The sequence below is a fragment of the Hemiscyllium ocellatum genome, chromosome 7 (genome assembly GCF_020745735.1).
Source record: "Hemiscyllium ocellatum isolate sHemOce1 chromosome 7, sHemOce1.pat.X.cur, whole genome shotgun sequence".
NCBI lineage: Eukaryota > Metazoa > Chordata > Chondrichthyes > Orectolobiformes > Hemiscylliidae > Hemiscyllium > Hemiscyllium ocellatum.
The window spans coordinates 11,639,601-11,887,441 of record NC_083407.1 but is presented as its reverse complement, the minus strand read 5'-3'; the positions used below and the strand labels follow the sequence as shown (position 1 = coordinate 11,887,441).

Genomic DNA, 247,841 nt, shown 5'->3' with positions numbered 1-247,841 from the left:
TCAGCTATGACCTTGATGATCTCTACCTGATCAACACTGTGGGAAGGAGTGTGTGCACTTACAAGTGTGTAAGCCAGCCCGCAGGAATCAAGGGGGCAATTCATTTGTATCGCTGGTGGTCGCTGCTTTCTGGAAGATGATCCCATTTTTATTGCTGAAGCATGATGTTGAAGCTTTTCATCCTGCATTCTTTAGGATAACTGCAAGAATGCCAAATTTCAAATGAACTCAAATGTTGAATGAGCATGCAGTGCCAACCACTGCAGGTATATGACCGTATAGATTGATACCACCATCCCCCTTTTTTGACTGGGTCTATAAAACCTACTTGGTTGAAGTGACAGTAGAAAACCATGAGGCAGTCAAGCAAGAAGATGCACTTTCCTGCCAGAAGATGCAGTTTATCACATGGGTATATGAATAGGAAAGGTTTAGAGGGATATGGATCAAAAACTGGCAAACAGGACTAAGTAAGACTGGGATATCTGGTCGGCGTGGACAAGTTGGACCAGAGTCTGACTGTAAGACTCTGTGATTGTCTGGATGAAGAAATTTCTCCTCATCTCAGCAGTTTGGAATGCTTTCTGGCAGCTTTTGTCTTTTATCCATGGAAATTGGTTTCGGGTGCAAGTCCATGCAGCCTTACCCAGTGGGAGGATGTCCCTAAATCCCATGCTAATCTATCACAGGGATCCTTTTCTGAATTCCCACCGGTCTCCTGAAACACTCACAAAGCGCTCAGGGTTTAGTTTACTTGATCCAAAAGCGCCCACTCTCTCAATCAACACCAGTCCCTAAGGACTAAACATATCGGTCACAATAATTTCTAACACTTGTAATCTGAGAGGTTTATCAGGAGAAAAAGCTTTCATTTACAAAACATCTTGTCATGTGGGCGGCACGGTGGCTCAGTGGTTAGCACTGCTGCCTTACAACTCCAGGAACCCAGGTTTGATTCCAGCCTCAGACAACACTGTGTTGAGTTTGCACGTTCTCCCCGTGTCTGCGTGGGTTTCCTCCGGGCGCCCTGGTTCCTCCCACAGTCCAAAGATGCGCAGGTTAGGTGCATTCGCTAAATTGCCCATAGTGTCCAGGGTTGTGCAGGCTAGGTGGACTAGCCATAGGAAAGTGCAGGATTACAGGGATAACATAGGTGACTGGGGTTTGGGTGGGATGCTGTTTGGAGGTTCATTGTGGACTCAGTGATCCGAATGGCCTGTTTCTACACTGTATGGATTCAATGTCTCACAGAAGTAATATAAAAGATTTCATAAGGAAATAGACCAATTCTGAAGGGCAAACTGCAAAGCAACATCACAGAATGACACATCAAGAAACAGGCAATGGTTTGAAACTCTTAATCCCTAAAGTATGGAAACAGGCCCAACAAGTCCACACCCATCCTCCAAAGAGGGAACCACCCAGACCCATTTCCACTAGCACTCCACATTTACCCCCACTAATGCACTTAACCTATACATCCCTGAACACCATGGACAATTTAGCATGGCTAATTCACCTAACCTGCACATCTTTGGACTGTGGGACAAAACTGGAGCACCCGGAGGAAACCCATGCAGACATGGGGAGAATGTGCAAACTCCACACAGACAGTCGCCTGAGTGTGGCATCAAATCTGTGTCCCTGGTGCTGTGACGCAGCAGCACTAACCACTGAGCCATCGTGCCACCCTTGAAGGGCATTTGAATTAATTACAATTTTCTTCCATTCTATCATAGGATCTGAGTGTCACTGACAATTTCAACGTTTGCTGACCATCCCTAATGACCCTTGAACTGACTGTAACCTGCTAGATCAGGTTAGAGGACGATGAAGAGCCAATCGCATTTCTATGGGTCTGGAGTCAAATGTAGGCCAGACCGGGTAAAGGCAAAAGTTTTCCATCCCTGAAGGACATTAGTGAACAAGATGGGTTCTTAAAACAATCAATGATGGTTCCATGGTCATCATGAATGAGATCAGCTTTCACCCCAAATTATTTCCCTCAACTGAATTAATCAAACCCCATTCATGAAGTAGGTTTGAAGTGTACTCAGTTGTAATGTAGGAAACATGGCAGAGGAGGCAGTGGTATGGTGGTAATGTCACTGGATTCATAATTCAGAAACTCGGGTTAATGGTCTGGGGGAGAATGTGAGGACTGCAGATGCTGGAGATCAGAGCTGAAAATGTGTTGCTGGAAAAGCGCAGCAGGTCAGGCAGCATCCAAGGAACAGGAAATTCGACCTTTCAGGCATGAGCCCTTCAAAGAGGACTTATGCCTGAAACGTCGAATTTCCTGTTCCTTTAATGGTCTAGGGGCATGGATTCAAACCACATCATAGTAGCTTGTGAAATTTGTATCCTAAAAGCTGGCTGTGTAACCATTGTCCATTGATGATTGAGGTAAGAATTCATCTGATTCACTAATACTCTTTAAGGAAGACAGTCTGGTCTACATGTAATTCCAGACCAACAGTGTGGTTAGCTCTTCACCTAATTCTAGTTAATTAGGGTTGAGTGATAAATACTGAACTTGTTAATGATGCCCACATTCAGTGAATGGATGAAACAATATTTAATTTAAATTCCACCAGCTGCTACAATGAGATTTGAATCCATGTTTGAGTGTGCTTGCCTGAATTATTAATCGAGTAACAGTGCCATTACCTTCTCTGCCGTGACATTCCCTGCCAACCTGCATTTTACTCCCGTTTTCAAGTGACATGAATGGCACTTGCCACTTATCAGCCTAAACCTGAAAATTGTCCAAAAATAGATAAAAAGAATTTATTTTTATTCATTGTGTTGTTGTGTTTTGGAGTAAATCATCTGACAGGGCAGTGGAAGCAGATTCAATAATTACTTTTTACAGTGATTTGCATAAATAGTTTTAGATTAGATTCCCTACAGTATGGAAACAGACCATTTGGCTCAACAAGTCCACGTTGATCCTCCAAAGAGTAACCCACCCAGACCCATTTCCCTATCCTATATTACCTCTGACTAATGCACCTAACACTATGGGCAATGGAGCATGGCCAATCCACCCTAATCTGCACATTTTTGGATTGTAGGAGAAAACCGAGCACCCAGAGGAAACCCATGCAGACACAAGGATTTCCTCTCAAAATCCGAAGATGTATAAGTCAGGGGAATTGGCCATACTAACTTGCCCACAGTGTTAAGTGCATTAGTCAGGGGTAATACAGGGTAGGGGCATGGGTCTGGGTGGGTTACTCTTTGGAGGATCAGTGTGGACTTGTTGGGCCAAATGGCCTGTTTCCATACTGGAAGGAATCTAATCTAATCTAAAAGTATTTATGCAAATCACTTCAAAACATAATTATTGAATCTGCTTCCATCGCCTGTCAGATGATTTATTCCAGAACACAACACAATTAGAAAAAAGATTCTTCTTATCTATTTTTGGACAATATTCAGGTTTAGGCTGATAATTGGCAAGTGCCATTCATGTCACACAAGTACTAGGCAATGATCATTTCCAATAAGAGACAATCTACCCATTGCTGCTTGATATTCAAAGGCATTACTGTCACCGAATCCTCCCTATTAACATCCTAGGAGTTACTGTGGTGACAAATGCAGGTCAGAGGCTGAGAGTAATTTACCTCCTAACTCCCCCAAACCTGTCCACCATCTACAAGGCACACATCAGAAAGCTGCACCTTGGTACAACCCAGATGATTCATTGGAGTCAGAGATGGACAGTGCAGCCCTTGTATTAAGGTGTAATGTATGGTTTATTACAAAAGGATGTTACAATCTTGGGGTTTGAATAACGAAGTGTGAATGAGTTTGTTCAGCAAGAATTGGAGAAGGTGCAATATTACATTATTGACAAATCTCATAGTCACAACAAGTTCTTCCCAATTACTTATTTATCACAAAGTCTTTACAAAAATGATTTCCATTCTTCAAGATGAAAGCTCCCATAGCAAATTGGGTGCAACAAAGCATTCAAACACAAAATTCTGGAGAAGATCAGCCAGTCTGTCAGCATCTGAAGCAGAACTAATGTTTCGATTCCAGAATGATCCATCCTCAGAAATGGTCTAGATTCAAATCTGTATGAGTTAATGTAAAAGATCTGCATTGTATAGTGTCATTTATTTTTAAATGTTTTTAAGCCAAATACTGTCACTGTCACAATGTATAGAATGCAGCAGCTAATTAATGCACAGAAAGCTCATATAAACAGAAACGATAATGGCCAGATCGTTTGCATTTTGTGATACCAATTAAGGCACAAATATTGGCCAGGAAATTGAACAGAACTCCCATGTTATTCTTCAAAATAATTAGATTAGATTAGATTTACAGTGTGGAAACAGGCCCTTCGGCCCAACAAGTCCACACCGACCCGCCGAAGCGCAACCCACCCATACCCCTAACCTAACACTATGGGCAATTTAGCTTGGCCAATTCACCTGACCCGCACATCTTTGGACTGTGGGAGGAAACCGGAGCACCCGGAGGAAACCCACGCAGACACGGGGAGAACGTGCAAACTCCACACAGTCAGTCGCCTGAGTCGGGAATTGAACCCGGGTCTACAGGCGCTGTGAGGCAGCAGTGCTAACCACTGTGCCACCGTGCCGCCCACAATGTATGGGAACTTATACATAAACCTGAGTGAGAAGATGGAGGCCACTGTACAGCATCTCACCTAAAAGATGGCACCTCCAACACTGCAGAGCTCCCTCAGAACTGCATTGAATGTTATCCTAGATTTTTCTCCTCGAGTCCGGAAGTGGGACTTGAACCCAAAATCCTGCGACTCAATGTTAGCTGATTTCACGGTGCTGAGGTGGTGGCAAAGGCACTCAGGATTGGGCAGATACATGGCAATTAACATTTGTGCCAGGCAATTACCATCTTTAACCTTTGACATTCAACAGCATTACACTCTTTAAGTCCTCTGCTATCAACATCTTAAAATTGACAAGCGAAACCAGAGCAGCCTTATCAATACTATGGTTACATGAGCTGGTAAGAGGGATTTCTGAAGTGATTTCTTTCTCCCCACAGCCTATCCACCATTTGCAGACCTCTAAGGCCTGTGCAGGGCAGCGATTTCCGCAACTAGAAGTCAATTCATTGGCACGGCACTGGCACGTTGATCCAGATGCATGGAATCCTGCAGCAGCAGCAAGCTGAGAGAGGACTGTGGTCAGGAGTGTGATTTACTCACAATCAACACTGGTTTGCTATGGGATTTTTAAATGTTACCATTCCTTTGCAAATGTTTTGTGAGCAGTAAGTATTTTGGGAAAAAAGCTCCTTGTGGCTGTGAAATCTCTTAATAATGACATTATATCTCTCGTCTGCATCTTGTGTGAGTATAACACTTTAGAAGCTTGAAACCACACAGAAGCAGCCTGTTTGATCAGAATTCCATCCACCACTTTCAACGTGCACTTCCTCCACTCCTGGCACACAGTGGCCACAGGGTGTGCCAACTACAAGGTGGAGCTGCAACAGCTTTGACCATAACTTCCAAACCCATGACCTCCATCCCCTAGAAAGACAAAAGCAGCAGACTGAAGCACATAGGTCATGGGCCCCTGTCATCGGGTCCTGGTACACCTCACATTTCATGAATTTCAGCAGCCAAGGTGTCAACTCACCACCACCTTCCCAAGGCAATTTGGGACAGGCAACAGACTACTGTGTCCCGTGAATTAATAAAAAAGAGTGATGGACTGTGTTTAGTAATAAAATAACACTTCAATCACCTTCCCTCAGGTATTTGTCCTGACACCAAGAAAGTGGTTCACTGCCAAATAATGCTGTGAACAAAAGCAAACTTTGAGAAATCACCTTCCCTGCCTCCAGTGGATTCAGGGCCTTTTGGCTTCCTGTCCTTAAGCTAGAGCCTCGTGTGAAACACATTTCCACATGTTCACACACTGTCACTCCTTCCTCTCTATATGATTATTAGAAACTTCTGTTGCTTCAGGGACAAAGGCCCTGGTTGAACACGTCTATGAGGAAGGGTAGAAAGGTTGCCACGGAGACATTGACAAGCTGCCAGTCACATTAATGTCTCTGTGAGAAATGGACAGAAATGACAGACATCAAGAAGTAAATGAACCGTGAAAGCCAGAAGCAGTCTCTCACAGCCAACTGCACTGAACAAGTGGATATGGTTGCAGAGATGGCCTTAGGACTGATGGCAAGACTTTGCTGTTTTAATTGAGTGAAGAAATCTTCAACATTGCTGAAGTGGGAGATTAATATGAGCTGCAAATTATATACGTGCATGACGAGGAGCTCTTTCTATTGAGATGAGCTTTATCACATAAAAGAGGCTAATACACTGGGCAGGAACACTAGCCGAAGGATATGTGACAGTCAAGAGTTGATCACTTTAGAGAGTGCCATTAATAGGGCAGTGGAAACTTTGTGAATCTGGAGCTGTATTGCCCTGGGAAATCACAAACTGCTGTCCAACCCACTGTTAGATGTGCTGGGTGAGTACTGGAATTGTTGAGACAAAGGCTGACATTCATGTAGCGCCACTTTTCACAATTTCTAATGTGCTTTACAGTCAATGAAGTGTAGTCACTGTTATATTGTATAGGAAACACGGTAGCCAATGTGTAAACTCCAACAACCAGAAGCAAACAGGGAAAGGTAATGGCATTGTGGTGATGTCACTGGACTCATGACGCAGTGGTCCTGCCTAATCCTCGAGGAACTTGAGTTCAAATCCCATCCCTATTGCATCTGTTGGAGCTTCAGCTAAATGAATGAAACTGACAGTTGGTCTCAGTAATGTCATTTGTTGTTTAAAAACCTATTTGTTCACTTCCTTTAGGAAAGAAAATTTGCTGACTTTACCTAGTCTGGCCTACATGTGACTTCTGACCTACAGCAATATTGACTCTTAACTGCCCTCTGAAATGTCCAAACAAGCCACTCAGTTTAAGTGAAATTACAGATGTGCCATGATACTCACAGCCAATGCAGGAGTTTTTAAAAATCAGATGATCTATGATGGAGGAACTAATCTCAGCCCAAAGGCACTGGGCAAGATTCCTGTATTCTTTCATGGACCTAAAACTGTGGGATGTCAGAAATTTCCTTTTCAAAATTACCAAAGAGGAAAAGGGCGGCTGGGTGGGAGACTCCAGTGCAGGGTAGATGCCAGTAAGGAGGGAAATGTGTCACTCTGTACAGATTACAAGCTAGGATGATGTGAAGCTATAGACTGAGGGGCAGGTGCGCTTATACATTGAATGTATAAAACAATAGATTGTGCATCATGAGACAAAGAAGCATCGGTGTAGTGATACACAATAGACAATAAACAATAGGTGCAGGAGTAGGCCCTTTGAGCCCACACCACCATTCATTATGATCATGGCTGATCATCCACAATCACTATCCTGTTCCTGCCTTATCCCCATAACCCTTGATTCCACTAAGAGCTCTATCCATCTCTTTCTTGAAAGTATCCAGAGACTTGGCCTCCACTGCCTTCTGGGGCAGAGCATTCCATATATCCACCACTCTCTGGGTGAAAAAGTTTCTCCTCAACTCTGTTCTAAATGGCTTACCCCTTATTTTTAAACTGTGTCCCTGATATTGTCACTGGACTAATAATCCAGTACTCCAGGCTAATACTCCTGGGACAAAGGTTCAAATCCAACCATAATCTAATTCAATTTTTTAAAAGATCTGGAATTCAAAGATAACCTATTGGTGACCATGAAAGCATTACTGCCTTGTAAAAAACCATGAGCCTTAGGGGAGCAATAAATGCTGGGCTAGCCCCCACCGCACAAATGAGTCACAAAGCAAAACAGTGGTGGTAAATGAATCTCTAGATTGGGGTTTAACGGCTGGAAGCTGGGGATTGAAGTTTATAAGATGGTGGGGCAGCACTTGGTCAGAGGTGACACAAAATGGTCGCCTGTTGGCATAAATATGGCTTCATTAGCAGAATTAGCATTCCTGATTCAGTATTAAAGTGAGGCCATAGGTTAGCGCAATGGTAACTTTGACAAGGAATTATCTAAGTTAACAAAGTCTACTTTGAATTTTACAAATTAATACACAGGGAGTTCTGTACAAGCAGCAGCTGCAGAAGTCTGTAGGAGTCAGTTTGATTAGAAACATCTCAGAACAGACAGCCTGAAGTTCTCCTTTGAATTCTTCCACTTCCTCCAGACCAAAGGGGTAGCCATGGGCACACGTATGGGCCCCAGCTATGCCTGTCTCTTTGTTGGCTATGTAGAACAGTTGATCTTCCGTAATTACACCGGCACCACTCCCCACCTCTTCCTCCGCTACATTGATGACTGCATTGGTGCCACCTCGTGCTCCCGCGAGGAGGTTGAGCAATTCATCAACTTCACCAACACATTCCACCCTGACCTTAAATTTACGTGGACCATCTCTGACACCTCCCTCCCCTTCCTGGACCTCTCCATCTCCATTAATGATGACCGACTTGACAATGACATTTTTTACAAACCCACCGACTCCCACAGCTACCTGGATTACACCTCTTCCCATCCTATCTCTTGCAAAAATGCCATCCCGTATTCCCAATTCCTCCGCCTCCACCGTATCTGCTCCCAGGAGGACCAGTTCCACCACAGAACACACCAGATGGCCTCCTTCTTTAGAGACCGCAATTTCCCCTCCCATCTGGTTAAAGATGCCCTCCAACGCATTGCGTCCACATCCCGCACCTCCGCCCTCAGACCACACCCCTCCAACCGTAACAAGGACAGAACGCCCCTGGTGCTCACCTTCCACCCTACCAACCTTCGCATAAACCAAATCATCCGCCGACATTTCCGCCACCTCCAAAAAGACCCCACCACCAGGGATATATTTCCCTCCCCACCTCTTTCCGCCTTCTGCAAAAACCGTTCCCTCCGTGACTACCTGGTCAGGTCCACGCCCCCCTACGACCCACCCTCCCATCCTGGCACTTTCCCCTACCACCGCAGGAACTGTAAAACCTGCGCCCACACCTCCTCCCTTACCTCTATCCAAGGCCCTAAAGGAGCCTTCCACATCCATCAAAGTTTTACCTGCACATCCACTAATATCATTTATTGTATCCGTTGCTCCAGATGCGGTCTCCTCTACATTGGGGAGACTGGGCACCTCCTAGCAGAGCGCTTTAGGGAACATCTCCGAGATACCCGCACCAATCAACCACACCGCCCCGTGGCCCAACATTTCAACTCCCCCTCCCACTCTGCCGAGGACATGGAGGTCCTGGGCCTCCTTCACCGCCACTCCCTCACCACCAGACGCCTGGAGGAAGAACGCCTCATCTTCCGCCTCGGAACACTTCAACCCCAGGGCATCAATGTGGACTTCAACAGCTTCCTCATTTCCCCTTCCCCCACCTCATCCAAGTTTCAAACTTCCAGCTCAGCACTGTCCCCATGACTTGTCTGGACTTGTCTGACCTGCCTAGCTCCTTTTCCACCTATCCACTCCACCCTCTCCTCCCTGACCTATCACCTTCCTCTCCTTCCCCACTCACCCATTGTACTCTATGCTACTCTCTCCCCACCCCACCCTCCCTAGCTTATCTCTCCATGCTTCCAGCTCACTGCCTTTATTCCTGATGAAGGGCTTTTGTCCGAAACGTCGATTTCGCTGCTCGATGGATGCTGCCTGAACTGCTGTGCTCTTCCAGCACCACTGATCCAGAATCTGGTTTCCAGCATCTGCAGTCATTGTTTTTACCAGCATGGACTTGAGTAGAGCCAGCAACACAGACTTGAGTGGACCCAGCAGCACGGACTCAAGTAGGCCCAGCAGCACGACTCGAGTAGGTCTAACAGCATGGACTCAAATAGGGTCTAGTCTCAAGTAGGCCCAACTGCACAGACTCAAGTAAGCCCAGCAGCAGAGACTCCAGTAAGCACAGCAACATGGCCTCGAGTAGGTCCAGCAGCACGGACTTAAGTAGGCCAGCAGCATGGTCTCGAATTCGCACAGCAGCACAGACTCAAATAGGCCCAGCAGAATGGATTTGAGTAGGCCGAGCAGCACAGACTCGAGTAGGCCGAGCAGCACAGACTCGAGTAGGCCCAGCAGCACAGACTCGAGTAGACCCAGCAGTACGGACTCGAGTAAGCCCAGCAGCACAGACTTGAGTAAGCCCAGCAGTGCAGATTTGAGCGGCCCAGCAGTGCAACTCAAGTAGGCCCAGCAGCGGAGACTTGAGTAGGCCCAGTAGTGCAGACTCAAGTGGGCCCAGCAGCATGGACTTGGGGTGGCAGTGTTGGAGGTAAGTTTGGGTTTCCGTTGGCATCTGCACCCTGTGCAAATTCATGGAGATGGCAGAGGAGGCACGTTTGGGCCCAGTACAAGACAAGCAGCTGCTGCATCAGTGAGGTGGGCCCGAAGTGGACTCATGGTAGTGGCAGAGTCAGGTTTGCACAACCTGTCGGGATTGATGGCTTGGACGGTATAGTTCAGAGGACCAGATTCTGGTTCAAAACAAGGCTGGCAAACAAGGTCTTTAATAATTTACAAAGGGGCTGGTAATAAACGGAGCTTTGAGGGAAATATCTATCCTCAAGGTTCCCTTTCCAAATCCCTCAGGATTGTGACGACAACAGGAGCTTAGCTCCTTTAGCAGGCCATTCAGCCTAACGAACCTGCTCTACCATTTAATACAATCATGGCCTGATCAAAACATACTTTTACCCATCTAATCCCTTTATAATTAAAAAAATTAACCTATGCTTTAAAAATACTCAATCACTGAGCATCCACAGCACTCTGGGGGTTGGAGAATTCCAAAGATCCACCAGTCTCCAAATCAAATAAATTCTCATCTTGATCCTAAATGACATTTTTAAATTGTAACTGCTGGTTCTTGGCTCCTCGGCCAGGGGAAATGTCGTAATTGCATCTACCCTGTCTATCGCTAAGTTTAAGACATTCCAGAGGGCATGATGTTTTTCTGGATAGTAATGGTATGCAGGGATATGGAGAAAAGGCAGCAGATTGGCACTCGATAATGGAGCTGGACGCAGACACAATGGACTGAATGGACTCCTTCTGCACCGCAATAATTCTGTGATCCTGTGTGGTTTAATGCAGCAAAATTGGCTTCAAATAATGCAAACAATTGGAAACAAAAACAGAAGCAGAGACATTGGCAACTGAAGGCTTGTTCAAAGTGGATATTTGGGAGGTTGAGAGGGAGAGTACTAGAGAGTGAGGCCTCTCGGCCTAATTGTATAAGATGCTATAACTGCAGCATCTCACTTCTGGATAACTCAGACAGCAACACAATGGCACTTCTTGAATATCCTCCATTCACATTTATTTTCAACCAGAATTCCATGAAGTCCGAGTCAGTGCCTTTCAGATGATGCAGCATTTTATCCCACAATTACACTATTGCCACACAGTGGCTCCCATTGATTCAGTGCCCTGGTCAGTCTAATTGAAAATGAGCAGTGCTTAAAGACTGTGTCACCTTTACTGATTCCCTATCGTTGACAAATGGAGTAATTTGATCTACATTCTCCTCCAGAGGAAAAGGTTCACACAGCGACAAGGCTTTGTTAAGTGGTGGCTGGGTGTGATGGGACGGCAAGGTTACAGTGGTAGAGTTGGGAGAAAAGAACTTGCATCAATGTAACACCCTTTACGATCAACGGTCATCGCAAAGCACTTCACAGCCAATCAGGAGTTCTGAAGCACTGCTGCAAAGTAGGAAGAACGCAGCAGCCAATTAGCACACAGTAATGTCCCACATACAGCGCTGGGATAATGTTTGTCTTTTGATGCTGAGGGGATGAATATTGATCAGGACACTAGCAATAGAGTGTCAGGTTGGTAAGTCAGGTTGGGGAGAGGACAGGGCGATGAGAATAGCTCTGAACTTTAAGATAGCACTATATAATTTGACATCTGAGTCCTGGAAACCTCTTAACCATCAGGCATGTTAATCTCTCCATTTGCAAAACTTTGTTTTAGTTCTCTACGTTATTTATTCTTAACAAATTTTCAGCAATAGCTTATAATAAACCTTTAACCTGTTCAAAGAAAAGCTTACCTACTGGTCTATATCAAGTTGAATCAAGTGGGCTGCTTTGTTTTGGATGGTGTCTCGCTTCCCGAGTGTTGTTGGAGCTGCGTCAGCCAGGCAAGTGGGAGTATTCTCTCACACTCCTGACTCGTGCCTTGCAGATAGAAACATAGAAACATAGGAGCAGGAGTTGGTTTTTCAGCTCTTCCAGCCTGCTTCATTATTCAAAATGATCACCAAACTCAGTACCCTGTTCCTGCTTTCTTCCCAAATGGTTTGGGCTTTTTAGCCCTAAGAAATATGTCTAACCCCCTCATGAAAACATTCACTGTTTTGGACTAAACCGCTTCCTCAGGCAGGGAGTTCCACTCTCTGGATGAATAAGTTGTTCCTTTTTGAGAGTTAGTGAAAGACCTTAGGGAATCAGGAGTCCGGTTATTCGTTGCAGGATTCCCACCCTCGGACCTCTCTTCAAGCCACAATATTTGATGGCAATACCCCAGGAAGCTGATAGTGGGGGATTCAGCTACGGAGTGTGAAGAAGATAGCTAAATTCTTTCTTCACAGAGAAGGTCTTTGCCTGGCACTTGTGTGATACAAATATTACTTAAATGGTGGACAACTGTAGAATTCTGAGGTGCAGAGGGATCTGTTGTAGTGCATAGGTCACAAATGGTTACCATTTAGGTACAGCATGTCATCCAGAAGGCCAATGAGATGTTGGCCTTTATTATGAGCAGAACACAAAAGGTAAGATGTTAAGCTTAAGTTACACAGGATATTCATGAGACAACTTGCAAATACTACATGCAGTTTTTGACATTTTAATTCATTCGTGGGACACAGATGTCACTTGCTGGACCACATTGACTGCCTGTCCCTAGTTGTTTTGGAGAAGGTGGTGATGAGTTGCTTCTTGAACTGCTGTAGCATGTGTGCTGTCAGACCCCCAAATGCTGTTTGGGTAGGACTTCCAGGATTTTGACGGAACGGCAACGATTTATTTATTTCCAAGTCAGGATGGTGAGTGACTTGAAGGGGATGATTTGTTTTATTCATTTATAGGCTGTAGGCATCATTGTCCAGGTTAGATTTGATTTGATTTATTACTGTCATGTGTACTGAGATACAGTGAAAAGTGACATCTTACATGTTTCACAGATAGATCGTACTATACAAGTACATCAGGGTAACAGAACAGAGGGCAGGACACAGTGTCATAGCTGCTGAAAAGGTGCAGGGAGAGATCAACATTAACATTAAAGAGGTCCATTTAAAAATCTGATAACAGCAGGGAAGTAGATGTTCTTGAATCTCTTTGTGCATGTTTCCAAACTTTTATATCTTCTGCCCTAAGGAACAGGTGGGAGAGAATATAATTGGGGTGAGTCTGTGATTACGTCGGCTGCTTTGCCAATCCAGTGGGAAGTATAAATGAAGTCAGTGATGGAAGGCAGGTTTGCATGATGGACTCGGCTGTGTTTATGATTCTCTGTAGTTTCTTTCGGTCTTGGGAAGAGCAGTTACAGAGTCATAGAGTCATAGAGATGTACAGCACAGAAACAGACCTTTCTGGTCCATGCTGACCAGATGTCCCAAATTAATCTAGTCCCATTTGCCAGCACTTGACCCATATCCCTCCAAACCCTTCCTATTCATGTACCCATCCAGATGCCTTTTAAACATTGCAATTGTACCAGCCTCCACCACTTCCTCTGGCAGCTCATTCCATAGACGTACCACCCTCTGTGTGAAAAAGTTGCCCCTTAGGTCTCTTTTCTATCTTTCTCCTCTCACCCTAAACCTATGCCCTCTAGTTCTGGACTCCCCACCCCAGGGAAAAGACCTTGTCTATTTACCCTATTCATGCCTCTTATGATTTTATAAACCTCTATAAGGTCACCCCTCAGCTTCTGACACTCCAGGGTGTGTTCCCTCCTTTGCCTGCCTCTGCTCTCTCCCCACCCATTGCACTGAAGTGCATTGTCGACAGTGCTGCCCAGTCTATCTCCTCAAAGACCCCCTTCCCTCTCCGGACCATTTCCTGGAGTCTCCCCCATCGGCATTTTGACTAGATCATTTCATGTTTGAAAAAAGCACCCCTGGAATCGTTTGGGGGTGGGGAGGATCCCCCAAGTACTGAGAGTCGGAGGCAGGATTGCTTCCGGGAACGGAAATCTCCCTGCCCTGAGTGTTCCGGGATCCGATTCCGCCCTTGGTCCCAGGCCAGGCCTCTCACCCGCCTCCTTTATGACCCTGACCCGTCAGCCCAGGCATGCGGTCTGCCCACTGCCCACCCCTCGCCCCTGCCTCCCACCACCCTTTCAGGGCTTCGGCTGATAATCCAGCCGAGATATCCGTGCCCCTCAATGTTGGTGTGGAAGGTTGGATTGACACATGATTGAGACATATAAGATTATGAAAGGATTGGACACTCTGGCAGCAAGAAACATGTTTCCGCTGATGGGTGAGTGCCGAATCAGAGGACACAGCTTAAAAATACGGGGTAGACCATTTAGGACAGAGATGAGGAGAATCTTCTTCACTCAGAGAGTGGTGGCTGTGTGGAATGTTTTGCCCCAGAGGGCAGTGGAGGTCAAGTCTCTGGATTCATTTAAGAAAGAGTTGGATAGAGCTCTCGAGGATAGTGGAATCAAGGGTTATGGAGATAAGGCAGGAACAGGATACTGATTAAGGATGATCAGCCATGATCATATTGAATGGCGGTGCAGGCTCGAAGGGCTGAAGGGTATACTCCTGCACCTATTGTCTATTGTCTATTGCCCTTTCCTCTATCATTCTCCACCCACCTCTTATCAGAGTAGCCAGGGAAGGTGGAGCTGCCATAGAATCACTACAGTGTGGAAACAGGCCCTACGGCCCAACAAGACCTTCGGAAGCGTATCCCACCCAGACCCATTCCCTACCCTATTACCTGACATTTCCCCTGACTAATGCACCTAACCTACACTACGGGCATTTTAGCATGGCCAATTCATCCTAACCTGCACATCTTTGGATTGTGGAAGGAAACTGGAACGTCCCAAGGAAACTCACGCAGACACGGGGAGAATGTGCAAACTCCACACAGATGGTCACCCGAGGCGGGAATTGAGCCCAGGTCTCTGGTGCTGTGAGGCAGCAGCGTTAACCACTGTGCCACCATGCCACCCCTCAGCTGAGATTTTGGCTGTGCAAGACCCAGGAAAAAACCAGGAACTGTTCCCAAGGGACTGAGAAGCAGCAGAACACATTGAAAGCGAGACAGAGACATGACGGGGGGAGTGGGGGAGGAGGCATGTTGTCCCACAGCCAGTGGGGTTAGGATTAGGAATTCAAAACACACACACAGCACACACGCACACACAAGACCAGGAGCTGGGAAAGAAAGAGAGAGAAAGAGAAAGAACGCCTGGGCGAGTGTAGGGTCACAGGGAGAAGGCAGTGGGCACTAAACTGCTCATCACAGAGAGGGCTAGCATTGCCACAAGATAAACAAGGGGTTGGAAGGCCGCAGTGCAGAGAGCAGGCATTCAGTGACTGCTGAAGATAATGCCCTTGCTCCAGGCCAGAGCAGTGCCTGGGATGGGAAAGGCCAGGACCCTATTTGCCATACCACCCTGTAATGCACCCAGACAGGATGCTTTCAATGGTGCATCAATACAAATTTTTAAGAGTCTTTACGGATATGTTGAATTTCCTTAGCCGCCTGGGGAAGTAGAGGTGTTGCTGTGCTTTCTTGACCATAGTATCAACCTAGATGGCCCAGGACAGATTGTTGGTGATTGTTACTCCCAGGAACTAGATGGTGGAGACCACCTTCACCTCAGCACCATTGATGGAGACAGCAGCATGCCCTCCACTCCACTTATGGAAGTCAGTAACCAGCTCCTTTGTTTTTGCGAATGTTGATGGAGAGATTTTTGTCTTTACACAATGTTATTAAGCACTCTATCTCCTTTCAGTACCCCATCTCATCATGGTTTGAGATTTGACCTGCAATGGTGGTGTTGTTGGCAAACTTGTTAGTGTGGAATTTGACCACACATTTGGGTGTGTATAAGGAGCACAGTAAGGGGCTGAGTACGCAACCTCGCGGGGCACTGGTGTTGAGGATTATTGTGAAGGTGGTGCTATCACCTATCCTTACTGACTGCAGTCTGTCAGTCAGGGAGGAGTAAGTGAGGACTGCAGATGCTAGAGATCAGAGCTGAAAATGTGTTGCTGGAAAAGCGCAGCAGGTCAGGCAGCATCCAAGGAGCAGGAGAATCGACGTTTCGGGCATGAGCCCTGAAAAAGGCTTTACAGTGGCAGTCAGGAAGTCAGGAATCCATTACAGAGGAGAAAGAAGAGTCAGATTCTGAAATTTGGAGATAGGTTTGTTTGGAATTACAGTGTTGAAGGCAGAGCTGTAGGAAGAAGTCGGAACCTGATGAAGGGCTTGTGCCCGAAACGTCGATTCCCCTGCTCCTCAGATGCTGCCTGACCTGCTGTGCTTTTCCAGCAGCACACTCTCAACTCTGATCTCTAGCGTCTGCAGTCCTCACTTTCTCCCCGTAGGTATCCTTGTTGTCCAGATGCTCCAGGGATGAACGCAGGGCCAGGGAGATGGGATCTGCCATAGACCTGTTGCATCAGTAGGTGAATTGCAAGGGATCAAGGCAATCTGAGAGGCTGGAGTTGGTGTGAGCTATGACCAATCTCTCGTAGTACTTCATAATGATGACATGCGGTTCAGAGGAGGTCTATTAGATTGATACATGGACTGAGCAGGTTGTCTGATAAGAAAACATTGGACAGACTTGGCTTGTTTTCAGTGGAGTTCAGAAGAGTAAGCAGTGATTTGACTTAATGGTCTTGACAAGATGGATGTGGAAATGATGTTTCTTCTTGTGGGTGAGTCCAGAGCTAGGTGACATTGTTCAAAATTCGGGGTCATGCTTTAAGGCAAAAATGAAGGAATTTTTTTTTTGCTCATAGGATAGTATTACTTTGGAACTCTGCCTCAGAAGGTGGGCGGCACGGTGGCACAGTGGTTAGCACTGCTGCCTCACAGCGCCAGAGATCCGGGTTCAATTCCCGCCTCAGGCGACTGACTGTGTGGAGTTTGCACATTCTCCCCGTGTCTGCGTGGGTTTCCTCCGGGTGCTCCGGTTTCCTCCCACAGTCCAAAGATGTGTGGGTCAGGTGAATTGGTCATACTAAATTTCCCGTAGTGTTAGGTGAAGGGGTAAATGTAGGGGTATGGGTGGGTTGAGCTTCGGCGGGTCGGTGTGGACTTGTTGGGCCGAAGGGCCTGTTTCCACACTGTCAGTAATCTAATCTAAAAAGGCCAATGAGGTGGAGATTATTAAATCTTTTTAAGGTGGAACTAGATGGATTCTTGTTAGAGAAGGAAATCAAGCATTATTGTAGATGTAGAGTCATAGAGATATACAGCACAGAAACAGACCCTTCGGTCCATCTCATCCATGCCAACCATATATCCCAACCCAATCTAGTCCCATCTACCAGCATCTGGCCCATATCCCTCCAAATCCTTCCTATTCATATACCCATCCAGATGCTTTTAAATTTTGCAATTGTACCAGCCTCCACCACTTCCTCTGGCAGCTCATTCCATACACATACCACCCTCTGCGTGAAAAGGTTGCCTCTTAGGTCTCTTTTATACCTTTCCCCTCTCACCCTAAGCCTATGCCCTCTAGTTCTGGACTAACCCACCCCAGAGAAAAGACTTTGTCTATTTACCCTATTCATGCTCCTCATAATTTTGTAAACCTCTATAAGGTCACCCACAGCCTCTGATACTCCAGGAAAACAGCCCCAGCCTGTTCAGCCTCTCCCTGTAGCTCAAATCCTCCAACCCTGGCAACATCCTTGTAAATCTTTTCTGAATCCTTTCAAGTTTCACAACATCTTTCCGATAGGAAGGATACCACAATTGCACGCAATATTCCAAAAGTGGCCTAACCAATGTCCAGTACAGCCGCAACATGACCTCCCAACTCCTGTACTCAATACTCTGACCAATAAAGGAAAGCATACCAAACACCTTCTTCACTATCCTATCTACCTGCGACTCCACTTTCAAGGAGCTATGAACCTGCACTCCAAGGTCTCTTTGTTTAGCAACACTCCCCAGGACCTTACCATTAAGTAGATAAGTCCTGCTAAGATTTGCTTTCCCAAAATGCAGCACCTCGCATTTATCTGAATTAAACTCCATCTGCCACTTCTCAGCTCACTGGCCCATCTGATCAAGAGCTGAAAATGTGTTGCTGGTTAAAGCACAGCAGGTTAGGCAGCATCCAAGGAACAGGAAATTCGACGTTTCAGGCCAGAGCCCTTCATCAGGACCTACCATCTGATCAAGATCCCATTGTAATCTGAGGTAACCTTCTTCGCTGTCCACTACACCTCCAATTTTGGTGTAATCTGGAAACTTATTAACTATACCTCTTATGCTCACATCTAAATCATTTATATAAATGAAAAGTGTGGCACTCCACTGGTCACAGGCCTCTAGTCTGAAAAACAACCCCCACACAATCACTCTTTGTCTTCTACCTTTGAGCCAGGTCTGTATCCAAATGGCTAGTTCTTCCTGTACTCTGTAAGATCTAACCTTGCTAAACAGTCTCCCATGGGGAACCTTGTCAAATGCCTTACTGATGTCCAGATAGATCACATCTACTGCTCTGCCCTCATCAATTCCCTTTGTTACTTCTTCAAAACACTCAATCAAGTTTGTGAGACACGATTTCCCATGCACAAAGCCATGTTGACTATCCCTAATCAGTCTTTGTCTTTCCAAATACATGTACATCCTGTCCCTCAGGATTCCCTCCAACAACTTGCCCACCACCGACGTCAGGCTCACCGGTCTATAGTTCCCTGGCTTGTCCTTACCACCCTTCTTAAACAGTGGCACCACGTTTGCCAACCTCCAGTCTTCCGGCATCTCACCTGTGACTATTGATGATACAAATATCTCAGTACGAGGCCCAGCAATCACTTCCCTAGCTTCCCAAGGGGTTCTAGGGTACACTTGATCAGGTCCTGGGGATTTATCCGCTTTGATGCTGTCAAGACATCCAGCACTTCCTCCTCTGTAATATGGACATTTTCCAAGATGGAGAAAGTGAGGACTGCAGATGCTGGAGATCAGAGCTGAAAATTGTGTTGCTGGAAAAGCGCAGCAGGTCGGGCAGCATCCAAGGAGCAGGAGAATCGATGTTTCGGGCATAAGCCCTTCTTCAGGAATTTTCCAAGATGTCACCATCTATTTCCCCACATTGTATATCTGCCATGTCCTTTTCCACAGTAAATACTGATGCAAAATACTCGTTTAGTATCTGCCCCATCTCCTGTGGCTCCACACAAAGGCCGCCTTGCTGATCTTTGAGGGGCCCTATTATATCCTGAGTTAACCTTTTGTCCTTAATGTATTTGTAAAAAAACCCTTTGGATTCTCCTTGACTCTATTTGCCAAAGCTATCTCATGTCCCCTTTTGGCCCTCAGATAAGAATGTGATTGTGGCAAGGATTGATGCACTTTTTAAGTGCCTGACACTTATTGAAATTGCTGATTGCACAGATGTTTGATGAAGCAATGGGGAGGTTATGCAGATAGGTTGCAGCCAGGGTGTCTGTACAAAAGGAATTTGGCCTGCACTAACTAGCTGGTTGGCCTGGGAACTGGTGACCCATTATCAATGACAAAGGCCTTCTGCCTGTCAACAGCTTGGGTTTGGCTCCCAGGGTGCTGAACAACTTGTGCCTACAGAGGATTTGTCAAAAGCCATCAGACTGTTGAAAAGGAAGAAGTTGTCCTTGCTGTGCATGAAGAAACATCTGCAGCCTGAAGAAAGCCAATTTAATTCTCCTAATCAGGTGTTATAAGCTGTGGCTTTTAACCAATCAGTCAAAGACTTTATGCGTGTGTACCAGTTACTCTTTGCCTCCTGCAAACAAGTGAAAGTACAAGCGAGAAAGATAACCTTCTAGGATACTTCAGCCAGTGCAGGAATTGAACCCACGCTGTTGGTGTCACTGTGCATAGCAAACCAGCCATCCGAGCTAACCATCCCCCTCCATAGACCTTTACAGACTGACTCAAAAAAGGGTGGTACAGGTGCAGGGAAAGCCTGGAAAAGCAATTCAACAGTCGTATCCAAAGGGTTCACACAAACTACTCAACCTTTCCCCCATAAAACATCCTTCCATCCCTGGGATCAACCCAGTGAATCTGCTCTGGATCACCTTCAATGCTATACATCTATCCTTAGATTAGGAGTCCACATACTATCTGGCATTACCTACTGAACGTGGATGCTAGCTTGTTGTGACTTATGCACGAAGACTCCCAAAATGCCCTGCTGCTGTAGGTTTCTGTAGTCTTTCCCCATTTAATTAATATTCAGCCCTTCTATTCTTCCCGGCACAGTGCAAATGCTCACATCTTCCAACGTTACGTTCTATTTGCCAAATCTTTCCCCAATTAACCTGTCTATCTTTGTGTCACCTGCAAATGTGGCTGTTGAACACACACTTTCCCCATCCAAGTTATTAATATACATTGAAAATAATTGTTGCCCCAGCACTGATCCCTGTGGCACTCCGCAGCACGATGCCTCAGTGGTCAGCACTGCTGCCCCACAGCACCAGGGACCCGGGTTCCATTCCAGCCTTAGGCGACTGTCTGTGTGGAGTTTGCACATTCTCCCCGTGTCTGCATGGGTTTCCTCCAGGTGCTCCGGTTTCCTCTGACAATCCAAAGATGTGCAGGTTCGGTGAACCGGCCATGTTAAATTGCCCAGGTGTTCAGGGATGTGTTGGGTAGGTGCAGTAGTCAGGGGTAAATATAGGGTAGGGGAATGGCTCTGGGTGGATTACTTTTCAGAGGGTCGGTGTAGGCTTGTTGGGCTGAAAGGCCTGTTTCCACACTGTAGAGAGTCTATGATTCTAAGTTAGAAGTTGCCATCCTGAAAATGCACTGAAAATGTGTTGCTGGTTAAAGCACAGCAGGTCAGGCAGTATCCAAGGAACAGGAAATTCGACGTTTCGGGCCAGAGCCCTTCATCAGGAATGAGGAGAGTGTACCAGGCAGGCTAAGATAAAAGGTAGGGAGGAGGGACTTGGGGGAGGGGCGATGGAGATGTGATAGGTGGAAGGAGGTCAAGGTGAGGGTGATAGGCTGGAGTGGGGTGGGGGTGGAGAGGTCAGGAAGAAGATTGCAGGTTAGGAGGGCGGTGCTGAGTTGAGGGAACTGACTGAGACAAGGTGGGGGGAGGGGAAATGAGGAAACTGGAGAAATCTGAGTTCATTCCTTGTGGTTGGAGGGTTCCCAGGCGGAAGATGAGGTGCTCTTCCTCCAACCGTCGTGTTGTTATGTTCTGGCGATGGAGGAGTCCAAGGACCTGCATGTCCTTGGTGGAGTGGGAGGGAGAGGGGGACATGCAGGTCCTTGGACTCCTCCATCGCCAGAACATAACAACACGACGGTTGGAGGAAGAGCACCTCATCTTCCGCCTGGGAACCCTCCAACCACAAGGAATGAACTCAGATTTCTCCAGTTTCCTCATTTCCCCTCCCCCCACCTTGTCTCAGTCGGTTCCCTCAACTCAGCACCGCCCTCCTAACCTGCAATCTTCTTCCTGACCTCTCCGCCCCCACCCCGCTCCAGCCTATCACCCTCACCTTGACCTCCTTCCACCTATCACATCTCCATCGCCCCTCCCCCAAGTCCCTCCTCCCTACCTTTTATCTTAGCCTGCCTGGTACACTCTCCTCATTCCTGATGAAGGGCTCTGGCCCGAAACGTCGAATTTCCTGTTCCTTGGATGCTGCCTAACCTGCTGTGCTTTAACCAGCAACACATTTTCAGCTCTGATCTCCAGCATCTGCCGACCTCACTTTTTACTATCCTGAAAATGCCCCCTTTATCCCAACTCTCTGCCTTCTATCAGCCCATCCCATATCCATGCTAATATACAACCCCCAGGACAAAGGAGGGAAGCGGTATCTTATTATGTTGCCTTCTTTTTAACACACTTTCTGAAAATGCAAATATAGTGTATCCACAGCTGCTCCTTTAACAATCCTCTAGTTATCTTCTCAAAGAATTCTAATATTTTTGTCAGGCATGACCTTCCCTTCATGAATCCATGCTGACTCTTCTGATCATATTAAATGATTCCAAATGCTCACTGTCTTCATAGACTATAACTAACAGGACATTAAGTTAATTGGCCTACTGTTATCTTTTTCTGTCTGCTTCCATTTTTAACTCTGGGTGTTACATTGGCTGTCTTCCAAACCTCTGGGTCTTTTCCAGGGCCTAATGATTTTTGAAAGGATTCCGTCATCATGTTTGATTTTATCTTTGTACCACGGCTTCTACTTTTTAATGATCGGTATACAGGCACTGGCAAAGGATTAAAACTGAATTGCTAACCTGTCAGAGATTGACTAAACTGCAGGTCCATGTAAATCCTGCATTCTACACAGTGATTACTGCCCCCACCTTTCATTCAGAATAGATAGGAAGACTTGCTTGCTTGTGAGAGCTAAGAATAGCTGGTCTTAGTCTAATTTATGGATTGCATTTAAGTTTACACAAATGCAAAATGACAACATGCCCAGTGCAAGGGACCGAAATGTTATTGCCTGCTATCAGCACAGCACAATGGTAAGTGCTTAGAAAAGCAGAAAGACATTGTTTTTTGAACTGGAAAAGGAATGTGATTGCACTGGATCATTCTCATCTTGGAAAATCTTTCGGAATTGATCCAGATGCTGCAGAGGGAATAGACGATATTTAATAATTTCAAGATTTCTGCACTCATCCAATTCTGGTCTTTTGAGCATCATTAGCTTTAACTGCATGACCATTGATGATTATGCCTTCAGCTTTCACCCTGAATTCCTGCCCATGATCCAAACTGTTTCGCTTTCTTTAAGATTCTCTATAGAACCTTATGCTGTGACCAAGATTTTGTGATTCGCCATAACCTGTGGCTTATTGTCCTTTCCTGCATTGTAATGCTCCACTCACCATGAGACCGCAGAGGTAGGAGCATAAGTCGACCATTCATTTGATTGAGTCTGCTGTGCCATTCAATTAGACCATGGTTGATCTGGTACTCCCAACTCCATTTTGCTTTCTTTTTTCCATAACCCTTAATTTCTTTACTGATTAGAAACATATTTATTATAGCCTTGAATACACTTAACAATCCAGCCTCGACAGCCCTCTGTGGCAAAAGATTCCACAGATGCACTCCCCTCTGGGAAAATAATTTCTTCCTTGTCTCTGTCTTAGAAGAGCAAACACATATTCTGAGATTATGGCCTCTGGCCCCAAATTCTCCCACAATGGGAAATCTGCATCCACTTTGTCAAGCATGCTATGAGTCTTGTATATATCAATAAAGTTATCTCTCATTCTTCCAAACCCCAATAAGTACATGCCTAGCCTACTCAAATTCTTCTCACAAGACAGTTCCTCCAACCGCAGGATCAACCTCGTGGATCTTCTCTAGATTGCCTCCAATGCCAGACATCCTTCCCTAGTTAAGGGGACCAAAACTGTTTTACAATATTCCTTATACTCCATTCCCTTTGAACTAATGGCCATCAATCCATTTGCTTTCTGTGTCAGCTGCTGAACTGGATGCTAGTTTTTTGTGATACATATTTCCAAAGCCTTCTGTTCCATAACTTTCTACAGTCTTTCTCCATTTAAATAATATTTTGTTCCTCTATTCTTCCTGCCAAAGGGCATAACCGCACATTTCCCACATTATATTTCATCTGCAAAGTTTTTGCCCAATTCTGGTATCCCTTTGCAGTCTTTTTGTGTCATGCTCATTGCTTGCTTTCCCATCTATTTTTGTGTTATCAGCAAACCTAGCTATAGTACATTCACTTTCCTCATCCAGGTCATTAATAGATATTATAAATAATATCTATTGGATGAGGGCGACACGGTGGCACAGTGGTTAGTACTGCTGTCTCACAGTGCCAGAGACCCGGGTTCAATTCCTGCCTCAGGTGACTGACTGTGTGGAGTTTGCACATTCTCCCCGTGTCTGCGTGGATTTCCTCCGGGAGCTCCGGTTTCCTCCCACAGTCCAAAAATGTGCAGGTTAGATGAATTGGCCATGCTAGATTTCCTGTAGTGTTAGGTGAAGGGGTAAATGTAGGGGAATGGGTGGGTTGCGCTTCGGCGGGTCGGTGTGGATTTGTTGGGCCTGTTTCCACACTGTAAGTAATCTAATCTAAGTAATTGTGGCCCCAGTACTGAAACCTGTGGCACTCCATTCGTTACAGGCTGCCATCCTGAAAAACTCCTTGCTTATTCCGAATTCTCTGTGTTTTATTAATTAGCCAATTCTCTACCAATGCTAAAGTTGCCATAGGGCTGCTCTCTCATGAGACAGAAGTGAATTTTAGTGGGTTTAACGCCAGGGTCACTGGTCCTTAGCCATGGTGGAGAATTATACAACTATATAAAAGGTTGGTGCGGCCACACTTGGAATATTGTGTACAGTTCTGGTCGCCCCATTACAGGAAGGATGTTGGAAGCAGTGGAAAAGGTCCAGAGGAGATTTACCAGGATGTTGCCTGGTCTGGAGAGAAGGTCTTATGAGGACAGGCTGAGAGACCTGGGTCTGTTCTCATTGGATAAAAGAAGGTTAAGGGGGGATTTGATAGAGACATACAAGAGATCAGAGGATTAGGTAGGGTAGACAGTGAAAGGGTAATGATGTCAGCGTGTACGAGAGGGCATAGCTACAAATTGAGGGGTGATAGATTTAAGACAGATGTCAGAGGCAGGTTCTTTACGCAGAGAGTGGTAAGGGCATGGAATGCACTACCTGCTAATGCAGTCAACTCAGCCACTTTAGGGAGATTTAAACAATCCTCAGATAAGCACATGGATGATTTTTGGATAGTGTAGGGGGACGAGCTGAGAATAGTTCACAGGTTGGCATAACATCGAGAGCCGAAGGGCCTGTTCTGCACTGCATTGTTCTATGTTCTATGTTCTATGTTCTATTTGAGACCTTTGTGGTGACCTTAGCCGGTAGAGAGGATTGAACCCATGTTAGAATCACTCTACATCAGGTAGCCCCTAGCCAGCGAACTGAGCAAAACAGCCCCTATGCCAATATACTACTCCCAGTACTCTGAGCTTATGAAGATACTTCGGATATTTTAATATGTTAAAGGCACTATGTAAATGTAAGTTGTTCCAGTTTTGGATGACAACTGGACTAGTAATCCAGATGTTTGAACAAAAAATGATTCAGAACGTAACAGTTAAAATCCTTGCAGGACAGCTTAGGAATCCAAATTCAATGAATTAAATCTAGATTAGAATCACAGAAACCCTACAGTGCAGATGGAAGTCCGTTGAGTCTGCACTGACCCTCTGAAAACCATCCCATCTCTCCCCAGCAGATCCTCACATATACCATCGCTAACCCACCTAACCTGCACACTACGGGGAATTTAGCATGGCTTATCCACCCCAGCACAAACCCACACAGAAATGGAGAGAATGTGCAAGTCTCCCTGGCTGGAGTTGAACCTAGGTCCCTGGCACTGTCAGGCAGCAGTATTAGCATTGTGCCACTCTGCTGCCCAAAAATGTTTGTATCAGTCTTTGTGAATTACTGAATTGTTTTAAAAATATTTTGGCTCACTATTGGAGTGGAAATCTCCTGTCCTTGTCTGGTCCTCCTGGGTACCATGTTTCATAGAATGCCTACAGTGTGGAAGCAGGCCATTCAGTCCAAACTGACCATCCGACCCCTTTCCCCATAACCCTGCATTTCCCCTGGCTAGCCTACACATCACTAGACACCATAGGCCAATTCACCTAAACTGCACATCTTTGTGATTGTTGGAGGAAACCAAAGCAGACCCTACGGGGAGAATGTGCAAACTTCTCACAAAAAGATGCCTGAGGTTGGAATCGAACCCAGGTCCCTGGTACCATGAAGCAGCAGTGCTAACCACTGAGCCACCACACCAACCCATTTGACTCTCGGATCTTCTCTGAAATGATATGGCAAGTCACTGAGTCATATTCAAGAAAACAGCTCACTATCACCTTCAAGGGAAAATAGGGATGATGACCTTAAATTTTTCTTCATTTATTCATGGGATGTAGGTGTCACTGGCCAATCCAGCATTTATTGCCTTTTCCTATTTGATCAGAAGGCAGTTAAGAAATTGCTGTGGATCTGGAATTGTATGTAGGCCAGACCAGATAAGGATGGCTTTCCCTAAAGGACATTACTGAAGCAGATGGATTTTTCTGACAATCAACAATGATTATAATTGGGCTAGCTTTTAATTCCAGGCTTTATTGAATTCAAATTTCCCAATCTTCCATAGATTGAACCCATGTCATTAGAACATTAGCTTGGGCTCCTGGATTACTAATACACCAGCACTGCCATCAACATCTTAAACAATGATGAGACAGAATACAGGAAAGAGATAGATAGCTTCATGGCATGGTGCAGAAACAACTCTGCCTATACTTCCACTGACTTTATGCTGCAGTTGTACAAAGCTCTGGTACGGCCACACTTGGAGTATTGTGTACAGTTCTGGTCACCATATTATAAGAAGGATGTGAAAGCTTTGGAAGGGGTGCAGAGGAAATTTACTAGGATGTTGTCTGGTATGGAAGGAATGTCTTTAGAGGAAAGGCTGAGGGCCTTGAGGCTGTTTTTGTTAGCGAGAAGAAGGTTGAGAGGTGACTTAATAGAGACATGCAAGATAATCAGAGGGTTAGATAGAGTGGACAGGGAGAGCCTTTTTCCAAATATGGTGATGGCGAGCACGAGGGGGCATAGCTTTAAATTGAGGGGTGATAGATATAGGACAGATGTCAGAGGTAGTTTCTTTACTCAGAGAGTAGTAAGGGTATGGAATGCTTTGCCTGCAATAGTAGTAGATTCGCCAACTTTAAGTATATTTAAGTCGTCATTGGACAAGCATATGGACATACATGGAATAGTGTAGGTTAGATGGGCTTCAGATTGGTTGAAGATAATTGATACAAGTTAAGACTAGCATGCAATTTAAAGACACTTCCTTAGTAACTGGTATCTAACAATGCATCCACTTGGCAACCTTGCAGACACTGACAAAACCAGGTGTCACATGGTATCATTTTAAAGCAAAGGTTTGGCTTCTGCATAATTATTGTTCAAGACTCAAAAGAATTTTGAAATTCATACTGAATTAAATTTCTGCCTGTAACAAGCCAGCAAGGGCTGGTAAATGAAGTCGAGATACAGATCACACACAATCTAATTGAATGGCTTCCTCCGTTACTTCAAGCCATGTTAACAATTATGTTTGGTGTCTGACACTAAGTTGAGAGCCTCAAAATATGACAAACTATTGTTTGTAGTTTGCAGACAATATTTTTCAACATTTCACCAAGGTTACCTTTCCTTTCTATTTGATTTTTCATAGTGGCTTTGATGTTATTGTTTTAGTTTACCCTCTCTGTGCTTCTCTGCTTTCATTTTCGCTGACCAAGGCAACATTTTCTGTTTAGCTGAAGGGCTTTCTCTGCAGTACATTTATCACCGTCAGCTGTAACATTAGTGCTCCCTATGACTACTGTTTTCCTGTAGTGCTGAGTTTCCCAGGACTGATCAATCAGCACTATACCCATGATATATGGGCATTTCTATTTGTCACCCAGACAGGGAATTGCACCAAGCCCCAACCCAAAAGGTAATGGCCTGAGTAGTAAAATATACCACAAGAGCCACAACCATGAAATGTTCAGAACCTAGGGAGGTGACAGTATCCAGAAAAGATGAATAGGGACCTAAATCATCATACCATGCAATGCTGCACTGTTAAGCTAATTAGCCCCTGAATCTCTCTCTGTTTGAAAGATAACTGGTTATATTTTTTATTTGTTCATGGAATGCGGGTGTTAATACATAGAATGGATGTCAATACATAGAACATTACAGCGCAGTACAGGCCATTCGGCCCTTGATGTTGCACCAACCTGTCAAACCAATCTGAAGCCCATCTAACCTACACTATTCCATGTACGTCCATATGCTTGTCCAATGACAACTTAAATGCCCTTAAAGTGGCTGAGTCTACTGCTGTTGCAGGCAATGCGTTCATCGCCCCTACTACTCTCTGAGTAAAGAACCCACCTCTGACATCTGTCCTATATCTATCACCTCTCAACTTAAAGCTATGCCCCCTCGTGCTCACTGTCACCATACTTGGAAAAAGGCTCTCCCTGTCCACCCTATCTAACCCTCTGATTATCTTGTATGTCTCTATTAAGTCACCTCTCAACTTTCTTCTCTCCAACAAAAACAGGCTCAAGTCCCTCAGCCTTTCCTCGTAAGCAGAATACAGCAGCATTTATTGTCGTTCTGTAAAATCCCAGAGGGCAATTATGAGTCAGCTACATTGCTGTTGGTCTGGAGTCATATGTGGGGAAGATTTCCTTTCCTAAGACACATTAGTGAATCAGCTTCACTGAATCACAGAATTATTACAGTGTAGGGGGAGACCATTCGGCCCACTGTGCCTGCACCTGCTCATTAAATGGTCATCATTATGGAGTGCCAATCTCCTACTTTTTCCCCATGTATGTTGTTTCTACTTAAGTAATTATCAAATTCCCTCCTGAAAGACTCAATTATACCTACCTCCACCACACTTGCAGGCTGTGCATTCCAGACACTACTCGCTAAATGAAAAAGTTTGTCTTCAGTTCACACTTGCTACTTTTGCACAACTCTTTAACTCTAAGCTCTCTATTTCCTGTTCTTTTTAAGAGCAGGAACAGTTTCTCCCTGTCAATTCTATTTAATCTTCTTTCAGATCTCCTCCTTTTCGCCTTCTTCCTCCCCACCCTCCAAAAAAGGGGAACGTTCCCAACGCCATCAATATACTGTCATGTTTGAAAATTTTCTTCCCTGGAACCATTCTTGTAAATAGTTTCTGAATTCTCTCCAATGTGTTCACATCCTCAGAACTGTACACATTATTGCAGCTAAGGTCAATTGATTGTCTTATACAAGTTCAGCAGCACCTCCTTGCTTGTGTATTCTGTGCCCCTATTAATAAAGCCAAAGACACTATGCTTTACCCTGACTGCACATATTTCAATGTTTGCAACAATCAATCAACTGGCATTAGGCTAGTGTTCTTTTACTCCAGATCTTTACTTCCTGTTCATTTCACCACTTATAATGGTGTGATTCAAATCCATGTCCGCAGAACAGTAGCTGGGAGTTCCACATTATTAGCCCAAAGATATCACCACCATGCTACTTGCCTTCCTCCAGCTCTATTCCACGTCAAGCATAGAGCAAGGTAAGTAGGCAACCATCCATAACTACCAACAAAGCAATTACGTAATTGAACCTGCATCACTCTAGCCAATTGAGCCCACCTCCTACCCTATACCCCTACTGCACCAGACATTGTGCTGTTACCTGGCTACTCCAAGTCACTAGGCCAGCCTTCCACATACTACCCTCTAAAATCTTCAGGTCTTCCAAATCTCCATTGTCGAAGTCCGAACTCACAACCAGTCCAATTTGTTCAGCATCCCTTTCCTCATTGATTTACATTGTCTCCTGGCTAAACAATGCCTCAATTTTAAAATTATCCAATCCCTATCTGTAGTCTCCTCCCACCCTATGAAACTCTGAGATATCCACTCTCCACCAACACTAGCCTCATGAAACAGAATGGTTCCACCATTTGGCAGTCATGCCCTTAGCTGCCTCGACTCTAACCTGTGGAGCTTCCCCCTTAAATCTCTCCAACTGTCTTCCCACCTTGAAAGCAATCCTTAAAACCTAATATTTGACTAAACGTCTAGCCATTTGTCCCAGTTTTGCCATCTGTTGTTGGTCCATATCAACCTATATACTACATGCTGTATAATATTATATCTTACTGTTCAGTAGCATGTTATGTCATTATATAATGGACAATGTACTGCATCATGCAGTTAAGAACTGTGCCATTACATTCTGTATTATGTTGTACTATAACATGATACACTATCTTGAATTATACTGTACTTTACTGTTCCATGTGCCAGGAGAAAGTGAGGACTGCAGATGCTGGAGATCAGAGCCGAAAATGTGTTACTGGAAAAGCGCAGCAGGTCAGGCAGCAACTATAGAGCAGGAGAATAGACATTTTGGGCATGAGCTCTTCTTCCTGAAGAAGGGCTTATGCCCGAAATGTCGATTCTCCTGCTCCTTGGATGCTGCCTGACCTGCTGCGCTTTTCCAGCAACACATTTTCAGCTCTGTTCCATGTGCCATTCAGTTCCATACCATACAGTATATTGAAGAACTTTCCTGCTGACCTTTATGTTTGCTAAGACAAGGATTTGGTTTAATTCTCCATATGAAATGTGGCATTTGCAACATTGCAGCATTCCCTCATTACAGTGATGAAACGTGAGTCTAAATCATCAATTTTAGCACACGACTCCAACAGACTGTAACAAAAGCTGAGTAGACATCCTAACATATCCAGGATCAACAAGCTCATGTAGCTGAAATAAAACAAAGAACTGTGGTTGCTGGGAATGTAAACCAGAAACAGAAATTGCTGGAGAAACTCAGCAGGTCTGACAGCGTCAGTGGAGAGAAAGCTGAGTTAATATTTCGAATTGAGTAATCCTTCGTCAGAAATTCAGCTCACATATCTGATCTTTTTACACATTCTTTCCATTATGAGAGGTTGTAATATATGGTTAATAGCCTTCCTTGCTGACAGCTGACTCTGACCTTCCCCGAGTGTACCGAAGCCACAGACAGACATTAATCACAATGAAATGAATTCTGTCGGTTTCAACTTGGGCATCAATCTTTCATAGACATGATTAAGGCTGACTGTCTAGGCTCTACAATACTGCATTGACTCTACACTTTATAAGTATTTAATTGACTGTAAAACACTTTGGGACATCCTGAGGTCATGAGAGGTGCTATACAAATGCAAGTCTCTCTTCCTTCCTTTGAACAAGAGGGAAGGCATGTTGTGACGAGATGAAAACAAAGGATTCAGTTGATAAATGAATTCCCTCATGTGGAACTGAGAAATCCAATGCATTGCAGCCTAACACCAAACACCCCCCAGTTCAGTTCCCATGGTCACAGTTTGTACTGTACTTGCTGAACTTGGCCAGAACAACAAGCCACAGGTCCCCCAGGCTCGATGTAGGTAAATCACAGTCACTGAGTCCTTCATTCCTGTTGCTCGAAACAGATAGAACTTTATTTTTGCATTCTCAGAAACTTATAGTGGACCTTCCTCCTCGACCTCCCTCCTTGTGGCACTAAAATGAAGATACATCAAGTTTTAACCCAGTGCAGTTCACAACTTTGACAGGATCTTCAAACCTCTCAGTCTCCCCTTTCTCAAAATGCTGAATGGTTTCCAAGCTCCTTTGGCCTCTGTCCAGCTCTACATGCTTTTACAGTATTACAGAACAACAGACCCACTAGCCAATAGACAATAGACTATAGACAATAGACAATAGGTGCAGGAGTAGGCCATTCTGCCCTTCGAGCCTGCACCACCATTCAATATGATCATGGCTGATCATCCTTAATCAGTATCCTGTTCCTGCCTTATCTCCATAACCCTTGATTCCATTATCCTTGAGAGCTCTATCCAACTCTTTCTTAAATGAATCCAGAGACTGGGCCTCCACTGCCCCCTGGGGAAGAGCATTCCACACAGCCACCACTCTCTGGGTGAAGACATTTCTCCTCATCTCTGTCCTAAATGGCCAACCCCTTATTTTTAAGCTGTGTCCTCTGGTTCGGCACTCACCCATCAGTGGAAACATGTTTCCTGCCTCCAGAGTGTCCAATCCTTTAATAATCTTATGTGTCTCCATCAGATCCCCTCTCAGTCTTCTAAACCCAAGGGTATACAAGCCCAGTCGCTCCAGTCTTTCAGCGTAAGGTAGTCCCGCCATTCCAGGAATTGACCTCGTGAACCTACACTGCACTCCCTCAATAGCCAGAATGTCTTTCCTCAAATTTGGAGACCAGAACTGCACACAGTACTCCAGGTGTGGTCTCACCAGGGCGCTGTACAACTGCAGAAGAACCTCTTTGCTTCTATACTCAATCCCTCTTGTAATGAAGGCCAGCATGCTATTAGCCTTCTTCACTACCTGCTGTACCTGCATGCTTACCTTCATTGACTGGTGTACAAGAACACCCAGATCTCTTTGTACTGCCCCTTTACCTAAATTGATTCCATTTAGGTAGTAATCTGCCTTCCTGTTCTTGCCACCAAAGTGGATAACCATACATTAAACTGCATCTGACCACTCACCTAACCTGTCGAGGTCACCCTGTAATCTCCTAACATCCTCCTCACATTTCACCCTGCCACCCAGCTTAGCATCATCAGCAAATTTGCTAATGTTCTTAGTAATACCATCTTCTATATCATTAACATATATTGTAAAAAGCTGCAGTCCCAGCACTGATCCCTGCGGTACCTCACTGGTCACTGCCTGCCATTCTGAAATGGACCCGTTTATCACTACTCTTTGTTTCCTGTCAGCCAACCAACTTTCAATCCAAGTTAATACTTTGCCCCCAATACCATGCGCCCTAATTTTGCTCACTAACCTCCTATGTGGGACTTTATCAAAAGCTTTCTGAAAGTCCAGGTACGCTACATCTACTGGATCTCCCTCATCCATCTTCAGAGTTACATCCTCAAAAAATTCCAGAAGATTAGTCAAGCATGATTTCCCCTTCATAAATCCATGCTGACTCTGACCTATCCTGTTACTACTATCCAGATGTGCCATAGTTTCATCCTTCATCCTTTCATCTTTCCCACCACTGAGGTCAGACTAACTGATCTATAATTTCCTGCTTTCTCTCTCCCACCTTTCTTAAAAAGTGGTACAACATTAACCATCCTCCAATCCGCAGGAACTGCTCCTGAATCTATTGAACTCTGGAAAATAATCACCAACGCATCCATGATTTCTCGAGCCACCTCCTTCAGTACCCTGGAATGTAGACCATCAGGCCCCGGGGACTTATCAACCTTCAGACCTAGCAGTCTCTCCAACACCAATTCCTGGCAAATATAAATTCCCTTAAGTTAAGGTCCTTCAGCCACTGTTACCTCAGGGAGATTGCTTGCACAACACAGCACAGAAGGAAGCCATTTGGTTCATCGTGTTTTCAAGACTCTCCAAATGAGTATCATAATTTCATACCAATCTCCAGCTTTATCCCCAGGCCATGCATATAGCTTCTACTTAAATAATTCTCCAAAGCTCTCTCGAATGTCTCAATTGAACCAGCCTCCACCACATTTCCAGGCAGTGCTTTCCAAACCTTATCTACTTGTCGTGTGTAAAAGTGTTTTATCACATTGTGTTTGCTCCTTTCACACAAAGATGGGTTGGAAAGTAAGGTATGGAGAGAGGGTATGTGGAGGCTATCAAAAGAAGTGAAGATAGGTTGAGTGAGTGGGCAAAGCTGTGGCAAATGGAGTATTTTATGGGAAAACATAAAATTGTCCATTTTGGTAGGAAGAATAAAACAGAAACATATTCTCTAGACACTGAGAGATTGCAAAGCCCTAAGATGAAGAGAGATTCTGGGTGTCCTACGCATGAAACATAAAAGGTATGGAAAGCAAATAGAATACTATCATTTATTGCAAGGGGTATTGAATACAAAATTTGGGAGATTATGCTTCAGTTAAAGCAGACATTGGTGAGACCACATCCAGATGTGTTTGGTCTCCTTATTTAAGAAAGGATGTAAAAGCATTGCTAGATGTTCAGAGATTTTCTACCAGACTAATACCTTTGAGTATTATGGAACTATCAGTGGCTTGTCATATGAGGAAAGGTTGGACAGAAAGGCTTGTACCTGCTAGAGTTTAGAACAGTAGGAAGTGACTTGCTTAAGCATAAAATTCAGAAGCTTCCAGATAGGGAGATGATGTTTCCTCTTGTGGGCGAATCTAGAACTAGGGGTTTAAAAATTAGTGGTCGTCCATTTAAAATAAGATTAGGTGTATCTTTTTTTCACTCTGAGGGTTGAGAGTCTTTGGAACTCTGCCTATTGTAAGCAAAGTCCTTGAATACTTTAAGGCAGAGATGGCTGGATTCTGAGTTGAGAGTGTGGTGCTGGAAAAACACAGCAGATCAGGCAGCATCCAAGCAGCAGGGGAGTCGACGTTTCAGGCAAAAGCCAGATTCTGGTTAAGCAAGGGATGAAAGGTTATTGGGGGGGAGGCAGCAGCGGGGATTTCAAACTACATTCAGAGAAGCCACGGTTTTATTGAATGGTGGAGCAGGCTCGAGGGACTGAAGTGCCTCATCTTATGTTGTCCTATGTTACAGGCTCAAGCGGTCTGTGTTCATTTTTGTGATATCCCGTGATTCCCTTGTTAGTCAACAATCTATTTACTTCTGCATTAAAAATATTCTACCTCCACTAGAAGAGTTACATGATACATGACGTTCTGAGAGAGAAAAAAAATCCTCCTCATCTAATTTTATATGTAAGATCCCTTAGATTTTAAACTGTGTCCACTTAACTCTTGTCTCTCTCACAGGGAAAAGACCCTTTCAGCATCCATACTGTCAAGCTCCTCAGGGTTTTATATCTTTCATTAAACCCATCTCTCATTAGTCGAAACCCCAATGTTTTTAGGCCCAGTCTGTCCAATCTTTCCTCATAAGACAACCCCTCCGACCTAAGTTCTCAGAGGCTTCAGGTGAGGATTTAATATCGGGATCTTGCCAAATATGTACAGTGCCACTTCTGTACAACAGGATTGAGGAGGCTTGGATGTAGCTCACGCTCATGTATTGGTGCCTTGCAGAACTTTAGTTTCACTGAGTTTGATGCGTTTCAGATTAAAGGAGAAAAGCACTGCTTGTTAACATAAGTGGCCAGAGGATAGTAAAATGCGGACTGACATAAACCATAAATTATTCACTCCTTGCAATTAAACCCAACGCTTAAGCAGCTGTGTTTTTCTCCCCATAGTTTTTTGTGGTCCTTAATAATCTCAGAGAGAGCAGAAGCAGGTGTGACACAGGAAGTCTGGAGGGGGCCACTCACCAGACCCTGCTAGAATAAGTCATACAGCACTGAAACAGGCCCTTCGATCCACCATGACTGTGCTGATCAACAAACACCAAATTACAGAGGATTGATAAGGGCAGACCGCGGTTAACATGATCTATATGTACTTCAGTAAGGTGTTTGACAAAGCTCCCCATGGGAGACTGGTTAACAAGGTTAGATCTCAGGGAGAACTAGCCATTTGGATACAGAACTGGCTCAAAGGTAGAAGACAGAGGGTGGTGGCGGAGGGTTGTTTTTCAGACTGGAGGCCTGTGACCATTGGAGTGCCACAAGGATTGGTGCTGGGTCCACCGCTTTTCATCATTTATATAAATGATTCGGATGCGAGCATAAGAGGTACAGTTAGTAAGTTTGCAGATGGCACCAAAATTGGAAGTGTAGTGGATAGTGAAGAAGGTTACCTCAGATTACAACAGGATCTGGACCAGATGAGCCAATGGGCTGAGAAGTGGCAGATGCAATTTAATTCAGATAAATGCGAGGTGCTGCATTTTGGGAAAGCAAATCTTAGCAGGACTTATACACTTAATGGTAAGGTCCTAGGGAGTGTTGCTGAACAAAGAGAACTTGGAGTGCAGATTCATTGCTCCTTGAAAGTGGAGTCGCAGGTAGATAGGATAGTGAAGAAGGCAGTTGGTATGCTTTCCTTTATTGGTCAGAGTATTGAGTACAGGGGTTGGGAGGTCATGTTGCTGCTGTACAGGACATTGGTTAGACCACTTTTGAAATATTGTGTGCAATTCTGACCTCCTTCCTATTGAAGGATGTTGTGAAACTTGAAGGAGTTCAGAAAAGATTTACAAGGATGTTGCCAGGGTTGGAGGATTTGAGCTATACGGAGAGGCTGAATAGGCTAGGACTGATTTCCTTGGAGTGTCGGAGGCTGAGAGGTGACCGTATAGAGATTAATACAATCAAGAGGTGCATGGAAAAGGTAAATAGGCAAGGTCTTTTCCCTAGGGTAGGGTAGTCCAGAACTAGAGGGCATAGCTTTAGGGGGAGAGGGGAAAATTATAAAAGAGACCTAAGGGACAACGTTTTCACGTAGAGGGTGGTGCATGTCTGGAATGGGCTGCCAGAGGAAGTGGTGGGGGCTGGTACAATGCCAACATGTAAAAGGCATCTGGATGGGTATATGAATAGGAGGGTTTGGAGGGATACGGGCCGGGTTCTGGCTAGTGGGACTAGATTGGGTTGGGATATCTGGTTGGTACGGATGCGTTGGATCGAAGAGTCTGTTTCTGTGCTACACATATTTATTTCCCTATGACTCTATACTAATCATATTTATCTGTGCTTGGTCCATAGTCTACTATGCCCTGTATTCATCCCGATGCTTCTTAAATGTTGAAAGAGTATATGCCTCCACCATCCTCTCAATCTATCTCTGCTACTTTATCTGCCCCCCACCAATACTCATTTTCTACCCCTCCCATTGTAGTATTGAGTATTCTCCTTCATCCACTCTCACCCACTTGATTCTCTGACTAGCACAGCATGCTGTCTGCATTTCCCATTCATACAATTGGTACACCTCCCCACCTACACCAGCACTAACAGCTGTGCCATCCACGTTCCACTCACTCTGTCTCCCTCTCATTTCAGGAGGCAACAATCCATAACAGGGTTAAAAGGGTCAGGATAGAAGGTGGGGTAGCTGACATTTGGCTCCTTGCTCTCTCTGAGGGGACAAACTTGACGCTTTGGCGAGGACTGGGACCAGTCCTGTGAGGATGCAGAAACCTCAATTTCCCAGCGACCAAATGAGATGCATTGTTCATTATCATGCGACTCTCCCACTGGGGTCAGTTAGCTCATTGGTTCAGTGGCTGGTTCAGGGTAATGCCAACAGATTCCACAAAGACACCATCGCCTCAACCTCTCCCTTCAGCTGAGACATGGTGACCAACAAGTTAAACCACCACCAATAATCTCTCTTTAACAAGGGAGCAGCCTATGGTCCGGGAGGATTACGGTGACTACCGTTTTACTCTCTCGTTATGCTCAAAGTACACTTAACATTAACATGCCACAATATTTATCTCTTGGTAGCAACATTTGCCCTTTTGTTTCCTGCAGGTACCAGCAGGGTGCCCATGACGTCACAGTCAAGAGGGCGCCCCTGCAAGACATGCCCTCATTTATCTCGGAGGAGGACAGCATGGATGTTTCGGAGAAAACACTGTTAAGGCTGCCTCCTCCTCTCCCCCAACTCAGACAATGACAACTTGGTGGGTATTTTAAATTAGATTAGATTCCCTACAGTGTGGAAACAGGCCCTTTGACCCAACAAGTCCTTACCAACCCTCTGAAGAGCAACCCACCCAGACCCATTCCCCGCCATTCGGCCCTGACTAATGCACCTAATACTACGGGCAATTTAACATGGCCAATTCACCTAACCTGCACATCTTTGGACTGTGGGAGGAAATTGGAGTACCCAGAGGAAACCCACGCAGACACTGGGAGAATGTGCAAACTCCACACAGACAATCGAGATTAGTGTCAGGAGTGTCTACTGGTGAGCACTCCAATGCCCCAGCACTGCAGATGGTTGAAAAAAATTGCCCCAATTCTCTGGCTCTGCCAAATGCGCAGCTACAGACAGGAGAGGACCCCATCATGTTGGGAAATGAACAACTTCAATAAACACACACAGACACAACAGCAGCAGGCAGGTTTATCAGGGGCACTGGGCAACCAAACACAAAGGCTGCAAGACTCCAGTAATGCAGTCAAAACCTTGCTGCTTCAGATTGCAAGCATCTGGCTGCTTCCACGGACAGGTTGGCAGCTGCCACGGAGAGCCAGCTCCAGCAGTCTCAGGGTGCGCTGGATAGATGCACATTCTGGATCAGTGGTGCTGGAAGAGCACAGCAGTTCAGGCAGCATCCATCAGGAATGAAGGGCTTTTGCCCGAAACGTCGATTTCGCTGCACTTTGGATGCTGCCTGAACTGCTGTGCTCTTCCAGCACCACTGATCCAGAATCTGGTTTCCAGCATCTGCAGTCATTGTTTTTACCTGGATAGATGCACAGGCCTGCACTCCTTCCCTCCTGCCAAAAGGGCTCAACACCAACGACAAAGCAAAAGGGGGATGAGGGACCTTGAGATCCCTCCACTGCCCCTTCCTCATGAGGAGACAGGCTGGTGCTAGTAGACACCCAACTGGAGGAGGAACCACCCCCAGGTCCTTCCCGCAACAGAAATCTCTCCTCAGGACACTCCAGCTGTAATCCTCCCCCCAAGCCCTGTGGGAGGTCAAGCCAAGGAGGATGCATTTGCCTCTGGGCAGGACATATTCAACTTGTCTGTGTCCTTGAAACACAAATGGCACTGGGCTCAACCCAATATCCAAGACCAACAGGTTCCAGTCCAAGGCAGGAACAAAGAAAATTTACAGCCCAGTAACAGGCCCTTCGGCCCTCCAAGCCTGAGCTGATCCAAATCCACTGTCTAAACTATTGCCCGATTCCTAAGCACGTATATCCCTCTGCTCCCCACCTACTCATGCATCTGTCCAGACGCATCTTAAATGAATCTACCGGGCCTACCTCTACCACCTCTGCTGGCAACGCGTTCCAGGCACCTACCACCCTCAGTGTGAAGTACTTGCAGCGTGTATCCCCCTTAAACTTTCCACCTCTCACTTTGAACGCAAAGACTGCACTGAGATGTAGTGGGAAGGAAAGATAGAAAGTCATGTAGATGGACTGTTCCAATGCAATTACATCCTTACATCATTAATATATTTGACAATAAATTCTGATTCCAGGACACATCTCTCTTTCTATCTTTGTTATTGGTGCCAATGCTCCATCTGTAGCAGCAGCGGAAGCAATGAAAGCGAAGACCGGGGGTGCTGCTGCTGGGAAGGTAACTGTTTCTCTTAAAGGCTTACTTTGTGAATAGGTGGAGTGAAGGTTCAACAGGAGTGGATGCAGACATGGGGATGGCTGGGCACATGAACTGATATGTTCGGGCTGTGGGTAAACCTGAGAGACGACACGTGTAATGTCTCCCACCCCTCCTCCTCCTCCTCCTCTAACCAAAAATAACAGACCATGTGTGGAGGCTTGGTAAGGTAAGGCTTTTTTGGGTCATTTTTCTATTTATTCAATCTCTCTTGGCAATTTAGAGCAGAGGGGATGGAGGCTATGGCAGTTGCATGCTCCTCTTGCAGGATGTGGGAGGTAAGGGTTACCACAGGTATCTCTGCTGACTTCACCTGCGAGAAGTGCACCCAACTCCAGCTCCTCACAGACCATGTTAGGGAACTGGAGCTGGGTCTGGATGAACTTTGGATCATTGGGGAGGCTGAGGCGATGGTAGAAAGGAATTATAGGGAGGTAGTCACATCTAAGTTACAGGACAAAGGTAGCTGGGTTACTGTCAGGAGAGGGAAAGGAAACAGGTAGACAGTGCAGGGATCCCCTGTGGCCATTCCATTCAATAATAAGTATACAGCTTTGCTTACTGTTGGGGGGGGATGACCTACCAGGGCAAAGCCACAATGGCCAGGTCTCTGAGTCTGGCTCTGTGTCTCGGGGGTGGGGGGGGGGGGGTGGGGGGGTGGGGGCTGGGGGGAGGTGGCGTGGAATGGAGAATGGTAGGAGACGTAATAATTTGAGGAACAAACAGGAGATTCTGGTTGTGAGTGAGACTCCCAGATTGTATGTTGCCTCCTGGGTGTCAGGGTCAGGGGTTAGAGAGCAGCCAGAAGTCATGGTACCATGACATAGCTAGGGAAAGGGAGGTGGACCTGAAAAGAGAATATAGGGAGTTAGGTTGGAAGCTAGAAGGCAGGATGAGCAGAGTAGTAGTCTCAGGATTGCTACTGGTCCCACCTGCCAATGTCCAGCAATACATAGATAGAGGGGAGGCCATATTGGATTTGGTGCTTGGCAACGAACCGTGCCAGGTGTCAGATCTCTTCGTGAGATAGCAGTTCAGTGATACTGATCACAACTCCCTGACCGTTACTCATCCATGGAGAGAGATAGGAGCAGACGGTAGGGGAAAGTATTTAATTGGGGAGGGGGAATGACAATACTATTAGGCAGGAACTGGGACGCCTAAATTGGGAACAGATGTCACGGGAGTGCACAAGAGAAATGCGGAGGTTGCTTAGGAAGCACCTGTGGATAGTGCTGGGCAGGTTTGTCCCTCTGAGGCAAGGAAGTGATGGGGGGTTGAAAGAACCTTGGGTGACAAGGGACTTGGAACGTCTAGTCAAGAGGAAGAAGAAGCTTACATAAGGTTGAGGAGGCAAGGACCAGACAGGGCTCTAGAGGGTTACAAGGTACCCAGGAAGGAACCAGAAGAATGGACTTAGGAGAGCTTGAAGGGGACATGAGAAAGCTTTGGTGGGTAGGATTAAGGAAAATTCCAAGGCATTCTACACTTATGTGAGGAACAAGAGAATGGCCAGAGTGAGGGTAGGGTCGATCAGGGATAGTGGAGAGAACTTGTGTCTGGAGTCCGAGGAAATAAGACAAGTCCTTAATTGATACTTTGCTTCAATATTCACTACACAAACTCAGCGTTTCTGAGGACAGCGTGAAACAGACTGATATGCTTGAACATGTTGATGTTAGGAAGGAAGATGTGCTGAAAATTGTGAAAAATATAAGGATAGATAAATCCCCAGGGCCAGATGGGATATAGCCTAAGTTACTACAGGAAGCGAGGGAAGAGATTGCTGTGCCTTTGGCAATGATCTTTACATCCCCACTATCCACTTGAATAGTATTAAATGATTGGAGGGTGGCAAATGTTATTCTCTTGTTCAAGAAAGGGAATAGGGATAATCCTGGGAATTACAGTCAGTATTGGGCAAAGTATTGGAGCGGATTCAGAGAAACAGGACTTACGATTATTTGGAAAACCATAATTTGATTAGAGATAGTCAGCATGGCTTTGTGAGAAACAGGTCATGCCTCACAAACCCTATTGAATTCTTTGAGGATGTGACAAAACATGTCGATGAAGGTAGAATGGTGGATGTGGTGTACATGGATTTTAGGAGAAAGTGAGGACTGCAGATGCTGGAGATCAGAGTCGATAATCCAATGCTGGAAAAGCACAGCAGGTCAGGCAGCACCCGCGGAGCTGGAGAATCGATATTTTGGGCATAAGCCTTTCATCAGGAATTCCTGATGAAAGGCTTATGCCCGAAACGTTGAGTCTCCTGCTCCTCAGATGCTGCCTGACCTGCCGTGCTTTTCAAGACCGCACTCTCGTACATGGATTTTCGCAAGGTGTTTGATAAGGTTCCCCATGATAGACTCATTCAGACGTTAAGGAATCTTGGGATGCAGGGAAACCTGTCTGTCTCGATACAGAATTAACTGGCCCATAGAAGACAGAGGGTGGTGGTTGATGGAAAGTATTTCAGTCTCGAGCTCAGTGATCAGTGGTGTCCCGCACAGATCTGTTCTGGGACCTCTGTTCTTTGTGATTTTTATAAATGATTTGGATGAGGAATTGGAAGGGTGGGTTAGTAAATTTGCTGATGACACGAAGGTTGGTGGAGTTGTGGATAGTGTGGAGGGCTGTTGTAGGCTGCAAGAGGACATTGGCAGGATGCAGAACTGGGCTGATAAGTGGCAGATTGAGTTCAACCTGGAAAAGTGGGCAGTCATTATTTTGGAAGGTCGAATTTGAATGCAGAATACAGGGTTAAAGGCAAGATCCTTGACAGTATGGAGGAACAGTGGGATCTTGGGGTCCATGTCCATAGATCCCTCAAAGTTGCTACCCAAGCTGATAGACCTGATAAGAAGGCGTATGGTGTGTTGGCTTTCATTAACAGGGGGATTGAGTTTAAGAGCCGCGAGGTTACGCTGCAGCTCTATAAAGCCCTGGTTAGACCACACTTAGAGTATTGTGTTCAGTTCTGGTTGCCTTATTACAGGAAGCTTTGAAATGTGGAAGCTTTATAAAGGGTGCTGTGGAGATTTACCAGGATGCTGCCTGAACTGGAGGGCATGTTTGGTGAAGAAATATTGAGGCAGCTAGGGCTTTTCTCATTGGAGTGAAGAAGGATGAGAGGTGACTTGTTAGAGATGTACAAGATGATGAGAGGCATAGATGGAGTGGATAACCAGAGACATCTTCCCAGGGTGGAAATGTCTATCTCCAGGGGCATAACTTTAAAATAATTGGAGGAACGTTTAGGGAGATGTCAGAGGTAGGTTCTTTACACAGAGAATGGTGAATGTGTGGAATGTACTGCCAGCAGTGGTAGTAGAGTCAGAGACATTAGGGACATATAAGCGACTTTTGGATAGGCACATGGAAGTTAGTACAATGAAGGTTAGTCTGACCTTAGAGTAGGATAAAAGCACAACATCGAGGGTCAAAGGGCCTGCACTGTGCTGTCCTGTTCTATGTTCTACGAATCACAACTTCGGGTAGTCTATCCTCCCCCAGAAGAAAGCCCTGTTCTGTGACATCCTTCACTTTGAGAAACAACATCATATTCTAGAGTCACATCTACAGCCACAGAAATGTCTGTCTGTTCCCCTAAATAATGAACCTCCAAACACTACTGCTGTCCCACTCACCTTCCTTCTCTTCTGTACAGCTGAGTCACATGTGGTTTCAAAGGCTTGGATCTTGCTGCACCCCACCCACCACCCGAGGGACCCTCAGCAATATCCAGAACACAAAACCATGTGGTGAATGGGGACTCCTGCACAAGCTGTCTGTCTCTCTCTTTGGCTGCCTGGTAGTCACCCACAGCCTGTCTGTCTATATGCCCTTACCTTGCAGAGTATATTCTATACTGCTTCAATATTCCTTCAGTCTGGATTACGCCTGAAGACTATCTTGATCTTACAGCCATCAGATACAGAGGCATCCATTTGAATGCCTGGTTGGTCACAATTTCAAAGGACAGGTTTGAAAAAAATGCTAATGCAGGTGTCATTTGAATAAAGAGCAGTGAGGGAGTGGGGGCAAGGCAAGGGAGGTGCTCATTGAGGGAAGTGCTGGGTCATAGCAGTGTTAACCACTGAGCCACTGTGCCACTCTCAGGTGGGTTCAGGTGGGACTTGAACCCAAGCCCCTTGGTCTATGGGTAGGTGGGATAACTCCGTGCCACAAGAGGGCCTAAACAGTATCTTCCAAACCCATTTTTCCCCATTTTCTGTCCTTTAATATCTTTTGAAATGTCAATCACATCTCTGGTCCAAATTCCAAAGGACAATTTAGAATGGATAGCCAGAGACATTTTCCCATGATTCCACTTTATCAGTCCCATGGCGAATAGGTCTACTACAAGGGGGCATAATTTTAAGGTAGTTGGAGGAAGGTTTAGGGGAGACGTCAGGGGTAGGTTCTTTAAGAGAGTGGTGGGTACAGGGAATTCATGGAAACACAACCACCCCTCCATGATACACAATATTCTGAATTGGAATTATATCGTCGTTCCTTCACTGTGACTGGGTCAAAATCCTGGAACTCCCTTACTAACTGCAGTGTGGGCATAATCTATCTGACACAAAGAGCAATGGCTCAGGAAGAGGCTCCCCATCCCTTCTCAAGAGCAATATGGGAGAAGCAATAAATGCTGGCAGTGTCAGCAATGTTCACATCCTATGAACAAATAATTATCTTTAGTTGTATAGTACAGCATTCTACTCCCTATATTGATTGCTGCTCAGAGATTGGATAAGCTGATAGCCATTCACCATTTGTTGCTTCTTGACTCTTGGCTTTTCCTCAAAATGCTAGCAATCAGATTAGATTAGATTCCCTATGGTGTGGAAACAGACCCTTTGGCCCAACAAGTTGACCTACTCTTGGGAAATAAGGCAGGGCAGGTGACTGAAGTGTCAGTGGGGGAGCACTTTGGGGCCAGCGATCATAATTCTATTAGATTTAAAATAGCGATGGAAAGGGATAGACCAGATCTAAAAGTTGAAGTTCTAAATTGGAGAAAGGCCAATTTTGACGGTATTAGGCAAGAACTTTGGAAAGCTGAATTGGGGGCAGATGAAGGGACAGCTGGAAAATGGGAAGCCTTCAGAAATGAGGTAACGACAATCCAGAGAAAATATATTCCTGTCAGGGTGAAAGGGAAGGCTGGTATTGGGAATGCTGGATGACAAAAGAAATTGAGGGTTTGGTTAAGAAAAAGAGGAAGGATATGTAAGGTATAGACAGGATAGATCGAGTGAACCCTTAGAAGAGTATAAAGGAAGTAGGATGTTTACTTAAGAGCGAAATCAGGAGGGCAAAAAGAGGACATGAGATAGCTTGGGCAAATAGAATTAAGGAGAATCCAAAGAGTTTTTACAAATACATTAAGGCCAAAAGGGTAACTAGGGAGAGAATAGGGCCCCTCAAAGATCAGCAACGCCGCCTTTGTGTGGAGCCGCAGAAAATGGGGGAGATACTAAATGAGTATTTTGCATCAGAATTTACTGTGTAAAAGGATGTGGAAGATATAGACTGTAGGGAAATAGATGGTGACATCTTGCAAAATGTCCATATTACAAAGGAGGAATTGCTAGATGTCTTGAAACGGGTAAAGGTGGCTAAGTCCCCAGGACCTGATCAGGTGTACTCTTGAACTCTGTGGGAAGCTAGAGAAGTGATTGCTAGCCCTCTTGCTGAGATATTTGTATCATCGATAGTCACTGGTGAGGTGTCGGAAGACTGGGGGTTGGCTAACATGGTGCCACTGTTTAAGAAGGGTGGTAAGGACAAGCCAGGGAACTATAGATCGGTGAGCCTGACATCGGTGGTGGGAAAGTTGTTGGAGGGAATTCTGAGGGACAGGATGTACATGTATTTGGAAAGGCAAGGGCTGATTAGGGATAGTCAACATGGCTTTGTGCATGGGAAATCATGTCTGACAAACTTGATTGAGTTTTTTGAGGAAATAACAAAGAGGATTGATGAGGGCAGAGTGGTGGATGTGATCTATATGGACTTCAGTAAGGCATTTGACAAGGTTTCCCATGGGAGACTGATTAGCAAGGTTATATCTCATGGAAAACAGGGAGAACTAGCCACTTGGATACAGAACTGGCTCAAAGGTAGAAGACAGAAAGTGATGGTGGAGGGTTGTTTTTCAGACTTGGAGGCCTGTGACCAATGGATCAGCCACAAGTATCGGTGCAGGGTCCTGCACTTTTTGTCATTTACATAAATGATTTGGATGCGAGCATAAGAGGTACAGTTAGTAAGTTTGCAGATAACACCAAAATTGGAGGTGTAGTGGACAGCAAAGTGGGTTACCTCAGATTACAACAGGATCTTGACCAGATGGACCAATGGGCTGAGAAGTGGCAGATGGAGTTCAATTCAGATAAATGCGAGGTGCTGCATTTTGGGAAAGCAAATCTTAGCAGGACTTATACACTTAATGATAAGGTCCTAGGGAGTATTGCTGAAAAAAGAGACCTTGGAGTGCAGGTTCATAGCTCCTTGAAAGTGGAGTCAAGTAGATAGGATAGTGAAGAAGGTGTTTGGTACGCTTTCCTTTATTGGTCAGATTATTGCGTACAGGAGATGGGAGGTCATTTTGCAGCTGTACAGGACATTGGTTAGCCCACTGTTGGAATATTGCATGCAGTTCTGATCTCCTTCCTATCGGAATGATGTTGTGAAAATTGAAAGGATTCAGAAGAGATTTTCAAGGATGTTGCCAGGGTTGGAGGATTTGAGCTATAGGGAGAGGCTGAACAGACTGGGGCTGTTTTCCCTGGAGCATTAAAGGCTGAGGGGTTACCTGATAGAGATTTACAAAATTATGAGGGACATGGATAGGATAAATAGACAAAGTCTTTTCCCTGGGATGGGGGAGTCCAGAACTAAAGGGCATAGGTTTAGGGTGAGAGGGGAAAGATATAAAAGAGATCTAAGCGGCAACTTTTTCACACAGAGGGTGGTCCATGGATGGAATGAGCTGCCAGAGGAAGTGGTGGAAGGTGGAATAATTGCAATATTTAAGAGGCATTTGGATGGGTATATGAATAAGAAGGGTTTGGAGGGATATGGGCCGGATGCTGGCAGGTGTGACTAGATTGGGTTGGGATATCTAGTCGGCATGGACGGGTTGGAACCGAAGGGTCTGTTTCCATGCTGTACATTTCTTTGACTCTTTGACCCGAAGTCCACACTGACCCTCCTAAGAGTAACCCACCCAGACCCATTTACCTCTGACTAATGCAGCTAACACTATGGGCAATTTAGCATGGCCATTTCAACTGACCTGCACATCTTTGGACTGTGGGAGGAAAAGGAGCACCTGGAGGAAACCCACGCAGACACGGGGAGAATGTGCAACCTCCACACAGTCACCCGAGGCTGGAATTGAACCCAGGACCCTGGCGCGGTGAGGCAGCAGTTATTATTTCAATGGCCTCGCTAACCTCATCTCATGTTTTGTGATTGAACCTAGGTCAGTGCTGTACAATTTTGCAAAGACCGGCATCGCAGCCGAGTGCTCACTTGATTTAAACAAAAACAACTTAAAGAACGACAGATTTTGGAAATCAGAAACAGGAACAGAAATTGCTGGAAAAACTCAGCAAGTCTTGCAGCATCTATGGAGAGAAAGCAGAGTTAACATTTCACGTCCAGTGACCCTTCTTCAGAACCTTCCAAATACCTGCATTTGACCCCTATCCCCTAATAACTTTGATTATTAAAAACCTCAAATTTGGAACAAGTGATTTTTAGATGTTGTTCCTAGCCTTAGACTCTGTGACCAACAACAATCCACTTTCCACGAATATCCTAAACACATCGATTATATCACCACTGAATCATCTCAGTTCCAGAGAACACAACCTAGCTGTACAAACCCGGCTTGCTATTTAACCCTTGCAAACCAGCTAAGGTCACAGAGATGTTTTTGGATTGCTCAGTGTAACATTAAAACAGAATAATGGACAGAAATAATCTAACCTTTTAATGAGGAACTGCCTCAGGAATTGGTGAATGTTTTCCTGCTGGGGCTGCGCAATTAAGTAGCAAACAGGGCAACCCCAGGAACATCCTTGCTACCACAGCTTTTAGTCCTATGGCATTTGCTGAGCGGCTCAGCAAGATATTAATTATTAATGCATTAATTAGTCTCTCAGTCAGCCGGCTATTCCCGTTCCATCAGTCATTCACATCCCTCATTATTTTACTGTGGCCAACATTTGGGATTTGAAGGGAAAATGCTCAAAACTCTCCCCTTGAGAATTGGCCCTAGGAATGGACAAAGCTGTTATTGTCTCAAATCTCAAATGATGTGCCATATGCAGTATATTCCATATCCCCCAATCTAACCTCACAGTCATAAAGAAAACAATTTCCTCCCACCACCAAGCATTTAAAGTTTTATGAAATACAATTTGTTAAATTATTTCCAGCTAATTCTGGACACTTTTGAATCGTTTTGAATTGTGATAAATTTTGAAATGTGCACACTGATCACAAGATTGAACTGTATAAAATTTAAAAAGATCCTATTGCCTTTAATTTAAGGATCCATAAATAGGGAGCATAGATTTAGGAGAAAGTGAGGACTGCAGATGCTGGAGATCAGAGTTGAAAATGTGTTGCTGGAAAAGCGCAGCAGGTCAGGCAGCATCCAAGGAACATGAGAATCGACATTTCGGGCCTAAGCCCTCTCATGCCCGAAAAGTCGAATCTCCTACTCCTTGGATGCTGCCTGACCTGCTGCGCTTTTCCAGCAACACATTTTCAGCATAGATTTAGGGTATGCATATGAACACTGAATATGGGGCTGGAGATACCAGTATTAAATTTGCAATAATGTAATTTATAATTCAGTTCATTTGACTTAAATTGCTTAAATGCGTCTCAAGGTTGTGAACAGCACCAAAAAATACGTTGTCCTTTTTATTGCCGGAAAGCCAGCTTGAGGGGCTACTGATTCGCGGTTTGGCAGGTTAGCACCCGACAAACTCACCACTCCTTCCACACTTAAAAGGACAAGGACTGCAGATAGATGGGAATACCACCCTCTGGAGCTGGAAGAGCTGCCTGGTGGCTCAGCGGTTAGCACTCCTGCCTCACACCACCACGGATTAGATTAGACTTACAGTGTGGAAACAGGCCCTTTGGCCCAACAAGCCCACACCGACCCGCCGAAGCGCAACCCACCCATACCCCTACATTTACCCCTTACCTAACACTACGGGCAATTTAGCTTGACCAATTCACCTGACCCGCACATCTTTGTGACTGTGGGAGGAAACCGGAGCACCCGGAGGAAACCCACGCAGACACGGGGAGAACGTGCAAGCTCCACACAGTCAGTCGCCTGAGTCGGGAATTGAACCCGGGTCTACAGGCGCTGTGAGGCAGCAGTGCTAACCACTGTGCCACCGTGCCACCCTGGGTTTGATGCCACCCTCGGGTGACTGTGTGGAGTTTGCACATTCAGATACTATTCAGAAGGTTAGTGTGGATTTGATGGGCTGAATAGCCTGTTACCACATTGTAGAGATTTTATGATTCTATAAAGGAGTCTTTTGAGCCTGTTCTGCCATTCAATATGATGATGGTTGATCATCCAACCCAGTTCCTGTTCCTGATTCTTCCCATACACCTTGTTCCCTTTAAATCTAAGAACTATATCTAACTGCAGAACAGTCAATCTTTGGTTTCAATCAATTTCTGTGACAAAGAATTCCATAGACTCACTATTCTCTGGATGATGGAATATTGTGTCTTCTCAGTCCTAACTGGCCTTCCTGTAACCTTAGATTCTGACCCTGGGTCTGGACTCCCCCGTCATCAGACATACTTCTTGCATTGACCCTGTCTAGTCCTCTAAGAATTTTATAGATTTCTATGAAATTCCTCCCAGTAGCTCAGTGGTTAGCACTCCTGCCTCACAGCACCAGGGACCTTGGTTTAATTCCCGCCTCAACCGACTGTGTGGAGTTTGCATATTCTTCCTGTGTCTGTGTGGGTTTCCTCCGGGTGCTCCAGTTTCCTCCCACAGTCCAAAGATGTGCAGGCCAGGTGAATTGGCTGTGCTAAATTTCCCATAGTGTTAGGTGCATTAGTCAGGGGTAAATATAGAGTAAGGGAATGGGTCTGGGTGGGCTATTCTTCAGAGGGTCAGTGTGGACTTGTTGGGCTGAAGGGGCTGTTTCCATACTACAGGGAATCTAATCTAAATGTTTGGAGAGGAGGGGAATTCTGGAACTCTCCACCTTAAGCTGCAATTCTAGGAATTGGCAATAAATGCTAGCCCAGCCAGTCATACCCCCATCTCATGAATGAGGACTTGTGGTGTTTAGCCACACTTAAAAGCTCATCAAATGAGTGAGCTACCTTCTCGATATCAGTATTAAATATTTAGTTAAAACTCACACAACACCAGGTTATAGTCCAACAGGTTTAATTGGAAGCACACTAGCTTTCGGAGCAACGCTCCTTCATTAGGAAAGCTAGTGTGCTTCCAATTAAACCTGTTGGACTATAACCTGGTGTTGTGTGATTTTTAACTTTGTACACCCCAGTCCAACACCGGCATCTCCAAATCACGAGTATTAAATATGCAATTCTGGTCCTAACGCAGGTTATAATTCAGTTCATTTGGATTAAATTGCTTAAACACGTCTCAAGGTTGTGAACAGCATCAAAAAATACATGTTGTCCTTTTTATTGCCGGAAAGCCAGCTTGAGGGGCTACTGGTTAGCAGTTTGGCAGATTAGCACCCCACAAACTCACCACTCCTTCCACACCTAAAAGGACAAGGGCTGCAGATATATGGGAACACCACCCTCTGGAATATGTCCTCCAAGCCACTCACTGTCCAAACTTGGAAAGATATTGCCATTCCTACAGTGTCACTGAGTTAAAATTCTGGAATTCCCACTTTAAAAGCATTGTGGGTCTGCCTACAACACACGGGCTGCAGCGATTCAAGAAGGCAGCTCACCATCACCTTCTCAAGGACAGCTAGGGACAGGCAATAAATACTGGGCCAGCCAGTGACGCCCACATCCATTAATCATGTTATTAAGAAAAATTCAAGCAATTGAACAATCATGTACACAAGTAGATACTGTACTTCAGTTCACAAAATAAACTCTAAACAGCAGATTAAGGTATCAGTTAGTGGCTGATTGCAGGATTTTAGTCTATTGTGACAATATATAGAAAAGTACAGCACAGAACAGACCCTTAGGCCCATGATGTTGTGCCGAGGTTTAATCCTAATGTAAAATACAGTAACTTAACCTGTGCACCCCTCAACTCACTGCTATCCATGTATATGTCCTGCAGTCGCTTAAATGTCCCCAATGACTCTGCTTCCACCACCACAGCTGGCAACGTTTTCCATGCATTCACAACTTTCTGCGTAAAGAGCCTACCTCTGATGCCTCCTTTATACCTTCCTCCTAATGTCTTCAAACTATGACTTCTCGTACCAGTCAACCCTGCCCTGGGGAAAAGTCTCTGGTTATTGACTCAATATATTCCATTCATTATTTTGTACCCCTCGATCAGGTCTCCTCTCTTCCTCCTCTCCAGAGAGAAAAGTCTGAGCTTATTCAACCTTTCTTCATAAGGCAAGCCCTCCAGTCCAGACAGCATCCTAGTAAACCTTCTTTGCACCCTCTCCAAAGCCTCTGCATCTTTCCTATAGTAGGGCAATCAGAACTGGACACAATATTCCAAGTGTGGTCTCACCAGGGACTTGTAGAGCTGTGGCAAAACCTCACAGCTCTTAAACTCAATCCCCGTGTTAATGAAAGCCAAAACACCATCATTGTTTTTACCCTATCACTTGGGTGGCAACTTTGAGGGTTTTCCAAACTTTCTAGCACATCAACTTCATCAATCTTGATCTGGTCAAGACTGTACCTCAGCTCCTCTAAGTTTTCATTTGCAATAAATTCCCTTTCCTTGGTGAAAACCGAAGCAAAAAAACTCATTTAGTGCTTCCCCATCTGCTCAGACTCCATGCATAAGTTCCCTTGGCTATCCCTGATCGGCCCTACCTTCTTCCTCATCATTCTCTTATTCCTCACGTATGAGTAAAATGCCTTTGGGTTCTCCCTAATCCTACCTGCCAAGCCTTTTTCTTGCCCCCTCCTGGCTCTCTTCAGTCATTTTCTGTGCTCCTTTCTAGCAAGCCTGTAATCCTCTAAAGCTGTGCGAGATCCTTGCTTCCTCCACCTTCTGTAAGCTGCTTTCTTCCTTTTGACGAGAAGTTCCTCTGTTCTCAACATCCAAGATTCTTTAATCTTACCTCTTCTGACCTGTCTCAGAGAAACAAATTTGTGCATCACTCACAACAACTGCTCCTTAAACAGTCTCCACATGTCTGCTGTGCCCTTTCTGTGGAACAATTGCTCCCAGTCTGCAATTCCCAACTCCTGTCTGATAGCATCATAATTTCCTTTTCCTCAATTAAATATCTTCCCTCGATAACTGCTCCTTTCTCTCTCCAAGGCCATGCTAAATGTGAGGCAGTTGTGATCACTTTCACCAAAGTGTTCTCCCACCGCGAGATCTGACACCTGTCCTGGCTCATTGCCGAGCACCAAATCCAAAATGGCCTCTCCCCTCGTCAGTCTGGCATTTCTTTTCAGAGAGGTCATAAAAGACACACACACAGTTTGGGGGTTTAAGGGTTTTAGGGCAAATTTGAATATAGCTAACAGATACTGCCTGAGACAGAAAGGCTTTCGAGTTTAAAAAAAACTTGTACAATGAAAGGGAAGTGGCCAGTTCTGCCAGCTCAGCTTTTCTCTGGTTTGGTTTGGTCTGGCTATATAAAGCAGTCAGACAGTTGTGAAGCTGCTGGAGCCAAAGAAGCAGATCCATGCTGATCCTCCCTCTCTCTCCCATCATTGCAAATTCACCTGCACCTCCACACACATCATTTACTGTATCCGTTGCACCCAATGTGGCCTCCTCTACATTGGGGAGACAGGTCACCTACTTGCGGAACATTTCAGGGAACACCTCTGGGACACCTGCACCAACCAACCCAACCGCCCCGTGGCTGATCACTTTAACTCCCCCTCCACTCCGCCAAGGACATGCAGGTCTTTGGCCTCCTCCATCGCCAGACCATGGCAACATGACACCTGGAGGAAGAGCGCCTCATCTTCCGCCTAGGAACCCTCCAACCACACGGGATGAATGTAGATTTCTCCAGCTTCCTCATTTCCCCTCCCCCACCTTATCTCAATCCTAATCCATGAAAATTAGGCCCTTGAAGACAGAAATAGGGGAGTACATTACAGGGAACAAAAAAATGGCAGAAGAATTGAATTGGTACTTCAGATCTGTGTTCACTGGGGAAGACACAAGCAATCTCCCTGAGGTAACAGTGGCTGAAGGATCTGAACTTAAGCGAATTTATATTTGCCAGGAATTGGTGTTGGAGAGACTGTTAGGTCTGAAGGTTGATAAGTCCCCGAGGCCTGAAGGAGGTGGCTCGAGAAATCGTGGATGCTTTGGTGATTATTTTCCAGAGTTCGATAGATTCGGGATCAGTTCCTGTGGATTGGAGGGTGGCTAATGTTGTACCACTTTTTAAGAAAGGTGGGAGATTATACACCAGTTAGTCTGACCTCAGTGGTGGGAACGATGCTGAGGTCTATTATAAAGGATGAAATTACGACACATCTGGATAGTAGTAACAGGATAGGTCAGAGTCAGCATGGATTTATGAAGGGGAAATCATGCTTGACTAATCTTCTGGAATTTTTTGAGGATGTAACTCTGAAGATGGATGAGGGAGATCCAGTAGATGTAGCGTACCTGGACTTTCAGAAAGCTTTTGATAATGTCCCACATAGGAGGTTAGTGAGCAAAATTAGGGCACATGGTATTGGGAGCAAAGTACTAACTTGGATTGAAAGTTGGTTGGCTGACAGGAAACAAAGAGTAGTGATAAATGGCTCCATTTCGGAATGGCAGGCAGTGACCAGTGGGGTACCGCAGGGATCAGTGCTGGGACTGCAGCTTTTTACAATATATGTTAATGATATAGAAGATGGTAATAGTAATAGCATTGGCAAATTTGCTGATGATACTAAGTTGGGTGGCAGGGTGAAATGTGAGGTGGATGTTAGGAGATTACAGGGTGACCTGGACAGGTTAGCATAGCAGGACAGATGCATGGCGGGACTACCTTACGCTGAAAGACTGGAGCGACTGGGCTTGTATACCCTTGAGTTTAGAAGACTGAGAGGGGATCTGATGGAGACACATAAGATTATTAAAGGATTGGACACTCTGGAGGCAGGAAATATGTTTCCGCTGATGGGTGAGTGCCGAACCAGAGGACACAGCTTAAAAATAAGGGGTAGGCCATTTAGGACAGAGATGAGGAGAAACTTCTTCATCCAGAGAGTGGTGGCTGTGTGGAATGCTCTGCCCCAGAGGGCAGTGGAGGCCCAGTCTCTGGATTCATTTAAGAAAGAGTTGGATAGAGCTTTTGAGGATAGTGGAATCAAGGGTTATGGAGAAAAGGCAGGAACAGGATACTGATTAAGGATGATCAGCCATGATCATATTGAATGGTGGTGCAGGCTCGAAGGGCAGAATGGGCCACTCCTGCACCTATTGTTTATTGTCTATTGATTCAGCATCACCCTCTTGACCTGCAATCTTCTTCCTGACCTCTCTGCCCCCATGCCCTCTCTTGCCTATCATCCTCACCCTCACCTCTTTCCACCTATTGTATTCCCAGTGCCCCTCCCCCAAATTCCCTCCCCCCTACCCTTTATCTCCGCCCACTTGGCACACCAGCTTCGTTCTTGAAGAAGGGCTTATGCCCGAAACGTCCGATTCTCCTGCTCCTCGGATGCTGCCTGGCCTGCTGTGTTTTTCCAGCACCACATTTTATAACTCTGGTGTCCAGCATCTGCAGTCCTCACTTCCTCCCTCTCTCTGTCCTCTCTCCTGGAAGACCCTGTCTTTGATTATACCTTTTGTGCCAAGGGGTGTTTATGGGGATTGTTGCAAGTATTGGGAATAGCATCATTAAGCTGGTATAGTCTGTTGGGTTTTCAGATAGGTAAGTTATTCGGTATTCTGTTTTCTTTTGTTTGTGCTTCATTAGGTAACCTTGTAAATAAATTCTGTTTTGTTTAAAACTAAATGGTTTGACCAGCTGCATCCCTCCTGGAATATGCAGTCTACACCTACTTAAACAACGAGCAAACTAGCTACTTCCTTGGAATGTTTTGGGAGGTCTGGCCTGGTCCATAACACTATTGTTTAATTTCTCAATGATAATTAAGCCGAAGATTTGCCAATAAATCAAGGCAATCACAAGGTTTCCAACTCCTCAAAGATAATAATTATTGTAATAAACAAAAAGTTAGCAGAAGCAGGACCTGCCAGACTGGAAGGAATTTCAAACTGACCTATGTGACAGTGAGATTAATGATCGGATGGAGAGAGAGAGAGAGGACTTGACAGGTTAGATGTGGAAAGGCTGTTTCCCTCTGTGGGAGAGTCGAGGACATAACCTCAGAATAAAGGATCGCAAATTCCAAACAGAGGAGAGAAGGATGTTCATATTTTAAAGGGTAGTGAATCTGTGCCATTCTTTACCAGAGAGGGCTGGCGATTCTCTGTCATTTGGTACATTCAAGGCTGAATGGAAAGATTATAATCAGTCAGGGGGTCAAGAGTCATGGGAAAAGGCAGAACAGTGGGGCTAAGGATCACCAGATCTCATTGAATGGCAGAGCAGGCGCGATTGGCTGAGGGCAAAAGGGAGGACTGCAGATGCTGGAAACCAGGGTTTAGATCAGCGTGGTGCTGGAATGATGAAGGGCGTTTGCCCGAAACATCGATTTTCCTGCTCCTCAGATGCTGACCGACCTGCTGAGCTTTTCCAGCACCACTCTGATCTAAACAATTGGCTGAATGGCCTGCTGCCACTCCTAAGTCTTATGGAACGATCATGAGTTTTCTTGGATTATAAGTAAGAAGATCCCCTCTCGTGAATGTTGACTTTCATAAGCAAATCAGTGACACACCTAAGGGTCAACCTGACTGTGGGGGGAGGGCACTGATTGCTGATTCAGAGGCTTTCTGGTGTACCTTTAAGAGCGGTGTAACCCACCCTTCATGGCTTAAGCACACAGTCTGACACTGAGGGTAGAATTCAGTGCACTTTAAAGAGTAATTGAGGATCATTCCAGGGTTACAACCCTGCCCTGGTTGCTGGCATGCCTACTTGGACATCTAATTGGAGGTGGTCAACCAGGAGGCTCCTGTGCAATTTCAGATCAAAGGGTCCATGTCACCAGGTCCTCCAGAGCTGTGATAAAGCAATATTTTAGGGATATTCCTGTCATGGTCAAAGACCCTCTGTGATTGGAGGCAGATCCCACCCATGTGAACATCCAAAATGGAGTGGGGTCAATCAGCAAGACTCCGAATTCGTCAAGAGAATTGATCAGGAACGCACGGGGGTGAAGTCAAGGTTTCAGGAGAGGGCACAGATCTCCTATCAACCAATCCAACTGACCGTCCAAACACTACTTAACCCGTGGTGGTAGATTTGGCAGACTACACAATGTATATATCAGCCCATTGGGCTGGACTGGGATCAAGTCATCTTTGTTCCCAAGGGATCTCCTGAGCAGGAGGAGCCCCTGAGAGCTAAGTGCCACCACTACCGCACTGGAGGAGTTTCAAGGCACCTCTGAAAAGGCATGGGTATCTTGAGCAGAAATCCTGGTCACTGCTGCAAGGCTGTCTCTGGGTGGGGAAAGGGATCAAGGACAATGAGGGTGTGGTGATAATGAGGGTAACAAGCATCAATGATCAGCCAGAATCGTATTGAATGGCAGAACAGGCTCAAGGGGTCAAAAAGATTCACTCCTTCTCTTCTCTTCAATGTTTCCATGATATTCTGTCACCTATAGACCTTACGCTGGTAGCTCTTTTAACTGTCACAAATCCAAGACAGGACATTGTCCAGGTCATTTGTTGTCATCACATAAGGAACTGTGAATGGAGCCAAACAGAAATCATTGGGAGAAAGTGAGGACTGCAGATGCTGGAGATCAGAGCTGAAAAATATGTTGCTGGAAAAGCATGCTTTTTCAAAAATCATTGGGAGACTTATGAAGGACGACCATGGACGAAACAAGCCATTGTTGAACTCCCTTCCGAACAACACTACAAATGTATCTGCACCACCTGACTGCAACAGTTCAAGAAGGCAGCTCACCATAATTTTCTCCAGGACAGTCAGGGATGTGTAACAAATGCTCATCTTTCCAGCATTACCTATATCTTGCACAGGAATAGTAATAAAAAATTGCTTTCAACAGATTTTCATTTATTAGCCTACACGTTTCCAAGCGTCAATTACTTTTCTTTACAATCATTTGTCCTTCAAAGGTTACCTATTGCCAAGGTTGGGCTGAATGGCCCATATTACCACATTTACTCCTCTCTCCTATTACAAGCCTTCGTATTGAGAATAGCCTCCAGCATGTTTGGGTGGCACTATCACCGTGCTAAATGGGATACACTTCAAATAGATTGAGCAACTCAAGACTGAACATCCAGGAGGCGCTGTGGGCCATCAACAACAGCAGAATTGTACTCCAGCACAATCCGCAACCTCATGTCCTGGCGGAGTAACTTTTTCATGCAGAGGGTGGTACGTGAGTATGGAATGGGCTACCAATGAAAGTGGTAGAGGCTAGTACAATTGCAACATTTAAAAGACATCTGAATAGATATCTGAATAGGAAGGGTTTGGAGGATATGGGCTGGGTGCTGGCAGGTGGGAATAGAGTGTGTTGGGATATCTGGTCGGCATGGATGAGTTGGATCGAAGGGTCTGTTTCTGTGCTGTACAGCTCTATGACTATATACGGCAGTCAACCATCACCATCAAGCCAGTGGATTAACCCTGATTCAATGGAGACTGTAGGAGGGTATACTGGGAGCAGGAAGAGGCATATCTGAAGATGGGGTGTCAACCTGATGAAACCACCAAATAGGGCTACTTGCGTATGAAATAGCATAAGCAGCAACTGATAGACGGAACTAAGCGATCCCACATCCAACAGATCAGGTCTAAGCTGTGCAGTTCTGCCACATCCAGTTGGAATGATGATGCATGATTGACAACTCATTAGAGGAGAAGGCTCCACAAATAACCCCATCCTCAATGATGGAAGAGCCCAGCACATCAGGGCAGGGCAAAAGCTAAGGCTGAAGCTTTTGTAGCAACCTTCAGCCAGAAGTGTTGAGTGGATGATCCAACTCAGCCTCCTCCACTGGTCCCCAGCATCACAGATACCAGTCTTCAGCAAATTTGATTCACTCCATGTCATATCAAGAAACTGTTGGGGACACGGGATACTGCAAAGGCTAAGTGCGCTGACAACATTCTGAGAATAATATTGAAGACTTGTGAATCTACCCGACAAAGTAGAAAATTGCCCAGGTATATCCTGTGCACAAAAAGTAGGAAATTCCAATGGAGCTGAAAATGTGTTGCTGGAAAAGCGCAGCAGGTTAGGCAACATCCAAGGAACAGGAAATTCGACGTTTCGGGCATAAGCCCTTCATCAGGAAAGAGAAGGGCTTATGAAGGGCTCCTGATGAAGGGCTTATGCCCGAAACGTCGAATTTCCTGTTCCTTGGATGCTGCCTGACCTGCTGCGCTTTACCAGCAACACATTTTCAGCTCTGATCTCCAGCATCTGCAGACCTAACTTTCTCCTCGAAATTCCAATGAAGCCAATTACCGCCCCATCAGTATATTCTCAATCATCAGAAAAGCGATGGAAGGTCACAGCAACAGTGCCATCAAGCAGCACCTCCTCAGTGATGCCCAGTTTTGGTTCTGCCAGGTCCACTCAGCTCCTGATCTCACTACAGCCTCGGTCCAAACATGGACAAAAGAGTTGAATTCCAGAGGTGAGGTAAGAGTGACCATCATTGACATCACGGCTTCATTTGACCAAGTGTGGCATCAAGGAGCCCTGGCAAAACTGAAAACAATGGAAATCCAGGACCAAACACTCCGGTGGTTAGAGTCGTACCCAACACATAGGTAGATGGTCATGGTTGCAGGCCAGTCTTCTCAACTCCAGGAAAGTCTCTGCAGGAGTTTCTCAGGTAGTGTCCTAGGCCTAACCATCTTCAGCTGCTTCATCAGTGACCTTCCTTCGGAAGTAGGGGTGTTTGTCGATGATTGCACAATTTTCAGCATCATTCGCAATTCCTCAAGGTACTGAACCAGTCCATGTCTAAATGCAACAAGATCTGGACAGTATCCAGGTTTAGACGAACAAGTCACAATTAACATTTATGCCACACAAATGCCAGGTTATGACCATCTCCAATTAGAGACAATCTAACCACCACCCCTTGAGATTCAGTGATGTTACCATAATTGAATCCACTACTGTCAATGTCCTGGTGGTTATCATTGACCAGAAACTCAACTGGACTGACCACATAAACACATTGGCTACAAGAGTAGGTCAGAGGCTAGGCATACTGCAATGAGTAACACATGCCCTGACTGCCCAAAGCCTGTTCAGTGTGATGGAATACTCCCCACTTGCCTAGATGGGTGCATCCCCAACAACAGCTTGACACTATCCAGGACAAAGCAGCCTACTTGATTGGCACCACATCCACAAGCATCCACTCCCTCCACCACTGACGCTCAGTAGTAGTAGTCTGTTCTATCTCCAAAATGTACTGCAGAAATTCAACAAGGATCCTCAGACAGCACCGTCCAAACCCACAGCCACTTCCATCTAGAAGGACAAGGGCAGCATACATATGGGAACACCACCACCTTCAAGTTCCCCTCCAAGCCACTCGCTATCCTGACTTGGAAATATATCACCATTCCTTCATTGTCACTGGGTCAAAATCCTGGCATTTCTTCACTACTGGGATTGTGGGTCAACCCACAGCAAGGACTGCAGTGGTTCAAGGAGGCAGCTCACATTGGAAGATTATCACCAGAAGTTTCACAACTCCATCACAGGAGTGTGATGGAATGCTCCCTATTTGCCTGGATGAGTGCAACTCCAACAACACTCAAGAGGTTTGACACCATCCAGGACAAAGCAGTCCACTGGATTGGCACCACATCCACAAGGAGCCATTCAATCCATCCCAATGCTCAGTTGCAGGAACATGTACTATCTACAAGATGCAGTGCTGAAATTCACCAAGGCTCCTTCAACAGTGTCTTCCACTACTTCCTACATAAGGGCAGCAAACACAGGGGAACAGCCCCACTACAATTTACCCTCCAAGTCCCTCTCCACCCTCCTGAACCATAAATATATCACGGCATTGTGGACCTACCTACACTGAATGGGGGACTTCAGTGGTTCAAGAAGGCAGCTTAGCACAACCTTGATTAGATTCCCTACAGAGTGGAAACAGGCCCTTTGGCACAACCAGTCCACACCAACCCTCCGAAGAGTAACCCACCCAGACCCATTTCCCCTCTGATCTAATGCACCTAACGCTATGGGCAATTTAGCATGGCCAATTCACCTGACTGGACTGTGGGAGGAAACCGGAGCACCCGGAGCAAACCCACACAGACACAGGGAGAATGTGCAAACTCCACACAGACTGACACCTGAGGCGGGAACTGAACTTGGGACCCTGGTACTGTGAGTCAGCAGTGCTAACCACTGTGCCACCATGCCGCCCCATCTCAAGGGCATCTCGGGACAGGTGATGAATGCTGGCCCAGACAGCGATGCCAATATGTGAGTGAATATTTCTTTTAAAATTTCCTTCATTCCATTTATGATCTTGGGCGTATCCAACTTAAACTGAGTGAATTTTCTATCTTGAGAGCTATTGACCTTCTAATAATCTCCTCTTTATCATTTTTTAATCCTCTCCTGTGTTATCAGTACTTTCTTCTCTTGTGAAAACAAAGCACCTGCTTAGTCCCTGAATTGTGTGTCTGCCTCCACAATCACACACTCAAATCCTGTCATTTGCATGTCCATCTATTGCATATTTTATCTGTGCAAAGCTCACTGAACATCCTTGCATCTTGTTGTTGTGTCGCCATAGTCTTACCAGACCATAGGGGCTGCTCTCTCATTAGAGAGAGTAGCAACTGGTGGTGATTTAACCTGAGGGTCTCCAGACCTCAGCTGAGCGAAGGGGTTGAGAAGGAGAGTCCTTCATGGTAACCTTAAACTGCTGATGGGAACTGAACCCATGCTGTTGGCATCACACTGTTCAACAAACCAACAATCCAGTCAACTGAGCTATAATCTTCGAGGCAAAAGTGAGGACTGCAGATGCTGGAGATTATAGCTCAAGATCAGAGTGGTGCTGGAAAAGCACAGCAGGTCAGACAGCATCCGAGGAGCAGGAAAATCTACGTTTCAGGCAGGAGCCCTTCATCAGGAATCTTTGATTTTCCTGCTCCTCGGATGCAGCCTGACCTGCTGTGCATTTCCAGCAACTCTCTAATCTTGAGCTATAATCTTCGCCTATCTGTGGTTTTAGGAAAACACATTTCAAATTAATTTCCTGGAGTATGAAGTACTTGACCCACAGGCACGTGTGGCATGCCTCACAAGGTTTGTGAGGAACATAATCCCTGCTAACAGATTACATCATCTCCTTTCTATTTCTCACTTCCTTTGACTATTCTTTGTCTTATTTATGTCTTCACAAAATATCTTACAAAGGTTTTGTTTAAATTTAGCTGCTGATCTATTCTCATGGTCACTCTTTGATCCCTTTATCAGAGATTCTCTGTCCTCCCTAATTTATTTTGTACATTAATCTGTCACCTGCAGGTTGCTAAACAACAGGAATATAAATTCAATGAAGTACCGCTGATCCATCCTCGATGATTGTCTTCTTCCAATTGTGTTTCACAGGATGACTAATAGTCTCTGAAACACCTGGTTTCCAAGACCGGGCATTTATTAACATTTCAATCAATTACTCCTTTTGAGGATGTTGACAGGAAGTAAGATCTTTGCTGTCATCAATTGGGATCTGTAATGAGGACCTGAATTTTACTCTGTGAGTTCTCTCACCACATCTTAGCAAACTCACCTCATTAATAACCCAGCCTGCCCCTGTGGTACTCTTCCCATCTGATCCTAGTGCCACCTTACCAAACACTGTTCCCAGAACAATCACCACTGCCGGGATATCAACAATTGACCACCATCCTCTGCGCCTCTCATTTAAGCTGGAGATGATGTGAACTTATTTCTCTCAGAGCATCATGAGTTTGCCCCGAGAGTACAGGAGGTGCAGTAATTGAATATTTTTAAGACTGAAGTTGATATTTCCAACTACAGATTCTTGATTGACAAGACAGTCAAAGGGTATAGGAGACAGACAGTAAAATAGGGGCCATTATCAAATCATGCCAAGGCGAAGGGTCATTGAATTAAAACATTCACTCTCTTTCTCTGTTCAAAGTGCTGCTAATGTAGCTAAGCCCTTCCAGCCTTCCCTGTTTCTGTTTTAACTGTCCGGGATCCAACTGCATGCTATAACTGCAGCATGGAATTATTATAACACTGTGGTACAATGCTGCAGCACTGTTCGTACACGCAGATCAGTGTCGATGGGTGCAGTTTGATACTACATGAACGAATGATGATTCATTATCACTTCTACATTACTATGAACAACACATAAATTATAGTGAAAAGCTTCAATTGTTGTCATAATCCAGCACCATTTTGAACAGCTTAAGAACAAAACGAATAAAAAGATATAGCGGCACGGTGGTTCAGTGGTTAGGACTGCTGCTTCACAGCAGCAGGGAACTGCTTCACAGCCTCGGGCAACTGTCTGTGTGGAGTTTGCACGTTCCCCCGTGTCTGCGTGGGTTTCCTCCGGGTGCTCCGGTTTCCTCCCACAGTCCAAAGGTGTGCAGGTCAGGTGAATTGACCATGCTAAATTGCCTGTAGTGTTAGGTGTAGGGGAATAGTTCTGGGTGGAGTGCTCTTTGGAGGGTCGGTGGGGACTTGTTGGGCCGAAGGGCCTGTTTCCACATTGTAGGTAATCTAATATTGCTGAAAATCTATCTTCTCTCTGTCATGAGCCCTGAGCCGGCTCATGGTATGTTGTATGCAACCAGGCAGGGAAATGGAACTGCAAAAATGTTCAGCTGCACTGGGAACATGCATATTCCTCACCACCTCCAGAAATGCAAAACACTGAACATTGCATGTTTTTAACACTAATCCAATATCTGGTACACTCACTACGGGCAATTAACAGGAATACTAAGTGCCAGCCCCATAAAACTTGTTTGCTTATCTCAGAATGTGCTCTCTGTTACTGGGATCCCCCACTGGGAGCACCATGGGGCACATATCCCCAAGAAAAAGGCAAAGGAGAAAAAAGAAGTGGGGATTCCACTGCTTTGCAAGCTGTATAGGACAACCCCACAACTGGATGTAAATGACCATGTGGATTAAGAACAGGAATAGATTTTACAGCCACTTTGAATCTACTCTCCCATCCAGGCAGGCCGTGGCTGATCTGACAGTAGCATTTACTTTCCTGTCTATCCCTTATACCCTTTGACTCCCTTGTCAGTTTAGAACCTATAGTTGGATATATGCAGCTCAGCCTCAAAAATATTCAATTTCTCCACTTCCTCTGCTCTCTTGGCAAGTGAGTTCCACAAACTCACCACCCTCTGACAGAAACAAATCTACACCATCCCCAGCTCAGTGGGAGACCCATTCCCAGAGCTCTAGTCTGTCCCACAAGGGAAAACGTCCTTTCAGGATATCTACTCTGTCAAGTTTGTTCAGTAATCTATATGTTTCAATAAGATCAGCTTTTTCTAAACTCTACCAGGTACAGATCCAACCTTTCCTCATAAGATAATCCTCTCATCCCAGCAAGCAATCACTGCCTGCAATGCAATTATACCTATCTTTAAATGAAGGGACCAAAATTATATCAGTACTCCAGATGTGGTCTCACCAATGCCCTGCACAGCTGTCACAAAATATCCTCACTTTTATATTCTGTTTGTTTCACAACATACATCCAATTTGCCTTCTTAAATACTTGCTGCAACTGCATACTGACCTTTACCAGGATATCCAGGTGCCTCTGTACCTCAGAGATTTGTAATCCCCGTCTGCTTAAGTAATACGCTGCTTCCCAATTCTTCCTTTCAAAGTAGATGAGTTCATACTTTCCCATATTATTCTCCCTCTGTCACAGTTTTGCTCCCTCACGTAATCTGTCTTGCATCCCTTTGTAGACTCCTAATGCCTCTTTGCAAGTTGCTTTCTTCATTATCTTTATGTCATCAGACATTAACAATGAGAGGGGATCTTATTAAAACAAATATTGAAACAAATGGCTGGACAAACCTGATGCAGGGAGGATCTTTTCTATGGTTGGGAAGTCTAGAACCAGGGCCCACAGTCTAAACATACAGAGTAGGCCATTTAACACTGAGATGAGGAAGCATTCCTTCACTCAGAGGGTGGTCACCTTGTGGAAGTCACTGCCATAGAAGGCTGTGGAAGCAAGGTCACTGAGTACATTCAAGAAATATGTTATGAATTACAGTATTAGATTTTTAAAGTCATCAAGGAGCATGGGAAGTAAGCGGGGATATGTACTGAGATAGAGGATCAGCCATGATATCACTGAATAATAGGGCAGGCTTGAAAGGCCAAATATAGTTTTGATCAGAGTGGTGCTGGAAAAGCACAGCAGGATAGGCAGCATCCGAGGAGCAGGAAAATCAACGTTTCGGGCAAAAGCCCATCATCAGGAATGGAGGTAGGAAGCCTCCAGGTACTGGCAGGTGGGACTAGATTGGGTTGGGACATCTGGTTGGCATGGACGAGTTGGACTGAAGGGTCTGTTTCCATGCTGTACATCTCTGTAACTCTATAGCTATAACTGTCTCCTTTTTGAAAACATTCAATGTTTGGTCTGCCAGCACTTGGCCCATATCCCTCCAAACCCTTCCAATTCATATACCCATCCAGATACCTTTTATATGTTGCAACTGTACCAGCCTCCACCACTTCCTCTGGCAGCTCATTCCATACCCGTACCACCCTCTGAGTGAAAAAATTGCCCCTTACGTCTCTTTTATCTTTCCCCTCTCACCCTAAACCTATGCCCTCTAGTTCTAGACTTCCCCACCCCAGGGAAAAGACTTTGTCTATTTATCCTATCCATGCCCCTCATGATTTTATAAACCTCTATATGGTCACCCCTCAGCCTCCGACACTCCAGGGAAAACAGCCCTAGCCTATTCAACCTCTCCCAATAGCTCAAATCCTCCAACCTTGGCAACATCCTTGTAATCTTCCCTGAACCCTTTCAAAAGGGTAGGGGAAAAACAGGGCATTGAGTTGGATGATCAGTTATGAATGGCGAGGAAGGCTCAAAGGGCCAAAAGCCCTATTTCTGCTCCTGTTTTACTTGTATTACTCTGTTTCCTGTTGGCTAACCAATCTACTATCCATGCTAATATGTTATCCCCTGCAGCATTAGCTTTTGTACGATGTAATAACCTTTGATGTGGCACCTTGTAACTCTGCAGTGAGTCACGCCATGTAATATTTACACTTGATGATGGCTGTCAGATCTAGACTTCAACATCAACTGCTGCCTGGACGTGTGTGTGTGTGTGTGTGTGTGTGTGTGTGTGTGTGTCAGACAGACACAGCTGTGTAGGGAAACCTGCCATGTCTCCCTCTCTCCTTCCCTGTCAAATCAGCTTGTGTGTGGCAAGTCAATTTCTGCAGAGTCCCAAGATGAGTATAATGAAGGGAACAATTCTCTCCTCTAGACATGTTTTAATGCACATTAGTAGGCTGTCTAGTGGTATCTGTAGCAACTGCTCCTGATTAAAATAAAAGAAAGGGTCATAAGTATGGAGCATCTTCCAAATTCTCTGAATATACCAAAACACTTTCAAACAAAGAGGTGTAGCCACTGTTGCAAGGTGGATAGATAAATAATTGATTAATTGATAAATGATCACGAGGGAAGTCTGTACTGTGATGAAGATACAAAGAAAACATAGTCATAATTCAGACCATCAATAAAATAGAAATGAAGTGTAAATGAATAAGGTATTTGCAATTATGAATATTTCAGTGTATACATGATAAAATACATTGCGAAATGTAGGTCTTCTAAATTTACAGAATAAAAATGTAAAGTCTACTCTGCTGCAAAAGGCAGTTAGTGCTTGAAAGGTTAGTTGGCATTAAAAGATAAGCTCCATCCTTCAGGATATAAAGGATTGTCCTGGGAAGAGCTGAGCATTCCTTGTTGTTTCCTGAGTTTTGCTCAGGTTCACATGAGGTGTCGAGCTCCAGTGATTGTTCTTAATGCTAACACATCTAGCTCATGTGTATTTAACCTCAAATTGAGCCTGATGATCTCATAAGAGGCAATCAAGTATCTCAGATACAACATAACTCGTTACGAAGTAATATGTTATAAACTTATTTCTTGTTCAGAAGTAACTTAGAATAATATCATTGAGAAAAATGGATGACAACAATACCAGCCAAGGCCAAAATTATCGCAGGAAAAATCAACATACAAAAAAAGATGCTGCACTATTTATGTTATACTGAAGACCATTGTGGATACATGGTCAGACTGAGTTTATCAAATTCTTAGTCATTTACATACTGTTCAGTTGTAGGTGTTCACGCTGTCTCACAGACTATTGAATCTATATCTTATTTGTGGAATGGTGTCTTTACCCCTGAACTCTATTGCTTGTTCAAGAGATAGGAAATGCAGCAGCCAATTGATCTACAAACAGCAGAATAATAACAACCAGATAATTTCACCTTTATCTTTTGGCCCAGGCCACTAGGGAGAACCTGTCAAAGAGTATCGGGGATCTTTACACTTCAAGTTGATTCAAATTTAAATGCCTACATTCTGATTCACATCAGGTCTTGTCATCCATTGCCCTCTGTCTTCGCTGATCTATGTACGTTCCCGAGCTAATAATACTCAAATTTAAAAATTCTCTGCCGCATTTTAAAATCCTTCAGTAGTTTCACCTCTTCCTATCTCTGCACCTCCCCCAGAGCTCAGCAATTTCCAAGACATCTGTGCTCCTTCAATTCCAGCTTATTCCTCATTTCCGATTATCATCGCTACATCATTGACAGCTGTGCCCTCAGCTCCCATGGTTCCAAGGTCTAGAATTACCTTCCCAAACCTCTTGGCCTTTCTCACCCCCTTTAAGATGTTCTACAAAACCTGCTTTCTTTAAATAAAATTCATCGACCTGAAATATTTTGTTTCTCTCCACAAATCTTGCCCGACCTGATCAATTTCTTCAACTTATTTTTGTGCTTATTTAGGAAAATATATTTAGATGCACCACAAACTGAGGGAGTTGGTGATAAATTTTACAGAGTCCTCTAGATGTCTCTTTAGCGGTTGAGCTTTGAAGCCTTGAAATTTCCCACCAAAGACAGGGGTCAACTTATATGCCATGTACAAAGGTCATTGTGGGATGGTTACCATTTTGTAAAGAGTTGGTATATCTTAACCTCTTGTGCATCTTCTCAACACAGCTCGTATTGCCTGCTTGATCCCTCAGACCTAGGTATAAGGAACTGATGAGCATATTTTGCATTTGTAAGCTGCAAAACTGAGGTTGAATCTTGTATCAGGGCCTGGGGAGAATCTTGTGATGACATCACAAGGCTGCATATCACTGAGCACAAAAAAAAGCACATGTGAGTGGCCTTAGAACCCTCTGGAAGACTCAAGATGGGCACATGGCCGTGGACATATGAATGAGATAGTTTAATCCTTAATTATTTTTCTGTTATTCTTGCATTGGATATATATGTTGCTGGTTAGGCTGCCATTTCTGGTCCACGCCTAGGTGCTGTTGAGCGGTTGGCACTTGTGGTGTAGGGCTTATAAATGATAGCTTCAAACCAGACCATTGAGGGATAATCATTCAAGTTTAATTGGACATGACAACGACAACTGAAGCACAGTGGAAAAGTACATGAAAAACAGGTCTGATGTTAAAAATAGCCCATTTTGACTTGGGAGGTAACCATGTGACAGTGAATTGTCTGTGAGAACTGTCCTGATGTGTAGTTACACAGGGCCTCCTGGATTTGTTTCTCAGCTTGTTTCAAAGGTCATTATGAAATGGAGATTCAGCACATAATCTTAGGATCAGAATAGTCTCAGTACCAGGGAGCTTTGCCCATTTGTGGGACTTTTCATCTTCGGTTGCAGTTCACAAGACTAGTGCCCTGAATCTGAGATAGAGCTCACCACTGTCACCAAAGTCCCCAACAAGTAGAACGTAGCGTGAGACTCACTTGTTTGTGTATCTGAGTATCTTGTGTAGTTTCAGCTAATAGTTTTTTAGTTTTCATTTGTCCTCTAATATATATTATGTAGATTAAGTTAATAAATTTGCTTTATATTGAAGTGCACGTGTCTTCTTGTAATCATTTTGATAAAACCTTATGGGTGGCATGGTGACACAGTGGTTAGCACTGCTGCCTCACAGCACCAGAGACCTGGGTTCAATTCCCGCCTTGGAGAACTGTCTGTGTGAATTTTGCACATTCTCCCAGTGTCTGCTTGGGTTTCCTCCCACAGTCCAAAGGTGTGCAGGTTAGGTGAAGTGCCCGGAGTGTTAGGTGAAGGGGTAAATGTAGGGGAATGGGTCTGGGTGGGTTGCTCTTCGGAGGGTCAGTGTGGACTTGTTGGGCTGAAGGGCCTGTTTCCACACTGCAAGTAATCTAATCTAATCTAATCTTAAAGAACCTGGTAGGTACTTTAAGTCTAACAATTCAGTTGGTGCTGCAACAAGGTTCTGAGCAAAATGTTCAAGAAGTAGGATACTGTGGCTGGGAAGCAGCCCATGTCTTAGATTGGTCCTCTAATGATGGGTTGGTCTGCTATCAAACCCCCCAAGGGGCTTCTCCATGCTAAGGTGGACTGTAGGTTTCCCAAAGCAAACCAAGGGAAGATTCTGCCAACCAGCTACTCTATGTTGTCTGAGGTGTTGTGAGAATTAAAGGAGGTGAATAGTACATTGATGACTGTGCTCACCACAGGAGAACAGCAGAAGTTGCGCTGGCACAGAGAGGTCAAACGGGCCATCGTCCAGCATAACGAGCAGGCGAAACTTGGAAGATGAATCTGATAAAAGTACGTTCTTTATTAGCTTCAGCTGATTGACAGAAAGCGAGAGAGAGATCTACAATGAACCCTTTGATTCTGCAAGTAGAGTCCAGGTGCTGAGTAAATTCATTTAGTTCTTCCTCTGGTCCATGCTATATCAAAGGATGGTAGATAGCAAATTAGGTGTGTGAAGCTAAGGGGCATAACCATTACCTTTTGGACAGTTGAATGTTAGCCAGGCACGCAGCTACAAGTCCTGAGAGACGACCTCTGAGAGTGCCCACCCAAAGGCAGGACTTTACAGAAAAAGCCAAGCTGTGACCAACAGTTGAGTAAAAGGTAGTCATACAGCAAACCAAAGAACCAATGTAACATCATGATTTGGAGATGCCGGTGTTGGATTGGGGTGTACAAAGTTAAAAATCACACAATACCAGGTTATAGTTCAACAGGTTTAATTGGAAGAACACTAGCTTTCAGAGCGACGCTCCTTCATCAGGTTTGTGGGGTGAATTTGTACTTGCAGGGTTACATTGTACTTTGTTCAAAAACTGCATACATTCATGTAGAACTCCGTTATCTCACTTTTTAGATTAGAATCAATCTAAACATCATGGCATAGACAGAGAACACAGGGGGCCAACACCTTCAACATATTGTCTAGCTATCACCATTGTTAACAGCTAACCCGAGAATGCAACTTTTAAAAAAAGGTTTTGTGATTTACACATGAAAGAAGTGAAACAATTACTGTATTCTAACAAATGAAAGGCTTAACAGACAATCTGTTTTTCAATGTATAATCTCAGTTACATCACACTGTAAATTTTTGCTATAAATTCTGTGTGTTATGACTGAGCCCTCCACTATCACCTGATGAAGGAGCGTCGCTCCGAAAGCTAGTGTGCTTCCAATTAAACCTGTTGGACTATAACCTGGTGTGGTGTGATTTTTAACAATGTAATACCATGATGTGTACGATATCTGCTGCTTCTGGAATGGTAAATAATTTTTGTAAAACTATTTAGACATCTCACTCACACTGCAAGGAAAGGAAGAACATGGTCACAAATTGTAGCAGGGGAGACAGATGGAGAAAGACAGAGAGAAACCAGCTTTTGTGTTTGATCGAGGTAACAAATTGTTTGCGCCTGGATGTGAATTCTGTGAGTGTCCACAGTCTCGGAATTAACTGTTAACCCTTTGTGATCTGGTTCATTTGTGTTTTCATTCTTTGCCTGGCAAAATGCTGTCTTGTGTCACTTCTGTGTTTTAGAGTCATGGAGTTGTGGAGATGTACAGCAAGGAAACAGACCCGTCAGTCCAACTCGTCCATGCTGACCAGACATCTTAACCTCATCTACTCCCATTTGCCAGCAGTTGGCCCATATCCCTCTAAACCTTTCCTATTCATACACCCATCCAGATGCCTTTTAAATGTTGTAATTATACCAGCCTCCACCACTTCCTCTGGCAGCTCATTCCATACACGCACCACCCTCTACATGAAAACATTGCCCCTTAAGGTCGCTTTTATATCTTTTCCATTTTCCTCCCTGGAGCTTGAGATCTGGGGAGGCTTTAAACTGATGTCACTTTAAGGAAGTATCAGTGGCTATGTAAAAAAAAATCCTGTCAGGGAGTGTTTATGTGGAATTAGTTTCTTAATGACTTATTAGAAATTTATCTCTTGGAATTGATTGCAGTCATGTGAAACAAACTGAAGAAAGAAAATTAAGTTAAATGACATAGCCTATTTCCTCTTTCCTTAAGATGCTGTAATATGTGTTGCACTGCAACATAGCAAGGTACTAGCATATGGAGAAAGGTACCACAATGAAAGAATCATCCACAAAATTGGCCCCGACCACATGTGTGTGGCTAGCACTCATACTCTCTATCTTAATTATAAGAGAGAGGAACCAGCCGTCAACTTATGTAGAGATAAAATGTACGCTATCTATGCAAATAGACATAAACTTTACATCATCAAAGAATGGGAGGTGACAACTGCATATCACACCACCAATCAACTGAATAGGGTTCCTCCCCATATGACTTTTAAGATATTGTGGACCTTCCTTGCATAGCATCTCATTTGGTGTCAATACACCATGACATCTTACGGCAAGAATCTGCCATGTCATTCTGCCTAAATCAACTGATTCATGTAGCAGATAATTTAGGAACTCTTACTGTGCATCATTGGTAAGAAATATTTAAGGGGTGTCACCTAAAGCCTCAGCAGTACTATGGCTCTTATGGCATCCAGTTATATTATTATTAATTATTTGTGTCTTGTTCTCACATACCTGTATTAAGGCCTGTAAATTTAATTGCATGTATAACCAATTTGCAGCTATTCAATTAATATGCATGTGCTTGTATTAAGTTTTGATTATCTGCTTTGAAGACATTGGAAAAGTGTGAAGTGATACACTTTGGAAGGTCAAATTTGAATGCAGAATACAGCGATAAAGGCAGGATTCTTGGCAGCATGGAGGAACAGAGGGATCTTGAAATCCATGTCCATTGATCCCTCAAAGTTGCCACCCAAATTGATGGGGTTGTCAAAAAGGTGTATGATGCATTGGCTTTCATTAGCAGGGGCACTGAGTTTAAGAGCCGTGAGGTTATGCTGCACACTTGGAATATTGTGTTCAGTTCTGGTCACTTCATTACCGGAAAGATGTGGAAGCTTTAGAGAGGGTGCAGAGGAGATTTACCAAGATGCTGCCTGGACTGGAGGGCATGTCTTATGAACAAAAGTTGAAGGAGCTAGGGCTTTTCTCATTGGAGTGAAGAAGGATGAGAGGGGACTTGGTAGAGGTGTACAAGACGTTGAGAGGCATATATAGAATGGATAGCCAGAGGCATGTTCCCAGGGCAGAAATGTCGATCAAGAAGGGGCATACTTTTAAGTGATTGGAGGAAGGTTTTGGGGAGATGTCAGAGGAAGCTTCTTTACACAGAGAGTAGTGGGTGTGTGGAATGCACTGCCAGCCCTGATATTAGAGTCAGATACATTATGGACATTTAAGCATTTATTGGATAGGCACATGGAAGATTGTACAATGAAGGGTATGTAGGTCAGTTTGTAACAACATCAAGGCTGAAGGGCCTGTTCTGTGCTGTATTGTTCAATGTTCTATAGTCTATCTATGTTCTATATCAGAGGATGTGTACTGTTGAACTTTAAAATTATATCTTCAAACCAGACCATTAAGAGTTAATTGGACATGACAATGAGCAATTGAAGTGAAATGGAAAGTACATGAAAAACGAACCTGATGCAAAAATTTGACTGGGAGGTAACCACGTGACATTGAATTCTCAGTGAGTACTGTCCTAATGACCTGTTACATTGGCCCAAATTTTATCCTGCTTCGAAGAATGGAAGAGTACTGCAGTCATTACAAAATGGAGATTCACCACATAATCTTATAGATTCAGAAAGGTAATAATATCAGGGACTTGGCTGCACTCATGGGATTTTGCACCATCAGGGTGGGTTGGTAAGACTGATGCCATAGAATCAAGATAGAGCTCCTAGTGTCACCGTCACCAAAGTCCCAAACGGATGGAAGGGAGTGTGAGACTCACTTGTTTGTGTATATTTATATAGATGTAATTTATGTTATGTAATTTAAGCTAATATATTCACTCATTAGTTTGCATTTGTCTCTGATAAATAGATTAAGCAGATTAAGCTTATAAATTTGCTTTATATTGAAGTGCACGTGTTTTTGCAATCATTATGATCAGACCTTAAAAAACTTATTAGGTACTTTCAACCTAACATTGCAGGTCTTTAGGCCATTTCAGAGAGCAGTTGGGAGTCAAAGAGTCTGGAGTCAGTCATATGTGGTCCAAATCAGGTAAGGACAGCAGATTTCCTTCATAAAAGGACATTAATGTACCAGGTGGGTTTTTATGACAATTGACAGTTCTGGGTGTAGGTTTGCTTGCTGAGATAGAAGACTCATTTCCAGACGTTATGTCACCCTTCTTGGTAACATGTTCAGTGGGCCGCTGGGCGAAGCACTGCTGGTAATTCCTGCTTTCTATTTATATGTTTGGGTTTCTTTGGGTTGGTGAGATAATTTCCTGTGGTGATGTCATTTCCTGTTCTTTTTCCCAGGGGTTGGTAGATGGGGTCTATGTTGATGTGTTTGTTGATAGTGTTCCGGTTGGAATGCCATGCGTCTAGGAATTCTCATGCATGTCGCTGTTTGGCTTGTCCTAGGATGGATGTGTTGTCCCAATCGAAGTGGTGTCCTTCCTTATCTGTATGTAAGGATACTAGTGAGAGAGGGTCATGCCATTTTGTGGCTAGTTGATGTTCATGCTTTGCCCAGGGGCCTACTGAAGATGTTACCGAGTAGGGTGGCAAAAAGTCTGGAAACGAACCTTCCAGCTCAACGAGCAAACCTACATCCAGAACCTCAACCTGAGCTTCAAATCTTCTCAAAACTTGCTAACACAATTGACAATGGTTACATGGTCATCATTAGGTTAACTTCTAATTCTAGATTTTTAATTGAATTCAAATTTTACTGTCTGACATGGTGGTATTTGAACTCCATGCTCTCAGAACACATTAGCTTGGACCTCAGGATTACTAAACCAGTCTATGGCATTACCATTATGCCACTGCTCCCCACAAAGTAAATGATAAGTCAGAGCATGGTACATCTATGATTGCCAGACACAGCTGTATTTAGTATTAATGTTGAATCAATTGTGTTCGTGCAAAGTCCAAACCTGAAGGCAGTTCTTGTATTTGTCTTTCCCATGGCCAGTCTGTCTGGAACCCAATCCATAGTGTGGCATCAAACCATCTGATTAAGAAACTTGTGGTGTGAATATAGTACGTCATGGCTGAATGGAAGTGGAGGTCAACCAATGAACTACACTGTACAATTATTGGCCCTCCGTTCCTATTTCTTTTCCTTTTCCTGTCCTGGGAGATTAGATGTGGGTGACAGGACAGCAGTGGGTATGAGGTGGAGGAAGGAGGAGAGGGAAGATTGTTTATAAAGTCATAGAGATCTACAGAACAGAAAAAGGCCCTTCAGCCCATCATATCTGCATTAGCCAAAACAACCACTTAATTACTCTAATCCCATCTTCCAGCATATGGCGTATAACCTTGTTTTGGAATTGCAAGTGCACGTTTAGTACTCCTTCAATGTTATGAGGGTTTCTGTCTCTACCACCCTTACAGGCAGAGGTTCCAGTTCCCACCACCCTCTGGGTGAAAAAGTTCTTCATCAAATCTCCTCTAAATCTTCAACCCGATACCTTAAATCCATGTCTGTTGGTCATTGATTCCTTCAACAAGGGCAAAGATTCCTTCCTGTCTGCTCTATCTATGCCCTTCATAATGTTATACATTGCAATCATGTCCCCTTTCAATCTCCTCTACTCCTGGGGAAACACCTCAGTCTGTCCAATCTTTCCTCAAAATTGAAACTCTCCAGCTCAGACACCATCTTGATGGTTGTCTTCTGCACCCTCTCCAGCACAGTCACACCCCTCTTTATAATGTTGATTCCAGAACTGCACACTACACTCTAGCTGTAGCCTAACCAACATTTTATACAGTTCCTCCCTGCTCTTAAACTCCATGGTGAAAACAATGACTGCAGATGCTGGAAACCAGAGTCTAGATTAGAGTGGTGCTGGAAAAGCACAGCAGTTCAGGCAGCATCCGAGGATGCTGTGCTTTTCCAGCACCACTCTAATCTAGGCTCTTAAACTCCATGTCTGGGCTAATAAAGGCAAGTATCCCATATCCTTTCGCAACTATTTTATCCATTGATCCTGATACCTTAAGGGACAGATATACCTGAACACCAAGATCCCTCTTATCCTTCATGCTTCCCAGGGTCCTACAATTCATCATGTATAGTAATCCGTTGCCTTGTTTGTCCTGCCCAAGTGCATCGCCTCACACTTATCTGGATTGAACTTCCAGATTGAGTTTCTTCATGATTTATGGAATAGGCTTCACTGACTAGCTCGTCTTTCCTGTCTACCAGTTTTATCCATTCCCGCTATGAAGCAGGCTCCATTTATTTTACAAACAATACACCATCCTCTGCTGCATAGATGTAGAGTATACTTATCTAGGTCCAGGCATTTAAGAGCTACATGGATGATTTCACTGCTCGTTGGATGCTGCCTGAACTGCTGTGCTCTTCCAGCACCACTAATCCAGAATCTGGTTTCCAGCATCTGCAGTCATTGTTTTTACCTCATTTAAGAGCTACAATTTGGGCACTGCTAATGAGTACATGACTGGACAGACTAAGCAATCAACAAAAGCTCCCTGGAGTGGTGCTGATCTGCCTGGCTCAGGTATTGGATTATCGAATCTGTAGGAGATGTAAGGTTCTCATCTCCTTGGCACGCTATCTTGGAACCAACTCAACACCAACAAGACCCAACTCACAGCTCCCTTTTATTTGCACAACTGATTTTAATTTACCAATGTCTGTGGGTGATTTCATAAATCATTTTAAGTCATGCTCCTTCTCTGATGTGCACAATTACAGGCCAGATAGTCAGATTTTGATGCAGTTATCTCCTCGAGGTCCAGTCCATAATGAACCACCATCTGGATAGTCTTAAAGAGAACGATATTTAAAAATGGCCCTTGCAGCTGTGCATTCCACATCCTTAAACCTTTTTTACATTGATGTGGGATTAACATCAATGCCTATATTCATTTACACTGCAGCTTCAACACAGTAACACGTCCTCAGGAGCTTTGCAGGAGCAACAATTATCATATGAATCTTGACTCAAATCAAAGGAGAAGCCATTATAGGTCACAGTGATCAAAAGCTTGGCCAAGGAGACAGGATTTCCATCTCAAAGTGGATATAATGAAATGAAAGAAATCCAGAACTTTGGCAACTCCGGGCAAACCAATCACTGATGGGACAACGGGTTGATAACAGAATTACAGGAGCAGAGAGATCTGGGAGGGCTGCAGGAGATTTTGGAGGGAGTCCTTGGGGAGGCTATATGGAAGAACTTGCTGACAGGGTTACGACCATAAAAGATCAGCACTTATTCTTGGGCATGACTCTGGACTTAATTTCTAGCATATTTGAAAAAAGGTACAAACATTGTCTTTTGTGGATCTTTGACTCTCCATGGTCGGGTACCCTGCAGAGCTGGTGTGAACTGGCCTCTTCTAAATATCGAGATAAGATATTCATCCTTGTTTCAGATTTCTAGCATCTGCAGTACTTTCACCCCCAAATCCTTCTATTCCATCACTTTCTGAAGTCTTTCTCCATGATTTTAATCACTGTCTAGCCCTAACTTCTGGAGTTGTTTACCTAAACCCTTTCCTCTCCTCCTTCCATTGAGGCATTCCTTAAAACCTAGCATCTCTTTGATCGAAGCTTTACTAACCAATTCTTAGCAGGCTCAGTGTCTAAGGTTGTTTGCTGTGAACACCCTTGAGATTTACAGATATTTTAAAAAGTAAACTGTTCAGACACATGTCTGGGGTAGCTAGGTCTTCTGCCCTAAAGGTAGGGACATTACCACTGTGCCACAAAACCAAACACTTTAAACGTGACAGGTACTACATAAATATAAGACATTGTTGTTCTGATGTCCTTGTTAACAAGATGCATGAGTGACCTCTGTGTGGGACTGTGGATTAAGTTTTTTTTAAATAAAGCAACGCTGGAGAGGCATCTAGTGCAATAGACAGCTGGCTGATCTCCACTCCCTTGTTACTGTAAAGACTGCGAGGTGAACAGCTTCATTGATTTATTATTGGCAAGGGGGCAATTGCGGCATTATTAACCTACTTTTTAATTCAGATCTCAGAGATAATGAGCTTCTCGGTGAAGAACATCTTTCACTTGCTCTCAGTGTGGGGGCTGCACTACTTCTCTGTTGTGTGTTAGTCCTTGCAGCCACCCACTAAGGATGTCCACAGCTGCAGGGTTGGGTTGGAGACTCCTGATTTAAAAGTTAACCTCGATAATGGTAATACAAGGCTCAGTGGTTAGCACTGCTAGGTAAAAGCAATGACTGCAGATGCTGGAAACCAGGTTCTGTTTTCCTCCTCTCTCTACAAGAATCTCAGGGAGTCCCTCTCCCACTGCAACTCTCAGGTCATTTCCTCTGCCCTAAAGCTCTTCAAAGATGTCCTGAAACAAACTCGCTACTACAGCCACGTTTGCTTCCTCAGTGCCTGCCTTCGTAACCATCTTCCGCTTCGGAATACTTCAACCCCAGGGCATCAATGTGGACTTCAACAGTTTCCTCATTTCCCCTTCCCCCACCTCACCCCAGTTCCAAACTTCCAGCTCAGCACTGTCCCCATGACTTGTCCGGACTTGTCCTACCTGCCTATCTTCTTTTCCACCTATCCACTCCACCCTCCTCCCTGACCTATCACCTTCATCCTCTCCCCCACTCACCTATTGTACTCTATGCTACTTTCTCCCCACCCCCACCCTCCTCTCACTTATCTCTCCACCCTTCAGGCTCTCTGCCTATATTCCTGATGAAGGGCTTTTGCTCGAAACATTTATTTTAGTGCTCCTCGGTTAGCACTGCTGCCTCGTGGGACCCAGGTTTGATCCCAGCCTCGGGAAACTATCTGTGTGGAGTTTGCACATTCTCCCTGCATCTGCGTGGGTTTCCTCCCACAATCCAAAGATGTGCAGGTTAGGTAAATTGGCCATACTAAGTTGCCCATAGTGTTATGTGCATTAGTCAGGGGTAAATATGGGTCTGGGTGGATTACTCTTTGGAGGGTCAGTGTGAACATGTTGAGCTGAAGGGCCTGTTTCCACACTGTCGGAATCTAATCAACAAAACAGTGTAATGCCTAGGGATGGATCAAAAAATGGTGCGTTTCCTTTTCATAATCTGTTAGTCATAAGGATATTTCAGTAGGGGTAATAAAAGGTGACAGGACAATCAGAGTTTGAGATTATTATAAAGCCTGAAAATAAAATTCCTGGTTTTAGTAAAAATGATTTTTATTAAAATCCCAACTGGATACAATAAACCTTTTGAAAAAAAAACTGCTTTTGCCTCAATTGGGAGTATTGCGTTATACTCTGGTCATTAAACTTTAGGAAGAATGTAAAGGCTTTGGGAAGGGTGCAGAAGAAATATCATGAAAATTGTTCTAAGGATAAGGGTTTGTTGGAAAAGCTGAACCGTATTTATGGTAAAGGTCGAGGGGTATTTGACAGAGGTGTTCAGAATCATGACAGATTCAGACAGAGTAGATACTGAAAGAAACTGTTCCCATTGGCAGGAAAATCAAGAAACAGAGCGCACAGATAATTGTGAAAAGAATCAGAGGGGATGGAAGATAAATAAACGTTTATGCAGTGAGTGCTTATGATCCGGAATGTGCTCAGAGGGCAGTGAATCTGTGGAATACTTTATCGCAGAGGGTTGTTGAGGTTGGATCATTAAGAATATTCTAGGCTGTGATAGATTTTTAATGAGGTGACAGTGAGGACTGCAGATGCTGGCGATCAGAGTCAAAATGAGAGTGGTCCTGGAAAAGCACAGCAGGCCGGGTAGCATCCGAGGAGCAGGAAAATCGACGTTTCGGGCAAAAGCCTTTCATCAAGAATGCTAATAATGAGAATTCCTGATGAAGGGCTTTTGCTCGAAACATCGATTTTCCTACTCCTTGGATTGCTGCCTGACTTGCTATGCTTTTCCAGCACCACTCTAATCTTGACACTAGATTTTTAATCAGAAAGGGAATCAAAGGAAAAGACAGGGAATTAGATTTGAGGATTATCAGAGCAGCCATGATCTCGTTGAGTGGTGGAACAGACTTGATGGACTGGATGTTCTACTTCTGCTCCTCCATCTTATCGTCTGATAGTATGGTGGAGACAGGTTCAGTTATAGCTTCCCGAAGTGGAATTTAATGATTATTGTGGACAAGTTGGATAATTGCCACATCTGTTGAATGATTTTTTAAAAAGTGTCTGAAGAGAAAAAAAAATGTAGGATAATGGGGAAAGGCAAAGAATGGAGAGTGGGGTGAGGAATTACTCTTGCAGAGACATGAAAAGTTTTAGGGTTAGGCATTCTTCTGTCTCTAGCAAGAGAGAACACAACCACCATCCTTTGATATTCAATGGCATCACCAACACGGAGTCCCTTACTATAAAACATCCTGAGGGTAACCACTGACCAAAGCCTGAAGTCATGTAAATACAGTGGCTACAAGAGCAAGTTAAAGGCTATGAATCTGATAGGGAGTGAATCATCATTTGTCTCCCTCAAGCATGTCCACTATCTGAAAGGCATAAGTCAGGAGTGTGATGGAATATGCCCCATTCACCTGGATATGTGCAGCTCCAACAACACTCAAGAAGCTTGACACCATCTAAAACAAAGCTTGATTGGTACCACATCCACAAGCAACCACTCTTCCATCACTGAAACACAGTAGCAGCGGTATGTACTATCGAGAAGACGCACTGTAGAAATTAACAAGGGGTCCTTAGATAGCATCTTCTAAACCCACGCCAATACCACCACCTCCACTCCAAGCCATTCACCACCCTGACTTGGAAACATATCATCATGCCTTTAGTGTTGCTGGGTAAAGATCCTGGAGCTCCCTCCATTCTTAACAGCATTGCGGGTCTATCGATATCAAACGGACTTTGGTGTAGGTTCAGGAAGGCAGCTCACCATCACCTTCTCAAAGGTAATTAGGGGTGGGAAATAAATGCGGCGCACCCAGTGGTACTCACATCCCATGAATGAATTAAAAATTCAATGATTCCATACTCAAGATTTATCTCAAGATTAGTATATCTCAAGAGGATTGGAATGTAAAAGCAGCGATGTGCTACTGAGACTTTATAAAGCTCTAGTTTGGCCCCATTTAGAACACTGTGTCCAGTTTTGGTCCCCACACCTCAGGAAGGACACACTGGCACTGGAGCGTGTCCAGCGGAGATTTACACGGATGATCCCTGAAATGGTAGGTCTAACGTATGACGAATGGCTAAGGATCCTGGGATTGTATTCATTAGAGTTTAGAAGGTTGAGGGGAGATCTAATAGAAACTTACAAGATAATGCACGGCTTAGAAAGGGTGGACGCTGGGAATTTGTTTCCGTCAGGCAGGGATACTAGGACTCGAGGGCACAGCCTTAGAAGTAGACAGGGTCAATTTAGAACAGACATGAGGAGACATTTCTCTGCCAGTGAGTGGTGGGCCTGTGGAATTCATTGCTACGGAGTGCAGTGGAGGCCGGGACGTTAAATGTCTTCAAGGCAGAGACTGATAAATTCTTAATCTTGCGAAGAATCAACTGATATGAGGAGAGTGCGGGTAAGTGGCGTTGAAATGCCCATCAGCCGTGACTGAATAGCGGAATGGACTCGATGGGCCGAATGGCCTTAGTTACACTCCTATGTATTATGGTCTTATAGTCTTATGGAGATGAGGTTTCTCCATTGCTCTGTATAGTTCTAGCAAGGCCTCCCTACTTTCAGGGAGGTAGATAACTGTGTGAGGCCATGGAAGACCTTGCACAGAGGGACGACACATTTGAATGTAATTGTCAGCGGACAGGAATCTTTGTAATGATGCCGGGGGGATATTACTAAATTGGAGCTTTGTTTTCTTTCATGAAATCTAATCTTGGCACCTAGAAATAGAAGGAATGCCTGCCCATACCTTGCAGAGAGAATTAAACCACTTTCTGACTGCTAGAAGATTAGATTACTTACAGTGTGGAAACAGGCACTTCGGCCCAACAAGTCCACACTGACCCGCCGAAGTGCAACCCATCCATACCCCTCCATTTACCCCTTACCTAACACTATGGGCAATTTAGCACGGCCAATTCACCTGACCCACACATCTTTGGACTGTGGGAGGAAACCAGAGCACCCGGAGGAAACCCACGCAGACACGGGGAGAACGTGCAAACTCCACACAAACAGTTGCCCAAGATGGGAATTGAACCCGGGTCTCTGGCGCTGTGAGGCAGCAGTGCTAACCACTGTGCCACCGTGCCGCCCACTAGATTATAAAGTTAATTATAAATTATAAAGTTAAACATCACAAGCGTTCAAATAAATCTGTTGGACTTGAACCTGGTGTTTTGTGAGATTTGACCACCCCAGTCCAACACCAGCACCTCCACGTCATAAATTATAAAGTGGCCTTACTGTAGCTGAGCAACATGCTGGAAATGGATATGGTCGCTGAGTGGTCATGTTACTACCCTAATAAACCAGAGACAGGAGCTCAATCACCACCACAAATTCAAATGAAGCAAGATTGATGCGAGAATCAATTTTCAGCTGTACGTCAGGAAGTAGTTTGGGTCTGGAATGCACTGCCTTGAATTGTGATGGAGATAAGTTCAATCGAGGTCTTTAAAAGGGCATTGCTTGTGTGTGTGCAGGGATAAGGGGGAAAAGGGTAGGAGATTGGTAGTAGGTAATAGAACCAAATGGCCTCCCTCAGTGCCCTAGCAATTCTGTGATTCTGTGAAATCTACATTTAAAAGTGCTCAAGAAACAATTGGAGTTGTTGTAAACCCCCATCTGGTTCACTAGCGTCTTCTGGGGAGGGAAACCTACTATCCTGGCCAAGCTTATCTGTAACTCCAGAGCCACAGCAATGAGGTTGACCTTTGATTTTACGATACTTAATTGTGTGGAAAGTTATAATCCACACAGACTGCAGTGATTCAAAATGGTGGCTTACCATCGCCTTCTTAGGCCTGAGGCCTAGGGAATCAATGCTGACCTTGCCATTGGTAAGACCATAAGATGTGAGGGCAGATATAGGCCATTCAGCCCACTCACTCTGCTCTGCAATTCAATGAGGTTATGGCTGATCTGACAATCCTCAATTCCACTTTCCTGCCTTTTCCCTATAACCCTTGATTCCCACTTATTAGAAATCTATGTCAGACTTGAATATATTTAATGACTCAGTCTCAACAGCCCTCTCTGCAGTTAAAAAAAATCGCAGATTCGCTACCCTCTGATAGAAGAAATTACTTCCCATCCCTGTCTGAAATGTTACCCCTTCATACAGACGTTCCACCTGCTGGTCCCAGATTGTCCCACAAGGGAAACAACATCTCCACCTCAATGCTTTACCCTCTACCCAGAAAGACAGTGTCATTGAAACATAAAAGATTCTTAGGAGGGGGGTTCAATTTTTTTTTAAGTGTGTGGAGTTTTGTTTATTGACTTATTGAGAACCCAGGGTTATCCTCTCGATAGGTATCTTCACTAAAATAAAATTGGTCATCTGTAGCTTACACCAGTGTATAAGAAGCTGCTGGGAAATGAGTGAATTGGGGGAAGGGCATGACATTATCTTTTAATCTGCTGTTAAACTGCAGCAGAAGTGTGCAGACATCTGCAGGTTCGAGAAAAAAATCTGCAAGGATTATTCTGCTGTCTGTCGACGCTAATTGGAGAAGTGTAAAAGCCTTCCTCTTCATGCACCCGGGGCCATGTACACTGTATGAATCAGTGGTAATCCACTGCAATCCTTTCACATTGAATGTCGAAAACTAGATATATAGATGGGTGCATCACATGCCATTGCTCATATATTGATGCACTGCCTTTAATGATCTGTGTGATAAGGCCACTTTTCAAATTTGCAACCTCTGACAAAAGCTCCCGAACCATCTTGACTGTCTCTTTCATCATGTCCATCTCAGATCCCTCCAATTTAGAACTTAAATTGGATGTGCTCACTCCTGACTCATGCTATCTGTCATTATTTTGCGGTCGGCTAGAAATTATTTTTTCCAGTTTCTCTTTGTTCCTGCCCTCTCCCTTTCAGGAACATTTGGGTAGAAATTGAGCAGCGGTACAGCTTTCAGGTAAAGACCATGGGAAGGCATCACTGTTTCACAAGGTGCTGAAGGTCCAAAATTGGACCTGATTTTAATTACGTGCCATACTTGCCGATCAAACCCACCACCTTCACCAGCAACTGTAGTGTGTAAAGAGTTAATGATAAATATAATCAATCAGTCCTCGTTCGTGATGGAAGATCATATGGCAGCAGAGGTTATTAAGATGGTTCCACTTGCAGTCTCACGTTAGACTTTGTCCTGTATACATTTTTAACAAGCCATCCATGGGATGCATGTTAGTGCCACTGGCTAGACTGGCATTTATTAGCCATGAATTGCACAGAGGTTAGTTGCTGTTGGTCTGATGTCTTAGACTGCATAAGGACAGTAGATTTCTTTCCTAAAGGACATTAGAGAAGTAGATGGGTTTGTACAACAATCAATGATGGCTACATGGTCACCATCAGACTACCTTTTATTCCAGATTTTTACTGAATTCAAATTTCACCATCTTTCAAGGTGGGATTTGAACCCATGACCCCCAGAACAAGACTTTTGGAGCTCTGGATTAAGAGCCCAGTGATATTACCAATATGCCAAAGCCTCTATTTAAAAGGTAAAAATAAACAATGTTAAGTAAAAGGTATAATTTGTCAGCTGCTTTGCTTTCTACACTCTCTATCTAATCTTACCAAGGCCACAACCCAAACTAAGACTCGCAACAACATCGTCGAGGTGTCAGCATTGAACTAGGGTGGACAATGTCAGAATTCAGGATTAGCGTGGTGCAGGAAAAGCACCGCAGGTCAGGCAGCATCCAAGGAGCAGGAAAATTGACGTTTCAGGCAAAAGTCCTTCATCAGGAATGAGGCCTCATTTTGCCCGAAACGTCGATTTTCCTGCTCCTCGGATGCTGCCTGACCTGCTGTGCTTTTCCTGCACCACTATGATCTAGACTCTGATCTCCAGCATCTGCAGCCCTCACTTCCGCCATGTCAGAAGTCACACAACACCTGATGAAGGAGCAGCGCTCTGAAAATAAACTGGTTGGACTATAACCTTGTGTCAGGTGATTTCTGATTTGGTCCACAACGAAAATAACAGAGCAACAAACCTCAGGTGAATCTTGTGAAACTGCGGTAGTTAGTGTAGGGATGACGGTGAGGCAGTAGAAAGGGATTGGGGGATGAGTTAGCACCAACTCCGGGGGGTGTCTACAGTGAAACTTTAAACAAGATAGCCTTTTGATGGAGACCTCCATAGAGTTCTACAAGCACCAACCACAGCTTAGGTTGCTTGCAAAATTAAAGTAGCAGGGACTGGTGTTCACAGGTTTCTGCAAAATAAGCTTAAATGGGAATTAATCTCTTTTATCTTGTTTTTGCTTCCCAATGGCAGCTGTTCACCATTTTGCCCTTCAATCTGTGATAGCATGAAGAGATGTTAGCATAGAGGTACTGTCACTAGATTAATCAATTGAGACTCCGGTATTGTTCTGAGATTTGAATCCTACTATGGCAAATGGTAGAATTTGAATTCAATTAAAAACTGATATTAAAAGTCTAATGACAACTAATGTTGCTGTTAAAATCCCATCTGCTTCACCAATGCCCTTTAGGAACGGAACTGCCACCTTTACCTGGTCTGGCCTATATGTGGCTCCAGGCCCACAGCAATGTGGTTGACTCTTAACTGCCCTCTGGGTAATTAGGAATGAGCAATAAATGCTGACCCAGCCGGCAATGCCCATATCCCGTGAACAAACAAAACCATTTGGCTAATACCTATGAAAGAGTTAATGTTGAAATTGCATTAGCTCCACTCAATCTGATAATCTCACATAATCTTTGAGAAGAGACTGGCAATTCTACATTTGGGAGCAGATGGGTCTGCAAAGCTCCAGGGAGTCCTCAGTAATTATGCCTGACTGGCAAGGTCAGCTGTAGTTCCTGCTATCATGCCATACACCAGATCGTACACAAGAAGTGTCTTTCCTGTTTTGATTCATCAGTGGACATTCTCTACCACAGATAGACAGGATCTAGACACAATATAGACAAAGGAGAACTATTGGCAGCAAACTACCTCAAACAACCCTTACTATTTGTCACATACCATCAAGCGCCCACAATGACTTGACCATAATGAGGGGGAAGGTACCGTCAATGACAATCAGAACAAAAGCTCCCCCAAACCCTTCTGTTGTAATTTTGTTTGCCCCAATGTCACTCCCTTTTTGGCAATGTGCCATGAACATCAAGGCCTCTCTGCACCAGGACACCTTATTGCTTCACAGAGTCATACAGTCCTACAGCACGGAGACAGGCCCTTCAGCCCAAACTGGTCCATGCCGACCAAAATGTCCGTCCACGCTAACCCTATTTCCCTACACTAGGCCCATATCCTTCCAATCCTTTCTTATCCATGTATTTGTCCAAATGCCTTTAAAATATTGTTAATGTACCCCCCTCAACCACTTCCACTGGCAGCTCATTTCATGTGTGTATCACTCTCTGCATAAGAAAGTTTCCCACCATTTCCCTTTTATTTGTTCCCCTTTGGTCCATGATTCCCCAAACCTGGGAAAAAAACTGACTGCATTTACCCTATCCATGCCTCTCATGATCTTATATGCTGCTGTAAGATCCCCCCTCAGACTCCTACGCGCTAAAGAAAAAAGTCCTATCTTGTCCAACCTCTCCTTATAACTCAGACCATTGAGTCCTGGCAACATCCTTGTAAATTTCTTCTGCACTCTTTCCAGTTTAATAACATTCTTCCTATAACAAGGTGACCAAAACTGAACACAATGCTCCAAATGCGGCCTCACCAATACCCTGTACAACTGCAACAAAACCTCCCAACTTCTATACTCAATGCCCTGACTGATGAAGACCAGTGTGCTAAAAGCCTTCTCCACCACCCTGTCTACCTGGGACTTACTTTCAGAGAACCGTGCATCTGAACTCCAAGGCCCCTCTGTTCCACCACACTTCTTAAGGCCTTACCATTCACTTTGAAACTCCTGCCTTGATTTGACTTTACAAAATGCAAGACCTCACACTTATCGATATTAAACTCCATTTGCCATTTCTTGGCCCACTTCCCCAGCTGCAAAACTTGCGCCCACACTTCCCCCCTTACTTTCCTCCAAGGCCCCAAGGGATCCTTCCATATCCGCCACAAATTCACCTGCACCTCCACACACATCATTTACTGCATCCGCTGCACCCGGTGGCCTCCTCTATATTAGGGAGACAGGCCGCCTACTTGCGGAACGTTTCAGAGAACACCTCTGGGACGCCCGGACCAACCAACCCAACCACCCTGTGGCTCAACACTTCAACTCCCCCTCCCACTCCGCCAAGGACATGCAGGTCCTTGGACTCCTCCATTGCCAGACCACAGCAACACGACGGCTGGAGGAAGAGCGCCTCATCTTCCGCCTAGGAACCCTCCAACCACAAGGGATGAACCTAGATTTCTCCAGTTTCCTCATTTCCCATCCCCCACCTTGTCTCAGTCAAATCCCTCGAACTCAGCACTGCCTTCCCAACCTGCAATCTTCTTCCTGACCTCTCTGCCCCACCCCCACTCTGGCCTATCACCCTCACCTTGACCTCCTTCCACCTATCGCATTTCCAGCGCCCCTCCCCCAAGTCCCTCCTCCCTACCTTTTATCTTAGCCTGCTGGACACACTTTCCTCAATCCTAAAGAAGGGCTCATGCCCAAAACGTCGATTCTCCTGCTCTTTAGATGCTGCCTGATCTGCTGCACTTTTCCAGCAACACATTTTCAGCTCCACTTCCCCAGCTGATCAAGGTCCTGCTGCAATTTCTGATACCTTCCTCACTGATCACGATACTGCCTACTTTAGTGTCATGTGCAAACTTACCAACCATGCCTCGGACATTCTCATACAAATCATTGATATAGATACCAAACAGTAATGAGTCCAGCACCAACCCCTGAGGCACACCACTAGGACCAGGAGATTTATCCACCTTCATACATTCTACTACATCCAACACTTCCTCTACTGTGATGTGGACTGTCCCCAAGATGTGACCACTAACTTCCCCAAGTTCCCAAGTCTTCATGTTTTCTTTCATAGTAAACACAGAGGAGAAATATTCATTGAGGATTTTGCCTATCTCTTGCGGTTCTACACTTACATGCCCACTTTGGTCCTTCAGGGTTCCCAATCTCTCTCTAGTTATTCTTTTTCCTTTAATATACTTAATGAAACTGTTTGGATTCATCCTAATCTTCTCAGCCAAGGCTATCTTGTGCCCCCTTTTCACCCTCCTGATTTCCTTCCTTCGTGAACTCCTGTATCCCGCATATACTTCCAGGGATTCCCTTGATCCCAGCTGCCTCTACCTGAGTCATACCTCCTTTTTCCCTGATCAATATCTCTGGTCATCCAGACTTTCCTATTTCTGTCAACCTTGACTTTCACCCTCACAAGAACGTACAGAAGCTGCCTGGTCCCCTGAGTACTATCAATATTTCCTATTCAAGCCGTTCCAAGACCTAATTAAATTGGTCACCCAGGAAGCCAATAAAGCAGCTGTTTGAGTGAGGTTCCAACAAAATGCAACATCGGATACGGAATATTTGTACCTTAAAATTCCCTTGCTTCTTCAGCTCATGGAAACTGGGAGCAATGAGTACGTATTTCCACATCATTGACTCCTTCTGGGATGCAGTTTTGTAAGAGCCAGTCACCCCTTGCACTCCGAGTACCTTTGACCATAAGTGCCTACTTTCCACCCATGTGTGCAGGACAAAAGGGCCACATCACAGGCAAGCAGTGAATGGGTGACTTTATGCACACCCAGCTGATGTTGGGAGAAGGCTCAATGCTGAAAATGTGTTGCTGGAAAAGCGCAGCAGGTCAGGCAGCATCCAAGGATCAGGAAATTCGACGTTTCGGGCATAAGCCCTTCATCAGGAATTCCTGATGAAGGGTTTATGCCCAAAACGTCGAATCTCCTGTTCCTTGGATGCTGCCTGACCTGCTGCGCTTTTCCAGCAACACATTTTCAGCTCTGATCTCCAGCATCTGCAGTCCTCACTTTCTCCTAGAAGGCACAATGCATCAAGTACGAAATATGACTGGATTCTAGCGCTGCCAAAATATGAGCCTTTCCTGACAACTGACATTGGTTTCATGGTCATTGCTAGACACTCAATTCCAGATTTTTATTGAACTTACTTTCCGCCACCTGCCATGATAGGATTCAAACAGAACATTACTGGGGTCTCTGCTGGTGATAAGACCACTAACCCATGAGTTGTTCAGCTATTTCAGAGGGTATTTTGGAGTTGACACACATTTCTATGGGGGTCTAGATTAAAGTGGTGCTGGAAAAGCACAGCAGGTCAGGCAGCATCCAAGGAGCAGGAAAATCGACGTTTCAGGCAAACGGCCTTCATCAATTCCGGCTCCTCGGATGCTGCCTGACCTGCTGAGCTTTTCCAGCACCACTCTAATCTAGACTCTGGTTTCCAGCATCAGCAGTCATTGTTTTTATCTACACATTTCTGTGGATCTGGAGTCGCTTGTAGACCAGATTGGATAAGGATAGCAGATTTTTCCAGCTGAAGGGCATTAGTTGTTCGCCTTTGTTATTGGCTGGGGGATGGAACTGTGGAGGATTTTGGGGAGCCTGTGAGTTCAGGTGGGCTGGAATAGGGATAGTAGGCTATGGGGTCTTTCTTTTCCCTCTGTATCAGTCTATCATTCTGACGCGAGCTCTCAGTCTGTGTCAGAGATATCAGATGAGCTGTAACTGTCAGTTCATGTTTTATTCAATCTCTGCAGTACAGTTGCTGGGGAGCTCAAACAATATCCGCCATGGTTGAATAGTTAAGATTCGTCTGACAGGACTGTTTACTTAACATCAAATTCATTCTGGTCCCTACCCTTCTGCCACTTCTCCCATCGATGTCCCTTATTTCCCACACAAGATTCCGGTAACTGTAAATCCACTCACTTTGTTTCTTTCCCTGGATTGATAGCTTTAAAACACATGAGACCCCATAAACATAATGCAGCCATAACCTTGGAAACCTAACAACTACAACCTCAAAGACATTGTTTATGCACAGAATGTAGCAGCTTGCAGCTGAACGTTATTCCAACAATAATTTGTATTCATATGTCACCTCTCACACAATATGCTCTTGCACAATTTAACACCAGGCCTTGTAACAGGGAGATGGCAGTACAGATGACCAACGTCTTGCTCAGAACACCTTAAAGGAAATGAGAGGTCGAGGGACAGAGGGTATTCAGGGATAGACTTCCAGAAGTGGCTCGTTGGTCTAGTGGTATAATTCTCGCGTAGGGCCTTCAAATTCCGCAGACTTGAGAGAGGTCCCTGGTTCAAGTCGTGGATGTGCCCAAATTTCTGGGCGGTATGGTGGCTCCGTAGTTAGCTCTGCTGCCTTACAGCACCAGGGTCCTGGGTTCAATTCCAGCCTCGAGCGACAGTCTGTGTGCAGTTTGCACATTCTCCCCGCGTCTGTGTGGGTTTCCTCCGGGTGCTCCGATTTCCTCCCACAGTCCAAAGATGTGCAGCTCAGGTGAATTGGCCATGCTAAATTGCCCATAGTGTTAGGTACATTAGTCAGAGGGAAATGGGTCTGGGTGGGTTACTCTTCGGAGGGTCGGTGTGGACTTGTTGGGCCAAAGGGCCTGTTTCCACACTGTAGGGAATCTAATCTAAAAGTGTTGCCGCGACTCCAGGAGCATTCAATAATTCTGGGAAAGGTCTTGAGTTGTTGCTATGCATGCCAGCAATAGATGATCAAGAATTCCTTCAAGGGTGGCACTGGCCATCACACAGCGCCAGGGACCCAGGTTCAATTCCAGCCTCGGGTGACTGTTTGCACATTCTCCCCATGTGTGTGTAGGCTTCCTCCGGGTGCTCCGGTTTACTCCCACAGCCCAACAGATGTGCAGGCTCAATGGGTTAGCCATGGAAAATGTGGGGTTACAGGGTAGGAGGGTGGGTCTGGGTGGTGTGCTCTTCAATGTGGACCCGATGGGACGAATGGCCTACTTCCACACTATAGGGATTCTGGGAATAGTGGCAAGAATGGAAAATTCCCAACAAATCTAACAATCTGGACACTGTATGGTGGCCAACAAGTTTCTCCCTTGGCAAGTCCTGCTTTCTCAACTCTCAAACGGTCAACACTCTCAGGAGGGGACAACGAAAGTGCTACAAAGACACTGTGAAGGTCCCCTCCAAGTGTGGCAGCATTGGCGTTAATGATTGGGAGGAGCTCATTACCAATCATTCAAAAAGCAGAGGAAATTTCTATTGATCCAGTGCTAGCAGAGCAGTCTGACAAATCAGAGATGTCTCAGAATTATTCAATGAAGGGACTGTTAGAAAACTGTAAAGATTGTTAACTGACAGCTATAGACTGTCCTACCATCAAATTATTCAAAAGTTTTGTGATACAAACCAAAACATTAAATTTCCATTTGATACTATTTGCATGGTGTCTTGTCCAAAGAAGTTATGAATGATATAGATGCTGACTGGAATGAATGGGTTGAGGTTGTGTGTTGAAGTGCCACTCCAGGGGCTTGAGCACAAAAATCGAGCTGGCACCTGAGGTGAAGAGCTGAGGGTGTGCTGCACTGTCCTCTTTCAAATTAAACTTAAAATAAAACATAACAGCTCCAATGGCACTATTACAAAGAAAAGCAGGAGATTTCTCTGGTCAATAACTATCCATAAAAGGCAACTCATCTGACTATTGTCACACCATATTGGTGGGATTTTGGTGCGCAAACATTTTGCTTCCCACTTTATAATTGTGACCACACGTCAAAGCTGCCTCATTGGCTGGAAAGGATCTCCTCAGGTTGAAAGGTGCTACAGAATTGCAATAGACCCAGATCTTCATCCATGCCAAACAAAACATCAGAACACAAACTTAAAGTACAGCCCCCTCCCTAAGCCCCTTGTCGACTTCCATATTTTACAAAACATGTTTTCCACTCCAGCATCGTTCCATGTTCCAAGGTAGACTGAAAATTCCAGCCCCCAAAAAAACCTCAGGAGCCCTTGGTCGAGAATCTCACACGGGAGATGGTACCTCCACCAATGCAGCACCCCCTCACTCCTGCACTGGGAGTTCCAGGAGGTAGTCTGTGCTCAGGTCACCTGATAGAGCCAGTCTACATAGATCCAGATAAGTGACACCTATTGAGTCTCAGCTTCTACTGTTCCTCAGGGTGGTGCACACACCACATGTTGGTTAGGCCACAGTGAGAGTCCTGTGTGCAGGTCTGGAATCCACATTCTAGGAGGGATGAGATAGCACTGGTGAGGGTGCAGAGGAGATTTACCAGGTTGTTTTCGGAGCTGGAGAGTTTCAGTTATGAACAGAGGTTGGATAGACCAGGGTTATTTTCACTGAAGCAGAAGACGGCATATGATTGAAGGTATCAAATTATGAGGGTTTTAGACGGGAAATAACTGCTCCCCTCTGTGGAAGAATCAATAACAGCGGGGGCACAGATTTAAGGTAAGGGGCAGGAGGTTTAAATTAGATTCCCTACAGTGTGGAAACAGGCCCTTCGGCCCAACCAGTCCACAATGACCCTCCAAAAAGTAACCCATCCAGACCCATTTCTCTCCGACTAATGCAGCTAGCACTATGGGCAATTTAGCATGGCCAATTCACCTGACCTACGCATCTTTAGATTGTGGGAGGAAACCAGAGCACCCAGAGGAAACCCACGCAGACACAGGGAAAACGTGCATCCACCACACAGACAGTCACCTGAGGCTGGAAACAAACCTGGCACCCTGGTGCTGTGAGGCAGCAGTGCTAACCACTGAGCCACCGTGCTACCCCATTTAGAGGGCATATGAGGAAAGGTTATGGGAATGTGGAACTCATTGCCTGCAAGGATGGCAAAGGCAATAACATCGAAGAAGTACTTTTTGTTCTTTATTCATTCACGGGATGAGGTATCACTGGCTTTGCCGGCATTTATTGCCCATCCCTAATTGTCCAGAGGAGGGTTAAGAGTCAACCATATTGCTGTAGGTCTGGAGTCGCCTGGACACTAGACCAGGTATGGTTGGCAGTTTCCTTCCCTAAAGAATATTAGTGAACCAGATGGGTTATTCCGACAATGGATTCATGGTCATCGTTAGACTCTTTAATTATGGGTATTTATTGAACACAAATTCCACCATCTGCCATGGTGGGATTCGAACCCAGGTCACCAGAACATTAACTGGATCCATGGTTAGCAGTCCTGCAAAAATGGCACAAGGCCATCACCCCTCTTTACATTTATTCAGATGTGCACTTGCAATTGCAAGGCATGCAAGGCTGTGGCCAAATGCAAGAAAATGGGATTAGGATGTTTAGAGTCAAAAAGATGTACAGCATGGAAACACACCCTTTGGTCCAATTCGTCCATGCCGACCAGATATCTAGTCCTATTTGCCAGCATTTGGTCCATATCTCTCTTTTTCATGTATCCATCCAAATGCCTGTTAAATGTTGCAATTGTACCAGCCTCCACCACTTCCTCTGGCAGCTCATTCCATACACGTACCACCCTCTGCTTGAAAACTTCGCCCCTCAGGTCCCTTTTAAATTTTTCCCTTCTCACCCTAAACCTATGCCCTCTAGTTCTGGACTCACTCAAACCAGGGAAAAGACCTTGTCTATTTACAAATTCCATGCCCATCATGGTTTTATAAACTTCTATAAAGTCACCCCTCAGCCTCTGATGCTCCAGGGAAAACAGCTCCAGCCTATTCAGCCTCTCCCTGTAGCTCAAATCCTCCAACCCTGGCAATACTATTGCAAATATTTTAAATATAAATAGAGGTTTATAAAATCATGAGGGGCATGGGTAGGATAAACAGACAAGGTCTTTTCCCTGGGGTGGGGGAGTCCAGAACTAGAGGGCATAGGCTGGTACAATTACAACATTTAAAAGGCATCTGGATGGGTTTATGAATAGGAAGGGTTTGGAAGGCTATGGACCAAGTGCTGGCAAATGGGACTAGATGAGGTTAGGAAATCTGGTCAGCATGGATAGGTTGGGCTGAAGGGTCTGTTTCCATGCTGTACATCTCTGAGTCTATAAACCATGGTTACACATGTACAGTACCTGAGGACATGTCAGTCACTATTGGGAGAGGAGAGGAAAACCATCCGCCTGGGGGTGGGATGGGGGAATGGCTGAGGTATCTGGTTTGTGACAGCGTGGCTTCCTGAGTGAGTTTGAAGTGTTAGGCGGGCAGTTCAAATGGTCATTGGTGCGTGCGAGCCAGATCCACGATTGACGGGATTTTTAACCGGTCTGTGCCTGGGAATTATCAAGCATTTTGGCTTTGTATAATAGGAAAATAATTTGAAATAATCAACAAACCAGGTTCCAACAAGAATGTGAACCAGCAATAACAGATAAAGAAGCTGACTTATTGATTCTTCCCATGCATCCAGCACATCTAATCAGATTGGCAAAGAAATTGATGTGATTAACTTTGTTAAATACTGCAAAAGACACATGCATTACACACAGGCTTTAGCATATTGCATTTGCTTTCTGAGCACCTGCTTTACTCTTTGCCCATCGCCCTCCAAGTATCATTCCCTCCAACCCAAGAATTTATCCAACTGGGTTTTCAAAGATACTTCTGAATTTTTTTTTCTTCAGTGGGTTGTAAGTCTTTGAAATCCCTTCCTGAACAGGCAGTAGATGCAGAATCGTTAAATATTTTTAAGGTGAGGGTAGATAGATTCTTGATTGTCAAGGGAGGGTGAAAGATCATTGCGGGGTGGGGTGCAGAGTATGCAGAAGTATAGAGTTGTGGTTAAAATCAGAACAGCCATAATCTTATTGAATGGCGGATCAGGCTGGAAGGGTAACGTTGCCTCTGCTTATTCGAATATGCCCTTTTAGAAGCACTTCCAGATCATAACAACACATTACACTAAAGAAGGCAAATTCCCCTTATCTCCCCTCCAATTCTTATCCCAATTATTTTAAAATAGCTCAGATAACAACTGGACGAACATCCACGGTGAAAAGGAAACTTTGACACCACTTGACGATCATCAAAACTGGACAGCGGGCCAAGAGACCACAAAAGAATAAGGAAGAGTTGCATTTCTCTAGCACCTGCCACAGCTTTGGGATATTCCACAGCGGCTCACAGCCCAAGGAAGTACTTCTAAGGCAAGGACAATTGTCAGTCAAGCACATTCTCCTTGCTGCCCTGCAAGTTTATTTCTGCCAGGTGCCCAAGCAATATCCTTTCGAAATGATTGAACATTTCCGCTTCCATCACACTCACAGGCAGGCAGTCCCAGTCATGACCTCTCACTACATTAAAAAGTTCTTTCTCATGTCCCACTGCATCTCTCCCCCCAATCCCCTACTAACAAATATTAGGAACTGCCCTTCTTGTCTACATTATCTTGAACATAAGATGCAGGAACAGAAGTAGGCCATTCATTCCATTGAGGAGAAAGTGAGGTCTGCAGATGCTGGAGATCAGAGCTGAAAATGTGTTGCTGGAAAAGCGCAGCAAGTCAGGCAGCATCCAAAGAGCAGGAGAATCGACGTTTTGGGCATGAGCCCTTCTTCCTGAAGAAGGGCTCATGCCCGAAACGTCGATTCTCCTGCTCTTTGGATGCTGCCTGACCTGCTGCGCTTTTCCAGCAACACATATTCAGTTTATTCATTCCATTGAGTCTGTTCTGCAGTTCAATGACATCATGGCTGATCTGATAATCCTCAACTCCACTTTCCTGCCTTTTCCCTATAACCCTTGATTTCTTTCCTGTCTATCTCAGTCTATCTCAGCCTCGAATGACCCAGCCTCTACATTCTCCTGCAGTTAAAAAAAATTCTAAAGATTTAGAACCAAGTGAGAAGAAAAATGCCTCCTAATCTCTGTCTTAAGTGTGTGACCCTTTATTCAGAGATTACGTCCTCTGGTCCTAGACTCTCACAGGAGGGGAAGCAACTTTTCTGCATTTAAACCTGTCATAATTTGGTACACGCTGATCAAATCCCCCACCGGCCTCTCAGCCACGTTTCTCCAAGGAGAACAACATCAGCTTTTGCAAACTTGTCACTAAAATGCCTCACCCCTGAAAATGTTCTTGTCAATCTCCTCTGTGCCTTTTCAAGGACCATCACATTCTCCCTCAAATATGTGGCCAGCCCTGAAAAACAATGCTGTACGCCTGGTGTGGCTTTACCAAGAGCTTTATAAAGGTGCAAAACCACTGGTTGCACTTGGAACCTCCATTCTGAAGCCCAAGACCCCATATGGCTGGTGAATTATTCTCTCAGTATCCTCTGCCACTTACAAAGGCCCTCTCTAAAATGGTGCAACAGAACCTGTGGGGTGCTGCTGTATTGTGTTGGTTCACAGGAGGCTCCATGGCACTGAGGATGTCACCTAGAAAGGGGACAAAACTTCGGCAAACCAGATTCCCAGCTTGGCGAACATACCCACAACAACTGCAACCAGCACCCGAGCTACAAATCTTCACAGAAACCTTGATCCACTATTGAGTTTTTGCATGTGATTCAAAGCATGGCAGCTCCAATAGTGCCACACTCCTTCAGTATCCCACTGAGTCGTTCAGTCAAGAACTGTGGGCTAAAGATTCAGAGGAGGCCTTTGGCTCACTAACTGCTGATTCAGAAGTAAATGCACTTCCACCTGAGCCACATGAACCGTACAATGGTTACAGCACTGTAGGAGGCCATTATGTTATGTTAGTGTAAAAAATGAGGTCTGCAGATGCTGGAGATCACAGCTGCAAATGTGTTGCTGGTCAAAGCACAGCAGGCCAGGCAGCATCTCAGGAATAGAGAATTCGACGTTTCGAGCATAAGCCCTTCATCAGGAATAAGAATTATGTTATGTTAATTGTGTTTGTGCTCCCTCACCTCCATACAGAGGTTCACCTGCCTCTCCTACAACCTAGGTTCGAGTGGTGCTGGAAAAGCACAGAAGTTCAGGCAGCATCCGAGGAGCAGGAAAATCAACGTTTCGGGCAAAAGCCCTTCGGCTTTTGCCCAAAACGTTGATTTTCCCGCTCCTCGGATGCTGCCTGAACTGCTGTGCTTTTCCGGCACTATCTAATCCAGAATCTGGTTTCCAGCATCTGCAGTCATTGTTTTTCCCTCTCCTACAACCTAGTTTGCTACGTCCTGTACTCCCAATATGGTCTTCTCCACATCGGTGAGATCAAACACAAACTAAGGGCACGTTTCGCCGAGCACCTCAGCCAGACCCTCAGGAGCCAACTGGATCTCCCAGTCTCCCGCCCATCTCAAATGCCCCTTCCCCACTCCCTCTCTGACATGTTCATCCTCGGCATCCTCCATTGCCACAGTGAATCAGACCGCAAAATTTTGGAACAACACCTCATCTTCTGCCTGGCCAGGTTACAGTCCCGGAGGACTCAATATTGATTAGATTAGATTACTAATAGTGTGGAAACAGGCCCTTCGGTCCAACAAGTCCACAGCGACCCGCCGAAGCGCAACCCACCCATACCCCTACATTTACCCCTTACCTAACACTAATGGCAATTTAGCATGGCCAATTCACCTGACCCACACATCTTCGGACTGTGGGAGGAAACCGGAGGACCCGGAGGAATCCCACGCAGACACAGGGAGAACGTGCAAGCTCCACACAGTCAGTCGCCTGAGGCGGGAATTGAACCCGGGTCTCTGGCGCTGTGAGGCAGCAGTGCTAACCACTGTGCCACCGTGCCGCCAGTTCTCCAGTTTCAAATAACCTTCTCACCCATCCCCTGACTACCCCTCCAATTGACCCTTCCTTCCAGCTACCAAACGGATTCATTCCTCCGATCGACAAACCAGGTCGTACCCACCACCTGCATTCACCTGCCTCACCATTCTGACCCTTTTTCTACCCATAACCTTCCCCCCTCCCGACTCTTTATCTGCAGCTCCCCCTACCCTCTCCCCCCAACATTCCTGAAGGAGGGTTATACCTGAAACATTGACGTTTCCCCCTCCTGATGCTGCCTGGCTTGCTGTGTTCTCCCAGCCCCTGCCTGTCTACTTTGAATTCCAGCATCTGCAGTTTCTTGGTCACGAATTTGCCACTGTGAAGGAGAAATTCACTTGGTCACTGATAACACACGTAATCTTCACACAACATTGAAGTCAGTGAACCTTCCTCAGTTTCATCGGAATAGATGGACATGCACAAAGCCAACAAGTTCACAAAGCAAAAATAATGGAAAAAACTATTTTCTCTATTCATTAAGACAAACTAAGCAGATGTGTGGCTGAGGAGCTGGTGCAGGGGTGAAGGGTTCAGATTTTTGGATCATTGGAATCTCTTCTGGGGAAGAAGTAACCTGTGTAAGAAGGACAATTGCACTTGAATTGGGAGGGGACTAATATACTGGCGGGGAGATTTGCTAGAGCTGCTCGGGAGGATTTAAACTAGTAAGGTTGGGGAGACATTGAGGAAAGAGATCAGTCTGAGACTGATACAGTTGAGAAAAGGAGCAAGTCAAACAGTCAGGGCAGGCAGGAACTAAGCATAGAATGAGGTAGGACTGATAAATTAAATTGTATCTATTTCAAAGCAAGGGGCCTAACAGGGAAGGTAGATGAACTCAGGGCATGGTTAGGAACATGGGATATCATAGCAATTATAAAGATGGGGCTCAGGGATGGACAGGTTTGGCAGCTTAATGTTTCAGGATACAAATGCTATAGGAAGCATGGGGGGGGGGGCAAGAGAGGAAGGGGAGTGGCATTTTTGATAAGGGATAGCATTTTGGCATAGGGAAGATATCCCTAGGAATATGGCCAGGCAAATTGTTTTGGTGGAATGGAGAAATAAGGAAGGGATGATTAACTTATTGGGACTGTACTATAGACAACCCCAATAACCAGCAGGAAATTGAGAAATAAATTTGTAGGGAGATCTCAGATATCTGTAAAAATAATAGGGTGCATATGGTAGGGCATTTTAACTTTCCAAATATAGACTGGGACTGCCATGTGTTGGGGAAGTCCTGAACTAGGGGTCACAATCTAAGAATAAAGGGTAAGCCATTCAGGACAGAGATGAGGAAGAATTTCTTCACTCAGAGAGTGGTGAACCTGTGGAATTCTCTTCCCACAGGAAGATGTTGGGGCCATTTTGTTAGAGGGGGCTGGACATGGCTCTTGCAGCTAAAGGGATCAGGGTATGGAGACAAAGCAGGAATGGGGTACTGAGATTGCATGATCAGATCATATTGAGTGGTGGTACAGGTTCGAAGGGCCGAATAGCCTACTCCTACATATTTTCTACACTTCTATATTTCAGCTCATTTTAGAACTGGTTCCAATCCCAATCTCACCCATTTATACTTCCCAGAAGGTGTACAGCAGGAACTGGAACCTTCCCAAGCTTTCACGGCCTAAGGTTAGCTATAACAGTCCAGGTGTAACACTGACTTAGATCAGAACAGGAGACAGCAATACCTGACAGATTGAGCTACTTGTGATAGGTGTAGCGCACTCGGTAGGAAAATGAAGGAACACTTGCATTTCTGCCATGTCTTTCATGAATTTAGGAAGTCCCAGCTATATCTTACAGTCAATAAAGCACTTTTAAAATGTTGGAAATTAGCAGCCAATTTCCACAAACAGCAATTAGCAGATGCTCTGCTTTTTCAGAGATGTTGATTCAGGGATAATTATCAGCCAGGATACTAAGAAACAACTCCAAGGCCATTCTTTGAAATAGTGCTTTGGGATAATCAATTCTCCATGTGAGAGAGTAGTCGGGACTGAGATTTTCTCTTTCACCTGGCAATGCAGCTTTCCCTCACTACTGCACTGGGAGAAGAAAGTTACAGGTTTGAACTCTGGCTTCTGGAGTTAGACTCCATTCTGCAACCTTCTGACTCACAAGGACATAAGGAATAAAGGGTTGGAGTAGGCCATTCAGCCCGTCGAGCCTACCTTGGCAAGATCTGCCCCATAGGTGAAAGTGAGGAGTGCAGATGCTGGAGATTAGAGTCTAGATCAGAGTGGTGCTGGAAAAGCACAGCAGATCAGGCAGAATCCGAGGAGCAGGAAAATCGACGTTTCGGGCAGGAGCCCTTCATCAAGAAGATCTGCCCCATGCCTCAAATCCTCTTTCTTAACTTATCAATATTTCAAAATTTACCTCCTCTTTAAATACTTTGTGATCTAGCCTCTACAACTCCCTGGGATGGAGAATTCCAGACATTCACTAGACTCTGGGAGAAGAAATTCCTTTCTGCCACAGTTTTTAAATGTGTTCCCTTATTCTGTAACTATGTCCTCTAATTAGAGATTCCACCATTAGTGGAAGCATCTTCTCACTATACCCCCAGACAAGCCCTCTCAGAATCATAGACTCCATACAGTGTGGAAACAGGCCCTTCGGCCTAACAAGTCCACACCAACCCTCTGACGAGCAACCCAACCAGACCCATTCCCTTAGCCGATTACTCTACATTTTACTGCTGACTAATGCACCTAACCTACCCATTCCTGATCACTATGGGGCAATTTAGCGTGGCCAATTCACTTAACCTGCGCATCTTTGGATTGTGGGAGGAAACTGAAGCATCCAGAGGAAGCCCACGCAGACACGGGGAGAATGTGCAAACTCCACACAGACAGTTGCTCGAAGCTAGAATTGAACCCACAGTGAGGCAGCAGTGCTAACCACTGAGACACCAAGCTGCCCTTTGTATCTTTCAATAAGAGACTCAGATGAAATGTGCCACCCTTCCAGCTACAGCTGTCTTTGGGAAAGTTAGAAAGGGGACGGTGACTTCACATCTCTGATTCCCAAATCTCTTCATCACTAGGGTTTTGCATTACCTCATGTCTGGTTCTGTTGTGAACCAAACGGTGAGGATTAATCACTGTGATTAGTCAACATGCAAAGGGTGGTGTGTGTATGGAATGAGCTGCCAGAGGCAGTGGTGGATGCTGATACAATTACAACATTTAAAAGGCAGCTGGATGGGTACAAGAATAGGAAGAGTTTAGAGGTATTTTTTGTTTACTATTCACTCATGGGATGAGGTCAGCACTGGCCAGGCCAGCATTTATTGCCCATCTGGGCAGTTAAGAGTCAACCACATTGCTGTGGGTCTGGAGTCACATATAGGCCAGACAATGATGGCAGCTTCCTTCCCTAAAGGGCATTCGTGAACCAGATGGGGTTTTCCAGCAGTTGACACACGGTCTTCATTAGACTCTTAATTCCAGATTTTACTGAGTTCAAACTACGCCACCTGCTGTGGTGGGATTTGAACCTAGGTCCCCAGAACATTATCTGGGTCTACAGTCGATACCACAATAATACCACTAAGCCATTGCCTTCCCCCATTGGGAACTGGCCAAATGCTGACAAATGGGACCAGATGAATTTGGGATAATCTAGACAGAATGGACAAGTTGGACTGGAAGGGTCTGTTTCAATGCTTTACAACTGTATGACTCTATAAAAGAGTCCCCCATAATTGTTGTAACATGCAACAGAGGTAGTGTGTGTGCAAGGTGGACATTTGGTCCTGACTCTGGCCTGGAAATACATACATCCCTCTCATAGTTGAAATTGAGCTGGGAGTAGAATAAACCAATTCATCAAACAACTTTCTGTTCCCACCCTGTGCCCCCATCCCTCCCCCGCCCCACACACAACTGTGTCCTATTTGCCGGATTCAAGTATTGTGGAACTGGGCCTAGATATCATAAGGATTTTCCTGCTGATACAATAATTTCCAGGGCAGCCCCAAGGCAGACTCTCAGATTTGAGACTAGTGGAGGGGGAGGGGGAGGTAAAATTCTGTTCGCCCTTTGAGAAACTAATTCTGGCCTTTTTATTTGCCTCGTTACTTCTTCATTTGCTTGCCTCTGCATTAAAAGCTGCATAGATGAGCAAGCGATCACAATAGACGCATTATTGCAACAGGGCAGAGAAGTGATGGAAGATGTTTTAACATGATAATAAAATACACAGGTATATTTTTCAAAAATTGCAGACGGAGGTTACTGTCTCAGGTATATCACATCCACATCTGCCAACGCTGCTGAAAATCTCTGAGATTTCTACACTGCAGGATACACAGTCATACACAGCTATATATTCAGGTACACTTATAAATAAGCAATGGACCATTACCTTTAACAGGCTAAAAATAAAAGCTGGAATCGTAGCAGTGAAGAGAACTGCGTTGCATTTCTAACACTTTGTGGCCTCATCTTTGTCTTCCCGCTGTTAGAAAATATGTTAATATTCTGCCTGTTTTTGAAGGAGCACCCTTTGGGAGACGCTGCAGGAGGCTTTGTGCTGTATCAGATGTTGCCCATGGAGCTGTATCTCTCCCGGACAAGGACGCACAAGTCAGCCCTCCTGCCTTCTCCGGGGCTGCAGCATTGAAGAGCTGTCTCTTTAGTCAATCCTACCGTCAAGCGACGGGCTCCCAGCATCAGATCCACCTTGTCTCTCCCCTCCTGTAGGCTCAGGGGCGCGTTCTGTCCAGTCAAATAAAATCCAGAGGATTCTTCAGCAAAGCAAAACGACGAGGGGCCTTGAGCACAGTTATGAATGAAGGGACTCGACACAGCTAAGCCTGTGATACCTCTGTCCTTTGTTGTGCTAGTCCCCACCGAGCAGTAACACCTCTGCATCGACAATGAGTCCCCCTAAAATAAAACACTCCCTTCTCCTTCCTCAGTCAGTCAGACAGTCTGCTGTCACCAGGCAACAGCATGGAACAGAACAGGATCTCCGATTGGCCAAGCAGAGTTTAATAGCACATCTTTTAAAACCTTAGGATCATTTACTATCAACAATCTGGCTCGCTGGAGATAAATTGACAATGCTTTTATAATGGGAAGGTCAGGTCATGTGAGGTGTCGGATGAGGTCTTTTTTATTTTGCATAGAAAGCAATTATTTTTCTCATGCTGAGGGGAAGTGCAGACCCTGCGCCTTAAGACAGATAGCAGTTTAACCATCCCTCCTGAATGTATTTAATGCATAGGTGCACCTGCTTGCCTATACATTACTGCAGCCTATACAATTACAGATTCCTCATGTACTGTTTTCACAGTTAATGCACTTATTTTAACAAGTATACACATACGCTGGGCTGACTATACATCTCTCAAAGGGTTCAAGGACTTGATAACATTATTGGCCTCTTTCTATGCTGTACATTTCCTGAAGTGTTAAAGTGATCTGTGTCATGAATGCAGTTTAGTTAAAGGGGATGTCTATAGGGAATTATCTTCAATAATATTTAAAAAGGATGATAACTCTAGGTGGGGTCTGCATTTTAAAAAAATATTCATTATTGCAATATGTCATTTACTGCCCATCACCATGAACCCTTAAAAGTAAGGGATCTTCCGTTTAAGACAGAGATGAAAAGAACTACACTATTTATGCTCAGGGGATCCTGAGTTTTTGGAACTGCTTTCCACAGAGAGCTGCTGAGATGGGGGTCGTTGAATATTTTTCAGGTGGATGTAGATCATATGGAGTTGAATCTTACTGAATGGAGGAGCAAGCTCAACAGGCTGAATGGCCTCCCCTGCTCCTAATTCATACCTTTGTATACTGGTTACACTCTGGAGATGTTGGGAGAGGTAACTGTCTTTTGAGCCAATACCGTCTGTGTGGCAGAAATGCTACCCTCCATAGTGCTGGGAGGTACAAAGTTCCAAGATTTTGATGCAATGATGATGAAGGGACAGTAGATCAACCAACTAGGCAGAAGTGGGTGCTGCATATGCTGAAGATTAGAGTCAAGATTAGAGTGGTGCTGGAAAAGCACAGCAGGTCAGGCAGCAAACGAGGAGCAGGAAAATCAACGCTTCAGGCAAAATCTCTTCGTCAGGAATGAGGATGAAGGGCTTTTGCCTGAAATGTCGATTTTCCTGCTCCTCAGTTGCTGCCTGACCCTCTGTGCTTTTCCAGCAACATACTAATCTTGACTCTTCAGCTGACAAATGTCCACATTGGGATGGCATGCTACTGGGGATGAACCTGGAGGTTAGACTGTCCCAGGTTTATCATATCCACTTTACCTTTTACCTTCTCAACGGCAACAAGGGATTAGCAATAAGTGCTAGTCCAGCTACCAACACCCACATCCCACCAATGAAGAAAAGTAAATAGATCTGCAAGAGCTGGTTGAAAACATCTAAGCTTGGCATACAGGTGTACATATAAACACCCAAACACATACCTTTGGATATGTTTAAATACATTTGTAAACAAATCTTCAAAAGTGTATATATAAAATTGGAAAAATTGAAACACACAATAGAATCTCATCTTTTTAAAAATCTTGAAGTGCTTGCTGTATGTTTGCAGCAATTTCTGTTCTCATCTTTATTTCCTGGGTTGCTGCTTTTTGCTTGTTAAATCACAGCTTTCAACAATCCTTCCAGACATTAGAAAGGGCAGGCTTAGGAGGCATTTTTGAACTATGAACAATATCATATGATTTTTGCGATGTGCAGAAGACCCATGAAGGTAAAGTCTTTTTTTAAAAAATCATTCAAGGGATCACTGCCTGGCCAGCATTTATTGTCCAGCCTTAGTGGCCCTGGCAGAGGAAGTGTTGAACTGCCTCTTGAACCACTGCAAATCCATTCGGTACAGGTATACCCGAGCTGGAAGTTTTTGTTGCAAACGTTTCATCCCCTGGCTAGGCGACATCATCAGTGCTCTGGAGCCTCCTGTGAAGCGCTTCTTTGATGTTTCTTCCGGTATTTATAGTGGTCTGTCCTTGCCACTTCCGGTTGTCAGTTTGAGCTGTCCGCTGTAGTGCTTGGTATATTGGGTCCAGGTCGATGTGTTTGTTGATGGAGTTTGTGGATGAATGCCATGCCTCTAGGAATTCCCTGGCTGTTCTCTGTCTGGCTTCCCCTATGATAGTAGTGTTTTCCCAGTTGAATTCATGTTGCTTGTTGTCTGAGTGTGTGGCTACTAGGGATAGCTGGTCATGTCGTTTCGTGGCTAGTTGATGTTCATGGATGCGGATCGTTAGCTGTCTTCCTGTTTGTCCTATATAGTGTTTTGTGCAGTCCTTGCATGGTAAAACTTCCAGCTCGGCGAACAGAACCACAACAACGAGCACCCAAGCTACAAATCTTCACACAATCCTTGAACAGGTATACCCATAATGCCATTAAGAAAGGGAGGTCGAGAAATTTGACCCAGTGATACTGAGGGAATGGCAATATATTTCAATGTTGGGATTGTGAGTGGTTTGGAGGGGAACTTGGAGATGGTGGTGTTCCCATGTGTCTGCTGCTCTTGTCCATGGTAAACCATGGATTCCTGAAGAAGGGCTTATGCCCGAAACGTCGAATCTCCTGCTCCTTGGATGCTGCCTGACCTGCTGCGCTTTTCCAGCAACACATTTTCAGTAAGTGAAGATAAAGTTAACATTACTGAAATATAACTCTCAGAATGTTGTACGCAGTCTGCAATGCACAACGTACCTGAAATAGTTAAAGGGCCAGGTTGAGATAAAAGTAAAGCAAGGCGATTGCTGGAAATCTGAAACCAAAAAAACAGCAAGTGCTGGAGAATCTCAGCAAGTCTGGCAGCATCACTGGGGAGGGAAAAACAGAGTAAATGTTTTGAATCCAAGATGACACCTCTTTGTAACTTCTTCAAATCTTCAAAATCAGGAATACTTTGCTTTCATGTGTTGTTGATAGCTGTTTACCATATGGAATGGTAAAGTCACTTGAGCAATCCAGAACCTCAGGCTAACGTTCTGGAGATGTGGTTTCGAATCCCACTACAGCAGATGGTGAAATTTGAATTCAGTAAAAATCTGGAATGAAAGAAAGTTAGCTTAATACAACCATGTAACCCATCAATTGTTGTAAAGACCCATCTTGTTCACCAATGTCCTTCATTCCCTTCAGGGGAGTAAATCTTCCATCCTTACCTGATCTGAGCTAGATATGACTCCAGAACCACAATAAAGTGTTAACTCTTAACTGCTCTCTGGGTCTTTAGGAATGGGCAATAAATGCTGGTCTGGCCAATGATATCTACATCTGATATTAAAAAAAGACTTTTAGACTGACTCCTTTATCCTCCCACTGTGATACTTGGTAGCTCTCCAACCTCTGAATCAAACATTGCAGGTTCAAGTTCCAGTGCAGGCTTTGAGTCCGAATTCCAAATGGGCTGGTCCAGTGCCCTACAGATGGTGTGCTGCACTGTTGGAAGCACTGTCTTTCTGAAACAATGTTAGGCTGAGCTCTCGTCTGCTCCCTTAGATAGATTTAAAAGTTGCCACTGACATCATGTCACAGGAGAGTACGATGGTTACCCTAAACGGCTTGACCAACATTCGTTCCCCTGTAGAGGACAACAAAACAGTTTAAGGGCAAAATACTAGATGCTGGAAATCTGAAACAAATAGGGAGAATTCTGGGGAAACTCAACAGGTCTGGCAATATTTGTGGAGAAAGAAACTGAGTGAATGTTTAGAGCCCGAGAAGACTCTTCAGAAGATACTGCCAGGCCTGGGGAATTTCAGCAACAATGCAGTTTGAGGGAGCTTCCTCTGCAAAAATTGATTCTAGTGTTTCCAATGTTACAATAGTGATGACACTCCAAAAGTACTTAATTGGCTGCATAGTGCTTTGTGATGTCTTGATAGCTTGACAAATGTTGTAACTCAACACTTACAGACATTTACTTGTCTCCTGATGGCACAAGAGACATGATCAAGCTCTCACGGTCAGAACTCTGCTCTGTCCTCAGATGTAGGTCAATAGTTCCACAGCTGCCAGCTGCACTCAGTAAGCCACCTGTGATAAAATGAGTGTTGGCAGAGATCTGTGGGGACAGAGTCCTTGTGTATATTCAAGGTTGAGATAAACAGATTCTTTATCAGTAGCGGAATCAAGGATTATGATGGCAGACGGAGTTTAATTCAGATAAACATGAGGTGCTGCATTTTGGGAAAGCAAATCTTAACAGGACTTATACACTTAATGGTAAGGTCCTAGGGAGTGTTGCTGAACAAAGAGACCTTGGAGTGCAGGTTCATAGCTCCTTGAAAGTGGAGTCGCAGGTAGATAGGATAGTGAAGAAGGCGTTTGGTATGCTTTCCTTTATTGGTTAGAGTATTGAGTACAGGAGTTAGGATGTCATGTTGCAGCTGTACTGGACATTGGTTAGGCCACTGTTGGAACATGGCGTGCAATTCTGGTCTCCTTCCTATCGGAAAGATGTTGTGAAACTTGAAAGGGTTCAGAATAGATTTACAAGGATGTTGCCAGGGTTGGAGGATCTGAGCTACAGGGAGAGGCTGAAGAAATTGAGGGTTTGGTTAAGAAAAAGAAGGAAGCACAGATAAGGTATAGACAGGATAGATCGAATGAATCCGCAGAAGAATATAAAGGAAGTAGGAGTATACTTATGAGGGAAATCAGGAGGGCAAAAAGGGGACATGAGATAGTTTTGGCAAATAGAATTAAGGAGAATCCAAAGAATTTTTACAAATACATTAAGGACAAAAGGGTAACTAGGGAGAGAATAGGGCCCCTCAAAGATCAGCAAAGTGGCCTTTGTGTGGAGCCACAGAAAATGGGGGAGATACTAAATGAATATTTTGCACCAGTATTTAGTGTGGAAAAGGAAATATAAAATATAGACTGTAGGGAAATAGATGGTGACATCTTGCAAAATATTACAGAGGAGGAAGTGCTGGATGTAAAGATGGATAAATCCCCAGGACCTGATCAGGTGTACCCAATACTCTGTGGGAATCTAGAGAAGTGACTGCTGGGCCTCTTGCTGAGATATTTGTATCATCGATAGTCACAGGTGAGGTGCCGGAAGACTGCAGGTTGGCAAACGTGGTGCCACTGTTTAAGAAGGGTGGTAAAGACAAGCCAGGGAACTATAGACCAGTGACCCTGATGTTGGTGGTGGACAAGTAGTTGGAGGGAATCCTGAGGGACAGGATGTACATGTATTCGAAAAGGCGAGGACTGATTAGGGATAGTCAACATGGCTGTGTGTGTGGGAAATCATGTCTGACAAACTTGATTGAGTTTCTTGAGGAAGTAACAAAGAGGATTGATGAGGGCAGAGCGGTAAATGTGATCTATATGGACTTCAGTGAGGCGTTCTACAAAGTTCCCATGGGAGACTAATTAGCAAGGTTATATCTCACGGAATACAGGGAGAACCATTAACCATTTGGACACAGAACTGGCTCAAAGTAGAAGACAGAGGGTGATGGTGGAGGGTTGTTTTTCAGACTGGAGGCCTGTAACCAGTGCAGTGCCACAAGAATTGGTGCTGGGGCCTCTACGTTTTGTCATTTACATAAATGATTTCGATGCAAGCATAAGAGGTACAGTCAGTAAGTTTGCAGATGACACCAAAATTGGAGGTGTAGTGGACAGTGAAGAGGGTTACCTCAGATTACAACAGGATCTTCACCAGTTGGGCCAATAGGCTGAAAAGTGGCAGATGGAGTTTAATTCAGATAAACATGAGGTGCTGCATTTTGGGAAAGCAAATCTTAGCAGGACTTATACACTTAATGGTAAGGTCCTAGGGAGTGTTGCTGAACAAAGAGACCTTGGAGTGCAGGTTCATAGCTCCTTGAAAGTGGAGTCGCAAGTAGATAGGATAGTGAAGAAGGCGTTTGGTATGCTTTCCTTTATTGGTCAGAGTATTGTGTACAGGAATTGGGAGGTCATGTTGCGGCTGTACAGGATATTGTTAGGCCACTGTTGAAACATTGCGTGCAATTCTGGTCTCCTTCCTATTGGAAAGATGTTGTGAAACTTGAAAGGGTTCATAAAAGATTTACAAGGATGTTGCCAGGGTTGGAGGATCTGAGCTATCGGGAGAGGCTGGGGCTGTTTTCTCTTTACAAATGCTACCAGACCTGCTGAGTGTTTCCAGTAATTTCTGTTTTTGTTTCTGATTTCCAGCATTTGCAGTTCTTTTTTTTGGCTCATTGAATAATCCCCTCCCTCAATTTACAGCCAGTCAAATAATAATGTCTAGGAGAAAGTGAGGACTGCAAATGCTGGAGATCAGAGCTGAAAAATGTGTTGCTGGAAAAGCGCAGCAGGTCAGGCAGCATCCAAGGAGCAGGAGAATCAATGTTTTGGGCATAAGCCCTTCATCAGGACCCTTCAGGTTCCTGAAGAAGGGCTTATGCCCAAAACGTCGATTCTCCTGCTCCTTGGATGCTGCCTGACCTGCTGTGCTTTTCCAGCAACACATTTTTCAAATAATAATGTCTTCCCATTTTTGCTACCAAAGTGGATAACCCCACATTTATCCACATTATACTGCACCTCAATGCTCATGCATTCATACCTTGTCGTTACAGAGCAATCAGGTGAGAACCCTGGCTGGATTACTTCCAGGCTTAGCCTGGTGCCAAATGTGGCTGTGGACACTTTGGTGAGGCATATTTCTGGACGTGTCTTTACATTACCTGCAGTTTGCCATTGGTGATCCCTCCTCACCATACACACAAGGTCCTGCCTTGCCACAGCCTATTAGAAAACAAACACATTTTGTGTGACTAATTGTTGACTGTACACGCAAAAAAAGTTTATTATCTCTCTTCGTTTTAATAGTGAACCAACAAAAATATTCCAAGATTACTTCTCTGTTTTTGTTTGTCCAAGAATTTTACAAAAATCCAGTTTCTTTGTGCAGAACGACGTCCTGGCAATTAATCTTCAATTTCAGAGACCCCAGTGGCATTCATCATGATAAACTTTTATGATGCTGTCTCCAGGGCTTGGCAATATGGTGTGAGTACTGCCCCCTGGTGTTTCACCAGCATCACCTTCCCTGGCTTGTCGACTTGCCAAGGCAGTGAGATACAGTCTGTCGTCTGTCTCGCTCTGTCTCTTCCGTCTGTGGGAAATCAAGACAAAGTGCTGTGTGCAGCCTGGATGAAATGCAACGGAATAACATCTCAACAAACCTTCATTCATTCATTCATCACTCTTGCAAACAAGCGTACAAATAAAAATGGTCACTAGGTTACACAGTATCTCAGGATGGAAACATCCTGTCATTTTATCAAGGAAAACCTGTCGGGTTCACAGCCAAACCAAACCAGATTACAGTATTTGTAGGCAGAGAAAAGAAAACCATTAACCCTCGCTGGAATGCCTCTTTGTATTTCTTTTCTTTCTCGTCATGTATTTAATCATTCCTGTTTTCTGCAGGAATTATATGGTTTACCCCAATCATTTTCCATGGATGTGGGCAACATCATTTGTTTTGCCTTTCTCTAAGTGCCCTTGAACAGGGTGGTTTGCTGAGGGCATTTCAGAATCAGTCACATTTCTGAGCCTGGAGTCACATGTAGGCCAGATAGTTTCCTTCCCTAAGGAATAGCCAAGTCTTTACAACAATTAATGTTAATTTCATGCTCAGCTTGCCGTCACTAAGACTAACTGCCAATGCCAGATTTCACGAACTGAATTTAAATTCTGTCAGCTGCTATGGTGTGATTTGAATCCATATTCCTCAGAGTGTTAGCTTGTCCTTTGGACTGATAGTCCAGTGACTTCACCACTTCATCATCATCTTCTCTGTTTCAGAGTGTGGGGCAGCTTGTCAAAAGTGTCAGTGTTCGCTTTATCTGTCTAAGGAAGAATAGCTACATGTTTTTGAAATAGCTCTATTGAGTGTTGTATCCCATCACCAAGTCACACTTTATTTACATATGCAGAGTCTTTGACACTGATCCAGCTCCCTCAGAGCCAGCTCTCAGAGTGAACAGAACCTCTGACACTTCTGTTTATAACTGTCAGCCAGGGCTCTCTGATTGAACCAAGTTGATAGCCCAAATGAGGGAACTCATATTCTATGAAGGAGCAGGAAAATCAACATTTTGGGCAAAAGCCCTTAATCAGAAACGTCGATTCTCCTGCTCCTCGGATGCTGCCTGACCTGCTGTGCTTTTCTAGCACCACTCTAATCTAGATTCTGATCTCGAGCATCTGCAGTACTCACCTTTGCCTCATAGTCTATGAAGTCCACCTGGCTGATCTCATTGCAATCATTACACTCCTTCCCCTCTGAGTCCAGGGTCAGAGTCCGGTTCATTTTTTTTTGTAGCTCCTCCTGGGGTCAGGTTCCCCTAATCCTGCCTCAGATACAGTTAGTATGTAACGCACAGTAGCTCGCCTCTTGTGCCCAGAGCACCCTGGAAGAAATTCATTCTCCTCTTCAGGCATCAAAGGCATCTGGTGGCGACATCCAACATGTCCATCTCTGATTATGAGGTATCTTCAACATTCGATGGAGAGGAAGAAACCACGGTTTCCGGAACAGTGGGAAAGGCTGTTGTGGAGCCGGGCACATTTTGCTCCTGCAGTATTTGCAAGTTTGCAGCTTTCATATGGTCCACGTGCTTGTTCAGGACCATCACACGTACCTGAACTTCATGACACTGGACCTGACCTTGCATAGACCATGCCTCTTACCCACTCAGGGCCATTCCTGTGGTTCCTGCACCAAACTTCCTCCACCTGAAGTAAACTTTCTCTCTCATTTAGTGAAGTATTATATCTATAGCATTGGTGTTCCTGATGCCGTTTCACCCTCCCCCACCCCGATACGGGTAGATCAGATTTAACCTGATGCACAGTCTTCTCCCTGTTAGCAATTTTGCTGGAGCTATCCCTGTAGTCCATAAGACCATGAGAAATAGGAGTGGAAGTAAGGCCATTAGTGGGCGGCACGGTGGTACAGTGGTTAGCACTGCTGCCTCACAGCACCAGAGACCCGAGTTCAATTCCCGTCTTAGGCAACTGTCTGTGTGGAGTTTGCACATTCTCCTCCTCTGCGTGCATTTGCTCCGGTGCTCCAGTTTCCTCCCACAGTCTAAAGACGTGCAGGTTAGGAGAACTGGCCACCCTAAGTTGCCCATAGTGTCAGGTGAAGGGGTAAATGTAGGGGTATGGGTGGGTTGCTCTTCGGAGGGCCGGTGTGGACGTGTTGGGCCGAAGGGCCTGTTGCCACACTGTAAGTAATCTAATTATTAGATTAGATTACTTACAGTGTGGAAACAGGCCCTTCGGCCCAACAAGTCCACACCGACCCACCGAAGTGCAACCCGCCGAAGTGCAACCCACCCATACCCCTACATTTACCCCTTACCTAACACTACGGGCAATTTAGCATGGCCAACTCACCTGACCCGCACATCTTTGGACTGTGGGAGGAAACCGGAGCACCTGGAGGAAACCCACGCAGACACGGGGAGAATGCGCAAACACCACACAGTCAGTCACCTGAGTCGGGAATTGAACCCGGGTCTCAGGTGCTGTGAGACAGCAGTGCTAACCACTGTGCCACCGTGCCATTTGCATTCAGCCCATCAAGTCCACTCCGCCATTTAATCATGACTGATGGGCATTTCAACACCGAGGGTCGCATGAGGGATGGTCCTACATTCAAAACGAAGCTTGGGTAGTTCAGTATTTAATGAAGCTGTAGATTGTTTCTTTAAGCTTGCCTTCAAAGTTTGGACTGCTCTTTCTGCCAGATCATTGGATGATGGGTGGTATGGAACTGTCCTTTTATGTTGAATACCCATTCAACCTTGAGGAATACTCAAATTCCCCACTGGTAAACATTGGCCTGTTATCTGTGACAATACTTTCGGGGGTCTGTGTCTTGCAAAAGATGTGGGCAGTTTTCTATTGTCATTCCCATGTTTGATGAATGAACTCTATCCACATCTAGCCACTGTTTTGTGGCCATCCACATCGACTAGGAACTTTGAGCCCGTGAAAGGATCTGCATAGTCAGCCGTCCTCTATGTGATCGAGTCTTTCCGCATCCAAAAAAAGGTTTCAATTCTGGTAATGACAGCCCTTTGGTGTCCCCCATTACCACCAGCTGTTTCAGTTTTGCCAGGACCGGAACTTTCTGTATCCAAAGACTGATAATGTCAGTGGTGACTGCAAGTGTATCCAGAAAAATTAGAACTATTATGGACTCTTCCAGTGATGGAACCACCAGGGGTGCATGTGCCAGTGGGAGGTGGCTCAATTCATTCACATTTGCTGCTTGGTCTCCCAGATGGTGTTTCAACTTGTAATTATATGCACTTAGTATTAGTGCTCACCACTGAATTTGGCCTGATGTTATGGGCAACACTGCCTTCTCCTCTTTAAGTAGATCAAGCAGGGGTTTGTGATCCATCATTATTACAGTATTGGTGCAACTTTCTGACTTCAAATTGGGATAGTATTATAGACTCCCTAATAGTCAGCAGGAAGTTGAGAAAAACATTTGTAAGGAAATCTCAGTTCTCTGAAAGAGTAATAGGGTCATTACGGTAGGGGATTTTAACTTTCCAAACATAGACTAGGACTGCCTATGGATGGAGAGGAATTTGTTAAGTGTTTACAAGAAAATTTCTGATTCAGTATGTGGATGAACCTACTAGGGAAACTTGACCTACTCTTGGGAAATAAGGCAGGGCAAGTGATTGAGGTGTCAATGGTGAAGCACTGTGGGGCCAGCGACCATAATTCTATCCGTTTTAAAAAGTGATGGAAAAGGATAGACCAGATCTAAAAGTTGAAGTTCTAAATCGGAGGAAGGCCAATTTCGATGTTATTAGTCAAGAACTTTCGAAAGCTGACTGGGTACGGATGTTCTCAGGTAAAGGGACAGCTAGAAAATGGGAAGCCTTCAGAAATGAGATAACGAGAGACCAGAGACAGCATATTTCTGTTCGGGTGGAAGGAAAGGCTGGTAGGTATAGGGAATGCTGGATGACTAAAGAAATTGAGGGTTTGGTTCAGAAAAAGAAGAAAGCATATGCCAGGTATAGACAGGACAGATCAAGTGAATCCTTAGAAGGGTATAAAAGCAGTAGGAGTACACTTAAGAAGGAGATCAGGAAGGCAAAAACGGGGACATGAGATAGCTTTGGCAAATAGGGCTAAGGAGAATCCAAAGGGTTTTTACAAATACATTAAGGACAAAAGGATAACTAGGGAGAGAATAGGGCCCCTCAAAGATCAGCAAGGCAGCCTTTGTATGGAACCGCAGGAGATACTAAACAGGTATTTTGCATCAGTGTTTACTGTGAAGAAGGACATGGAAGATATAGAACGTAGGGAAATAGATGGTGACATCTTGAAAAATGCCCATATTACAGAGGAGGTGCTGCTGGATGTCTTGAAATGCATAAAAGTGGATAAACCCCAAAGACCTGAATTAGTGCACCCGAGAACTCTGTGGGAAGCTCGGGAAGTTGTTGCTGGGCCCCTTGCTGAGATATTTGTATCATCGATAGTTGCAGGTGAGGTGCCGGAAGACTGGAGGTTGGCAAACGTGGTGCCACTGTTTAAGAAGGGTGGTAAGAACTATTGACAGGTGAGCCTGACATTGGTTATGGGCAAGTTGTTGGAGGGAATCCTGAGAGCCTTTGGAAAGGCAAGGGCTGATTAGGGATAGTCAACATGGTTTTAAGCGTGGGAAATCATGTCTCAAGAACCTGATCATGCTTTTTGAAAAAGTAACAAAGAGGGTTGATGAGGACAGAGCGGTGGATATGATCTATATGGAGTTCAGTGAGGCATTCAACAAGGTTTCCAATGGGAGACTGGTTAGCAAGGTTAGATCTCATGGAATACAGGGTGAACCAGCCATTTGGATACAGAACTGGCTCAAAGGTTGAAGATAGAGGGTGGTGGTGGCTCCACTACTTTTCATCATATATATAAATGATTTGGATGTGAACACAGGTGGTATAGTTAGTAAGGGCAGATGATGCCAAAATTGGAGGTGTAGTGGACAGCGAAGAAAGTTACCTCAGATTACAACAGATGGGCCAATGGGCTGAGGAGTGGCAGATGGAGTTTAATTTAGATAAATGTGAGGTGCTGCGTTTTGGGAAAGCAAATCTTAGCAGGACTTATACACTTAATAGTAAAGTCCTCGGGAGTGTTATTGAATAAAGAGACCTTGGAGTGCAGGTTCATTGCTCCTTGAAAGTGGAGTCGCAGGTAGATAGGATAGTGAAGAAGGCGTTTGGTATGCTTTCCTTTATTGGTCAGAGCATTGAGTACAGGAGTTGAGAGGTCATGTTGCTGCTATACAGGACATTCGTTTGGCCACTTTTGGGATTTTGTGTGTAATTCTGGTCTCCTTCCTATCAGAAGGATGTTGTGAAACTTAAAAGAATTCAGAAAAGATTTATAAGGATATTGCCAGGGTTGAAGGATTTCAGCTATCGAGAGAGGCTGAATAGGCCGTGGCTGTTTTCCCTGAAGCATCGGAGGCTGAGGGGGTGACCTTGCAGAGGTTTATAAAATCTTCTTTCTCTATTTGGCCGTATTAACACTCTGTATTAGCTAACGTCCTGGATGCATTTGCTATTTGGCATTCTTTACCAATTGGGCACCTATAAGCCTGTGGGAGGCTCAGTGGTTAGCACTGCAGCCTCACAGCGTCAGGGACCTGGGTTCAACTCCAACCTCGTTTGGCTGGCTGTTTGGAGTTTGCACATTCTCCCCATGTCTGCGCGGTGTTTCTCTCGGTGCTCCAGTTTCCTCCCAGAGTCCAAAGTTGTGTAAGTTATTTGGATTTGTCTTGTTAAATTGCACATAGTGTTCACAGACGTGTAGGTTAGGTGGATTAGCCATAGGGAATGCAGGGTGACAGGGATAGAGTGGGGAGGTGGTGCGTCTGGGTGGGATGCTCTTTGGAGAGTCGGTGTGGACTTGAGGGACCAAATAGCCTGTTCCCTCTGGAGAAATACTGTCAGGATTCTATGATAATCCTACTCCAATGCAGTATGAGGAGACATTGCATGTCAATACCAGATCTTGCCTGGGATCACAGTTTGCCAACATCTTACAGGATGATAGCAGTTTCTTCACTTCCCTGAAGGCTAGGCTTGGCTACGCAATCATGTCCAAGGCCGACCCTTTAAGAGTTGATGTAAAGGCGCCACAATGGAGGCCAGATTATGCATGAAGTTTCCCATAATAATTCACCAGCCCAAGAAAAGACCTAAGCTCCGATACACATGTGGGAGCTGGGGCAACTTTGCTTGTCCTCACATTTTCTTCCAAAGGGTTTAGCCTAGTCTTGTTGACTCTGTACCCCAAGTAGGCATTTTTGCAAAGGTGCATCATTAATCCCACATACCAAATAGTCTCTCAGCGTCTCATTAAGGATTAAACCAAATTCACAGGCTTCTGCCATTCACCTTAACCTAATTAAAAATCCCGATATGGATTCTCCTGGTTCTCATATTGTCTAGTAAAACCGATAGCATCTCAGAATTAGAGGAGGCTTCGGTTCATAATATTCTTTAACCAAATCCATCAATTTTTGAAAGATTTTAGCTAGGCTACTAGTAACTGAAAAAGCTGCGTATCCACAAGCTGTCAGGAGAATTATTCATTTTTTCTCATCTCTCCCAATGTAATTTGCCCAGAAAATATAACAAAATTTTTCCACACATTACGCCCAGTCTTTGATGGCAGGATTGAATGAGTCAAGCTTCTCAAATAATGGCATGATGTCAGAAATGTTTACCCTACTCAAAGATAACTGTTGTGAGTGCATTTCTTCAGGAGCGTGCTTTTTCTCTCATCGCTGGTGAAATGACACCACAGTGGCTGGTATCCCATCACCAAGTCACCCTTTATTTACATGTGGTAAGTCCTTGAACTGATCTAGCTCCCTCAAAGCCAGGTTTCAGAATGTACAGGCTGTTTTTATTTGTCAGCCAGGGCTCCCTGATGGGACCAGATTAACAGCCCCAATCAGGGAATTCATATTCTATGAAGTCCACCTGGCTGGTCTTGTTACAATCACTACATTTTAAAAGCAACAACATTTTTCATTTATATAGTGCCTTTGTAACATGTGCTGACACTTTGCACAGGACCACAAATAAATAGAACTTGACAACAGGCTCCTGCTAGCAGACAGCCGGACAAGTAACCAAAGATGAAGAAGTAGGTTTTAATGAGGCGCTCCTTTGAGTTGCAAGAGATAGAAAAGTTCAGGAAGGGAATTTCAGAGCTTAGCATTTGGAACGATTGGAAGTGGCTATGGCAAAGACATTAGAAATGGAAGAGCGCAAAGATTTCAGAGGGTTGCAGGATTGGTGGAGTAGCATGACTTGAAACAAAGCCCACCAGTTAGTTTAACATGAAACCGATTTATTGGGAGACCAATTTGGGACCATATTGTAATTAAGAAAAAATAATGAGTAGAAAGGATGATCTCACCAATTTATTGTCTGACCTGATTTACCCCCATACCCAATGAGGTGTGAAATGCTAACAATTTGCTACTACTATACTGTAATATGTATGGTAACCCCCTCAACATTAGGATGTGACGTGATTCACATACTGTCAAAGAATGCAGTGAATGGTTTTTACAGTATCTGGTATCAGCATATACACATTACAATAACAAGTGTTGCAAGTCTGGGCTTGAGCTAAGTTAGAGACAGAAAAAAACTGCTGGAACCCAAAACAGACAGGCAGGAGGCTGGAAGAACACAGCAAGACAGACAACATCAGGATGTGGAGATGTCAATGTTTTGGGTGTACCCCTTCTTCAGGACTGGGGGTGGGTGTAGGGGGAGCTGCAGATAAAGGGAGTGATGGGGGCAGGGTGGTAAAGTGGGGACAGGTGAAGACAGGTAGAGGGTACCACCTGGTTGGTCAATGGGCCTGACTCCTATCGCAGCCCCTCCCTCTCCCTGCCACCAACCAGATTCATTCCTCCTCTTAACCAACCAGGTTGTACCCTCTACCTGTCTTCACCTATCCCCACTTCACTACCCTGCCCCCGCCACCTCCTTTATCTGTAGCTCCCCCCACACCCAACCCCAGTCTTGAAAAAGGGTTACACCCAAAACATCGACTTCTCCACTTCCTGATGATGCCTGGCTTGCTATATGTTTCCAGCCTCGTGCCTGTCTACTTGGGCTCGAGCTAAGGTATTTGGATGTACTGCAGCTGAGTGTACCTCAATGTGTCTTGCTACAAGGGGGCAGAGCACAGTAAGATAAGTTTTACATCATTAGATTTCATGCCTTAATACGGCGTTGACATAATGAGCATGTTCTTTATATTGCACATCTGTTGTAATAAATAACATAATATTATCAGCATACGTATGTGTGGCATGTCCTGAAATCTGCTTCGAGGATGCTTACCAGAAGATCAGGTCCTTGACTGCTGAAGTGTTCCCCTACTGGAAGGGAACTTCCAGACAGGGAGAGAGGCTGATAGCCATGTTTGGTACTCATGAGGGTGACCTCAACTGGAATCTTGGGTTCATGTCACACTACAGGTGACTCCACCACAATATACGCTTTCACACACACACACACTCATACCCACGGACACATATGCACCCACTTTCACACACAAGTACACTCACGCAAACTCTCTTTCATGCATACATACTTGCACTCACACTCTCTCACAGGCATATACTGTACTCCCTCACACTCACTCTCTCAAGTACGCACACACTTACACACACGCTCTCACATACACATACCCCTTTACATTGACAAACACTCCCTCTCAAGCTCATACACACACACACACACACACACACGCACGCACGCACGTGCACACACACACACACAGGGTGAATTTGCATTTGCAGATTTGTATTTGCAGATACATTTTATTTTGTTCAAAAAGCACATAAACTATAGACAGTCAGTCAATGTGGTATTTTATAAAGTCCTACCTTGGAAATAAAACCAGTCTGGCTCCAGGTTGAGATACAAACAGACTGAAACATGGCCTCACACCTAAAATGCAATGTCTGACTGAGGTGGCACTTTATTCTGGTAAACCAGAAGTTATCTTGGGGCAGTGACTTGAAAGGAATTCTGGGATTTCCATATTAATCAATTGAAACCTGCACCTCCATTAAAACCGATTAAAGACTTTATAGCCAACTAGGATTGTTCAATACATTTGCATAAGTTGCATGAGCCTTTGATCTTTTACTATAAATTCTGTGTCCGATGTATTCTCTGTCACTCACTGCCTGAGGAAGGAGTGGGGGCTCTGAAAGCTTGCGGTTACCTGTTGGACTATTAGCAAGTTTTGAGAAGATTTGTAGCTCAGGTTGAGGTTCTGGATGTAAGTTTGCTCACTGAGTTGCACCAGCTCAGCGAGCAAACCTACATCCTATTGAACTATAACCTGGTTGTGATTTTTGACATTAACTTTATAAACACTTTATACACCATCTAACATTCTTGGTCACCTGCAGAAACACTCCACTCACACCAGTTATACGATCTTTTGATCTCTCTGCCTATAAACTCTGTATGTGTGCCCCACTCTCTCGCAGCTCCTGATGAAGGGGTTGCACTCCGAGAGCTTGTGTGATTTCAAATAAACCTGTTAAGACAATAACCTGGTGTTGTGTGGCTTCTGGCTTTGCCCTATGGTTTGGTAATGACCCTGTCTTTTACAGACTGTTTCATGAAACAAAAAAACAGAAAGTACTTGGGAAACTCAGTAGGTCTGGCAGCATCTGTAGAGGGAAAGACAGCGTTAACATTTTGAGTCCAGTCACCCTGTGTCAGAGCTGGGAAAGGGTGATATTTATGTTGATGATGCGGGGATAGGGAATGAATACTGGAGATGGAGCCCAGAGAGAGAGAGAGAGAGAGAGAGAGAGAGAGAAGAAAAAGGATAAGCAACAGAGACATTTCTGATGATAAGCCAAGATGGAGAGAAGTGCTGGGTAGGGTGTTCATGAGAAGTGTAAACAGTAGAAAGTGGGTTGGCTGTGCTAGCAGCAACACTTACAGAGCAGGACCTTGTGGTGTGGGGAGAGGGTAACAAACATAGAAAAGGATGTTCACATTCTGAGTCCTAAGGCTATAATAGGTATTTGAATTGAATTGAATTGAATGTCATGTGTACCGAGGCACAGTGAAAAGCTTTGCCTTGCGAGCAATGCCAGCAGATCACAGAGTTAAAGAGGATACATAAGTAAATAATAGGTAAACAGTGGCAAAAACCAAAACACAGATATACGAATTCAGTATTCTAATAACAGTAGGGTAGAAACTGTTTTGAAACTGGCTGGTGCATGTGTTCAGGCTTCTGTACCTTCTCCCAGGTGGTAGAGGTTGTAGAAAATCATTGCCAGGGTGGGATGGATCTTTGAGAATGCTGGCGGCCTTTCCTTGACAATGGGCCTGGTAGATGGATTCTATGGATGGGAGGGTGGCCCTTTGTGATATCTGTATCCATCTCCGATCTTGAATGGTACAGTTACCATACCAGGTAGTGATACAGGAGATACCAAGTTGAGTTTCCATACAAGGTAGTGATTTAGGCAGGAGATAAGGTGTTGCTTCCCCAGCTTGTGTTGAGCCTTGCTGGAGCAGTGCAGTAGACCTGAGACTGAAATGATGGTATGTTTCCCATGCTTACGTTTACCTTCACATAAATGTATTGAGGTGTTAGAGACAGGGGGTACAATGGTGCTTTTGAGGACTGTATGAGGCATTTTTTTGGATACTGTGCACAAATTGTTTATCTTTTCAATTTATACAGGCTTGTTTTAGGATTAATCAGATTATACTTTTATTATGTTTAAAAGTCTTTGAGTTGGTGTCATAGCAAGATAGTTTGGTTTATTCCATTTTATCTTCATTTTGTTTGTTAATGAACTTTTGTTTTATTGTTGAAGTAAAGCCTACAGCATTGTACATTTATGTTCCAGTGTGAGACCATTTTGTTAAATTCAAAACAAACCAAAATAAGGTCTATTAAACCAGGTTTGGCCTGCCTTGTCCAGCAATATGGAGAAAAGGTAGGAGAGTCGGTGCAACCATGATGGGCTGAATGGCCTCCATCTGCATCATAATAATTCTGTGATTTTGTGAAACACCCTCCTTACACTTTCATAGAGTCATAAACTCATAGAGATGTACAGCACAGAAACAGACCCTTCGATCCAACCCGTCCATGCCAACCAGATATCCCAACCCAATCTAGTCCCACCTGCCAGCACCCAGCCCATATCCCTCCAAACCCTTCCTATTCATATACCCATCCAGATGCCTTTTAAATGTTGCAATGTACTAACCTCCACCACTTCCTCTGGCAGCTCATTCCATACATGTACCACCCTCTCCGTGAAAACGTTGTCCCTTAGGTCTCTTTTATATCTTTCCCCTCTCACCCTATGCCCTCTAGTTCTGGACTCCCCCACCCCAGGAAAACTACTTTGTCTATTTATCCTATCCATGCCCCTCATGATTTTATGAACCTCCAGAAGGTCATCCCTCAGCCTCCGACGCTCCAGGGAAAACAGCCCCAGCCTGTTCAACCTCTCCCTATCACTCAAATCCTCCAATCATGGCAACATCCTTGTAAATCTTTTCTGAACCCTTTCAAGTTTCACAACATCTTTCCGATAGGAAGGAGACCAGAATTGCACGTAATATTCCAACAGTGGCCTAACCAATGTCCTGTACAGCCACCACATGACCTCCCAACTCCTGTACTCAATAGTCTGACCAATAAAGGAAAGCATACCAAACGCCTTCTTCACTATCCCATCTACCTACAACTCCACTTTCAAGGAGCTATGAACCTGCGTTCCAAGGTCTCTTTGTTCAACAACACTCCCTAGGACCTTACCATTATGCATATAAGTCCTACTAAGATTTGCTTTCCCTCGTCTTTAGCTCACAGAAACCTCTGACTTTCCTATAGAACATAGAACATAGAAGGATACAGCGCAGTACAGGCCCTTCGGCCCTCGATGTTGCGCCGACCGAATCCTACCTAACCTATACTAGCCCAATAACTTCCAAATGCCTATCCAATGCCCGCTTAAATGACCATAAAGAAGGAGAGTTCACCACTGATACGGGCAGGGCATTCCATGAACTCACAACCCGCTGTGTGAAGAATCTACCCCTAACATCTGTCCTATACCTACCACCCCTTAATTTAAAGCTATGTCCCCTAGTAACACCTGACTCCATTAGCGGTAAAAGGTTCTTAGTATCTACCCTATCTAAACCCCTAATCATCTTATACATTTCTATCAGATCTCCCCTAAACCTTCTCTTCTCCAATGAGAACAGCCCCAAGTGCCTCAGCCTTTCCTCATAAGATTTTCCTACCATTCCAGGCAACATCCTGGTAAACCTCCTCTGCACTCGTTCTAAAGCTTCCACATCCTTCCTATAGTATGGCGACCAAAACTGCACACAATACTCCAGATGAGGCCTCACCAGAGTCTTATACAACTGCAACATATAGTTTCCTTCCTGAATCTCTGAAGGGCTTATGCTCGAAACGTCGAATTCTCTATTCCTGAGATGCTGCCTAACCTGCTGTGCTTTGACCAGCAACACATTTGCAGCTGTGATCTCCAGCATCTGCAGACCTCATTTTTTACACAATTATAAAGTACCCCTGTGATATTATACAAGTGCAATATACTCTTAGGCTGCTGTTTACTTTGCATATTTTAAGTGGCACGTCACTTTGCATATTTTAAGTGGCACACAAGTCACCTTTAATGCATTGGATTTATTCTTCAGGATCAGATGCTTGCTGCAGCTTGCAAATAACAACTAGCTATCTCTCGTTTCATATCTGAATAAAGCCAACACAGCTGTCATGACATTCACCAATGCATGAATAATTAAAGACTCGTATTTTGTGTGATTAGTGGCTCCAACTGCAAGGCTGTACTAAACTGACCTCATTTACATTAACCTGTTCTTAGACCTATTTGCCAGAAAAACCATTCCACGTTTTCTGTCCCGCCAATCTCCAGTCAGAGTTCTCCTTCCATGATAGACTGGATTTACATTCAATCCTATAACTCGCTGTGAGGTTCACGACTGCCAAATGATCACTGAATCTAGGCTGAATCACCAGTGCAGTGCATAGACACTATTGTATATGAATTGACAGCACACAAACAAGCTGTTCAGCCAAACCAGTCTCTGCTGGTGTTTATGCTCCAGCTGAATGTCTATTTTTGTTAAAGAGACAAGCAGTTTATGCTTTCAGTGCTGCACTTGTCAGAATTACAATGCAAGTAACAGACTTTGACAAAGGACATAATTTTAGACAGCATGAATAGAGGGTGCTGATTGGTTGCCTGCTTAACTACCAGCCTGGTCTGAGAATTACAACTGACATGTAAATGTTCCTACTACATCTCTATACCAATGATGGCGCAAACAATCAGCAACCTTATCTCGTGAACAAAACATAGTCCCTTTGTTAAAGTCTGCATCTCGCATCATAGTTCGGACAACTGCAAGTTTAAAACCTTTCACATCTTGTCTTTTTATAAACAGTCTCTGCACATCCAGCTGTCTTACATCAGCACATCTTTCTATCCCATTGTCTGTCATAAAGTCATCCACCTTCCTGTGAAAATCTATCAGTCTTAAACAAGATCTGATGAAGTGCATCCCAGGACTTTATGGGAGGCTCAGGAGGAAATTACAGGGTCCTGAGCAAAGATACATTTCTGATGAAGGGCTTATGCCCAAAATGTTGATTCTTCTGCTCCTCGGATGCTGCCTGACCTGCTGTGCTTTTTCCAGCAACACACTCTCAATTCTGTATCGTCAACAGCCAAGACGAAGTGCCCCATGATTGGAAAACAGCTAATGTAGCGCCATTATTTTTCAAAGCTGCAGGGAAATGCCTGGGAACTGTAGACTAGTGAACCTTATGTCCATGGTGAATAAGTTGTCAGAGGGGATTCTGAGACAGGACCTACAGGCATATAGAGAGGCAAGGACTCATTGGGGGATAGTCAGCATGGCTTTGTGTGTGGGAAATCGTGTCTCACGAATTTGAGAGTTTCTTGAAGGAGTGACAAAGAATGTAGACAAGATCAGTATGGTAGATGTTGTCTACATGGACTTTAGCAAGACCTTTGATAAGGTACTGCATGTAGTAAAGTCAGAATACATGGGATGCAGGGAAAGCTTGCCATTTGGATACAAAATTGGCTTGTCAATAAGAGACAGAGGTTGGTGATGGAGGGTTGCTTATCAGGCTGAAAGCCTGTTTGACCAGTGGTGTTCTGCAGGGATCAGTGCTGGATCCACTAGTTTTTGTCATTTTCAGAAACAATTTGGTTGAGAATTTAGGAGGCATGGTTAGTAAGTTTGCGGAGGCCAACATAATTGGTGATATAGTCAACAATGAAGAAGATTACCTAAGATTACAAAAGGATCTTGATCAATTGGGCTAATGGGCTGAAGAGTGCTGATAGAATTTAATTTGGATAAATGCAAGGCATTACATTTGGTAAAACAAACTGCAGGACTTATACAATTAATGGTTGGACATTGGGTTGTGTTGTCAAATGTAGACCTAGGGCTTGAGGTACATAGTTCTATGAAAGTTGCATCGCAGATAGATATGATGGTTGAGAAGGCGTTAAGCATGTTTGCCTTCATTGGTCAGACCATTCAGTAGAGGAGTTGGGATGTCATGTAGAAGTTTTACAGGATGTTGGAGTATTGTGTACTGTTCTGATCACCCTGCTATCTCTCTAGCACTGGCAAAATTGGGGAGGGCTCAGAAAAGAGTTACCAGGATGTTGCCAGGACTGGAGGAACTTTGAGTTACACAAAAGGGCTGGATAGGCTAGGACTTACTTCACTGGCGCGTAGGAGGTTGTGGGGTGACCTTAGAGAGAGTTTATGAAATCATGAGGAGCAAAAATAAGGTGAATAGCAATGGTCTTGTAAAAACTTTTCTCTGTACTCGTGTTTTTCTGTACTGGAGTACAAGTGACAGTAAAAGACATTCATTCTTTCACGATTGAAGGGCATATTTTTAAGGTGAGCAGAAAAATTTAAAAGGGACCTGAGGGGCAATTTTTTCACAGAGTGGTTCATATGTGGAATGGACTGCCAGAGGAAGTGACAGATGTAGGTGCACTGACAATATTTAAAAGACACTTGGATAGGCACACGAATAGGAAAGGTTTGGTGGAATATGGGCCAAATGCAGGCATGTGTGGGGCTAGTTTAGTTGGGGAAACCTGGTTGGCATGGATGAGTTGGACCGAAGAGCCTGTTTTGTTGGTTGACTCAATGACCTGAAATATTAACACTGCTTTCTCTCCAGATGCTGTTGAGTTTCTTCAGTAATTTCTGTTTCTCTGCTGAAGAAAAATTTGACAGCGGTTGTCCCACTCAGACAGAAATTCCCAGTATTCAGTCAGTTGAGGATTGGCAGAACGCCTGGGGATCAAACGGGAGCAGAAGAGGTCAAGAACAGTGCTAAATCTAAGAAGGTGCAGTTCCCGAATAAAGGAGTGACTAGACCTTTGCTCCCAATATCCTAAAAATGGAGAATGACACATCATCTCCAGTGTTTTTTTCTCTCTCTCTTGCACATATTTCAGCAGGAGGTTTAGCATCTCTCCAGCACTGGCACATTCCTGGTTCACCTCTCTTCTGGTTTCCTGGAATCCGTGATAATGAAGCGTTTTGGTCACATGCTATAATACAAAAGTAAATGCTTCTAATCAGTGAAAGGAGTCTGGGTGGACTATATGAAGAGCTTTCAACAGAGCACTCCATCAAAAGCTTCCTGACAGAAAACTATTGAGTGAGAGATCAGGTCCACCAGATAAACGAAATCAAAAATACATCAGTATTACAGATCGAATTTAATAAACAACTTTATTCAAAAAGATAGAAAATATCACATTGATGCAGAAGGCCATTCAGGCAGTTGTATTCTATCCATCCAGAGAAAATGTACCTCCATTTATGACGCACTTAATTGTTCCTTAAAATATCCAAGGTCTTTGCATCCACTATCCGGTTTGGAAATTCACTTCAGATGTTCATCACTTTTTGTCTGAAACATTTTCATATTAGTCTAATTTTTTGTCTGTACTTGTTTAGATCATTCTGTATTTTATCCTGAAGCATTGCCCTGCATTTGGCTTTTTCTGTGTTGACTGCTGTCCTACGTGCCTGTCATAAGACTCCTATATCAGGGCTGAAATGTCACATTTTCTCCAGTTTTGTTGTTCAAAGTTCCAACAGCCTCCCAATGCTAGGGACCAACACTTACCCCTCAGGTGAAACCTCCACAACAGATTAACACTTGTGCCGCGGCTGTTTCAGAAACCTTCAGGGAGTGTTGCATTGCCAGAGAGCCAACTTCTAGATGAATTGAGTTCCCACTTGCCATTTCAGGGGAAGAAGAGCAAAGGAGGTCTCTTGGTTAACATTCATCCCTCAACCAATGCAACTGAAACAGATTAACATCACTGATTTTGGAATCTTGCTATGTCCAAATTGGCAGCTGCTTTTCCTACATTGCATTAGCGCCTTCAAAAGAATGCCTTATAAATCAAGCTCCATCTTTTCTTCTTGTGGCTCCAGACAGCGGCACCCAGAGCAAGTGCACAGTGGGGCCTCTTACTTATGAGCATGGGCTACACACTTGCCATTTGTGCCTATGTTCAGTTGAAACATGGGGGACACCCTGCTAACGCTTTTAAGGCACTGCTCCCTATATCACAACATCAGATCAAAATCCATGTCTTCAGTGTCGATCATTTCAGGATCCTGGAACTCATCTCCCAGCTTCTTCCACCAGGGTCCCCGTGTGTACTGCAGCATGGTGTTGTGAGACTGCCTTGCCCTGGCTGCAACAGGTATAGACCTGCTGCTAAACACCTCCACGTCCTTCTCTGTGGCCTCCTTCAAACCTGGAGCATCTGAATCGAAGATGACAGAAAAAAAAAGCCACTTTAGAAAATGAAATAAGAAACAAGAATAGCGGGCGACTCCATAAGTTAATGATTTGAATTGGTAAGATATGGGAATATTAGGAGAACATCGAACAGAGGATGCTGTTCATACACTGCAGACGTATCAGTGCCAGACCAAAAAAAGGTCTCAAATTTTGGTTGAACCTTGTCTCACTTGATTACAGGAAATCCTTTAAATACTATATATGATATTAATGTAATATGATGGTTAGCTTATGCACTCTAAATAAAATTCTTCAATTACTGGTAGCTCCAGATGGTAGGATATTTGAGCCCCAGTCACAGGGCCAGAGGCTCAAAATGTTTGACTTCACTGTCATTCTAGATCACTCACTTGGATGTGTGCCTTTTGGTAAGTCTCCTCCAGCTGGATAAGAATGTACTGATTGAATCATACAGCTTTTGCCTGTCAAGCTCAGTGAGCCATTCAAGCATCTAGCACTGCAAATATAATTTCCTCCTCTACATGTTGTTTGGTACTCTGATTCGAGAGGACACTCAAGGGAACTGAACTGGAACCTCTTGAGAATCCATTTATTGATCAGATAGCAGAGGCATGGAGGCAATGGCATTGTGGATATGTCACTGGACTACTAATCCAGAATATTAGGCCAATGTTCGATGGACATGGGTTCAAATCTCACAATCGCAGACAGTGAAATTTGATTTCAATTAAAATTATTAATAAAAAAACTGGCCTTATCAATCACCATTGATTGTTGTAAAAACCATTCCATTTCACTATGCCCATTTTTTCCATTCATTAGGCCAACAATTCTTTTGTCCATTCCTCATTACCCAGACGTCAGTCAAGAGTCTGCTATGGGCCTGGAGTCACCTGCAGACTATATCAGGTAAGGCTGACAGATTTCCTTACCTCAAGGACATTAATAATCCAGATACGTTTCTCCGGCAGTTGGTACTGGTTTCATGGTCATCAATAGATCTCAATTCCAGATTTTTCTTTTAATTTGATTCATTTTTAAAAATCGGCTTCACCAAAACATTACTTCAGTCTCTAGATTAATCGTCTGACAATTATACCACTGGGCCACTACAACTATAATACCATGATCACTTCCCCCTTTAGGGAAGGAAATCTGCTGTCTTTACTTTATTTGTCCTACGTGTGACTCCATTCCACAGCAGTGTGGTGATGCTTAAATGCCATCAGGGAAATTAGTAATGGGCAATCATTGCTAGCCTGGCACTGATGCCTACATCTCATGAATAAAGTTTTTTTCAAAGTGTTTCATGTCTCACTGGTGTATAGTACTGGAAGTCAAGTTCCATTATTCCCAGAGTGTTCACAAAAGTTAAGCTTTGAAATGAAATATGCAAGATTCCAAAGCGCCTAATTTTCAGGTCCAGGTTGATGGACCAGGGTTTTGTAGAAACATAGAATATCGGAGATCTTTTGAGCCTGCTCCACTATTCAATATGATCATAGCTGATTATCCAACTCAATACCCTGTTCCCCCTTTCTCCCCAATCCCTTTGATCCCTTTAGATATAAGAACTATATCTACACCCTTCTTGAAAGTCTTCAGTGAGAATTCCACAGGCTCACCACTCTTGGTGAAGGAATTTTTCATCGCTGTCCTAAAAGGCCTACCCTTTAACCTCAGTCTGTGGCCCCCTGGTTCTGGGCTCCTCAGCCATTGGGAACACCCTTCCTGCATCTACTCTGTTTAGTACTGTTAGAATGTATTTCTAATAAATTTATTGCAGGTCATCAGAATCTGGCTACAGGTAAACAATAAAATAAAACTTATTAATAAAAACTCTAAACACTTTGTAAATTCTCCCTACACACAGACTTGGGAGACTCATGGGCATTGGGAAATCGGAGACAACAGTTTTGTAGATTTTTTTCCATTAGATCTGTTGGAATGGTTCACGCAAAGGTATCTCCTCTGCACTGTTATTTTTGAATGCAAAGGCACAGGGTGGCTGTTACACTTATGAAAGATATCGGATTTAACCAATTCAGCGTTGAAACATGCAGCATCCGTTCAAATAAAGGTAAACTGGTTTTCTTCAGGTTTAAAGGGCTTACTGCAGAGAACTGAAAGGGGAGGGAGGGAGATGGGGGGGTGGGGGGAGAGAGTGCGAGAGAGACAGGGAGAGAGACAGGGAGAGAGAGAGAGAGAGAGAGAGTGAGAGACAGGGAGAGAGACAGGGAGAGAGAGAGACAGGGAGAGAGAGAGAGAGAGAGAGAGAGAGAGAGAGAGAGAGAGAGAGAGAGAGACAGAGAATTTCAGCTCCTGCAGATCTGCCAGTTTCTCTTCTGATCGGACTAGTTTCCCGTGCCTTGCTCACAACCCAGTCTGTTCAGCTAACTCTCAGCCAATTGCCTTATAGAGGGATTGTCATTGATAACTGGTTCCTCGGCCACAATCCAATCAACTTCACTTGTAGACAAACCTAATGCAAGTTACAACAACTCAGGGATGCCTACAGCCTTCTGGCACCTTCATCCCTCCACTCGTCCCTCTGGACTCCATCCCTAATTTACCACAAATTCTGACCTTCTGGTCTCTGATGCTAAGTAATCTGCAGTCAGCAAATGACTAGTTATTCTTTTCACTCCCAACTCAGTAAATTTCTAGCATGACAGAACTTTGAATTGTTCCTCTGTCTCTGTCAACTCTGACTCCATTTCTTTTAACAGGAGTTCTCTCCCCACCCTACAGATCCCTTCACCTGCCCCCCAACACTCTCCCGCCAGCCTAGACCTCTTCCTCTAGTCTCTCACCTGCACTTGACTTAATCACTGCAAACTCACATGACATAATTTATTTTGTCCCTTCACCCATTCTAATCTATTACCCTTTAAAATGACTGCATTCCATGCTCTCAGATTAACCTGCCAACATAGGTGGTGCTGTTGTTGTCTTGTGTACTGACCTCTACCTTGTGGAGGCTGAGTTCCAGCTCTCAGATATTGCCTCCTTTCTCCCATTGGACACTGAACACCAGGCTATGTGTTTCCCTGACTGTCACCAACCTCATGTCACCTGGCTACCTCTCCCAAAAACATCTCACCTACAGTCCCGAACCCAGTACATCCCGCTTCTACTGTCTTCCCAAGATCCACAAACAGGACTGCTAGGCAAATCCATTGTTTCAGTCTTTTCCTCCCTATGGGACTTATTTTGTCCTATCATGGCTCGATTTGTTTTCTTTCCTGGTCCAGTCTGTTCCCACTAACATCTGCAATTCTTTAACAATTTACATTACCTTCACACTTTCTGGACTGTAGGCACCAACCACCATGAACATTCAATTCTTCTAGGTGTCCATCCCCCATCAGGATGGTCTGAGGGGTCTCCACTTCTTCCTATATAAGGCTTCTACCAACACCCTCCTCCACCTGGTTGAGCTCAGCCTCACTTTGAACAACTTCTCCTTTAATTTCTCTTGCCTCCTTCAAGTCAAAAGTGTGGATATGGGTACTCAGAGGCCCCAGTTATGCCTGTATCTTTGTGGGAGATGTGGAACATTCCTTGTTTATAGCCCTACACTGGTTCCTCCCCACAACTCTTTCTCACGTATATTGTTGCAATCGTTGGTGCTGTTCCCTGTTTTACTTGGAATAGGAAAAGATTTTTCTCTCATCTTCACCTAGTCTACCTCTGACTCCTCTTTTCAATTCCTTGACATCACTGTTCCCATTTTTGGGGATAACCTGACCAGTGATTTCCCCTAAAAACCCACCGACTCCCACAGTTACCTTTACTATACACCCTGATTCCTGTAAAGGCTCTATTCCATTCTCAGTCTCCGTCGTATCTCTTCACGGGGGGGCCTCAGACATATTCGCCTTTTTCCTCAACCCTGCTACTGTGGTTCACAGGGCTCTTAGCGATGTCCTATCCATTCCCCATACTTCTGCCCTCAACTCCTTCCATCCCACAAAAAGAAATGATAGGATTCTCCTGGTCCTCACTTTCCATCCCATCAGCCTCTACAGTCAAAGCATCGTAAGGTGCCATTTCCACCACCTCAAATGTGACAGTACGACCAGCCTCAAATGTCCCCCCCTTGTCAGCATTTCATAGGGATTGTTTCCTCTGGGACATCCTGGGTCATTTCTCTCCCACTCCTGACACCACCTCACACTCCCATGACATTTTCCCATGAAAAATCGCTAAAGGTGTAACAATTCCCATTTACATCCTGCCTCCTCATTACCCAAGGCCTTCCAGGTGGAGTTATGATTTACTTATGCTTTATTCCGTCTACTTCACTGTATTTCCTATTCCTAATGTGGCCACCTGCACACTGAGAAGGGAAGCAGACCGGGTGACTGCTTTGGTCTGTCATGAAAATGACTCTAAGCTTCCAGTTACCTGCTACTTCAACACGCCAACATGTTACCTGGCAGGGGAGATACCAGGACCAAGAGTCTGTTCTTATCAGAATGGTGTTGAGTTGTGAGTCATCAGAGCTAGTGGGGATCATCGCTGGATAGTGACTGGATGTTGGAGGATCGTTTGGTTGTGCTGACCTGCACTTAGTGGATCTTCATGCTGGCTTTGGCCTAACGCCAATTCAGGGACCAGCCAACCTCGGACCTTTGACCTCAGGGGCCGTCCACAACCCAGGCCAGGGGATTCGCAACACAGAGTGACTGTGAAAAAGGTGGAGGATTGTACACCTGTCGATCGGACGGTGTACATCAAGAAGGCTCTGCTGGAGTGCTGCGGGTTCGACAGGGGGCCCACTCAGTTAAATATATTGATGGTAAACATATGTCCTGTATGTCCAAATGATTAATTCCGATCTCTGTATGGAAAGAAATGGAATGTATACATATGTATGGCACCACCAATCATACAGATCATCAAAATACTTTATGAATAAAGTATACCTTTGAAATAATAAAAAAAAGATGTGTACTGCCTGCAGGATTTCCCTGGGGCAGGCTATTTCAATGTGACCTTCAGGAGCGTGAAGCAGTGTGAGCAGCTCCTGAAGGTCTTCAAGTAGAAGGAAGGGGAACCTCTGTTCTCCATCTTGTCGGTGGTGCATTGTGTGTGCTTCCTGCGCAGCGGAGTCGGGTTGTTACGATTCATATGTACAACCCCCCCACATCCCAGCAGCTGACATCCTGACCTTCCTGAGAAGATACGTCCAGGTCGAGGGAGAAAGCACTGATATAGTCGACCCTTTCAGGATCTGGACCAGCAAGTGGCAGGTCAGGATAACTCTCAGGGTCGATGCCAGTACGAACATCCTCCAAACCACCCTCCAGCTTTGCTATTGGAGGGAGCAGAGGATACCCGACATACGCAGGGCAGCCAAAGGTGAACCGAACCTGCAGGAGGTCAGGCCACATGGCGACGGACTGTAAAGTGACTAGCTGTCGGAACTGCAAGAAGGAGGGGCACCCGACCAAGGAATGCAAAGAGGCCAAGAGCTGTAATCTGTGCTGAGAAGTGGGCCACATGTATAAGGCCTGCCCAAGACGGGGGGGGGCCACCACCTACGCACAGATGGCCGGAGGTGGAACGCAAAAGGCCAGCAAGGTACCACAAATCAGCAAAGGAACAGTGTCTGGTGGCACCCAGAAGGAAGGACAGGCTGGAGCAGAGCAGGCAGCGGCCAGCGGGGAGGTGCAGCAGCCAAACTCCTACAGGACAGACAGAGGCAATGGAAGAGGAGAGAACTAAGGAGGCAGAGGATTAGATTCCTGTACAAAAAAGGAGGAAAACCTGCCAGGTCCCCAAAGCCACCCAGCAAAGGGGAAAACGGCAACTGCATGAGGAGGATACGGGGCAGCTCTGCAAATGGTGAAGACGGGCACAAGGAGGGTAGTCACCAGAAGAAGAGACAGAGCGCCGCGGGGAGAAAAGAGGGCAGCAACAGCAAACAGCAAACGACAAACTCTCTGAGGGGACTGGTAAAGATCACCCCCCCCTCCGGTGAGAACCTCAAGGTATACACCGCCCCACAGCTCCAAGTAACTGGGAGCAGCGATCATCTGACAGCCTCAATGTCAGACACACAACTGGATTCTGTGATCCCTCGCCCCAGTTAGATGACACCAGAACAGGGAAATGGACCCAGGGTGGAGCCGGACAGCTACCTCAGCCCCGAGAGTGTCCAGCAGTTCGATTACACCACAGGAATGCAGACAGCAACCCCAGAGAGACAGGACCAGCAGCAAATGGACACTGGTAACCTCAAACTGTTAAAATGGTGATAAAAATTGGCAGTATTAATGTGCGTAGCTTTAAATCTGCTATGCGATGTGTTTCTACGTTGGCTTGCCTGGCCAACGTTAAAGCCAATATCCTGCTTCTGGTGTGTGGGATACCAAACCTCAGCAGCTACAGGAGATGGTTGAGCTCGTGGGCCCATGGGCCGTCAGTTTGGTCGGGGGGCAATAATAGCTGCGCCTCCGGCCTGGATATACGGTTGCAAGCAGACAACTTCATCTCCGAGGTTAAGGAGGTGGTGGGTGGGCGCCTCCTCGTCATTGATGTCATGTACAGAAACGCTCCAGAGACTAACTAATGTGTACGCCCCAGCAGGCAAGAGTGAACGTTGGCCATCCTGCAGCAGCTACCACTGTTGCTGACTATGACCATGCCGGTCATTCCGGCTGGAGACTTCAACTGTATCATTAATGCAGATGGACGTTCTGGCGAGGGGAGGCTGGGGGTGGTGGAGACAGTAACCTGGACACCATGTCCAGAGCCCTGATGGAAACGGTCAAAGATGCCACGCTGCATGACGTCTTCATGCTTCCCAGCAGACGGAGCGCAGCGTAGGTACACCTGGTCATGGGCAGACAGGTCTATTGCTCAAGGATAGATTACCTGTTTGTGTCCCGAACGTTCTCGGTCAGATCTACCAACGTCAAGCCGGTGTTCTTCTCTGACTACTACCTCCTCCTGGCCGACTATCACCCACAGGACGAGCAGCAGGCTGGTAAGGGAACGTGGAAGTTGAACACAAAGCTGTTGCCCCCAGGAAATATTGAGGAGCTCAAGAGGGACTACGCAGGTTGGAGAACCATGAAGCCCCTCTTTGAGTCTCAAGCAGACCGGTGGGAAACAGTAAAAGGGAACATCAAGAGGTGTTCAGGAGGCGAGAGAGAGCCGGGGAAAACTCCGAATTCCAGGAAAGTATGCAGAACCTGCTCCTGCTGCAGATGATGGGGGTCGATGTCACGGAGAACCTCTAGGAGGTGCAGGGCCAGCAAGCCTCGGTCTTTGCCTAGGAGGCCTCCAAGATAATCTTCCGGTCCAGCGTCCACTCTGTGGAGCAGGACGAGACATGCTCATGTTTCTTCTTCCAGAAGGTGCACAAAGAGAGCTCCGTGCTCAGCAGACTGAAAGAAGAAAATGGCTTGATAATGTCATCTCAGGTTGACATCATGAGGATCAGCAAATCCTTCTATGCCGGTCTGTATGACTCGAAGCCAACAGACAGCGCAGCTTCCCAGTCGTCCCTGTCCTCTATCACAGAGGTCTTAGATGACAGAACACGGGAGAAGCTGGACCAGCCGCTATCTCTGGATGAGCTGACCAAGGTCCTCGAATCCTTCGAAAAGAATAAAACTCCCAGAAGCAACAGCTTACCAGTCGAGCTCTATTCTGCTCTGTGGAACTTGATTGGCCAGGACCTGCTAGAGGTGTATGTCAGTATGCTTCTGGCAGGTACCATGAGTGAATCCATGAGGAAAGGCATCATCACCCTCATCTACAAGCGGAAGGGGGAGAGGGAGGAAATCAGAAATTGGAGACCAATCTCACTGTTGAATGCGGATTACAAAATCTTGTGAAAGGTTATCGCCAACCGGGTCAGGTCTGCTCTGGGATCGGTGAATCATCCTGACCAAACCTGTGCTGTACCGGGCAGGAAGATCGCTGAGAGTCTTGCACTCCTCAGGGATACGATCGCCTATGTGCAGGACAGACGGTTGGACATCTGCCTCATCAGCCTGGATCAGGAGAAAGCCTTTGATGGGATATCGCATATGTATATGAGAGATGTTCTCTCCAAAATGGGCTTTGGGGAAGGAATCTGCAATTGGATCAGACTGCTCTACACCAACATTGTCAGTGCAGCCTCAATCAATGGGTGGGAATAACATAGCTTCCCAGTCAGATCTGGAGTCAGGCAGGGATGCCCTCTTTCTCCTGCCTTATTTGTGTGCTGCATAGAGCCATTTGCCGAGTCCGAGTCCATCAAGAAGGATGCGAGCCTGAGAGGGGTGACTATTCCTGGCAGCGGGGGCCTACAGGTTAAGGCCTCCCTGTACATGGAGATCTGCCTGTGAGATCCTTTATGCAGGCACGGACTTTCTGCCGTACTGCACGCTGCCCTCGAAGCGGCTGTGGAGAGGATGAGAGTGTCACACACCACCTTCTGGAATGTGTTTATGCAAAGGAAGTCTGGAGAGGAATGCAGTGGTGTTTGTCGAGGTTCGTCCCGAGCAATTCTGTGATGCGGGACTCCGTGCTCTACGGTCTGTTCCCCAGGACACACACCGAGATGAACATCAACTGTGCCTGGAGGATCATTAACTCGGTCAAAGACGCTTTTTGGTCTGTCCGAAACCTGTTGATCTTCCAGCTGAAGGAGTTGACCCCGACTGAGTGTTGCAGACTGGCACATTCCAAGGTCCAGGACTACATGCTGAGGGGTGCACTGAAGCTTGGGGCAGCTGCCGCCAAGGCATAGTGGGGAAAGACCATTGTGTAAGGTCTGCCTGCCTAAGAAGAACAGGGGGCCTACTCAGTAATTGGGCCCCACTGACGACTCAGCAAAATATCTGGATGATCAATGTACAGACTTGTATATATGAATGATTAATTTCCGATCTCTGTATGTAAAGAAATGGAATGTATATGTATATGTGGCATGAGCTGAAAATGTGCTGCTGGAAAAGCGCAGCAGGTCAGGCAGCATCCAAGGAGCAGGAGAATCGACGTTTCGGGCATGAGCCCTTCTTCAGGCTCATGCCCGAAACGTCGATTCTCCAGCACCTTGGATGCTGCCTGACCTGCTACGCTTTTCCAGCAACACATTTTCAGCTCTGATCTCCAGCATCTGCGGTCCTCACTTTCTCCTAGAAGTACGTATGGCATGACCAATTATATCAATATCAAAATGAATAAAGTATATTTTTGAAATGTAAAAAAAAAAGTCATGTTCCCTGGCCAACATTTCCATCTCAGGCTTGTTCCAGTGAAGCTCAACACAAGCTGGAGGGACAACAGCTCCCATTCTGCTGAGGTATTTTACAGTCCACAGGATTCAACGTTGAGTTTAACAATTTCAGCATATGAACACCTTCCTTCATATTTGTTACCCACCCCCACACTGACAGGTCCTGTTCTGTATGGGTTTTCAACTTTCAATTAATCACATTCCCCAGTAGCACCTGTTCAGCATTCGCCTCTCCCCTGGCTTATCGTCAATAGTCCTTTTGTTTGCTTCTCCTTTTCTCTCTCTCTCCATCTATTTGACTCAGTCCTCTCTGCTCCTGCTCCCGTTACTGATATAAATACCACCATTTCCTAACAGCTTTCAGTTCTGGCAAAAGGCCACTGGATTTAAAATGTTAACTCCGTTTTTCTCTCCACAGATGCTGCCAGACCTGCAGAGTTTCTCCAGCACTTTATTTTTTTTGTTTCAAAACCCCATCTCTAGTATGTCTACACACTGCTGAAACAAACAGGGTTCACACTAGGTATCAAATTCCTTGCTTTCAAAACTTTTAACATCTTTATAAATGCCTGGATTTCAAAACTGTTCTTTCTTGCTTGAGTACACTGTTATAAAATGCATAAAAATAAAGAGATACAGCCTTTCATTGGACACTATAAAGTACAGCATGAAAGGACAGCAATGACATCCTTAGCTTCAATGACTTTCTGCTTTAAGGTTTAATAAGCAGTGAACAGGACGACTTACTCATGAGTAGCTCAATATCAGTGTTGATTTGGGCAAGCAGAGCCTCCTGCCGCTGCTCGGACTTCCGTTCCAAGTTTCTCTTCATCAGGTACTGACCCAACATCTCCTGAGCCTGGGAATGTCGCTCTTTTGTTCTCTCCTCAGACACTTGAGGAACCTAAGGGGAATCATGGGTTAAAATGCTGCATCCACTTCTGGCTGCCATACGTTAGAGTCTGGAGGGTCCTTTTGTTGTGATCTTTGGATCACATTAGCCTGGGGATGGGGATCCCAGATCTGGGATGCAATGCCAGGTGCGATCGATGATACTGAACCCCAGAGAATACATGTGAATGGTTTAATTGAAGATAGGTTGGAAGTGTAATTATTACATATTACAATAAAATTGCAAAAGAAAATGAATGGACCTTTTACAAATAAATGCCTGGTACTGTAATACAATCTACACTGAAGAGCACGAAGCTTCCAGGTCTCTCCGAACTTGAACTCTGCATTTCCAATACACATATAAGATCTCAGTCACCAAAATTACGCTGGCTTTGAAATCATCTAATCCCATTTGGGATTAACTAATTTCTAACTGAGTCCCTGCACCTTCACTAAGTTTCCAAGGCTTTTGCATACCACTTTTTTTTCCCGAACACATCACAAAGCTTGATATATTGAGTTATACAAAGGCACTGGCAGTCTGCATTGTGTGTTAGTTATTCAATTACCCCAACTTCTTACAAGGCTATCTCCACTGTAGAGTGTTTGTGCTCCATGAAGAGTGCTGATGGGGTTGCCAGTCTATTTAGATGCACTGGAGTTTGGACACGTGAAGCAAAGCAATTAATTACAGAGTGCAGGAAGTAGTCATCAGACAAGGTTGGAAATCTGTCCAAAGTCAGAAAAGCCTCGTCTCTGTCTAAATAAATTTATGACTTTTCAATGACTTTGGGATTGATTTAGATGTTACATGATCTTTCAAGGACTATAAAATTAATTTACAAATTCCATAACTTTCCCAGGTTTTTCATGATCCATGGAAGGATTTTGAGGTATGAATATCCACTGTTTATTTATTCAGCATATCATGTCTGCACCGGCTCTCCAAATGAGCACCATGACTTAGTGCCTTTCTCTAAATCCCCGAATGTTATTTCTGTTTAAATAAGCATCTCGTACCCTCTTGAATGCCTGAATTGAATATCCCTCCACAATTTAGGCATTTCATTCCAGACCCAAACCACTCATTGTATGATAAAGCACTTATTCACATCACATTTGTTTCACTCGCAAATCCCTTTAAATCATTGCCCTGTCACCCTTGAACCTTTTATGAAAGGCAACAGCTCCCTTAAGCATTTTGAAAACTTCTATTAATTCTCTTTTCAGCTTTCTGCTCTCTGAGGAAGGCAGTCCTAACTGATGCAATCTATCCTCATAACTGAAGTTCATCATCACTGGAAGAATTCTTGTAAATCTCTCCTGCACTCTCTTCAATGGTTCACTTCCTTCTGATCGCATGGCACCCTGAACTGTACACAATGCTTCAATGGAAGAATATCGAGTATCTTATGGAAATTCAGCAACACTTCCTTGCAGCTTCTTTGGCAATTCCTCAGGAACAAGGATAACTAGCTTTGCCAAGTTGGTGGGGGTGGTTTAGCTCTGTGATGGATGAGCAGTCCAATCTGACCCATAGATGATGCAGGGTATAGGACGCAGGTGGTGGTGTGGGGGGGGGGGGAGAAAGGGGGAATTGTTGGGACTTCCTGGCGGTTGTGGTGCCTTCCCAGGTGTTTTTTCTCTAGTTTGTGCTCTCTAGGTCAAGTGACCTTCAGGTATCAGTGGGAATGTTGCATTTGTTTAGAGAGGCTTTCAGGGTTACCCTTGTCGCAGTCTCTCTGCCCTCGTGATTCACCTGTAATTGCAGACCTCAGAATACAGTACTTGTTCAGAGACACTTGTGTTGGCGTGCAGACAATGGGGCCTGCCCATCACAGTTGGTCATGTGCGACCAGTGCCTTGATGCAAGGGATACTGGCCTGGGAGAGGACACTCATGTTGGAATGCCAATCCTGTCAGTGGAGTGTCAAGATTTTGCAAAGATTCCGGTTATTAAAGCCCATAATACTTAGTGTATTCTTAGTCATGTTCTCTAACTGGCTTACCTGGCCTGGGCCTACACATGCATCCAGATCCTTAGACACGTTGTTGACTCTTAACTGCCCTCTGAAATGGTCAAGCAAGTCGTTCAGTTCAGCAAGCAATTAAAGATAGGTGATAATTCCATAAATTCATTTTGTGGAACATGGGTGTCACTGGTTGGGCCAATATTTCTTGCCCGTACCTGGTGATGACAAGGTGGTGATGAGCTGCCTTCTAGAATCACTGCAGTCCATGTACTGTAGTTAGGCCCACAATGCTGTTAGAGAAAGAATTCCAGGATTTAGACCCAGTGACAATGAAGGAACAGTGATATATTTCCAACTCAGGATAAGGAGTGATTTACAGGAGAACTTGCAGGTGGTAGTGTTCCCATGTATCTGCTGCCCGTATCCTTCTAGATGGACGTCGTCTTGGGTTTGGAAGGTGCTGTCAGAGGGTGTTGGGTGAATTTCAGCTGTGGATCCTGCAGATAGTACATGCTGCTGCTACTGAGAGTCTCTCTTGGACAGACAGGATATTTGTGGATGTGGTGCCAATCAAGTGACTACTTTTTTCTGGATGGTGTCAAGCTTCTTGAGTGTTGTTGGAGCTGCACCCATCCAGGAAAGTGGCGAGTATTCCATCACACTACTGAGTTGTGCCTTATAGATGATGGACAGGCTATGGGGATTCAGTGAGTCACCCGCTGCAGGTTTCCTAGCCTCTGACCTGCTCTTATAGTTAGAGTGTTTATGTGGCGAGTCTAGTTTCTGGCCATTGCTAAAGATGAAGTCAACTATGTTTTTCCATCTTGTTGGTTCCCTCACCACCTGTTGCAGACCCAGCCTAGCAGCTACGTCCCTTAAGAGCCACCAAGCCTGATCAGTAGTTCTGCTTCCGAGCCACTCTTGGTGGTGGACATTGAAACATCTTATCCGGAGTACATTTTGCGTCTTTGCTATCCTCAAAGCGTTGTTCAACATGGAGGAGTACTGATTCATCAGCCAATGGATGACAATACATGGTAATCAGTAGGTTTTTTTGCCCATATTTAACCTGAAGCCATGAGACTTCATGGATCCGGAGGTCACTTCCCTCCAACTGTATACCTCTGTGCCACGACGGCTACTGGGTCTGTGTTGACTAGTCTGTGAGATAGCTCTTCCAATTTTGGCACGAGCCACAAGATGTGAGTGAGTTTGCAGTGTTGACAGGGCTGTTTCTGCCATTTTCTTTTTTGGTGCTGAGGTCATTGCCAGGTGATCCATCCCATTTCATTTCTTTGTGACGTTATAGCAAATGATAGCTGAATGGCTTGCGAGGTTTTTTAAGAGGCAATCACATTGCTATGATCTGGAGTCACATATAGGCCAGACAGGTGAGCATGGCAAATTTCCTTCCCTGAAAGACGTTAATGAATCCGATGGTTTCTTTCCAACAATTGACAAGGGTTTCTTGGTCATCAGTAGATTCTCAATTCCTTTATCTTCAATTACTGAATACAAATTCGACCATCTGCTTTGATGGGATTTTAACCTCAGGGCCGCAGAACATTTGCTGAGTTTCTGGATTAATAGTCTAGCAATAATTCCACTAGGCCATTGTGTCCCCTTCTGATTTTGCTCGTGACACCCACAACCCACGAAAGAACAAATTTTTCTTTTTAAAAGCTCTGGATCAGTATACTCACTGGATGAAGTTTGACATAAGCATCAACTTTAGCACGCAGTTTGAGTCTCTGTGTGTCGGTGAGACCTGATGGTCCCTGCCAGGGCATGATGCACGGACTCCGGTTTCGACGCTTTTTTAAGAACTTCAAGACCTGCAGAAAAAACCTGTCATGAATCTCTTCTGAAATTCTACTACGACACTAATAAAACTAATGCCCCTTTTTCTCGCAATGAAAGTTCAAGATAATCCTTAAATTCCTAGACAAGGAAATTTGCTATTTCAATTAGGACTTCTGTACAATTCAAGCATGGAATTTCTTCAATCACAAACTAGGCTTCTCCAAATGCATTTCACTTATGGATGACACCTCCCCAGTTGTTAGTAAAATGTCAAATATATATTAGATGGTAGACTTTTCTCAATACATGCACACAAATCCACTAGACTAAATAGTCTACGTGATTGCACCCAAAATGACTAAGGCAAGAAATCTGGGAGAACTAAAGTGAGAAGCTCAGCAAGCCTTGCTTAATTTCAGGAATAACAAATCTAATTTTCCAACATAGTTCTGGGTGCCAAGATGAGCTTTATATTGGGAAATGGTGAGAAATACTAACAATGGGGATTATTGCTTATTCACAGAGAATCCCTCCTCATTAATATGCAGCTTCCATTTCTACCATGTGCCAGATGAGACCACCTGACATGAAAGTTAGAGTGGATATCTGGGAATGCCAGCTCGCTGCTTGGTCTACTGGACCTCTACGTTAGATACCAGGCACCAACATCTCAGGGCATGTTCCATGAGCATTGGTCACATGTACTCTTCATCCCAGACATTGTAATTTGAATTTGCAAGCTCTCTGCACTACCATGGCACCTTTCAAATCCACCTACAGCCTTTCTCCTGCATTGTAATGCTATATCTTGGAGGACACCAGCACCTCTTGCTGCAGGACATTTTGATTATAGGCGCAGGTTCCCAGGCTGCAGGCTGGACCAGGCTGTAACTCAGGATGGCTTGTTCACTCACCTTACGCCTACTTGGACGCTCACAGCATCTCTGCCTCAGCCTGCCTTGCCCTGCCCTGCCTTTTAGCAGACATAAAGCCAAATAGGTTGTCATGGTCATGGCCAGTCAGCAGTCAAGGAGGTGAATATGTTGCTGTATGTCATCATGCTGCAGAAGCTGATGCACAGACACACTATGTATTTCTACGAAATGGCGGTGTCTTGAATTCGAAGAGGATTAGTGCTCAGTCACGTCAAGAGAGATGGTCTTCAGCCCCGAGGTGCCAGCACAGTAAGTAAGGGCATTGTCTCAGGCACAGTTTAGTTACTCCCTTTTTTTTGGGGTTAGGTAGGGAGCAGGATTCAAACTTTGGGCTCACTCCATACATCTTTCTGCCCAGCAATAGTTGTTTTCTCCTGCACTGACAGAAAGAGAGGGAGATTGGTTGGAATGAAGTGTCATGTGGATGTGGGGGAGATTAAGTTCCACCAGCTCACTAATACTGAGTGATAACTATGAAATATCAGTCATTCTCTTTAGGAAATGAATTTGCCAATTCCAGACTGACAGCAATGCTACTGACTCTTCACTGCCTTCTGAAATGGCCTGGGAGAAAAAGTGAGGACTGCAGATGCTGGAGAGTCACAGTTGAAAAGTGTGATGCAGGAAAAGCATAGGGGTCAGTCAGCAACAGAGGAGTAGGAGAGGTAACATTTCGGGCATAAGCCCTTCATCAGAAATGTGAAGGGGGAAGGTGGCTGAGAGAGAAAATAGGGTGTGGGTGGGAGTGTGGCTTGGGGGAAGGTAGGAGGGATGGCGATAGTGGATGCAGGTGGGAGGTGGTTGTGATAGTTTGGTTGGGAGTTTGGAATGGATAGGTGGGAAGAAGGATGTATGGGTGTGTCAGGTCAGGAGGGTAGTACTGAGTTGGAGGTTTGGACCTGGAATGAAGTGAGGGTTGGAGAAATATTTAAACTGGTGAAGTCAATGTTGATGCCGTGTGGTGTAGGATCCAGAGGCAAAAGATGAGGCATCCCTCCTCCAGTTGGCAAATGGCTTGGATTTGGTAGTGGAGGGGGTCCAAGATTTGCATGTCCTTGGGGAAGTGGGAGGGGGAGTTGAAGTGGTTGGCCACAGGGTGGTTGGGTTGTTTGGCGTGTGTGGACCAGAGATGCTCTCTGAAATGCTCCCCGTTATAGAAGAGACCACATGGAGAGCAAGGCATGCAGTAAATGATGTGGGTGGATGTGCAGGAAAATCTCTGCTGGATCTGAAATGATCCTATTGGGCCTTGGACGGAGGTGAAGGGGGAAGTGTGTGCCCAATTTTTGCACTTTGTGCAGAAGCAAAGGTGCCAGGTACAGAGAGTGGGTTGGTGGGGAGTGTGGACCTAACAAAGGAGTCACAGAGGGAATGGTGTCTGCAGAACACAGATAGCAGTGGGTGGGGGGGGGGGAGGGAGCGCGGGGGCCTGCCCACTTATTTATTTCTGAAATGGTCTGGGCAAACCATCTCGTTCAAGAGCAGCAAAATGTTGCTTGCCAGTGCCACCCACATCTCATTAAAAAATTTAGAAAATGTTTTTTAAAATGGCACGTCTCCCTCAATTACTCAACATTTTAAACTTTGCAGATTAAGGTTACTCTGATTTCATGGTACCTCCAGTGCACATACAGGAGACAAAATAGTGCACAGTCACGCACTCTAATGTGTTACTACAAAATGAATCTCGACTTTTTCCCGGCTTCAGGTTTGCCATTTCAACATAATCACAAAAGCACTCACAGCTCTCTGGATCACAACAGCTGCTCTGAATTCCTTAAGGGCCTGCTTCTGTTTGTTGAAGTCCCTCCTGTGCCTGTATCCATGCCAAACCTTCTGAATCTGCAGTGCTGACCGTTCTCTCTCTGCCTGTAGGTACTTGTCCATCTCGCCTGCACAGGACGCCAAATATTACACTGGGCATCGGGGATTAAGCAGAATTGGGGCAAAAAAAAAACAATGGTGCAAGGCATCCTGAATAGTTTTATTATGGATGTCCAAAATATACATTAAAAAAATCAAAGCAATGGTCAGGTTGAGAAGCTACGGAACAATAAATTATAGGAACACATAACATATATTGCCCTAAAATATGACCGAGAATGAATGTGATGCCATGACAGCTTTGCATAAAACCATACATTAATTCAAACACACTAAATACGTTAAACAAATAGTGTACAGTGCCACACACCGCACTGTGGTGGGGAGTGCAGTTTACTCAGAATCCAGGTTCATGAATAATCCTGAAGGCAAACCTCATCTCAAATGCCTGCCTGTCTAACCTGTCCCATGAATATAGCACTCTTTGACCACAACTTTACTTATAGAAGCTTCTTTCAGACTTGCTCTCCCAGCTGAAGAGAGTTCTAAAGAGTCATTCACTCAAGTGAACCTCCTAAAAGATAACAATAATGTCTTTACAGAATGCAGCACATAAGTTCATAAGATATAGGAGCAGAATTAGGCCATTCGGCCCATCAAATCTGCTCCATCATTCAATCATGGCTGATATGCTCCTCACCCCCATTTTCCTGCCTTTTGCCATATCCCTTCAACCCATCACCAATTAAAGATTGGTCTGAAACCTCCTTAAACTTACTCACTGTCTCAGCATCCACCGCACTTTGGGATAGCGACTTCCACAACCCTTTGGGAGAAGTAGTTTCTCCTCAACTCTGTTTTAAATTTGTTACCCCTTATCCTTAGGGTATGGTCTCTCATCCTAGAATGCCCCATAAGAGGAAGCATCTGCTCTACGTCTACTTTATCCAAATCTTTTACCATCTTGAATACCTCAATTTGATCTCCCCTCATTCTTCCAAATTCCAGAGAGTGTAGGCCTAAATTATTCAATCCCTCTTCACATGACAAACCCCTCATCTCTGAGATCAATCTAGCGAACCTCCTCTGTACTGCCTCCAATGCCACTACATCTTTCCTCAAATAAAGGGACCAAAACTGTGCACAATACTCTGGGTGCGGTCTCACCAATACCGTCTATAGTTGCAACAATACTTCCTTACCTTTATATTTTATTCCATTAACTATATTCCATTCACTTTCTTTATTATCTGTTGTAACTACATGCCAGTTTTCAGTGATTCATGAAAGAGGACACTCAGATCCCTCTGCACTATAGCACCCGAAGTCTCTCCCCCATGTAGAGCAATAATATAGAAAACTTTACAACAACAGTAACTTGCAGTTATTTATAATGAGTCTTTTATACAGTAAAATCTCTCAAAGAACATCACACAAGATTTATCAAAGTCTGACAGCAAGCCCCAAAAGCGAAACACAAGGATGTGTGACCAAAAATTTGATCAAAGAAGTAAGATTTTCAAAACACCTTTAAGCAGCAGTGAGAGATAGAGAAACAAGAGGTTCATGGAAGGTTGCAGAGCTTGGGGCATAGGTAGCTGAAGACACAGCTACTGATGGTAGAGTGCTAGAAATTGGTAATGCACAAGAAATGAGGGTTGCAGGCATTCAGAAATGTGAGAATATGGTGAGGTAGAGGAGGTTCCAGAGATAGAGTGGGGTAAGGCCATGGAGGGATTTGAAAACGAGGATGAAAATTTTAATATTAAGACATGGTTAGAGCAAGGGAAGATACAAGTCTGTGAATGCAACAAAAGGAAGATAGTGAGCACGTGACTACTCTCAAGGAAAAAAGAAATTGCAAACCTCAGTGGGTTTGGCCTTTGTGCAGGTTTCACAAGATGTCTAGAAAGTTGTCAATCATTGAAAAGGAGTGGCATGGTGGCTCAGTGGCACCAGAGTTCCAGGTTCGATTCCAGCCTCAGGCGACTGGCTGTGTGGAGTTTGCACATTCTCCCAGTGTCTGTGTGGGTTTCCTCCGGGTGCTCCGGTTTCCTCCCACAGTCCAAAGATGTGCAGGTCAGGTGAATTGGCCACGCTAAGTTGCCCATAGTGTTAGGTGCATTAGTCAGAGGGAAATGAGTCTGGGCGGGTTACTCTTCGGAGGGTCAGTGTTGAAGGGGCTGTTTCCACACTGTAGGGAATCTAATCTGAAAATGTAAAGATAGGGATGTTTGGCTCCATTCATATACAGTGTTGGTGAGGCCACATCTGGAGTACTGTGTCCAGTTTTGATCATCTTCTGTACAAAAGGATATAAATGCATTTGAAGCAATTCAGAGAAGGCTCACTTTACTGATATTTGGGATTGGAGATGGGGGATGTGACCTTAGGAGGAAAGGGTAGACAGGCTGGGCCTATATTCATTGGAGTTTAGAGAAACAGTAGGATTTCTTACTGAATCATTTAAGATCCTGAGGGGACTTGATGCAGTGGCTGCTGAAACGATGTTTCCCCTTCAGGGAGAGACTAAATGAGGGGCAGTTTAAAAATAAGAGTCTCCCATTTAAGACAGAGACTAGAAGTTTTGTATTTCTCTCAGACATTCTTCAGTCTTTGAAAATCTCCTTCCAAGACAGCAGTGGAGGCACGGTCATTGAACACTGTTAAAGCATATGCTCTTGACTGATAGTCAAATGTTATTGGGGTGGGGTGAAAATGTGAAGTTGAGGCCACAGTCAGGTCACCCATGATCTTTTCAAAGAGTAGGGCAAGCTAGAGGGATTGAATGGTCATCTCCAGCTCCCAGTTCTTAAGTTCATATTGTTATTTATAAGGTCCACAGTAGAATGTGGAAACAGATACCATGTTGGAGCAGTCACTTACTTGCAGGAACTAATTCCAGTAAGCTCAGTTGCCGCTGTCGAAACTCTCGGAGAGCTCGATGTCGTCTTAGCTGAAGCTGACGTTTAAGCTCCTCCTCCTCTCTCTTCTTCTCCAGCTGTTGCATTTCCTGCTCACGTTTGGCCCTTAGTACCATTACATGTAATTACAAACAATTCTCATCAAACGCAGCCAGAGCTCTACAGTCACTAACTATGCCACAAAATACAGCAGCAAGAGGCAGAGGTACAGGAATAGGTTGATCAGTTCCTGAAGCTGTTCCATTACCTCAGTTTGATTTGCCCACCATTCTTCCATTTGCCATGCTACTCTTACTTAGCAAAAAAAAACTGATCTCAGGATCTCCACTGTGCAAAATCTGGAACAAAATGCTGGCTTTGCCAGCAAAACCCACAAACCATGAAAACAAATATAAACTTAACATCCCAAGAAACAGCCACAAGAGGATTATAAGATAAAATCTTGCACAAAAGAACAATTTGGATTAGATTAGATTACTTAGTGTGGAAACAGGCCCTTCAGCCCAACAAGTCCACACCAACCCCCCGAACAGCAATCCACCAAGACCCATTCCCCTACATTTACCCCTTCACCTGACACTACAGGCAATTTAGCATGGCCAATTCACCTAACATGCACATCTTTGGACTGTGGGAGGAAACTGGAGCACCCGGAGGAAACCCACGCAGACACGGGGAGAATGTGCAAACTCCACACAGACAGCTGCCCGAGGCAGGAATTGAACTCAGGTCTCTGGAGCTGTGAGACAGCAGTGCTAACCATTGTGCCACCGTGTCGCCCATACCACTATGCCACCCATTTTGGTCATAGAAGTTGGGTTTAAAGTATCATAAAGGAGGAGCAAGGGGCAGAGAGATTAAGGGAAGAAATGCCACGACTAGGGAATGAACAACTTGAAGGAATAACAGACAAAGATGGGACAAAGTAATCCTCTTCCAAGCCATGCATTCAAGTGATTGATTTGACTTAAAGGTAGAATATCAATTTATAAATAAGGCACAGAAGGATACCTGAAACTCCTTTGTAAAGTTGTCACCGCTTTCGGAAGACACTTCAACCGCTTTCTTGTCTGATATGCTCTCCATGCTGCTTGGATCAGGCATGCACATCTGTGGAACTTCTAAAAAAAAATGGTCAATGTTTGGTTTTCAGGTTGAAGTGCTTAAACTTAAAATATCTAGACTCCAAGCACATCAGTTTGGATAAATTCTTGGTTTCATTACTTTGCTCAGTAAATTGTTTTATAATGTTACTACCCTTTCTCCTTAGAATAAAAAGAGTGTGTGGAATCTCACTTTAAGCCTAATATAGCCCTTTGAAAGAGCGATCCAATGAGTCCCACCTCTCAGCTCTTTCTCATACAGCCTTGCAAATCGTTAAATTTTAAAGACATTAAAACATATGGAATAGGAGGAGTATACTATGGCTTGTTTTGCCTCCTCTATCATGGCCCATTTCTACATCAACTCCATCTTCCTCTTACATTTTATCCTTGATTTCTTATTAATCCAAAATTATCTGTGACCTCTTCTTGAACATACTCAATGACTGAGCATCTAAAAGTCTCGAAACACATTTCTCAGTGATGAAATTCTCTCTCATCTTGGCCATAACTCGTGACTCTGGGATTATGCTCTGTTCCAAAAACACCAGGAGAGGAAAACATCCTTTCAGCATTTACCTTGTCAAGCATTTTTACAATTTTCTCTGTTTCAGTTAGCACTATCATGTAAATGACCAAGAATGTACAAGTTACAACATGCTTTTCATCAACACAAATTCACTGTAATGTGATTGACGAATTGGGGACGCAGTTTCTGCAATGCGGACATTTAAAACATGTATTGGCTGCAAAGTGATTACATTGCCAATACTTTAAGCGCTGCTTCTAAGGCGCAATTTTTCTGTACTGCAAGGTTGTATGAGAATGCAACCGCCACACTGTAGAAGAATTGACTGAATGCTAAGTCTACTTAATCTCTTCTTGTAGGTCAATCCATTCAACCTAAGAATCAATTGAGTAAATATATGTTGCACTCTCTCTGGTTCAAGTACCTTCTTTCTTGAGTGAGGGGACCAAAACTGAACATAATACTCTGGGTTTGGAGGAATATGGGCCGGGTGCTGGCAGGTGGGACTAGACTGGGTTGGGATATCTGGTCGGCATGGACAGGTTGGACCGAAGGGTCTGTTTCCATGCTGTACATTTCTATGACTGTATGAGGAAACTGGTAAAGTCGACGTTGATGCCGTGTGGTTGGATGGTCCCAAGGCAGAAGAGGAGGCGTTGTTCCTCCAGTCGTCGAGTGGCTTGGATTTGGCAGTGGATGCGGCTCAGGACTTGCATACTCTTGGTGGAGTGGGAAGGGGAGTTGAAGTGGTCTGCTACAGGGCAGTGGAGCTGTTTCGTGTGTGTCCTCCAGAGATGTTCCCCGAGACATTCTGCGAGTTGGCATTCTGCCTCCCCAGTGTAATGGGCCCAAGAGCTGATGTTATGACACAGTGTAAACCCCTCTGCAAATTTAAAACCAGAACACAGAAAAGATTCACCCCGTGCTGTAATCTGTTAAAATTTGAGGCAAAGAACTATCTCAGAAGTAAATGTCTAAAATAAAAAAATTAACAACTTTATTCTTTAACTCTAACAAAGAATATTAAAACTAACAACTATTTATAACTCCTTTCTCTTAAACCTATCTTTTACCTCCCATTCTACAATACTAGTGCGATAAAAAATCCGATTAAGATTTTAAAAAGTCACATTTCAAAACCAGTCCGCTTTGCCGAGTTTCCTCTGTAGATTCTCTCTAGATTCAATGTTTTGCTGTACAAACACCTTTCCCAGACAGGTACCTCTCACAGAGCTCTTAAACTTGTAGCCTCCATCTGTTGGCCTTTTGACAGTTCTCTCTCAACTGTTCAAAAATGTCCAGTTTTATACTCCAAAACATCGGACTGTTTCATTGGTTTTAGTAGTTAATAATATTAAATTCAAACCTGATTGAGTTTGGTAACTTGGGGGCATAATTTAAACTGATGGTTGAATTTGAATTTGTTTTTGTCTCATGGCAGCCCAGCTTCTGCTAGCTGTTTCAACATAGCATTACATTGTTACCTTGTTCCGGACTCTCTGTGCTTCTCCAAGTCCTTGCTAGCTTTTCAATTCTCATAAAGGTACAATACCTCTACACTTTTATCACACTGAACTGCCCACTCCTGCTCCTAATTCCTATACTCCCAAAGCCAATCTATTTTTAACCATTGATGTCTATCATTAACACCTATTTTGCATCTAGATCGTCCCTTTATTACCATATCAGTAGTCTTTGTCCTGGCCATCCTTGCCATCTATTTCACTTGCTCCCCCTCTCTCTTTGACAAGAGTATGAAAATCATTATTTTCTAGCCCCTGTCAGTTCAAGGATGTTACTGGACAAGAACATTAATTTTGCTCCAATGTATAACTATTGTAAGTAATAATACTTGCCTGTTGACTTACTCCTTGTGTGGACCCAGCATAAAGGAGTTCCAAAAGCTGATTTAACTCCTTGTCAAAACCTCTTCCTGTCCATTGTTTTCTCAAGAGAGGGCGTAAGCCTGGGAAAGATATCACTGAAAGATTATTTTTCTGACTTCGCTAGACAGCTACTTCCATAAGAATTATTGCTAGATACACAAAATATGTTCTGAGTTACAAATTATTTTCTGCATTATCTATATTCATTCAAGTTCTTTCCGATCTTTGGATGCATTGAAGTTATAATTGTTCCTAAGGAGTCAAAGAGTTTCAGCATTCAACAAGAAAGTACAATTGAGGCTAAAATCAGATCAACAACAATCTGATTGAATAGCAAGGAAAGCTCAGGGATGGCCTATTCCTGGTCCTAATTTGTATATTTGCATGATTTGGCAGCAAGACAGTCGGATAAAAGGTTGGCACAAAAACAAGGGCCAAAGGGCCTGTACTGTGCTGTACTGTTCTATATTCTAAAACCAACTCCTCCTGCCCTTATCTAGATCAATGCTCTCAAATTGACTCAAATTCTGCCTTTATTCACCCTGGCCCTCTGCTGGTGTGTTGTCATCAATTGTCACAGTTCCTATTACTGGGGGAAACTGCAGGAAAGGCCCAACAGGTAACCTTATATGCTTGAGGAACACTTGATTCTGTCATGTCTCTCTGAAGGAACTGGCCAAGAGTTACTCACCAGCTCTTCCACTGATGGCAAGATGGCCAATAGATCAGAATTCCAACACACAGTTCCATTCAACAGGAAGCTAGTTTACAATGTTAAATGGACAGAATTGTCAGTCTACCAATTTCAACTTCAACTACTGGATATCTGCCAGCAGAAATCAAGAATCAATCTTGCAGGAAGAAAAATCTGGAAACAACTATTGCCTTATGCAACTAAGCAAGACACTTTTTGAATCATAGAGCACATAAGGGATCCATTCTGTCCATGAATGAATTAAGCTCACAGCCTTATACTGTACAGATATGCTTCCTACTTATCCATTTCTCAACATGTGAACCAAAAGATTTGGATGGGAATCATGGCAAACTGAGTCATTTTGCAGAGTGACTGCGACTTTCTCTGTCAATATAAAGAATGGATTGTGTCCTTGACCCAGCCACTTGGCTATTCGTTGACGGCAGGTGAGTAGTCTTGACATTACCACTCTGGGAAAGTGGCCCTGGGCCAGGATGAAAGTCATGAAGCCAACAGAACAGACAGTGACACAAAGTTCAGTGTTCAGATGCTACCGTATTGAAGCGGTCCATCGGGGAAATTAGAAATCCCAAATTAAAGGGAGAGGTAAGACTGCAGAACTCAGGAGAGGTTATTAAAATCTCCAGCACAGACACAAATAGGACAGAGTAGATGGAAAAGGGTTAGCATTCAAACTTCAAGCACACTGGACAAACGAATGACAATGAGGAGAGGGATGGTTAATACAGGACTGATGGCGTTATATCTGAATGCATGCAGTATAAGGAGTAAGGCAAATGAACTTGTGGAGCAGTTCGAAATTGACAGGTATGACGTGATGGGCATCACAGAGATGTGGCTACAAGGGGATCAGGACTGGGAGTTGAATATTCAAGGATACACATCCTCTCGATAAGATAGGCGGGTGGGGTTGCCTTATTAATAAGAAATGAAATTAAATCAATAGTAAGAAACAAAGTAGGGTCAGATGGTGTAAAATCTGTGTGGCTAGAATTGAGGAGTTATGGAAAGGCCTCCAAACAGTAGTCAGGAGCTGGAGCACAAGATACACCAGGAGATAGAAAAGATGTGTAGGAAAGGCAAAGTTACAGTGACCATGGGGGATTTCAATATGGGAAAATCTGGTTCGTAGCGGATTGCATGAAAAGGAATTTGAGGAAAGACTACGAGATGGTGTTTTGGAACAGCTTGTGATGGAGCCAAGTAGGGAACAGGCAATTTAGTGTTGTGCAATGAGTCAGATTTGGTAAGGAAGCTTAACGTGAAGGAACCCTTAGGAGGCAGCAATCATAACATGATTGAATTTACTCTGCAATTTGAGAGGAAGTAGATAGAATCAGAGGTAACGGTATTACAGCTGAGTAAAGGCACCTGCAAAGGTATGAGGGAACAGTTGGGTAGAATTGACTGGAAAAATTGAACCTAGCAGGAAAGACAATGGAACAGCAATTCCATTGCTGCTTCTGGGAGTAATTCAGGAGACATAGCAGAGTTACATCCCAAGGAAAAAGAAACATGGTGCAAGGAAGATGAGGCAACCATAGTTGACGAGGGAAGTCAAGGATAGCATAAAAGCAAAACAGAAAGCATATAGTGTGGCGAATGGTAGTGGTAACCCAGACAATTGGGAAGCTTACAAAGACCAACAGAGGGCATCAAAAAAGAAATAAAGGAGGGAGAAGATTAAATGTGAAGTTAAGCTAACTAGTAATATCAAGGAATACTGTAAGGGTTTCTTTGGATATATAGAGGGCAAAAGAGAGGTAAAGATAGACATTGGGCTGCTGGAAAATGACACTGGAGTGATAGTAGTAGGGAACAAGGAAATGGCTGAGGAACTGAATAATTACTTTGTGTCAGTCTTCATGGTGGAAGACATGAGTAATATCCCAAAGATTTAAGAGACTGAGGGGGAGAGCTGAGTATGGTGGCCATCACCCAGGAGAAGATGCAAGAAAAACTAAATGGCCTGAAGATGGATAAATCACCTGGACCAGATGGGCAACACCTTAGAGTTCAAAGGGAGATAGCTGAAGAGATAGTAGAGGTATTAGTGGTGGTCTTTCAGGAATCACTAGAATCAGGGAAGGTTCCAAAGGACTGGAATATCACTAATGTGACACCCCTGTTTAAAAAGGGAAGAGGTAAAAGATGGAACATTACAGACCAACTAACCTAACTTTGGTTGTGGGTAAGACCCTGGAATCCATTGTAAAGGATGAGATTTCTGAATACTTGGAAGTGAGTGGTAAAATAGGTATGGTTTCATCAAGGGGAGGTCATGCCTGACAAATCCTTTGAGGAAGTAACGAGTATGTTAGACCAAGCAGAGCCAATGGATGTTATCTATCTGGACTTCAAGAAGGCCTTTGACAATGGAAGATATTGAGTAAGAGCCCATGGTATCAGAGGCAAGGTGCTTGCATGGATAGAAGCTTGGCTAAATGGCAGAAAGCAGAAAGTGAGAATAAAGGGTCCTCCTCAGGATGGCAGCCGGTGACAAGTGGTGTTCCGCAGGGCTTAGTGTTAGGACCGCAACTTTTCACTTCATACGTTAATGATCTACATGAAGGAACTGAGGGCATTCTGACTAAGTTTGCAGATGATACAAAGATAGGTAGAGGGAGAGGTAGCATTGAGGAGGTGTGAAGCCTGCAGAAGGATTTTGACCGGTTAGGAGAGTGGGCAAAGAAGTGGCAGATGGAGTACAACATGGGAAAGTGTGAGGTCATACACCTTGGTCGGAAGAATAGAGACATGGACTATTTTCTAGATGGGGAGAAAACTCTGAAGTCTGAAGTGCAAAGATACTTGATAGTTCTAATCCAGGATTCTCTCAAGGTAAATTTGCAGGTTAAGTCAGTAGTTAGGAAGGCAAATGCAATGATGGCATTTATATCAAGAGGACTTGAATAATAATGGATGTACTTCTGACACTCTAAGGCTCTGGTCAGACTACATTTAGAGTATTGTGTGCAGTTTTGGATGTACTGATCCTGGAGCATGTTCAGAGGAGGTTCACAAGGATGGTCTCAGGAATGAAAAGCTTAACACGTGAGGAACATTTGATGACTCTGGGTCTATACACTATGGAGTTTAGAAAATTGAGGGGGTATCTAATTAAAACATACAGAATACTGGATGGCCAGAACAGAGTAGATGTTGGGAAGATGTTTTCTTGGTAGGAGAGACTAAGACCTGAGGGCACAGACTTAGAGTAAAGGGAAGACCTTTTAGAACAGAGATAAGAAGAAAGTTGTTCAGCCAGAGAGTGGGGAATCTATGGAATTCATTGCCACAGAAGGCTGTGGAGGCCAGGTCATTGAGCATATTTAAAACCAAGATAGATAGGTTCTTGAGTATCAAGGGGATCAAGGGTAACGGGGAGAAACTGGAAGAATGGGGTTGAGAAAAACTTATCAGCCATGATTGAATGGTGGAGCAGACTCAATGGGCTCAATGGCCTAATTTCTGCTTCAATGTCTTATGGTCTTAAAATTTTATTAAATTTTTCTGCAGCAAGTCTGTACTGATTTAAGCGACCACGGTTTTCAATGGCACTTTAGTGCAATGTTTCAATAAATGCAAATTAAGCTTTAAGAAGTTAGCAAAATGGTTTACAAAACCAATTGTCTTCTCATGCATTAGGATATCAAAGTAAACAATATAACTAATGAAAGAGCTTGCTTTTACCAAGAAATGCACCGCTGTTTATCAAGCATAACAAGTACTCCTTTTAAATGCAGCCACTGAATATAGAAAAACAATTTTCTATGATTTTAATGGGAGACAGTTTTGATTAGAACGTTACAAGGTTAATTGTTCTCCAAGGTTAAAAACAGCAATATAACGAAAGAAAATACTGCAGATGCTGAAAATCTGAATGTGTTGGAAATACTCAGAGCAGGCAGTATTTGTGGTAAGTCATTGAATCATACAGCACCGAAAAAGATCCTTCAGTCCAGTCATCCATGCTGACCAGATATCCCAATCTAACCTAGTACCATTTGCCAGCATTTGGCCCATATCCTTCTAAACCCTTCCCATTCATATACCCATCCAGACACCTCTTAAACATTGTAATTGTACTTTCCTCTGGCAGATCGTTCCACACATGCACCACCCTCTGCATGAAAAGGTTACCCCTCCGGTCCATTTTAAATCTTTCCCTCTCACTTTAAACCTATCCCCTCTAGTTTTGGACTCCCCCACCTTGGAAAAAAGACCTTGTTTATTTAGCCTATCCACATCCCTCATGATTTTAGAAACCTCTATAAAGGCCCAGCCTATTCAGCCTCTCCCTATAACTAAAAAGCCTCCAGACCCAGCAACATCCTTATAAGTCTTTTCTGCACCATCTCTAGTTTAATTTTCTTCCTATAGAAGGGTGACCGGAACTGTACGCAGGATTCTAAAATTGACCGAATCAATGGCCTTTATAGCTACAAAATGACCTCCCAATTCCTCTACTCAATGTGTCAAACGCCTTCTTCACCACCCTGTCTCTCTCTGACTTCAGGAAAACAGAATTAACATTTTGGGTTGAACATCACTTCTTCAAAACTGTCAAAAGAAAATTCTGAGCATATTCTGAGGAGGAGCCATATTTAACTCAAAACTTGATCACACTTTCTTTCTCCACACTTTCTTTCTCCACAGTTACTGACAGGTATGTTGAGTATTTCCAGCCGTATTTTTAAAGTATGGAAAGGCAGGCTTAAGGCTGATCAAAATTTGTGCTACAAAAACGCAAGAGCTGAAAATCTGAAATATACAAAATGAATTTGGGTTACATACATTTAGACTTATTCTCTGCAATGAAATGTTGAACTCTTATCTTTCTCTTTCCAAATGTCGACAGAATGGCTTTTTCATCAGATTTGGGTTGGATTTTAATTACAGCTACTTTTCTGGTGAGAATTAATATTGCTTCTGAGAGACAGCCAGGTTTCATTTAAATGTTCCTGCTCCACATCCTGGACTGAACAGTTGGGAAGATAAGAGTGGTGTTGGAAAAGCACAACCAGTCAGGCAGCATCCGAGGAGCAGATAAATCGACGTTTCGGGCAAAAGCCCATCATCAGGACTGAAGGCAGGGGGCCTCCAGGGTACAGAGAACAACAGGAGAGGGATGGAGCTGGGAAGAAGGTATCAAAGAGCACAATGGGTGGATGGGGGTGGGGATGAAGGTGATAAATCAGAGAGGAGGGTGGAGTGGATAGATGAAAGGAAGATTGGCAGGTAGGACCAGTCACGAGGATGGTGCAGAGCTGGAAGGTTGGAACTGGGGTAAAGTGGAGGGACGGAAAATGAGGAAACTGGTGAAGTCCACATTGACGCCCTGGGGTTGAAGTGTTCTGAGGCGGAAGATGAGGCTTCCCTCCTGCAAAAATGCCATCCCGTATTCCCAGTTCCTCTGCCTCCACCGTATCTGCTCCCAGGAGGACCAGTTCCACCACAGAACACATCAGATGGCCTTCTTCTTTAAAGACCGCAATTTCCCTTCCCACGTGGTTGACGATGACCTCCAATGCATTTCATCACACCCCGCAACTCTGCCCTCAAACCCCACCCCTCCAACCGTAACAAAGACAGAAACCACCCCCCCCCGTCCTCACTTTGCACCCTACCAACCTTCGCACAAACTGCATCATCCGCTGACATTTCCGCCACCTCCAAACAGACCCCACCATCAGGGATATATTTCCCTCCCCACCCCTTTCTGCAAAGACCGTTCCCTCTGTGACTACCTGGTCACATCCATGCCCCCCCAACAACCAACCCTCCTGTCCTGGCACCTTCCCCTGCCACCGCAGGAATTGCAAAACCTGCGCCCACACCTCCTCCCTCACCTCCATCCAAGGCCCCAAAGGAGCCTTCCACATCCATCAAAGTTTTACTTGCACATCCACCAATGTCACTTATTGCATCCGTTGCTCCCGAAGCGGTCTCCTCTACATTGGGGAGACTGGACACCTGCTCACAGAGTGCTTTAGGGAACATCTCCGGGACACCTGCACCAATCAACCCCACTGCCCCGTGGCCCAACATTTCAACTCCCCCTCCCACTCTGTCGAGGACATGCAGGTCCTGGACCTCCTCCACTGCCATTCCTTCACCACCCGACACCTGGAAGAAGAACGCCTCATCTTCCGCCTTGGAACACTTCAACCCCAGGGCATCAATTTGGACTTCAGTTTCCTCATTTCCCCTCCCCCCATCTTACTCCAGTTCCAACCTTCCAGCTCAGCACCATCCTCATGACCAGTCCTACCTGCCAATCTTCCTTTCATCTATCAGCTCCGCCCTCCTCTTTGACCTATCACCCTCATCCCCACTCCCATCCACCCATTGTACAATCTGCTACTTTCCCCTACCCTCCACTCTGACCTATCACCTTCATCCCCATCCCCACCCCTCCCCCATTGTACTCTTAGCTACCTTCTCCCCAGCCCCACCTCCTCCCATTTATCTCTCCACCCTGGAGGCTCCCTGCCTTCAGTCCTGATGAAGGGCTTTTGCCCGAAACGTCGATTTTCCCGCTCCTCGGATGCTGCCTGACTGGCTGTGCTTTTCCAGCACCACTCTAATCTAGACTCTGATCTCCAGCATCTGCAGTCCTCATTTTTGCCTAGTTGGGAAGATGAGAAAAACTTGCATTTATGTAGCTCTCACACAGTTCTTGGACTCCTCAAAGAACTTTGGAACTAAATAAACCACAGGGTGGACCATGAGTGGTTAAGCTTAGCAATCAGAAAAATTAATTCAGCTCTGTTGAGCATCACTAATCTGAAACATCCACTCCACAAACACGGTTAGCAATTCCAGTATGTTCTGTTTTTCTATCAGAAAAATTAATCTTGGATGCATAGAGAAGGTAGTGAGGGAGCTAGTGATTACAGAATAACAAGAAAATCTCAAGAGGTTCGCAGCCATATGAGGGTTGTGCTGGACACAGATCAGTGATCAATACTAATCACAGACCAGAAATTGAATCTGGCAGATACTTGGCCCATTTGACTCTGTCCTACAGTTATCAATTTAGCAATTTGGCAGTTCATCTTAAATGATTTTCTAAAAGTAAATTAATCTGGTTTAGTTTTGCAGAGTGCCAGGTACGAGGGACAGCCTTACAAAAATGTAATTACTGAGCCTAATTAGAGCATTTCTATATATTTTTAGTACATTACATACCTTTGTAATTGTTGCAAAGTATCTTCAAGGTGGGAGGATGGGTCTCTGCTATCAACAGCATGACTTTGATAGATGTGCTTCCTATAACTGGATTGCTGGTTGCAAAAAGCTTGTAAGTTAATTCATCCAGGATTAGGCGGATGTTTTTCTCATCCACAGAGAACAACACTGTCCTGAAAGGCAGGATGGCACACAAGGTTATACTAAATATTGTGTCGAACAGGGGGGTGTTCATTGGCTTTGCTTAAACTTTGTTTTGTATGTAATAATCTAACAGTATTCAAAAGGGGGAATGCACATCTCTCCAGCACTGGCTCAAGCGCTTGGACTGAGCTGCAGTTACTGGAAAGTAAAAACTGAAAGAACTGTGCTTGCTGAAAATCAGAAACAAAAACAGAAATTGCTGGAAAAATTCAAGCAGGTCTGACAGCATCCATGTAGAAAAGTCAGAGTTAATGTTTTGGGTTTAATGACCCTTCCTCAGAATTAAGTGTTGTTACTGTAGCTATTTATTATGGAGTAGACTTCAGACCCTGCTCAAGAGAATTGATTTGTGTAGACACTTTAGTTGACAGTGAAGGAATTAAAACTATAAAATGGCAACTATAAAACAAAGTTACAACAGCATTGTACTAAACAAATAGGTTTAATGATAGTTCAATGCTTGGTAGCTGATTCTAAATCATGGCAATACAAATGAATATTGACAAGTGTTTCAGTTGGGTAAAAACAATGACTGCAGATGCTGGAAACCAGATTCTGGATCAGTGGTGCTGGAAGAGCACAGCAGTTCAGGCAGCATCCAAAGAGCAGTGAAATCGACGTTTTGGGCAAAAGCCCTTCATTACCCTGCCGAATTGCCGAAACGTCGATTTCGCTGCTCATTGGATGCTGCCTGAACTGCTGTGCTCTTCCAGCACCACTGATCCAGAAAGTGTTTCAGTTGGTTATGGTGCTTTTGAATCTTACCATCTCACCTGTTCACCTGCAGGATACTGAGCAGGACAGACACCATAATAGCTCCAGTTTCCACATCGTCAGTGAGCAACAACTGCAGGAGGCGATCAGACTGAAACACTGCATTGAAAAGGGATAGGCAGTTACTAAAGCAAGCCACAGAGACCTTGCAATTATTGCACTACTGTCCAAATCTTTTCAACTGGCAATTTTTCCAATATCTTACAGCCTTTCAAAGAGTCTTTAAAACCCCCAACTGCTTGTTCAAGTGGCTGTAAGACAGGTTAAAGCATTTTTTCCAAGAAGCTGAGAACCTTCCTCGTGCCCAGGCCAACGTTTGCTCCGAGTAGGAATTTTTCTCTCAGACAATTGTGAATCTGTGGAAATCTTTACTAGAGGGCTGTCAATCTTGCATCATTTAGTATATTTAAGATTTAAATAGACAAACCTTTAATCAGTGAGGGAATTGAGGATTTGGGAAAAAGCAGGAAAGTGTAGGTATTTAGAAAGGCATGGACTAGTTAGGAACAGTCAGCATGTTAAGGGAAGGTCATGCCTTACAAATTTGATTGAATTGAATTACTTGAGGAACTGACAAGGAGGATCATTGAGGGTAGTGCAGATGATGTTACCTACATGGATTTTAGAAGGATACTTAACAAGATCCCAGATTGGTCAAAAAAGTAAAAGCCCATAGTATGTAGGGTAATGAGCCAAACTGGATCCTAAGATGACTTAGTAACAAGAAACAAAGGGCAATGGTTGCTCTTGCACATGGAAAGCTGTTTCAACTGGTGGTTCCACAGGGCTCATTGTTGGGAACCCTGCTTTATACATTAACGACTTCGACTTGAATGTGGGGGGCACAGTTGGGAAATTTGCAGACTACCCAAGAATTGACCGTGTAAATCTTTTCTGAACCCTTTCAAGTTTCACAACATCTTTCCGATAGGAAGGAGACCAGAATTGCACACAATATTCAAACAGTGGCCTAACCAATATCCTGTACAGCCGCAACACGACCTCCCAACTCCTGTACTCAATACTCTGACCAATAAAAGAAAGCATACCAAATGCCTTCTTCACTTCCTATCTACCTACAACTCCACTTTCAAGGAGCTATGAACCTGCACTCCAAGGTCTCTTTGTTCAGCAACACTCCCTAGGACCTTACCATTATGTGTATAAGTCCTGCTGAGATTTGCTTTCCCAAAATGCAGCACCTCTCATTTATCTGAATTAAACTCCATCTACCACTCCATCAGCCCATTGGTCCATCTGGTCCAGATCCTGTAGTAATCTGAGGTAACCCTCTTCGCTGTCCACTCCACCTCCAATTTTGGTGTCATCTGCAAACTTACTAACTGTACCTCTTATGCTCGTACCCAAATCATTTATGTAAATGACAAAAAGTAGAGGACCCAGCACCAATCCATGTGGCACTCCACTGGTCACAGGCCTCCAGTTTGAAAAACAATCCTCCACCACCACCCTCTGCATTCTCCCTTTGAGCCTGTTCTGTATCCAAATGGCTAGTTCTCCCTGTATTTTGATGAGGTATATAATACAAAAGCAGGATATAATGATGAAACTGCATAAGACATTGGTAGGCCACAATTGGATTATTACATGCAATTCTGGTTACCACATTACAGGAAAGGCTTGATTGCTCTGGAGAGAGTGCAGAGACAATTTGCTAGAATGTCACCAGGGATTGGGGATTGTAGCGATGAGGAGAGACTGGAGAGATTGCAGTTATTTTCTCTGGAACAGGAGAAGGCTGAGGGGTGATATGATTGAAGTATACAAAGTTGTGAGGGGTAGAGATAGAGTAGACAAGTGGAACCTGTTTTCTCTAACAGAGTTCAAATGTTAAGTGGCAGAAAGATTAGTGGGAATGTGAAGAAAAATGTTTTTATGCAGAGGGTAGTGAGTTTCTGAGATTCACTGCCTGAGTTGGTGGTGGAGACAGAGACCTTAAACTCTTTTTAAAAGTGCCTGGATCTGCACTTTAAGTGCTGTATGATGCAGGGTTACAGCTGTGTGCAAGAAGATGGGATTAGAAAGGGTATCTGGGTGTCTTTGGCTCAGTATGAACCAACTGGACCAAATGGCCACCTTCTTTGCTGCATCATTACCTCACTGAATGGTGGAGGGGACCCAATGGGCTGAATGGCCTACTTCTACTCCATTCAACAGATTATCTGGTTCTTTACCTCACTGATGCTTGCGGGCCTTTGCTGTGTGCAAATTGACTTTAATTATTCTGCACAACAATACTTCAAAATAAAAATCAATGCTTATAAAACACTTAGAGACACCCTGAATATGTGAAAAATCCTGAGTATGTGAAGTTACCTTAACTGAAAAAACTGATTTACTTGAAATTTTCACCCCCTCAATCATCGTAGATGAGAATAGACTTTTAGTGCAACAGGATTATTTGGGAAAACCCTTGCTGCCGTCTTTTTGCATACCACATTTCAACCGAACAATTTTCTGAAATGTCCGGTCACGCAAATCACAAAAATAGCTTGAGCACAGATGTTCATAAGCAAAGCTTGTTGGTCTCAGAAACAACTGAATCGTTACGTCTGAACAAATCTGCTGAAAACAAGAATTCTACATTTCAAATATGGTAATCAACTAATCTGGCATAAGCACAAGAGAAAATACTGTTAAATACTTCACAGGTCAGAGTCAGAGATGTACAGCATGGAAATAGACTCTTCGGTCCAACTCGTCCATGCCGACCAGATATCCTAACCTAATCTAGTCCCATTTGCCAGCACTTGGCTCATATTCCTCTAAACGCTTCCTATTTATACACCCATTCAGATGCCTTTTAAATGCTGGTATTGTACCAGCCTCCACCACTTCCTCTGGCAGCTCATTCCATGCACGCACCACCTTGCGTGAAAAAGTTGCCCCTTAGGTCCCTTTGATATCTTTCCCTTCTCATCCTAAATTTATGGCCTCTAGTTCTGGACACTACCACTCAAGGGAAAAGGCCTTGTCTATTTACCCTATTCATGCCCCTCATGATTTATAAACCTTTACAAAGGTCATCCCTCAGCCTCTGACGCTACAGGGAAAACAGCCCCAAGTCTATTCAGCCTCTCCCTACAGCCCTACAGCTCCCTCCAACCCTGGAAACGTCCTTGTAAATCTTTTCTGAACCTTTTCAAGTTTCACAATATCGTTCCAATAAGAAGGAGACCAGAATTGCAAACAATATTCCAAAAGTCACCTAATCAATGTCCTGTACAGCCAGGCACCATTTGCGGAGAGAGCAACCGAGCTAACATTATGGGTCCACTTGCTGCTCCCACCAAAGCTGCCACTTGATCTACTGAGTATTTTCAGTAATTTCTGTCTTTATTTCAGATTTCCAGCATTTGCAGTGTTTTGCTTTTGCCTTAGTTGCCAGTTTGGAAATCTAATTGAAGTGCAGTATCAGAATTACTGATTTGAGAAAATAGTGAAGTTCCACACTTGCGTGCAAGTTGATACCATATTGAGAACCATCTGGAAAAAAAAATAAACTGTATCAAGTTGTTTTTCTGAACATCTTTGCATTTAGAAAAATAGAAAGATTCATGAGACAAAAGATAGCCATCCGCGCATTGTGCACCTGCTGACTATAAAAACTGAGATTATTCATTCCAATTTCATCTTCCAGCTCTTGGCGTATAACCTTGCAGGTTGCAGCAACTCAAGTGCACACTGAAATAGTTCTTCTTTTAACATCCTTTCAGGATGGTGCAGGAGTCTGGTGAGTGGCTGTAGTGTATCTAGTAGATGGCACACACTGCTGCCATTGTGATGATGGAGGGAAGCAGTGAATGTTGAAAGTGTTAAACAGGATGCCAATCAAGCGGCTGATTTGTCCTGATGGTGTTGAGTTTTTCACTCATCTACGCACGTGGAGAGAATCCTGTTACATTCCTGATTTGTGCCTTGTAGATGGTTGACTTGCTTTAGGGGGTCAGGAGGTGAGTTATTCGCCACAGGATTTCAAGTCTCTGAGCTGTCCTTACAGCCACAGTATTTAGAAGACAATGGGGACTGCAGAAGCTGGAGAAATCAGAGTTAAAAAAACCATGGCGCTGGAAAAGGCACAGCAGGTCAAACAGCATTCAAGGAGCAAGAGAGTTAATGTTTCAGGCAGGGCCCTTCTTCAGGGCATTATTTATATGGCTGATCCAGTTGTTTCAGGTCAATGGTCAACTCCAGGCTGTTGACAGTGGGGTTTCAATGATGTAATACCATTGAATGCAAAAGGGAGATTCTCTTATTGGAGATAATCATTGCTAGGCACTTCTGTGGTATACATGTTATTTACCACTCATTGGCCCAAGCTTGAATGTTGTTGATATCTTGCTGCACTTACAGACAGTGTGCTTCAGTATCTGCAGAGTTGTGAATGGTGAACAATGTTCGATCATCAGCAATCTTCCCGACTTCGGACTTTTTAATGGAAGAAAGGTCATTGTGAAGCAGCTGATGATTGGGTCTGGGACTCTATCCTGAGAAACTCTTGCAGTGATATCCTGAAACTAAGATGACTGACATCCAAAAACCACATCCTTTTTGCTAGGTGTGTCTCCAACCAGCAGAAAGCATTCCCTCCCCCCAACCAACTTCCATTGACTCTAGTTTTGCTCAAGCCCCTCGATGACACACCATGTCAAATGCAGCCTAGATGTCAAAAGGACAGTCACTCTCATTTAAGCTCTAGGATTCTGCTCTTTGCTTGTGTTTGAACAACGGCTGTAATAAGGTCACGAGTTGAGAGGCTTTGGCAGAATCAGTGCTGCTTCATAGCACCGTTGATGATCATTTCCTTCACTTTACTGATAATCAAGAGTAGACTGACAGGCAGTAATTGGCTGGATCGGATTTGCTCTTTTTTGTCTGAACTTTACACATTCACACAGAACATAGAATGTTACAGCACAGTACAGGCCCTTCGGCCCTTGATGCTGCACTGACCTGTGAAAATAATCTGAAACCCATCTAACCTCCACCGTTCCATTATTATCCATGTGTATTTCAATGCCAATTTAAAAGCCCTTAACGTTGGCGAGTTTACTACTGTTGCAAGCAGGCCATTCCATGCTCCCTACTACTCTGAGCGAAGAAACTACCCCTTATAGCTGTCCTAAATCTATCACCCCTCAAGTTAGCCTTCACCATCTGAGGAAAAAGGCTCTCACTGTCCAACCTATCTAACCCTCTGACTATCTTATATGTCTTGATTAAGTCATCTCTCAGCCACCTTCTCTCCAACAAAAACAGCCTCAGCTCCCTCAGCCCACAGACTTTCCACCGATGTCAGTGTTACAGTTTGACTGGAACAGTTGGCAAAGACTTCAGTACTATTGCCAGAATATTGTCAAGGCCCATAGCCTAAACTGTAAAGCCTGTGCCCACACCTCCTCCCTCACCTCCATCCAAGGCCCTAAAGGAGCCTTCCACATCCATCAAAGTTTTACCTGCACATTCACTAATATCATTTATTGTATCCGTTCCTCCCGATGCGGTCTCCTCTACATTGGGGAGACTGGGCACCTCCTAGCAGAGCGCTTTAGGGAACATCTCTGGGACACCCGCACCAATCAACCACACCGCCCCGTGGCCCAACATTTCAACTCTCCCTCCCACTCCGCCAAGAACATGGGGGTCCTGGGCCTCCTTCACCGCCGCTCCCTCACCACCAGACGCCTGGAGGAAGAACGCCTCATCTTCCGCTTTGAAACACTTCAACCCCAGGGCATCAATGTGGACTTCAACAGTTTCCTCATTTCCCCTTCCCCCACCTCACCCTAGTTCCAAACTTCCAGCTCAGCACTGTCCCATGACTTGTCCGGACTTGTCCTACCTGCCTATCCTCTTTTTCTATCCACTCCACCCTCTCTTCCCTGACCTTTCACCTTCATCCCCTCCCCCACTCACCCCTTGTACTCTATGCTACTTTCTCCCCATCCTCACCTTCCTCTAGCTTATCTCTTCACGCTTCAGGCTCACTGCTTTTATTCCTGATAAAACGTTAATTTTGCTGCAGTTTGGATGCTGCCTGAACTGCTGTGCTCTTCCAGCACCACTAATCCAGAATCTGGTTTCCAGCATCTGCAGTCATTGTTTTTACCTAATATCATGTATATCAGACCTTTAAGGACATTTGAGAACCAGATGGGCTTTTTATGACAATCGACAATGACTTCATAAATCACCATTAGATGAGTTTTAATTTCCAGATTTAGGGTGTAGGTTTGCTCGCTGAGCTGTAGGTTTGATATCCAGACGTTTCATTACCTGGCTAGGTAACATCATCAGTGGCGACCTCCAAGTGAAGCGAAGCTGTTGTCTCCTGCTTTCTATTTATATGTTTATCCTGGATGGGGTTCCTGGGGTTTGTGGTGATGTCATTTCCTGTTCATTTTCTGAGGGGTTGATAGGTGGCATCTAAATCTATGCGTTTGTTTATGGCGTTGTGGATGGAGTGCCGGGCCTCTAGAATTCTCTGCTTAGCCTGTCCCAGGATAGATGGGTTGTCCCAGTTGAAATGGGACAGCACAGCACAGACTAACTTTGGAAAACAGAGGAGAACCATCTATACAATGTATTCAAGAAGAACAGATACTCAAATAATACAGTGCGCAGATTCCTCAAGAACAAACCACGACAAGCAGACCAAACACAGCCAGAAACCCTAACCACCTTACCATACATCAAAGAAGTTTCAGAGATGACAGCCAGACTACTAAGACCCCTCGGAATCCTAGTAGCACACAAACCCATCAACACTCTCAAACAAAAACTAGCAAACTTAAAAAACCCAATACAACCCATGAACAAAACCAACGTCATCTGCAAATTTCCATGCAAGGACTGTCACAAACACTACGTAGGACAAAAGGAAGAAAGTTAGCCACCAGAATACACCATAAACAAATGCATAGATTTAGATGCCATCTATCAACCCCTCAGAAAATGAACAGGAAATGACATCACCACAAACCCCAGGAACCCCATTCGGGAGAAAGATATAAATAGAATGCAGGAGACAACAACTTCGGTTCACTTGGAGGTTGCCACTGGTGATGTTACCTAGCCAGGTAATGAAATGTCTGGATATCAAACCTACAGCTCAGCAAGCAAACCTACACTCTAAACCTCAACCTGACCTACAAACCTTCACAAACCTTGCAAAAATTCCAGATTTATTAACTGATTTCAAATTTCACTACTGTGGTGGGATTCATCAACCTTCCTCTGGCGCATTAACCTAGGTTTCTGCATTATTAGTCCAGTGACCATACCATTATGCCAGTGCTTCCTCTATTAAGCAAAAAGTCAATTTTCATAAACTTCAAAGTCATATTCTTACAGCTAAGTCTAAATTGTTAACATAAACTATAAACACAAAGAGATGCAGTAACAAACACATTTCTGATAGTGCTGAGGAAGCAAATTCAATCATGGCTTTCAGAAAGAGGAGAAATCTCCAGGCCTACAAGATGAAGGAATGGAGTAAATTAGCATGAATTACTCTTTCAGAGTGTCAGCACAAACAAAAATGGGCTACTTCAGTTCTATGTGTTGCTGGAAAAGCGCAGCAGGTCAGGCAGCATCCAAGGAGCAGGAGAATCGATGCTTCGGGCATAAGCCCTTCTTCAGGAATCCTGAAGAAGGGCTTATGCCCGAAACGTCGATACTCCTGCTCCATGGATGCTGCCTGACCTGCTGCGTTTTTCCAGCAATACATTTTTCAGCTCTTATCTCCAGCATCTGCAGTCCTCACTTTCTCCTACTTCTGTTCTATGAAAAGACAACTCTAAATCTGAGTTTATTGGCCACCAATCCCAATACCAGTTTCATTGTCCCTTTGTCTATTTACATCCAATTTTACCTCTGTGATATCCATAGAACCATAGAAGAAATCCTAGAAAAGCTACAGTACAGGAAGAGGTCAGTTAGTCCATGAATCAGTGTGGTTGAATAAACCACTTTCCAGCACCTGTCCCTGCAGGTTTCAGCATTTCAGGTGCAGATCCAGGTTCCTTTTAAAGGAACTGAGGGTTTCCGCCTCAGCCAGAAAACCCTACCCAAAAGCTTTTCCTCATGTCCTCTCTAATCCTTGTACCAATCACCTTAAATGGTAGTCCTTGGCAATTGACATTTGCACTATGTAGAAGAGGTCTGCCCTTTGCCACTTATATAAATGACTTAGATGAAAATATATAAAGTGTGGTTAGTAAGTTTGTGGATGACACCAAAACTGATGGCATAGTTGGCAGTGAAGAAGGTTACAGAGAGATTTTGATCAATTGGGTTAATAGGCTGAGGAGTGGCAGATGGAGTTTAATTTGGATAAATGTGAAGTATTGCATTTTGGTAAAACCAACAACGGCAGGACTTATACAATTAAAAGGAGAGCATTGGATTGTGCTGTAGAACACAGGGACCCAGAGGTGGTTGAGTGGTAATCTTATAAAGGTTAATAAAATCATAAGGGGGATAGGTAAGGTGAATAGCAGGTGTCTTTTCCTTATGGTGGAGGATTTCAAGACGAGGGGGAATTTTAAGGTGAGAGGAGAAAGATTTAAAAGGACATGAGGGACAATGATTTTACACAGGATGATTCATGTGTGGAATGAAATTCAACAGGAAGTAGTGGATGCAGATATAGTTACAACATTTCAAATTAATTTGGATAAGTACAGGAATAAGAAAGGTTTGGAGGGATATGGGCAAACAGCAGGCAGGTGGGACTACTTTAATATGGGATCATGGTTGGTATCAACTGGTTGGACCTAAGAGTCAGTTTCCAAGCTGTATGACTCTCTAAACCCCTCATTACTTTGTACACCTCAATTAAGGAACTATTCAGCTTCTTCTGTTCGAAGGAAAACACCCTAGTTTAGGTTGTCCCCATTGTTGCAGTTTTCAAGCTCTGACAACATTCTTGTAAGTCTCCTCCATACTCTGTCTCGAGTAATTATGTCCATACAGCAATGTGGTGACTAGATTTATACACAAAATGCCTGCTGCGGCCTAATCAGTGCTTTAAATAATTTCAGTATATTCCTATATTCATAATTTTGTCCTCAATATCTCATTCAGTGAGGGAAAGCATTCCATATGCCTTCTTTACCAATCTGTGCTGCTACCTTCAGGGATCTGAGGACATGCATTCAAAGATGTTTCAATTCCTCTACCTCTCTCGTCAACCTTAGCCTATTATATATTCCATTGCTTTGTTTGCCCTCTCCAAAAACATTACTTCTAATTTCTGGGTTAAATTTTATTTGCTACTTTTCCATCCACTCACCCAAACCAGTGATATCATCCTTTTCACTATCACCTGCTTGGCCAAATGTTTTGCTTCATTTTCAATCTTTCCAATCATGTCTCCCACATTTAAGTTTAAATCATTAATATTTACCACAACCAGCAAAGGATCAAACACTGAATCCCTTCACAAACATCTCTCGACTACTACCCTTTGTTTCCTTACACTAAATTGATTTTGGGTCCACCTGGTTACATTTCCCTGTTATCTTATCAGCTTTAGTTTAGTGTGCCATGTGGGACTTTGTCAAATGCCTTGCTGAAATCCACTGCAGTACCCTTACCAGTCCTCTTTGTTATTTCCTCAGAATATTGATATATTTGTAATCTTTCAAATATCATTTCCATTGACATTTTATCTATTTCTGTCCAATTCTGGCACTGTGATATCCATTGGGACATTTTTCTACACGAAGAGTACTGTACAAATGCAAATTTTAATTGCTAGTAACAATACCCACAGCCAAGTAAAACTAAAGCACTGGCTCAGACTTACCTTGTTGAATCAGCTGAATGTGGTCACTGAGAAGCCAGCAAAGGGAGTTAGTCACATTGAGGAAACAGCGCAGAAAATCTTGTTTGACGTCATCCTTGAATTGAGAACAATTTGTTAAAACATTTTCAAGCAGGCAAAGATGTATTCAAATGCACTTTCTTTCTGTTATATCAAAATAGTTGTTTCTGATAATAGGTTTTAGTTACGCATCATCAACAATAAGATGTTTACAAAGAGCAAACATCATTGAAACAGGTCATTCATGGCATTTTGCTCCATTTGAACCCTTGCCCAATCTTCTATATCAAATTCAATTAACATTATCCTCAATTGACATCTGCTTCACACACTTAACTAATTTACCTTAAAGAGTAATTACATTATTTGAATTAACTGTTCTATGGTAGTGAGCTTCGCATTCTCAATGCCCTGCAGGTAAAGAAGTTGCTTCTGAATTCCATATTTGACTTCTTCCTGATTATCTATTGATTGCTTCTAATTTGGCTCTTGCCCACATGTGAAAATTTTCTTAACATGTTGACTCAATCAAAATCTTTCATAATTTAAAAAATTTTTATTGGTTCACTCCTTGGTGTTCTCTTTTCCAAAGACAAGAACCCATTCATTGTTTTCCAAGTATACAAATTCAGTCTTGATATCATTCTTTATTTGCAACCTTATCAGTGCCTCAAGATCACTTTTACATGATGGTGCCTAGAGTTGTATGGGTACCACATTAACTATTCACCAGCCCTTGGCAGTATACCTATCACTTACAAATTACTAAATATGTGTAATAGCACCTCATCTGTATCTGTTCTCACAGGAGCAGAGAACTGTCGACTTTGCTTGATTGACATCTCCATGAGGTTAATGTAAGTTATTCTGTGATTTCTTTTGCCAATGTCTCAACGTAACTTGCACAAGGTGAAGAAGCGTTAAATTTTAAGGCTTCTATTTCTGATATATTAATGGTTGGTCTGACACTTTGCTAGCATTATAGGAACATACTTTATTTAAAAAAGCCATGAATTGACATTTCTTTTATAAGCAGTTTCACATATTGGATGGGGTCGTAAAGGCATCTGAGCCAAGTGAACTACGATGAGATTTGTGGCAGAATGAGTTGAAAGGTCCAGAGAGGTCTATCTCAGTGCAAATTCCTGCATCATTCGCCAAGCAGTGAGATGCTGAGGTGATGTGCTGCCAATTACAGGGATTATGGCACTAGCTGAAGGCACTAGCTGGGTCAATGGGCACTGGCATCCCATATTTGCCAACCCTCATGATCATCATGGTATGCTTCCAATTCACTTGTAGTCCACTTAGGGAGTACAGGATCTGCATGCTTGTTGCATTTACGCATTGTCTTGCCCCTCTGTGCCAATTAGCACAGTCAAGCAACGAGGCAGCTTGCCTAGCTGGTTGTAGGTTTTCAATCGAGGTGGGGTGTGTACATGTTGCTGCAAACAGTGGGTTATGTCAAACTCACACCTGCAGTATTTTCCAGCTGCTTACATGGCAAACACAGCAAGCAAGCAGCCGTGTAACAAAAGGGAATAGCCCTCATCAAAAACCATGGAGGCAGCCATCAGTCAGGGTGTCTCAACATAGTACCTATGTATATGGTTTTCTTAATAACATGTGTAATGAGGCAGACATGAATAGGGAGCATAAGATGAAGGAACCTATTGGGGACAGTGACCATAACATGATAGAATTCACCCTTCAGTTTGAAAGGGAGAAGCTGGAATCACAATACTATGGTATAACAATTGAGGTAACGACAAAGACATGAGCAAGGAGCTGGTCAGAGTTGATTGGAAGGGGAGCCAGCAGGGAAGGCAGTGGAGCAGCAATTCATCGCAAGGAAGAAGTATACTAAAGGGAGAATGACGGAAACGTGGTTGACAAAGGAAGGCAGAAGTAGCATAAAAGCAAACAAAAAAGCATAAGATATATATAAGAATATAAGAACAAGGAGCAGGAGTAGGCCATCTAGTCCTTCAAGTCTAATCTGCTATTCCTTAAGATCGTGGCTGATAGCGGGTTTCGAGAAGTTTGTAGCTCAGGTCGAGGTTCTGGATGTAAGTTTGCTTGCTGAGTTGAAAGGTTGATTCTCAGACATGTGTTTAGGTTTCCTTGGAAACACATAGAGAGAGAGAGAGAGAGAGAGAGAGAGAGAGAGAGAGACAGAGACACAGACAGAGGGAAGATTATTTATGAGAGTAAGCCTAATAATAATATAAAAGGATGACGGCACAAGATTTTTCTTTAGATACCTAAAAAAATTGAGAGAGAGAGGCAAGAGTGAACATTGAACTACTGGAAAATGAGGCGGGAAAAGAAGGTATGGAGAACAAAAAAATGGTAGAGGAAGTGACTAGATACTTCATGGTGCAAGATATCAATAGCATATGAGAACTCCATAAGAGTCAGGGGGCAGAGGTGAGTGCAGTGATCATTGTTAAGGAGAAGGTATTGGGAAGCTCAAAGGTCTGAAAGTGAAAAATAAACTCGCCTGGACCAGTTGGACTACATTCAGGATGCACTGGTCGTGACTTTTCAGGAATCACTGGAGTTAGGGAAGGTCCTGGAGGACTGGAAAATGGCTAATTTAACACCCCTGTTTAAGAAAGGAGCGAGACAGAAGATGGGTAAATATAGGGCCAATCTACATGCTCCACGTCTTATAAACTGGTAACAGAACTGAAATCTTCAGCTTGCAGTCTACTGCTCAGTCTTATAAATAGAATTCATGCAAATATGGCTCACAGCTAGACAGACTGAAACTACAAGTATAAATCACCTCAACAGCTTGGAGGAATCGAGTTTGCAGGCGCCGTGCCAACACCATCAGATTATCTGAAGCTGATGGCAAAACCTTTTCATAAAACTCTTCAACATCTTCCTTTGGATTCAGACCAACACAGACAGTACTGAAAAGAAATCAATTCAATTCACCATTCATTTTATAAACTCAAAATATTTCAATTTTTTTTTAAAACCAGCAACATATTCACCCAGCAAAGCCAGGATATCCAATAGGATATTTATGTCAAATAAAAATCTTTAGCTTTGGCAACCAAACAAGTTGCCCAGTTTGACAGCTAACGATGATGGAAAAGTCTATAGTCAAAAGGACTCAGGTTTTTTTGCATGGGCAATAATTTATTAGGGTTCACGTGGTCCATAATTGTTTTCTGTGAACATTAAAAGTGAGATTCAAATCTAGAGATTTGCTGGTGAACTTATCAGAGAGTTTCAAGTAACATAAATTGTGAGAATACAAGTTAGAGTTCTTCACAACCAATGGATGAAGTAACATTAAATGAAGACTACAAGCATTCCATTTGATTGGGAGGAACTAAATAATGATTCCTTTGCTGAATACCATTGCATAATCTGCAAGTGTGATCCTTAGCTTTGAATCACTTGCCTTTTAATTACCTGCCCTGCTCCAGCTATTTATATTGGTCCTATGAAGCTCAATGAAAGCTTGAGAGGCAGCACCTATCAATTGAATACTTTCAAATTCAATATCAATTGCACTCATTTCAGATTACAACCCTGGTTCCATTTTTTCTGGCATAAGTAATGATTCTGCTGATGTCATTCACACCTCCTCTAGGCCCATTTTATCTTTCTTTACTTTTTGTTTATTCATTCACAGTATGAGGGTGCCGCTGTCTGGGCCAGCATTTATTGCCCATCCCTAATTGCCCAGAGGGCATTTAAGAGTCAACCACAGTGCTGTGGGTTTGGAGTCACATGTAGGCCAGACCAGGTAAGGATGGCAGTTTCCTTCCCTGAAGGTCATTAGTGAACCAGATGGGGCTTTTCCAACAACCGACAATGAATTCATGGTCATCATTAGACTCCTAATTCCAGATTTTTGTTGAATTCAAATTCTACCATCTGCCGTGGCAGGATTTGAACCCAGTCCCCAGAACATTACCTGGGTCTGTGAATTAACAGTCCAGCGATAGTACCACTAGGCTATCTCCCCCGCCCCCACCCCAAATAAAATTTACACCTCCTCTGGACCCACTTTATCTTTCTTTACTTGCTCCATTTCCACCCTCTTTTGTCCTATACTATCGTCCCTTTTGTCAGTCACAGACTCCTGCTTTCGGCCTCAAAATTTCTCTCCTCACGTCCAGGTTTGCTTGAAAAAAAATAGTAAATCATTTCAGCTTCTATATCTGAGAAAAGGTCATTGGCCTGAAACAAATAACTATATTCTGTTCCCCATTTGTTCTCAAATCGGCACAGTGTTCTGGTCAATTGAGTGATTTAAGTCAATTTTTGTGTCTCTAACATGTTAGAAGACCATAAAAGAACATATTTCACATTACTATATCCTGGTCAGGGGTACTGGGATTGATTGTGTGCCTGGATTGTGTCTCTTTTTTCCATGGTCAGAACTCACTATATGAGCTGTGCTGTTCCAGGAGCAAGGGACTGAAAAAATGAACCCTGTTAATTTGCATTGTGAATTTCTTATCGGCTAAAATATACTCTGGATGGTGTAATGAAGGAATGATGGAGATTCACGTCATAAACTTTATAACATGAGACAAACAAAATAATGAACCTACGTCACATTTGATTGCTAGCTTGTTTGATTTGAGGAAAATAATATTTATTGACACTAAAATCTGATTACTTTGGACAAAAGTATGCCAGATTTCAGCTTGAAACGTAAATTGTCAGATTGTCTTTCAATTCATGTTCACCACCAGAACAGAAAAGTCCATAATGGAACGCTACCACCTGCAAGTTCCACAGAAGCTGCACACCATCTAACTATATTACTGTACATTCAGTGTCGCTGGGTCAAAATCAGGGGCATCCCTTCCCAGCAGCACTTTTGATACAACAGTATCCCAAGGACTGCAGCATGTTCAAGATGCCAGCTTACCCCCAACTTCTCAACCCCATTTAGAGTTTGGCAATAAATGCTGGCCCAGCCAGGGACATCCACATCCCACAACAGAATACAACACACACTGCCAAGCTTCAAGAATCCCCAATATCATGGATAGGAGGTAATTACTGATTAATGAATACCATGTCACAGTCTTCTGCTTTTGGCAAGGATTAATGCTTAACTCCTTTGTATTTGCACAAACAACGTTTCATTGCATTTAAAACAAAAACACATTGGCTTGAGCACTTAAATGGAATTCATACCCAAATCCTTCCTGTGGATGCCTTTAGGAATAGAATTAACTTTTTCTAAAACATAACTACATAAACAATGTGGAATGGAACATTAATTAAGGATTCTTGATCTACTTTACCTGACTATTTCAGCCAGATCTACAGCTGTGGACCAGCTTCCTGGAATGTTGTAGTAGTCTTGTTTAAGCACCAGTATACAATACTGAATTAGGTCATAATAATAAATATCCTCTTTTAGTTTCTGTAATTCTTTGCTTTCTACAGGTGGATTCTTCAGGATTTCTGTAAAAAAGTATGTGGAAGACTTTGAAGGAGAATGGGTTAATGTTACACTAGAAATAACATTTCAAGACAGCTTAGAGAATATGGAAACATTACAGTGTAGTCTTGAGTACCATTTACAATTGTGGAGATTTAGAAACAAAATCCTAACTACTATGTGATTGAGAGATTGAGAACAGTATGAAAAGAAAAATGCCTGTTTCCCCAAGCACCGATGTGGCTTTCATTGTAATACCTTGAAATCTCTACATACATTTTTACCTAGCTCGCCTTTTGACATTATCAACAGCTGCCATCCAATTTTTAAAAAGTCCACAACCCACCAGTGAATGCCATGTATAGATTATGATGGGCTGATTAGACAAGGTTTTCTCGTCGAGGAGAAAGTGAGGTCTGCAGATGCTGGAGATCAGAGCTGAAAATGTGTTACTGGAAAAGCGCAGCAGGTCAGGCAGCATCCAAGGAACAGGAGATTCGACGTTTTGGGCATAAACCCTTCTTCCTGAAGAAGGGTTTATGCCCAAAACGTCGAATCTCCTGTTCCTTGGATGCTGCCTGACCTGCTGCATTTTTCCAGCAAAAGGTTTTCTCATCACCTTCCAGGTATTTATGATGCCTAGAATCCAAGAGCAAAATTACTGCAACTTTCCTGATATAAATCATACGCTATTTAAGAGCCAAACAAAAATCAGGATGCACATTCCCAATAACATTGAACTCCAAAGGCACAATGAATGAATAAAATATTCTAAAATGGCCCTGAATGTACACTGGAAGTTGCAACTGTGTTATAACATAAATGTAAATTGAGGCACACAATGGCTTCACAGAATATGCATGTAAATGCATTTCAAATAAACATCAATAACTTGCATTCACACAGCAGTTTTAATATAGTAAGATGCCAGAGATGTTGAATTTTAAAAAAAGCCTGGCTCTGAGAAGGTGACAAGCTTTTGATTAAAGAGGTAAAATTAGGGGAGTGCCTTAATGGAGGAGAGGGGTAAAAAGGGAGTATCAGTGTTTGGTGCCTCAGCAGTTTACTGCACAACCACCTATGGTAAAGGAGTAAAAATTTACAATTACAAGAGTTCAGAATTGAAAGAGTTCAGAGATCTGGGAGGAGCACAGGGATGAAAGAGGCAAGGGAAATGAAGGTCAAAAGGGACAGAGTGATGTAAAAACAAGGATGAGAACTTTAAAAACTGACAGGGCAGGAACCAATAGATGTCAGCAAGCATCACAGTTTGTTAACATGACTTGGTGCACAGGAGGGCATGCTCAGCAGATTGATTAAGTCTAAGTTTCCCAAGGGTGCAAGGCTTTATATCTGCCTGTGTCACTCAGAGTCAGAGTCAGTCATACAGCATGAAAACAGACCCTTCAATCCAACCAGTCCATGCCAAACATAATCCCAAACTAAAATAGTTCCACATGCCAGATCCTGGCCCATTTCCCTCCTGTTCGTGCACTAATCCAAATGTCTGTTAAATATTGTAACTGTACCACACATCTACCACTTCTTCAAGAAGTTCATTCCACATGCAGACCAACCTCTGTGTAAAAAAAATTGCCATTCATGTCTTTTTGAAACTTTTTCCCTGTCACCTTAAAAATGTGCTCCTTAGTCTTGAAATTTCCCAATTCTAGGGAAAAGATACCTCCAATTAACTTTGCCTATACCCCTCATTATTTTATAAACTTCTATAAATGTCATAGCGAAGATTTGTAGCTCAGGTTGAGGGTCTGATGTAGGTTTGCTCACTGAGCTGGAAGGTTCATTTCCAGACACTTCATCACCCTGCTAGGTAACATCTTCAGTGGGCCTCCAGGCGAAGCAATGCTGATGATTCCATGATTCCTGCTTTCTATTTATATGTTTACAGACACATAACAGAGGCAAACACACACGAGAATTCCTAGAAGCATGACATTCCAACCAGAACTCTATCAACAAACACATCGGGTTAGATTCCATCTACCACCCCCTGAGAAAACAAACAGGAAATGACATTACCAATCCAAAAGAAACCCAAATCCAGGAGACCCACTGAAGATGTTATCTAGTAGGGTGACAAAACGTCTCGAAATGAACCTTCCAGTTCAGCTACCTTTCTTGAATGATTTACTGCATGGAAAGATTATGATCTAGACCTTACTCAAGTTAGTGGCAGCACTTCCTGGACAATACAATTAAAAGGTAAATTACATAAGAAAGCGGAGGTTGCCTGATTTTGTCACAATTAATACAATTCCTTACCTTTCAGTTTTAGCAGGAGGATAGGAATCTTATCATTTGAACTTTCTGCAACTTCAGCTGCCAAGTTAAAAATTTGGCCATTCACCTCTTCACCCAAATTATTCATGTCTGCAGCCCTGATTATTTGGCACAAAATAGGAGAGACACCTTGTTCAGTGCAAAATGCAATACAAGTGTTCACAGCACAACAGTATTCTCACAATTTAAAAGAGCAGCTTTGACTGCAAAAAAACTATCAAAAAGTTCATTAGTCACCACATGAACTACCAGAATTGATGGTTCCACAGCAGAATTCTCACCATAGTCATGTATGATGAAATAGCAGCGCTGCGAAAGCTAGTACTTCCAAATAAACCTGTTGGACTATAACCTGACATTGTGTGTCAGGTTATAGAGATGGTGTCATAGAGATGTATGGCACAGAAACACACCTGAAAATTTAAATTTGAATTCTCTTCAGAGATGCTGCCAGATCTGCTGAGCATTTCCATCAGCTTCTGTTTTTGTTTCAGAAACAGAAGATTTTGGATTCAAGCTTTATTTACATGATTTGGAGATGCCGGTGTTGGACTGGGGTGTACAAAGTTAAAAATCACACAACACCAGGTTATAGTCCAACAAGTCTAATTGGAAACACTAGCTTTTGGAGCCCTGCCGTGGGGGGGGATAGGGGGGTAAAGAGGGGGGAAGGGGGTAAAGAGAAGGGTAAAGAGAGGGAGGGGGTAAAGAGAGGGAGGGGGGTAAAGAGAGGGTGGTAAAGAGGGGCGGGGGTAAAAAGAGGGGAAAGAGAGGGGGGAAAGAGAGGGGGAAAGAGAGGGGGGAAAGAGAGGGGGGAAAGAGAGGGGGGAAAGAGAGGGGGGAAAGAGGAAGAGAGGGGGGAAGGAGGAAGGGAGGGGAGGGGAGAGGGAGGGGAGGGGAGAGGGAGGGGGGAGGGAGAGGGAGGGGGGGGAGGGAGAGGGAGGGGGGGGAGGGAGAGGGAGGGGGGGGAGGGAGAGGGAGAGGGAGGGGGGGGGAGAGGGAGAGGGAGTGGGAGAGGGAGCGGGAGTGGGAGTGGGAGAGGGAGGGGGAGAGGGAGGGGGAGCGGGAGAGGGAGGGGGAGAGGGAGGGGGAGGGGGAGGGGGAGGGGGAGGGGGAGGGGGAGGAGGGGGGGGGGGAGGGGGAGGGGGAGGAGGGGGAGGGGGAGGGGGGGGGAGGGGGAGGGGGAGGAGGGGGAGGGGGAGGGGGGGAGAGGGAGGGGGAGGGGAGAGGGAGGGGGAGGGGGAGAGGGAGGGGAGGGGAGAGGGAGGGGAGGGGAGAGGGAGGGGAGGGGAGGGGAGGGGAGAGGGAGGGGAGGGGAGGGGAGGGGAGGGGAGGGGAGAGGGAGGGGAGGGGAGAGGGAGGGGAGAGGGAGGGGAGGGGAGAGGGAGGGGAGGGGAGAGGGAGGGGAGGGGAGAGGGAGGGGAGGGGAGAGGAGAGGGAGGGGAGGGAGGGGAGGGGAGAGGGAGGGGAGGGGAGGGGAGAGGGAGGGGGAGGAGAGGGAGTGGAGGGGAGAGGGAGGGGAGGGGAGAGGGAGGGGGAGGGGGAGAGGGAAGGGGAGGGGGAGGGGAAGGGGAGGGGGAGGGGAAGGGGAGGGGGAGAGGGAGGGGAGGGGGAGAGGGAGGGGGAGGGGGAGGGGAAGGGGAGAGGGAGGGGAGGGGGAGGGGGAGGGGAGGGGGAGGGGGAGGGGAGGGGGAGGGGAGGGGGAGAGGGAGGGGAGGGGGAGGGGAGGGGGAGGGAGAGGGAGGGGAGGGGGAGGGGAGGGGGAGAGGGAGGGGAGGGGGAGAGGGAGGGGGAGGGGGAGGGGGAGGGGAGAGGGAGAGGGGGAGGGGAGGGGGAGAGGGAGGGGAGGGGGAGAGGGAGGGGAGGGGGAGAGGGAGGGGAGGGGGAGGGGAGGGGGAGAGGGAGGGGAGGGGGAGGGGAGGGAGAGAGGGAGAGGGAGGGGGAGGGGGAGGGGGAGAGGGAGAGGGAGAGGGAGGGGGAGGGGGAGGGGGAGGGGGAGGGGGAGGGGGAGGGGGAGGGGGAGGGGGAGGGGGAGGGGGAGGGGAGAGGGAGGGGGAGGGGGAGGGGGAGAAGGAGAAGGAGTGGTGGGATGGGGGGGGAGAAGGAGGGTGAGCGAGATGGAGTGAAGCGGCAGATAGGGAGAGGAAAAACATCCCGCGATGAAGACACTCGAAAGCTCCTTTGACTCCCACCCAGAGTCCATGCTCCAGGCTGACCCCCTCCGGCCATCGGCCTCCCCCAGGGCCACAGCTTCTCCCCACACAGACACTGCGGCCGTTTCCAGGGCAACGCCAGAAACCTCGGCTTCACATCAGCACATTCGTCTCACCACCTGCGCCTACAATCAGAAACCCGAGAAATGAAACACAGGATAAATTATACTATTTTAATATAGGCTAAAGGAGGGGGGTATTTCACCCACCTCTCTCTCCTCCCGAAACACAATCTGAACTCCTGGCGAATCGGCGGAGTGTAGCCTGAAATCCGTGCTGTCATGTAAACTTGCTGAATCTCAATGGGATGTTATGGTCAAATATGGATAAAGGCAAATTACTGCGGATACTGGGTTCTAAAATCTAAAGAGAAAATGCTGGAAAGTCTCAACACGTCTGGCAGCATCTGTAAGGAGAGAAAAGAGCTGACGTTTCGAGTCTAACTGACAAAGGGGGAGATTTTCCAGCATTTTCTCTCTTATGGTCAAATAAGATTGGACTATGGCCCAATAATGGAATCCCTACAGTGTGGAAACAGGCCCTTCTGCCCAAGAGGTCCACACTGACCCTCTGAAGGGTAACCCATCCCCATTACTCTACATTTCCCCCTAAAAAATGCACCTAACCTACACATCACTGAACACTATGGGCAATTTAGCATGACCAATTCACTAACCTGCACATCTTTGGAATGTGGGAGGAAACCAGAGCACCAGAGGAAACCCACACAGGCATGTTGAAGCAGCAATCAAACCTGGGTCCCTGGCACTGTGAGGCAGCAGTGCTAACCACTGTGCCATCCAAGGCTGGTAATTGAAAACATCCACTTTTGAAACTGGTTGTTGACTAATTTGTCATATTGTAATTAAAGATTGTGGAATCATTGACTGAGATAGCACAGGAGGAAACTATATATCATATCTTGTTCTTGTAGAGCTGTTCAATCTCCTTGATCTTCTCAGATCTCTTCAACTATTCAGGCAGTTCACAATTTATCATTTCTCATTTAGAGTAATGACCCCACCCACCCAACCCCAAAAGCTATATAAACTACAATACATCATCTCAAATAAGTTTATAACATTTGAAATCTACTTGTGTTTTTGCACTAGTCCCTCTTGTGGCAAGGACTTGTGCATGTTGAAGCTTGAAGTTTAGGTAGTATTGAAACTGTTGTGATAGTGAATTTATGTAAGATTAGGCAAACATGGTAAGTGATGACATCAGTTGGACTTAATGCCAAATGGTAATTTTGTATTCAAACTTCAGTTTGATTAGCTACAATACTTTAAAATTAGTAGGAGAATCAATCTATTCAAGATCTGACTATACTAATATGCCCAAAAGAATAGTAATGTATTTAGTTACCTTGTGAATAAATCTGTTCCTTATTCTTAGCAGAAATGCAGTCTCATTCTTATGACCTGTGTTAGTACAATAGCTCCAGGAATAATTGAGAATGGGAAAGAGTGGACAATGTGACAGGTGTAGCATAACAATTGTACTTCTATTTCTGAATCCCATTGTTTTGTGCTCCAGTTTAGAGACTTTTGGATTTATTCAAGGCTAATACTGCTAATGTGATGCTGAGTAAATGCTAAGTGGTAAGAAGACACCTCAGGAAGGCTGTGAAGGGTTTACCAAAGAAGATTTATGAAAATTGGGGCTTTAAACAGGGAACTGAAATGACATCTGAGGCAGTTAAAAATACACAATGTAAGAAAGAGATGGTGAGATTAAGACTGGCACTAACCAAACAGTAGTGCCTTGGATATGAAGGACTGAATGGTCTCCATTTGTGATACTCTAGTTGCCATTATTTGGATAAAATGTCTTCTTCATCAGGTAAAAAGTAGCACAGTATTATTTCAAGGAAGAGCCAGGGAATTGTGTTGAATATCTTATTGAATATCAATTCCAAAGAAGAGTCATTGGATTCAAAATGTTATGTTTCTTGACAGGTGCTGTGAGATCTCCTAAGTTTCTGCAGCATTTTCTGTAATTGTTTTAAATAAAGCACAAATCGTATGAGATAGTTCAACTAAAAGCAAAGTGTTGCAGATACTGAAAATCTGTAATGAAGGCAGGAAATGCTGCAGAAACTCCGCAGATCTGGCAGCATCTGTGGAGAGAGAATCAGAGTTTTGAGGAAGGACCTAATTGGCAACTTTTTCACAGAGGGCAGTGCGTGTATGGAATGAACTGCCAGAGGAAGTGGTAGAGGCTGGTACAATTAAGAATTTAAAAGACATCTGGATGCATATATGATTAGGAAGAGCTTAGAGGGATATGGGCCAAGTGCCGGCAAATGGGACTGGATTAGTTTAAGATATCTGGTCAGCATGCACAAGTTGGACCGAAGGGTGTGTTTCTGTGCTATACATCTCTAGGACTCTTCTTCAGAACACTTTTCAAGCAGGTGCACTACTGTGCTTTATTCAGCCCCCAACAGAAAAGTGGATTGTCCAGCCGTTATCACTTTGCTGTTTGTGGGATCCTGCTGAGTCATTTTATTTCCATTGCATGATAATAGCAGGTGTACTTAAAAATAGTATCTTGTTTGGTATAAGATGTCTTTGGAAAGTCCTGTGCTTGTGAATGCTACTCGAGAAAGGATATGGTTGCACGAGAGGAGGTGAAGATATCCACAGGATGTTTCCTGGTATTGAGCTTTTTGGTGATGAAGTGAGCTGAAAATGTGTTGCTGGAAAAGCGCAGCAGGTCAGGCAGCATCCAGGGAACAGGAAATTCAGAATGCTGCCTGACCTGCTGTGCTTTTCCAGCAACACATTTTCAGCTCTGATCTCCAGCATCTGCAGACCTCACTTTCTCCTGGTGATGAAGTGAGGCAGGATAAGTTTGAGTTGTTTCCTTTGGAGCAGATGGAATGGAAAACATTGACGGGATAGGGGTGTGAATCCCAATTGAGCTGTATGGACAAGGTGAGTAGAAAGCAGCTGTCCCCTGAGTCAAAAGGTCAAGACAAGGGCTGTGTGACAATTTGTTCCTTTACTATAAATGCTGTGTGCTACGACCCTGTGCCACTAACGACATGATGAAGGAGCAGCGCTCCGAAAGCTTGTACTTCTGAATAAACCTATTCGACTATCACCTGGTTTTGTGATTTTTAACTTTATCCACACATTTAAAGTGAAGGACAGGAGGTTCAGATGGGATTTGAGTAAAAGCACTTTCACACTCCCCCTGGGAGTGGGGTGGAACCTCACAACTTTTTAAAAAAAGTTCTTGGATGAGCACTTGAAATTTCATAATATTCAAGTTATGGGCCTTATGTGAGTATTAATGAACTTTTGGCAGTACAGATTCAATGGACTAAACAACCTCTTTTGCACTAGGATTCCAAATAAGTGCACAGGGGAAGGCACTTTGAATGAATGAGGTGTGTGGGGGGGGGGGGAGGGGCCAGAGAGAGATGAACGCCTCATTATCACGTGACTGTGGCCGCGCCACCAGAAGCCTTCATGACGCGAACTGGCCGACGTCAGAACCGCGACCAAATATGGAAAGACCACATGATAAAGGCAACCCTGATAGACAGTCAGGTTAGCCAATCAAGGAATGAAAGGGACAAACCGTCTCCCGTCAGTCATAGAAGATAGCCAATCGGTGACGGGATAAGAGGCGGGGCTCGTGGTTTTCCCCTCCCCTTGCCGCGAGCTGTGAAGTTGGTGACGGGAGCCTGAGGGAGAGACGCGGGAGTGTGTATACATTGGCAGTTATTTATTTATTGAGTGGTTTTGTTTGGGATGAACGCTGGAGCTCTCGCTCACTTTGACACCAAGGAGCACGTTTTGAAGCTGGGCGGTAGTTTCGACAGGCAGCCCAAGTGCGGCTTTCACACCGTCCGCTGTGAGTGCACCCGGGGTCATGGGGGGGACAGAGCGTGTGTGGGGGGAGAGAGGGACTGTGTGGGGGGTGTATTTTTGTGGGGGGGGAGAGGGATTGTGGGGGGGGTCTCTGTGGGGGGGGGGGGAGAGGGATTGTGGGGGGGTCTCTGTGGGGGGGGAGAGGGATTGTGGGGGGGTCTCTGTGTGGGGGGGAGAGGGATTGTGGGGGGGTCTCTGTGTGGGGGGGGAGAGGGATTGTGGGGGGGTCTCTGTGGGGGGGGAGAGGGATTGTGGGGGGGTCTCTGTGGGGGGGAGAGGGATTGTGGGGGGGTCTCTGTGTGGGGGGGTCTCTGTGTGGGGGGGAGAGGGATTGTGGGGGGGTCTCTGTGTGGGGGGGGAGAGGGATTGTGGGGGGGTCTCTGTGGGGGGGGGAGAGGGATTGTGGGGGGGTCTCTGTGGGGGGGGGAGAGGGATTGTGGGGGGGGTCTCTGTGTGGGGGGGGAGAGGGATTGTGGGGGGGGTCTCTGTGTGGGGGGGGGAGAGGGATTGTGGGGGGGGTCTCTGTGTGGGGGGGAGAGGGATTGTGGGGGGGGTCTCTGTGTGGGGGGGGGGAGAGGGATTGTGGGGGGGGGGTCTCTGTGTGGGGGGGAGAGGGATTGTGGGGGGGTCTCTGTGTGGGGGGGTCTCTGTGTGGGGGGGTCTCTGTGTGGGGGGAGAGGGATTGTGGGGGGGTCTCTGTGTGGGGGGGAGAGGGATTGTGGGGGGGTCTCTGTGTGGGGGGGTCTCTGTGTGGGGGGGTCTCTGTGTGGGGGGGTCTCTGTGTGGGGGGGAGAGGGATTGTGGGGGGGTCTCTGTGTGGGGGGGTCTCTGTGTGGGGGGGTCTCTGTGTGGGGGGGTCTCTGTGTGGGGGGAGAGGGATTGTGGGGGGGTCTCTGTGTGGGGGGGAGAGGGATTGTGGGGGGGTCTCTGTGTGGGGGGGAGAGGGATTGTGGGGGGGTCTCTGTGTGGGGGGGAGAGGGATTGTGGGGGGGTCTCTGTGTGGGGGGGAGAGGGATTGTGGGGGGGTCTCTGTGGGGGGGAGAGGGATTGTGGGGGGGGTCTCTGTGTGGGGGGGGAGAGGGGTTGTGGGGGGGTCTCTGTGTGGGGGGGGAGAGGGGTTGTGGGGGGGTCTCTGTGTGGGGGGGGAGAGGGGTTGTGGGGGGGTCTCTGTGTGGGGGGGGAGAGGGGTTGTGGGGGGGTCTCTGTGTGGGGGGGGAGAGGGGTTGTGGGGGGGTCTCTGTGTGGGGGGGGAGAGGGGTTGTGGGGGGGTCTCTGTGTGGGGGGGGAGAGGGGTTGTGGGGGGTCTCTGTGTGGGGGGGGGTCTCTGTGGGGGGATCTCTGTGTGGGGGGGGAGAGGGAGTGTGGGGGGGGGTCTCTGTGGGGGGATCTCTGTGTGGGGGGGGAGAGGGATTGTGGGGGGGGTCTCTGTGTGGGGGGGGAGAGGGGTTGTGGGGGGTCTCTGTGTGGGGGGGGGTCTCTGTGGGGGGATCTCTGTGTGGGGGGGGGAGAGGGAGTGTGGGGGGGGGGTCTCTGTGGGGGGATCTCTGTGTGGGGGGGGAGAGGGGTTGTGGGGGGGTCTCTGTGTGGGGGGGGAGAGGGGTTGTGGGGGGGTCTCTGTGTGGGGGGGGAGAGGGGTTGTGGGGGGTCTCTGTGTGGGGGGGGGTCTCTGTGGGGGGATCTCTGTGTGGGGGGGGAGAGGGAGTGTGGGGGGGGGTCTCTGTGGGGGGATCTCTGTGTGGGGGGGGAGAGGGATTGTGGGGGGGGTCTCTGTGTGGGGGGGGAGAGGGGTTGTGGGGGGTCTCTGTGTGGGGGGGGGTCTCTGTGGGGGGATCTCTGTGTGGGGGGGGGAGAGGGAGTGTGGGGGGGGGGTCTCTGTGGGGGGATCTCTGTGTGGGGGGGGAGAGGGATTGTGGGGGGGGTCTCTGTGTGGGGGGGGAGAGGGGTTGTGGGGGGTCTCTGTGTGGGGGGGGTCTCTGTGGGGGGATCTCTGTGTGGGGGGGGAGAGGGAGTGTGGGGGGGGGTCTCTGTGGGGGGATCTCTGTGTGGGGGGGGAGAGGGATTGTGGGGGGGTCTCTGTGTGGGGGGGTCTCTGTGTGGGGGGGAGAGGGATTGTGGGGGGGGTCTCTGTGGGGGGGTCTCTGTGTGGGGGGGGAGAGGGATTGTGGGGGGGTCTCTGTGGGGGGGTCTCTGTGTGGGGGGGGAGAGGGATTGTGGGGGGGTCTCTGTGTGGGGGGGGAGAGGGATTGTGGGGGGGTCTCTGTGTGGGGGGGGAGAGGGATTGTGGGGGGGTCTCTGTGTGGGGGGGTCTCTGTGTGGGGGGGGAGAGGGATTGTGGGGGGGGTCTCTGTGTGGGGGGGTCTCTGTGGGGGGGAGAGGGATTGTGTGGGGGGGTCTCTGTGTGGGGGGAGAGGGATTGTGTGGGGGGGTCTCTGTGTGGGGGGGAGAGGGATTGTGGGGGGGTCTCTGTGTGGGGGGGAGAGGGATTGTGGGGGGGTCTCTGTGTGGGGGGGAGAGGGATTGTGGGGGGGTCTCTGTGTGGGGGGGGAGAGGGGTTGTGGGGGGGTCTCTGTGTGGGGGGGGAGAGGGGTTGTGGGGGGGTCTCTGTGGGGGGGGAGAGGGATTGTGGGGGGGTCTCTGTGTGGGGGGGGAGAGGGATTGTGGGGGGTCTCTGTGTGGGGGGGGAGAGGGATTGTGGGGGGTCTCTGTGTGGGGGGGAGAGGGATTGTGGGGGGGTCTCTGTGTGGGGGGGGGGTCTCTGTGGGGGGATCTCTGTGTGGGGGGGGAGAGGGATTGTGGGGGGGGTCTCTGTGTGGGGGGGTCTCTGTGTGGGGGGGAGAGGGATTGTGGGGGGGGTCTCTGTGGGGGGGGGAGAGGGATTGTGGGGGGGTCTCTGTGTGGGGGGGAGAGGGATTGTGGGGGGGTCTCTGTGTGTGGGGGGAGAGGGATTGTGGGGGGGTCTCTGTGTGTGGGGGGAGAGGGATTGTGGGGGGGGTCTCTGTGTGGGGGGGGAGAGGGATTGTGGGGGGGTCTCTGTGTGGGGGGGAGAGGGATTGTGGGGGGGTCTCTGTGGGGGGGTCTCTGTGTGGGGGGGGAGAGGGATTGTGGGGGGGGTCTCTGTGTGGGGGTCTCTGTGTGGGGGGGGAGAGGGATTGTGGGGGGGTCTCTGTGGGGGGGTCTCTGTGGGGGGGGAGAGGGATTGTGGGGGGGGTCTCTGTGGGGGGGTCTCTGTGTGGGGGGGGGAGAGGGATTGTGGGGGGGTCTCTGTGTGGGGGGGGGAGAGGGATTGTGGGGGGGTCTCTGTGGGGGGGTCTCTGTGGGGGGGGAGAGGGATTGTGGGGGGGTCTCTGTGTGGGGGGGTCTCTGTGTGGGGGGGAGAGGGATTGTGTGGGGGGGTCTCTGTGTGGGGGGGAGAGGGATTGTGTGGGGGGGTCTCTGTGTGGGGGGGAGAGGGATTGTGGGGGGGGTCTCTGTGGGGGGGGAGAGGGATTGTGGGGGGGGTCTCTGTGGTGGGGTCTCTGTGTGGGGGGGGAGAGGGATTGTGGGGGGGGTCTCTGTGTGGGGGTCTCTGTGTGGGGGGGGAGAGGGATTGTGGGGGGGTCTCTGTGGGGGGTCTCTGTGGGGGGGAGAGGGATTGTGGGGGGGGTCTCTGTGGGGGGGTCTCTGTGTGGGGGGGGAGAGGGATTGTGTGGGGGGGTCTCTGTGTGGGGGGGTCTCTGTGTGGGGGGGAGAGGGATTGTGGGGGGGGTCTCTGGGGGGGGGTCTCTGTGTGGGGGGGGAGAGGGATTGTGTGGGGGGGTCTCTGTGTGGGGGGGTCTCTGTGTGGGGGGGAGAGGGATTGTGTGGGGGGGTCTCTGTGTGGGGGGGAGAGGGATTGTGGGGGGGTCTCTGTGGGGGGGAGAGAGGGATTGTGGGGGGATTTCTGTGTGGGGGGGAGAGGGATTGTGGGGGGGTCTCTGTGTGGGGGGGGAGAGGGATTGTGGGGGGGTCTCTGTGTGGGGGGGGAGAGGGATTGTGGGGGGGTCTCTGTGTGGGGGGGGAGAGGGATTGTAGGGGGGGTCTCTGTGGGGGGGGAGAGGGATTGTGGGGGGGGTCTCTGTGTGGGGGGGGAGAGGGATTGTGGGGGGGGTCTCTGTGTTGGGGGGGAGAGGGATTGTGGGGGGGGTCTCTGTGTTGGGGGGGAGAGGGATTGTGGGGGGGTCTCTGTGTTGGGGGGGAGAGGGATTGTTGGGGGGGAGAGGGATTGTTGGGGGGGAGAGGGATTGTTGGGGGGGGGAGAGGGATTGTGGGGGGGGTCTCTGTGTTGGGGGGGAGAGGGATTGTGGGGGGGTCTCTGTGTTGGGGGGGAGAGGGATTGTTGGGGGGGGGGAGAGAGGGATAGTTGGGGGGGGGGGGAGAGAGGGATTGTTGGGGGGGGAGAGAGGGATTGTGGGGGGGGAGAGGGATTGTGGGGGGGAGAGGGATTGTGGGGGGGGTCTCTGTGTGGGGGGGAGAGGGATTGTGTGGGGGGGAGAGGGATTGTGTGGGGGGGAGAGGGATTGTGGGGGGAGAGGGATTGTGGGGGGGGTCTCTGTGTTGGGGGGGAGAGGGATTGTGGGGGGGAGAGGGATTGGGGGGGAGAGGGATTGTGGGGGGGTCTCTGTGTTGGGGGGAGAGGGATTGTGGGGGGGGGTCTCTGTGTGGGGGGGAGAGGGATTGTGTGGGGGGGTCTCTGTGTGGGGGGGTAGAGGGATTGTGGGGGGGAGAGGGATTGTGGGGGGGTCTCTGTTGGGGGGAGAGGGATTCTGGGGGGGGGAGAGGGATTCTGGGGGGGCTCTCTGTGGGGGGGGGTAGAGGGATTGTGGGGGGGGGGAGAGGGATTGTGGGGGGGGGAGGGATTGTGGGGGGGGGAGGGATTGTGGGGGGGGGAGAGGGATTGTGGGGGGGGGAGAGGGATTGTGGGGGGGGGGGGGGGGGAGAGGGATTGTGGGGGGGGGGGGGAGAGGGATTGTGGGGGGGGGGGGAGAGGGATTGTGGGGGGGAGAGGGATTGTGGGGGGGGAGAGGGATTGTGGGGGGGGTCTCTGTGGGGGGGAGAGGGATTGTGGGGGGGGTCTCTGTGTGGGGGGGAGAGGGATTGTGGGGGGGGTCTCTGTGTGGGGGGGAGAGGGATTGTGGGGGGGGGTCTCTGTGTGGGGGGGAGAGGGATTGTGGGGGGGGGAGAGGGATTGTGGGGGGGGAGAGGGATTGTGGGGGGGGTCTCTGTGTGGTGGGGAGAGGGATTGTGGGGGGGGTCTCTGTGTGGGGGGGAGAGGGATTGTGGGGGGGGTCTCTGTGTGGGGGGGAGAGGGATTGTGGGGGGGGTCTCTGTGTGGGGGGGAGAGGGATTGTGGGGGGGAGAGGGATTGTGGGGGGGTCTCTGTGTGGGGGGGTAGAGGGATTGTGTGGGGGGGTCTCTGTGTGGGGGGGAGAGGGATTGTGTGGGGGGGTCTCTGTGTTGGGGGGTAGAGGGATTGTGTGGGGGGGTCTCTGTGTTGGGGGGAGAGGGATTGTGGGGGGGGAGAGGGATTGTGGGGGGGGGTCTCTGTGTTGGGGGGAGAGGGATTGTGGGGGGCGAGAGGGATTGTGGGGGGGGAGAGGGATTGTGGGGGGGGAGAGGGATTGTGGGGGTGGTCTCTGTGTGGGGGTAGAGGGATTGTGGGGGGGGTCTCTGTGTGGGGGGGAGAGTGATTGTGGGGGGTGTCTCTGTGTGGGGGGGAGAGGGATTGTGGGGGGGTCTCTGTGTGGGGGGGTAGAGGGATTGTGGGGGGGTCTCTGTGTGGGGGGGTCTCTGTGTGGGGGGGGAGAGGGATTGTGGGGGGGAGAGGGATTGTGGGGGGGGTCTCTGTGTTCGGGGGAGAGGGATTGTGGGGGGGGAGAGGGATTGTGGGGGGGGTCTCTGTGTTGGGGGGAGAGGGATTGTGGGGGGGGAGAGGGATTGTGGGGGGGGTCTCTGTGTTGGGGGGAGAGGGATTGTGGGGGGGGTCTCTGTGTTGGGGGGAGAGGGATTGTGGGGGGGGGAGAGGGATTGTGGGGGGGGGAGAGAGGGATTGTGGGGGGGGGGAGAGGGATTGTGGGGGGGGGAGAGAGGGATTGTGGGGGGGGTCTTTGTGGGGGGGGAGAGGGATTGTGGGGGGGTCTCTGTGTGGGGGGGAGAGGGATTGTGGCGGGGGTCTCTGTGTGGGGGGGAGAGGGATTGTGGCGGGGGTCTCTGTGTGGGGGGGAGAGGGATTGTGGCGGGGGTCTCTGTGTGGGGGGGAGAGGGATTGTGGCGGGGGGGTCTCTGTGTGGGGGGGAGAGGGATTGTGGGGGGGGTCTGTGTGAGGGGGGAGAGGGATTGTGGGGGTGTCTCTGTGGGGGGGGGGGAGAGGGATTGTGGGGGGGGGAGAGGGATTGTGGGGGAGAGGGATTGTGGGGGGGGTCTCTGTGGGGGGGGAGAGGGATTGTGGGTGGGGTCTCTGTGTGGGGGGGGAGGGATTGTGGGGGGGGTCTCTGTGTTGGGGGGAGAGGGATTGTGGGGGGGGAGGGATTGTGGGGGGGGGAGAGGGATTGTGGGGGGGGTCCTCTGTGTTGGGGGGGAGAGGGATTGTGGGGGGGTCTCTGTGGTGGGGTCTCTGTGTGGGGGGGAGAGGGATTGTGGGGGGGTCTCTGTGTGGGGGGGGTCTCTGTGGGGGGGAGAGGGATTGTGGGGGGGAAGAGGGATTGTGGGGGGGTCTCTGTGTGGGGGGGAGAGGGATTGTGGGGGGGGTCTCTGTGTGGGGGGGTCTCTGTGTGGTGGGGAGAGGGATTGTGGGGGGGTCTCTTTGTGGGGGGGGTCTCTGTGTGGGGGGGAGAGGGATTGTGGGGGGGGGGTCTCTGTGTTGGGGGGGAGAGGGATTGTGGGGGGGTCTCTGGGGGGGAGAGGGATTGTGGGGGGGTCTCTGTGGTGGGGTCTCTGTGTGGGGGGGAGAGGGATTGTGGGGGGGTCTCTGTGTTGGGGGGGAGAGGGATTGTGGGGGGGTCTCTGGGGGGGAGAGGGATTGTGGGGGGGTCTCTGTGGTGGGGTCTCTGTGTGGGGGGGAGAGGGATTGTGGGGGGGTCTCTGTGGGGGGGGAGAGGGATTGTGGGGGGGAAGAGGGATTGTGGGGGGGTCTCTGTGTGGGGGGGAGAGGGATTGTGGGGGGGGTCTCTGTGTGGGGGGGTCTCTGTGTGGGGGGGAGAGGGATTGTGGGGGGGTCTCTGTGTGTGGGGGAGAGGGATTGTGGGGGGGGTCTCTGTATGTGGGGGGAGAGGGATTGTGGGGGGGGTCTCTGTGTGGGGGGAGAGGGATTGTGGGGGGGGTCTCTGTGTGTGGGGGGGAGAGGGATTGTGGGGGGGTCTCTGTGGTGGGGTCTCTGTGTGGGGGGGAGAGGGATTGTGGGGGGGTCTCTGTGTGGGGGGGTCTCTGTGTGGGGGGGAGAGGGATTGTGGGGGGGGAGAGGGATTGTGGGGGGGGTCTGTGTGTGGGGGGGAGAGGGATTGTGGGGGGGGTCTGTGTGTGGGGGGGAGAGGGATTGTGGGGGGGTCTCTGTGTGGGGGGGGAGAGGGATTGTGGGGGGGTCTCTGTGTGGGGGGGGAGAGGGATTGTGGGGGGGTCTCTGTGTGGGGGGGGAGAGGGATTGTGTGGGGGGGTCTCTGTGTGGGGGGGAGAGAGGGATTGTGGGGGGGATTTCTGTGTGGGGGGAGAGGGATTGTGGGGGGGGTCTCTGTGTGGGGGGGAGAGGGATTGTGGGGGGGGTCTCTGTGTGGGGGGGGAGAGGGATTGTGGGGGGGTCTCTGTGTTGGAGGGGAGAGGGATTGTGGGGGGGGTCTCTGTGTTGGGGGGGAGAGGGATTGTGGGGGGGTCTCTGTTGGAGGGGAGAGGGATTGTGGGGGGGGTCTCTGTGTTGGGGGGGAGAGGGATTGTGGGGGGGTCTCTGTGTTGGGGGGGAGAGGGATTTTGGGGGGGAGAGGGATTGTGGGGGGGTCTCTGGGGGGGAGAGGGATTGTGGGGGGGGGAGAGGGATTGTGGGGGGGGTCTCTGTGTTGGGGGGGAGAGGGATTGTGGGGGGGAGAGGGATTGTGGGGGGGTCTCTGTGTTGGGGGGAGAGGGATTGTGGGGGGGTCTCTGGGGGGGAGAGGGATTGTGGGGGGGGGAGAGGGATTGTGGGGGGGGTCTCTGTGTGGGGGGGAGAGGGATTGTGTGGGGGGGAGAGGGATTGTGGGGGGGGGGAGAGGGATTGTGGGGGGGGTCTCTGTGTGGGGGGGAGAGGGATTGTGGGGGGGCAGAGGGATTGTTGGGGGGGAGAGGGATTGTGGGGGGGGTCTCTGTGTGGGGGGGAGAGGGATTGTGGGGGGGTCTCTGTGGTGGGGTCTCTGTGTGGGGGGGAGAGGGATTGTGGGGGGGTCTCTGTGTGGGGGGGGTCTCTGTGGGGGGGAAGAGGGATTGTGGGGGGGTCTCTGTGTGGGGGGGAGAGGGATTGTGGGGGGGGTCTCTGTGTGGGGGGGTCTCTGTGTGGTGGGGAGAGGGATTGTGGGGGGGTCTCTTTGTGGGGGGGTCTCTGTGTGGGGGGGAGAGGGATTGTGGGGGGGTCTCTGTGTGTGGGGGGGAGAGGGATTGTGGGGGGGTCTCTGTGTGTGGGGGGGAGAGGGATTGTGGGGGGGGTCTCTGTGTGTGGGGGGAGAGGGATTGTGGGGGGGGTCTCTGTGTGTGGGGGGAGAGGGATTGTGGGGGGGGTCTCTGTGTGGGGGGGAGAGGGATTGTGGGGGGGGTCTCTGTGTGGGGGGAGAGGGATTGTGGGGGGGGTCTCTGTGTGTGGGGGGGAGAGGGATTGTGGGGGGGTCTCTGTGGTGGGGTCTCTGTGTGGGGGGGAGAGGGATTGTGGGGGGGTCTCTGTGTGGGGGGGTCTCTGTGTGGGGGGGAGAGGGATTGTGGGGGGGTTTCTGTGTGGGGGGGTCTCTGTGTGGGGGGGAGAGGGATTGTGGGGGGGGAGAGGGATTGTGGGGGGGGTCTGTGTGTGGGGGGGAGAGGGATTGTGGGGGGTCTCTTTGTGGGGGGAGAGGGATTGTGGGGGGGGTCTCTGTGTGGGGGGGAGAGGGATTGTTGGGGGGTCTCTGTGTGGGGGGGGAGAGGGGTTGTGGGGGGGTCTCTGTGTGGGGGGGGAGAGGGATTGTGTGGGGGGGTCTCTGTGTGGGGGGGAGAGAGGGATTGTGGGGGGGGAGAGGGATTGTGGGGGGGAGAGGGATTGTGGGGGGGGGTCTCTGTGTGGGGGGGAGAGGGATTGTGGGGGGGTCTCTGTGTGGGGGGGAGAGGGATTGTGGCGGGGGTCTCTGTGTGGGGGGGAGAGGGATTGTGGCGGGGGTCTCTGTGGGGGGGGGAGAGGGATTGTGGGGGAGAGGGATTGTGGGGGGGGAGAGGGATTGTGGGGGAGAGGGATTGTGGGGGGGGTCTCTGTGGGGGGGGGAGAGGGATTGTGGGGGGGGTCTGTGAGGGGGAGAGGGATTGTGGGGGTGTCTCTGTGGGGGGGGGAGAGGGATTGTGGGGGAGAGGGATTGTGGGGGGGGGAGAGGGATTGTGGGGGAGAGGGATTGTGGGGGGGGTCTCTGTGGGGGGGGGAGAGGGATTGTGGGTGGGGTCTCTGTGTGGGGGGGAGAGGGATTGTGTGGGGGGGTCTCTGTGGGGGGGGAGGGATTGTGGGGGGGTCTCTGTGTTGGGGGGAGAGGGATTGTGGGGGGGGGAGAGGGATTGTGGGGGGGGTCTCTGTGTTGGGGGGGAGAGGGATTGTGGGGGGGGTCTCTGTGTGGGGGGGAGAGGGATTGTGGGGGGGTCTCTGTGGTGGGGTCTCTGTGTGGGGGGGAGAGGGATTGTGGGGGGGTCTCTGTGTGGGGGGGGTCTCTGTGGGGGGGAGAGGGATTGTGGGGGGGAAGAGGGATTGTGGGGGGGTCTCTGTGTGGGGGGGAGAGGGATTGTGGGGGGGGTCTCTGTGTGGGGGGGTCTCTGTGTGGTGGGGAGAGGGATTGTGGGGGGGTCTCTTTGTGGGGGGGGTCTCTGTGTGGGGGGGAGAGGGATTGTGGGGGGGGGTCTCTGTGTTGGGGGGGGAGAGGGATTGTGGGGGGGGTCTCTGTGTGGGGGGGAGAGGGATTGTGGGGGGGTCTCTGTGGTGGGGTCTCTGTGTTGGGGGGGAGAGGGATTGTGGGGGGGTCTCTGTGTGGGGGGGGTCTCTGTGGGGGGGAGAGGGATTGTGGGGGGGAAGAGGGATTGTGGGGGGGTCTCTGTGTGGGGGGGAGAGGGATTGTGGGGGGGGAGAGGGATTGTGGGGGGGGTCTCTGTGTGGGGGGGAGAGGGATTGTGGGGGGGCAGAGGGATTGTTGGGGGGGAGAGGGATTGTGGGGGGGGTCTCTGTGTGGGGGGGAGAGGGATTGTGGGGGGGTCTCTGTGTTGGGGGGGGAGAGGGATTGTGGGGGGGGTCTCTGTGTGGGGGGGAGAGGGATTGTGGGGGGGGGTCTCTGTGTTGGGGGGGAGAGGGATTGTGGGGGGGGTCTCTGTGTGGGGGGGAGAGGGATTGTGGGGGGGTCTCTGTGGTGGGGTCTCTGTGTGGGGGGGAGAGGGATTGTGGGGGGGTCTCTGTGTGGGGGGGAGAGGGATTGTGGGGGGGGTCTCTGTGTGGGGGGGAGAGGGATTGTGGGGGGGGTCTCTGTGTGGGGGGGAGAGGGATTGTGGGGGGGTCTCTGTGTTGGGGGGGGAGAGGGATTGTGGGGGGGGTCTCTGTGTGGGGGGGAGAGGGATTGTGGGGGGGGGTCTCTGTGTTGGGGGGGAGAGGGATTGTGGGGGGGGTCTCTGTGTGGGGGGGAGAGGGATTGTGGGGGGGTCTCTGTGGTGGGGTCTCTGTGTGGGGGGGAGAGGGATTGTGGGGGGGTCTCTGTGTGGGGGGGTCTCTGTGGGGGGGAGAGGGATTGTGGGGGGGAAGAGGGATTGTGGGGGGGTCTCTGTGTGGGGGGGAGAGGGATTGTGGGGGGGGTCTCTGTGTGGGGGGGTCTCTGTGTGGTGGGGAGAGGGATTGTGGGGGGGTCTCTTTGTGGGGGGGGTCTCTGTGTGGGGGGGAGAGGGATTGTGGGGGGGTCTGTGTGTGGGGGGAGAGGGATTGTGGGGGGGGTCTCTGTGTGTGGGGGGAGAGGGATTGTGGGGGGGGTCTCTGTGTGGGGGGAGAGGGATTGTGGGGGGGGTCTCTGTGTGTGGGGGGGAGAGGGATTGTGGGGGGGTCTCTGTGGTGGGGTCTCTGTGTGGGGGGGTCTCTGTGTGGGGGGGAGAGGGATTGTGGGGGGGTCTCTGTGTGGGGGGGTCTCTGTGTGGGGGGGAGAGGGATTGTGGGGGGGTCTCTGTGTGGGGGGGGAGAGGGATTGTGGGGGGGTCTCTGTGGTGGGGTCTCTGTGTGGGGGGGTCTCTGTGTGGGGGGGAGAGGGATTGTGGGGGGGTCTCTGTGTGGGGGGGTCTCTGTGTGGGGGGGAGAGGGATTGTGGGGGGGTCTCTGTGTGGGGGGGGAGAGGGATTGTGGGGGGGGTCTCTGTGTGGGGGGGGAGAGGGATTGTGGGGGGGTCTCTGTGTGGGGGGGAGAGGGATTGTGTGGGGGGGTCTCTGTGTGGGGGGGAGAGGGATTGTGTGGGGGGGTCTCTGTGTGGGGGGGAGAGAGAGGGATTGTGGGGGGGATTTCTGTGTGGGGGGGAGAGGGATTGTGGGGGGGGTCTCTGTGTGGGGGGGAGAGGGATTGTGGGGGGGGTCTCTGTGTGGGGGGGGAGAGGGATTGTGGGGGGGTCTCTGTGTTGGAGGGGAGAGGGATTGTGGGGGGGGTCTCTGTGTTGGGGGGGAGAGGGATTGTGGGGGGGTCTCTGTGTTGGGGGGGAGAGGGATTTTGGGGGGGAGAGGGATTGTGGGGGGGTCTCTGGGGGGGAGAGGGATTGTGGGGGGGGTCTCTGTGTTGGGGGGGAGAGGGATTGTGGGGGGGAGAGGGATTGTGGGGGGGTCTCTGTGTTGGGGGGAGAGGGATTGTGGGGGGGGGGAGAGGGATTGTGGGGGGGGTCTCTGTGTGGGGGGGAGAGGGATTGTGGGGGGGGTCTCTGTGTTGGGGGAGAGGGATTGTGGGGGGGAGAGGGATTGTTGGGGGGAGAGGGATTGTGGGGGGGGTCTCTGTGTGGGGGGGAGAGGGATTGTGGGGGGGCAGAGGGATTGTTGGGGGGGAGAGGGATTGTGGGGGGGGTCTCTGTGTGGGGGGGAGAGGGATTGTGGGGGGGTCTCTGTGGTGGGGTCTCTGTGTGGGGGGGAGAGGGATTGTGGGGGGGTCTCTGTGTGGGGGGGAGAGGGATTGTGGGGGGGAAGAGGGATTGTGGGGGGGTCTCTGTGTGGGGGGGAGAGGGATTGTGGGGGGGGTCTCTGTGTGGGGGGGTCTCTGTGTGGTGGGGAGAGGGATTGTGGGGGGGTCTCTTTGTGGGGGGGGTCTCTGTGTGGGGGGGAGAGGGATTGTGGGGGGGTCTCTGTGTGTGGGGGGAGAGGGATTGTGGGGGGGGTCTCTGTGTGGGGGGAGAGGGATTGTGGGGGGGGTCTCTGTGTGTGGGGGGAGAGGGATTGTGGGGGGGGTCTCTGTGTGGGGGGAGAGGGATTGTGGGGGGGGGTCTCTGTGTGTGGGGGGGAGAGGGATTGTGGGGGGGTCTCTGTGGTGGGGTCTCTGTGTGGGGGGGAGAGGGATTGTGGGGGGGTCTCTGTGTGGGGGGGTCTCTGTGGGGGGGGGAGAGGGATTGTGGGGGGGCAGAGGGATTGTTGGGGGGGAGAGGGATTGTGGGGGGGGTCTCTGTGTGGGGGGGAGAGGGATTGTGGGGGGGTCTCTGTGGTGGGGTCTCTGTGTGGGGGGGAGAGGGATTGTGGGGGGGTCTCTGTGTGGGGGGGGTCTCTGTGGGGGGGAGAGGGATTGTGGGGGGGAAGAGGGATTGTGGGGGGGTCTCTGTGTGGGGGGGAGAGGGATTGTGGGGGGGGTCTCTGTGTGGGGGGGTCTCTGTGGTGGGGAGAGGGATTGTGGGGGGGTCTCTTTGTGGGGGGGGTCTCTGTGTGGGGGGGAGAGGGATTGTGGGGGGGGTCTCTGTGTGTGGGGGAGAGGGATTGTGGGGGGGGTCTCTGTGTGTGGGCGAGAGGGATTGTGGGGGGGGTCTCTGTGTGTGGGGGGTCTCTGTGTGTGGGGGGAGAGGGATTGTGGGGGGGGTCTCTGTGTGGGGGGAGAGGGATTGTGGGGGGGGTCTCTGTGTGTGGGGGGGAGAGGGATTGTGGGGGGGTCTCTGTGTGGGGGGGAGAGGGATTGTGGGGGGGGTCTCTGTGGGGGGGGGGGAGAGGGATTGTGGGGGGGCAGAGGGATTGTTGGGGGGGAGAGGGATTGTGGGGGGGGTCTCTGTGTGGGGGGGAGAGGGATTGTGGGGGGGTCTCTGTGGTGGGGTCTCTGTGTGGGGGGGAGAGGGATTGTGGGGGGGTCTCTGTGTGGGGGGGGTCTCTGTGGGGGGGAGAGGGATTGTGGGGGGGAAGAGGGATTGTGGGGGGGTCTCTGTGTGGGGGGGAGAGGGATTGTGGGGGGGGTCTCTGTGTGGGGGGGTCTCTGTGGTGGGGAGAGGGATTGTGGGGGGGTCTCTTTGTGGGGGGGGTCTCTGTGTGGGGGGGAGAGGGATTGTGGGGGGGGTCTCTGTGTGTGGGGGGAGAGGGATTGTGGGGGGGGTCTCTGTGTGTGGGGGGAGAGGGATTGTGGGGGGGGTCTCTGTGTGGGGGGAGAGGGATTGTGGGGGGGGTCTCTGTGTGTGGGGGGGAGAGGGATTGTGGGGGGGTCTCTGTGGTGGGGTCTCTGTGTGGGGGGGAGAGGGATTGTGGGGGGGTCTCTGTGTGGGGGGGTCTCTGTGTGGGGGGGAGAGGGATTGTGGGGGGGTTTCTGTGTGGGGGGGTCTCTGTGTGGGGGGAGAGGGATTGTGGGGGGGGTCTGTGTGTGGGGGGGAGAGGGATTGTGGGGGGTCTCTTTGTGGGGGGAGAGGGATTGTGGGGGGGGTCTCTGTGTGGGGGGGAGAGGGATTGTGGGGGGGTCTCTGTGTGGGGGGGGAGAGGGATTGTGGGGGGGTCTCTGTGTGGGGGGGGAGAGGGATTGTGGGGGGGTCTCTGTGTGGGGGGGGAGAGGGATTGTGGGGGGGTCTCTGTGGGGGGGGAGAGGGATTGTGTGGGGGGGTCTCTGTGTGGGGGGGGAGAGAGGGATTGTGGGGGGGATTTCTGTGTGGGGGGGAGAGGGATTGTGGGGGGGGTCTCTGTGTGGGGGGGAGAGGGATTGTGGGGGGGTCTCTGTGTTGGGGGGGAGAGGGATTGTGGGGGGGTCTCTGTGTTGGAGGGGAGAGGGATTGTGGGGGGGGTCTCTGTGTTGGGGGGGAGAGGGATTGTGGGGGGGTCTCTGTGTTGGGGGGGAGAGGGCTTGTGGGGGGGAGAGGGATTGTGGGGGGGTCTCTGTGTTGGGGGGAGAGGGATTGTGGGGGGGTCTCTGGGGGGGAGAGGGATTGTGGGGGGGGGGAGAGGGATTGTGGGGGGGGTCTCTGTGTTGGGGGGGAGAGGGATTTTGGGGGGGAGAGGGATTGTGGGGGGGTCTCTGTGTTGGGGGGAGAGGGATTGTGGGGGGGTCTCTGGGGGGGAGAAGGATTGTGGGGGGGGAGAGGGATTGTGGGGGGGTCTCTGTGTGGGGGGGAGAGGGATTGTGGGGGGGGGTCTCTGTGTTGGGGGGAGAGGGATTGTGGTGGGGGAGAGGGATTGTTGGGGGGAGAGGGATTGTGGGGGGGGAGAGGGATTGTGGGGGGGGTCTCTGTGTGGGGGGGAGAGGGATTGTGGGGGGGGAGAGGGATTGTGGGGGGGGTCTCTGTGGGGGGGGGAGAGGGATTGTGGGGGGGGTCTCTGTGGGGGGGGGAGAGGGATTGTGGGTGGGGTCTCTGTGGGGGGGGGAGAGGGATTGTGGGGGGGGAGAGGGATTGTGGGGGGGGGAGAGGGATTGTGGGGGGGGGTCTCTGTGTGGGGGGGAGAGGGATTGTGGGGGGGGTCTCTGGGGGGGTCTCTGTGTGGGGGGGTCTCTGTGTGGGGGGGTCTCTGGGGGGGGAGAGGGATTGTGGGGGGGGGTCTCTGTGTGGGGGGGGAGAGGGATTGGGGGGGTCTCTGTGTGTGTGGGGGGTCTCTGTGTGTGGGGGGGAGAGGGATTGTGGGGGGGGTCTCTGTGGGGGGGAGAGGGATTGTGGGGGGGTCTCTGTGGGGGGGCGAGGGATTGTGGGGGGGGGTCTCTGTGGGGGGGGAGAGGGATTGTGGGGGGGGTCTCTGTGTTGGGGGGAGAGGGATTGGGGGGGTCTCTGTGTTGGGGGGAGAGGGAATGTGGGGGGGTCTCTGTGTGTGGGGGGGAGAGGGATTGTGGGGGGGTCTCTGTGTGGGGGGGAGAGGGATTGTGGGGGGGTCTCTGTGTGGGGGGGAGAGGGATTGTGGGGGGGTCTCTGTGGGGGGGGAGAGGGATTGTGGGGGGGTCTCTGTGGTGGAGTCTCTGTGGGTGGGAGAGGGATTGTCGGGGGGGTCTCTGTGTGTGGGGGGGAGAGGGATTGTGGGGGGGGTCTCTGTGGTGGGGTCTCTGGGGGGGGGAAGGGATTGTGGGGGGGGTCTCTGTGTGGGGGGGAGAGGGATTGTGGGGGGGGTCTCTGTGTGGGGGGGAGAGGGATTGTGGGGGGGGTCTCTGTGTGTGGGGGGGAGAGGGATTGTGGGGGGGTCTCTGTGTGTGGGGGGGAGAGGGATTGTGGGGGGGGTCTCTGTGTGTGGGGGGGAGAGGGATTGTGGGGGGGGTCTCTGTGTGTGGGGGGGAGAGGGATTGTGGGGGGGGTCTCTGTTTGTGGGGGGGGTCTCTGTGTGTGGGGGGGAGAGGGATTGTGGGGGGCGTCTCTTTGGGGGGGAAGGGATTGTGGGGGGGTCTCTGTGTGTGGGGGGGGGAGAGGGATTGTGGGGGGGGTCTCTGTGTGTGGGTGGAGAGGGATTGTGGGGGGGTCTCTGTGTGTGGGGGGGGAGAGGGAATGTGGGGGGGGTCTCTGTGTGTGGGGGGGAGAGGGATTGTGGGGGGAGTCTCTGTGTGTGGGGGGGGTCTCTGTGTGGGGGGGGAGAGGGATTGTGGGGGGGGTCTCTGTGTGTGGGGGGAGAGGGATTGTGGGGGGGGGAGAGGGATTGTGGGGGGCGTAAGAGGGTTTGTGGGGGGGTCTCTGTGGGGGGGGAGAGGGATTGTGGGGGGGTCTCTGTGGTGGGGTCTGTTTGTGGGGGGGTCTCTGTGTTGGGGGGGAGAGGGATTGTGGGGGGGTCTCTGTTGGGGGGGAGAGGGATTGTGGGGGGTCTCTCTGTGGGGGGGAGAGGGATTGTGGGGGGGGAGAGGGATTGTGGGGGGGTCTCTGTTGGGGAGAGGGATTGTGGGGGGGAGAGGGATTGTGGGGGGGAGAGGGATTGTGGGGGGGTCTCTGGGGGGGAGAGGGATTGTGGGGGGTCTCTGATTGTGGGGGGGAGAGGGATTGTGGGGGGGTCTCTGGGGGGGAGAGGGATTGTGGGGGGGGAGAGGGATTGTGGGGGGTCTCTGATTGTGGGGGGGAGAGGGATTGTGGGGGGGGTCTCTGATTGTGGGGGGGAGAGGGATTGTGGGGGGGGTCTCTGTGTGTGGGGGGGAGAGGGATTGTGGGGGGGAGAGGGATTGTGGGGGGTCTCTGATTGTGGGGGGGAGAGGGATTGTGGGGGGGGTCTCTGATTGTGGGGGGGAGAGGGATTGTGGGGGGGGTCTCTGTGTGTGGGGGGAGAGGGATTGTGGGGGGGGTCTCTGTGTGTGGGGGGAGAGGGATTGTGGGGGGGGTCTCTGTGTGTGGGGGGAGAGGGATTGTGGGGGGGGTCTCTGTGTGGGGGGAGAGGGATTGTGGGGGGGGTCTCTGTGTGGGGGGAGAGGGATTGTGGGGGGGTCTCTGTGTTGGGGGGAGAGGGATTGTGGGGGGGTCTCTGTGTGGGGGGGGTCTCTGTGTGGGGGGGGGAGGGATTGTGGGGGGGTCTCTGTGTGGGGGGGGGAGGGATTGTGGGGGGGGTCTCTGTGTGGGGGGAGAGGGATTGTGGGGGGGTCTCGGTGGGGAAGGGAGAGGGATTGTGGGGGGGTGTCTGTGGTGGGGACTCTGTGTGGGAGGGGGAGAGGGATTGTGGGAGGGGGAGAGGGATTGTGGGGGGGGGAGAGGGATTGTGGGAGGGGGAGAGGGATTGTGGGGGGGGGGAGAGGGATTGTGGGGGGCGTAAGAGTGTTTGTGGGGGGGTCTCTGTGGGGGGGAGAGGGATTGTGGGGGGGGAGAGGGATTGTGGGGGGGTCTCTGTTGGGGGGGAGAGGGATTGTGGGGGGGAGAGGGATTGTGGGGGGGGCTCTGTGGTGGGGTCTGTTTGTGGGGGGGTCTCTGTGTTGGGGGGGAGAGGGATTGTGGGGGGTCTCTCTGTGGGGGGGAGAGGGATTGTGGGGGGGGAGAGGGATTGTGGGGGGGTCTCTGTTGGGGGGGAGAGGGATTGTGGGGGGGAGAGGGATTGTGGGGGGGGAGAGGGATTGTGGGGGGGTCTCTGTTGGGGGGGAGAGGGATTGTGGGGGGTCTCTCTGTGGGGGGAAAGGGATTGTGGGGGGGTCTCTGTGTGGGGGGGGAGAGGGATTGTGGGGGGGTCTCTGTGTGGGGGGGAGAGGGATTGTGGGGGGGTCTCTGTGTGGGGGGGAGAGGGATTGTGGGGGGGTCTCTGTGTGGGGGGGAGAGGGATTGTGGGGGGGGTCTCTGTGTGGGGGGGGAGAGGGATTGTGTGGGGGTGGAGAGGGATTGTGGGGGGGTCTCTGTTGGGGGGCGAGGGATTGTGGGGGGGAGAGGGATTGTGGGGGGGGTCTCTGTGTGGGGGGGAGAGGGATTGTGGGGGGGGGTCTCTGTGTGGGGGGGAGAGGGATTGTGGGGGGGGTCTCTGTGTGGGGGGGAGAGGGATTGTGGGGGGGGGTCTCTGTGGGGGGGGAGAGGGATTGTGGGGGGGTCTCTGTGGGGGGGGAGAGAGGGATTGTGGGGGGGTCTCTGTGTTGGGGGGCGAGGGATTGTGGGGGGGGTCTCTGTGGGGGTGAGAGGGATTGTGGGGGGGGGAGTGGGATTGTGGGGGGGGTCTCTGTGGGGGGGGAGAGGGATTGTGGGGGGGGAGAGGGATTGTGTGGGGGGGAGAGGGATTGTGGGGGGGTCTCTGTGTGGGGGGGAGAGGGATTGTGGGGGGGTCTCTGTGTGGGGGGTGAGAGGGATTGTGGGGGGGTCTCTGTGTGGGGGGGGAGAGGGATTGTGGGGGGGGTCTCTGTGTGGGGGGGGAGAGGGATTGTGGGGGGGGTCTCTGTGTGGGGGGGAGAGGGATTGTGGGGGGGTCTCTGTGTGGGGGGGAGAGGGATTGTGTGGGGGGGAGAGGGATTGTGGGGGGGGTCTCTGTGTGGGGGGGGAGAGGGATTGTGGGGGGGGTCTCTGTGTGGGGGGGAGAGGGATTGTGTGGGGGGGAGAGGGATTGTGTGGGGGGGGAGAGGGATTGTGGGGGGGGAGAGGGATTGTGTGGGGGGGAGAGGGATTGTGGGGGCGTCTTTGTGTTGGGGGGAGAGGGATTGTGGGGGGGGTCTTTGTGTGGGGGGGAGAGGGATTGTGGGGGGGGGGTGTCTGTGTGGGGGGGGAGAGGGATTGTGTGGGGGGGGAGAGGGATTGTTGGGGGGGGTCTCTGTGTGGGGGGGTAGAGGGAGTGTGGGGGGTGTCTCTGTGTGGGGGGTCTCTGTGTGGGGGGGAGAGGGATTGTCGGGGGGGGTCTCTGTGTTGGGGCGGAGAGGGATTGTGGGGGGGTCTCTGTGTTGGGGCGGAGAGGGATTGTTGGGGAGTCTCTGTGTTGGGGCGGAGAGGGATTGTGGGGGGGTCTCTGTGTGGGGGGGGAGAGGGATTGTGGGGGGGTCTCTGTGTGGGGGGGGGAGAGGGATTGTGGGGGGGTCTCTGTGTGGGGGGGTCTCTGTGGGGGGGAGAGGGATTGTGGGGGGGTCTCTGTGTGGGGGGGGAAGAGGGATTGTGGGGGAGAGGGATTGTGGGGGGAAGAGGGATTGTGGGGGGGGTCTCTGTGTTGGGGGGAGAGGGATTGTGGGGGGTCTCTGTGTGGGGGGGAAGAGGGATTGTGGGGGGGGAGGGATTGTGGGGGGGGTCTCTGTGTTCGGGGGAGAGGGATTGTGGGGGGGTCTCTGTGGGGGGGGGAGAGGGATTGGGGGGGGAGAGGGATTGTGGGGGGGTCTCTGTGTGGGGGGGGAGAGGGATTGTGGGGGGGTCTCTCTGTGGGGGAAGAGAGGGATTGTGGGGGGGAGGGAGATTGTGGGGGGGGTGCGAGGGATTGTGTGGGGGGGGGGAGGGGGATTGTGGGGGGGGTCTCTGTGTGGGGGGTGAGAGGGATTGTGGGGGGGGTCTCTGTGTGGGGGGTGAGAGGGATTGTGGGGGGGTCTCTGTGTGGGGGGGAGGGATTGTGGGGGGTCTCTGTGGGAGGGGAGAGGGATTGTGTGGGAGGGGAGAGGGATTGTGTGGGAGGGGAGAGGGATTGTGGGGGGGGAGAGGGATTGTGGGGGTGGTCTCTGTGTGGGGGGAGAGGAATTGTGGGGGGGTCTCTGTGTGGGAGGGGAGAGGGATTGTGGGGGGGAGAGGGATTGTGGGGGGGAGAGGGATTGTGGGGGTGGTCTCTGTGGGGGGGGAGAGGGATTGTGGAGGTGGAGAGGGATTGTGGGGGGGTCTTTGTGTGGGGGGGAGAGGGATTGTGGTGGGGTCTCTTGTGGGGGGGTCTCTGTGGGGGGGGTAGAGGGATTGTGGGGGGGTCTCTGTGTGGGTGGGGGAGAGGGATTGTGGGGACTCTCTGCGGGGGGAGAGGGATTGTGGGGGGGTCTCTGTGGGGGGGTGGAGAGGAATTGTGGGGGGGTCTCTGTGTTGGGGGGGAGAGGGATTGTGGGTGGGAGAGGGATTGTGGGCGTGGTCTCTGTGTGCGGGGGTCTCTGTGTGGGGGGAGGAGAGGGATTGTGGGGGGGTCTCTGTGTGGGGGAGAGGGAGTGTGGGGACGGAGAGGGATTGTGGGGGGGTCTCTGTGGGGGGGGGGGAGAGGGATTGTGGGGGGGGAGAGGGATTGTGGGGGGTCTCTGTGTGGGGGGGAGAGGGATTGGGGGGGAGAGGGATTGGGGGGGAGAGGGATTGTGGGGGGGTCTCTGTGTGGGGGGGAAGAGGGATTGTGGGGCGGTCTCTTTGGGGGGGGACAGGGATGGTGGGGGGGACAGGGATGGTGGGGGGGACAGGGATGGTGGGGGGGAGATGGATTGTGGGGGGGTCTCTGTGTGGGGGGGAGAGGGATTGTGGGGGGGTCTCTGTGTGGGGGGGAGAGGGATTGTGGGGGGGTCTCTGTGGGGGGGGAGAGGGATTGTGGGGGGGTCTCTGTGTGGGGGGGAGAGGGATTGTGGGGGGGTCTCTGTGTGGAGGGGGAGAGGGATTGTGGGGGGGGTCTCTGTGTGGTGGGGGGAGAGGGATTGTGTGGTGGGGGGAGAGGGATTGTGTGGTGGGGGGAGAGGGATTGTGTGGTGGGGGGAGAGGGATTGTGGGGGTGAGAGGAATTGTGGGGGGGGGAGAGGGTTTGTGGGGGGGGTCTCTGTGTGGTGGGGGGAGAGGAATTGTGTGGTGGGGGGAGAGGAATTGTGTGGTGGGGGGAGAGGAATTGTGTGGTGGGGGGAGAGGGATTGTGTGGTGGGGGGAGAGGGATTGTGTGGGGGGGGAGAGGGATTGTGGGGGTGAGAGGAATTGTGGGGGGGGGAGAGGGTTTGTGGGGGGGTCTCTGTGTGGGGGGGGGAGAGGGATTGTGGGGGGGGAGAGGGATTGTGGGGGGGGTCTCTGTGTGGGAGGGGAGAGGGATTGTGTGGGGGGCGAGAGGGATTGTGGGGGGGTCTCTGTGTGGGGGGGGAGAGGGATTGTTGGGGTGGTCTCTGTGTGAGGGGGGGGAGAGGGATTGTCGGGGTGGTCTTTGTGTGGGGGGGGAGAGGGATTGTGGGTGCTCTGTGGTGGGGGGAGGGATTGTGGGGGGGGAGAGGGATTGTGGGGGGGTCTCTGTGTGGAGGGGGAGAGGGATTGTGGGGGGGGTCTCTGTGTGGTGGGGGGAGAGGGATTGTGTGGTGGGGGGAGAGGGATTGTGTGGTGGGGGGAGAGGGATTGTGTGGTGGGGGGAGAGGGATTGTGGGGGTGAGAGGAATTGTGGGGGGGGGGAGAGGGTTTGTGGGGGGGGTCTCTGTGTGGTGGGGGGAGAGGAATTGTGTGGTGGGGGGAGAGGAATTGTGTGGTGGGGGGAGAGGAATTGTGTGGTGGGGGGAGAGGGATTGTGTGGGGGGGGAGAGGGATTGTGGGGGTGAGAGGAATTGTGGGGGGGGGAGAGGGTTTGTGGGGGGGTCTCTGTGTGGGGGGGGGAGAGGGATTGTGGGGGGGGAGAGGGATTGTGGGGGGGGTCTCTGTGTGGGAGGGGAGAGGGATTGTGTGGGGGGCGAGAGGGATTGTGGGGGGGTCTCTGTGTGGGGGGGGAGAGGGATTGTTGGGGTGGTCTCTGTGTGAGGGGGGGGAGAGGGATTGTCGGGGTGGTCTTTGTGTGGGGGGGGAGAGGGATTGTGGGTGCTCTGTGGTGGGGGGAGGGATTGTGGGGGGGGAGAGGGATTGTGGGGGGGTCTCTGTGTGGGAGGGGAGAAGGATTGTGGGAGGGGAGAGGGATTGTTGGGGGTCTCTGTGTTGGGGGGGAGAGGGATTGTGGGTGCTCTGTGGGGGGGGGAGGGATTGTGGGGGGGAAGAGGGATTGTGGGGGGGTCTCTGTGTGGGAGGGGAGAAGGATTGTGGGAGGGGAGAGGGATTGTTGGGGGTCTCTGTGTGGGGGGGAGAGGGATTGTGAGGGGTCTCTGTGTGGGGGGGAGTGGGATTGTGGGGGGGGTTTCTGTCGGGGTGGAGAGGGATTGTGGGGGGTCTCGTTGGGGGGGAAAGAGGGATTGTGGGGGGGGGGAGAGGGATTGTGTGGGGGGGAGAGGGATTGTGGGGGGGGTCTCTCTGTGTCGGGGGGGAGAGGGATTGTGGGGGGTCTCTCTGTGTGGGGGGGGAGAGGGATTGTGGGGGGGGAGAGGGATTGTCGGGGTCTCTGTGTCGGGGGGGGAGAGGGATTGTGGGGGGGTCTCTGTGTCGGGGGGAAGGGATTGTGGGGGCGTCTCTCTGTGTGGGGGGGGAAGGGATTGTGGGGTGGGGAGAGGGATTGTGGGGGGGTCTCTCTGTGTGGGGGGAGAGGGATTGTCGGGGGGTCTCTCTGTGTGGGGGGGGAGAGGGATTGTGGGGGGGAGAGGGATTGTGGGGGGTCTCTGTGTGGGGAGGGCGAGGGATTGTGGGGGGGAGAGGGATTGTTGGGAGGGGTCTCTGTGTGGGGCGGGAGAGGGATTGTTGGGGGGGTCTCTGTGTGGGGCGGGAGAGGGATTGTGGGGGGGTCTCAGTGTGGGGGGGGAGAGGGATTGTGGGGGGGAGAGAGATTGTGGGGGGGTCTCAGTGTGGGGGGGGGAGAGGGATTGTGGGGGGGTTCTCTGTGTGGGGAGGGAGAGGGATTGTGGGGGGGGTTTCTCTGTGTGGGGGGGAGAGAGATTGTGGGTAGGTCTCTCTGTGTGGGGGGGGAGAGGGATTGTGGGGGGTCTCTGTGGGGGGGGAGAGGGATTGTCGGGGGTCTCTCTGTGTGGGGGGAAGGGATTGTGGGGGGGTCTCTCTGTCGGGGGGGAGAGGGATTGTGGGGGGGGTCTCTCTGTCGGGGGAGAGGGATTGTGTGTGGGGTCTCTGTGGGGGGGGGGGTAGAGGGATTGTGTGGGGGGGAGAGGGATTGTGGGGGGTAGAGGGATTGTCGGGGGTCTCTGTGTGGGGGGGGAGAGAGGGATTGTGGCGGGGTCTCTCTGTCGGGGGGGAGAGGGATTGTGGGGGGGGAGAGGGATTGTGGGGGGGTCTCTCTGTGGGGGGGTCTCTCTGTCGGGGGGGAGAGGGATTGTGGTGGGGGAGAGGGATTGTGTGGGGGGGGGAAGAGGGATTGTGTGGGGGGGGGAAGAGGGATTGTGTGGGGGGGGAGAGGGATTGTGGGGGGTGTCCCTGTGTGGGGGGAGGTGAGTGGGATTGTGGGGGTGAGAGGGATTGTCGGGGGTCTCTGTGTGGGGGGGGGAGAGGGATTGTGGGTGTGTCTCTCTGTGTGGGGGGAGAGGGATTGTGGGGGTGTCTCTCTGTGTGGGGGGAGAGGGATTGTGGGGGTGTCTCTCTGTGTGGGGGGAGAGGGATTGTGGGGGTGTCTCTCTGTGTGGGGGGAGAGGGATTGTGGGGGTGTCTCTCTGTGTGGGGGGAGAGGGATTGTAGGGGGTGGTCTCTCTGTGTCGGGGGGGAGAGGGATTGTAGGGGGGGTCTCTGTGTCGGGGGGGAGAGGGATTGTCGGGGGTCTCTCTGTGGGGGGGAGAGGGATTTTGGGGGGGAGAGGGATTGTAGGGGGGTCTCTGTGTGTGGGTGGGGGAGGGATTGAGGGGGGTCTCTCTGTGTGGGGGGGAGAGGGATTGAGGGGGGTCTCTCTGTGGGGGGGGAGAGGGATTGTGGGGGCGTCTGTTTGTGGGGGGGAGAGGGATTGAGGGGGGTCTCTCTGTGTGGGGGGGAGAGGGATTGTGGGGGCGTCTGTTTGTGGGGGGAGAGGGATTGAGGGGGGTCTCTCTGTGTTGGGGGGAGAGGGATTGTGGGGGGAGAGGGATTGTAGGGGGGTCTCTGTGTGTGGGTGGGGGAGGGATTGAGGGGGGTCTCTCTGTGGGGGGGGGAGAGGGATTGTGGGGGCGTCTGTTTGTGGGGGGGAGAGGGATTGAGGGGGGTCTCTCTGTGTGGGGGGGAGAGGGATTGTGGGGGCGTCTGTTTGTGGGGGGAGAGGGATTGAGGGGGGGGAGAGGGATTGTGGAGGGGGTCTCTGTGGGGGGGGAGGGTTTGTGGGGGGGGTCTCTGGGGGGGGCAGAGGGATTGTGGGGGTGTCTGTTTGTGGGGGGGGAGAGGGATTGTGGGGGGTCTCTCTGTGTGGGGGGTAGAGGGATTGTGGGGGGTCTCTGGGGGGGGAAGGGATTGTGGGGGGTCTCTGTGTGGGGGGTGGAGAGGGATTGTGGGGTGGTCTCTGTGGGGGGGAGAGGGATTGTGGGGGGGTCTCTGTGGAGGGGGGGACAGGAATTGTGGGGGGGGGGAGAGAGGGATTGGGGGGGAGAGGGATTGTGGTGGGGTCTGTTTGTGGGGGGGAGAGGGATTGTGGGGGGGTCTCTGTGTGGGGGGGGGACAGGAATTGTGGGGGGTCTCTCTGTGAGGGGGGGAGAGAGGGATTGTGGGGGGGGAAGAGAGGGATTGTGGGGGGGGAGAGAGGGATTGGGGGAGAGGGATTGAGGGAGGTCTCTCTGTGTGGGGGGGAGAGGGATTGTGGGGGGGGAGAGGGATTGTGGGGGGTCTCTCTGTGGGGGGGGAGAGGGATTGTGGGGGTGTCTGTGTGGAGGGGGGAGAGGGATTGTTGGGGGTCTTTGTGTGGGGGGGAGAGGGATTGAGGGGGGTCTCTGTGGGGGGGGGGAGGGATTGTGGGGGGGGAGAGGGATTGTTAGGGGGTCTCCTCTGGGGGGGGAGAGGGTTTGTCGGGGGGGTCTCTTGGGGGGGGGAGGGTTTGTCGGGGGGTCTCTCTTGTGGGGGGGGTCTCTGTGTGTGGGGGGAGAGGGATTGTGGGGGGGGTCTCTGTGTGGGGGGGAGAGGGATTGTGGGGGGATCTCTCTGTGTGGGGGGATCTCTGTGTGGGGGATCCCTCTGTGGGGGGGTGGAGAGGGATTGTGGGGGGATCTCTCTGTGTGGGGGGGTCTCTCTGTGGGGGGGGAGAGGGATTGTGGGAGGGAGAGGGATTGTCGGGGGAGGTCTCTGTGGGGGGGGGGAGAGGGATTGTCGGGGGGAGAGGGATTGTCGGGGGAGGTCTCTCTGTGGGGGGAGGGAGAGGGATTGTTGGGGGGATCTCTCTGTGGTGGGAGGGTGTTAAGACGGGTTACCGTCCCCGTGTTCGTTTGAAGGAGAGAAACACTGGATCTGAGTTTCCTGATGAAGGGCTTATGCTCGAAACGTCGAATTCTCTATTCCTGAGATGCTGCCTGGCCTGCTGTGCTTTGACCAGCAACACATTTGCAGCTGATTCAAAATATAAGCTGTTTTAATGAGAGAGAGCCGTACACAAATACAGTGAGGTTTTCAGCTCACTGGAGATGGCGCCTTCTAACTATATTTCTCTTTGTCTAGCTCTTTTAGCCCCTTGCATCTCAATGCTACATCCTTATTTGGTAAGATGCGGTATACTGGTATGGCATTGGTCCCGAGCTGATAACATTCTGTTACCTCAGTTTGAGCTACGTGCATTTTAACACGGTTCCAATGTCCTGTTATCTTTTCACCCTCCCTGGGGCCTCTTCAGGCTATGCCATCAGCTTTTCAGTCTGCTCCTAGTGTAACATAATGGTCTACTGCTGTCTAGTTTAGCTAACAATTTCCAGACTTGCTAATACTACCTTACGTGAGCACTACCTAACAATAAAGTTTCTTAACACAACCTAACTTTAATAATGGATTCCACGACTCCTTCCCTTGGCCTCGAAATACAGCAGTTCGCGCGCAGCAGTCAGGACCCGGACGGTCGGTGAGCGCCCCTCCGTTGCTCCTTTGCAAGACCGACCAATTAGCTAAACCCGGCTTGTCTGACTCTAGGGAGACATAGTTATAGGGGATAGGAGTCCCTAAGCAGCATACAACCTCACAAAGCAATCCGCGTCGCAAAAAATCCCTACTCTAGGCGCCGCTCCAGTTCGCATACAATCGTTAAGGCACGAGAAGCAGTGAAATAATACATAACAGACATAAGCACTCAAAAGTCGTAAACATCTACAAAAAGCCATCTCAAAACCAACAAAACGATTACTGAGTATGATAACAAAAGCGAAGAGAACCAGAGGAAAACACAAAGTGGATGAGTTAGGACGCCTGCAGAATGAAGGTCTGCTGTCCAAAGAACACCCAATTGTACAACCTCCCAGTAAAATCGGTCATATTATACCATGACATCTTAAAATAAATTTTCAAACTACTGACATAGTGTCAAATCTTTTTTGTAATAGGATTCAATGAGCTCTCCTTCCTTCCCAAAGGTTTGTTGTTAAGTCGGTTCTGGAAGATGCCACAAAACTGGCATTTTCCTTTGTCAAAAATACAGTGAATACAATGTCAAACTGCTGGGTCCACGATTTTCCTTATATCAAGCTGCTTTGCAAGCCAGAAACTTGACCAGATTCCTGACACGGATACAAAAGCCAGGCATCTGTTAAAACCACATGACCACAGGCCACTATTCTGAAGGTCAATGCACGACTGTGCCTGTCTTAGGTTGTCCCTCGCTCGAGGAATCTTACCCGTCATTGGCTAACCAGTCACCTTCACTTGACCAATAAAAACCCACATCCATTTTACAGCTGTCAAGTACGGACATGGGCAGTGGTAACTGGCTTATCATTGTGAACAGTGGCCGTCGAGACCAATCGAAGCCATTTAGGAATACCAGATGATGGCTAGGAATCTCTTGAGTGAACAATAGTCTCTTGAGTCTCGAGGCATATAGCACTTCACAATCTCTAACTGCAGCATAAAAGCACAAATTTACCTGTTGTCAATTTGAACGGGAAAGAAAAAAAATACACAACTAGGGGGTCTCTGCACCTCAGCCCTCACATTCTGAGGCCCGAAATGGGAAGGATTAGAAATGAGAGATACAGTTATAAAGTAAAATCATAAGTTGTCCCGCGCTTCTCTCTCAGGCATATCTCCTCCATTCCCTCTGATACCGATCCCGTAATCTTTCCTTGGGGTGCCCCCATCACAGGCTCCTCCAGCCCCGCTGCCTGGTATGCGGGTGGGGGGGTTATCCTTTCCCGTCAGGGCATGGTCAATCGTTCGTGTCACAAGCGTCCTGATACATGGTATACAACAACAACCACAGGTAATAAAGATAGCAACAGAGATGCATAAACCAAGGGCCAGCTGTCCCAGCACAGTTCCCCATCTACCGAATGTGCTATTCAGCCAATCTATGACTGGGTTTTTTAACCCCTGACTACTCAGAAATGATGCCAGTTGTTGTTCCCCTCCCTGTCGTTATCAAAATCATAAGCGGAATGGCTCTTTTTCATCCCTTTATAGATCAGGACACTCCCGCCCAAAATGCCCTATCTTTCCACAATAATGGCATCCTGCCTGTGGAGACCTTCGTCTCTGCCCCTATCGCTCAAACTCTCTATCAAATGCTCCTCCATGTCTCTCCCTACTCCCTTTCTTCTCTGCCCTACATGCTATCACTCGCTGCTCCGGTTGCTCACTTTTGGCTGCATTCTTCTCCTAATTACCTCATCAACCGCAGCTACCATCATTTACGCATTCTGCTCCTGTCACTCGCCCTTTCTCTCTTTACAAACACTTCCTGTGCCCCTCCTAACAATTCATTTAATGGATTTATCCCACTTCACCCTTCTATCTTCCGTATCTTTCCCTATCCAGCATCCCCATATAAGTCTCCTTTCTCCCGCAGTAAATAGTATATTCAAAATAGACATTAACTCAGCCCACAAATACAGACTGGGCCTCAAAAATAAATTAATTTGTTCTGACAATCCTATCGGATTCTCAACCAGGACCGTCATTTCCCTTTAAATGTTCCGACCTCCCCACTGGTGAGGGGGTCACACACAAACCCAATCTCCTTGTCCCCTATCAACACTTCCCGAAGGGGACAAGTCGTTATGTTCTTCCCTGTTTCTTTCTTTTAAGAAATTTTCCAATGTTCCTATCTTCCCATATGCTCAAACACCAATTTATCAATTCATGCTTGACTAACTTTAAGGCCTGTTCCTAACTTGTAAACATATTTATATATTTACATCCATTTATTCAGTGTTTAATATTTAAAATGTAAAATGCATACAGTTCCCAATTTTGAAATCCACTGTAATCGTCCAGATTTAGTACCCTAATTTAGATCCAAAATTAGTTTTCTTATGTACTCCTGACCAATCATTTCTCAATTACAATACTTTAGGTCGTAAAAATAATCAGCTGTCTTACAACAATTTGTCAATTCAAGTTAAAAACTTCTAACGCATGCACAATGGTCGAATCCAAGGTCACAGATAATAACCATGGAAACTTACGTTTTTTACAACTACCCACTGTCGAACGAAACTTCGAATGTCCTTCATATATTGCTTTTATGTAAAAATAAAAGAGGTTAGTAAGAAAAGTAGTTAGGGAGTCATGACTCATAAAAGAACAGAAGTTATTAGCCTTAAAAAATCATGTTAAGCTCACATAAAAAGAAATCACTTTAAACAGCAGTCCTGGAACTCAGGCTCTAGAAACAAAACCAAGAAAATAATCACCAAACAAACAGATGCATCTGAATCAGTTCACGAAGGGTTAAAGTCTTTGCAGGCTGTACTCCCGAAATGTTTACTTCAAACGTGCTGCCCTACTCTCTCTATCTATCTCTCTTACAGACACGGTCTGCTAGTGCTCAGCAGCATTCGCATTCTCTCTCTCCTTGGGATATGACACACAATTTCTTAATTCCACAGACCCACTCAGATTATTATATCAGTTATATCAATATCAGTTACCAACTAATCTTTCCCATCTCCACTCAATCTCAATAAAATCTCCTACCTGAAAAAAAATCATGTTAAGCATTCATAAAAAATCACATTCAAAAAAAAGTCCAGGGACTCAAGTTCTAGGTGATAACGCTCAAACATTCATTCACTAACTAGCCAGAACACAAAGTGTTAAAATGTCTGCTGGTCGAGCAGCCCTTTGTTAGTGTCTCGCACTGTCTCTCTCTCTCTCGGGCAACAATGCAAACTTCTCCCACAGACTTCCACACACAAACTCTTCTTCTCTCACAAACTTTTACAAACACAGAAATACTTATACACACATACAGACGTTTACACACCCAGAGACTCTATCTTTCTCATAAACAAAGTCCCTCTCTCACACACATACACACACATACACAGTCGCTCTGTCCTTAACTCTGTGTCTGTCTCTGTCCCCGGTCCTCTGTCTTTGTCTCTCTCTCCACCACGGCACTCCTGGGTGTCGGGCGCACGAATGCACCACCTCGACTCCTGACAAAGCCTGTCCCGATCAGCGCTGTCCTCTGGTCAAGGGAAGTATATACTTTACTCCCCAGTCATTAGTGCAGGAGAGAAACCTACGCTTGACCCGAGATCGTCTAGCGCGGAGGGAAGCTTAAGCTTGACCCGAGATCGTCTAGCGCGGAGGGAAGCTTAAGCTTTACCCGAGATCGTCTAGCGCGGGGGATTATACGTTTTACTCCTAACAATCACACTACCCACCTCTAGGACTTTCAGTGCCCACCTAGAGGACTTTTTCTCTTCAAAACAATAATACTCACCACCCCTAGGACTTTCAGAAACCGCGCGGCCGGGTTGACCCTTCACCTAGGGGACTTTTCTTCATAAATAAACGGTCCGACTCTCTCTCGGGCTGCCAAGCCCATAATTTCGGTTGGCAAAGAGTTGTGAGACGCCAGCAAAATCAGAATTTAGCGTATTCAAATCCCTACTGGAGATCTTTTTTGAAAAAGGCGCCTCCGAGCCTGATTACAAGTGGCCGGCCGTTCGGCGACCTCTGAATCCCTGCCAACAGGCGTGTCTCCACTCCCTCCACACGTTCGGGGTCACCAATCTGTTAAGACGGGCTACCGTCCCCGTGTTCGTTTGAAGGAGAGAAACACTGGATCTGATTCAAAATATATGCTGTTTTAATGAGAGAGAGCCGTACACAAATACAGTGAGGTTTTCAGCTCACTGGAGAAGGCGCCTTCTAACTATATTTCTCTTTGTCTAGCTCTTTTAGCCCCTTGCATCTCAATGCTGCATCCTTATTTGGTAAGATGCGGTATACTGGTATGGCATTGGTCCCGAGCTGATAACATTCTGTTACCTCAGTTTGAGCTACGTGCATTTTAACATGGTTCCAATGTCCTGTTATCTTTTCACCCTCCCTGGGGCCTCTTCAGGCTATGCCATCAGCTTTTCAGTCTGCTCCTAGTGTAACATAATGGTCTACTGCTGCCTAGTTTAGCTAACAATTTCCAGACTTGCTAATACTACCTTACGTGAGCACTACCTAACAATAAAGTTTCTTAACACAACCTAACTTTAATAATGGATCCCAACAGGGGGGAGAGGGATTGTTGGGGGATCTCTCTGTGTGGGGGGGAGAGGGATTGTGGGGGGGTCTCTCTGTTGGGGGGGGGGGGAAGAGGGATTGTGGGAGGGAGAGGGATTGTTGGGGAGATCTCTCTGTGTGGGGGGGGGAGAGGGATTGTTGGGGGGATCTCTCTGTGTGGGGGGGGGAGAGGGATTGTTGGGGGGATCTCTCTGTGGGGGGAGAGGGATTGTTGGGGGGGTCTCTGGTGGGGGGAGAGGGATTGTGGGGGGGTCTCTTGGGGAAGAGAGATTGTGGGGGGGTCTCTCTGTGTGGGGAGGGAGAGGGGTTGGGGGGAGAGGGGCTGTGGGGGTTCTCTCTGTGGGGGGGAGAGGGGCTGTGGGGGGGTCTCTCTGTGGGGGGGGAGAGGGGCTGTGGGGGGGTCTCTTTGGGGGGGGGGAGTGGGATAGTGAGATTGTGGGGGGTGTCTCTGTGGTGGGGGAGAGAGGGATCGAGTGGGGGGGGTCTCTGTGGTGGGGGAGAGAGGGATCGAGTGGGGGTGTCTCTGTGGTGGGGGGGAGAGGGATTGTGGGGGGGGTCTCTGTGGTGGGGGAGAGAGGGATCGAGTGGGGGGGGTCTCTGGTGGGGGAGAGAGAGGGATCGAGTGGGGGGGGTCTCTGTGTGGGTGTGGAGGGGGTTTGTGGGGGGGTCTCTGTGTAGGGAGGGGCTCTCTGTGGGGGGGAAGAGGGATTATGGGGGGTCTGTGAGTGGCAGGGGAGGGACTCTGGGGGGAGATGGGTTGTGGGGGGAGGGTCTCTCTGTGTCGGGGGGAGGGGGTTGTGGGGGGTGTCTCTCTGTGTGTGAGGGGAGAGGGATTGTGGGGGGGGGTCTCTGTGGGATTGTGGGAGGGTCTCTGGTGGGGGAGAGGGATCGAGTGGGGTGGTCTCTCTGTCGGGGGGAGAGGGGTTGTCGGGGGAGGCTCTCTGTGGGGGTGGAGAGGGATTGTGGAGGGGTCTCTCTGTGTAGGGAGGGGCTCTCTGGGGGGGGGGCGAAAGGGATTGTGGGGGTGGTCTCTGTCGGGGGGGAGTGGGATTGTGGGTGGAGGGTCTCTGTGGGGGGGATTATGGAGGGGGAGAGGGATTGTGGGGGGGGTCTGTGTGGGGGGTGAGAGAGGGATTGTGGGGGGGGTCTGTGTGGGGGGTGAGAGTGTGATTGTGGTGGGGGGGGTCTCTGTGGGGGGGGAGAGGGGATTGTGGGGGCGGGTCTCTGTGGGGGGAGAGAGGGGATTGTGGTGGGGGGGTCTCTGGGGGGGGAGAGGGGATTGTGGTGGGGGGGTCTCTGGGGGGGGGAAGAGGGGATTGTGGTGGGGGGGTCTCTGGGGGGGGAGAGGGATTGTGGGGGGGTCTCTCTGTGTGGGGGGGGAGAGAGGGATTGTGGGGGGGGTTTCTCTCTGTGGGGGAGTCTCTGTGTCGGGGGAGTGGGAATGTGGGGGGGGGTCTCTCTCTGTGGGGGGGAGAGGGACCGTGGTGGGGGGATCTCTCTGGGGGGGGGGGGAGGAGGGATCGTGGGGGGTCTCTCTGTCGGGGGAGTGGGAATGTGGGGGGGTCTCTCTCTCTGGGGGGGGGAAGAGGGACCGTGGTGGGGGGATCTCTCTGGGGCGGGGGGGGGAGGGATCATGGGGTGTCTCTCTGTCGGGGGAGTGGGAATGTGGGGGTGTCTCTCTCTGTGTTGGGGGGGGAGAGGGATTGTGGTGGGGGGTTCTCTCTGTGTTGGGGGGGGAGATGGATCGTGGGGGGGGTCTCTGAGTGGGGGCGGGGAGAGAGACCGTGGTTGGGGGGCGGGGGGGTCTCTGGGGAGGGGGAGACGGGAACCGTGGTGGGGGGGGTCTCTGTGGTGGGGGGGGGAAGGGACCGTGATGGGGGGTCTCTTTGAGGGGGAGAGGGATCGTGGGGACCGGTCTGTCCGTGTGGAGGGATCATGGGGACGGGTCTGTCCGTGTGGAGGGATCATGGGGACGGGTCTGTCTGTGTGTGGGGGGGAGGGATCGTGTGGGGGTCGCTCCGTGGTGAGAGGGATCGTGGGGGGGGGGGGTCTCTCTGTGTTGAGAGAGATCGTGGGGAGGGGTCTCTGGGAGGGGAGAGGGATTGTGGGGGGCTGTCTCTCTGTGGGGGAAGGGATTGTGGCGGGGTCTCTCTGTGAGGGGGGAGAGGGATTGTGGGGGGGGGAAGAGGGATCGTGGTGGGGGGTCTCTCTGTGTGTGGGGGGAGAGGGATTGTGGGGGGGGGGAGAGGGATTGTTGGGGGGGTGAGGGATTGTGGGGGGTCTGTCTGTGGGGGGGGTGGGGGTGGGTGTCTCTGTGGTGGGGGGGAGAGACCGTGGGGGGTCTGCGTTGCTTCATACTATACTTGGTAGCCTGTGCCTCTTTTATTCGACAGATGGACTATGTAGTCTGCCAGAATCCTAAGTCATTGTGAAGTGATGTCTGCTTTTTCATTCCAGATGATTTCAAACCAGCATCCATCGATACTGCACGTGAAGGAGATCTTGAAGTTGGTAAAGGGGAACAAATCACAATCACCTTTCCAAATATTGAGGTATGAATGTACAGTGATCCTGATGTTGGCATCTTGTCTGTTCATATGCCAAAGTAGAGGATTCATTCTTTTTTAAATTCATTCACGGGACGTGGATGTCATTGGCTCGACCAGCATTTATTGTCCAGAAGATAGTTAAGAGTCAACCATGTTGTTAGGAGAAAGTGAGAACTGCAGGTGCTGGAGAGTCAGTTGAAAAGGGTGGCAACTGGAAAAGCCCAGGCAGCATCTGAGGAGCAGGAGAATTGACATTTCAGGTATACGCCCTTCATCAGGATGAAGGGCTTATGCTTGAAATGCCTCCGCTTCTGTATTGCAATTTGAATGACATTGTCGTCACCACCACCACCACCACCACAACCACAACCACAACCACAACCACAACCACATGACCTCCTGTGCTGCTCTAATTTGGCCTCTTGTGCAACACTGACTGACTTTAAGTATATTGGACACTTCAAAGGATACTCACGTATGTACTCCTGTATTCTTTTTTAAAAAACTACAAATTTGAAAGGAGCAACAATACATTTGAACCATTTTTAAAATCAAACTTTGTATAATTTGTGACAAGAGCAATTTTGTTTTTTGTGGTTCATAGGTGGAATGAGCTTCCAGGGAGAGTGGTGGATGCAGGTACGGTTACATCATTTAAAAGACATCTGGATAATTACTTAAATGTTTGTAGAGATATGGGCTGACAGGTGGGACTATTTTGATTACATTCCCTAAAGTGTGGAAACAGGCCAGAATCAAACCTGGGACCCTGGTGCTGTGAGGCAGCAGCGCTAACCACTGAGTCACAGTGTCGCCCATGGTCTGCATGGACTGGTGTACCAATAGGTCTGTTTCCCTGCTGTTATGGCTCTGATTCTAATCTGAATGACTTAGAACAACTGAACTTGATGAATGTGCACACTTCCAGTTTGGAGGATTTAGCACAGGTTTTAAAGAAAGAATTGAAGTTTTCTTTTAAAATTGGGAATTGTGCAACCAGTTGTTGAGCTGCTTATGGACGTGCTAAGTTTCCTGAGTTGTCTGAGGAAGAAGAGGCGTGATTGTGCCTTCTTGACCATCACATCTATGTGGGAAGTCCAGGGCAGGTTATTGGTTATCGTCACTCCAAGGAACTTGTCCTCAGCTCCATTGATGTAGGTGGGGGCATGTTCTCCTCCTTTCTTTCTGAAGTCGGTGATCAGTTCTTTACTTTTGCTGATGTTGAGAAAGAGGTTGTTCTCTTTAGCATACTTGCCTTCGTTGCTCCTGAGTACAGGAGTATAAATTCATAAATTCTGTGCCTGTGCATTTCCTTCTCTTCACCTGGAGAAGGAGCAGCACTCCAAATTAAACCTGTAGAACTAAACCATGTGACTTCTGACTTTGTCCACCTCAATCCAACACCAGCATCTCTACTTCACATTTAAAAGACACTTAGATCAGTACATGAAAAGGAAAAGTTTGGAAGGATATGGATCAGGAGCAGACAGGTGGGAGTGATTTAGTTTGGGATTGTGTGGCATGGATTAGTTGGACTGAAGGGTCTGTTTCTGTGCTGTATGACTCTACCGCTATGAAAGACAAAAGAAGCAGAAACTTGAGAGTTACTTTGTAAGCCACTCACCACCTTGGCTTGGAATGTGGAGCCACGTCACCATTTCTTCAGTGTTACTTGTCAAAATTGTGGAACTCCCTCCCAGTACCTATAGTATCCCTACACCACATGGACTGCAGAAGTTCAAGGAAGTGTCTCATCACCACTTTGTTGAGGGCAAATATGGGGTGGGCAATAAATGCTGGTCTTTGCAGCAAGCCCGCACCCATGATAACATTTAAAATGCTCTAAAGGTACCTATTATCAAAACAACCAAACTACTGTTTCTTTATTGTATTTGCTGTTACTTTTGTCTGACAACCCACAGGCTTTTAAAATCCAAATTGAAATTTAGCATGAAGCTATGCATTTACCTTTTTTTTCAGTTTTCATGTTCATCTGTATCTCGATTGACCCTTGACTTTGTGGTAGAGTTGAAAATGGAGGTTTCTTTGGGCGTGGAAGACAACTGCATCCACGATTCCTCTGATGATTTATATCCGTTTCAGAACTTTCAATTTGCAGCCTCCAGCTGCCTCTTGTTTACCATGAATGTGCAATCTCTTTCCACGTCCATTCACCATCAAGATGGTATCAGGGCTCTCTGCTTCTCCCTGGAACAAAGGCCTGAACTATCCTCGTCCACCACTGGCCTCCTCCGTCTGGCAGATCTTGTACTTTGGATAATGTTACAACACTGGGTAAACACCTCTGCTAATTTAAAACCGACACAGAGAAGCCCACCTTGTGCCGTAATCTGTTAAAATTCAAGAGGCAAAAAACTATCTGAGGTCACTATTGAAATTAAAAATTAACAATTTTATTCTTTAAGTCCAATAGCGAATATTAAAACAACAGTTATTTGCAACTTCTTTCTCTTAAACATATCCTTTCTCTCCCACTTTACAATACTGGTCTGATAAATTCCATTTTGCATTTACAGCAAAATCAATTTCAAACCCGGTTATAGTATTCGGTTGTCAAGCTTTGTGTAGATTCCTCTAGGTTGACTTTGATGTTCTGCTGCCAAACTTGTTATAGACAGGTACCTTTTGGAGAATTCTTCGGTTAGCAGTCTACTTATTGGTTCTTGTTGCTGTTCTACCCCTAATTGTTCAAAATGTCTGCTTTTATGTTCCAAAACACAGATCATTTCCTTGCTTTTGAAGTCATCCCAAACAGTAAAACTTGATTGGATTTTGGTATCTGGGACGTAATTTAAACTGGCTGAATTTGAATTTATGCATTCCAGGCCAATAAAAATGTTTTTTTTGTTAGCCTGAGTCTTCGTATTCCTAGGAAAAAGTGAGGACTGCAGATGCTGGAGATCAGAGCTGAAAATGTGTTGCTGGAAAAGCACAGCAGTCAGGCAGCATCCAAGGAACAGGAGAATCGACGTTTCGGGCATAAGCCCGAAGAAGGGCTTATGCCCGAAACGTCGATTCTCCTGTTCCTTGGATGCTGCCTGACCTGCTGTGCTTTTCCAGCAACACATTTCCAGCTCTTCGTATTCCTAGCTGACCTCTGACAGGTTGTTCACGTGCTACCCCTAATACTTCCTCTCTGTATGTTATCAGCAACACAATCTGGTGCACTTTGGCCCATTTCTCCTCCTAATACTAACCTGCCGTGGTTTTCATTTTTGTCTTCGGATTCTATCTTTCAGATAATGGTGGTACTACTACTACTTAGAAAAGTGGTAAGGATAAGCCAGGGAACTATAGACAAGTGAGTGTGATGTTGCTGGTGGACAAGTTGTTGCAGGGAATCCTGAGGGACAGGATGTACATGTATTTGGAAAGGCAAGGATTGATTCGGGATAGTCAACATGGCTTTGTGCATAGGAAGTTCTGTCTCATGCACTTGATTGAGTTTTTTGAAGAAGTAACAAAGAAGATTGATGAGGGCAGAGTGGTGGACAGGATCTACATGGACTTCAGTAAGGCGATCAACAAGGTTCCCCATGGGAGACTGATTAGCAAGGTTAGATCTCATGGAATACAGGGAGAACTAGCCATTTGGATACAGAACTGATTCAAAGTTAGAAGACAGAGGGTGGTGATGGAGGGTTGTTTTTCACACTGGAGGCTTGTGACCAGTGGAGTGCCACAGGGATCGGTGCTGGGTCCACTACATTTCATAATTTATAGAAAATTATTTGGATGAGGGTTTAAGAGGTATAGTCAGTAAGTTTGCAGATGACACCAAAATTGGAGGGGTAGTGGACAGTGAAGGAGGTTACCTCTGAGTACAACGGAATCTTAATCAGATGGGCCAATGGGCCGAGGAGTGGCAGATGAAGTTTAATTCAGATAAATGTGAGGTGCTGCATTTTGGAAAAGCAAATCTTAGCAGGACTTATGCACTTAATGGTAAAGTCCTAGGGAGTGTTGCTGAACAAAGAGACTTTGGAGTGCAGGTTCATAGCTCCTTGAAAGTGGAGACACAGGTAGATAGGATAGTGAAGGTGGTGTTTGGGATGCTTTCCTTTATTGGTCAGAGTATTGAGTACATGAGGTCATATTGCGACTGTACAGGAAGGATGTTGTGAAACTTGAAAGGATTCAGAAAAGTTTTACGAGGATGTTGTCAGGGTTGGAGGATTTGGGCTAGAGGAAAAGGCTGAATAGGCTGGAGCTGTTTTCCCTGGTTCGTTGGAAGCTGAGAGGTGACCTTACAAAGACTTATAAAATCATGAGGGGCATGGATAGGATAAATAAACCAGATCTTTTCCCTGGGTTGGGGGAGAGCTAGAGGGCATAGGCTTAGGTGAGAGGGGAAAGAATTAAAAGGGACCCAAGGGGCAACCTTTTCGCACAGAGGGTGGTGTGTGTATGGAATGAGCTGCCAGAGGAAGTGGTTGAGACTGGTGCAATTGCAGCATTTTAAAGAGTATCTGGATAGGTAGTGAATAGGAAGGTTTAGAGGGATATGGACCAAGTGCTGGCAAATGAGACTAGATTGAGTTGGGAATTCTGGACGGACTGAATGAGTTGGACTGAAGGGGCTGCTTCTGTGCTGTACATCTCTGACTCTAACTCTATAATAATCCTCAGGAATATTCTCTGCTCTCTTTTCGGAGTACGCATCCACAAATATATCTTTTATTGTCTTGCCTTTCTGTTGCAAGTTCTTTAGCCTTTCAGGATTAAACACTTCTGACCTTCTGTGTGTTCAGATTTTTCCTGCACCATTACATGAGAGTGTCCGCTAACTGAACCTCAACATCTTCATTTTTCTCTTTAGTTTTGCTTCGTACTGTGACTTATGATAGTAGGCTCTTTTTACCACACAGTCTGGAAAAATACCAGGAAATTTTTCTTTTAACTCGTCCGTTTCTTGGTCTTCCTTGGGCTTCTGCACAAGGGGTGTCACTCCCACCTTGGACTCTGCTAAATCATTCCCAAGAACAAACTGGATTCCTGGAACTAAAACTCTGTCAATCATTCCCATTGTTATTTTCCCAGTCTTGAGTTTACACTCCAACCTGATCTTACATAGGGGAACGCTAAATTTCTGTCCACCTATCCCACAAATTAACACAATCTCTGGGAACAGATCAGAAAGAGTGCAAATTCACTCATCACTTACTATTTGAGACTGGTTAGATCTGTTCCTCTCAGTTATAACTACTTGCCCTTCTCCTCATGTTCTTTTTGAGTAAACTACCCACAGAGGCAAATTCTTTATGGAGATCAGGCACTAACTCCATACCCAGCTCCTGCCTAGGCTATGCACTCGGCTGAAACTCCAACTTTTCTTGGGGTTTCCTTTACCACTTTCACTAATACCACTGGCTTAGCTTCTTCTGCCACAGATTTTCCCACAGGGCCTTTCTTTAACAACCAGCACTGTGACTTTACATGTCCCTACCTTTAGAATTTTAGCTTTACTTTTGTCCTTGGTTTAAACCCAATTCTAACCTCTTAGAATTTGCAAAGAGCCTAGACTTTCTGAACTTTCTTGGCAAATTTGGGAATGATCTTCAAACCCTAGAAACTCTTTAGTAATTTTAAGAGCCATTTCTCTCACTTTTAATTTAACCAACCATAAGTAACTGAAATTAAACAAATTGTCTCCTCTATGTTTTATTTAAGGATCTAGGACAGTAACCAGCAGTGCTTAAATCTACTGGGCTTTCTTGTACCCCAAGTCCATTCAAATCTGTCCAATTTTCAGACTGGATCTGTCTAAACCAGTTCAAATCATAGATGAGAGCCCCCAAACTGTTATGATAAGGAGTAAATCCCTCTGCTAAATTAAACCTAACACACAGAAGCTCACTTCACGCTGTAATCTGTTAAATTTTGAGAGGCAAAGAACTATCCCAGAGGTCACTATTTTAAGTAAAATTAACAAATTTTATTCTGTAAGTCCCACAGGGAACATTAAAGCAACGGCAATTTACGACTCCTTTCTCTTAAACGTATCTTTTACCTCCCACTTTACAATACTGGTCTGATAAATTCTTTCTTAAATTTACGGCAAGATCAATTTCCATTCCTATTCATATACCCATCCAGATGCTTTTATTTTTTTTTGTAGATATTTTTATTGAAATTTAACATTTTTGCAAATTTACAAAAATAAACAAAACTCTCAAATACAAACATTGATGTACAATTAAATCATATATACAATAGTCATAATTTAACAAAGAAAAGAGAAAGAAAGAAAACAAAAAAAGAAAAAAAAAAGAAACGAAAAAAGAAAGAAAAAAAAACCTCAACTTTCTACTAATCTAACCTATAACTAACCAGAGTGTATACCTAAGTCTCTTACATGCTCGGAATGTGTAAACATCAAATATAATAAAACCCATATTCGCGCAGGATTCCTCTCCCAAGGGGCCCCGGAGCAGCCCGGTCTGAAATCTTCACTAAATAAAAGCCCTTGTTAGGATAGCCGAAATATCTGCATTTATATAATTCAAAAAGGGCTGCCATATTTTATAAAATAATTCAGTCTTTCGGTGCACCATATTTGTGAGGAAGTCAAGGGGGATATATTCCATAATTAATCTGTGCCAATTTGAAAGTCCAGGGGGGCCCTCAGCCACCCAGTTCACCAAAATATTTTTCCTTGCACAGAAAGAGAGAATAGAAAATAGTCTCTTCCCATGCATATCCAGAGATGAGAGGTTCGAAAAGCCCAAAAGGAGAGATACAGGGTCCACCCTAATTTCCGTTCCTAAAATTTCTGTCAGGGTATTTGCCACTTTAGTCCAGTATCTGCGGATTTTCTGACAAGTCCACAGACAATGTACAAGAGTACCCACCTCTATTTTGCATTTAGGACACATCGGAGATGCTCCTGCCTTAAATTTTGCCAGTCGAGCCGGAGCTATATGGGACCTATGAAGTATCTTTAGTTGGATAGCCTGAGTTCTGTTACAGATAGCAATTCTTCTAGCATTCTCCCAAATGTCATTCCACATATCCTCAGAGATTTCTAGCCCCAAGTCCTGCTCCCATGTTTTAAGCAGGTCATCCATGTCTCCTGAGACTCCATCATGTAGCAAATGGTATATAGTACTAACGGAGGATGCCCCCGCTAGCCGCAAGACATTACGTTCTCTGTCTGATTTATAAAGACTATCTATTAATGTAGTCTTCCTCTGTATATAATCTCGAACTTGGAAGTATCGAAAGAGATCCCCATTAGGTATTCCGAATTTCAGACACAGCTGCTCAAAGGACATCAGGATCCCATCTTTAAATAGGTCCCCTAAGCATGAGATGCCCCTGGATCTCCAGAGTTTAAAGGTGGCATCTGTAATCCCCGGTTGGAATCCCCATGCGCCTACTATTGGTGCATGGGGGGATGTTTTATGTGAGTTACCCTCATTTTGCCACATTATATTCCAGGCCTTAATTGTGTTTAATATTATGGGATTTTTACAGTGGTCTGTAATGATTTTCCTCTTATCTGAAAATAAAAGGTTAATAAGTGGGTATTTTACTTGGGAGGCTTCGATATCCAGCCAAATTGATTGTGGATCAGATGAAACCCAATCAGCTATGTAACTTAGTAGGGAGCTTAATTGATATTTCCTAAAGTCTGGGAAGTCCAGTCCTCCCCTTGCCTGTGGAAGCTGTAGCTTCTTCAGCTTAATAAGGGGCCGTCTATGGTTCCAAATAAAGGAGCCCAACCAGCCATATAATTTACGTAGGGCTAGCCTTGGCAGCATCAGCGGGAGCATTCTCATAGGATATAAGAGACGGGGCAGAACATTCATTTTAATTAATGCTATTCTCCCTAGCCAGGAAATCGGAAGGTCTCTCCATCGCTGGAGGTCCTGCCTTATCCTTTCCATTAATTGTACAAAATTAGCCCTATACAGCTGATCAAATACTGGCGTGATAAAAATACCTAAATATAAGAAGCCCTCCAGGGACCAACGGAAGGGAAAAGGGGATCCGTCCATTAAGTGGGGTATCATAGCCAGACCACCCATTGGCATGGCTTCCGATTTTGAAAAATTAATTTTATAGCCTGAGAATGCACTAAATGTATTAATAACTTGAATTAGACGAGGCACTGACATTAAAGGATTACTGAGGAATAAGAGAACGTCATCTGCATAGAGGGTAATTTTGTGTTTACCTGTACCAATCCTCGGGGCCGTTATATTAGGATCAGTCCGGATGGCTTCTGCTAATGGTTCGATTATCAGTGTAAACAACAATGGTGAGAGAGGACATCCTTGACGGCAGCCCCTACCCACACTGAAGCCATCCGATCTTAACCCATTAGTAATAACAGCTGCTTTGGGGTCATTATACAATGTTGAAACCCATTTGGTAAACACCTGTCCAACGCCAAACCTTTCCAATGTGTAAAATAAATATGACCATTCAACCCTATCGAATGCCTTTTCCGCATCCAATGAAATTACTACTCCTGGTATCTTTCCCTGATGACAGGCTTGGATCATATTCAAGACCCTTCTGATATTATTGGATGATCTGCGGCCCTTAATAAATCCCGTCTGGTCCTCCTTTATAATATATGGCAGTACCCTTTCTAGTCTTAGTGCTAACATTTTTGAGAGAATTTTAAAGTCTACATTTAGTAAGGATATTGGTCTGTAAGATGCACAATCTTCTGGGTCTTTTCCTTTTTTGAGGATAAGAAAAATATTTGCTTCTTTCAGCGTGGGTGGGAGACAGACCTGACTATGCGCAAAATTATACATATCCATAAGTGGGTCAACCAATATTCCTGTAAATTCTTTATAGAATTCAGCTTGAAAACCATCCGGGCCCGGTGCTTTTCCGCTCTGAAGTTGCCTAATTGCCTCAAGTATTTCTTGGACTGTTAAAGGGGTATTTAGGGCCGACACCTGTTCCGGAGTCAGGCCCAGGAAGGTCAAATTTTTTAAAAATGACTGCATCCTCCTAATCCTATCTTCACAATCCTGCGATCTATATAGTTCAGAATAAAATTCTTTAAAGGTTGCATTGATCTTTTTATGATCATGAGTCAGGGTACCTGTACTTTCCTTGATGGTCGGAATAGTTTGAGGGGCTTTCTTTTTCTTTGCAAGAAATGCTAAGTATCTACCCGGTTTGTCGCCATATTCATATAATCTTTGTTTCGCAAATAATATTTCCCTTTTAGCCGTTTGAGTAAGCGCGGTGTTTAAAGCTGTCCTAAGAGCTGTAATCCTCTGCAATTTTGTGATAGAAGGTCTATCAGCGTATGCTGTTTCGGCTGCTTTTAGGCGAGCTTCGAGCAGACGCTGTTGCTCTCCCTTCATTTTCCTCTGGGTCGCTGAATAGGAGATGATCAAACCTCGTGCATAAGCTTTGATGGTCTCCCACATCATTGACGGATTGCTAGCCGTACCAGTATTAATTTCTAAAAAAGTTTTAAGTTCTTGGGAGAAGTACTTTAAAAATTTGCTATCTTTTATCAGGAAGGAGTCCATACGCCAATGCCGAGCAGATGTCCCATTGTTCTTTACCTTAGTTTCCATGTATACAGCGGCATGGTCAGAGATTGCTATAGTACCTATTTTACAGGTTGCTATAGAGTTTAGAAAAATCGATGGGGCAAAAAACATATCAATTCTTGTGTGACATTTATGTGGATTAGAGTAGAAAGAAAAATCTCTACCCTGTGGATGGAGACATCTCCATACATCTACCAATCCTAATTCTTTATTCAGGTCCGCCAGTTGTCTAGATCTGGGAGATACTCCAGCGGCACTCTTGGGAATCCTGTCTATTTCCGGATCCATAATACAATTAAAGTCTCCCCCTATAATTGTATGACGGGCACCAAAGGCCATCAGTTTTGAAAAAGCTTCCGTTATGAATTTAAAGGGGTGTGCCGGGGGGCAGTATACATTTAAGATCCCATATTCCTCTCCATTTATGAGGGCTTTAATCAAAATATATCGTCCAGATTCGTCTTTTATCTGATTTAGAATTTTCAAAGGGAAGTTCTTCCGGACAAGGATAACGACTCCCCTGCTTTTTGAATTAAAAGAGGAAAAAAAGGCCTGATCAAATCCGCCCTGTCGTAATTTTAAGTGTTCTTTATCCGACAGGTGTGTCTCCTGTAGGAGAGCTATATCAACTCTCTCCTTCTTAAGATTTGATAATATTTTCTTCCTTTTAACTGGCGAATTACTCCCCCTGACATTCCAGGTGCACCACTTAACCGACTGTTCAGCCATAATCATCTGGACAGATCCGAGACCCCTCGGGAGGGGAAACCCCATCTAGAACATCCCGAGCATGGAGCATACAAGATTTACAAAAGTAAAGACTCTCTGATACACTCAAAACAATATAACAAAAAACTCTTCCTAAGTATAAAAAATATAAAACATTCCGAATTGGAGATTTTCTCCCTTGTTCCCAGGGAGCGTCACTTCCTCTCCCACAGTCCATCTTACCCTCTTCCAACCAGTGCCCCACCCTTGACCCAGGTGTTCCTCAATAAAATGAGGAGAATTCAAATATAATATAAAGCTAGAGTTAACAGTGAACACCCCACCCCCACATCTAAATATATTTGGGAATATTAATACCATATATAACTATAAGATTACAATCTCAACATGTAATACTTAAATATAAAACCACAAAATAACAGGGGAAAGAAAAACAACCCCGCTCCTAAAAACAGAAGTAAAATAGAATAAGGTAACCACCTCTCCCCATCAACATTAACCAAACGCCCCAACATATATATATACATACACACATAGGGGGAAAGATAAGAAAAGATGAAGGGATGTAAACCAAAATAATGGGAAAGGCAGACCAGCGTCCACAATCTCTTACAGTTTATTTAAGAGAGTCCAAGAATTCCTTAGCCTTCTCCGGTGATCCGAAGTTATATATGGATCCTTCGTGGCTAAGGCGTAGCGTCGCTGGATATCGTAAGGAGTACTGGATATTTAAGTCCCTTAAACGCTTCTTCGCCTCATCGAATGCCTTCCTCTTTCGGACCAAAGCTGGGGAGAAGTCCTGGAACAGCATGATCCTGGATCCTTTGTGGGTCATAGCTTGGGGATCTTTTCCCAGATTTCTTGAGGCTTCCAGGAGCATCTGCCTCTCCCAATAGCTCTGCAGCTGGAACAGGACCGGGCGTGGGCGCTGGGTTGAGCCGGGCCCACGTACTGTGACCCGGTAGGCCCATTGTACCCTTACCTGGCCTGATCCATTATGCAGATTTAAAAGTTGTGGCAGCCAATGCTCTAAGAATGCTGTCAGCTGACCTCCCTCTTCCTGCTCAGGCAGGCCCAACAACCGAATATTTTTTCTACGACATCGATTTTCGAGGTCATCAATGTGGTTTTCTAGGTTCTGGACTCGATTCTCGAGAAAACGGATGTGGTCGGCTGTTGATTTTATCCCAGTCTCTGAGGCTGCGGCCTTCGACTCCACCTCTCTGACTCGGCACTCCAATTCCTGAATGTCTCTGCCCTGCTTCTGCAGCTCGGCTGATAGTGCTTCTCTGCTCTGCCGAGACTCATCGATAAAAGCATCAATCTTCGCGTCCCACCTGGCAAACATCTCCTCAAAGCTCATCTTCATTGGTAACTCTCCTGAAGTAGCTGAAGACACCTTTGTTGCAGATGAAGAGGGAGAGGGTGGGGGAGGGGTCCCTGCTTTCTTAGAGCCGCCTGTTCCCTTCCCTTTACTCATTTTCCAGCTAGTATTAGACTATTTAAATGTATTAATAGGTAACTATTTAAGGTTAACAACTATTATAAATGGTTTAGTGAGTGTGGTGGGGGTGGATAGCCCACTTTTCCCAAGTTTTGGGTAGAGCACTGTGGACTCAGTCTTGCTGGGTCACCGCCATCTTGGATCCCCCTCCCAGATGCTTTTAAATGTTGCAATTGTACTAGCCTCCACCACTTCCTCGGGCAGCTCATTCCATACACGTACCACCCTCTGTGTGAAAAAGGTTACCCCTTAGGTCTCTTTTATATCTTTCCCCCCTCACCCTAAACCTATGCCGTCTAGTTCTAGACTTACCCACCCCAGAGAAGAGACTTTGTCCATTTACCCTATCATGCCCCTCATGATTTTATAAACCTCTATAAGGTCACCCCTCAGCCTCTGATGTTCACTCCCTCCTTATCAAAGGGGTGGCCATGGGAACCTGCATGAGCCCCAATTATGCCTGTCTGTTTGTGGGGTACATGGAACATTCCTTGTTCCAGTCCTATTCCGCCCCCACCCACAACTCTTCCTCCAGTAGAGTGATGATATCCCTCTCTCATCAGCAATTGGAAAAGTTCATCAATTTTGCTTCCAATTTCCACCCTGCTTTTTCTTTCAACTGATCGATCTCTGACTTCTCCCTTTCCTTCCTCAACATCTGTTTCCATTTCTGGGGATAGCCTGGCCACCAGTATCCACTACAAACGGACTCCCACAGTTACCTTGATTATACGTCCTCACACCCTACCTGCTGTAAAGATTCTAGTCCATTCTCCCATTCCTCACACCTGTTATTATGATGTCAACTTTGACAAAGGGGCCTCCAAAATATCCCCTTTCTTCCTCCACCAGGGATGCCCAGCACCTGGCAGGATCCTCAGCCTGGTTCGACCCATTTTCTGCACTTCGGCCCTCACTTCCTCTCTTCCCCTCTTTCCTCCCAAAACAGCGATACGGTCCTTGTCCTTTTCCACTATCCCACCAGTATCCACATTCAGGAGGGTCATTAGCTGCCATATCATCCAACTGAAGCAGGATTCCATATTCCCCTTCCCCCTCCCCCTTTCCTCAGGGATACCGTAAGTCCACTCTCAAAACCCTCCCACAATACCATCCCCTGCAATTCTAGAAAGTGTAATACCTGCCCATTTACTTCCTTCGGTATCCAAGGCCCAAACACACCTTTTAAGCATAGGAATGCTTTACCTGCACTTCACTCAATCTAGTCAACTGCATTCACTGGTCATCTCTACCAGGAGTAGACTGGGTGACCCCATCATAGAACATCTATGTTTTGTCTACACAAGACCCTGGGCTTCCACTTGCCTGCCATTTCAGCGTCCCACCCTGTTCTCTGACCAACATCTCTGTCTCAGGCTTGCTGCAGTGCTCCAGCAAAGCTCAGTGTAAGCTGCAAGAACAGCACCTCATTTTCTCCTTGAGAACTCTACCACCTTCTGGATTTCATATTGAGTTTAACAATTTAAGATTTTGAGGCATCTTCTCCCATGTCCTTAGCCTAACCTCCATGCACCATGCTTGTTATCACATGGTCTGCTATTACACACACCCCATTGTTTGCCACTAGTCCCTATTAGCAGCCATTCATTCTCCAAGGCTGAGCATTATCCACTCGTTTGTTTATCTGGCTGTTCTTCTCTGTCTTTGGATGCAATCTCCATCTCCTGTTAACCCTTTACCTTCTGCATTAAAAACAACCTTTTCCTAGCTACCATGAGTTCTGAAGAAGGGTCACCAGACCCAAGTGTTAACTCTGATTTCTCTCCATGGATTCTGCTAGACCTTTTGAGATTTTCCAGCAATTTCTGTTTTTGTTTGAGACTGAACTGTGGTCTTTTGCCTCGACCTTCATCTTTCTAACTTGGTGAGTCAACCAGTCACTCAGTTTCTTTTTCCATTCACTTCACAAGTTGTGGAGCACCAAAGGATACTGTCCACCTGAGGGGCAATGTTTTTTTTTCCCCACAGGGTGGTGCATGTATGGAACAAATTGCCAGAGGAAGTGGTGAAGGGGTACAATTTACAGCATTTAAAAGGCATCTGGATGGGTATATGAGTAGGAAGAGTTTAGAGGGATATGGGCCAAATGCTGGCGAATGGGACTAGGTCAGAAATGAGATGTCTGGTTGACACGGATAAACTTCCAGGCTGTGTGACTCTGACTGTTTAGTAATTCTATTGAAACAGCTTTTGTCCCTTACTCTCTTCCTGCAGCCTTGCAAATTTTTCCTGTTTCTGGTATATCCAGTTTCCTTTTGAAACCTTGAGATTGTTCACTTAATCTTCACCATCCTTTTCAGTTAATACATTCCCGATTGTAATTTGCATTACTCATGAGTCTCCGTTCCCTACTTTATCCTTGAAGCCATGCAAATTTTTCCTTTTGTTACGTCTCAGTGGGATAAAAAATTGGAAATCTCGTCCTCCATTCCCAGAGTCATTACAAAAGTGAGATGCAGTGTAAATACCACTTGTAATGAGTTTCAGGTAACTTGCTTTACAATGGGTGCAGCAATCCTTTCCATATTCCTTGGTTTTTAAGCAATCCTCTAAGAGCATAGAGCCATAGCATGGAAACAGATCCTTCAGACCAACCAGTCCATGCAGACTATAATCTCAAACTAAACTAGTTCCACCTACTTGGGCTTGGCCCTGGCCCGCATCCCTTCAAGCATTTCTTATTCATGTACTTATGTCTTTTAAACATTGTAACTGGACCCAGATTCCTCTGGAACTTCATTCCACACACAAACCACTCTGTTTTTAAAAATAAAGTTGCCTCACGTTGTTTTTAAATATGTCTCTAGTCTTAAAATATGCCCCCAACCTCGAAATTTCCCACTTCAGCCCACAATGCAAAAGAAAAACAATATAGGCTTCATACTTTTCGTTATAATCTTTATTATAAACTACAATTAAATGTCCTCCTGCCTCTCTCACTGGATGTGAGATCGCAACCAATGTTCCCTCTAAGCTGCCTACACACAGCCACTTTGAGAGTCCCCACATGACTATCACTGTGCCAGTGCTGGTCACTGCAATGTCGTCCAGTTCTGGAAGTTGCTGGCTTTCATGGACCCAAATTGGCAGGAATGTTGATTGCGACATCATTTAGTGCTGGTCCCAGTGCAACTGATTTTTATTTTAGTGATCTTTTCAAACTGAGAGGACTGACTGACTTTGACTTTGTTCAAACAGGGCTCAATGCCTCCCATCTCCGTGTTTAAAGGCTCAAAGAGACCTTACCTGAAGGAGTGCGTTCTCATTGTGAATCACGACACTGGAGAATATCGACTGGAGAAACTTAGCAGCAACATCACTGTGAAGAAAACCAGGTGGGTGGTGTCACTGCTGAGTTTGTTTCTGCAACAGTAGAAGGTCACTGTGCCCTTTCCCACTCCGGCAGGTACTTCTGTCAATCTGTAGACCAGATTGATCACAAAATTTAGGAAGGTGTATTCTTAACCTAGTTCTTTTGAGGGTGTAGAGTGCAGAGATTTATTAAAATTTTATAAAATGTGTTAAAATAAATGTATTAAAATTTGAGATTGACAATCCCTTACAAGATCAAGAATTTAAAGGCTATAAGGAAAGTGTGGGTAAGTGGCATTGAAATGTCCATCAGCCATGATTGAATGGTGGACTGGACTCAATGGGCCAAATGGCCTGCCTTCCACTCCTATGTCTTATGGTCTAAAATGATACAAGTGCGAACAATTTCCCTTGCTGGGGTGGTTCTTCCCCCCCCCCCCCCCCCCCCCCCAGAGAAGATAGAAGAAAGATTTAATGGCAGTTTTCAAAATAGTGAAACATTTTTATTAGAGCAAATAAAGGGAAATTGTTTGTTAAAGTTGTGCATTATGTCCAAACTGAAGGATAATATGTCACTTGGTTTAAAATTTAACAAGGGAATTTGGGGAGATGAGAAGAAATATTTTTGCACACAATAGAGGGTTCTTATGATCTTGATTTAATTAACTGAAGAGGTGCTGGAACACATACAATTGTAACTTCAAGTAGGAAATTGGATCCCAATTTGGAAATGAAACAAGATTGAGGCTGTGAGGAAAGAATCAGAAAGGAGGCTGAATTGTATAGCCCTCTTAAAGGGCCAGTACAGACATGATGGATCAAATGTTTAGATTAGAGTGATGCTGGAAAAGCACAGCAGGTCAGGCAGCATCCAAGGAGCAGGAGAGTTGACATTTCGGGCAAAAGCCCTTCATCAGGAATAGAGGCAGGGTGCCTGCAGAATGGAGAGATAAATGAGAGGGAGGTGGGGATGGAGGTGATAGGTCAGAGAGGAGAGTGGAGTGGATAGGTGGAAAGGAAGATAAGCAGGTAGGAGAAGTCATGGGGACAGTACTCAGCTGGAAGGTTGGAACTAGGGTGAGGTGGGGGAAGGGGAAATGAGGAAACTGGTGATACCCACATTGATGCCATGGTGTTGAAGTGTTCTGAGGTGGAAGATGAGGCGTTCCTCCTCTAGGTGTTGGGTGGTGAGGGAGCGGCGGTGGAGGAGGCCCAGGACCTGCATGTCCTCGATAGAGTGGGAGGGGGAAGTTGAAATGTTGAGCTACAGGGTGGTGGGGTTGATTGGTGCGGGTGTCCCGAAGACTCTGCTAGGAGGCTTCCAGTCTCCCCAATGTCGAGGAGACCGCATCGGGAGCAACGGATACAATAAATGATATTGGTGGATGTGCAGGTAAAACTTTGATAGATGTGGAAGGCTCCTTTCGGGTCTTGGATGGAGGTGTGGGTGCAGGTTTTGCAATTCCTGTGGTGTCGGGGTGGGGGGGTTGCCAGGACGGGAGGGTGGGTTGTTGGGGGTGTGGACCTGACCAGGTTGTCACGGAGGGAGCGGCCTTTGCAGAAAGGGGTGGGGAGGGAAATATATCCCTGGTGGTGGGGTCTGTTTGGAGGTGACAGAAAGGTCGGCGGATGATTTGGTTTATGCGAAGGTTGGTAGGGTGGAAGGTGAGCACAAGGGGCGTTCTGTCCTTGTTATGGTTGGAGAGGTGGGGTTTGAGCGCGGAGGGGCAGGATGTTATGAAGATGCATTTGAGGGCATGTTTAACCACGTGAGAAGGGAAATTGCGGTCTCTAAAGAAGGAGGCCATCTGGTGTGTTCTGTGGTGGAACTGGGCCTCCTGTGAGCAGATACGGCAGAGGCGGAGGAATTAGAAATGCAGTATGGCATTTTTTACAGGAGGTAGTGTGGGAAGAGATGTAATCCAGATAGCTGTGGGAGTTGGTGGGTTTGTAAAAAATGTCAGTGTCAAGTCGGTCATCATTAATGGAGATGGAGAGGTCCAGGAAGGGGAGGGAGGTGTCAGAGATGGTCCAGGTGAATTTAAGGTCTGGATGGAATGTGTTGGTGAAGTTGATGAATTGCTCAACCTCCTCGCGGGAGCACGAGGTGGCATCAATGTAGCAGAGGAAGAGGTGGGGAGTGGTGCCGGTGTAACTTCGGAAGATGGACTGTTCTATGTAGCTGACAAAGAGACAGGCATAGCTGGGGCCCATACGTGTGCCCATGGCCACCCCTTTGGTCTGGAGGAAGTGGGAGGATTCGAAGGAGAAATTAAGGGTGAGGATCAGTTCAGCCAAACGAATGAGTGTGTCGGTGGAAGGATACTGTTGGGGACGTTGAGAGACGAAGATGGAGGTGTAGAAGGATTGGATCTCCGTGGTGAAGATGAGGCGTTGGAGGCTGGGGAAACTGAAGTCTTGGAAGAGGTGGAGAGCATGTCTCGCACGTATGTGGGGAGTTCCTGGACTAGGGGGGATAGGACAGTGTCAAGGTAGGTAGAGAGGAGTTCGGTGGGGCAGGAGCATGCTGGAGAATGGGTTGGCCAGGGTGGTCAGGCTTGTGGATCTTGAAGGAGGTAGAACCGGGCAGTGCGGGGTTCCTGGACTATGAGGTTGGAAGCTGTGGGTGGGAGATCTTCTCCTGAGGTGATGAGGTTCTGTATGGTCTGGGAGATGATGGTTTGGTGATGGGGGTGGGGTCATGGTCGCGGGGGCAGTAGGAGAAGGTGTCTTCAAGTTGGCGTCTGGCTTCAGCGGTGTAAGAGGTCAGTGCGCCAGACTACCACTGCACCCCCTTTATCTGCTGGTTTGATGGTGAGGTTGGGATTGGAGCAGAGGGAGTGGAGGGCTGTGTGTTGTGAGGGGGAGAGGTTGGAGTAGGGGAGGAGGTAGACAGGTTGAGGCAGTTAATGTCTCGGCGGCAATTGGAAATGAAGCCATCGAGGGCAGGTAATAGGCCATGATGGATCAAATGGCCACCTCCTTGTTCTGTACTGTTCCACTGGGGCTTGCACTTATTGTGCAGATCTGTCTCTAGTTTGGCATTGTTTGAGAATTTTGCACAGCGGTCACAGTCAGGTTGTGGTTAGGAATGTTAAAGAAGTATGATTAATATGATAACAGTAGTAAGTAGATCCAGACTGTGTGTCTCATAAGGAGACCAACATTGGGTAAGGCTGCCTATTTCTTAGGCCTGGTGAATTCTTTGTGCTGTAAAAACTCTGATTCTATTCAGGGCGGAAGGAAGTAGCAAAGTCCAATCACGCCTTGATCAACAGACCAACCGTCTGGGGCAACAAATGCGCCTCAATGCCAAGGCCTCCTTTGCAGCGAAGAATTCTCCACCAAAGGAAAAAATGTCACCAACTTCACAAATGGATGATATTGAACGAGGTATGTGTAGTAATTTGTGTCCCCTCTCTCTCTCTGTCTGCTGTGCTTGTGTCTTTTGGCCTCTCCTCGAAAGAGCTATCCATTTCAATTTCAGTTAAAGTCTCGAACTGCAGCAGATTTTCATTGTCTTTTAAAGGTCTGCAGTTGCTTTTCTTGCTGGCTTCAGCCCCTTCAGAGAGTCCTGCTTGGTTTGAGTGCTCCTCTTAACTGGCTGTGGAGCCTGGGCCTTTTGTCGTTGTCCTCCTCAGCCATAGCTTCTCTCTCTCTTGCTTGCGCACTCTGTGCTGCTATTGTGGCTTGTGAGTGGAGAGGATGCTGCCTGGACTGCTGTGCTCTTCCAGCACCACTAATCCAGAATCTGGTTTCCAGCATCTGCAGTCATTGTTTTTACCCAGTGGAGAGTCCTCTGTGGAACTGGAATGGAGTGGGTCAGGGCTGTGGCAATTCCCAGGTGCAAATCTCTGGCAGTGGTATGGCATTGAGAGAGACCACAAGTCTCAGAGGGAGAGTCCAGCCAAATTGGTTCAGGGGCATACTGCAGTAGTCTATCTGACGCTGAATCTCAGGACGTCTAATGAGATGATAATAAAGAAAATTGATGCTAGATGAGGGAAGGTTGAATGCAGACTCGCTTTTGAAGAAGAGTTTGTGCATGTTACCTGCTGCATTGGTTACATTACGATTCTGTTCTGTTTTTATCAGATATTGAATTGGTGGTAAAATGCTTTTGGACACTGCGATTGTGAAAGGTGCTATAGAAACGAGATTTGTTCTCATTTTTGGTGTTCCTTTTTTGTATCAAGAGAAACTGTCATATCTTTTTGCTCGATTGACATTGCTTGCTGTGCACGATGAGGTTTGATCGTTTTGGATCAAATAGAAATCATGCCGTGTATTTAATTAACTGTTAATTAGCAGACTCTAGGTGGGAGTTAGATGTTTTTAATGTACTTCATGTTGCAGCTGAGGTTTGAATCAATTTTCTAATTGGTTGAAAGTTGTCTGCTGGGAAAGAAAGACGACTGACTGTCATTGCAAGCTTTCTGGGGAATATCATCATTTGAATTGTGAAATTATAGTTTTACAGCTATGTGTAAACAGTGCTGAATATTTGTTTTATTTTCCAAGAAGGTGTTGCAGCCTTAAGCACGGGAGCAGTAGGCTATTTTCATTAAGGTAGGCAAAAACAATGACTGCAGATGCTGGAAACCAGAGTCTAGATTAGAGTGGTGCTGGAAAAGCACAGCAGTTCAGGCAGCATCCGAGGAGCAGGAAAATCAACGTTTTGGGCAAAAGCCCTTCATCAGGAATAGAGGCAGAGAGCCAGAAGGGTGGAGAGATAAATGAGAGGTGGGTGGGGGTGGAGAGAAAGTAGCATAGAGTACAATAGGTGAGTGGGGGTGAGGATGAAGGTGATAGGTCAGGGAGGAGAGGGTGGAGTGGATAGGTGGAAAGGAAGATGGGCAGGTAGGACAAGTCATGGGGACAGTGCTGAGCTGGAAGTTTGGAACTGGTGAGGTGGGAGGGGAAATGAGAAAACTGTTGAAGTCCACATTGATACCCTGGGGTTGAAGTGTTCCGAGGCAGAAGATGAGGTGTTCTTCCTCCAGGCGTCGGGTGGTGAGGGAGCGGCGTTGAAGGAGGTCCAGGACCTCCATGTCCTTGGCTGACTGGGCGGGAGAGTTGAAATGTTGGGCCACAGAGCGGTGTGGTTGATTGGTGTGGGTGTCCCAGAGATGTTCCCTAAAGCGCTCTGCTAGGAGGCGTCCAGTCTCCCCAATGTAGAGGAGACCGCATTGGGAGCAACGGATACAATAAATGATATTGGTGGATGTGCAGGTAAAACTTTGGATGTGGAAGGCTCCTTTGGGGCCTTGGATGGAGGTGAGGGAGGAGGTCTGGGCGCAGGTTTTGCAATTCCTGCAGCAGCAGGGGAAGGTGCCAGGATGGGAGAGTGGGTTGTTGGGGGCATGGACCTGACCATGTAGTCACGGAGGGAATGGTCTTTGCGGAAAGCAGAAAGGGGTGGGGAGGGAAATATATCCCTGGTGGTGGGGTCCGTTTGGAGGTGGCGGAAATGTCGGCGGATGATTTGGTTTATGCAAAGGTTGGTAGGGTGGAAGGTGAGCTCTACGGAGGATTCTGTCCTTGTTACGGTTGGAGGGGTGGGGTCTGAGGACGGAGGTGCGGGATGTGGACGAGATGCGTTGGGGGGCATCTTTAACCATGTGGGAAGGTAAATTGCTGTCTGTAAGGAAGGAGGCCATCTGGTGTGTTCTGTGGTGGAACTGGTCCTCCTGTGAGCAAATATGGCAGAGGCGGAATACGGGATGGCAATTTTGCAGGAAGTCAGGTGGGAAGAGATGTAATCCAGGTAGCTGTGGGAGTCGGTGGGTTTGTAAAAAATGTCGGTGTCAAGTCGGTCGTCATTAATGGAGATGGAGAGGTCCAGGAAGGGGAGGGAGGTGTCAGAGATGGTCCAGGTGAATTTAAGGTCAGGGTGGAATGTGTTGGTGAAGTTGATGAATTGCTCAACCTCCTCGTGGGAGCATGAGGTGGTGCCAATACAGTCATCAATGTAGCGGAGGAAGAGGTGGGAGTGGTGCTGGTGTATCTACAGAAGATGGACTGTTCTACATAGCCAACAAAGAGAAAGGCATAGCTGGGGCCCATACGTGTGCCCATGGCTACCCCTTTGGTCTGGAGGAAGTGGGAGGATTCGAAGGAGAAATTAAGGGTGAGGACCTGTTCAGCCAAACGAATGTGTGTCGGTGGAAGGGTACTGTTGGTGATGTTGGGAGAGGAAGAAATGGAGGGCTTGGCAGATGGAGGTTTTGAGGGATTGGATATCCATGGTGAAGATGAGGCGTTTGGGGCCGTGGAAATGAAAATCTTGGAGGAGGTGGAGGGCATGGGTGATGTCACGAAAGGAAGTGGGGGGTTCCTGGACTAGGGGGGATAGTCGAGGTAGGTAGAGATGAGTTCAGTGGGATTAAGATCATAGGTGATCGTTTTTAACTCTGCCATTTTTCCACATTAACCATTATAGCCGTTGATTTCTTTTCTTATAAATATTTTTATTGAAAAGCTTGGAGTTAATGAGCATTCTGGGGACTGAAATTAACATGGAAGCAGTAATTCTTCTTTTGGGGCTGGCAAACTTGCCCTCTCTAGAGAACATGGGAAGAGACTGTGTAATATCCTTGCCCATTGCACAAGGAAGAACATTTTACTAATTTGAACATCAGAAAAACCACCAGGCCTTATGGGGTGGCATAAGCTGGTGATGGAGCATTTCCCCCAAGATGACCTCATCAATATGGTGCACCAAAAAACTGAACAGTTTTGTAGGATGTGACAGTCCTTTTTAAATTATATTGAAACTGACTTGTCAGCAATGTTAGTCAGGGCTGTTGTGTAACCATGGGAATCCTTATGGGTGCCCATGGGGCTGCGGGAGGAGGAGACTGCAAGGAAAAGAATATAGGTACTGTTGACTTCTAGAAATCTATTACTTTGTTTTGAATGTAATCACTGATTAACACTCCAGAACCCTCTGGGACAGAAGTTCAAAAATTCATCACCTTCTGAGTTTGAGTAGTATGCTCATCCTTTAAACATATGAAATAAGAATGAGAGTAGGCTCTGTCATTTTATAGGACCATTTGCTCACTTACTATGGTCTGAACTTGTCTCTGATAACCATTGACTCCCTTATTGTTCAGGAAGTTGTAGCTCTGCCTCTACTATTCTATGGAGGAGTTCCAAAGTCTCAGGACCTTCTAAAAGGAAACATTCTCCTCCTTTTAAATGGGAAATCTTTTTTAAACTGAAGCCATCTTCTCAGCTTCCACACTTCCAAATCGCCTCAGTTTCTGTAAGATCACCTGTTCTAAACACCATTAGCAACAGGCGTTGCTGTTCTCAAGCTAACCTCCACATTGTGGGTATCAGTTAAGTGAAGCACCCAGATATTCCGGTTGAGATAGTGGATGCCCTGAAAGCAAACTACACGTGGTGGTCAATACATATAATGCTTTCAATTTATGTACTTACTCTTGGGATGTGGGAATCACTGGCTGGGCAGCATTTATTGCCCATCCCTTGTTGCCCTGGAGAAGGTAGTGGTGAACTGCCACCTTGAACTGCTGTAGATACCCACAATTTCAATGGATCCTGTGGAGATTTTCTCAAGGACTACTTTTTTTGATTTTCAAAAATTGGATTACTTGATTACATTCTGCATGACTGATCTGATCATCCTCAACAGGACTTTCCTGCTTTCTCTCCACAATCCTTGATTCCTTTTCTGATTAAAACACTGTCCATCTCAGCCTTGAATATATTTAATGAAGGGAGTGATGTCCTAGTGGTGTTATTCGGAGACATGGGTAAAGTTCTGGAAACCTGGGTTCAAATCCTATCACAGCAGATGTTTGAATTTGAGTTCAGTAGAAATCTGGAATTTAAGAGTCTAATGATGATCACAAAATCATTGTCGATTGGCAGAAAAAAACATCTGCTTCACTAATGTCTTTTAGGGAAGGAAATCTGCCATCTTTACCTGATCTGGTCAATATGTGACTCCAGTTACCTCTAAGCTGTCACCTCCCCAGAGCCCTACTTGTTAGTTTGTGTGTTTTAATGGACACATCCAGCTCTGTTGCATTTTGCTTGCATGTCCATTGTTGCTTACACTCGGACACTGAGTCAGTGCCAGCTGCTCACCCAAGGATAGCGTCACAGATGAATGTTCATCTATCATGGAGGCATGACAGCTAAACTTTATTCATTCATGGGATGTGGTGGGCCAGCATTTATTGCATGTCCCTGGTTGCCCTGGAGAAGGTAGTGAGCAGCTTATCTAGAAATACATTTGTGTCACAGTTGATTCTGCATTCAAGTAACAATATTCTGTGCTTTGTTATAGAGCTGATGGCAGAGGTTGGCACTATGGACCAGATGAGTAGCTCTGACAGTTTGTCTGAATCTAAGGGCTCTTCATCCTCTTCCTCAAGTAGTGATAGCTCCAGTGATTCTGAGGATGAGACACAGAAGCCTGTTGCACTCCCTTCAGTACCTTCCTCTCATCCAGTTTCAATGCCGTTAATACCACCTTCACTACCTCAGCATCACACGTCAACAGCAGATGTCATCAGCAGTAGACCTGCGGAATCTCTGAATACATTGCGTAAGTAGTTTTTTTTTTAAGTGGTTTAAGTTAATGTAATGAAATTCTAAGGGAAGAAAAACCTTTCCACATCTACCAGTCCAGTCCACTTGAACCTTTTACGTTTCAATAAGGTTGCCTCTCATTTTTCTAAAGTCCAATGAGGCAAATATATCAGGACAATACAGTATTGGAGGATAGAGAGTGTGTTGCTGGAAAAGCACAGCAGGTCAGGCAGCATCCGAGTAGCAGGAGATTCGATGTTTCAGGCCTGATGAAGGGCTCCAGCCCGAAATGTCAATTTTTTTCCTGCTCCTCGGATGCTGCCTGACTTGCTGTGCTTTTTCAGCAACACACTCTTGACTCTGATCTCCAGCAACTACAGACGTTACTTTCTCCAATATTGAAGGATACTTTGTTTTGTAATTGAGTATACTATTATTGGTGATTTATTGACATTTGTTATAATGCCTATAAGCCAGAAGAGCAGAAGTAAGGCCATTCGGTCCATCAAGTCTGCTCTGCCTCTCAGTCGTGATTGATAGATTTTTCAACCCCATTTTCCCACTTTCTCCCTATAACCTTTGATCCCCTTGGCAATTAAGAACTTATCTATTTCTGTTTTAAACATACTCCTACATAAACCTACCTGGTCACCACGGCCTTGTGTGGCAATGATTTCCACAGATTCACACCCTCTGGCTAAAGAATTTTCTCCTGCTCTCTGTTATAAAAAGGCCTTCCCTTTTACTCTAAGGTTGTGCACTTTGTTCCTCGTCTCTCCTGCCAATGGAAACATCTTCCCAACGTTCAGTCTGTCTAGGCTGTTGAGTATTCTGTAAGTTTCAGTCATATTCCCCTCTCATCCATCGAGTATAGCCCCAGAGCAGATGGGACTTGAACCAAGGCATTCTAGATCAGAAATAGGACACTACATTGCACCATAAGTGCCTATGGGTGATTTATGTTCCAGATGATGGTAATGAGAGAACGTGAAACAAAAAGCAATTAAAATCTTCAAAACTGTCATCTCCACAAGTCATGTGTGATCTACTCTTAATTGACTCTGCCCCATCCATTTAAATCCATCATGATCTCATTCTTTTCTAATTAACCCCTTACAAAAGGCAAACTTCCCAGGGCTACCTATCCAGTTTTGCTTCTATTTCATTTTACTCTTGGTGTTAAGGTGATGAGAGCAGTTATATACTGTAGATTAACATCCACAAAACTCTCGCTCCCCCTACGCCCCTTGCCATCTCTGATAGACATTGACCCAGGCCTTTATTTTGGTACCCATTTCCAAATCTAATCATTGGTGAATGTAAGTTGATTAGATCCAGAACTAAGTTTCCAGTGGTCCTGCTTGCAGATGACAAGGTAATTCGACATTTTCAGCAATGAGTCACTAATGAGTGCGATTGTCCACCCAGGACATGAATTTGGTGGCTCCATGTGTGGTTGATGAGCCCAATCCTAGGGCAGCATCTTTGACTACACATTTGGCACGTGTTAGGAGCTGACGACTATGTTGGGAGAGAAACCTACCCCTTTATCAGGGTTAGTAACAATGTTGTTCACTCACTGGGTTTGGGACATGGTTAGCAGACATTACCACCTTTGTTGCTCTTTGTCAGCACAGGTAGCTGCTACAAGGGTGGTGTGTGGTTGGGTGGGTGTGTGGTGGTGGGTGTGTGGTGGTGGGTGTGTGGGAGAGAGAGAAAGAGTGAGATTTTGCCATAGTATCTAATAAAATTCTTAGATTTTTCTAAAGGTTTTAAATATAGCAATTTCTTGAACTGGCTTGAATAAAGGACTTTTTCTTATTAAATTTTCAGGCAATGATCTGCAGCTAAGTGACTCTGGAAGTGACAGCGATGAATAAAGAATCCTTCATTGTGTGACTGCAGAGACAGTGGCTGACTATAGTGCAAATTTTTTTTGTAATGGACACCAATGCCAAACAAAGGAACTGGAAGAAAATGGCTATTTTGTAGCGGTGTTGTTTTCAAATGGACTTGTTTTTGAAAATACTTAATAAACTTTTTGTAATAAGAAACAGCTGCAAAATCTTGAAGGTAATCAGTATAACTGACCGTGAACGAATGAGTTGTAAATTGGGAATATACGCAGCTGTTGTCCTTTTGAATTTAATGATGGATTATGCAATACTTGATGTCTTGACTGAATCAACTCTGAGAGCTCTTAGTGCAGAGTTTCAATATCTGATTTATCTGAAAAAGGAAGTTGTTACAGCAATTACATTATGCTGTATGCAGGACTTAAGGTTTTCAAAAACTTTGTTTTGCAATTTCACAGAATTCTGGATATGGGTGTGTATAAATGTTGATATTTTCCTTGAATGGAAAGCACTTTTTTTAGGAACAAAACTTGAGCTGTTTTCACTGTGATCAGTCTATTTAGAATGGAGATAACCATGGAAATTTGATTACAGATTTGCTTTTGGTACCTCCTTGATCCAAGTGATGTTGACAGTAAAGTTCTTTTTTTTTCCGTTATTAGCAGTGTGACTTGCTGTGAGAGATTTCTATTAAAAATGTATTTTGTAAACTTTTTAATAAAGTGAGCATTACTTTCAGTCCAGCGTTCTATGAACTTACACTTTCAATTTTAAGGAGATTGAATTCTTGTCTTGGAAAATGTACTTCCTCACTGCTTTGAAATGTTTGTGTCATTTAATATACGACTCTGGAGGAAATGTAGGAGGAGGGTAGGATGAATTTCAGGTCTTTGACAGTGACATTTCAAATAATGCAATTATGTGAAATCAAACAAGCTTCTGGCCATTCAGGTTGGCAGTTAAATGACTAGACACTGCCTCACTCTTATTAGATACAGATAAATGTTTGTGGTTGTAAAGGAATAGAAACATTTTTTTAAAAGATAGGAGTGGTGTGACAGGACATTATCCAGGGATGGTGATGGTGGTGTCTGGGACATTGAGGTAGGATTCCACGAGTATGACTAGGTCCAGCTTTTGCTAGTCTGTGAGGAGTTTCGGCATTAGTCCCAGGTATGAGTAAAGAGGACTTTGTAGGGTTGACAGGGCTGTTTCTGCCGTTGTCTCTTTTGGTGCCTAAGTTGATCCCGAATGATCCATCCTGTTTCGTTTTATGTTTTTCTTTCGTTTACCACAATTAGGCAGTATTGTGGGGCAAAGTTTATATTTACCCCAGCGCCTATGTTGTGTGTATGTAGGTGAGAGATAGTGAAAGACAGCAGGTGTACAAATCTTTATTCAAATTTTCACCACCAGGAAGGAAGGAAGGAAACACCCAAGTGGCCAGTGACAAGCAGAGCCCTTCACATCGAAGAGCAATGCTGCATGAGCCAAAAAGTGGAGGGGAGGGGAGGGCAGGGATTAAATCAAAATAGTTGGAGGTGGAAATAATGTACTCCACTCCCTGCGGCACCCACCTCTCACTGAACAATTCCAGGATGTTGGTGGACACCGCGTGCTCCTTTTCCAGAGACACCTGGGCTCTAACATAACCGCAGAAGAGGGGCAGGCAGTCGGCCCCCTCCATAGCCCACTGCCTGGACCTGTTTTTGGGCCAGACCCAGGAGCAGATCCACGAGGAGGTCCTCTAACTTCCTGTTTGTTTTTTGTTTGAGACTTCATAGCGATTGGTACAACTGAATGGCTTGTTAGGCCATTTCAAAGGACAATTGATTGATTGATTGTCTGGGTCTGGAGTCACGTGTAGACCAGACTAGATGAGGATGGCAGATTTCCTTCCCTGAAAGGCATTAATCGATTCTCAGAAAAATACATCTGGTTCACTAATGATTTCATTGTCGTCATTAGATTCTTAATGCCAGGTTTTAAAAAACAATTGGATACAAATACCACCATTTGCCATGGCAGGCTTTAAACCTGGGTCCCCTGAACACTGGTTGTGTTTCTACATTAATAGCCTAGCAATAATACCACTAGGCCATCACCTCTCCCAAAATCATTCTAAGGCAATTTTCCAAAGTAGTTGCATGCTGAAGGAGGGAAAAATGGGTTCCAGGACCCCCAAGTGATCTCTTTGGGTAGAGTTGATAAGACTGGGTTACACCCATTGGAGGATAAATTGAGGGCGATCAAAGGCCTCTGCTTGCATGTCTGTTTCGGCTGGTAAGTTTTATGGTGGAAAGTTTGTACATAACCTGGCCTCCACCCTGGCACTTTGCATCAAGTCCTGAAAAAAAAGGTGCCAGTGTTGGAAATGGTGACTTGGACAAGCCCTAGCTTTTAAAGAAACCCCTATCATCCTCCAAGGTGTTGGCACTATGAGCCAAAGTGCAATCTAAATATTGATGTGACATATACCGTACAAGATCAGGATGGTATTAGCTCATAGGTGGCACAATGGAGAGGAACACCCAAAGCAAATGCATCCAGGAGTTTGGCTAATACAAAGCATAAGGGTGCCCAGATAGAGAAGGGGGGTTTGGTGGGAATTAGGAAGTTCCATCAATACCTTTATGGATGACAGTTTGAGATAATAATCGCAGACGACAAACTCCTAATTAATGTTCTTAAAGAAGACATGGTAGTTGTGCCCATAGCTTCAGTGTGTTCTATAAGTATTTAATATTAATTACAAGTTAGAATACCATCTGGGAGACCATGGAGGAGAAAGTGAGGACTGCAGATCAGAGTGGAAGAGTGTGGTGCTGGAAAAGCACAGCAAGTCAGGCAGCAATCAAGGAACAGGAGAATCGATGTTTGGACATAAGCCCTTCAACAGGAATTTGGGGGGGGGGGGTAGTCCCAAGGGGGCTGAGAGATAAATGGGGGGGAGGTAGCTGGGAATGCAATAGGTGGGGGTGAATGTGATAGGTCAGAGCAGAGGGTGAAGTGGATAGGTGGAAGTGAACATGGACAGGTAGGACAGTTCAAGAGGGCAGTGCCGAGTTGGAAGATTGGATCTGGCATCAGGTGGGGAGAGGGAAACTGGTAAAATCCACATTGATCCTGTGTGATTAGAGGGTCCCAAGGCGGAAGAGGAGGTGTTCTTCCTCCAGTAAAGCTTTCGACAAGGTTCCCCATAGGAGACTGATTAGCAAGATTAGATCTCATGGAATGCAGGGAGAACTAGCCATTTGGATACAGAACTGGCTCAAAGGGAGAAGACAGAGGGTGATGGTGGAGGGTTGTTTTTCAGACTGGAGGCCTGTGATCAGTGGAGTGCCACAAGGATCGGTGCTGGGCCCTCTACTTTTTGTCATTTTCATAAATGATTTGGATGCGAGCATCAGAGGTACAGTTAGTAAGTTTGCAGATGACACCAAAATTGGAGGTGTAATGGACAGCGAAAAGATTTACCTCAGATTACAACAGGATCTGGACCAGATGGGCCAATGGGCTGAGAAGTGGCAGATGGAGTTTGATTCAGATAAATGCAAGGTGCTGCATTTTGGGAAAACAAATCTTAGCAGGACTTATACACTTAATGGTAAGGTCCTAGGGAGTGTTGCTGAACAAAGAGACCTTGAAGTGCAGGTTCATAGCACCTTGAAAGTGGAGTCGCAGGTAGATAGGATAGTGAAGAAGGCGCTTGGTATGCTTTCCTTTATTGGTCAGAGTATTGAGTACAGGAGTTGGGAGGTCATGTTGCGGCTGTACAGGATATTGGTTTGGTCACTGTTGGAATATTGCATGCAATTCTGGTCTCCTTCCTATCGGAAAGATGTTGTGAAACTTGAAAGGATTCAGAAAAGATTTACAAGGATGATGCCAGGATTGGAGGATCTGAGCTACAAGGAGAGACTGAACAGGCTGGGGCTGTTTTACCTGAAGCGTCAGAGGCTGAGGGGTGACCTTATAGAGGTTTACAAAGTCATGAGGGGCATGGATAGGATAAATAGACAAAGTATTTTCCCTGGGGTCAGGGAGTACAGAACTAGAGGGCGTAGGTTTAGGTTCTTTTATATCTTTGCCTTCTCATCCTAAGGGGCAAATTTTTCACGCAGCTGGTGGTACATGTATGGAATGAGCTGCCAGAGGATGTGGTGGAAGCTGGTACAATTGCAACATTTAAGAGGCATTTGGATGGGTATATGAATAGGAAGGGTTTGGAGGGATATGGGCCGGGCGCTGGCAGGTGGGACTAGATTGGTATGGGATATCTGCTGTACATCTCTATGACTCTGTGTTGGGTGGCTAGAGCTTGGAGGTAGAGGAAGCTCAGCACCCGCATGTTCTTTGTGGAGTGGGAGGGGGAGCGTAAGTGTTCAGCCACAGAACAATGGGGTTGTTTAGTGCATGTGTCCTGGAGATTTTAATGTCGAGGAGACCATATCGAGAACAACAGACACAGCAGATAAATCTCTGTCGGATGTGGAAGGATGCTTTGGGGCTTTGGCCGGAGGTGAGAGGGGAGTTGTGGGCGCAGGTTTAGCACTTCTTGGGGTGGCAAGGGAACGTGCCGGGAATGCAGGTTGGATCGGTGGGGGATATGGACCTAACCAGGTAGTCACGGAGGGAAATATATCCCTGATGGTGAGGTCTGTTTGTAGGTGGTGGAAATGGCACTCTCCCTTCCCCATTCTCCCCCCCCCCCCCCCCCCCCCCCCCCCCCCCCCCCCCCCCCCATTCTCCCCCCCCCCCCCCCCCCCCCCATCTCTCCCCCCCCCCATTCTCCCCCCCCCATTCTCTCCCCCCCCCATCTCTCTCCCCCCCCCCATTCTCTCCCCCCCCCATTCTCTCCCCCCCCCATTCTCTCCCCCCCCATTCTCTCCCCCCATTCTCTCCCCCCCCATTCTCTCCCCCCCCCATTCTCTCCCCCCCATTCTCTCCCCCCCATTCTCCTCCCCCCCATTCTCCTCCCCCTCATTCTCCTCCCCCCTCATTCTCCTCCCCCCTCATTCTTCTCCCCCCCCCATTCTCCCCCCCCATTCTTCCCCCCCATTCTCCGTCCATCCCCCACCCCCCACACCACCTCCCCCACCCCGCTCTGAACCCTTAACACTTTCAAGTATCACAACATCTTTCCGATAGGAAGGTGACCAGAACTGCATGCAATATTCCAACAGTGGCCAAACCAATATCCTGTACAGCCGCAACATGACCTCCCAACTCCTGTACTCAATACTCTGACCAATAAAGGAAAGCATACCAAGCGCCTTCTTCACTATCCTATCTACACGTGACTCCAGACCCAGACAATCGATCGATTGTCCTTTGAAATGGCCTAACAAGCCATTGAGTTGTACCAATCGCTATGAAGTCTCAAACAAAAGAAACAGGAGGTTCCCCCTCCAACGCTATTTTGATTTAGTCCCTCCCCTCCCCTTCCCTCCCCTCCCCTTCCCTCCCCTTCCCTCCCCTTCACTGTTTTGATCACACAGCATTGCCCTCTTTAATGTGAAGGGCACTGCTTGTTACCTGCCACTCGGGTGTTTTCCTATTTTTCCTGGTGGTGGAAATTAAATAAAGATTTGTGCACTTTGTGTCTCTCACTGTGTCTCACACCTGCTCACACACACCATGGATGCTGGGGAAAATAAGCACTACCGCAGTTAGGCGGTAGTGTGGGGGTTAATAAAAAATAAAAAGAAAGAAAAAGAGAAAAAAGAAAAAAAAACAGGAGGTTCCCCCTCCAACGCTCTCTCACTGTGTCTCACACCTGCACACGCACACACACACACACACCATGGGTGCTGGGGAAAAAATAAGCACTACCGCAGTTAGGTGGTAGTGTGGGGTTAAGAAGAGAAAAAGAAAAAGGGAAAAAAAAAGGAAACAGGAGGTTAGAAGACCTCCTCGTGGATCTGTTCCTGGGCCTGGCCAAACTGGCCATAATCAGGTCCAGGCAGCGGGCCATGGAGGGGGTCATTAGGGCCGACTGCCTGCTCCTCTTCTGCGGTTACATTAGAGCCCAGGTGTCTCTGGAAAAGGAGCACGTAGTGTCCACCAACACCCTGGAATTGTTTAGGGAGAGGTGGGCACCGCAGGGAGTGGAGTGCATTATTTCCACCTCCAACTATTTTGATTTAATACCTGCCCTCCCCTTCACCTTTTGGCTCATGCAGCATTGCTCTTCGATGTGAAGGGCTCTGCTTGTCACTGACCACTCGGGTGTTTCCTTCCTTCCTTCCTTCCTGGTGGTGGAAATTTGAATAAGGATTTGTACACCTGCTGTCTTTCACTATCTCTCACCTGCATACACACAACATAGGCGCTGGGGTAAATAGAAGCAATACCAGAGTTGGGCAGTATTGTGGGGCAAACAAAAGAAAAAGAACATAAAACGAAACAGGATGGATCATTCGGGATCAACCTAGGCACCAGAAGAGACAACCCTACAAAGTCCTCTTTACTCATACCTGGGACTAATGCCGAAACTCCTCACAGACTAGCAACAGCCGGACCTAATCATACTCATGGAATCCTACCTCAATGTCACAGACATCCCACCCCCACCCCACCCCCCATCCCACCCCCCATCCCCACCCCCCACCCCCCACCCCCACCCCCACCCCCCATCCCCACCCCCCATCCCCACCCCCCATCCCCACCCCCCATCCCCACCCCCCATCCCTACCCCCCATCCCCACCCCCCCATCCCCACCCCCCATCCCCACCCCCCCATCCCCACTCCCCCATCCCCACCCCCCCATCCCCACCCCCCATCCCCACCCCCCCATCCCCACCCCCCCCATCCCCACCCCCCCATCCCCACCCCCCCATCCCCACCCCCCGTCCCCGTCCCCGTCCCCGTCCCCGTCCCCGTCCCCGACTTGAAATTCATCCCACCCTCCTCCTACATTTCCTCCAGAGCCGTATATTAAATGACGCAAACATTTCAAAGCAGTGAGGAAATATATTTTCCAAGTCAAAAATTCAATCTCCTTAAAATTGAAAGTGTAAGTTCATAGAACGCTGGACCGAAAGTAATGCTCACTTTATTAAAAAGTTTACAAAATACATTTTTAATAGAAAACTTTACAGATTTGCTTTTGGCACCTCCTTGATCCAAGTGATGTTGACTGTAATCAAATTTCCATGGTTATCTCCATTCTAAATAGACTGATCACAGTGAAAACAGCTCAAGTTTTGTTTTTTAAAAAGTGCTACCACCACTCCCCCCCCCCTTTCCCCACCCCCACCCCCACCCCCACCCCACCCCACCCCACCCCACCCCCACCCCACCCCACCCCACCCCATCTTTCCCCACTCCACCCCCACCCCAACCCCACCCCACCCCACCCCATCTTTCCCCACTCCACCCCAGCTTTCCCCACCCCCACCCCCACCCCCACCCCCACCCCCACCCCACCCCACCCCACCCCACCCCATCTTTCCCCACTCCACCCCCACCCCAACCCCACCCCACCCCACCCCATCTTTCCCCACTCCACCCCCCTTTCCCCCACCCCCACCCCCACCCCCACCCCCACCCCACCCCACCCCACCCCACCCCATCTTTCCCCACTCCACCCCCACCCCAACCCCACCCCACCCCACCCCATCTTTCCCCACTCCACCCCAGCTTTCCCCCCACCCCCACCCCCACCCCCACCCCCACCCCACCCCACCCCACCCCACCCCATCTTTCCCCACTCCACCCCCACCCCAACCCCACCCCACCCCACCCCATCTTTCCCCACTCCACCCCAGCTTTCCCCACTCCCACCTCCACCTCCACATCCCCCTTTCCCACCCCAACCCCTCCCCTCCCCTCCCCTCCCCTCCCCTCCTCTCCCCCACCTCCACCTCCACCTCCCCCCTTTCCCCACCCCCTCCCCTCCCCTCCCCACCCCTCCCCTCCCCCCCCTTTTCCTACCCATCCACTCCTCCACTCCTCCCCCTTACCCCACTCACCCCTTTCCCCACCCCCACCCCCACCCCCACCCCCATTTCCCCACACCCACTTCCCCACACCCACCCCTCTCTCCCAATTGTACCAGCCTCCACCACATCCTCTGACAGCTCATTCCATACACGTTACACCATCTACGTGAAAAAGTTGCCCCTTAGGTTTCTTTCATATCTTTTCCCTCTCACCCTACACCTATGCCCTCTAGTTCTGGACTCCCCCACCTCAGACCTCACACTTATCTATATTAAACTCCATTACTGTTTCCGGGTCCACTTTCCCATTTCCCCACCTCCCCATTTCCCCACCTCCCCACCTCCCCACCTCCCCACCTCCCCACCTCCCCACCTCCCCACCTCCCCACCTCCCCACTTCCCCACCTCCCCACTTCCCCACTTCCCCACCTCCCCACCTCCCCACCTTCCCACCTCCCCACCTCCTCACCTCCCCACCTCCCCACCTCCCCACCTCCCCACCTCCCCACCTCCCCACCTCCTCACCTCCCCACCTCCCCACCTCCCCACCTCCC

The 247,841-nt window shown here is 47.1% G+C and overlaps 2 protein-coding genes and 1 long non-coding RNA gene across 3 annotated transcripts; 1 reads left to right on the top strand and 2 right to left on the bottom strand.

Moving 5' to 3' along the window:
- Window positions 1–124,111: 124,111 nt before the first annotated feature.
- On the bottom strand, window positions 124,112–176,996 carry iqcb1 (IQ motif containing B1). Its single transcript, XM_060827806.1, has 14 exons — window positions 176,912–176,996; window positions 174,702–174,817; window positions 172,279–172,441; window positions 169,782–169,911; window positions 166,973–167,066; window positions 157,140–157,239; window positions 156,163–156,335; window positions 148,221–148,330; window positions 145,744–145,853; window positions 144,695–144,837; window positions 141,728–141,876; window positions 138,950–139,081; window positions 135,127–135,283; window positions 124,112–125,136 (listed from the first exon to the last, which is right to left on the bottom strand). Exons 1-14 carry the CDS (start codon window positions 176,920–176,922, stop codon window positions 124,934–124,936), a joined length of 1,791 nt encoding a protein of 596 aa, XP_060683789.1. The 5' UTR covers window positions 176,923–176,996; the 3' UTR covers window positions 124,112–124,933.
- Window positions 176,997–180,631: 3,635 nt separating this feature from the next.
- On the top strand, window positions 180,632–239,998 carry eaf2 (ELL associated factor 2). The gene is made up of 6 exons (XM_060827805.1): window positions 180,632–180,802; window positions 213,708–213,802; window positions 228,803–228,939; window positions 232,152–232,309; window positions 237,240–237,500; window positions 239,318–239,998. The coding sequence occupies exons 1-6, from the start codon at window positions 180,700–180,702 to the stop codon at window positions 239,362–239,364; spliced, it is 801 nt and encodes a 266-aa protein (XP_060683788.1). The 5' UTR covers window positions 180,632–180,699; the 3' UTR covers window positions 239,365–239,998.
- Window positions 206,134–210,708, bottom strand: LOC132817385 (uncharacterized). Its single transcript, XR_009644873.1, has 3 exons — window positions 210,451–210,708; window positions 209,186–209,239; window positions 206,134–207,951 (listed from the first exon to the last, which is right to left on the bottom strand). It is a non-coding gene; the product is annotated as an uncharacterized LOC132817385 (long non-coding RNA).
- Window positions 239,999–247,841: the final 7,843 nt, after the last annotated feature.

What these genes read in the sequence shown, in the direction of transcription:
- iqcb1 (XM_060827806.1), bottom strand. An exon ending in ACTTTACAAAGGAGTTTCAG is followed by an intron (nt 144,838 to 145,743) that starts GTATCCTTCTGT and finishes AATGGTACTAAG; the next exon opens with GGCCAAACGTGAGCAGGAAA. An exon ending in CTTATGTCAAACTTCATCCA is followed by an intron (nt 135,284 to 138,949) that starts GTGAGTATACTG and finishes GATTCCCCTTAG; the next exon opens with GTTCCTCAAGTGTCTGAGGA.
- eaf2 (XM_060827805.1), top strand. Translation starts at nt 180,700, where the DNA reads ATGAACGCTGGAGCTCTCGCTCACTTTGACACCAAGGAGCACGTTTTG. An exon ending in ATCACTGTGAAGAAAACCAG is followed by an intron (nt 228,940 to 232,151) that starts GTGGGTGGTGTC and finishes GATTCTATTCAG; the next exon opens with GGCGGAAGGAAGTAGCAAAG. An exon ending in AATGGATGATATTGAACGAG is followed by an intron (nt 232,310 to 237,239) that starts GTATGTGTAGTA and finishes GCTTTGTTATAG; the next exon opens with AGCTGATGGCAGAGGTTGGC.